This window comes from Gymnodraco acuticeps, unplaced genomic scaffold (genome assembly GCF_902827175.1).
Source record: "Gymnodraco acuticeps unplaced genomic scaffold, fGymAcu1.1, whole genome shotgun sequence".
NCBI lineage: Eukaryota > Metazoa > Chordata > Actinopteri > Perciformes > Bathydraconidae > Gymnodraco > Gymnodraco acuticeps.
Window position 1 is genome coordinate 315,621 of NW_022991003.1, and position 266,354 is coordinate 581,974.

Sequence of the window (266,354 nt, forward strand, 5' to 3'; positions counted from 1 at the left end):
CCCAGTTATGTAAGCTGGAATGGAAAAGGGCCCCTGTGCCAAACAGATTATCCGATTAGTAACAAGATAGCAGCGCAGCTACTTGATCCGGCACATCACAGCTCTGATGTTGGCGGGACATCTTGCCTGGGTAAGCAGGGGACGTGGGGTCATTGCCAAGCGACAGTCACCCTGAAGCAGCTCCCTCTTCATGAGGTAACAGTGAAGTCTGTGTTAGTAAATGAGAGCAGTATTGCCAAGAGTGACTTAAAGTGGGTTTAGTAAAATAACCAGCTACATTTCAGCCTCACGTGATAACCCTACTTAAGAAGTTTCTTCCTTAAACACACCAACGAGAAGACATTGACTAAGAACAGATTCAAAGGACACAAGAGCACACTTACCGACATTTGAGTGTTGAACATTTTTTGGCCAAAATATAAACATTTGATTCTGCAGTTGGAAAATATAGGACTCAATGTTTATTTATATAGCCCAATATCACAAATGTTACATTTGTCTCAGTGGTCTTCACAGTGTGTACAGAATATCAGTATGACAATACGACACCCTCTGTCCTTTGACCCTCACATCGTACAAGGAAGAACTTCCAGAGAAAACCCACAGCTTAAAGGGAAAATGGGAGAAACCTCAGGGAGAGCAACAGAGGAGGGATCCCTCTCCCAGGACGGACAGACGTGCAATAGATGCCGTGTGTAAATGTGACTTGGATTATAATCGAGTTTTTCTTTCTCCCCCTCCACTAAGTAAAACTTATTTTTTGTAGTGTTTTTGTAAGTGACCGAGATTGAGCAATTCATATGTATGTCATCTTATATACATCAATCATATTATTTATTTAGGATTTTCCAGTTTTTTATACTCCTTTCAAGCACAATTAGTTTTATCTTCAGATTAACTAAATCACACAAAATCGACCTTGTATCCTCTAAGAATGAAGGGTGTCTGTACCAAATGTAATCCATTCTGATATTTCAGTCTGGATCGAAGTTATTGACTGACTGACCAACATCCACACAATTTTAGGAAATGGCAATGAAAAGAGAGTGCTGATTTTGAGAGCAAAAAGTAGTTAAATCCTTAAAGGCTAAATGTGTAATAAGTCAAAATCAACTGAAGTTTAAATTAAGTTTTATATTAAATAAATGAGGTACATTACAGAAACACCACTTACTCTCCTATTATCACCTGATCAAATAAAGTCAGCTGGTCACATGACAGACAAATACCTGTTTTATGGTTTTACTTTACAGATGTATGGCAACAACTGCAGACTTAAAGCAATCTGAGCTGGACCTCAGGTGGAAACTGAGCATCTGAGTTCCAAGACAGACTGTCACTTCGCTCCCCTTGATGACCTCCAGCGTCGCAGAGTGGCCCACGAGATGCTGGCTGGAAAACATCTCTCGTGTTTCAACCTGTCGTCACGATGCTGCTCCAGAAAGACACCGCTGACCTGGTATTTTGTTTTTCTCACCGGAGCTTCTCACACCAAAGACAAAAGGCATATTGTGTGAACGGCACGGGACACTCTATCTGTGCTTTGAGGATGAAATATTCAACAGGATCTCGGTGGGGAATAGGAAAGAAAAACAGTTGCGTAAAAGGCCCATGTCATGCTTCTCCGGTTATTACCCGTCCCCTTGTGTGTTATGAAGGTTTTTATGCATGTAAACGGTCTCCAGAGTGAAAAACCCTCAAAGTACACCCTGTAGCGAGTTAAACTCCAACACAGAAAAGACCTGTTTATGCTGCCCCAGAACGCCTCGTTGGAGATTTCTCTTTTTCCATTGTTTGCTTCCTGGGTTCTGTGACGTGTGAACACCCAAATCAACAACAAATGACCAAATGGACCAATCCGCGGAGCACCTCACACACCAGGATGCCTTGGCTAACTAACAGGGAGTCCCATTGACTTGCATAGAGCTCCCTGAACGCTGGTAATAGACGAGTTAGGATGGCGGAGAAATGCTCTCCGCAGACCCATTCTCACAGCGTTAGAAACCTTTTTCTTTCTCAATATCAAGCCACACTTATTGTTTTTACTTCGGCTGTGAGTGTGTGTGTGCTCAGGATGAGTTTTGCTTGTTCTCCTGTATCGCCGACCCGGAAACCTGTCCGCTCCTCGCAGCAGCGAGCCTCGCAACGTCCCGACCAATCAGAGCACACTGGGCTCACAGGGAGGGGGGGGGGGGGGCGAGCTCCAACAAGCCGTTTAGGACAGAGAGTGAATACACATACTATACAGAGATGCTGTGAGAAACCAATGTGAGTTTGGAAAATTGCACAATTTAAATCTATTCTAGTAGACCTCAACAATGGAATTATGATCAGTAGGAATGGCCATGACGTGGGACCTTTAAAGAGCGGCCCTCCAGATGTGGATGTTTGAAATGGGTTAGGGATGCTGTCAATCACTGCATTTTCTTGCTCAGCCTGTATGCATAGAAATGTACTAAACAAAAAAGAGAACTCACACGTCGCAGTTTTCTGCTCGATTGACTGAATGCCCAACGTCATTTGCATTCCCTTTGAATGAATGTACAGTAGGGGTGTCAAACTCAATTTCATCGCGGGCCACATCAGCATTATGGCTGCACTCAAAGGGCCGGTTGTAACTTTAAGACTATATAAAAATACATATATAAATATTTAATATATATAAAATAATGTATTATATTACATTATTGCCTCTACATTGGATTATTATCAGATAGGGTAATAACTTCATAATTAACTACGTCTGAAAGAAGAAGTCTAGGGAAAATAATTGCAAGTCTCTTCAGTGAGAATGTCACAAAATGATTTAAAAAGAAAATCCAAATTCTGGGAAAAAAGTCAAAATCGAAAAAAATAAGTGACATTTTTAGAAAAAGGCAAATTCTAAGAAATTGGCATATTTTGAAGAACATTTTTATTCTGAGAAAAAAGGCATATTTGAGATGCATTGTGGGACATGTAGTTTATGGGCAACGTGCTTCTAAAGCTGCATGTAACTGTATAATACACATATTATATTCTTTGCCAGCTCTTGTGGGGCCACAGAAAATGAAGTCACGGGCCTTGAGTTTGACACCCCTGATAGGCTGTAAGGACATTTCAACCTTTCTAACTTCCTATTCAACACAGTCTGACAGTGACAGCGTCAGCATTTATCTCCCAAAAAAAGACTTCAAGCTGCTTCACTTAAGATTCCTGTTCAAGGAGCTCTTTGCCAAAGAGGAACTTGGATTTGAGGGCTTGATCCGCGCAGCAGGAACCACTGAGAAGAACAGCAGGGGGTCCTTTCAAAGGCTGGTGCTGTTACTTTTAAGACGTTGTGTTCTCATAGCTTGACTATTTTAGGCCGAGGAGTGTGTAAAGCTAATTTGTTTCTCAATAACAGTCTTATGAGGAATTGGGTTGTTTATAAGCACATGATCTCACAGTGCAGCCTGCAGCAAATAAAACATTTGTAAGGAATATCATTTCAATATTCATGTCTTCAGTTTTCATGCTTGTGACTACACTGTCTCTATTACAAGAAGAATGAATAAGTGCTGTGTGTGTGTTTTGTGTGTGCTATGAACAAACTCTTGATCTAATTAAGTTTCCATTGTTCCTCTCTGGCAGTGTCCCACGTTCTCTGTGGGGAAAGTTTACTCTTCACCACAAACACACCGACACAATAAACATCAGGATTCTCACAATTTCCCTCTTTCTTTCCATGTTTAAATATATCTACAATTTCTTCACTTAAATGGTTTTCTCGTCCCTCCTTGCCAAATCTTCACTGGAAGTCATGATGTTGATGATGATGATGATGATGATGATAGTGATTGTTGTGGGCGAGGTCCTCGTCAACAATGGCGCCATCGAGCGAGTAGGCGTCCACAGGAAGGTCACGTTGTCCGCTTTTGTTCTTCAGATGATTTCAGCTTGTTTACATGTACTTTTCTATGTTGCATGGCGGATGCTGTTACATCGAACAGTGGGCCTTTTTTGGCAGCTGATCCACAGGGTGTGTTTTATCAAAAAAACGTGTTAGGTGCATTCAAAGTTTGCAAAAGTACATTTCAAGGGGTACAGTCTTGCTTTCTGTTCAGGGAGAAAATGACAGTTGCCAAGTGATGGGGCCTTCCACCTTGTTTTTCTCAGGGTGTTGCCTGCACTGGATTAATCTCCTGCTGAGTTCACCGCTGAGAGCCATGCTGTTCTCCTTCTGCGGTCACACTCAGCATGTTTATAAGCTGATTGTCTCTCTGTCATGCAGCCCTGCAGGAACGTCTTTCTGTTTCCAGGTAGAGCCGTCAGTTTGCCCTGCAGCTGACTTGACCTTCAGCCACATTTCATCTCAGTCTGCAGCAATAGTTGCAGGCAAGCTGGATAATATTTGTATTGCGTGCCTCTATGTGACGTGTCTCCATGCTTTAATGTTCACAAAGCTCTTTATTTTTCTCATACGGCCTGTGCTGCAGCACCTCTTTTCACCCTCTGTCTGAAACCAGAGCCCAGTCTGCTCTGTTTGGTTAGCTAGCGCGAGTGTTACATAATGATGTCACTATCTAGAGCAGGGGTGTCAAACTCAATTTCATTGCGGGCGCATTCGCATAAAGGTTGCACTCAAAGGGCCGGTTGTAACTATATAAATATATAATATATATATAAAATAATGTATTATATTACATGATTGCCTCTGAATTGGATTATTATCGGATAGGATAATAACCTAGTAATTATCTACGTCTGAAAGAAGAAGTCCAGGGCAAATAATTGCAAGTCTCTTCAGTGTGCATGTCACAAAACGAGATGCATTGTGGGACATGTAGTTTATGGGCAACCTGCTTCTGTAAAGTGGCATGTAGCCGTATAATAAACTTATTATATTCTTTGCAAGCTCTTGCGGGGCCACATAAAATGAAGTCATGGGCCAGATTTGGCCCCCGGGCCTTGAGTTTGAGACCCCTGATCTAGAGGGAGGGAATTTAGCCTTTGCAGACCATTTACATGCACAAATAAAACCTCCACACTACAGGGAAGGGGAAACTCCAGAAAGCATAATATGGCTTCTTGAACAAAATCATAAAAATGTTAATACACTGTAATGCAGCCTATAATACCAGGAGATGACAGCACTTTTTCCGCATCATGATATCCAGAATGAGACGATATTTAGTCACTTGTGAATGCTAACGAGCTAGCAGCAGGATTGTGAGTGTCTTGAGGCAGTGTGCAGGATCTGTGTAAGTGGGTAATCTCTCAGCGGGCTCCACATTGGACTGAATATGTCGACGCCTCGAGTGCCAACAGAGCTGCTCTTTCTAAAAGAAGCCCATATCGCCCCAGCTCTGCACTTTATTATGTACGTTTTACTGCCCCATTTCCACCCGCCATCCTGCATGTGAGGAGCCAGTGTAAAAATCACAAGTGAAAGTTCCTGTTTCCAGTGTGTCTATCAATGTTTTATTAAAATACACATACTTTGACTCTTTCATGCATAAATACTGACTTTTTTCCTCATATTTCTTTCTTCAAAATGACTTGAAAATCTATTGGAGGAACTAGAGTAAAATGAATATTTTAAACTCTTACACAACCCCATCAATTAGCTAGTCAGCATAACCCAATGCAACTGCTATTACCCAGCAACATGAGACCATGCAGGAATGCACCAGCACTTTTATTGTCTCCATCAGAGCACTTACCAGTGTCCCCATGCCACAGCTTTTATCATGTCTCCAGAAATATGTGTCCAGTCCGGGGCTTTAATTAGATAAGTGCGCTGGCCTGAGTGTACAGAGCATTAAGGCCACCTGGTCTGCACAGAGCAGGCGGAAAGCTACTGTCCGTTGTGGATTCACTTATTACTTTCAATACATTCCTGAGGCTGAGATGGAGAGGATGGAGAGAAGGGAAGGTAGAGGAACATTGAAATAAGTTAAACATGAAGTATGATTAAAGTTTGACGATTATAGCTTTGGTGACTCAAAAATATACTGTGAAGTACAGTCAGCTGTAACCAGAAGAACCAGAATCAGGTTTATTGCTAAGAACACGTGCAAGGAATTTGCTTTTGTGCCTAGTGGTGGAAACCTAAACACAGTACTAGGAAATAAGTTGTAAGAGAAGAACCAAAAATATAACGATTATAAAACGAGACAAATATTTGTAAATCTATTTAACTTGAAAAAAGACGGACATATTTACACCAAATATAGAAAAAAACAAGACCTAGTACAGTGAAAATATGACAAAACACAGTATATTAGAGTTTAAAGTGGAGGGCTGCAGATCTCACACCATTAAAAAGATCAAGACATCATTCACATGGTGTGCATTAATGTAGTGTGTACTGTTTATGGGGTGAGCAACAAGCACAAGAGGTATTTGTGTACAGTGTTTAAAATGTATATCTTAACACAACAACAAATACCTGCTTTAGAGTCCATGTGAAAAGTATTACAAAGATATTTATTAAGTTATGATATTGTAGGTATTACAACACCACAACTGCAGAACTGCAAAAGTTCAATGACTGCAAATTGACAATAGTTTTACAACTAGCCTACCAAGTGGAACGGCAATATCGATTCACCTCACACTCGATATAACGCAAACAAGCAAAGCTCAGGGTGCTATGTTACCAATGTTATTCAAGTTATAGCTCAGTGGAACATTGTAGTCCTACAGCAGTACACTGTTATGGAATATTTTGGGCAGGCTGATAATAACCAATAGTGTGTGGGCATGGTTTAAACTTGTAAAACGTGTACTTATAAGGACAGAAAGATGGGAATTATCTTCATTAGCAGTAAATAACTCACATTTCCACTGAAGGAGGTTATAGGTCAGGGTTAGGGGTTGCAGAGCTTCCTCTGTATCTCACAAAGTGAGACATTGGTTCCCAACCTCGGATAAACAAATACAAATCTAATCAAATCCTCTTTCCCATCACAAATAACTGTGAACCACATAAAGCTTGCCTCAATGACAAAAGGGGAAACAATTTGACTTCCTCAAACATTTTACAATAGTAACACAGGTTTTTATACATGTTCCCCCATAGATGGACACACCTGTTCTAACTTGTTTTTAATTTAATCAACTCTAGTGCATGTAGGCCTTAATGAGATCTAAAAGGAAACGTCAGCAACACCAAGGAGCTGATTGTGGATTACAGGAAGCAGCAGGGAGAGGGACACGCCCCCATCACCATCAATGGGACTATACGGTGGAGAGAGTCAGCAGCTTCAGGTTCCTCGGGGTCCACATCACTGAGGACCTGACATGGACTCTTCACACCATCACCAAAAAAGCTCGACAGCGGCTCGTCTTCCTCCGCAGGTTGAGGAGGTTCAACATGGACTCCAGGATACTCTGCAACTTCTACAGGTGCACCATAGAGAGTATCCTGAGCTTACAAGTGCACCATAGAGTGTATCCTGAGCTTCTACAGGTGCACCATAGAGAGTATCCTGACCTTCTACAGGTGCACCATAGAGAGCATCCTGACCTTCTACAGGTGCACCATAGAGAGTATCCTGAGCTTCTACAGGTGCACCATAGAGAGTATCCTGACCTTCTACAGGTGCACCATAGAGAGGATCCTGACCTTCTACATGTGCACCATAGAGAGTATCCTGAGCTTACAGGTGCACCATAGAGAGTATCCTGACCTTCTACAGGTGCTCCATAGAGAGCATCCTGAGCTTACAGGTGCACCATAGAGAGCATCCTGACCTTCTACAGGTGCACCATAGAGAGCATCCTGACCTTCTACAGGTGCACCATAGAGAGGATCCTGACCTTCTACAGGTGCACCATAGAGAGGATCCTGAGCTTCTACAGGTGCACCATAGAGAGGATCCTGAGCTTCTACAGGTGCACCATAGAGAGTATCCTGAGCTTACAGGTGCACCATAGAGAGTATCCTGAGCTTACAGGTGCACCATAGAGAGGATCCTGACCTTCTACAGGTGCACCATAGAGAGTATCCTGAGCTTACAGGTGCACCATAGAGAGTATCCTGAGCTTACAGGTGCACCATAGAGAGTATCCTGAGCTTCTACAGGTGCACCATAGAGAGCATCCTGAGTTTCTACAGGTGCACCATAGAGAGTATCCTGAGCTTACAGGTGCACCATAGAGAGTATCCTGAGCTTCTACAGGTGCACCATAGAGAGTATCCTGAGCTTCTACAGGTGCACCATAGAGAGTATCCTGAGTTTCTACAGGTGCACCATAGAGAGTATCCTGAGCTTACAGGTGCACCATAGAGAGTATCCTGAGCTTCTACAGGTGCACCATAGAGAGTATCCTGAGTTTCTACAGGTGCACCATAGAGAGGATCCTGACATTCAGGTGCACCATAGAGAGCATCCTGACCTTACAGGTGCACCATAAAGTGTATCCTGACCTTCTACAGGTGCACCATAGAGAGGATCCTGACCTTCTACAGGTGCACCATAGAGAGGATCCTGACTTGCTGCATCACGGCCTGGTACGGCAGCTGCACCGCCCTCAATCGTAAGGCTTTACAGAGGGTGGTGAAAACTGCACAGCACATCACCAGGGCGGAGCTGCCATCCATGGAGGACCTTTACTCCCAGCGGCTCAGGAAGAAATCACTCCGGATTATAAAAGACCCCCATCACCCCAGCCACAAACTGTTCTGTCTGCTGCCGTCTGGCAGGCGTTACCGCAGCATCCGGACTAAAACCACCAGACTCAGGGACAGCTTCATCCCACAGGCAATAAGACTGTTAAACACCTGAACTGCTGAAACAACATCCATAACATTCATCTGGCTGCAATTTAGAAATGATTTGTCTATTTACCTAATATATCATATTCCAATAACTTGCATATAGACTCGCATTTCACTTTTTTAAACTAATTTTGTATTTACTATTTACTTGCACTATATTTTTCTGTTTATCTGTGTTATTGTGTTGCACTGTTGGAGAAGCCTGTAACCTAAGATTTTCATCGTCATAACTACACTGTAGCTATGTTCGTATGACAAATAAAGGACCTTGAACCTTGAAACATGATTGTTTCGCATTTCAAATTGCTTACAAAATGCTGTATTGTGGACCTGAAATATTAAAAAGAATACAAACACCGACCCGTTAGTCAACTTTGTCCATTAAACTGACAGTTATTGTTGTACTTTGAGTAGTTTACCTATGAATTCTTGTTTGAGAGGCTCAGCCCACCCTAAGGTGAATTCCATCTCTTTTTACTGTGATGAGCTTCAGAGAATACACATTCACATCATCTTTTTGTTTTACTTAATTCCCATTCAAGACAATAGAAACCCAACAGAGCTGTTCTTAATCGACACACACTCTCCTTGGCCTTGTTGCCCCGCTTCCTGTTCAGAGCGGTGAGCAAGCAGTAACTGTGGAGGAAGGGCAGGAGATCGTGGGAACCCGGCGAGTCACCACAGCCTCTGCCCCGTCCAGAAAGAAAGCTCCGTCCAGAGAACAACACGAGGAACCTCTGCAAGCAGCCAAGCAGGGGAAAGAAACCAGAGAGGAAGCTGGAGAACAATGAAGAAATGGACGTGACACTACTCACCCAGCACAGGTTTTGGGTGGGAACCCAAAAGTCTGCTGTACCGGAGTCAGAGCCCAACTTTCTGAAACTCATTGACAAAAACACAAGGCCCAGTTCCCACAGCGACCTTTCCCACGCTGCCGCTCATATTGTATATTTATACTTCTCTTGTCGGAACTGCTTCCCCTCCGATTTGTACCCTGTGTGTTTGTGTTTCCTTATCTTTGTGGACGTGCCTCGGCTGTTGTTTTGTTGAACTCGATCCCCGCTTTTTTCAGGCCTTTCGACTGCAGCATGTTACGAGTAATTTGTTGTTCCCTGCAGTCAAAGTCACAAGTCTTGTTCTTCCAAACAGGCTTGTTGTATGCTTTCTGGTATGAGTACATGTGTGTGTCCTTGCTGTTAAAGAATTTCAAAAATGTAAAGTTTTGGCAGGCTGGACATATTCTACATTTTTCTATTATTGTCTCTTTTGAGCTGTACTGTACTGTACCCAATATACAAGCTGTTAATAAACTTTTCAATCAATCAATCCAAAGGACAAAAAACATAACTAACAATCAATGATCTATTGCCAATCCACGAAGTCAAGACAACTCACACATCTAACGATTGATACAGGCACTTATATATACATTACAAAAGCATCAAAAAGGACCCCAGGAGCACAGTGAACTCCATCAGGAATTTAAAACCACCAGGATTGTAAAGCTGCCAAACACAGTAACTGAGCAAATTAAGTGCCCATTTATGACTTCTTCTGCAGAGGATGGAAACTTCCAGAAGTACAACTATCCCTGCGGCACTTCTCCATGTAGGCCTCTGCTACAAAGAGGATAAAAGGAACCAGAGTTAACATGATTAAGATTCACATTTCATCGTTCAAAACACAATAAAAGAGAACACAGGAGTCTTTTGGCGCATTTCCACTGCAGCGGGGTAGCCCCGTTTAAGCGTCCCTAAGCGTCCTCGCTCAGGCCTCGGGCTGCCTCGATGGCCGTCCGAGGCTGTGGCGCATTTCCATTACAGTTTAGGACCTGGGGTAGCAACGCAGTTTAGGCGGGGCGATCGGCTTTGTTTTTGTTCACATTTCGAGTTGTTCCGTCGAGCTCCCGCTGGATTTGATCATCCCCAATGAGATGTAGGAACGTCGTCACCTCCTCGGTCGACCACGGTGTGCTTTTCTTATTAGACGTAGCCATTTTTGTAGCTCATCCGTTTACAAAATGCTGTTTATAAAAATGCTGCAAGCTTGCTTCTAAATATATATGCGACGCTAGGGATGAACTCGCGCGCGATCTTGTGACGATTCTCTCTGACCAATCAGCAGTCGAGAGTGTTGACGTCACTAGTTCAGCCCTGGCCCTGGTCTGATAGAACCACGATTTTATGGGACCGGAAAAAGAGGGAAAAAGTACCCGCTAGCCGGTACTAGGCTATATGGAAAGGCCACCAAAAACTGGCCTGGCCGCTTGAGGACGGTTAAGGACGCTTAAACGGGGCTACCCGCTGCAGTGGAAATGCGCCATTAGTGTCCTGGAGAACCTCAGCCAATGTCTACCCATCTCCGCTGCTACTGCTCTGAAACTGTACTTTGAACATTGTTCACAAATACTTGCATTAATGTCATTTCATGTTCTGTGGACTGTGTTTTTAAATATATTATTAACCAGCACTTATTAATACTATTACTTAGTTGTATACCCCGTTTATCTAGGCCTTTTTGCATCTTGTTTTATGTATACATGTCACACTGTGGGACTGCGGGAAACGGTATCTCAAGATTTCTGTATGTATAACACATATAGACATTTTGACAATAAAGCTGACTTTGACTTTTGACAATATGAACTTGAATCCTGCAAACCTGTTTAAAATATTAGTAAAATATGAAACTTTAAAAAAAAAAAATCTACTTTGAAAGGAGTTAATCTAATGTTTCCCTTTTTTGGCCACATGGGGGCAGAACTCTACAACTAGCTGATAATCCGACACACATTTGACATATTACTACCTCCTAAAGATGTTTCCAAAAACTCTCTTTGTTCTTTTTATAAACAGATTCAGCTAATTTGGAGCAACATTAGCGTTAATGTTGAGTTGTATTTGAGGCCATACAATACATGTAAGTCCATAATGGCATTTCTGTCTTCTGTTTGACTTAGAGCGAGTAGTGTACAGTTCAGAGCTTTTTGCTTAAAACAGCTGAAAACATTGTTAAACAGTTAGGGCCTTTACAGGGGAACCGTCAGTGCAGATAGAGATAGGTAAATGAAAATCTGGATGTGTCGAGTTAGAAAGAAGGTACTTTACTAGACCTTTGTAGCAGACTTCTTATATCTGCGTCAGGCTAATTGCTACGTTAGCATAACACACCCAATTCCTCAAACTCTTTGACACTGTCGTCTTTAGAGATGCCTTGAGGGTTATGTAAGAACAAGAGTGTCACAAGGAACAGAAACAGAGGGCCTCATCATATAACTTTGCGTGGGGCCTCATGTTGGCCAGGGACGGCCCTGGGGTGGACTGTGTTTAAAAGAGTGCAATGCTAAGTCAGTAGAGTGTTCTTTATTTCATGTGACTAACGCTGCTTAAGGACTCTCTAAAGCTAAGAGAACCATTATGTGTGGTGGGTTTGTAGTCAATTGACCCATTGTTACTTTAATAAAACTGATTTTTACAGCTTTGCCAACAACACAGAAGAAGGGGTCTGCTTACTTTCTGAAGGCCGATTCTTGACCGTGCAATAATTCATCTTCTCATCCAATACAACATTATATTCTAAGGGGGTATTCCAGATATTAAATCAAAGCAGATGCGCCTGTTATTTATCATCTATATTCAGACTTTCAGAGAAAATATGGTGCGCTGGTCCCTGGCAGGAGGGCAGGATGTGGACATTCAGTCCTCCAGTGTGACAGAAAACCTCCACGCTTGGTGTTGTGATTCTCTCCAGTGTTCTTTTAATCTCGGTCACAAAGCCTCTTGCAGGAAGCTATGCCAGATATGTCCGGCTTTTCAAGCAAAGCCAGTAAGTGAAGAATAACACTGTTTCACTGGACAATCCCCAATCGCCACAAACAAGGCCAAACCGAACAACAGAGGGTTTAAGCAAGACCACGGTTGTGCCTACTCCAGGGAATTCTTTCCATATTTTCCTTCTGTTGAGTCACGGGACGCCTGAGTGAATCTGGGCAAAACAAGGACAGCCGGGCAAAAACACAATTTCTGTATCTCGTCAAAAAAACGTATTTTTTCTTGGCTGGATCAATAGGCATTTCCCCCCCTTAATTCATCAGTTTAAACTTGCCTTACAAACTATTCTATTGAGGAATTTGAAGTTGTAAACCCTTTGAGGCTCAATAACAAGTTACATCACTCATCAGAGCCAACGTCAGTCATATGATTTAAGATTATTGTGAGATAATCTTTCCAAATGATGCTCTGATTATACTGTTCACACACTCCTCTTTAATTATGCAACTACATCTTAAAATAAAGATGGACTTTCCCAGGGTGTGTACCTGCAGTATTAAAGGATCTTAGCCTGTCAACAATCTTTATTAATGTGTGAGTCTGTTTTAGTTTCTGACTGCTGAGGCTGATTTTAATCTGGAGCATAATAATCATCTCCACCATACAGAGACATTATTTGTTGTATCACACATTTTCCATAATGTGTGATACAACTGATCCGAGTGTGTCAGGATAGATCCCTTGTCTTTTTCTCTGCAAACAAAATCTACCTACGGGTACAAATAAATAACCTGAACCTGCACCTGAACTAATGTTTTTTTTCTGTATGGAAGTCATTTTAAGGTGAATGATGTAAAATCTTCATATGCATGTGCATTTCACATTCAAATTGTTCAGAGCAACATGTGCTCCTAAAAAAAAAAACCGTGCTGAGGAGGAATTCACTTATCCGCCTCGAGAAATGAAACTAGACTTCAGTCATGTTTGGGAATGCTGATCTGGGACCTGCTGTTCCCATGGCCTCTGGCTCTGACACTGCTTCTAAAAATGGCTTCATGAGAAGACATTACTTCATATGGCATTAGTATGAATCATTGTTTGGGGCATACAAGAAGGAGGCTGTAACACATTGTAAATATTATTGGTGAGAGAGCCCCAAATGTACGTCTATTTTTACAATGTATTCCCACAGGACTCCACTTAAAGGCACTCATATACACTGTACTCTGGTAGTAATATGTCCTTGTATTATTGCAAAACAGGTGAACGGGCACTATAATCAATCATCTGCTGCCAATTGTAACTCGTAAACAACATGCAGTGACGCAGAACATACCTTACAGATGTGTACAATTCTTCTGAAGCTCCAGATGGGAGTGGTTTTCCCACGAGCAGGCCCGGTTCTACGGGGGTGCATAAGGGTGCATTGCACCCTCAGTTGAGTCGTTATGCACCCTCATTTGAAAAATGAAAAGTGAAAAAATGAAAAGTGAAAAATATTACATATATAATAATAATAGTAATAATAATAATAAGAAGAAGAAGAATTTAGTTGAAATAAAATAAATTGTAATTGTGGTTAAATAACATTGTCTGCTGCATTTTATTTGGTCAATTTAAACGATAAGTAACGTTATTAACTGTTATTATGTTATTATGTCAGGTGTGCGTGACGCAAACCTGACATAATAACATAATAACAGTGCCTGTGCCGCTGCGCGTTCGTCATTTGCAAAGTGCTTACACAGCAGTCAATGATTGACATCAGAAAATGGTTAAAACAACCAGCCCTAATCACCAGCACTGCATCTACTGCAGGTAATAACAGTTCAGATCATGGGGACATTACGTTACCCGCGGCCACTGTCGTGGACACTAACGCCCGCCTCGCCCACGGAGGCGGAGCAGCCGCAGCCGTCTTCGTTGCCCCAAACACCGCCACCCCTTAGCGGCCCGCAAGTGCCAGAGGACCTCGGCAAAACAGAGCCTGCCCAGGTATATTTAAAAAAGTACCCAACTCGCCTGTACAGTGGGGTAAGGCACTCATTTTGCAGCTCATGGTTTCAAAACAGAGATTGGCTGGAATATTCATGTAAAACAGATGCCATCTTCTGCGCATGTAGACATTTCGGTTCAAGAAAGTCAGATGCCTTCACCACAACTGGCGCCATGCTCTTATAGGCTACGTGATAAGGGACTGGGAAGGCATGAATCAAGCAAAGAGCACTTAGATCTCTTAATGTTGCTCTCAAAGTGCACCAGATTGATGCTTTTAACTTCAATATTTAAAAACAAATCTTCCCAGGAGGGCATGCCCCCGGACCCCCTTAGAGGAGGTGAGGTCCCTCCTAGAGGAGGTGAGGACCCCCCTAGAGGGTGTTAGGTCCACTCCTCACTTATAAAAATAGCACTTTACCACTGCACCCTCTCTAATCTCAGATGCACCCTGAGTCATTTTGTTCTGGAACCGGGCCTGCCACGAGCATCAGAAAGATTGGACAATAACAGGTAGGTGATTAACTTCTATTTTTCTTTACTGTAATGACAACTAATCACACTGTCCTGGTGCAGTGAAACGGAACAGTTGTCACAAAATCAAAAGCAGAAGCAAATGCAGATGCCGACTTACATCCACAGAAATGTTGATTGTACCACAGAAATGCACAATTCCTCATTTTTGCAATCTCGTGTGAAACCACAAAGACAGACTGCCTCTGTCCTGCAGCGAGCTGGGGTCTCCTGTGTGAGGGAGCCCTCTGCAGGTCACACACACACACACTTTAAAGTCATCTGTAAAAGTGAAGCTAAGTGCAGAGGTGCCACTGGTGTGTGAGAGTCACTCTGCAAAATAAGAATGACATTAACATATTTAAATCATGAAGTTTATGAATGTTTTAGTTTCAAGCAGTGATGAAAGAAGTACTCAACTCAATGGCTGTACACTTTTGAGGTACTTTTACTACACTACATTTCAGAGGCAAATATTGCACTTTCTACTACCCTTAAATATAGTTTGTAACATATGACACCATGCTGTAAATAATGCAACAGTATTTGACATAGTGTAATGTGCTCCACCAGCAGCAATATTAAAATGCTACTCACCTCTAAAGTATTACTATTCTGATAATATACATTCCTGCAAACCTATTAACTTAACACAAAAAGTAAGGGCATTTGTGTTTGGTAGATGATTTTTATCTTGTAACAATACTTCTTGGCAATGAATCATATACCGTTGGAAAGCCTGTTTACTTACCTTTCCAATGGTACCACATTTGTGAGGAACAAGCATTTGTGGGATGAGCAGCAGAGTATGAGGGTTGCGCCCATGAAAAATGTGACAAATCTCCTCTGCCAATGCCGAACGGCAGCCAGTCCCCGGTATCTTACGGCTGGAGGCCTGCCATGACTGCCCTTCACTGTCAGGCCAACTTGCACTGGAACCTCAACATGTGGAGGAAGGTTATGTTCAGCGATGAGTCCAGTTTCTGCCTACGGTACAGTGTGGAGGAGACACAGAGAACGCACCCCATAGAGCCTTTTCTTATCAAGCTCCACATTTGTGGAATCAGCTTCCAGTTTGTGTTCGGGCGGCAGACACCCTATCCGTTTTTAAGAAGGCGCTTAAGACCTTCCTTTTTGATAAAGCTTATAGTTAGGGCTGATTAGATTCAGCCCCTAGTTTTGCTTAGTTTGTCGGGGGACATCTTACTTCTTCCTTCTCTCTGTCTATACCTGTGTACTCTCATGTTCCGATTAACCCAGCTTCTCCAAATGTCTTTCTTTTTGGTGTCTATATGCGCCGGGATCCGGAGTCATGGATGATCCTGCTGCTGTGGTCCTGAGTACTGGATCGCGAGCCCTGGATCTTGAGTCGTGGCTGTGGTCCTGGATGGATATCCTCGTGGATTCATCTTATTATTATAGACACATGCATTTCCAAACATTTGGACTACCTATGTTGCAAATGTATTATCTTTTCAATTTACACACGGCATCTATTGCACGTCTGTCCGTCCTGGGAGAGGGATCCCTCGTCTGTTGCTCTCCCTGAGGTTTCTCCCATTTTTCCCTTTAGAAGTTTTTCCTTGTACGATGTGAGGGTCTACGGACAGAGGGTGTCGTATTGTCATACTGATATTCTGTACAAACTGTGAAGTCCGAGACAAATGTAAAATGTGTGATATTGGGCTAAATAAATAAACGTACAAAAAATAATTTAAAAAATGCTTATTCCTCACAAATGTGGCACCATTGAAAAGGTAAGAAAACAGGCTTTCCAACGGTATACGATGTATTGCCAAAAAGCATGGTTACAACATAGAACTCATACAAATGTCCTTACTTTTTGTGTTAAGTTTATAACAATTTTACTTTATGAAAGGGAAAATTCTGCCCAATAAGAGCTTTAATACATTTTACTGATATACTTTAAACCTAAAAGTCTTGGTTGAAGAACTGTTACTTGTAACCGAGTCTTACAGAAACGTATTTTAACATCAAAAAGGAATAGAGTAAAAGATAATTGGCCATTTTTAATAAATGCCCTAAATGACTTTGCTTGTTGAGATGCATGCTGAATGAAGATGAATGTTTAATCAAAGCATATGATAATACATTTGAGTAAACAGCGCCCCCTAGGGTTCATAACCCTATTCCATAAAGTGTGTATGGATGTAAACAATGTGTGATTTGAGAATTTAAAAAGGTGCACAATCCATATTTTCTGTTTAAACACAGCAAGGTATAACAGCAGTAACAACACATGTTCACAAGTACAGCCAAATGTGAATCTGAGTGATACCTGGAGGAGTAAAGAAATCCACTCGGCATTTTTAACAAAAATTGAAACCTTTATTTTAGATTTCATTTTTTTTACAAAAACAACAACGAACGGTTGGTTGCACCTTGGAACGCTCGTTAGTAGATGGACCCAAAGTGGCGTCACGATTGCTCGATGCTCCTCCGGTGCTTTAAGACAGCAGACACTGACACAGAATCTCCCAGAATCCCCTTCTGCAGGACCACAGGGCTGATGTGGTAATAAAACATGGTGGCCCGCACAATCCCCCCCCCCCCAGTCCTGTTCTCCTTCAGCAGTGCTCTACTCCTTGGCAATAGCGAAGGGCTTCTCCACCTCAATAACGCCACAATCGTGGATCATGACATCTTTAAGAGGCTTATCCCGGCCGTCTGTCTTTGTGGCCTCGATCTTCTTCACCACATCCTGGAGGAAGGAATACAATAGATTAGATTGATTCAGCACAGTCAAAATAGTTAATAAAATAGACCAAAGTTGACATCAGGGAACCATAAAGTAGCATGCTTTTCCTTAGAATGCACATATTTGTACAGTAATATCAGTTTATATACAATAGTCTAATCGTTGATTAGCCTGTAATGGCTGGCTCTAGCATCCAAAGCACCCTTAATCTCACTGTTATGGAATACATTTCCAAGTTAGTAAAATGTACGTAATCAAAAACATTTCATGATGCAGAAGGGTCCCATTCAGTGCTATATTGTTATACATGGGTTGTGTTGGTTTATTATTACTGCAGCATTTGTGCACAATGGATCTTATTTAACTTTGTTTTACTATGGGGGCAATTTAATCTGTTACATGAAGTTATATTTACTGTGCAATCATCAGGTGTTTATGTTCATTTGCACAGTATAAAAAGGAGAATAACACATTTAAATACCACAGCACAAGTACCTCAAAGATATATTATTTTAGTAAATTAACGTTGCTGCTTTTCACCAGTTGGCTTTCTGATATCTATATTGAGATATTTAAAAAAAATCCACATCACGTGTGACGCAAACTTTACATTCCTGCTTGCCTTTCCCCTTCAGTTTGAATATTTACAAGACATTTATGTTCTCGGTTCAAGTCTGAGCAACAGGTATATCAAAGCCTTTGAGTATAGGAGGAGACTTTGGAGACTTTCCAGACAGATTGTGCAGTTATTTTTGTTCTAAATAAACAAATGACCAAAAGACAAACAGGGACATCTGGGAATGTTCACGACCAAATTGATGCAGATTACATTCTCCGATTTAGATGACGCGATCATTTCTACTCATTTCGATGCAATACTGTGTCACTTTGCACCATCTGCTACTGCATGAGTAGATGAATATGCAATTATAAAAGCGGTCAAGGGTTTATCGGATGTTAAGATAAAACTCAAAGTGCTTTCAAGGTAGTGTCAAACATCTCTAGAAGCTTTATCATCACATTTAAAGTGTTATTATAAGTGCAACTGCAAAATATAAAGTTTGATGATTACAAATGTTACCTTAAAAATTCCTCTCTTGTGAATGGGTTAGCCAACTTCCCAAACCTCTTGAACTACAGCCATGCAAGCCTTCTAAGCTTAATACAAGTTGATTGGCTCCAAACCAGTTGATGGAAACTTTCTGCAACCTTCCAAAGTTTGCTCAACAACTGACAGCTTGTTTTCTTCTCTGACTCACCATGCCCTCCAGGATCTTTCCAAAGACCACATGTTTGCCGTCCAGCCACGGGGTCATGATGGTGGTGATGAAGAACTGAGAGCCGTTCGTGTCTTTGCCGGCGTTGGCCATGCTGAGCCAGCCGGCGGCGTAGTGCTTCAGCTTGAAGTTCTCATCGGGGAAACGGTCTCCATAGATGCTCTTGCCTAGAATTTTAAAAAAAAAACATGTTTCGCATCTTGTTCAAACATTCCCTCTGTACACATATTCACATGTCATTTGAATTGCTGCCAAAGGTTCATCTCTACTTTATCTGATGACATTGCATTACTCACAACACTGGGTCATTCTGAATAAGAGCATCTGCCAAAATGTCAAATAACCCCGACTCATGTGGTCACAAAAGGGCAAAAAAAAAAAGTTTTAAATAATAAAATGCATTTCCCAATTAGTAAAAGAATATAACTCAGGATTTCATCGAAACAAAAAAGTTGCTAGAAAGTGCTCCTTTTCCTGAGTTTGCCGCGTGGAATGTCTTTTTTCTAAAAGGTCACGGAGACACCAAGAAAAATGTGTAAAATGCCTCGAGTCCTAAATGTCCAGGACAGCATATTTGACGAGTGGGATCTTGTAGAGACAACATCTAAATCCTGACCTGAATGCCAGTGTCGGTGGCCATCTTACCTCCAGTGCCGTCTCCTTTGGTGAAGTCTCCACCCTGGATCATAAACTCCTTGATGACTCGATGGAATTTGCTGCCTTTGTAACCGAATCCTTTCTGTTTAATTAGAACAAACACAATGTTAAGTTAAACAAAACTTACAAAAAGGGCTACCTGCTGCCAGTATTTCACATGAATGAGTGAAATCTTTTGTTCAAAGTGTTTCTCCAGGACATGGGGGTTTACGGTTTGGGAAAGTAAAGAAGGATGTTGACTTAGAGGGAAACAAGTAAACATTGCAAATTATACCCCAAGACCCTTTCTGTGTCACACTACTGTGTAAAAAGAAGAAGGATGACTGCTTGAATTGTTCCCCCATTTAAATGTGCAGTCAGTAGTGAAACTGGTGAGTCCAAGAGTGTCACACTTCGGGAACACATAATAAACTTAGATGCTCTCACCTCTCCTGTTGCCAAAGCGATGAAGTTATCGGCTGTTTTGGGAACAGTTTTCCCAAAAACTCCGATGACAATTCTTCCAACTTCTTCATCTCCAACTTTCATGTCAAAGAACACCTGGAAAGTCAAAACATAAAGTTATTTTACACCCCATGGTCACATGTTAATGATATTGACTCCATGTGATTCTATTCATGACCACTGTGCTCTACTTTTCCTTTGTTGGGAGTCTGCCTGCAGCCAAAAGTGTTTTAAAGAGATATTCATTATTTAAAGCAAGTTTCTCCGGGATATGGCACGGTTATAATGTGACATAAGATCAACGAAATTATGGTTTTCCCCTTCAGTTCCGTTTTCCAATCATAAAAGAAAATGCAAAAAAATAATAGTTTTGAATTAAAGTTTCAGAAAACCTACTTTATCTTGTAGAAGTCATAATTAGTTGTATTCTGACTCACTAACTCTTCACCTGAAGTTCAGAAAACAAGCAAGGCCGCTTTTAAGAGGTATGCATTAATAAAGAAAATGTAATTTAGGCTTGTCAGTCTTTCTCCACAATAGTAGTTTGCATGTGAATATGAGTCATTGTTAGTTTTGCACTGATGTAAATGTCAAACAAAATAGTGTGGACATTGCAAAGCTTCCTTATAACTGCAGACGTGGACAAACCTGCTGCACCCAGACACAATAACATCTCTGAGACACAGAGGGCTAGCTACAGGGGAATAATCAATAGGTACAGGCTGAAACGGCAAATGCCTAAATGGATGTAGGACATTCATATTGGTGCATTTGGAAAAACCAACAGTTAGGCCAAAATGCTAGCTACGACGGCTAGCTCCATTTAGATTAGCCAGGATTAAAGGAATGTCCTTTTCCACTCATTTGCTGTCTGCTAACCTGGTTTTATTCCATTGTATAGGATTGTAAATTAGGTTTTGCATTACAATTAGCCTCATGTTAGCCGCCCGTTAGCTAAACAAGACAAGGAGGAGCCGTTGGAGGCTAACTTTTCTGTGACGTGGCTTAACAGAATGCAGCTAGCTGTTAGCATGAAATGGTTACCAATGAGGAACAGCTTTGATTTCTCTACATTATCGGGCTAGCAGTCGAGCTAGCAGGCTAACATGCTAACACCTACCTTCGCTGTTACTTTGGGGCCTTTCTTCTTCTCGTCCGCAGATGAGCCATTAGGGAAAGCGAGGAAAATCAGGGATCCCACAATGATCGTAATGGCCACAAGGAACTTCATCCTTCTCTCGCAGAGTCTAACCATCAACGAGAAAAAAAGCAGCCCGAGGACAGACCTGTAAGTCTTGCTACCTTTATATGAGTTGTGGTAAGTAGAGCGGTATCCGGGGTGGAGACTCTGCCAGGCGGCCGCTGCTGCTCCGGCTGCGCTTCCTCCACGACCGCAGCGGGGGCGGGACTTCAGACACAGCGAGCCGACGCACAGGCCTCTGATTGGTCTATGTATCTGGCGTTTGAGCCAATCAGATGCATACGCGTTACAGCGCTCTGAGATAGTTCCCAGCATTCCTCAGCATTGAATTCAAATATAAAACTTTGTAAAGTACACACTTTATTTTTCTTTCAATCTATCTAAAATCTGTAATTATTAAAGGCTACTTCTATATTTGTACATGGTCACTTAAAACAAATATATACTGCTACTTAGTTTTTTGTTATCATGGTGTACTTATCTGTTATTTGTTTTGACCTATTGTGTTTTTTATTATTAATAATATGTGCCTACTTTTTAATTTAATATGTAAGTCTATTCTTTTTACTTTATCTGTACTATTTGTATGCTGAAATAATAATAATACCTTCGGGACAAATAAAGGAATCCTGATTCTAATAACTGAATTGTAATAATATGTAAAGCTAAAAAGTGATTAACTACAATAATATCAAATAAAACAAGATCAATTGTATTCTTCTGTAATCATACAAATTGTTTATCACTTTTTTTGTATTGAAAGGTTTAAGAATTTGACTATGTTCTTTAATATACTCATATAAACTCAATCAAATCGGGTTAACTTTTGTTGTTTAACATTGATTTATACACTTTTTTATAGAGAGGCGAAGTCCCGCCTATCTACTACTTCCGACCCATGGGACCTTATTTCTGAAAAAGTATGTATTGAAGTCAATGGCGAGAGAAAGATTATCTTTCGATCCCGTTTGAATTGTGCCACGAATTACACATATGATGTTTGTCGATCTTAAAAATGAATTTCCATGTCAAAAAAGTCACAGTTTGTCGTAAAACTGTTTAAATATAACACTATGAAAAATACGCAACTAGAAAGACTACAAATCCCAGTCCCACATGCTGGCTCTTACGGAACCGACTAACTCCCCTTGTGTGTATGCACAGCTCTCAACGTGCCCAGACTTGTAGTGATTTTCACCTCTTTTAATACTTTTCACTTCATTCTGAAAGAAAGAAGTGAAATGTGCCAACGTGACGGCCGTCTTGGTGTGTGGTGCGTCTCGCACACCACACACCAAGCGGTTTCACACAAAAAAGTGTTACTTGACATTTTTACGACACATTTTAGTTTTTTTTATTTGCAAAATGATCTTTTAAATTGACAAACATCATATGTGTAATTTATGGCACAATTCAAACGGGATCGAAAGATAATCTTTCTCTCGCCATTGACTTCAATGCATACTTTTTCCGAAATAAGGTCCCATGGAGCTCCACCGGAAGGGGAGGGACTTCGCCTCTCTATAATGCAGTGTATGCATTATGCTTTTTATATGCATTTATTTTGCATTGGTGAGTACATGACATTTGTACATTTAAATGATTTTTCGGTCAAACAGAAATTATGAAACATTTCTTAGCGATGAACATTTTAAAGAAGTTTAATTAAAACGAGACCGTAATGGGGTTAGGTGGTAATCTCAGGGACATGATAACCCTAGTTGAGCCCCTGGTGGAAAAACAAGAAGCAGCTGGCCCAACAGAACAATATTACTTTCATTGTATATGTATCCTGTTATTAAACAATATGCACAATAAAACCCTCTAGTGTCTAGACAGAATCCAGTCTCACCACATTTCCAGATAAGCACATTTTAATCTTTTTTGTATATGTTTTTTTTTATTTACAAAACTATTGAACTTGCATGACATCCATGTAAGACTTTAATCAATAATAAGCATTATGTTAAGTTCATCTTGGCATTGACTTGCACAGAAACCTACAACACCACAAAGAGGCCATTCATCTCCATATATATTTTAATGACAAACTACATGAAAATGAAACATGATGACAGTTACAATTGTTAAAACATGAGACACAAATTATGAAATGAGTTAAGATGAAAAGATTGTACTTGCTAAAAATAAAGGGGGTGGGGTTCAGAGTACAGGTTACATTCACCTCTGCAGGCACTCCTGCCCCTTCGTACTAGTGCAAATAATCAACTCTGTTCAACAAAAAGACATCCTTCTTCTTGGTGCGGTACGTTTGCATTAAGACTCCATTATTGCATGCCTTCAGCGGCCATGTGAGGTATACAAATACATTGTTCTTACGGCTATGCAATGTATACTAACATGAAGCAGGCGTTCCCAAGTAAGCTAAAAAAAACAACCAAACAACCCATGAAACAGCATAATGTACCGATAGGCCAGAAGCTCTTCTTGCTGTATGTAACAGTAAGATTTTCCAGCCAATCGTGTTACATAGTCACATTTTACAAGTGAGAGAAGGTAACAACTGACAGAATGACCATGTACAAAAAAAACAGTAAACAAATATACAAAGAAGTACAGTAACCAGGATAACATAATGGTGCAGCTCATTTTGGAATTTCACCATTATCTGTGTTTTATCGCCATCAGAACCTTTTCAATGAATCATCCGGTGCATCTCATTGTAAACTGAGCTTTACTGCATAAAGAAGGATCCCCTTCAAAACCACACTTGCATTTTATAGTGTAGAATCTCATTATTTGATCATATATGGACAATGCATCAGAAGTGTGAAAGCACCAGATTATAATAACTGTTACTATGCAGAGTTGAGAAACTTTAACATCTTAAACAACTGAGAAGACTAGTATTTATCTTTTAGTGACAAATAACAAAAAGGTCAAGTATGTCTTAACAGTCTAAACATTAATTACACGTAAGTAAGTCACCCATTGAGTTGAAGAAACACAGAACATCAAGATTTCCACCTAGATTCTACGATATAGTAAGACGCTCATCAGTTTCCAGTCAAACAGAATTATTTATATATGTGTGTGTTATAATATGTCAGAAGGGCAGCTGATGTGATGCTAAGTTTGAAGTGGCTCTGAAATATGAATACGGTATTATTATAACTTCTTAAACTCATATTTTTCTAAAGGCACAGCATACCTAAGATATGCAGGTCAGAGTAAATTAGGTGAGCCAACAGAACTCTTTGGAGTTTGTGAACATGGCTTTGAGTCGCGGCCGATGCATAGAGTCAGGTCGCCTCGCAGCCCAGACACTTCTGTGAAGCGCCGCCTCACTTTCTGTGTCTGCAGGAGGATTGGAGGAGGAGGAACAGAGGAGAGCTGGCTGTGGGAGTCATCAGGCAGGATTTAAATCTATCACCATCGACCACATCCTTAAACTCAGTGGAGCTCCAGAGAGGAAGACACTGGTTCAGGAAACAGAAGCCTGAACAACCTTAGAAACTCCGACCCAACAATCTCAGACTTCAAGGAGTGTCAGATTGAAGCAAACCTCAGAAGGGCTGCTGGGTCTCGAACTCGGAGTAAACGAGTCCCTCTGCTGAGATGGCGTCCCCGAGCCCGACTGTCCTCAGAGGCTGTCGGCACACCAGCACGGCCGTCAGGTGGAAGGTGACGTTTCCTCTCCGCCACACGGTGACCGGCTGCTCTGGGATCAGGGACAGCTGCTCTCGGGGCTCAGCGTGTGAGCTGTAAAACTCCAGCGGGGCTTTCAGCTCCACCTTGCTGGGGTCCACAGCCTGGAGGCCACACGCCTGACTGCTGGCGACCCGCGCTCCGGCCATCACCGCGGACGCCTGGTTCCCCCAGTACCCGTCCACCGTGGCCAGGATGTGGTAGGCCAGCGTGTGGAAGTGAATGCGAGTCAGGTCCGCCTCGGAGGATGGCTCGATGCGGCCGTGCTGCTCCAGGATCCACAGCAGGATGTCGCTGACCCGCCCCACGTCTGGGATCCCTTGCCAGGCTACCATCTCAGCATGAGGCCCCTCTCCAGCCTGAGAGAGGAAGAGCAGCTCCTGCTCGTTCAGCCCGATGGAGCTGACAATGGGCATAACCTGCTAACGGGAAACACAGAAAAACATGAATTCAAAATACAGAACTTTTTTCTTACTATCATAATGGTTCAGGTATTGTGCGATCATTTTGTTGATGAGGGGGAGTGATAATGTAATATGTTGATAATGGTTGCACAATATGAACATCGATAGCATCAAGAAATGGCATGTCCTTTTGGTGTCCAGGGACGGCATGAATGATTAACCCTGATGTACAACAGGTGCAGTTATGTAAGCATCTCCATGTATGTCCTATTTATGCTAGGTCTGTGAACAAAATACAGAACTTGGATTATGAACCCACTTATCCTCTCGGGGAAGTTCACTACATGCAACATGACAGTTTCCGGACATGTACCTCCTGCATGATGCTGTTCATGTAGTCTTTGTCCGTCATGCTGGCCAGCTCCAGGTGGATGGGAATATCTCTGGGGATCTCAGATATGGCTGACACAGCCTGTGAAGAGAAAACAAGTAGAAGATCAGAAGAAGAAGAACTAAAACCAAAGCGGGAACATTTAAAAAAGGCATGTTTCTGTATGATGCATGTTTACTTTGAGCACATTACAGCAAATCATAGCTTTTCAGTTAATTCATGTTTTATTTGTCATTTATTTTTCACTTGTATAAGCTAAGAGTAAAATATGGGTAATCCTTAACCTCTATGTAATAACCAGACATCAACAGAAAGAGACAATGACAAAGGATGAAAGCTTTACACAATACATTGTGACTGGAAAGCATAAAAACTAAGAATTTGGTGAATAGGATTTGCAGGAAAATGGGAGAAACCTGCAGAAAAACACCAGCTCTGTTGATTGATAACAGTTAAGGACAGTTTTCGGCCACTGACCTCCTTCAGTCTCTCCTCCCACAGCTCCCGGCCCTGCCCCTCCATCATGTGCAGCCCCGACAGCACCACCAGCTCCGGATCAAACTCCTCCAGACTCTCCACGAAGGTCTCCAGGGAGCTCATCTCCCCGTTGGACACATCGTGAGAGAAGATGAAGCGGTTGGCTTGAGGTGCCTGCGTTGAACCCCACTGTTCACCTTGAGACAGAAAAGTACTTTTATTTTAACACATCTTAACAGACTAAAGGAATCCTGAAGCGGCAGCTTGCTCTTCCCTTCACCTGCTTTATACTCCAGGATGAGGTGATACTCATCCGTCTCCTGCATGGAACCCGGGGGAACGACTATCTGCTCGTCCAGCATCTCGTGAAGTTTAGGACCGATCGGCCCACATAACAAAACCTGTCAAATACAAATATTAACAGTCATTTTAAGCTGGGGTTTTATTTACACTACAATACAACGTGACTCCCTGATTAAATAAAGTACTTATTTGGTGTAACTTGTGCACGTTTTTTGTGGTATTATTTGGTTGCATGGTTTTATGTTTTTGTAGTTGGATGATCTGAATTTAGGATTTATATCCTGAACCAAAAAAGCTAAGATAATGTCAAAGATGTTTTTTTAATTCCTGAAATAGATTTCAAAGACCAGCTTAAATATCCCATATTTTTTTAAACAGAGTTATATAATAGCTCATTAATGAAACGAAAGAATACGAGTTTACAACAGAAGTATGGACATGGTACTGTACCACAAGGTCAGGGTAGGTGGCGAGCTTCTGAGCAATGAGGGCAGCGTTCCCTCCCACGTACAGCTGCAGGAAGACAAAAGGTTATCAGAAGGTCTTTTTAAACTTTATACAACAACAAGAAGGAGTTTGCAGAGTAAATGATCCTTGCCTTGGCCCCGGGGTACTCTGCCGCTGCTCGTGCGATCCTCTGAAACACCTCGCTGTCGCTGAAGAAGCGCTCGGCTGCAGCTCCGCGCTCCATGTAATGGATGAAGGCCTCCTTCAGGGCCTCTTTGGAGTGCAACACCTCGTGATTCAGGCCGGAGCCGGGGTCCACAGCCAGAGCCTGCAGCAGCCCCACGCCGGAGACCACCACATCCACACAGGCATTCACCCTGAACAACAGGAGAGAACCACATACAACTTGTTATTTGATAGTTCAACTTTTTAAAAAGGTTAAAGTTTAAATTGCCCCTGCTGCCGGATGCCCTATCATCTCCTCCCTTCGAGACCCTGGCCCAGGTGGGGCTTAGGTGGCTGCCCACGAAGGCAGCATTTCTGCTTGCCATAGCCTCAGGGAAGCGAGTCGGGGAGTTGCATGTCCTCTCCATAAACGATACATGCCCGAGGTGGGACTCTCAGGCGTTGCCCTTTGGGCAAATGTGGCATTCCTGCCCGGGGTCCTTCCACAAACCCACTTCAATCATCCTGCCCAGCTGGCACGCTTTGACATTCAGGAGTACGGCACGTCGAAGTTGCTGTGCCCTGGGGGTGCCCAAAGGGCGTATATCAAGGCTACTGCCTGTATACGGTAGTAGGAGCAACTCTTGATTTTGCCCTGGCGGCACTAAAGGAGGTTATGCCCTCTAACCAGTGGCTGCCCCACTGGGTTGTCGATACCATCTCACAGGCTTACGGGGCCAGTGGCCGCCCCCTGCCATCGGGCTGAGATGCCACTCTACAAGGAGCATCTCAACATCTTGGGCTGCCCTGAGGGTGGTGCCCCTGGAGACCATCTGCGCCGCGGCGTCGTGGGCGTCTTCTGGCACATTCTCCAGTTGTCATCAGGTCAATGTCGCCACTCCCCATTCTTTGGGCGTGGTCCTTTTGCCGAGCTCCGCTGCTTCCAGTGGTGAGCAAGGGCTTGGATTCTTCATGACATTGTTGGTATAAGTCATCCAGTGCTTAAAGCACCGCCTCTGGCGGTCAGTAGGGACGAAATAGAACGATAGTTACGGCTGTAACTACGGTTCTATGAGTCCCGGATGACCGCCAGAGTTTCCTGTCACTCAGAATTCTTGTGTGCTCGCGAGAAGATTCTGGGAACAGATCCTCTGACGACACCGGCTGATATAGCCGGTGTCACGTGGGTCACAGGTGACTTTGTTGTTATTGGTACTTGAGCTGCGCATGCGCGCGATGGACATATCCAGTGCTTAAAGCACCGCCTCTGGCGGTCATCCGGGACTCATAGAACCGTAGTTACAGCCGTAACTATCGTTTTCGTCCTGATTGATTGATTGATTGATTGATATCACCCACAGTTCCCCCCTGTGACTCACCCTACAGCCACTCTGCTCCACTGCCGGGTGGGCAGAGTGATCAGCGTCTCCCAGGCGGAGGAGACCACCTGCTCCAGGCTCTTCTGGCTCTCCAGGGGGGTCTGGATGTTCGGCAGGCCGATGTACGTAAGGATCTGCTCCGGCAGCTCCGAGCCGCCGTGGTAGAAATATCCCACAGCCAACGCCAGCAGGGCGGCCGCTGAAGCCTTCCTCCACATGATGCTCACACTGCTGCAACACAACACAACCTGTCAATTAGGAATCAGAATGACTGATTTGATTCAAGATTCAAAGGTTTTATTGTCATATGCACAAAGCTACAGTGTAGAAATGGCAATGCAATTATTCTGACCTGAGCTCCTCCAACAATGCAACATATATAATACAATACAAAAATACAAAACAAAAAGTCTATATACTATATTTGTTCTTGTGTGATGGACATTTAGAGCTACTAATGGATGTAATTATATAGTCTTTTATTACAGCTTGCTTGAAACAATAATACAGTTAGAAAACAGAAATGTTTCGATCACATTTAGATATGACTAAGTAAAAGTACTTATTGGAGTAGAAGTACAAAAGCATTGGCAACAAAATCTTCCCATTTTGGAATCGTACCTACTATACTTCTGAATTATAATGAATGATGCTTTTTGTTGTTCATCATTAATGAGTTGTAGCTGGTAAGGTTGAGCTTAATTCTTTATATATTATACATTATACATTATATCTGATATTTATATTTTACATATTGCTGCTGGGTGGCTCAGTCGTTGTGATAATGCATTATAATGTATAGTTCAAAATATATTATTAGTTCAAATAAATGAATAAAGTGAAGTAAAATGGAGTAAACGTAGAAAGATGCAATGGATGTATTGTGAAGTATCTAAAAAAATAACACTACTTGAGTACTTATCTACTTTTCACAACTGCTTGCATGTATTTATTCGTTTAGGATAGACTAATATTCTATATTTGCATGATATAATGAAAGGAGCAATTCTGCAAGTACTTTCACTATTTAAAAGGATGTTAGTTCTTCCACCAGCAGCTACCCAGAAGGAGTGCTTTAACCACCCTAATGCTAATGATATGCATTGAGTGGTACTGCCCTTTAAAATACAAGTGAACTATGCAAGAATGTACTTTATGGTACTACAGCCTGCAGGGGTAAAGTTACTGCTAACGTGTACACAATATGTTAGCTCACATGCTAGCAGCAGCAACACAGTGAGTCTTTAGCTTCACTTAATCAAAGCTAATCTGTCAGTAGCAATTAGCCTAAAGCTAGGCTTAGCATGCAATCTAATTTAGAGTCGAGACAAGATACTTTTCTCTGCACACACTCGGCTTTAATAAGAGCCTTTTAGTTCAAAATAGAAGTAGCTTCGTAGTTGTTAGCGACACGTACCGATAATATTGTGTAGGCTTCAAGTTCAGTTGCACGGGAAGAGGATACTGTGTCCTGGTGAGTCACATTAACAGGGTTTAATGTGCAGATTCCGCCGGTGCAGCGACAGAAATTGAAGAGGTCCAACGGTACGTGAAGGAGGAATGACTGACAACAGCTTCCGCCTCACGCTCTGCGCATGCGCATCGTCAGGGTACATCCCCAGAACAGAGTGTGAAGAACACAGATGGTGAAGGAAAGAACAAACCTTAAAGAAAGACAACTTTTTGAATTGTGCATGATAGAAATATCAGCCCATGAAATGTGACTCCAGTGGCTCTCATGTTTTCCTTGATTCATTATAATGCCCAAATATTTTCTGTTTTACCCAGCCAGCTGTAACATTAAGAGATGAACAATTAAGTGTTATATTCAAGTAATTTATTATATATGATTTATTGGACACTTTGCATGATGAGTACTTTAAGTAGATGTTGATATTGATACTTAAAGTATAAGCAAAACAATTTGGAAGGGTTGCACGATTTAAAGGGTATTTCACATTTTTTACAATCAATTTTGAAAATGTGCTTAACAATTGGTGGATGGAAACCTCTATGATGGAAACGCAGGAAAAATTTCAGGCGTAAATCATGATTATTGATGGCTGGATTGTATGTATCTACTGTGTTATGCCCAGGTCTGGGGGAACCTAGGCTCAGCACAACATTTGACATTTGGGCAGCCAATCAGCTACCAGGCACCACCTGCTTACTCACACGCAGCCACACAGACACAGGAGGGAGGAAGAAATATCTGCACACAAATGACAAAACGACCCAGGGTTGTAACAACTGCCATACATATGGCCTACTGAGTCTTACCTTCACCTAGTCCAGTGGTTCTCAAAGTGGGGGGCGCAGAGGCATGCAAGGGGGGATGCGAGCGACCAGGAGGAAAAATGGTTATTACAACAACAAAAAAATCATAATTTGAAAGATTATTGATTCGAAAATAATATGATACAGTACTATTACACCGGGGTCTCTGTGTTTCATTAAAGCTCGGCTGTGTGTGTGTGGGTGGTGTGTGTGTGTGTGGTGTGTGTGTGTGGGGTGTGGGTGGAGTGTGTGTGTGTGGTGTGTGTGTGTGGAACGAGCCATTTTTGTGTGCGCGAGAGAGAGAGAGAGAGAGGAAGAGAGATGAGAGAGAGAGAGAGAGAGAGAAGAGAGAGAGAGAGAGAGAGAGAGACGAGAGAGAGAGAGAGAGAGAGAGAGAGAGAGAGAGAGAAGAGAGAGAGAGAGAGAGATGAGAGAGAAGAGAGAGACGATGAGAGAGAGAGAGAGAGCGCACACGGTACCGGAGATCGTTGTTGTTAGCTTCTGGTGCTAGCGAGCTACGCTAACGGATATCAGGAGTTTTTTCAACAACAAAGTGGAGGAGAGCTCTCTCCTGTCAGACTGACTGAGAGACTCACGGTACGTCCACACTGCAGCTTTTCAAAAATCTTGAAAATCTTGGAGCTGGGCGTGTCTGAAAGCTTGGGGATTTTTTGCGAGCAACGAGACCAACAACCAATCACATGAATCTCCCGCCCCCGACATACAAAGCAAAAAAACGGGGATTTTATGCGAGCAATATATATATATATAAACTCCCCAAACAGGCGAAAACCTACCAGTTTCACCCACTGTCTCTGCCACCTCCCTCCATGCCTGGTTCCTCCGGTTTGTATCCCGTTAATAGTTCTGGTCGTAAAGAACCGGGTGATTTGCTACCGTAATTTCTCGTTTGGAATATGAGGACATTAACTGCGGTCTGGCTCTCCCTGCTTACACGCTGTTTGATTGGCTAGTGCTTCTACTGTCAGATTTGCATAAACGGGATTTGATTGGCTGACGCTTCCAGCTCAGCTTCAAAAGTAGAACATTGCTCAACTTTTGAATCCTGAAAATCCTGGAAATCTTCGCTTCGCTCCCCCACAATGCAGTTCGGCGACAAGCGAGGCAAAGTGACGTCATCCCCATTCAAAGTCAATGGGCAGAGAAGCGTTGGAAGCGGTTGAAGCTTTGTTTAAAGCTGCAGTGTGGACGTATCGTCAGTGGGCTAAAGGACTCTCTCAGTGTTATCTCAGTGGGTCTCAAACGTTTTGGTCACCATTAATGTAAACAATTATTTCCGAGGCACACGTTTATATGATCATTATTCTTTCACACACACATACGGGTTTTGGGCCGAGGGCGACACCGTACTTCCGGTATCAACCATTTCACACGAGGTGCAGAATATCATAGTCGATTGCCTTAATCAATATAGTCAACTCTAAAATACCACATATATGCATTGGCATGATAATATTATTGTGACAAGTGGGGTATTCACCTGGTGTTTCCAGAAGATAGACGTAGATGCAGCCAAAATCGACCGAAGGCCACTTTTGAGGGTCGTAATTCCATACATTGTACATCCAACAACCCACACAGCTCTAGTTTACGCTGGTAACGACCTAGAGCACACCCCTCAAGTCCAGAGATATAATCCGAAGACATGCAGCGATTTCTTCGGTCGTTAATTCAGAAAAAAAACCTAGTGCGCTCTGCCTGGCTACATAAGCTAGCTGTTTATATTTGCATTGCCAGGATTTTTGCACCTCCAGAAAAATGGCGTCTTTATCAAAAATATATGGCACGCGTTGCATTGTGGGTAGCTGTGACGTCACTGTGTGTGAAAGAATAGTTATAAAAAAATAAGAGAATAAATGAAAAACAGGTATGAAATACTATATGACAGTAAAACAAGAATAAAGTTTAAAAGGGTGATTTGTAAAATATCCATAAAGAAAAAGTAAATCTGTTTACAATTCTGTTTCATCTGGGTGTTGAGAGATGTATCCATAGATCAGTCGCGGGTACACTGTGTATATGCGTGTGGGGAGTGTTGCAGTAGAACATTCAACTGTAGCGACCGGTACCTTAATGGGAAACCCTAAATGTTTGAGCACCCTCTATGAAACTTCAAGCTACCCCACAGCACCCCAAAAGAAATCTCTGGCGCCGCCACTGAGCCTGACTATTTGTGTTGGGGGGGCCCGACTTTTTTTTTTCTCCAAAGGGGGGGCCTGACAGAAAAAGTTTGAGAACCACTGGGCTAGTCAGTCACTTTTCAGTCAAATGTAGAATTCAGTGTTTAAAGAGATTGACCCATCAAAAAGTCAGCATATCTTGGCCTCTGCTGCATCGTGAACGTTTCTTTGAAGAAAAATATGTCTCTCACAAGTCTCCTAAATGTATAAAAGTGCTGTGTGAAGAAAACACCTTCATCACAGTTGGCATAGGGGCATGGTAAAAGGCACACTGAGGGAAACACATTAATAACTTTGCTGGACATTGGTCAAATAAAACCCAAGTCATTATTTGTTCAAGACAGATTTATTTGAAGTCATACATAACAATGCTGTGCCAAAGTAACCGGCTTACCCTCTCGTTCAAGGTTGTGAAGTCCAAACATTGTAACATGCTGGAGTACTTACCCTCCATTGCACTTTTTTAATTTGAATACATTTGAACATTTTACTTGTTATAGCACCAGACATACTAATACTTGTAGTATAGACAATGACTCAGAATCAAGAATAACAGAGTACGTTTTCACTCCAATCCTTTTATACATCCAGAGTGAACAAGTCCAACCAGATTATACACACATGCATTTCCAAACATTTGGTCTACCTATGTTGCAAATGTATTATCTTTTCAATTTACACACAGCATCTATTGCACGTCTGTCCGTCCTGGGAGAGGAATCCCTCCTCTGTTGCTCTCCCTGAGGTTTCTCCCATTTTTCCCTTTAAACTGTGGGTTTTCTCCGGAAGTTTTTCCTTGTACGATGTGAGGGTCTAAGGACAGAGGGTGTCGTATTGTCATACTGATATTCTGTACACACTGTGAAGACCACTGAGACAAATGTAACATTTGTGATATTGGGCTATATAAATAAACATTGATTGATTGATCTTAAATCTCACCAAACAGGAAGCCTGGTAAAGCACCACGAAACCAAAACTAACTAACATAATGAAAGGCTTAAGCTCCTTTCTTCGTGCCTCAGGGCTGGCAGATATTCGTTATTGTTCTGCTGCGTGTTGCTGCTTGTGAACTATTTGCCTCCAGGGTGAGGTGAGGCAGCTGCAAACTGACACCTTATAAATCTAAGACATCACAAACTGAAATCATCATTCACTGTTAAAAATTGTTTTAGGAAGATGCTTTCAGAAACCAAACCCCTATATTCTTAAGAGTTCTATGTCACTAAAAAGACACATGTTGGGGTTTTCCAAGCAAAAATAACTTGAATTTTACTACAAATTCAATATCTTTTTGTCTTCTTTTGCATTAAACTGATGTCTTGAAGGATGATTATACATTACTTACACTTACTTAAAGGTCACCTATCATGCTATTTTTAGGCAATAGCATAGGTCTCAGATATATACAAATATATAAAAAACATGTCTATGAAGTGTTTTGCTCAAAATACCAAACGGATCACCCATTCTAGCCAACCCGGTATCACGGCAAGACGTGAACATGTGACGATTTACCATGCTGGGAGACGTGAAGATGTCACGGTTTCGTCCCCTTCAAACGTGACAGCTACACGGTATTGTTAACCCATGTTAACCAGTGGAGAAATAACCGGAAATACCAAGCAAATGCTACCCCGACGTAATGATTTATTTTGTAATAGTCACACTCGATTACAGCGATTTTCTTGTTGCCCCAGCTGGTCGACACCTCTTTTAGCATAAACAAAGGCTACATTAATGTATTACATCGATGTTAATCCATGCGTGTGGATGTGGAATTAACGGACGTGACGTTGTGCGATTGAGTTGCCAAGCAACAGCTTCGGTTCATGTGAACTACAACCGTAGTTATATTTAAAAACATGTTAGAAGGCCTCACGAAATACTTTAATGCACATTAAAATGTAAATGTGAAGGAATGTGTGTATAACAAAATACATCGGTCATTAAACGAAACCGGAAACAGACGTAGGCAAGATCCTCAGCTCGATGATTGGATGGTTATCCGCAATGCATGGATTTGGTGTTTATGTGATGTGAAATCTGAAAACGTTTTTTAAAAATACAATAATACTTTATTCCGAGTGTGCTTGCTTTTCTCTTTGAAAGTCATCACATAACGGCATTGTAATACACGGTTCGGCTGCATTAAATATTACATATCTGCCGTAATTATCTATTTATAGAGCCCTGCTGAGAAGACTTCTAGACAAACAGGAGAACTGCCGCCAAAACTGAAGATGTGACGTGGATCATAAATATATAAGCAATTAAACAACATCTTACATTTCTTTTCACACAATGCGTCTCCTTGCAGTATCAACACTAATTCGGCTGACTTTTATATTTGATCCAATTGGTAGATAGGCTGTATTTACACCATAACCGTGCAGAGCTGATAGAAAGGGACACCTGGTGGTCAAAGCACGTTATTGAATTGTATTATTTTATTATTAGATATTAATAGGAGGATGTGCAAAACAGACAAACTAATAAGGTTTAATTTAAACATTAAAGAGTACTTTAGGTTAAGGTCTTATTTTGAATAAGAAAAAAGCTTTAAGAAGAATATGGAGGGATGAAACCCTCTTGAAACCGCAGGTCCTTCCTTCCTGCAGCGGTCAGACTTTACAACCAGCACTGCCCCTTGTAGACCCTCCTACACACACCACAACACAGACTATAACAACCCTTGCTGCTAAATACAAACCAACTTTGTGCAATATGTGCAATATATATATGCCATTAATAACTGTGTAATTTATACCTGGCCACTAAATCAATATATATGCCGTTTTGTTTTTGATCTGTATTTTTGAAAATTATGTAACTTTTAATCTTTTTTTTAGCATATTGTTTATTATATTATAACTTAGTACTTTTTTAGCATATTGTTTATTTTATTCTAACTTAGTACTTTTTTAACGCATGTATATGCAACACTAAACTGTCTGTGGCTCTTTCTTGCTGTAACGCTGCACATTTCCCCTCTGTGGAACTAATAAAGGTATTCTGATTCTTTAATGGTCACACATGCAGAGCACACAGCACACACAGTGACATTTGTATCTACAGATAAATATTAAGCCTGACAAAGTACTTAACGTCTAATATATTGCTTTCCTGCAATGTTAACTATGTTTAAGCACTTATTTGTTTATTATTAAACTGATATTATACTATTATACTCTTATAAGATGTATGTAGATAGTATAAGAAATGTGCAGAATGACAGTTTAATGGTGGAGTATACACACATATTGATAGATGTCTTGTAATGCACTGTTGAGGAACCTGCGACCCAAGTTTTTCATTCATTGCATAACTACACAGTAGTTGTGTATAATATGTATTATATTATTATATGTATGTAGTGCCGAGAGATATGGAGTCAGAGGCGGTGCAAGGAAGGTGCAAGAATAGTGATTTATTCACAAGCTGCAAAGGACATGTTGTCGGGTCGCAGCCCGGGTCGACAAGAGAGTGAAGTCAGGAGGGCACACAACATATATAGTAAACACATAACATGTCCGTGTGGGAACAATAGCCCCAACTGTAGTTCCATGTATGAATTATGTCCCAGTGTATTAATAGGTGGTCACCACACAAGCCCCCCCAGAATTCAAACATGGCAAAAAAAATCCTCGCGTCCTTGGAGGAAGCACCACAGGGGCCGAGGAGGGTGGGGCCGCAGGTGAGGACCGGGCCATGGAACGGGCCACGAAAGGGGGCCGCAGGAGAGGGCAGGGGCCCTAACGAGGGCGAGGGCACCCACACCGGGGGCGGGCCGTCGTAAGGGGGCCGCAGTAGGTGTCGCGGAGAACCCAGCAGGAAAGAGCGCAACCCGGCCGCAGGCAGACGCACAACGGCGGCGAGCACGAAGTCCTCGGTGTAAGAGAATATTTTAATCTGATCTGTTTATAGAGTCTCTTATTATTCCTTAGAGTCTGTGATACTGCAAACATCTGCTTGTAGTCACTCAAAGACTCCTCTGTAGGTTGAGGTCACAGGTCAAACGCTTCTCCTATATCCGTGGGGGGTTTGAGACCTGGCCGCATCTCTTTGAGACAAGCAGATCATTGTCTCGCATCGGTTATTGATTAGGTAAATGGGCCGGCCTCTCCTCGTGTTGGTTAGATGTTTTGTGTCTTTTGGTTCAGAGATCGCTGGTGGAGCACTGGACATGTGTGAAACTAAGATGATCTCCCGGCCGTTATTGTCTGTACTTTCTCCAATAAAACTCTTCAGTGCTTTTGGCTAACAACGGTTCCAGACTCCTTCATTCTACCTCAACATTGCAACAACAGAAGTTTACCTTCACACTCGGCAGGCGTCGAGGTATCCCCGGAAGAGAGGAGCAGTCCCCCCGGGAGGAAGGAGCGCAACCCGGCCGCAGGCAGACGTGCAACGGCGGCGGGCACGAAGTCCTCGGCAGGTGTCGAGGTATCCCCGGGAAGCAGGAGAGCAACCCGGCCGCAGGCAGACGTGCCGCGGCGGCGGGCATGAAGTCCTCAGCAGGCGCTGAGGCATCCCCGGGAAGCAGGAAAGGCCAGACAGGGTCCCGGAGCGCGCCACCCATGGGCCGATGGAGCATGGGCGACGTCCGGAACTGTCGAGGCGAGAGGGGGTCCAGGAGTGCGCCACCCAGGCGCCGATGAACGTGAGTGGCGTCTGGATATCCCCGGAAGGCAGGAGAGGCCAGACAGGCTCCGGAGCGCGCCACCCACGGGCCGATGGCAGCATGGGCGACGTCCAAAACCGTCGAGGCGAGACGGGGTCCAGGAGTGCACCACCCAGGCGTCGATGAAAACGTGAGTGGCGTCTGGAACCGCCGTGGAGGTGGTGAAAAATGTGAGTGTCCACATGAGGTCAACCGGCTGGTCGAACCTCCTCTCCGGCACCAGAAGAAAAAAAAAAAAATACTCAATAGGGCTGATAGCCGTTAGCACTAGCCGTCGTTAGCCCCACGTGGTTAGCCGCTAGCTGCCAGCCATGGGTAGCTGCCAGCCGTCGTTAGCCCCACGTGGTTAGCAGCCGGGACGTGCAGCCGCACGCCCCGAAGAACAAACCCATGAGGTAGCAATGGGGTTGCTGGTCGACCCAGCAGGTCGTGCATCGTCCCCCCGTTGGATAGAAAGCCGATGCGGGAACGGCGAGCAACGTCTCCAGCCTTCTGCGGAGTGCGCACCGAGCCTCATTCCGCGTGCCGGTGGCAGCCACGGACGTCTCCAATCAAACCCCGGCATTTCGAGAAAGGAACTCGAGTTCCTTTTGCCGTGTTCGGCTCCGTCCCGGAAACTTCTCAAGACGTATCAGGGTCACCAGTGTAGTGCCGAGAGATATGGAGTCAGAGGCGGTGCAAGGAAGGTGCAAGAATAGTGATTTATTCACAAGCTGCAAAGGACATGTTGTCGGGTCGCAGCCCGGGTCGACAAGAGAGTGAAGTCAGGAGGGCACACAACATATATAGTAAACACATAACATGTCCGTGTGGGAACAATAGCCCCAACTGTAGTTCCATGTATGAATTATGTCCCAGTGTATTAATAGGTGGTCACCACAATATGTCAATAAACCTTAGCTTATAACATCTTGAAATCTTGAAAGGGATGTTCAAACTAGTCATTATATACAGTCTTTAATGAACTATTAGTAGAGAATAACGAGTAATGAATATACTTTATAGAGATCCTATTAATATCTAATAATAACATAATAAAATTCAATAACGTGCTTTGACCACCAGGTGTCCCTTTCTATCAGCTCTGCACGGTTATGGTTTAAATACAGCCTATCTACCAATTGGATCAAATATAAAAGTCAGCCGAATTAGTGTTGATACTGCAAGGAGACGCAATGTGTGAAAATAAATGTAAAATGTTGTTTAATTGCTTATATATTTATGATCCACGTCACATCTTCAGTTTTGGCGGCAGTTCTCCTGTTTGTCCAGAAGTCTTCTCAGCAGGGCTCTATAAATAGAGAACTACGGCAGATATGTTATATTTAATGCAGCCGAACCGTGTATTACAATGCCGTTATGTGATGACTTTCAAAGAGTAAAGCAAGCACACTCGGAATAAAGTATTATTGTATTTTTAAAAAACGTTTTCAGATTTCACATCACATAAACACCAAATCCCTGCATGCATTGCGGATAACCATCCAATCATCGAGCTGAGGATCTTGCCTACGTCTGTTTCCGGTTTCGTTTAATGACCGATGTATTTTGTTATACACACATTCCTTCACAATTACATTTTAATGTGCATTAAAGTATTTCGTGAGGCATTCTAACATGTTTTTAAATATAACTACGGTTGTAAGGCAAGGCAAGGCAAGGCAAGGCAAGGCAAGGCAAGGCAAGTTTATTTATATAGCACTTTTCAACACAAGGCAATTCAAAGTGCTTTATAAAAAATGAAAGAGATTAAGAAAATGGCATTTAAAATCAGTCATTAAAAAGAAAAGCTAATAAAATAAACATTAAAAGAAAAAATACATGGATAAAAGTTACAGTGCTGTCAATTAAACATTAAAAGAAAAAAGTACATGGATAAAAGTTACAGTGCAGTCTAAGATATGAATAGTTCAATTAAAAGCAGCGACAAAAAGAAAAGTCTTCAGCCTGGATTTAAAAGTAGTCAGAGTTGCAGCGGACCTGCAGGTTTCTGGGAGTTTGTTCCAGATATTTGGAGCATAATAACTGAACGCTGCTTTACCATGTTTAGTTCTGACTCTGGGGACAGAAAGCTGACCAGTCCCTGAAGACCTGAGAGATCTGGATGGTTCATAATTTAGCAGGAGGTCAGAAATGTATTTTGGGCCTAAACCATTCAGTGCTTTATAAACCAGCAGCAGTATTTTGAAATCTATTCTTTGACACACAGGAAGCCAGTGTAAAGACTTCAGAACTGGAGTGATGTGATCCACTTTCTTAGTGTTAGTGAGGACTCGAGCAGCAGCGTTCTGAATTAGCTGCAGCTTCCTAATAGATTTTTTAGTGAGACCTGTGAAGACACCATTGCAGTAGTCGAGTCTACTGAAGATAAAAGCATGGACAAGTTTTTTCAAATCCTGCTGTGACATTAGTCTTTTAATCCTAGATATATTCTTTAGGTGATAGTAGGCTGATTTAGTAACAGTTTTAATGTGACTGTTGAAACTCAGGTCAGAGTCCATGACTACACCTAGATTTCTGGCTTTATCTGTTGTTTTGAACATTGCACACTGAAGCTCAGTGCTAACTTTTATACGTTCTGCCTTGGCTCCAAAAACCATTACCTCAGTTTTATCTTTGTTTAATTGGAGAAAGTTCTGACACATCCAGTCATTGATTTGTTCAATGCACTTACTCAGTGTTTTAACTGGAGAATAGTCTCCTGGTGAAATTGTTACGTAAATTTGTGTGTCATCTGCATAGCTATGGTAACTTATTTTGTTGTTCTTCATTATCTGAGCCAGTGGTAGCATGTAGATGTTAAAGAGAAGAGGCCCCAAGATGGAGCCTTGAGGTACCCCACATGTCATATTTGTCAACTCAGATGTGTATTTACCTATAGAAACAAAGTTGTTTCTGTCCTTTAAGTAGGATTCAAACCAATTCAGAACTGTTTCCGAAAGTCCCACCCAGTTCTCCAGTCGGTCTAGTAATATGCTGTGGTCAACAGTGTCAAACGCAGCACTGAGATCTAATAATACTAACACTGAAGTTCTGCCACTGTCTGTGTTTAAGTGGATGTCATTAAAGACCTTTACAAGAGCAGTCTCAGTGCTGTGGTTTGGACGAAAGCCTGACTGGAACACATCAAAACAGTTATTTAAATGCAAGAAATTACTCAACTGTTGAAAAACAACTTTTTCAATGATTTTACCTAGAAATGGCAGGTTTGATATGGGCCTGTAATTGTTCATTACTGAAGCATCTAGATTATTCTTTTTTAAGAGCGGTTTAATGACTGCAGTTTTCAGGGCCTGTGGAAAAATACCTGAGTGAAGAGATTTGTTTACTATATGAAGTAGATCTGAGGCCATGCAAGGCAAAACATCTTTGAAAAATCCTGTTGGAATAATATCAAGGCAGCAGGAGGAGGACTTCAGAAGTTGAATAATGTCCTCTAGGTTTTTATCATTAATCTGATGGAATTGTGTCATGATGTCTGAATTGATGTTAAGTGGAGATAGGGACAACACATTTGCTGTTCCTGATGCAGAGGCACTGACTGCTTGTCTGATTTTCTGAATTTTGTCAGTGAAAAAGGAGGCAAAATCATTGCACGCCCTGGTGGATAGAAATTCAGAGGCTACTGACACTGGGGGGTTAGTTAGTCTGTCGACGGTAGCAAACAAGGCACGTGCATTGTTTTTGTTTTTGGTAATGATGTCAGAGAAGAACGATTGTCGTGCGTTTTTCAATTCCAAATTATAAAGGCCAAGTCTCTCTTTATAGATTTCAAAGTGAACCTGGAGATTTGTTTTTCGCCACCTGCGTTCAGCTTTTCGACATTCTCTTTTTTCTGTTTTCACGGTCATGGCCTTTCTCCATGGAGATATTTTCTTGCCAGACACTTCCTTTACCTTAGTTGGAGCAATGGCATCTATAACATTTTTAATTTTTGAATTAAAATGATCTACTAGCTCATTTACTGAGATGTTGGCAGGGGCAAGTGTGGAAGAGAAATTCTGAGTAAACATTTCCCTAGTATTTTCAGTTAAATATCGCTTTGTGGTTACCTCTTTTTGAACATTTTTGTGAACAGAAATAGAGCTCTCAAAGAAAACACAGGAATGGTCAGAGAGTGCAACATCAGTCACCACAATCTTAGAGATATTCAGACCCTTTGAGATAATTAAGTCCAGAGTGTGCCCCTTATTGTGCGTGAGCTCCGTCACATGCTGAGTCAGTCCATAGCTATCAAGAACACAAAACAGTTCTTTAGCCCCTCTGTCCTGGGGGTTGTCAACATGGATGTTAAAATCACCAACAATGACTAGACGGTCAAAGTCAATACACACTATAGACAGCAGTTCAGTAAAGTCATCAAAAAAGCTTGCACAGTATTTGGGTGGTCTATAGATATTTAGGAACAGAGCTCGAGAGGAGCATTTCAGCCGAAGGGCCACATATTCAAAATAATCAAAGTTTCCATACGCTGTCTTCCTGCATTGAAGGGAATCATTTAACAGAATAGCAACTCCACCCCCTTTCTTATGCATTCTTTCCTGAATCATAAAACTAAAGTTGGGAGGGGTTGATTCGATAAGAACAGCTGCAGTTATTTTGTTCAATCCAAGTTTCTGTTAAAAACATGAAATCGAGATTGTGCTCAGTGATTAAATCATTGATTAAAAATGTTTTTCCTGCCAAAGACCTGACATTTAATAAAGCTAGTTTAAGTTTGTTAAACACACTATCAGTCATGTTTTTTGTAACAAGCTGTGGCTGACATGGAATCACTGCTAAATTAGATACACTCACACAAACGTTTGAGCGCTTCCTGTTTCTATGATTCACCGCTCTTAATCTATTACCTATCAACACAGATATCGGCAAAGCTACTGGCAGGCAGGGCCCCGACATGTCCTGGAAAGAGTTGAGAGTGCCATACGCCCTTGAGCCTGGACCCATCACATATCAGTAAGAGTTTGTTGTGTTTTGTACACACACATCCTTATCAGGCTTCGGAGACTGCAGAAGCCCCCTCGAAGGGAGGGGAGGTGGTCGACGTAGGCACGGTGATGGAGACGGGCTAGATGGTGCGGGGGTAGAGGACATGCTGCCAGGGGGGGGAGGTGGTTGACGTAGGCGCGGTGATGAGGACGGGGGAGATGGTGCGCGTCTCCGCGGTGATTTTGGTGGGCGTCGTTGAGGAGCGGGGGTAAAGGACATGGTGCCAGCCCTGCGTATCGCCTTCGTTTGGTCTTTGAACTCCAGGAAGGAATCGGTGCCAACCCTCTGTATCTCCTTTGTGTGTTCATCGATCTCCAGGAGGGTGGGCGAGGGTGAAAGGGTGAACGGAGTATCCTCAAAGGCGTTGACAGGGGGGGGGGGGGGCAGTGGAGACTCCTCCATGTGTCTCATATGTCTCCCATAATCAGAACATTCCTCAGGCGGGTGCAGTGATAATTCTTCAGGGTTTTCTGCGTGATGTGTTGTGTCTTTCTCGTGTTTTGATTCCTCTTGCCGCTTGTCCATGGCAGAGGGAACAGATTGATGACGCAGGCAGTTGAATATGTTAGAGATAAACAATTTCACTCCTGACTTGTTCAGGCAAACTCCATTTGCCTTGAAAAGATGTCTGCGATCCCAGAAAAAGTTAAAATTGTCAATAAAATGAACAGAATGGTCAGTACAGGCCGTTGAAAGCCAGGTGTTCAGTGCAAACAATCTGCTGAATCTCTCCACTCCTCTTCTGACTGGCGGTAGAGGGCCACTGATGAACACCTCTGCATTTAGAGAGCTGGCAGTTTCCAACAAACATTTAAAGTCTTCTTTCAGCACTTCTGACTGTTGTTTCACAACATCATTTGTTCCAATGTGCAGTACCACATTCTTCACAATCGGATGTTCAGCCCCAATATGCAGGATCTTCTCAGCCAAGTCAGAGACCACATCCTTGGGAAAACAGAGTACTTTGGTGTTGTTCTTATTACACAGACCTTTTACATCTCTTACAGCAGAGTCACCCACAATCAGAGTTTCAGGCCCAGTCGTTAGCTTTCCCTCTAGCCTTTTACTTTTAGAGTAGCTATTGGTCCTTACCCTGCTGCGTGAAGAGGACAGGTTATCCAGGTCATCAGATCTCCGGTTCTCGGTCAGCGGAGCGTATCTGTTCTGGATTGGCACACTTGGTGGTTTAGGAGGATTGTTTGTAATTCTCCCTTTAGCAGCTGTCCACTGCTGTTTCCTAGTATGAATAGGGGTTGAAGAGGCGCTCTTCCTGGGTGATAACAATGCAGGCCAGCCGGTCGCATCACAGATTTCGGAGCTCTGGGCTCTGCCTGTTATCCGTCCTCCCAAATCCCATGGAAGTGATTTACTCTTAGGCTTTGCACCCAGAGAGTTCCAGGGAGGACTATCACTTGTAGATTTATTACCCGGTACACAGCCCTCCTGTTCCTTGGAATCCTTGTAGCTGCTAACTAGCTGTGAGTTAGCATACCCTTCTCCATTACTTTGCAACACTGGTAAAGTCGTGTCATTCCCACGACATAGTCCATTCACTTCCACGTTAACTTCCAACCGTTGCATTTTCATTTCCAACACAGCCATCTTCTGTATACGTTTCTGGAAGTCATCTGTAGAGAACGGAGGCATTTTGCTACCATTAAGGAATGTAAACGATCAAAATGCTTTATTAAGTATAATGTATGTTTGAGAAAGAGACAACCAAAGGAAACTGGTGTCATGATTCTGTTCACGTCTCCTCTCTCTGTCCTTCACTTACGTGCATGCTTTCGTTTTTTAACCTCCTCCCATTTACTTCACGGTGGGAGACAGGAGATAATAAGGGGAGAAAGGAAGCAAGCTCATTGAAAACCAACAAGATGCAGCCGTACAGTCAGCCTGGACAGTTTAGTGATTCACTGCCATCCCCTAAAAGCTGTTAAACTTGTCACTTTGTGTTTCACAAATGTAGGGCTTTGTCGCTAATGAGTTGTGGAATGATCAATCCCAGCATTAGAACTTTTACACTAAGTGAGCAATTGATTTGTTATGAATCTAATTAAAAACAGCTTCATCGTACAATTATATAACAAACAATCTGGTAATGTTAAAACCCTTTTAGTACAAGAGGGCTCTTACAATAAAGAAAATATGCAAACACTGGTTTAGAGGGAAAGTTTATACAAATGCAATGTTGACCCCTTGTCCCACACTGCAGGACAGTGTCATAGACTGGACTGAATACATGTCGGTCATCTGGCTCTTCCAATTCACCTTATCCAATAAACGTCATAAATCCAAGAAAGCGAACCCATTTTAGGCATGAGTAATAGTTATAGACAATTATAAGCAAATAGCTGTATGGAACAGTGTTGAGCTGATAGTACAGTTATATTTAAAAAGTAAGTTATATCGTTATTAAAAAGAATAATGATAAATTAAATAATAAGTAGGGGAAAAGACTACATGGCAGATCCAGATGGAGCTAATTATTGTTCTTGAGATCCTTAGTCCAGCGGAGGTCTTATGGAATGAACAGAGCTCTGTGCCCATTTCTAGGCCACAGGTGATGTAGGGCTCGCACAGTTGAAAAACCTGAAGTAAAACTAAGAAGTTGGGGAGCCGGGTGTAAAACTTTGTTTTCTCTTCGTTGTTCTCAAAGCACTCCTGGTTGAACTTTGTGTCCAGAAACCAAGCTATTGTGAGTTAAAACGTTTATCTAAAAAGTAAAGCTGATGATGGATTACTGTGGTGGAGTTAAAATAACAATAGCCTATTTATTTTTGAAATGTGATGGAGTAAAAGGATAGTAACTGTGATTATTCATGTTAAGTAGAGCACAAGTAACTAAAACAATTGCAAGTGCAATAAGAAGCTACAGGAACGTTAATCTACGTCGGTAATATTAACTTTATTTAATACAACATTTACGGTACAAGATTTACATCATACAGCCCATGTAGTATAATATTTTACAAATGATGAATTACAGCAAACATGTGCAATATATCCATTATTACAGCTCCGTGGGCTGGCAGTAAGGCGATATGGTCCGTTGTTATTGTGCATCCATGGGTAAAAGGTACAACTCATGTAGTACTGAACACATCACATGAACGTGCCGGGCGGCGCGGTCCCGTGGGTTAGATGCGCGTTCATAATGCAGAGGGAAATAACTCTCAGAATAACGTTATTAGCACATTTTTACAACTTGAGGAACGAATGTTTTTAATAAGGGCTATTCAAGTGTTCATACTGGGTAGTTTATTTAGTTTAAAAAAAATTATCCAACGAGTTACAGACCACTCTTTCCCCATGTAAGTCAATGGGAAAAAGTGTTTCCGGGCCTGGCAACCAAACGGATGTGCAGTACCGCCGTTTGGCCAGCACGAATATTTCCATCTGAGTCCGGCGCACTTCCTGGGGGCTTGGTCACTACCCTGCTCAGGTCGACTATTTTCATTTCCTCGCTCCTCGGTCCTCGGTCTCACCGGAAGTTGATTTGCCTGCGCCATCTTGAGTACCGTCCCATGGCTCTTATTTCTGCCGGAGGACCGAGGATCGAGGAGCGAGGAGCGATAATGGAGGAGCGATAACCGAGGAACCACCAGACCATCCTCCGATGAAATCCTCAGATACTCACCCCGCCCCCTTATCGCTACCGTACCGTATCGCTCACTGATTGGACGAGGCAGTGCATGCACTGATCTGATGCTTCTTGACATGAGAGCAATACCCCAGCGGAGTGAAGAAAATACATGAACCTCACGGGACTCACTCCTCAGTTTATACCGTGTTTTGTTTCAATTAATGTATCATTTAGTTACAAATATGTGATCTGAACAAAAGTGGTCAAAAATCATTATTGGAAACATTTTCAGGATCGCTTTTTTCGTTTTACAGTTTCATTTATTGTCATTTCCATTCAGTCAGTCATTAAGTGCTATTAAAATGTTAATGTGCTACATATCCACACAAACACATAACGTGTGTAATCCAATGAATGTTAATCTAACTGGGTTTTGATAGATAACATATCTCTTTTTCTTCTCTCAATTATTTTATTTCTATTGTGCACTCTAATCAATATTAATCTAACTATTGTTCGTTTATACATTTTAAGAATGGCGTTTATCTTTTTTGAGAATGACTTCTTATTTTATTTCATGTATGTGGATCTACAACAGATGATACTAATGTTTGTGTCAGTAAATGTGTACTAACAGAGGCGGGGGTGTTTGTGGAAATAACGGGTACAGAGCTGGCTGCTGCCAGACGAACAGCTGTGCAGCGTCATCACAAACGGACGTCGCTTCACGTGACGCTCCGGAGGAAAGGACGTCCCATTGCTCTTAAAACTAATTTCCCTGCTTCTCGTGGTTTCCTTGCGTCCCTCCATGCTTCCCTGGTGGGAGGGACTAAACGCAGGGAAACGACGCAAGTCAGGGAAGCAAGGATTTCATTTAATCGACCTGAGAAGCAGCCCCGGTTGATTCTAGCCATGCATCATATCCCTCTATTTCACTTCCTGTTTCAAAAGTACTGATTTGGGTATAAAGCTTAAAAAAAAAAAAATTGATACAAAATAAAAAAGGAGGGGGCTGAGCTCATGGGACCCAGCAGCTACTGTCTAAACTAAATACTGCCGTGATGAAACGCCATATCATGGATTATCAAGGATTCTTTCTGAAACAGTTTGGAGCTCAAAGGCTTTCTCTCTTGCCGGTTATACCACAAGGTGAGTTCCTTTTTAATTCCTGCTTCTTCACACACATGCTCTCCAGTACAGGTTAGCTCTGAGTGTTAGCGATGCTAATGTAAACACAGACCATATTACGTCCAAAACAGTCGGGCATTGTTTCTGATAGCAACGTTTCTGATTGGGCCGTGGGTGTAAAGCCAGCCTACATTTCCGATATTACGTAATATCGGACGCAAATCTGGATCAGCTCCGTTGTAGCCCCGTTTTTAGAGATTTGGGTACGGAGGAAAAGAGAGAGGGTTTTATTTTCTGACGCTGCGTGAGTTCCCCGACACACCGGGGACACATTTATGTATAAAAGACATACAAAAGTGCATTTTGCATGATAGGTCCCCTTTAAAACATTTCAAGCAATATAATACACATCGCAATACGTTTTTTGGAATAAAACTCCAGTAAGAGATGTGTTAATCTGTCTCGCTGTGTGCACAAACTTCAGTTCAGTTTACAAGTGATGTGATCCGACATGAATGTGCAGAGTTTTTCAAAAAGGTCAAACAGTTTTGGCTTTTTAACATGAGACTCCCTTTGCAATGCTTTTTGTCTCTTACTGGTATTAACTTGCAAAAGGCTCTGGGCAATCTTTTTCTCTCATTGTTGCTTATTTCAATCATTCATGTGTAATTCCACAGGGAAATACTTTAGTAAAGCATGACCTGGTTGCCTCACTAGTGTCCCCAAACTAAATAAATGTGTTTTGACGGATTAAAAGTCAAAACAGGAGTGTGTCCGCATGTCTCGTGCCAGTTTTTCAAAATGAACAATATTCTACAGCTCAGGTTGAAATAGAGAGAGACAGGATGAGCCGTGTCGGATTTTTTATTATAATGTCAATTCAAACAACCTCATACAAAAGTAGAAATAACTCCCAAACATTTGTTGACACTAAAACATTGCTTCAGTATCAAAGGCTCCTTGTGATTGACCTAACACTAGAAAATAAAACTACGTTCAACAAATTCAAGTTACTACAAAAAGTACATGAATGTTAGGAACTTCTATACTCAAGTATCAACTGTGACAAAACAATATATAAAAAATACCCCTATCTCACGCCTGGATTTCAAGTAATTTTCTACACTTCCTCATGCTCCTCTATTCTAAATTTGAACTAAATTAAACTAGGCTACAGTATGGCTTGAAAGAATAAAAGACACGTTTGCCTGTGGCCTCCTTTCACTGCCACATCTTCATAAAAATACATTTGTGTGCTTATTAAACTGAATAAAAACATACTTAGTGACTCATTTTCAGGATGAATGTTGGGATTTGGCTTCACGTTAGTGATATCAAAAGGCTCAGAAAAGGTTGAACAATATCACAGATAACGTAACGGAAATACAAAGCCTGAGTTTTGGGTTTAAATCCCACTGGAGCCGCTGATTTCGGAAAAAGGATCCTCCATGTGACCCATTCCCCCTGTATCATGCACCAATGGCTTTTTAGTTGTCCTTCTTGCTAGTTTTGTGTATTTAACTGTATTGTCATCTACTCTAAAACATTAAACCTAACATTTAGCTATAGTTTCAGGCGTCTAAAGAAGCGCTGGGGTCGGGCTCCGTGAGGACGGGGGCGGTGAAGCTGACTCGGATGTCCCGAGGATAAAAACCCTGCAGAACTCCGTCCACAACAACATCCGGAAGATCTGAAAACACAAGACAGAGCTCAGAGTTTATCCTGTGGAAAAATAGTTAGAGGCTTTTAAACGGCAACAACAAAACACACTCTTCTTTAAACGTATTTCTTACCTGATGTGCGTTCAGAGAGATAAGGATCCTTATAGAATCCCAACACTCGCTGATTTGGTAACGGATAACTGAGGACACACAAGTTAAATATGATTGATTAGTTATTTGAAATGAGTATGTTAGAGCACCATGTTGTGTTATGGGCACCATTTTTTTTAATGTGCCTGAAGTAGGTTGTTTGCTGATTGTTATAAAAACACACAACCAATACAAAATCCATCCATCTTCTCCCGCTTATCCGTGGTCGGGTCTCGGGGGTAGCAGTTCCAGCAGAGAGCCCCAAACTTTCCTTTCCCTGGCCACATCAACCAGCTCTGACTGGGGGATCCCAAGGCGCTCCCAGGCCAGCGAAGAGATATAATCCCTCCACCTGGTCCTAGGTCTACCCCTTGGTCTCTTCCCAGCTGGACGTGCCTGGAACACCTCCCTAGGGAGGCGCCCAGGTGGCATCCTAACTAGGCAACTGCCAATACAAAATGTCTGCCGAAATTAATGCGTATATGCAGATTTTCTTTAACATTCTTCTTCTCTTTTACCATGGCCACTAGACAAATATGTCTCAGGGTTTTTTGTCTCTTGTTTCGCATTCAACTTCGCATGTGCCAAATAACAGGGTTAATAAAAGGGTAAACAAGATGCAGTAGTTATTTCTGTTTTGTACCTCTCACTTGTCCCGATTGTGTTGATTTGGGGAGCAGTGAGTGGGTGTTTCTCAATGTCGAGGAAGGCTGCTCCAGAGCCACTATTTCAAGCATACTACGTCATCTAGTGCCGCCGAAGGACTGTTTCTATATCCAGCATACTTGGAATTCTACCGAGGCCGGCGTACTTATTAGCGAGAAATTTAGAGGCTGCACATGTGCAGACTCTCTGCGGTCTTAAAATCCCCACAATGCTTTGCACACAGACCAATTTGGACAAAAATCTGTGGCGGAAAATGTAAGGCGGGGCCTCTCATATGACGCACACTTGCTCGCCTGTTCCACTCTTTGTTTTCCGAATGCCAGGAAGTATTCTTGCCTCGCTTCTGAAGCAAGACGCTCGGAAGACATGTGCTACCAAGCAAGCGTACTCTTACCTGTAATCCTGACTGTCCAATTCGTCAAGTGATCTGAAATCAGATCACATCATTTAGAGATTTACTGCAATGACACTCTCAAAATACAGGTTATTATACAACTCTAAAGAGTACTTTATCATACAGAGAATATTTGTTTTATAAAGAGAATCATTGTAACGTTTTTAGACTGTAAGTGTAAATATACACATTGACATTTTATCTCGCTGCACTGTCATCGCTATACCTCTGCTTTTACCACTCTTATTTATTTGGTTATTTGTGTCTATTTTTGACTGCAGTGAGAGTTAGCAAAGACATTTTGTTGTACTTTGTATGATGACAATAAAGATATATTCTATTCTATTCTAATCCCAGTCTGTATTGTTCTACATAATTAGTAGTTATGTTTTATACACTTATAAGTGCAGTGAAAACAAAAACTCAATCTCAGGATTTTAACTAGTGTACTGTAATATTTATATGTATTCCTTCTGCCTTGATCATATGATATTAAAGGGTCATTGATGCTCTCCACACCACAGTGAAACCTCTCTAAAGTTGTTTTTATGTTGCTGCATTGCCCCAATCCAAAAACAGAGGAGCTAAATAAAGCAACGTGTCATACATATTTCAGTGAGGGGACAGAGGACAGGGGACTCAGGACAGGGGACTCAGGACAGAGGACTGAGGGCAGAGGGCTGAGGACAGAGGGCTGAGGACAGAGGACAGGGGACTGAGGACAGAGGACAGAGGACAGGGGACTCAGGACAGAGGGCAGAGGGCAGAGGGCTGAGGACAGAGGACAGGGGACAGAGGACAGGGGACAGAGGACAGGGGACTCAGGACAGAGGGCTGAGGGCAGAGGTCAGATGACAGAGGTTAGATGACAGAGGACAGAGGTTAGATGACAGAGGACAGAGGGCAGAGGACAGAGGGCAGAGGACAGAGGGCAGAGGACAGAGGGCAGAGGACAGAGGGCAGAGGACAGAGGTTAGATGACAGAGGACAGATGACAGAGGACAGAGGTTAGAGGGCAGAGGACAGAGGGCAGAGGACAGAGGTTAGATGACAGAGGAGAGAGGGCAGATGACAGAGGGCAGAGGTTAGATGACAGAGGAGAGAGGGCAGAGGACAGAGGGCAGAGGACAGAGGTTAGATGACAGAGGAGAGAGGGCAGAGGGCAGAGGACAGAGGTTAGATGACAGAGGAGAGAGGGCAGAGGACAGAGGACAGAGGGCAGAGGGCAGAGGACAGAGGGCAGAGGGCAGAGGACAGAGGACAGAGTCGAATGTACTTATTGTAAGTCGCTTTGGATAAAAGCGTCAGCTAAATGCAATGTAATGTAATGAGAGAGGGCAGAGGGCAGAGGACAGAGGACAGAACACAGAGGGCTGAGGACAGAGGACAGAGGACACAGGACAGAGGGCAGAGGACAGAGGGCAGAGGACTTACTCCATGCTGCTGACCTTCATCCCGGTGTGGAAGTGTTTCAGATGCAGGAAGTCCAGCAGCACCTGCGGCACGTCGTCGTTCTGATAGATGATGTCCTGCAGCAACGGAGAGCAATACGACTTGTGAATATGAAATAGTAAATGTTGGATTTCTGCAGCTACACTTTGGCAGAGTGACATGGCATAATATAAACAGCAAGGTGATGAATTAAGCAGGTGGCACATGTTAATATTTCGAAGGTTGAAATATTTATCTGGTTTAAGTCAATCAGATATAAAAAGGCTTGAACTAGAACAACATGTAGATCACACATTACACCCCTTTTTATTCATTTCAGGAGGAGTTGTTATACATCTACCTCTGACTACTGACAATCAGAAACATTCATTTTACTCATGAACATTTAAAAAGCTTCTCGCTATGCAGTTTGAGATATTAACAAATAAATAAAACCAGTTATGAAAACAGTAATAGCCACAAAGCAAATACAACAATAAAAGGCATTAGTTACATTTAAAGTGAGTTTAAAGGTTAAAAGCTCAAATCTAAAAAGCTGATCGTACTTTTACTGCTGTCGCTCCTCAACTCTTAAAGAGCCGATTCGAAGACTCAAGTCTCAGAAAGTTAAATCTTTAAATTCTTACAGAAGCATTTTTTACTTTTTCGCGATTGTATTACTTTCTCTTTGTGGTTATTCACTTATTTCACCTGGTTTTAATAATGTTTCCCTGGTTACAGTTATCTCCATATTTCTCTTGTTCCTTTGAAGCGACGTCTGTTTTGAAAGGTGCTAAACAATCTACATTCAATTTAGTTTTGTCAATTGCTTCAAAGTTCCCCGTTAGTTACACAGTATTACTTTTTCACGTATTAAAAAATATATTCTTGCACAAGAGCAGTACACACACCTGCTCTTAAATAACATTGGCGTCACATTTCTACATACGAGTTGCTGCAGAAGCCTCTCTTGTTACCTGGATGTAGTCCTCCAGCTCCTGCCTCCTCTGCTCCAGAGGCTTGGTCCTCAGGTGGGGGTTCCTCTTGCTCGGGAGGTCTGGAGTGTGGATGATCTTCCTGAGCTGCAGGACACACAACTTTAACCTTCAAATAAACTGTGATCAACAGGACATGATGGCTGGAATTAATAGGTACTAATGTTAAGGTTTAAATAACAACCCTTTTTACAACAAGAAGCGCTTTATTGAATAGTTCCCCTCTTTTGCACGTGTAGGTGTGTGAGCAGGATTCTTATCTTGCTATCAAAACACTTAGAAATGAACCACTAAGGTATGAAGCATCTATCTAAAACTATTACAATAATACGACAATCTCAACACATTTAGAGAGCTGTCATCTTCTTGTCCAACTCATGTGGTTTTAAACAACAATACACATCTTTTTAGAAAGGCAAGAGACCACCACAGTGAAGCCTCCTTACCCTCCTATTATCTGTCACAAATAACATATCATCAAATAGCATAACACACGGTGCCTACTATCGGAAACAGTGGTTCAAAAAGTCTATTAGGACTGCGGCTATAAAGCGACATACCTTTCTGTGGAGAGTCTGGAATTCGCTGCTTCTTCTGAGCACATAATGTTTCCTCCCGTTGAACAAGACCTCAACTCGGAAAAGCTGTAAACAGAAGAGGAGACACATAACGGATTTGTTCACAATCTTTCATTTAGTAAATGTAATGTTTGGAGACGGGAACTATGTCATAATGATAAGCCCAATATATGTGTTGCTTCTTCATCAACATCACATTCATGAAAAGGTAGAAGTGTGCATCACAATACACCATCATCACTTCTCCACCAGGAGGAGGCACAGAGCTTCAATTACATTTCTTTTCCACCATTAATATAACCCTTAAATATACATGTCATGTACATTAAGATGTAAACTACTATTAATCATGTCTATCTGTAAACAAATACATTTCTTTATGAACTTTTAAATACAAAGACCTGAGTGACATATTTCATTAAAAAACTGTTCTGCAAACATACCAAACAAATACACAGTATGAAAACACATCATCTGTACACAGTACACGGTATCTGAAATACTTCTTTAAAGAAAACTCTCTTGTAGGGCTGTGCGATTATGGCAAAAATCATAATCACAAATATTTTGGTCAATAATTGATATCACGATTATTAAATACGATTATTCGTTGACTTTGAAAACATCCATTTATTGAACTTTAAAACAAATACAAATAATAATTTGAACAGTCTATTTTTAACTGTTGATCACCCTGAACGTATAATTCAACCGAAAAACCAATACAAAAATAAATAAAATAAATGATACATTTAAAGGTGGGGTAGGTACTTTTGGAGAAAGCAGCTCGAGTGCGCTAGAATTTGAAAATACACAACCAAAAATCTGCCACTTCCTCACAGAGCCCCTCCTCCAACACACACGAACGCGCACATGATTAATGAGGGCACGAGATAAGTTCGTGCCCCGATGGAAGGCTGACAGGCAGGTAGGCCATCCAGTTACTTTAGCCGGGCCGGCTCAGATGATTGGTCGTGCTTTTTACAGCGCCACGGCTTCTAGAGATGAATTTTTTTAATGGATTTGTTGTCAAAGCACTTCAGATATTCATTGCTATCGGGATGTTAAGAGCATTCCATGGAATATAACAAAAAGTGTATCTCGAGCCGGTTTCTCAAACTTACCTACCCCACCTTTAAATAAATAATATCAAAATAATAAATACCAATAAACAAGATCAACAAATATTTTGGAGCGCACTTCCACAAGCTACCAAACATATATTAATATGATAAATGAAAATAAATGATATCAAATATGTTGCAGTGCACTGTCACAACCTAGCAAAGCAAAATAATCGCTTTTTTTCCCCGATGATGTTGTTTTCCTAATTGTGGCAGGCCAATATCGTAATTGCGATTAAAATACGATTAATTGCACAGCCCTACTCTCTTGATTAATATCTGAATGTTGACGTTCATCTGAACTGTCCTTGCAGTAGACACTGGGTGTAAACTGTAAACCACAGGAGTGCTTTACGCTGTCGGCTCTTACGAACACATTAGAGGGCAACCAAACATCAGCAAATAATAAATAATAATAAGAGCATTGTGCAGCTGGAGAGAAATTGAATGCTTAAAGATGTGTGTTGAACAAACTGCAGGACGACCTTTGTGGAGTTAGTACTTACTTTTTCAGTAATGTAAACAAAAAGAAACAAAGTCTGACGTCTTGAGTCTGAGATGATCAAACTGAGCAGAGGTCAGTTCAGCACACTGCAGCACATTCCCCAGGCTAGTGTCAATGTTTGCCCACTATTTTAAAATGTATGTGTGAATGCAATTTATTACACATTCATATCGTGGTGTCAGTTTTTGTTAAAGTTAAACGATGTCTCTTCAGCTCCCTGAGTCTGAGTTCATTACAGTAATTAAACTAGCGTCACAGAGAACTACAGTGAAACAGCCTTAATGAGTTTACCACCGGATAGTCTGGTAGTGTGTGTGTGTGTGTGTGTGTGTGTGTGTGTGTGTGTGTGTGTGTGTGTGTGTGTGTGTGCAGCAGTATAATGTCACCAAAGTTGTACAGCTGTCTGCATTGTTAACTGTTTTAAAAAGGAACCAAATAACTTTTTAAAGCACTGAAAGTAGAAAAGTACTGTTCTAGTTTTCTCACGTAATGTTTTACATGTACACAATATTTCAGAGGAACATAGTGTACTTGTTAGCTCTTTATAGTTTAAGATTGTTTTAACAAAACAAATGGTGAAATTATAAAATGTGATGATTTGTTATAGATTCACCTACCAAAGCTTTCAGTTAAATCATCAACTAACTGAAACTGACTTACTGGTGACATGCTGATGCATCGATAATAATATCCATAGTATAAGAACAACGCAGACCATTATGCATAGTGAGTGCTTTTACCTTTGGTATATAAAGTACATTTTGAGTATTCTTATAAACATGGGCTTAAAACACCAACAATAAAATCATTCTTATGCAGAATAATGTATAATATGGATTATAAGTATTGACCCATTCATGTTAATTAATTGTAATTAACCAAGTTGAAACCATCTTTATACTAATACAACATCATTTATCAGTTCATTTGTAGTTTGCAGTCACTTTAAGTAACCAAATCACAGTGGAATATCAAGTACAATATCTTCCTTAGAATTAAAGGCAGTAATAGAAGATTTTAAATGCTTATGTGCCCGTAGCCCAAAACTGTACTTACTGTACATTACTGTACTTACTCACCGTAAGTATTTGCAAGTTAATATACTTTTTAAAAGTACAATGAAGTACAAATTAAGAAAAACGTATATTAAAGTGCACTTTTTATAAGAGTACTTAAATACATTTCTAATGAAGTGTATTTAAGTACTTGTTATTAAAGCATGCTAATAGTGTATTACAAAATAGTAAAAAAAGAATTGTACTTTCGATAAGTATATTTAATGACTACTATAAGTATTTGCGATGTAGTACGTATAGCGAAAGTGTACTTACTTGCAATTCACAATACACTTAGTTTCAAGTACACTTTTAATAAGCACACTGAAATACCACTTTAAGTATTTCAAAAATAGTATATTTATATTTAGTACATTAAAATTGAACTAAATGAAATCTATTTTGAATTATACTTTTTAAAAGTACATTTTAAACATACTTTCAATTAAGCACAAAAAGTAGAAGTATACTTGTATACACTTTTGTATACTTACATTATATTTCTAATACACTAAAGTATACTATTTTTTTACCTGGGCAGTCATTGAGAAAATATATACTTGCCTTTTTCACCACCTTCTTTTAAGGCATATTCAAATGCACAACTCGATCACTTGGTTTCATTTAGTGTTTTTACTATGGATGTGTATTTTTTACTTTTTACCTCTTTCTTTAATATGTTATATTTTTTAAATGTACGTTTTCCTTGTATATGCACTCCCTCTTGGCTGTAACGATGTAAATGTCCTGATTTCGGATTAATACATTATTTCTGATTCTAACTTTGATTATTTAAGCAGTTAGTGTTTCCCCTCTGGGAGAAATGGGAGGAAACGTGACGTCACTCTCACTCTTCCTCTTCCTGCAACACCTGGCTCACTTGGCGTCGCACTTCACCTTTACTACACAACTACAAAGCCAAAATAGCACCGCAACAAAGTGATAATGGTGGCGAACAACGTGTTTGACGCTGCTGAAAAGAGCGAAATCAAATGTAAAAGTCAAGCTGCGTGCTCACCTTTCTGGATTTCCCCGCCTCATCCACTTCCCTCTCCATGCAGGGGATCGATACTTCAATCATCGGGAATTCCTCCTGCCAAACCATCGGAATGATCAGCTGTCTGCGAGTCACTTCCTGTAGCTGAAAGGTAACTCCACTCGGGTTTTTTCGCGACAGGAACAGAACAAATAAACTCTCTCTCTGCCTGCCTGCCTGCCTGTGTGTGTGTGTCTCTCCAGTCAGTGTTCTTCCTGTGCTCCACCTCCACACTAATTGGACACACACAACCAGAGGGTGCGTTCAGGGACGTTAAAGGTGCAGTCCGACATTTAGGAACAGAGTCCCTGCTGCTGTCTGAAATAAAAAAAAGGGAAGTTTATATGGACAACACAGGACTGGAGTTTACTGTGACGTTCAGTGGGGGCAAGCAGTGGGCAAATTCAACTTGTAGTCAGCGGTATAATTTCATACATTTGTACAAGCTTGCTGTAGTTATACCTTACCTGAGTATTTTAACTTACACTACTTTATACTTCAAATAGACTACGTTTTAGAAGCAAACAATGTGAAAAAGGAACAAACTAACTTCATACTTTCTTCTTCTTCTTTCCAACTACAGAAAAACCTCTAAGAACTAAATAAACATATTTAGCAACATACACAAATAATGCTTTATGTATTAGAAAAGTACTCTACTGTAAGTACAGTTTTTCTTATACTCCACCTTAGCTGAGTGTTTTAACTTTATGCTACGATATACTTCTTATCGAACACATTTTAGAAGCCAATATTGTACTTTTTATTCTGCTGCATTTATTTCAAAGCTTTAGTTACCTTACATATTCACATTATTCGCTAACACAACTTATACATGAACATTTACTTCCCGGCAAGACCAAGTGCTACCGAGGTGTCCCTGAGCAAGGCACGGTCCGTTCCCTACACTGCTCCCCGGGCGCCGTTCATAATGGCAGCCCACTGCTCCTAACACTAGGATGGGTCAAATGCAGAGAAACCATTTCGTTACATAATTGTTTTTAAAATTATTTAACCTTTATTTAACCAGATAAAAAGCATTGAGATCAAATCTCATTTACAATGCTGACCTGGCCAAGAAGGCAGCAACGTTACACACAACACATAACACAGACACGTAAAATACAGAGAACACAACCAAGAAAACAAAAGACAAAAAAGCAGTCACTACATTGTGCACATTAGGACAGTAAGAAAGGTGCACTACTTATTACTGCAAGAGCAGCTGGTGGTAAGGACTTCAGACAACTTCAATTTAAAACATGCTATTGAGACAAGTGCCGTCAGTTTGAGGCTTGATTGAAGGTCATTCCAAGACCAAGGCCCATAATAAAAAAGACTCCTTTTCCCAGCCTCAGTCCGCACAGCAGGTACCTGGATCCAGGCACTGGATCTGAGGTTGTAAGAGACACAAACTGGAGCAAATCTGGCACATATGTACAGTGGAAGCTTTCCTAAAATGGCTTTATACATTAATAAAAACCAATGCTGCATCCATAGTAAGTGAGGACCATCCAGTTAGGCTATACAGTGTGCATGATGAGTCCTATAGGGTGCATTTGATGTATATCGCAGTGCAGCATGGTAGAGTGGGCCAAGTTTGGCCAAAACAGTGGGACAGGCAAATCTATAGATTGTATCACCGTAGTGCAGCTGGGACAGGAATAAGCCAGAGACCAACCTTTTACGGGATGAAGTTGAAAAACAACATTTAAGTCTATAAAGGAAGCCAAGAGTGAATTTCAATTTCTTTGTTAGAACTTCAATGTGATAAATGTTCAGTACTATGTAATGACAATAAAAGTGCATACACATATTGACATACATATAGGTGCAATTCCCAGCAGCAGTTTATAAAGTAGAATTAGCTCCACCTTTAGCAGCTGTGATGAACACATTAGTGCTTCAATAATCATAATGCAGTAGTTTTTTATTTATATTATTCTAAAATGGGCCATAAGGAATGACAAGTATTATTACTTTTGGTACTAGTATATAAATGTGTTTGATATTGTTTTATACTGCTAATAGTTTTGTACTTTACTTGAGGTAAGATCTTAAATGCTGGACTTTTATATTATAGTAGTATATTTTAATTTGACTATTGCTACGTAAAATATCTGGGTACTTATTCCTCCACAGATTTGAATAAAGTATGTAGTTGCAGATTTCTAGCAGACAGAATACAGTTGACAAAGAACCACCAACGGAGAATCACATTTGAAAGCTTGAATAAATGTAGTCATTTACTGTCTTTCCCTTTAGTGATTCAAATGTACATTTTGATACCATTGATTGATTTATACGTTTTATTTTCGAACAAGTAAAATAAATAATTACAAAAAACAAAGAAATGTTGCAGTGCATAGTCATGTAAAAGAAAACAAAACAAAGTGACATTTACAACAACAACAACAGCATTAGCAACATAAACAGTCCTACATCTAGTGTTCGACAAGGAGTGAGAAGAAGTATCGTTTATTTAATCTCACCCGCTTGTCCCTAAATGATTTATTTATAATCTATAAATAATTATCATTATTATTATTGTTATTAATCTGCTTTACTTGTTTATTGTACACATATACATAGATACATACAGTCAAACACCTTCCCCATCCCTGGAGAAAATAATGTCTCTGTATTTCCTCTTGACCCGGTTAATGTCTGGACATCGCTTCAGCTCCACATTCACACTGTTCCATCGTCTCACTCCACAGGCTGAGATACAAAATGTTCTTCTGGTTGTACGGACCCTATGAATTTCGAATTGAAATGGTCTCCTTGAACTATATCCCCCCACTCGTTGAGTGAATACTTTTTGGATGTTTCCTGGTAAAACGTTATTTTTTGCCTTAAACATGATTTGTGCTGTTTGGATTTCTACCAGGTCTGTGTATTTTAACAATTTTGACTGCAGGAATAATGCGTTAGTGGGATCAAGGTTTCAGTCAGACAACTCACGTGTTCTTTTTTTATTTATTTTGTATTGAGTCAGGCACAATGAGTTTACATGTATACAGTCAATATATATATATTTATCCCCCTTTCTCCTCCTCCCGGTCCTAGCTAGTAAATTAAATAACTAAATAAATAGATACATGTAAAAGTAAAGTAATGTAGAAGATAATATTAAAAGAAAATGAATAGATAAGGAAATAAAGAATAGTAACAGTAATACATGTACCCATATACTCACATATGTATACCCACATATACACATAAACATGTGTATATACCCACACACATGTAAACATGCACATACATACATGTACATACATACATGTACACAAAGTCAGACAAAAAGAAAGAAAAAAAAAACAGATAAAGAAAAAAAACATACACATACATTCGTAGTTCCCCCTTTCTTCTTAATTTAGTGTCTTAAGTTCAGATATGTAGGCTATCACAGAGCCCCAGACAGATTCAAATAGTTTTGAGGAGCCCCTCAGGTTATATTTAATCTTCTCCAAGTTCAGGTACTTCATTAAATCTTTAAGCCATAGAGATGCTTTAGGTGGTATCGAAGATTTCCATTCTAGGAGTATTCTTCTACGTGCTAAGATAGATGCAAAGGCTATACTGTATTTAGTTTTCCTCTTCAACAGTCGGTGGCCAGGTAGTACTCCAAAAATGGCAGTCTCTGCACATGGTGTCAATACCAGGTCCAAGGCCTCAGTAAGGTGTTTGAAAATCCTTGTCCAGTATCCTTGTAGGCGAGGACAAGACCAAAACATATGAGTCATGTTTGCTGGTGACATGTGACATCTGTTACAGGTGTCCGTGACATTAGGGTATATTTTGGAGAGTTTGGAGTTGGTGTAATAGATACGGTGGACAACTTTTAGTTGTATAAGATTGAGCCTAGCACAGGACGTACTATTGTTCACTCTCGCTAATGCGCCATCCCAGACATCATCATCTATAGCTTGGACTAGTTCCTCTTCCCAATCTTGTTTGATTTTACCAAGAGATGTTTCTGTGAGACGGGAGACGGAATTGTAAATTCTTGAAACCAGACCTTTTTCTGTTGTTAGAGTGTCCAGAATTTAGTCAATTATTGAATCCGGAGGGATATTGGGGAAGGAAGGGTTATTTAGTTTAACCCAGTTACAGACCTGGAAGTAGCGAAATAGATGAGTGCCTGGAAGGCAACATTTGTCAGAGAGTTGGCTCAAGCTACCGAACACATTGTTGATGTAAAGGTCTCTTACTCTGATAAGACCTAATCTCTGCCACATAGAGAAGGCCCCATCAGTGTAAGGGGGGAGAAAGAGATGGTTGTTGCGAATGGGACTATGTATAGAGGATCCACAGAGTCCATGAGCCTTTCTGAATTGGGACCAAATTCTTAGGGTGGAAACAACAGTCGGGTTATTCGAATATTGAGTTGGCCGGCTAGGTAATGTAGATGTAAGCAAAGCCAAGAGTGAGGTATTAGGACAGGATTTGGCTTCAAGCTCACACCAACTCAATGTTGGTTCCTTAGTCCATAGAATTACTTTGTGGATTTTGGCTGCCCAATAGTAGTGTCTTATATTTGGAAGCGCTAATCCTCCTGTAGATCTATGCCTTTGTAAAAGCTCTTTCCTAATTCTAGGAGTCTTCCCTTGCCATAAAAAAGAGGAGATGAGTGTGTTTATTTTACGAAAAAGTGATTTGGGTAGGAAGACTGGCAGACATTGAAAGAGGTACAGAAAGCGAGGGAGAACGTTCATTTTGATACAGTTTACCCTCCCAGGGATAGTTAAATGTAAATTATTCCACCTTTCCAAATCATATTTGAGCTTGTCAATTAGTGGTGGGACGTTATCTTTGTAAAGGTCTGAGAGTTTTCCACTTATATTCACGCCTAAAAGGTGATGAGTCTATCGGGGATCTCACGTGTTCTTAATATGTTTATTAGAGCAGCATATAGTAGAGTTTGGCGTCTAGGCTCGGGCCTCATCACTCCACAGATTTACATAGAACATTGAGTGATGATTATATACTATAACTATCCCCCGAGCCTACAGGTGGAAGTGGTGGTGGGGCAGGCAAGCAGCAGCATGTGAACGCATCAGCAATGTGACAGAGCCACAGCATTAGCGAGGCAGAGGCAGGCAGATCTGGCAGCTTCAATAGAGCGGCAAGTTAAGGAGATTGTGTTTGGTTGGTTGTAAGAGAGAGGCGTGTTAATATATCATTGGTGCTCGAGTTGACTGCCTGAACTAGCTCGCAGGCTTCACCCCATATTTGGTATAGTGAATGATTCGTATGGCTTTTTTTTGTAAAATATACTGAATGCATTGAACTTTTGTAGTTATGGCCCCAGATTTCAGCACAGTAATTCAGATATGGTAAGACTAGTGAACCATTTGGCCACTTTAGCATTTAGAGTAGTGAACATGAAAAAAGCAAATGTATTTTCATCATCTGATCTTTGACATTGTGTACAGTGGAAGTTAGTGAAGAGAATTTAAAGAGGAAACACTTGATCCCAGGTCAGGAGACAATCCTTATCTTTAAGAGAGTTCCTGCAGAAAAAAACAGCTACACAATCAAAAATACAAATGCACATGCCTGCCGATGATCTATCTTACTTATCTACTGATACAGAAATGGATAACAAAGCAAGTGAACTCGTAAATAGACATAATTTTCTCAGAAAACTGTACAAAAAAATAACGTGCGCGATAGTTTTTGGGTCATTTTGAGGAAAGACTTTCTGTCATTCGCAATTGCTATTTAGTGCCATTTATATAACACTATTAACAGCGGTATCAGAGGTGTGTCAACTGTATTTTTAGACAAAGCTCAAGGCAATTGGGGTTCAAACTTACAGCCTTCAGAGAGCAACAATGTCATATTTCACTTTCAAATCCAGGTTCACTTCCCACTGAGCGTAAGACACAAAGTAAAACAAGAAGAACTCATTGGATATAAAAGGGATGTAAACCCAGACCACACAACACAAGACTTCAGACATAATACTCACATCCTCTAAGGCCCACTGCTCGAAATCCAAACTTTGTTTTGAGAGGGAATAAGGCAAGACTTTTTAATATTTAATCAGGAACGGTAATAGCAACTGCAGATATCAACAACTGCTTTTTAACTATAGTTTTAAAGTCTAAGCCAAATATATCTGTAATGTAATTTTGCCTAGTAGCAATTCTATTTAAAGATATCTACATTTCCTTTCTTACAATTCAAACTAATTATTGATATTAAAAACTCAGACTAATGGAAATGTTCATTGTATATATCTGTAGTTTAATTACAAGTTCCTACTTTAACTTAATTACAGATATCTTTAATTGGGTTCAGTCCAAGTTGACATATCCGTTCACAATTGCTATGTTCCCTCTTTAAATAGCATGTGCAGCTCATTTTCCACGTGCTGATCTAAACCAGAATCACATGCTGTCTGTGACCGTCAGCACGGGATTTATATCTTCCTATCCGTGTTGTTGCTCACTGTTTTAATTATAAACAGACAGAAGAGCTTACTTCAGCAGCTCCGCTACGTGAGGATAAGTGACCTTTTAGTCATACATCACACTGCCTGTCAAAATATAACAGAGATTTCGTCATCAGCGTGTTTTACTACGACTCATGAGAATCCTTGGTGAACACGCATTGTGACAAATCAGTCAGCAGATACAGGAGGTACACATTAACAAAAAGGAAGTTAGTGGGTTTTGTAGCTGTGAGATACACTTTAACCTTGGGCATAACTTTTGAACATAATGTGATTTGTTTTAAGAATGTTTCCCTTTCACTTTGAATTAAAGACACTGGCCCCATCAAAAATAATCCAGTGTTATTGGGTAAAATTATCTTCTAAGCATTTTCAATCATAGTATTAGTTGATTAAAGGAGACTTTGAAGGGTTTTTACACTCTATAAAATATTTTTGATGTGAGGTTGCCACAAACTTTATCTAGTATCGTGTGCCTTGTGTAGAAATGTATTGTGGTCATATTGGCTTAGTCAGGTTAGGAACATCTTCATTCAAAGGAATAATTCAACAATTTTTAGGAATGCATTCAATCATTTCTCTGAGAGTTAGAGTAGGAGATTGATGCCACCCTCACATCGATCTGTTCATTAAATGTTACCCTACAGCCAGGAGATGATTAGCTTAGTTTAGCATACAGATACAGTTGTAACACATAACTTTTACACTTTTCTTATAAACAAAACAATATATAATCCATCCATCCATCCATCTTCTTCCGCTTATCCGTGGTCGGGTCGCGGGGGTAGCAGTTCCAGCAGAGAGCCCCAAACTTTCTTTTCCCTGGCGACATCAACCAGCTCTGACTGGGGGATCCCAAGGCGCTCCCAGGCCAGCGAAGAGATATAATCCCTCCACCTGGTCCTAGGTCTACCCCTTGGTCTCTTCCCAGCTGGACGTGCCTGGAACACCTCCCTAGGGAGGCGCCCAGGTGGCATCCTAACTAGGTGCCCGAACCACCTCAACTGGCTCCTTTCGACGCGAAGGAGGAGCGGCTCAACTCCGAGTCCCTCCCTGATGACCGAACTTCTCACCTTATCCCTAAGGGAGACACCAGCCACCCTGCGGAGAAAACCCATCTCGGCCGCTTGTATCCGCTTGTATCAGTATTAACTGCAGTCATCTGGGACATTTTGTCAAACTAGAAAAACCACAGGTGCAATACAAACAATGGTTGAGTCATTTTCAAGTGTCTGTGAGAGAGCAGTGAGGCAGAACGACAATACCTACAAAAAGCAAACTGGGTAAAGTCTGAATCTTGTTAATCATTTTGCAACCAAATGTATCCCGTGACAGTCAGTAAGAGCGAGTGATAGACTTATATAATAACAGGTAATATAATAAAGTTTCCATTTCTCACATTCAGAAAAATGTAATCGTTTTAAAAACTATATGTAAGATGTTAAAGGTCCCATGTCTTGGCCATTTCTACTGATCATAATTCCATTGTTGAGGTCTACTAAAATAAATGTATATTGTGCAATTTTCCAAACTCACATTGGTTTCTCAAACAGCATCTCTGTATAGTATGTGTATTCACTCTCTGTCCTAAACGGCTTGTTGGAGCTCCTGCCACCCCCCCCCCCCCCCTCCTGTGAGCCCAGTGGCCGACACACACACACACACACACACACACACACACACACACACACACACACACACACACACACACACACACACACACACACACACACACACACACACACACACACACACACACACACACACACACACACACACACACACACACACACACACACACACACACACACACACACACAGCCTGGCTGGGAGTTTGTGTGTGTGCCCAGGCTGAGTTCCGCGGTGTCTCGCTGTCTCGCCGACCCCACACCAGTGAGCCAGCTCACACTGTCCCGCTCCTCGCAGCAGCGAGCCTCGCAACGTCCCGCCGAGTGTGTGTGTGTGTGTGTGTGTGTGTGTGTGAGGAAGTCCACGGATTGGTCCAAACGTAACGGCTCCGCGGCCGTAACACACAAGGGGACGGGTAATAACCGGAAAAGCATGACATGGGCCCTTTAAGTTTTGGGAAAGTCTATAACTTAATCTTGTTAACAACATGGGCACATTTACTGCAATTGTCTTTATGTTTGGCTGATCTCAACATGATTTGAAATGAGTTAATCTTGTGCAACATCAGTGCGTAAATCAGATAACTTGAAATGACAAGGACAAAAGTTTACTATTACACATTATGTTTTGGTATTTGTATCCCCTCTCCTGAAACTCACGTTGAGGCAAGTCGGTACAACTTCTCGCCCTGCAGTTTGTCATTTATAGAAATACCATCTGGTCTGGGGAGCGTGATGCAATGTGTCCGAGCCAGTGAGCAAATGAAAGAGAGCACTGTCATCCAGAATAACTGCATTAGCGGACGCATTCTTGAGTAGGCTACCGCATGTCAACTGTGTTGTTTACTGATTAAAAAAAAGACTTGTAGCAAATACACAACTCCTCATGCAGAACAATTCAATAAAAAAGCATTGTAAATAATGGATAAATATTAGTTTCTGGTCACCTAAAACATGGAAAATAGGGACTTTTCATTTATATAATGTTTCACCTGAATCGCATTTCTGATGCTCAACTCCATTCTTGGTTTATGATTTCCTAAAGCTTAAAAATCACGTATAAACAAGTTTAAATTATGTTTTTATTTGCTTTTCATACATTTTAGAATTGTTATTTTAAGATATTGAATCAATTAAAATATGTTTGGTGAGAGTGGAAAACAAAAGGCATCTATGTCCAGAGGTGCCATTACTGTAGCATCAAATAGAAGATACGAATACAGGACTGGCTTATCTATAGCCAGTTGACTAGCACTTGAAATGTTTTGGCTCTATGAAACCTGATGTACTTATATGATTCTGTTTTCTTCAAGGTTGTGTCTTCCTGGTCGAATGTACTTATTGTAAGTCGCTTTGGATAAAAGCGTCAGCTAAATGCAATGTAATGTAATGTAAAGAGTATGATGCACACAACTCTCACTGACGCAATGCATTTCAGATTAAAATATATCTTGCTTTTCAAATCCATAAGAGTGATCTGCCACTAGGGGTCTCTCTAGATCTTCAAATAAGGTCCCGAAGTATTTCATCATCACAAATTGTAAATATCAAGTTTTTAGATCTCAAGTGAGCCTAAAGCCATTTTTTTGTGTGGTGTAGAACAAAACAAAAATATATTTTTTACATTATTCCATCTAAATTCAACTTTTTTTCACTCCGTAAATAAGTTTTGCACCTTTGATATGACCATAAATTGGTCTCTAAGGTAACCAACTTTACTACTTTAATATTCGGAATATGTCTTTATTATCAGGCTATGTTCCACAATCATTCAAAGTAGCAGTGATAAAACCGCTTCTTAAAAAGCACAACCTCGATCCAGAGGTTTTAGCCAACTATAGACCTATTTCCAATCTTCCGTTCCTCTCAAAAATTCTTGAGAAAGCAGTCGCAAAACAGTTGTGTGATTACTTAAAAAACAATGATTTATTTGAAGATTTTCAGTCTGGCTTTAGAACACATCATAGCACAGAGACAGCTCTGGTTAAAGTCACAAATGACATTCTAATAGCCTCTGACAAGGGACGTGTCTCTATTCTTGTTTTGCTCGATCTCAGTGCTGCATTTGATACTATCGACCATGATATCTTATTGCAAAGACTAGAGCACTTAGTTGGCATACAGGGAACTGCTTTAGGCTGGTTTAGGTCCTATCTATCTGAACACTCTCAGTTTGTACGTGTCAACGATGAATCTTCCACGCAAACCAAAGTTAGCCATGGAGTGCCACAGGGCTCAGTGCTCGGACCTATTTTGTTCACATTATATATGCTTCCGTTAGGCAATATTATAAGGAATCATTCTGTAAATTTTCATTGTTATGCGGATGATACTCAACTATATTTATCAATCAAGCCTGATGAAATTAATCATCTAAATAAAATTCAAGACTGCCTCAAGGACTTAAAAACATGGATGACCTTAAACTTTTTGATGTTAAACACGACCAAAACTGAAGTTATTGTACTTGGCCCGAAGAATCTACGAAACAAATTATCTAAAGATATACTAACTATGGATGGCATTAATTTGGCCTCCAGTGAGACTGTAAGGAATCTTGGTGTTATATTTGATCAGGATTGATCCTTTAATGCCCACATAAAATCAATTTCAAGGACCACCTACTTCCATCTACGTAACATTGCAAAAATCAGGCATATCTTGCCTCAAAACGATGCAGAGAAACTAGTCCATGCATTTGTTACTTCAAGGCTGGATTATTGTAACTCCTTATTATCAGGGTGTACCAAGAAGTCAGTTAAGTTGCTTCAGCTGATTCAAAATGCTGCAGCTCGTGTACTAACCAGAGTTAGGAAAAGGGACCCCATTACTCCTGTTCTGGCTGCCTTACACTGGCTCCCTATAGAACACAAGATAGAATTTAAAATTATTCTTCTCGCCTACAAAGCCCTTAATGGGCAGGTGCCATCTTACCTTAAAGAACTCATTACACCCTACTGTCCTACTAGGGCATTGCGTTCCAAGAATGCAGGGTTGTTGGTTGTTCCTAGAGTCTCTAAAAGTACAATGGGAGCCAGAGCCTTTTCTTATCAAGCTCCACATTTGTGGAATCAGCTTCCAGTTTGTGTTCGGGCGGCAGACACCCTATCCGTTTTTAAGAGTGCGCTTAAGACCTTCCTTTTTGATAAAGCTTATAGTTAGGGCTGATTAGATTCAGCCCCTAGTTTTGCTGATATAGGCTTAGTTTGTCGGGGGACATCTTACTTCTTCCTTCTCTCTGTCTATACCTGTGTGCTCTCATGTTCCGATTAACCCAGCTTCCCCAAATTTCTTTCTTGTTGGTGTCTATATACGCTGGGATCCGGAGTCATGGATGATCCTGCGGTCCTGTGTCCTGCATCGCGATCCCTGGATCTTGAATCGTGGCTGTGGTCCTGGATCATAGGTCCTGGATGGATATCCTCGTGGATTCATCTTCCTATTATACACACATGCATTTCCAAACATTTGGACTACCTATGTTGCAAATGTATTATCTTTTCAATTTTCACACGGCATCTATTGCACGTCTGTCTGTATATATCTTTTTCAAAAACATTTGTTGTCACGATCCTAGTTTTATGTCACGATTTTAGTTTTGTCTGTCTTGACATGGGTTTTATTTTGCAATTCTGTTCTCCCTGTGTCTTGTCTTCCTTCCTGTGTTTTCCCTCCTGTGTCTGATTGTGTTCACCTGTTGCCCTTGTATTTCTGCCTCCCCTGCCCAGCTGTGTCTTGTCCTGTGATTACCCTTCTTTGTATTTAGGCCCAATCCCAAACCACTCCCTCGACCCTACCCCTCCGTGAAGGAGTGAACTCCGTCTGTAGCCACACTCGCAGCTCAACGAGGCTCCCTCCTGTCAGATGGAGGGTATAAATACAGCAGCAAGCTTTGGGACAAACTCCCCTCTCTCCGGCAGAAACAGGAAATGCCGTAACTGTATGTAACAACGGTTTCAAATCAGCATCTCTTAGACAAAAAATGTAAATTAATAAATCAAATAAAACTCCAAACATCTTTCATTGTGTTTCATTTTTGTAAAGCTCTTTTAGTTTTAAACCTGATGTTTATAAGCTTCTTAGTTTTTGCAACAGTCTGTAAATATACACAACTTTATAATAAAATGCACACATTTACCTTTTTCTAGACTAAACACAGGTATGATCCTAAGTTAAAACATGAGGCTATCATGAGGTTGTTAACATCGCAGTTTATCAGTGGATGTTTGCTGGAACTACTTGTTAACAGTGTCCTGACGGACACACACAGCGTTGAGACCGGTCAGGTAGAGACCGGTCTCAAGTCAGCACCGATGCAGACTCGCTGTTTGAGGGCTTGATAGCCCACTCCCCCTCCACACTCGTTGGTTTGGAACAGCCCTCAATATGGCGGACCCTCCGCGTGAATGCGCAAACGGAGGGGTAGGGTGTAGGGGGCGGTTTGGGAATGGGCCTCTGTCTTGTCTTCCCCTGTGCTCCATGTCGGTTCATTGTCTTTATTGTCTCCTTCCATGTTGGTCACGGTCAGTTTTTGTTTTGATGCTACCTGTTTATTTTATGTCATGTTTTATCAGTTGTCAGCTTTTTTAAATAAAGCTCACCTTTTGTTCCTTGACCTTTTTGCATTCTGCATTTGGGTCCTACTTTTTTCCACGAATCCTGACATTTGTATTTTATTTTCCATCAGCTGAAATGGCATTTTATAGATTTGTATCCTTTGCATTTGTTTTGTTGATAAAGATATAAATGACAATGTATAGATATTGAATTAAACATGTATTTTATACCTTTCTAGACTTTCCTTCAATTTACAAAATATATTGTAAATAAACACAATAGCATTAAATAGTACAACACAAATGTTCTGCAAGTGTTACAATTATACTGTTTGATAATATAAATATGGCAGTTTAAGAGCCCACTTTCTAAAGCTACTTGGAAACCACAAAGCTAATGATGTCTTCCAAACTTTCCACCTGAAAGAAAAAGCATAACAGATATTTGTAACTGTTAACAGTGTATTAAATGGTGTACACACTATTGTGATTTTATAAGCAGTAATCCTCATCACTCATATATATTTGTATAAATGTGGTAGAAAATGGCTATCTTGAATCTGATCTTTGTCACTCTAATGGCAAACCCAAAGTCTATTTATCTAAATAACATTTTTTAAATTACATTTTAGCACACTTAGAAAAAGTCATCTAAAAATGATTTTTGTTTGTCTTTCTCAGTAATTGTCCCACATCCTTCATGTGACCACCGTGTGTTACCAAGCTTTAATGCACTGCAAATGTCATCCTTATAAAAAGAAGATTAATGAATAAACTCATGTGGTCTGCATAGGCTACATGTAGACCAGTCAACCTCAGATGTACCTGCTTGTCTCTTCCCACACCGAGGTTCTTTAGCTGGTAGACGGTCACTTCCCCCTCAGTGTCCCCCACCAACACGCAGTCTGTCCCTGAGGCGAACAGCAGGGACGTCACAGCAGCGGCAGCAAGGTGCACGACGGTTGGGAGCATGCTGAAAAGGACACAGGATTATGTCTGGCTCATGTTTCAAATCAGAAACATAAGAGTAAAGAGCTCTCAGATTATCGGTCACTCACATGTTCAAATTCAAGTCCCAGATCTCCACCATCTCTCCGTTAATGGCTGCAAATACGGTGGAGGAGTTTGGGGACCACCTGACGGTGGATACGGTCCTCTGGGTGGATTTGAAGCTCATCACCGGGTCGGAGCAGTCCTGCTTCCACAGCTGGATGGTCCAATCAGAGGAGCAGCTGAGGAACACATCAGGACTGAAAGGAGACCACTCAACATGGTTCACAGGGCACTGAGGGAGAGACACAAGATATAATGAGTGAATAAACTGAAATGACCAGTTTATATTTTCAATTAAACTATTACATTCAATTGAAGTAAATGTGTAACAGACAGAATTACTGAAGTCTAACAAGGTATGGAATGTTTTTGTTATTGTTACTACAAATAATTCAGGGTTTTGTGAAGTTTCTAACAGCAAAAATGATTATTTTTGGTAACTAAACTATGACTTTAGATATAATTGTAAAACTCTCTCTCTCTGATAAGAAAAATTACTTTTATTTTGACTAGCTTAAAAACATATAGAATGTCCATACAGTGATATTACTTGTGACTCCAGACCATAATGAGTAGGTGCTGGACAGCAGAACATATCAAAGATGGAAAAACAATTATGAACACCAGATCGTCATGTTACAGTACCTACATCTATATATTTATACAATATTAGAGTAGGGCTGCTCGATTATGGCAAAAATCATAATCACGATTATTTTGGTCAATAATTGATATCACGATTATTAAAAACGATTATCCATTTACTTTGAAAACATCCATTTATTGCAAAACATTTTTTAACAGTATGTTTTGAACAGTTGATTACCCTGAACTTTAAGTATAGTTCAACTGAAAAACCAAAACAAAAAAAAGAATTACATTTTAAAAAAAATAAATAATAATAATAATCGTTTTATTTCGATTACGTTGTTTTTGTAATCGTTGCAAGCAAAAATCGTAATCAAGATTAAAATACGATTAATTGCACAGCCCTATATTAGAGTATACATTATTTATTTATAGTTATTAAATATAACTTATATGTACGTAATGGTATTGTTCCTGCTTTTGCATGGTTATGTCTCTTGCACTACTTTGGACTTACAAAGTGTTTTTTGTAAGTGAGGAGGACGTTCTGACTGTTGGAGACGGAGCACTTGTGGATGAGGCACTCCGATGTGCCGGCCAGGTAGATACTGGAGTCCTGCAGGAGAACAGCAAACCAGGTGTGATGTTTTGAATGCAGAAAATCAGAACCAGAACAAAAAGATAGTCTTGAATTGACTGTGTGTAATCGGGAAGACAAGACCAACTCACTATGGGATGGAAGTCCACGCAGAAACCAGGAGTCATGGCTGAAATAATGCGTTCGGGCTTCTTCTTGTTTTCCACAGCTTTCTTCTTCAACGTCTGACTCTTCTTTAGCTTCATCAGGTCTTAGAACACAGGTTTTTTAAATATAAATATATTTACATGTTGTTGGTGTGATTTATTTTAAGATAATCTATACCAAACAAGGATTCTTTTGTATGTAGAATATTGTTTGTAGGCCGAAACTTCTCCGCAGCACCATAATAATAACAATAATAATAACTTTAATTTATATAGAGAGGCGAAGTCCCTCCCTTTCCTCCATGGGACCTTATTTCGGAAAAAGTATGTATTGAAGTCAATGGCGAGAGAAAAGTTATCTTTCGATCCCGTTTTAATTGTGCCACGAATCAGTCATGATGTTTGTCAATTTAAAAGATAATTTTGCAAATAAAAAAAATAAAAATGTGTTGTAAACTAACACTTTTTTTTATTGGGAAACCGCTCAATGAACTACATCTCCCGTCTCGCACCACACACCAAGACGGCCGTCACTTTGGCACATTTCACCTCTTTCTTTCAGAATGAGGCGAAAAGTATGAAAAGAGGTGAAAATCACTCCAAGTCTGGGCACGTTGAGAGCTGTGCACACACACAAGGGGAGTGAGTCGGTTCCGTAAGAGCCAGCATGCGGGACCGGGATTTGTAGTCTTTCTAGTTGCGTATTTTTCATAGTGTTATATTTCAACAGTTTTACAACAAACTGTGACTTTTTTGACATGGAAATTCATTTTTAAATCGACAAACATCATATGTGTAATTCGTGGCACAATTCAAACGGGATCAAAAGATAATCTTTCTCTCCCCATTGACTTCAATACATTATTTTTCCGAAATAAGGTCCCATGGGTCGGAAGTGAAAATGGAAATGGAAGTGATACATTGCAAGGGGGGGGACCAAGTGAGTTATTGTTGCAAGGCTTTGTTGAACAGATGAGTTTTCAGGGTAATGGATAATGCTTCACTTCGACATTTTCATATACTGTATGTTGCCTTTGGATATTGCACAGGGGATCACATTTCAATGAACTGTGCAGCCCTAATAAGCACCACTTCAGAACAACAACGACCCCTTTGACCTGTAAACTATTACAATGAGATCATTCTCACAGCATATTGTGTGTATATTAACTGTCATAAAACTAAAGATAGTGATATTTGGTCTTTCCAACTGCTTTGAAGTTCTGAAATGGTAAATTAATTAGCCAACATTCCCTTAACACTTGTTGGATGGGATATGATATACAATAAAGTAGGGTCAACTGATATAATGCATACTGAGCTTTGTTTTTTTTCTACTTTTCAACCTTAAAGCTAAAGTGTGCATGATTGCCAATCGGCTATGTCAGCTTTTACCTCTGAATCTACAATGTTTACTCTTCGATGTTATCAGCATATGTGTTTGTAAACCATTTCCCTGCTGCAGACTACAGTACCTATGCAGTCGAGACCATTGCTGGAGAGGAGCCACTTGGTGACCCTGCCATCTGCCGACACAGCAACCAGAGCCTCCACCCTGTCCTCGCCTGAGAGCGCCATCTCCTGTTTGGTCCAGCTGACCTGCCACACTGGGTGCAGGTGCTTTTTGTGACATTCACTATAGAACAGAAACATAAAGCAAGCTAAAGAAAAGGTCCAATATAATGTATTTCCAAACGTCACCAACGTGTCCAGACCTTTCTTACCTGCTGTCGGTGATACATGTGATGTTCCTCCTCTGGACATTGTAGATGGCTAAAGTGCCGTCTAACATCCCCACAGCCAGCTGGCCGGGGTTATTGGCTGAGAAATCCAGAGACGTCACAGAACACTTACACTGGAAGACTCGCTCCGGCCACTGCACAGGAGACACATTCAGTTATACAGCTCATTGTGTTGGGCGTATGAGACTTTTATAGTCACTGTGAGTCTCTTCGTGGTTGTTTTGAGTCTCTTCGTGGTTGTTTTGTGCCTGGTAAGCCTGTTCAGTAATCCATCAATGTTAAAAATATATTATGTAAGTTGAACTACAGGTTGAGATAAGGCTCTGAAAAATGTTGAGTGAAAGGGCAAAATAAATGATAACCATACCGTGGGGTTTTTGAGGGACCAGCAGCAGATCAGACCTGGCGTCTGGGTCTCGGGGTCACAGTCACCGTATCCCACTGCCAGAATATCCTGACGCAGAGCACAAACACAGATTTGAGTAAATAAACTTTACTGGCACAAAAAAAAGTCATCCAACAAACACATGAACTCTCTCCTAGAAGTATATATTGTAAATATGTTCTATTTAGTGTCTGGGCACCTATTGTAAAGCTTTGGATCGTTTGTTGGAGTGTCCCATTTCACATATCTCCATTACGTTTTGTAATTCTACCTGTACTTTTAAATCCGTGTTTCAGTGCTGTACGACACCAGTCACCTCTGTGGAAACATTGGTAGAACTGCCTTTTTTAATTTATATTTGAGTGTTGTATGTTTTTTGTAATAATGGACCAAGAGTCTCTTTAAATAAAGATGATAAACTGTTTGTGAATAAAAATGAATATATTTTAGCAATCATTCATTGGGCTTTAAATTGACCAGAAATGTATTCAGTTTAGACACATTTGTAGTAATGTGCAAAATGCAGATATATTACTATTATTAAAACGTGTCTTAATTGTTGACTGTGCAGAGTGAAGGCAGAGTGAAGGTAAGACACAGAAAGAAAGTGAACACAGAACAACATGGTCTCTGTTGTGTGAACCTGGTTGTCCTTGTTCCAGGCCATGCAGGTGATGTTGTGTCCTCTGGTGAGTTCACAGCTGAAAGCCCAGAGACGCTCAAGAGTTGGAGATGAAGAGCTCCCCTCACCCCCGTCGCTCTGTTCCTCTATCCCAGGCTTCACTGTGCTGTCAGGGTCTAACACAACAAACAGTGCATACAGTATTTATTCAAATACACTCACAAGAAGTGAAGAACAAGAAACAGAAAGGACTAAGGACCAGATGTGAAGTACTGCACTTATAGAATAGAATTGGGAAGGATGAAACCCTCTTTAATGGTCACACATGCAGAGCACACAGCACACACAGTGACATGTGTTCTCTGCTTTTAACCCATCCTTGTACCAGGAGTCTAGTACTAGGAGCAGTGGGCAGCTAGTGTACAGCACCCGGGGAGCAATGGGAGTGGGGGGCGAAGGGGGGTGTCCGGTGCCTTGCTCAAAGGCACCACAGCAGGGCATGAGGTGAACTGGGACCTCTCCAAGTAGCAGTCCACACTCCATATTTTCGGTCTGGTCGGGGACTTGAACCGGCGACCCTACGGCTCCCAATCCATTTAAAAAAAAATCTTTTATTATCAAAAATAGACATTTAACATCTCATCAGAACTACATAAAGCATTGCTCATAATACACACATTCAATATTTCATACCACTAGCTTAAAGGTAGTGTGCCTTAAGTTTTCCGTTCAAAGTTGAAGCACAATGCTCCCTCCTCATCCAGCTCAACTAGCCTGCTGCCATCCACACAATCCTCGCAAAATGTGTCCTTTTCCACATGTATTAGCACAAGGTTAATGTCCCTTTTTACTGTCCTCTTCATTATATGCCACACCTCTGACATTTTACCCTCGAAATGGGCAATGTTCCTCCTTATTTGGACCGCACGCCTTGCCTGGCTCAGAACATAATTTAAAAGATTCACATTGCATTCAGACTTCTTCTCAATCACACCAAACAGCCACAGCTCCTTCCATTCCATTTCTCTCACATTCATTCCAACATCTACCAATTAACTCTTTCATCCTTCCAAAAAAAACAACAAGCTCTTTACATTCAACAAACTCATGCAAACACGTTTCAACCTGATCCTTACATACATCACACTCTCTCTCAACAGTTGCATCAAAATGGCTAATGTTTTTCACCCGCTCCCTACTATTCCTTTCCCTCCACACATCCAACAGCCCATTTGTCCCCATTATTGTTTTGAGTGCACCACGTGATGAATCACTATTAAAACCCATATTCACAGACACATCCAGCTTCGAACACCACACATTGAAATCACCAACAATCATACATTTCCCCCCACATTTATCCTTCAACCCTTCAAAAAACTCCCTCCTCCTCCTTGTCTTATTCGGTGCATAAACGTTTACTAAATTAAATGTTTCCCCCATACATTCAAACATTATCCCAACCATTCTCCCAACACCATCATCCTCAACTTTCCTTATATTCGTTACCACCCCTGTTTTAATTAATATTGCCACCCCTCTAGCATCCACACTCCCATCCATTCTTTCCTTACATCCTCCACACACCTTTCATCCCAATGTGTCTCTTGCAAGCAAATCATGTCTGAGTCACATATTATTAAGGCCTGCTCTCTCCTGTCCTTGGACCTCAGCCCATTTCCATTGAAAGAGGAAATTGTCACCATTACAAGTGTTATTAAGGTTATTATTGTTTTCATTCTATTTATTTTTTGTCCGGACACTTTGCAACTCCTCCTGTCGCTTTCACCAGTCTTCTCTCCACCGCTTTCTCCTTATCGGCTTTCCTCTTTGCATTTAGCCTGCTGGATTCTCTCCTCATTCCTCTGCTCTTTACCCCAGCATTCGCCTCGCCAAAGATCTTCTCCTCTATGGGTCCTGTCATCTTCACCTCCTCGTCCTCAGACTCGTTCTCCTCGTCGTCTCCTCCCTCCTCCATGTCCGACACAACCGAGCTGACGTCCATTCCCTCAGCCGTCTGTCCTCCGCCTCCTTCTCCTCCTCCTCCCACCGACAGCTCCTCCTCCAGCCTCAGGATCAGGTTCAACTTCAACGTCCGCTTCAGCCTCGGTATCAGTTTCTGCCCCCAAAATAACATCCACCACAGCCTCTACTTCAGTCTCAGCCAAACCTTCACCACTCCTCGCAGTCTGTCCATCATCCGCAGCAGCCGGAACAGCAGCAGTATTGGCTACTACACATCTTTCCTTCGTCTGCTTTCCCCTTCTTCCTCCCTCCGTCTCCTCCACCATCCATGGCAGCCGCGTCAGCTTCTCTCTTTGCAGCAGCCGCCACAAACACCGCCGCGACAGCAGCCACAGCTTCCTCGTTTATCCTGCTCCCAGCCTTATCACTTATATCCTCTTCTTCACTCTCTTCCTGACTTCCACCCTCCTCTTCCTCCATTCCATTCTCCGCTGTGTTTTCCGCCTGGGCACTTTCTCTCCCCCTGGCTCCGCTCGCCCCCTCCTCCCGAGTCACACAGTCCCGGGCATAGTGTCCCTGCTTGGCACATTTATGGCATCTAAACTCAGGGCATTCTTTGTATAAATGCCCTGGCCTTATGCACATCCTGCAGACCGGTACCTGCTTGTCGTGAATCACCCTGAAGTATTCCGGCCCCTCTAGAGTCTCGAACCTTGTGGAGTACGGAAGTGACCGCACTTCCTTATTGAATTCCACTCTCAGAAACCTCGTCCCATCAACCACATCAGTGCCGGGCCACATTCTTCTCTTTATTGCCGAGACAGGCAGAACCCCCCACATTGCCAATCTGCCTTTAATTGTAGAGTCCAATATATATGAAGGTATATTTAGGAATGACACCGTGAGTTCTTTTGCCATGCAGTCTCTGCCCCGCACCAAAGCCCCATTGATTCTTATTCCATCCAACAGTTTATTTGTTCCTTTTTCTTCAGCCATTGTCACTTCATATAGCCCATCTCCTTTAACCCGACATCCCATCACAATCCCACATTCTTTCTTAACTCCTTTTAACAGTTACCACTGCTTTCCCACTCTCCACCGCCACCACCACTGTCAGCTCCTTTTTATATTTCTCCTCCTCCACAATCAACTCAAACTCCTCTCTCACCTCCTTTTGTTTTCCTACTCCTGTTTTTTCATTTTGTCCATTCGCATTTTCGTTGTCATTGTCCTTTCCTCTTTCATTCACAGATGTCCCGTCCTTCTCCGCACTCTGCTGTAGTGCGTCAATGTCCGTGATCCGTGACGCAGTTGATAAATCCATTCCCGTTTTCTTTGCCAGTTTATCCATCCGATCGAAAAAACACACAGGTCGGGGGAAACCCCCAGCCAGCAAGGCTGTTTGGGGGTGACTCAGAACAAAACAAAAACACAACTATAAGTTTGACGAAACAAAAGAAATCCACAAAACAAACAATTCACTTATTTCCTCCTGAGACCAAAGTCACGCACGTCCTCTCACATGCCAAGCCCCTACTGACTGAGCCACTGCCGGACTTGGCTTGAATGCACCCGCACCAACAGTTTGTGAAAACATTGATAACACGAGTTTACCTTCTAGTATGGGCAGCTGTCTGTACGCAGCCAGCCTGGGTTGAAAGACGTTTGTCAAGACGATCCTCTCCATCACTAATAAGCTTTTTTCAAACGTCTCTGACAACAGGATCAGCTGTGAGTTAGCCTCCGTGTTCGAACTGTTCTCGCTCATTTCCAATTCTAACGCTGAGCTAACTGTGCTGCCTGAGGAAATGAAATAGGGGGAAATTATTGTTATTCCAAAACTAGTCTAAATAAACACTTTGAATGTATTCATTATTCGACTTGTCGGTCCCAAGCCTTTGTCAACGTTCTCCGAGGCTTTGTTACCTGTGCAGACTGTGCCGCTGCTGCTGCTCTTCTCTGATCTCTTCTCTTGGCCTTTGATGGTGTTCACAGCTGTTTCTATGTTGTCTGCCTTTTCCTGGGTTTCATTTTGGACGCAGAAAGAGTCATAGATATCCCAGATAGAAGCCATCGTGCCTGTGGACAGAAGAGATTATTAAGTAGCTGACTTTTTGAGCTGATTTTTTAAGGATAACTCAGTCTTACCTTCATCCACCATCTCAATCTTGTCGGTCTGGATCCGTATCTTTTTTGTTGTTCCATTGGACGTCTGAATCGATCGTTCCACATACTTATCGTTACCCATTCTGTTCCTGCAGAGCTCAGCATATTGAGTGTTTTTTTCTCTGTAAAAACAAGGAGAAAATCAGCAGCTTGTTACAACCAAAGAAGAGTAGTTAAAGACATGAAGACATACTGCACTCACTTCATAGCTTCTGCATCATCAGCCTCCTCTGACATAAAGGTGCAGGGGATTTCCAGCAGTGAAATGATTTCTGTCTCAGAGAGGCAGACGTAAACTTCCTCATCCAACATCTCCTCGGTCACAACGTGTTTGACATTGTCTCCTTTCCTAGGCACATCTGGCAGGGAAAAATAGAAGAAAAAAATAATAATAATTATGAATAAATACTGAAAATACATGTATAAAATATCACAAGAGACTATTTGCTTGACAAATACAATTCCATCTCTATATGTTGAAAGTTTAGTTTACAGTATAACATTTGACTTCTGTGTTGTGAAGAAATGCTAATACTACACATGTTAAAGATAATGCACATAATGGTGAATATACAAATCACCATGGGGATGATAACTAACAAAATGACAGCATATACTGTATTTTAAAAAGGTGTTTTATGCAGCTTCCCCCCCCCCAATAACAAATAATCCAGTACCGCAGGGTAATGCAGAGGTGTAGGTGTGTTTAATTTTGTGAAACGATGACAAAACAAATATTATTTCTCTGATTCACCGCTTTTTTCTTGTTAGCACTCCCTCCACTTTGAATTTGGTGTGTTTACAAACAGAAACCAGCAATGCTATCCATCTACAATACCTTGAAAAGAAAATACTCACCGCTTGTAGCTGAAGGGTTTATTGGTATGTCCCGTTTAGAATAACAATCCTCAGTCAGTGACGCTGAGGTAGACTGGCTAGAAGGGAGGGTGCTACTCCAAATTGAGCTGCAAAACAATGTAATTAATTAGAACATTTCTATAGATTGAGGGCTATAACAAGCTCAACAAGAAAAACGACATCACTTTCCCCTTTATCAATACATCTGTTTACACAAGACTTTTGAGAAGTTAACAGAGTTGTGCCATAAACAAATAGGTTGCACAGCCTCCACTCTCACTCAACTTCCCACACATGGTACCTGAAAGCATGCACACTGAAACTTGAAGTGGATTTAAAGTGGTCCGATCCTGAGCTGGAAAAGATTTCGTCCAGGATGATTCTGTCTGGTTTGGCCTTCATGTCTCCTGGCTCTGCTCCATTCACTTGCTGAGGAGCGACGTCATGGCCATGATCGTCCAACACCTGCAAAGGAACCACAGCCAGAATCTGTTATGGTTTACTCCATCATCGTAAACCCTCAACAAGTGGGTTTTGGACAGATATACAGAAATGTATTTTCAGGAAAATTAGGCATTATGTAACAATTGCTGGGAAATATATTATAATTACAACTGAATGTGCTAATATAACTAGAAAATGCATTTCTTGCAGAAAATGCGTGCGAATGCTGTAAACTGTGAACATTTATGGCTGAATTTAGCTGAAAATGCAGAAAAAGCTTAATATGTTATTAGCTGAATGGTAGCTGCTTTTAGCTAAAAAAATGCAGAAAAAGCTGAATATTTAAAAGAAAAGGTTTAAAAAAAGGTATAAACAACAACATGTATAGCCTTGATGTCCTGAAATAGCTGAATAATGTAATAGTTGAATGGGTTCTGCAGCTGAAAATAGGCTGAAGGAGTTAAATATCAGATGTAAGTAGTAGTGAATTAATTTGTATTAAGATGAGAAAAGAAAGTAAAAAGGCTTGGGAAACTTTTGAACTAACTTGATGGTGAATGATCTGTCGCCATGGCAACGGCATTTGATGACATCCCATAATACTCTTAGATGTGTTGATGGCTGCATTGTTACCAAACCTGTGAAGTTTTGGGCCATTTCGAGTATTTTCACTGAAGTTATGAGAAAACCGTGTTTCATGGTGAGCATTGTGTTGCCATGGCAACGGCATTTGAAGAAATCTCAAAACTGTCACGTAGATGTCTTCACGGCTGGACTGTTACGGCCCGTCCACACAGCAGCTTTTGGCGATTTGTCCACCGCTTCCAGCGCGTCTCCGCCCATTGACTTTTAATGGGGATGACGTCACTTTCCCTCGCTTGTCGCCGAACTGCATTGTGGGGGGGCGAGGCGAAGATTTCCAGGATTTCCAGGATGTTCAGGATTCCAAAGTTGAACAATGTTCAACTTTTGAGGCTGAGCTGGAAGCGACAGCCAATCAGATCCGTTTATGCAAATCTGACATTTCAAGCGCTAGCCAATCAAACCGCGTGCAAGCTGGGAGAACCAGACCCGGAGTTCATTTCCTCATATTCCAAACGAGAAATTACGGTAGCAAATCACCCGGTTCTTTACGACCAGACTATTTACCGGGATACAAACCGGAGGAACCAGGCATGGAGGGAGGTGGCAGAGACAGTGGGTGAAACTGGTAGGTTTTCGCCTGTTTGGGGAGTTTATATATATATATATATTGCTCGCATAAAAATCCCCGTTTTTTTTTGCTTTGTATGTCGGGGGCGGGAGATTCATGTGATTGGTTGTTGGTCGTGTTGCTCGCAAAAAATCCCCAAGCTGTCAGACACGCCCAGCTCCTAGATTTTCAAGATTTGTTCAAAGCTGCTGTGTGGACGGGCCGTTAGCACACATGTGAAGTTTGCGCACTCTTTGAACATTTGCATAGGAGTTATAGTGACATCATATTTTATGGCGAGGGATGCGTTTCCATGGACACGGCATATGGTGAGATCTCAGATTTGGCGTAGAGCTGTGGAGGCATGGACCGGTGATATACAAGTGAAGATTGGGGGACGATTGGACCGTGTCCATTGGACTTATAGCGACATCAAGTTGTATGGCGAGGGATGCGTTTCCATGGAAACGGCATATGGTGAGATCTCAGATTTGGCGTAGAGCTCTTGAGGCATGGACCGGTGATATACAAGTGAAGATTGGGGGACGATTGGACAGTGTCGATTTGACTTACAGCCTCATCGTGTTTCATGGCGAGTGGTCTGTCGCCATGGCGATGACACCCCATACTACGCTTAGATGCATTGATGGCTGCATCTTTATCAAACCTGTGAAGTTCTGGGCTGTTTGGAGTATTTTCACTGAAGCTATGAGAAAACCGTGTTTCAAGGCGAGCATTGTGTTGCCATGGCAACTGCATTTGGAGAAATCTCAAGACTGTCCCGAATCGTCTTCACAGCTGGACTGTTGAAGTCTGCTGCATGTCAGTTGGAGTGATGACATCATCGTGTTCCATTACACAGGTGTTTATATTTGAACTAACGAGCTCTGTAGAGATCACAGGTTTCCATTGTTCTGAATGAGAGATGAACCTCTTACATGTGAACGTTTTGTGGAAGAACCGTAACAGATATCTGTGAAATTTCAAAACGTGAAGCATGTCAAGGAAGTTGAGTATCTCAAGTGTAATTGTTGTGTAGTTTTGGTTTAATAATGTGGCCTTTTTGGCAGTTTAACTAAAGGTGTGCGGCTGCTACCGTGAGGAAATATCTGCCTGAAATTACAATGGGCTTCAATGGAGGAATGTTGAACGTTTTTGTCACTTAATGCCCTCAAGAGGCATTTTCTTTAATATTTTTTCTTATTTTTTCTTTATTTTACAAGCTAGAAGAGGTTTTCCTAAGTTTTCCATGAAAAAATATGTCTGAGGAGTGTAGGGTTTGGGAAGTATGGCAAGTTTAAAACATTTTTGGGGGAGAATTTTGAGCTGTCCTGCACTCTGTTTTGAGATCAAAGCACTCTAGAGTTAATGAGCTGCTCCATCCACTCTAATGTAAAAATCTTAAAAATGCCTCTCTACCAAGCTCCAAACTAAATTCAATATCTCAAAAAGTTGAAAAGATATCAAAATTATTTTATACAAGTTCTATAGCTGAAGGTATTGTGATCATTTGAAAGTTGGAATGAAGTGTCTGGCTGAAATTATGTGGAAGGAGATGCATTTGGCGCAAAGTGTAGGAAAACAGGATTTGAAGGCATCTCCCATTGACTTCAATGTTAAAAAAAGAGTTTAAAAAAGCTGAATATTTCAAAAAGTATGAAATATTTTGAAAAAGTTGAAGGTTTCCCATCGATTCCTGAACAGGCTGAATAGTTTAATATTTGAATGGTTTCTGTAGCCGAAAGTAAGCTGAAGTTATAGAGAGCTAAAGTATTGGCTGATTTGAAGGCTCTTCCCATTGACTTCAATGTTAAAAAAAGAGTTTAAAAAGCTGAATATTTCAAAAAGTATGAAATATTTTGAAAAAGTTGAAGGTTTCCCATCGATTCCTGAACAGGCTGAATAGTTTAATATTTGAATGGTTTCTGTAGCCGAAAGTAAGCTGAAGTTATGGAGAGCTAAAGTATTGGCTGATTTGAAGGCTCTTCCCATTGACTTCAATGTTAAAAAAAGAGCTTAAAAAGCTGAATATTTCAAAAAGTATAACATATTTTGAAAAAGTTGAAGGTTTCCCATCGATTCCTGAACAGGCTGAATAGTTTAATATTTGAATGGTTTCTGTAGCTGAAAATAAGCTGAAGTTATGGAAAGCCAAAGTATTGGCTGAAATAATAATAATAACTAGAAAATGCATTTCTTGCAGAAAATGCGTGCGAATGCTGTAAACTGTGAACATTTATGGCTGAATTTAGCTGAAAATGCAGAAAAAGCTTAATATGTTATTAGCTGAATGGTAGCTGCTTTTAGCTAAAAAAATGCAGAAAAAGCTGAATATTTAAAAGAAAAGGTTTAAAAAAGGTATAAACAACAACATGTATAGCCTTGATGTCCTGAAATAGCTGAATAATGTAATAGTTGAATGGGTTATGCAGCTGAAAATAGGCTGAAGGAGTTAAATATCAGATGTAAGTAGTAGTGAATTAATTTGTATTAAGATGAGAAAAGAAAGTAAAAAGGCTTGGGAAACTTTTGAACTAACTTGATGGTGAATGATCTGTCGCCATGGCAACGGCATTTGATGACATCCCATAATACTCTTAGATGTGTTGATGGCTGCATTGTTACCAAACCTGTGAAGTTTTGGGCCATTTCGAGTATTTTCACTGAAGTTATGAGAAAACCGTGTTTCATGGTGAGCATTGTGTTGCCATGGCAACGGCATTTGAAGAAATCTCAAAACTGTCACGTAGATGTCTTCACGGCTGGACTGTTACGGCCCGTCCACACAGCAGCTTTTGGCGATTTGTCCACCGCTTCCAGCGCGTCTCCGCCCATTGACTTTGAATGGGGATGACGTCACTTTCCCTCGCTTGTCGCCGAACTGCATTGTGGGGGGGCGAGGCGAAGATTTCCAGGATTTCCAGGATGTTCAGGATTCCAAAGTTGAACAATGTTCAACTTTTGAGGCTGAGCTGGAAGCGACAGCCAATCAGATCCGTTTATGCAAATCTGACATTTCAAGCGCTAGCCAATCAAACCGCGTGCAAGCTGGGAGAACCAGACCCGGAGTTCATTTCCTCATATTCCAAACGAGAAATTACGGTAGCAAATCACCCGGTTCTTTACGACCAGACTATTTACCGGGATACAAACCGGAGGAACCAGGCATGGAGGGAGGTGGCAGAGACAGTGGGTGAAACTGGTAGGTTTTCGCCTGTTTGGGGAGTTTATATATATATATATTGCTCGCATAAAAATCCCCGTTTTTTTTGCTTTGTATGTCGGGGGCGGGAGATTCATGTGATTGGTTGTTGGTCGTGTTGCTCGCAAAAAATCCCCAAGCTGTCAGACACGCCCAGCTCCTAGATTTTCAAGATTTGTTCAAAGCTGCTGTGTGGACGGGCCGTTAGCACACATGTGAAGTTTGCGCACTCTTTGAACATTTGCATAGGAGTTATAGTGACATCATATTTTATGGCGAGGGATGCGTTTCCATGGAAACGGCATATGGTGAGATCTCAGATTTGGCGTAGAGCTGTGGAGGCATGGACCGGTGATATACAAGTGAAGATTAGGGGACGATTGGACCGTGTCCATTGGACTTATAGCGACATCAAGTTGTATGGCGAGGGATGCGTTTCCATGGAAACGGCATATGGTGAGATCTCAGATTTGGCGTAGAGCTCTTGAGGCATGGACCGGTGATATACAAGTGAAGATTGGGGGATGATTGGACAGTGTCGATTTGACTTACAGCCTCATCGTGTTTCATGGCGAGTGGTCTGTCGCCATGGCGATGACACCCCATACTACGCTTAGATGCATTGATGGCTGCATCTTTATCAAACCTGTGAAGTTCTGGGCTGTTTGGAGTATTTTCACTGAAGCTATGAGAAAACCGTGTTTCAAGGCGAGCATTGTGTTGCCATGGCAACGGCATTTGGAGAAATCTCAAGACTGTCCGGAATCGTCTTCACAGCTGGACTGTTGAAGTCTGCTGCATGTCAGTTGGAGTGATGACATCATCGTGTTCCATTACACAGGTGTTTATATTTGAACTAACGAGCTCTGTAGAGATCACAGGTTTCCATTGTTCTGAATGAGAGATGAACCTCTTACATGTGAACGTTTTGTGGAAGAACCGTAACAGATATCTGTGAAATTTCAAAACGTGAAGCATGTCAAGGAAGTTGAGTATCTGAAGTGTAATTGTTGTGTAGTTTTGGTTTAATAATGTGGCCTTTTTGGCAGTTTAACTAAAGGTGTGCGGCTGCTACCGTGAGGAAATATCTGCCTGAAATTACAATGGGCTTCAATGGAGGAATGTTGAACGTTTTTGTCACTTAATGCCCTCAAGAGGCATTTTCTTTAATATTTTTTCTTATTTTTTCTTTATTTTACAAGCTAGAAGAGGTTTTCCTACGTTTTCCATGAAAAAATATGTCTGAGGAGTGTAGGGTTTGGGAAGTATGGCAAGTTTAAAACATTTTTGGGGGAGAATTTTGAGCTGTCCTGCACTCTGTTTTGAGATCAAAGCACTCTAGAGTTAATGAGCTGCTCCATCCACTCTAATGTAAAAATCTTAAAAATGCCTCTCTACCAAGTTCCAAACTAAATTCAATATCTCAAAAAGTTGAAAAGATATCAAAATTATTTTATACAAGTTTTATAGCTGAAGGTATTGTGATCATTTGAAAGTTGGAATGAAGTGTCTGGCTGAAATTATGTGGAAGGAGATGCATTTGGCGCAAAGTGTAGGAAAACAGGATTTGAAGGCATCTCCCATTGACTTCAATGTTAAAAAAAGAGTTTAAAAAGCTTAATATTTCAAAAAGTATGAAATATTTTGAAAAAGTTGAAGGTTTCCCATCGATTCCTGAACAGGCTGAATAGTTTAATATTTGAATGGTTTCTGTAGCCGAAAGTAAGCTGAAGTTATGGAGAGCTAAAGTATTGGCTGATTTGAAGGCTCTTCCCATTGACTTCAATGTTAAAAAAAGAGTTTAAAAAGCTGAATATTTCAAAAAGTATGAAATATTTTGAAAAAGTTGAAGGTTTCCCATCGATTCCTGAACAGGCTGAATAGTTTAATATTTGAATGGTTTCTGTAGCCGAAAGTAAGCTGAAGTTATGGAGAGCTAAAGTATTGGCTGATTTGAAGGCTCTTCCCATTGACTTCAATGTTAAAAAAAGAGCTTAAAAAGCTGAATATTTCAAAAAGTATAACATATTTTGAAAAAGTTGAAGGTTTCCCATCGATTCCTGAACAGGCTGAATAGTTTAATATTTGAATGGTTTCTGTAGCTGAAAATAAGCTGAAGTTATGGAAAGCCAAAGTATTGGCTGAAATAATAATAATAATAAGGGGAAGAATAAAGATTTGAAGTACTATAGTGGGAATGCTGTAAACAGCATTCGCACTAATTACAAATAAAAAATAGGAGGCCCCTACCAAATTATATTTTACCATTGAGACAGGAAGTAATACGTTAAGCAATACATCTGTCCTGTTTAGATCTCACCTTTACTATCCTGGGGGCTTGCTCGGTGGTCTTCTCCAGGGTCCTGTGTTTCCTGCTGCTGCCACCGGCCATGATGGAACTTCTTCGGCTGTGTGAACCAGTGAAGCTCAACATGTGTCTTGAGCCTTGGCTGACAGGATGAAGTCCTGAGACTGACTTATGCATTGCTCGAGAAGATCTGGGAGAAAGTTAACACATCAACACAACAGGTGTAGTAGCCTCCACTACTAGCTTAGCACATGTAGCTAAAAGCTAAGTGTTTAACCTGAGTTTAAACTAGCTAGTTTACACTGTGTGTTAAAAAAAAAAAACACCACCTGTGAACTTACGCGTTGGGCAACAGACTACTTTTCTTTTTTGTTTCCATAGTGCTTCTTTTAGTTTGCGTGAAAATAAGTCTGCCTCTTTTATTAACTTAAAGGCTAGCTAACCGCGTATATTATCGACCAATCTGTTAGCTCAAGCTTCCTTTGCTTTATGTTGCTATGGAAACATGACGACACTGCTGCCTGCACTGTCAGTTTGTCAGTAAGATTGAGGTTGGCTTCACATAGGTTGTGTTTATCATGTATATCCGTTTTTCACTCAACAGCAATGTTTTTTAATGTGAAACTGGCTGAGTTTGAGTTATACATACTGCTGTACAATCAGGAACTTTTGGAGCGTTGAAATATGCACATTTGTTTATTACAGTTATCACAACTTCCGCACGCTCACTTCAGCGTTAATGATATAGCCTACTTTGTACATTTCAACACCTAAGATACTTTTACTTAATAAGTGCTGTATTTCTACATTCAGAATTGAAGTTCTTGTACATATTTGATAGCTGCAGATTTACCAACTGTGACTTTACAGTAATATAGGATCTATCTACTTGAATGCGTCACTAATTATAATCTAGCTAAGTATTGTGATTCCTAAATGGACAATTCTGCATAATGATAACTCAAAGTGAGCCTTATTTTGATTATAATGTTTGGAACAAGTCCTGATTGAGTTCTTTTAACACAGTATTTCTAAACTACTTTATAGCATTGCTATGTTTGAAATATCTGAATTCCATCACTTTGTGAGCATTAAATCACTTACATGCACTTTAACTGCATACAAATATTGTCAATAACTGGCCTTCCAATTGAAATATATAAGATTCTTGTTAATGCATGGTATATGGCTAAAGAAGCAGATTAAGGATTATTGCATGAAGCCACTAGGTGGCATTAAAAGACTGAGATACTACAGCTATAAGGACCACTGCAATTTACCTGTACTACTATTGCAGTTATGTTGCTATACAGCTTCTGCTGCCTGTGTTTCAGATATTTGACTAACTTGCCACGACTGAAACTATTTATCAGTAACTTTAATCTTCAAAAAAACGACCTACTAGTAAAAGGTAAAACATTTCCCTCTTAATGAAGTAGAAGTATAAAGAAGCAAAACATGAACATTCTTACAGTACTTTTTGAAAAATTATTATTTGGGTCGCTATTATTCTCCACAAAGTGGTAGTCTTTCTCACGTCCACACCAAAAATAACAATCAAATCAATGCCATTTTTTTAATAGGCAACACAAAAATGCTGTCACAATTTCTGGTGTTTTGACCAAGAAGGAATCTTTTTGACTTGTATTATTCATGTATTTAATTGGGACACTACTATACAGATTCAAGGCTGTTATTGTCATTCGTACATAGCTACAGTGTCGATATGTCAATGAAAATCTTAGGTCACAGGCTCCTCCAACGGTGCAACATAATAAAACAGACAAAATAGTGCAAGTAATACAAATGAAATATAATAGAAATAGTGCAAGGAGAGTCTATATACAAGTAATTGGAATATGATATATAAGATAAATAATTTGTAAGTTGCAGACAGATGAATGTTATGGATGTCCTTTCAAAAGTGTACCATGTAATTTGCTCATGGGTCTCAAAATACCATAATATTAAATGAAATGTTATTGTGTTACATGTACATTAGTGTAATATTATGAACATTGTAGTTTTTTTCTCATTTAATTTATACTGAAATCTATATTGTATATTGTTCAATGTGTTAGTTTATAATAATAAGTCTCTTTTATAAAAATGCATAGTCAATACACGTTCTAGAAATTCTGAAAAAAAAGGTCAAACACTTCCGGGTTTAGGGACTACAATCCTGTAATAAATCACGTGATCTGTGCATCAATTCTCCCCCTCCTCTTTCCCCCATCATCCCCCTCTGCAGCGAGCATCTCCCGGATCCCGGCCGAGTGTCAGTGCGCCTTTAAGAGCTCTATATCCCGCTGTTCTCTGCACTAAACCTCCATCAGAGAGAAAAATGTCGGCCAGCTCCGCTTTCAACGATGAGAAGGGAGGCTCGTCCAGCGTCGGGGAGCCGGAATATGGACACGACCCGGCGAGCGGAGGGATCTTCTCCTCCGACTACAAAAGGTACAGAGCCACCTGGTGCAGCTTGACGCGGATTTTATTTGTCGTGTTGTGGGGGGGGGGGGGGGGGGGTACCGGTGCAGCTAATAGCGGGGGAGGTGCAGGGTGTGGGTGGTGTCCTGTACGTTAAAAATGCATTTTGTATTGCAATATAAAACCCTCTCCAAGTGAACTTTGTTTGCTATTAGGCCCGTGATTTTAAATCGGTGTTTTTTTTCTGGTGGTGAAGCTCTCACCGTGATTTCTTCGCTAGCGTCAAATGACAACCCAGCTCTGGTGTTGACTTTCAATACATGTGCATTCACTGGTGTGTATTTACAAGCGTTAACATGTTTGGAGTTTGTATTTACTTGATGTTTTGTGAGGTGATATCTTATGAAAGGCCTGTCAGACTGGGTGCCAGGCCTCAGATCAGCACCACCCCTGCTGGACAGCGCGCAGAGCGGCAGCACAGCGTCACGTTATACACATGCACCCTATAGTAAATATAAAGACATATACCTCGTTTATTATGACCTGGAATAGGTTGTTAGTATCAGTCATGAGTAAGGAATAACATATAAGACCTTATTCAGTCATGATTCTAGGAATGAATAAACATATACTTGTGTGTTTGTGTGAGGATGGAGGCTTGTGTCCTTGTTGTTATATATGCAGTTTTTCAGCCATGATTTCAGTGGCTATAGACATAATAACCATGTATCAAGCATACTACTACTACTACTACTAATAATAATATTATTAAGGGATTCAACTAACGATTATGGTCATTATTCAATTTATATATAGAATGTATTAATTGTTTGGGCTATACTGTAGATGTCAAAACATTTAAAAGTTCCCAAAGTTTAGGCCTACTCATTTAATTAGTTTGTTTAGTTAGAATTTTTGTTGTTGTTGTTGTTGTTGTAAGGCTCATACAGTGATCAATACTTAGGAGTTTAACACATACACAGTATGATATTTCCACAATAAGATGGTATTCTCCATGTTGATTTGTCGTTCTTTTCTTAACGCAAAGACGTTCAGTTTACTACCAAACAAGAAGGGAAAGTGTCCCTCGGTTTATCCATTTAGAACATTTTAATCGCAATAAAAATGAGCATCCAGTGATAAGACTGAAGTAATTTTATTATAACATCAAACAGGAAGCCTGGTTATTCTCTCTCACTCTGAAACCCTCTTTTTGAATCTGTCAAACCTTCAAAATATGTCTAACATCCATAAAAAAGCCACACAATATGAAACAAACCAGACTTAAAGGAAACATTAGTCCATTTTAAGATAATCCTCACTGGCCAGAATACTGTTTCAGATTCATTTGTTTCTGAGGACATGACTGTATACCTTGGGCCCTTTGAGCATAAGCAAAAGAAGACAGTAAAATGCACAGATTTAAAATCACTCATTTATCTGACCAATAATCCATGTTCAACATAAACCTGCTAAACCCAAACCAAATGCATCGATCGACAGAATCGTCATCCTGCAGGAGAACTTGTCCTCACTCGTCCTGCTCGGGAACATATTGTTCTTTCCGATACATTTCTCTTTTTGTGGGGAAGGAGGATGGTACTCGTTCTGAAGAAGAGACAGGGCAGGAACTTATATTCATATTCATACAACATCATACCTACAGTGACCAGCAGGAAGGTGGTCCTAGACACTAATAAACTATTATGATTGATTAATGAGGACGTCATGTTCTGGATGTAAAAGTAGAGTATGAAAGAGTGACTTAGTGTAAGTGGGGCTCTGCTGTGGCAGTAGTTATGGAGAATACTGGTATTTGATTAGATAATAAATGCCATGTATAATTGATGGGCTCCGTTGAGCACCGTATTCCCAATAGAGTTTATTTCTGTCTTCTGTACAGCTAGCACAGACTACAGGATGTACATATAGGTAGCGTCTTAGAAAGAATACGTCTATATCAACTGGGTTTCTTCGGTTATATTTGACCTTTATTACCATGTGATGATATTAGGGATAACATCTGAGACATCAATTGGGCTGAGTATTAAAGTCCTTCCAGCCACCCAAAGTTAGACCTCTCATAAAGCAGCTTTTGCACACAAACATGAATGAAATGTGTAAATAGAGAGGCTGTTTCTCTGTGCATCTGTAGGCCTTCTTGAAAGGTCCCCTATTATACAGTTTTTCATCAATATATTATAGGTCTCAGATATATACAAAACATGTCTCTGAAGTGTTTGGCTCCAAACACCAAACAGATCATTGCAGCATTACCCATAATCCCCTCTGTTTCAGCCCTGTTTCCAAAGTGCTGATTCTCTGTCTGTTACTTTAGATGAAAATAAGGAGCCCCTCCCCACGCCCCTCTGAGAGAGATTTGGTTAAAAAGAACACAATGGTGCTCTAGGAGGAGATTCAGGTGATAAGGTGAGGGGTGGGGGGGGGGTTACCTTGGTTGGTGATTGGCTAATGGCTACACAAGCCAACAAATCGTTATGACATCATAAAGTGGCCAAAATCTGATCAGCTCATTTTCAGACAGGTTTTTATAGAAATGGATCAGGACAAAAAGAGAGAGAGTCTTTTTTTCTGAAGCTTTCAGAGTCTCTTTACACAGAGGGGACACATGTTGATGTAGAAGAGACATGAAGAAGAGGGGACACATGCTGATGTAGAAGAGACATGAAGAAGAGGGGACACATGTTGATGTAGAGGAGACATGAAGAAGAGGGGACACATGTTGATGTAGAAGAGACATGAAGAAGAGGGGACACATGTTGATGTAGAAGAGACATGGAGAATTGGATTTTGCATAATAGGTGACATTTAAAGCTAATATTTTGACTTGACTTGTCAATTAAGCCATCGTATTTATTATTTACATCAGTGCTTTCCTTGTGAGACATGTCAAACTGTCTTTTTTTTTTTAAATGGCTCGTTCACTGGACCCCACGTCGAAGAGCTCCGGCTAAATAAAGTATTGGTACAGTACAGTTTTCATAAACAAGAGCCTATATACAGTATGTGACATGTTTATGTGTTTATATGTTTTATTTCTATACTTTGACCAGAATGTATTAACTGAGTTGCCATGTTGTCATGGAAAGGGCCTTATAACAGTATTAACTATCTTTATTATGAATGAATCATGAGCACAAGCTTTTTCATGTTCTTTATAAGCCAAAATGTTCTTTTACTCTGTTTCAAGAGCGTCTCGGAAAGCCATACAGCCACAGTCGTGCTTTTTGTTGTCGTCCTATGATGCTCACACACAGGTGAAACTAAGTTCATGAATGAAGTCTCAGGCTCGTTGTGTGTCGCTGCAGCGAGACAGCATGTACGACAGAAAGCCCCGGAGCTCTCTCTCCTAAATGTCATGCAGTCATTATTAATGTCTGTTTTCCTGCAATGACATGCCAACATGTCTGCTGTGAAAAAGGCCTTGTTGGTAAAATGCTGCGGGGAATTATGTACTAATAGGAATCAAAATGTCCGTCTGTTGTTTTGATTTGACTGCGTCTGCCCCTCGGTCACTTCTCACTTTATTCAGCAGACATTTTGACTTGTCCTTTGACCTGAAATAAAAGAATCTAAATTGAATTTAGCCATCGTATATTTTGGTGTGAAACTAGATTACTGCAGCCCTCGCTAATTTGACTAACAACACCTTTGCCTTTCCTAATGTTACCTGTCAAAATGTCTTCTGTAGAGAAAGGAACATTTGTCAACATGAACATCCGCTCGGCCAACGTTGACCCAAGGTGAACTCTAAATTGTGATTCTGCAGGAGCAGGCTGGAGATTGTCCTGAAACAGGAAGTGCGCATTAGCATTTAAAAACATTTATCATTTAAATCGTACTGTCTTTAGTAGAAGTGAGAAACTAAGTGGAAATGTCCAGTAATGCGACAATAACTTAACAAGTGCAACAACGTTTACAGAGTGAAACAGAAATGTATGTTCAGCATTGTGAGACTGACCGTTGAGCGTCCCGACCAAGCAAGGAGGCAGAGGCAGAACGTCCAAATGCAACCCGGTGTGGGCATTTATTCAAATCATGGGCACATGATTCACAGCCTCAATTGCTGTCCACCTGAACACAGTCAGACGCAACAAGGATCTCACACACACTACCTCTCCACTGACAGGGAGAACAGAGCCTAAATACACACACACTAATCAACCAACAAGACACAGGTGGGGGGCGGGAGACAACATAGGGCACCAGGTGAACACAATCACCAGCCACAGACAAAACGAGAGGGGAAACACTTTCAAACTAAACTACATTTGCAATATTACAAGGCCCGAAGCCGTCAGTCGACAGTGACGAAGTTACCTTTGTCACAAGCATCACTGTACTCACCCACAATATCCTGAGAGGAGTTTTCAAGGAGCAAAATAAGTTTTGGCTTCTATGTCTTTTTAATGAATTGTTCTTGACAGAAACACAAGGTCAAGAAAAGATGTGTAGCTTAATTAATAATTAGCCAGTAAAAACACATCAGTGGTGCTAAAACACTCTAAACTTAATCTAATTAATGCGTAAATATGTGATGGTGGATGTTATTAACGTGCATTGGCTTTCAATGTTGTAGCTGCAAGGAATTGTGGGACCTTACCTTATGCTAAAGGAGAAAAGAAAAGAAAGCGCTGAAACACCTTCACTTACATTAGGAGAATGGACCAGCCCTTATCATGGCACTGAGATACTTCAGGGTCACTCACAAACCTTCTTAAAAACACACCGCAGGCCATAACGGTTCACTTTTGGTGTGTTGGGCTTAAATGCAGCAGTTTGATTCCTATTATAGTCAAATCCTGCTTCCAGCTACTGTGTGCTGACTAATACTAAATGCATCCATATGACTCATCGGTGCCCATGTGTTATGATGCAGTCGCCCTCTGTTGGAGATACAATACATGCATCTCAGCTTTATTCTAATTAGAAGAGATAGATATTCTCTTGAAATGTATTGTATTACAATAATTACCATAAATCCTTCACATAAGCAACATATGAAATGCACTTCATAGTAGACATGGCTTCCCTTTACCAAGTCAAAACAGACCACTGGTGTTAAAGCCATAAAAAAAAGCGAGTAGACTTGTTAAAGCACATGTTTCAAACTCAAGGCCCGGGGGCCAAATCAGGCCCTTGGTGGATTTAATTTCGGCCCGCAGGATAATTTCTAATTACTATTAGATCTGGCCCGCCGGTATATTACACGCACACCTTCACTCCATCCTGAGGGTTTCCTCCGCTCAGAGCCTGAGCCCAAACATTGATGAACTTGCACCCGAGATGAGATGCCAAGTATCTGCTTGAACTAGCATCACAGAGCAGCAACCTGAGTTTAATGGATGTTTCCTTCTGCACTTTTTCTCTCACGACAACAGGGCATGTTGGGTTTTTTCTTTGAGGGAAATGTTTTGTTGAAGCTGTTGTTGGCCTGTGGGAAAAATGTAATCATAAGAAATGACTGAGGAAAAGCTGCAGATAGAGCCATAAGAAATGAATGCAGCTGATTATTTAATGTTGTTTTTATAGGCAATCATTTAAGCTTTGTTAGTTCCAGGTTTAATATGTGCAATAAGTTCATTTCAATAAGTCTTGCAATAAATATTGAGCCAGTCTGGCCCTCCACTAGTACCCATGTTTTTATTTTGGCCCACTGTGTATTTCAGTTTGACCCCCCTGTGTTAGAGGAAGAGAGAGGAAATATTTATAATCATACTAATCAAAATATATTTTCTGTATGTAGCTTTTTTATGTTTCATAAAGTTCCATGGTTTCTCTGTAGGCATCCTTATCATAAGACATGTTTTTGAACCCTGTGTTATGAATAAGACCTTTGAAATGATGCAAAAGCTATAGGAGCTGCTTTACCCTTGAGTGTTGGATTACATAAACCCTTTTTTCCCAAGGCAAGCTTTCATTTAGGTATTAGTTCTGTGTTAGTAGTGTTTGCTAAATTGTAGAATATGGCTATGAGTGTCATTTTGAGACCACTTTTGTCATGTTCTTTTGTGTAGTTGTTTGGTTTTTATCTCATATACTATTCTCTGCATGTATCTCCGTTTGGGAACGTGTGTAATAGCATTGCTGTTTATTGCTCCACCAATAACAGCCCTGCTTCACCAGCAGATGGAGCTCTTTGTTTATACATGGGGGCGTGTGGCGGAGTAGGCTGTGCGTTGGTGTTCGGATCAGGGGGTCACAGGTTCAAACCCCACTGCAGTCAGCCACAGTATTGAGTATGTAAGTCGCTTTGGATTAAAGCGTCTAACAAGTGACATGTAATAGATTGCTGATGTCATTTGTGAACTGTGACCTTTGGATCTGGAGAATGATTGTCGTTAGTATTAAACTACTGACGGTTCATTCCTGCCGTCATTGATTGATTGAAATGTGGGCTGGGCGTTGCTCCGGTGTTTGCAGAAGTCAGAGTCTCCTCAGTGGAGGTAGATTAACAGGTTTGTCTGTAAGCACAACAATGAAAGCGATCACTCGACCTTCACTGCCGTCTCCTTGGAAACACGGCAGATGTGAGATGTAGCTCTAGTTGTCAAATCATGTCAGTCTGTGTTATCATCATTCTGAGCATCACCTTTCCTCTCTACGAAGAAATGTACACGTGTGAACTGACTACAGAGATGTTTCTGCTTTGTTCTGTTTCGTTGTGGCTCTGCACCACATTGTCACAAATATAGTACTGAAGTATAATTTAGTATTGACATGTTACGGTAGCCCTTCTTCTTGTCTGACAGCTTTTGATTGGCTGTTTAATTAAGTAAGAGCCGGGCTTTCCCCCCTGGGTTTTCTGTCTTTAATCTTATTTAGTATGTAGATGTCAATCCTCACGTCTGTCAGCTTTAGAGCAAAATGGTGCGTTTCTTCAAAATGTCAGAAATGTCAGAGCGATAAACAATATAACAATAAAAGGCCTTTTCCATTACGGTGGCACTTGGGGAAGAATATGAATTATCCAGCTTCAGCTCTTGCATACTTGGAGTTTATTTATTCATGAAAGCCTTCGTATATCACTTTTACGGTTAGCCGCCTTAATTCAGAGGATATGATATGGCTGCACTGCTTCCAAAAAAATATGTAGAAGTTTGCAGGAGAAATCTTTTTGGGATGGAATGAAAATATATTTACAGAGATGTTTTAAAGGGACCCTGTTTTGCTAAATGTTTATTTCATATTTGTATTTTGTGCCTCTACTGTGACATGTCTCCATGCTTTAATGTTCAAAAAGCTCTTTATTGTGCTCATACTGCCTGTGCTGCAGCACCTCTTTTCACCCTCTGTCTGAAACCAGAGCCCAGTCTGCTCTGATTGGCTAGCTGGCCAGCTCTGTTGTGATTGGTCAACCGCTTAGAGATGTCCCGCCCCTTAGCCTATCACATACAATGTGTTGGAGCGCTAGCAAATTGAAGCGTAAGTGTTACATAGTGATGGCACTTTTGTTACGGAAGTAAACCAAGGAGTCCAATGGAGACATTTCAGGCAGTGTGTGGGAGAGAAACTCCCTCTGGAGGGAACACAGGGAATTGTGCCTTTGCAGACCATTTACATGCACTAAAACCTACCAACTCTGTGTATTATATTATATATTAAGAGAGAGAGAGAGAGAGAGAGAGAGAGAGAGAGAGAGAGAGAGAGAGAGAGAGAGAGTAGAGAGAGAGAGAGAGAGAGAGAGAGAGAGAGAGAGTATCAGAGAGGAGAGAGAGAGAGAGAGAGAGAGAGAGAGAGTAGAGAGAGAGAGAGAGAGAGAGAGAGAGAGAGAGAGAGAGAGAGAGAGAGAGAGAGAGAGAGAGAGGAGAGAGAGAGACACCTCATCACGACACTGAATAGAACGCTGAGTCATGTAAGACGAGAGAAGAAAAAAAAGGCACCTCACAGAATTTAAAATATTAATCAGGCAGGGGCATTTTTTGAACATAATGGGCCAGAGTAGCCCATGATAGTTTCAGAGCTGGGTTGTTGGCTGGCTGTGAGTTTTAGGTGCAGGCGGATACAGTAAGCTGTGTGAGAGTTAAAACGAGATTTCACGATGTTAATGTGACGAGGCAGAGCGAAGATGACAAGCGTGAAGGGGCTGAGTGATAACGTGGCAAAAGATGGGAGAGGCTGTGTCATTGTCAGAGGGATTTAGAAATGCATATGTGGACATAGTGTGTGTGTGTGTGCACAGGGAGAGAGAAAGAGAGGCTGGTGCAGGAGGAGAGGCGAATAAAACCCCACGCCCCTCTCTGCCAGCATCCATTTACCGAGCAGCTGATGTCTGCTGCTCCACTGGATGCGTATAGACTCAGCAGTAACAGGAGGAAGGAGAAAACCCTCTCTGCTCTGGGGATCCCGTGGATTTGGATTACAGGAGGCAAAGTATTTCAACCGTGGAGGAGAAGAGGAGCTTTTTGCAAGAAATGTCCACGTTGGATCAACTTCACCTCGGAGGAGTATTTCTAACACAGAATCTAACTGTGAAGGCTGTCTGAGGAGAACCATCCAGTGGATTAACACTGAGGAGTGCCTTTTAGAAAACGGCCATCTCTCCACTTTGTCTACCTGGGATTCTACAGGTTGCTTTCTCTAAAGTTTCCACCATGACGGCCATGCAGAGGCTGTTGCTGCAGCTGCCGGTGAGCGCGGTGAACATGGTGAAGACGGTGCAGAGCCAGGTGCAGGGCCAGGAGGAGGACAAGAGCCCCGTGCTGACCCCCGACGGGGTGCACCAGGCCTGGTACAGCGCCCTGCAGCCCGACGAGCTGCGACACCTCCGCTCCGGGGGGTCGGGAGGTGGAGGTGGAGGAAGAGGAGGAGGAGGAGGAGGAGGGGACCATGAGGAACACTCATCACTGGAGGAAGGTGGTGGAGGTGGAAGCATTTTTCAAAGTCAACCTTTGCGGTAGGAAAATCCAGGAGAATCTCTTTGGCACTATGCTTACGTTTAAAGACTGTTTTTATTTTGAGTACATTTCACTCAATTTACCCACTAGTTGTTGGACTATAAATTGTCAGAAATACGTCAAATGCCGGTCAGTTTCAAAATGTCCAAGGCAACATTTTCAGCCTGAAACCAATAGACATTTAAGTCATAAAATCGTGTTATTTCAGAAGCAGGAAATGTTCAGTATTCTATCTGACAAACACAAACAATTCGTTTCTTATCAAAATGTTTGGGCCATATGAAAAATCTTTTCAGATCTAGTGTGAAGATAAATGAACATACATCATTGACATAAGCAACATGGGAAATCGGTTCCCATCAGACATGGCTTCACTTTTACAAGTCAAAAAAGACTGGAACCACTTGTGAGCCGTTACAAAGGTGTAGGCTTGTTAAAGAAAGAGAGAGGACATGTTTGCTATTATACAGTTTACCTTTTTATAGAAATGATATATACCGTACGTAAGGAAGCTTCATTATGTTTCATAAAGATCCATAGCTTCTCATCCCTTTCATAAGACAATAAGACATGTTATTAAGCTCTGTTATGAGTCAGACCTTTGAGTCATGCCAAGGCTATAGGAGCTGCTGTACCCTTGAATTAATTGGAGCGCAAACCTTTCAAATGAACATCAAAAGTGGAGCTGTACAGAAATAGATTTGCTTATACAGAGCTCTAATTACACTTGGATTTTATTCTAATTTAACAGGAAAAGAGCTTTACTGAAGCCCAGTTCTGTTTGGTTTAAGCAGGAATATTTTATACAAGAAACTGTAAAGTCCCTGCTGATAGAGTTGCATTATGTAAAGCAGTGTACTAGTCGTGCAGAGCTCTGTTCCAGCTCAACTGCGTGTGAAGTTGTTTTATTGAACATTTGGAGGCTCTTCTTCCATGGAGACTTTCCATCCGGAGAGTGCTGCTGATCTCTTGGCTGTAGAGCCAGGTAACCCGACCGCCGTCATGCTCGTCGTACCACAGAGGGTTCAATAATTCAGAGCTGATTGTGAATTCAGCCGTTGTTCGAGACCAGATCCTGAGAAATGAGAGAACCGCTGTTGGTGTAGAATTACTGTGGGCATGAAGTTTGAACCCAGAGAGTCGTTTTTCCCACCTGTGCTCAGCATGAGGCTTTCTTTCTGAGATCATTCACTGAGGTGGCATTTATAGGTGCAGACTGGAACATACCCAGGGGGGCTGTGTGTCCTGCGGTCCATTCATAACTTTTCAATCTTCTTTCTTTTGGCCACTTTTCATGTTTCAGCTTTTAGTGTGACATTTAGTGCGAAAGAGATGTTTTCTTTCATTATATTCATCTACCTCTTACTTAAAGGGGCCCTTCTATGCTTTTGGGGGTTTACCATTTCCTGTAGTGTGATATATAGGTGCATGTAAATGGTCTGCAAAGGCCCCCTCCAGGGCGAGTTTCTCTTCCGCACTCCCCCCCCCCCCCCCCGCTTGAAATACTTCCATTGGATACCTTTGTTTACTTCCTTAACATAGTGACATCACTAACACTCGCCCTTCTTTTCGATTGTGTACCATCAATCAATCAATCAATGTTTATTTATATAGCCCAATATCACAAATGTTACATTTGTCTCAGTGGACTTCACAGTTTGTACAAAATATCAGTATGACAATACGACACCCTCTGTCCTTAGACTCTCACATCGTACAAGGAAAAACTTCCGAAGAAAACCCACAGTTTAAAGGGAAAAATGGGAGAAACCTCAGGGAGAGCAACAGAGGAGGGATCCCTCTCCCAGGACAGACAGACGTGCAATAGATGCCGTGTGTAAATTGAAAAGATAATACATTTGCAACATAGGTAGTCCAAATGTTTGGAAATGCATGTGTGTATAATAGGAAGATGAATCCACCAGGATATCCATCCAGGACCTATGATCCAGGACCACAGCCACGACTCAAGATCCAGGGCTCGCGATCCAGGACAGAGGAGCGCAGGATCATCCATGACTCCGGATCCCGGCGTATATAGACACCAAAAAGAAAGAAATGTGGGGAAGCTGGGTTAATCGGAACATGAGAGTACACAGGTACAGACAGAGAGAAGGAAGAAGTAAGGTGTCCCCTGACAAACTAAGCCTCTAGCAGCAAAACTAGGGGCTGAATCTAATCAGCCCTAACTATAAGCTTTATCAAAAAGGAAGGTCTTAAGCGCACTCTTAAAAACGGATAGGGTGTCTGCCGCCCGAATCTCATTATACGTGAGGCTAAGGGGCGGGACATCTCTAAGCGGTTGACCAATCACAACAGAGCCGGACAGCAAACCAATCAGAGCAGACTGGGCTCTGGTTTCAGACAGAGGGTGAAAAGAGGTGCTGCAGCACAGGCAGTATGAGGAAAGTAAAGAGCTTTGTGAACATTAGAGCATGGAGACACGTCCCAGTAGAGGCACAACATACTGATATACACCTGATAACGAGCAGAATATGTCCTCTTTTGAATTTGAATGCTTTTGCTCTGTTTTTAAGCAACCTTGTGTGCTACTACTACTAACACTACACGTTTAAATAACAATGCATGTGTTACTTGTGACTGCGGTAGCTGATAATTCCCCTTTCACAGCTTTCACATTTCGCCTGCGCTTTAGCAAATGTAATCAATGTGTTTTGTTTTGTTTTTTTTAATTAGATTTGTCATCAACACAAGCCACATGGATCCCTGTCACGTTATGAATTAGCGAGGCTGTTCATGGGGGGTAAATTGATATAAGCTGCCAAAGAAATGAAGATTCTGGTTGGTACGTTTCTTCACTCTCTCGTGACATTCTGGCAGGGACAATAATGCAAGTTTCATCCACAGCTCTTGGCTTTCAGCTGCAGGTTTGACTTGTAGAGGAAGACAGTGAGAGCTTAGAAAGAACAAGGTCAGAGCAGCGTTATGTGGCTGCAGGAGGTTGTTGTCGATAGAAAATGTGCTTCTTTTACCATTTGATTCTCCCCTGTATGAAGCTCAGACGGCAAATGTAATGCATCAAGTAAATGGTGTTTATTTTTTAGACATGGTATTGGCGTAAACATTTGAACACGGATGGATGGTGTGTCAGGGCTTTGCTGATCCCATGTTTTTCCTCTAGTGTCACAAAGGTTGACATTTTTAGTGTTTATTTGTAAAGTTTCACAGCAACTATTTGGTTAATTGTCATGAAACTTGGTACATGTGTTGCAGGAACATCTTCAGTTAAATATTGTACTTTTTATGACCGAATGCTCGAACTAACTAATGAAATCAGCGTTAGTGTTACTCATACTCGTGTATGCGCTTCAATGCTTTGGGCAATAATTACACACATTTTGTCAAAGTGAATTTGTTTTGCAATACAGCCACATATTTGTAACTCGTTGGCTCACCGCACACGCCTAAAAATAAACCGTCACAAATGAATTTGATAGATACTGTCAGGTTTTAATTCGACAGTCTTTGATGAGTTTAGGTTTTGAAGCGTGTGAAAGAGAGAACCTTGTTCATGCTTCATTTAGGCGAACTGAAATCCTTCTTAGCTAACACACACACACACACACACACACACACACACACACACACACACACACACACACACACACACACACACACACACACACACACACACACACACACACACACACACACACACACACACACATTGTGAGTCGTGTTAAATGTTCTGTTCTGCATTGGCCACCGTCACACCCCAAACAGATGAAATATGTCTTTTACTCCAACAGCCTCCCCCTCACACAGGATTGATGTAGAACTTCTAAACACAGTCGGATCAAATAGTTTGGGAAGTCTTTTGAAGTCATGGTTTCAGTGTTTTCAAAAGTATATGTGGCATTCACTGCATGTCGAGCAAAAGCATAAATAGCTCAAAAAGAAAAATACAACGTTGAAATCCAATTCCAATCTGAATGGATTTACATAACTCTGAAGATCTGACAGCACTTAACGGCTGCAACATATTTTGAATCTGTTATTTAACTCTAACTAAAATAAATGGTTCAGTTGTTTTACATTTGAATTGAATTGAATTGATTTATTTAAAACAAGGGACAGTGTACATTAATCAACATATTAAAAACATGTAAAAGTACTCGAATTAGCCAAAAGGCTAGTTTTCATCGATAGTCCCTTTGCCAGATGGTGATAGACATCCTAAAAGCAATAATACAAATACCACAACATTGTTATACCATTGTACATATTTACAATAGATGACATCACTGAATACAGATAAGAGCAAGTCATGATAATAAATAAATAAATAAAACATTTACAATACACACTCATACACACACCCACACATCAGTGCTGACACTGTTGGTTTTCAATGAGCCACTTTTTAATACTGTGCTTGAATGTGTAGTAGGATGAGGACTCTCTTATTGGTTGTGGTATTGAATTCCATTGATGGGATGCGTGGAATGAGAAGACAGCCTGGCTGAATGCGCTTTTCCTCAATGGGATGGTGCGGTCTCCCCTAGCCGCACCTCTAGTAGCCCTGGTTGAGGTGGACTTTAGGCTGATGAAGCCAGCCAGAGGAGGAGGAGCCAACCCACGAGTGAAACTAAGCAGATGTTTTTGTAAACTATGAGATTTTCCCAGTTGAACAGATTATATTTTTTAACAATGTGACAATGATGATACCGGAATGGCTTTTTGTCTCGTGTTTTGAGTGCTTGTTTATACAGTGATTCCAGTGGTTTTAGAGCTGTAGAGTGTGCATTATCAGACAGTGGGTCTGGTGGCGACTTGTCTCCCCCCCGTGAAAAGACGTGACAAGACTTGGCTTGGCAACTGGAAGGTCACCAGTTCAAGTCCCGGCAAGACCAAGTGCTACCGAGGTGTCCCTGAGCAAGGCACCGTTCCCCACACTGCTCCCCGGGCGCCGTTCAAAATGGCAGCACACTGCTCCTAACACTAGGATGGGTCAAATGCAGAGAAACCATTTCCCCACAAGGATTAATAAAAGTCCATCTTATCTTATCTTAGTAGTTGATGTGGGAGAGGACCATTGAGTGAAGGTATAGCTTAGCTGCTGCAGATGATAGGAAGTTTCTAATGTATCTGTAATTTGACAGATTGAACTTTACTTTATTGCAGACCTTTTTGATATGGGTTTTGAAATTGAGATTTGCATCTTGTGTGTTGTGTAGGGGGCTCATGAAAGTGCAGATTCTTATGTTATACCCAACATCTGTACAGGACTATAAGTATTTAGATTGATGCCTATTCTAAAGGAAGTCAAACTAACTGTAAAAAAACATATGGATATTTAAATAAGGCCATGATATAAGCGTGGCTTTTCTTTTGGCTTTTTATTCAAGTTTAGTCTAAATTAAAATGAGGAGTGATGGAAATTAACACGCTTAACAGCCTGTTTAGTAAAACATTAAAACTGAATTGAGTAATCCAGAAAAATACTTTATGTCAATGGATTTATTAACACATGGTAACGATATGCACATCAAAACCAGACTGTTCTTCCCACCACTGCATCAATTATTTTTTATATTGCCTGCTCACAACGTGACAAAAACAAGCCCCTGTTTGCAGATGCAATACAAGTCGTTATATATAATAGCTCCTTGTGTCAGTATTGCATTGTTTCCACTGAGTAGCACCTGCTAGCATCAGTGTGAGTGCGTGAATCAGAGCATACAGTCTCCACAGCTCACAGCACACGCTTCAGATGCAACACAGCTCTGCAGGAAGTCACTTCACTTAAATGTTATTGCATCCTTTGTTGCCTTGGAAACTAGTTGGGGAAATGTGCAGCTCTGCAGCCATTTAATCACGTCTCCCGCCCCCGACTAAACCCCACCCAGGTTTAATGTTTGAATCCTTTAGTTTCTGGTTAAGGTAGTTTTGAGTTTAAGTGTGAATAGGGTTTTAACTAGAAGATACTAAAAGGAAACTTTCCCAGTTCATAACTGACTTTATAACGGATTGTTTTTAACAAATGATTATGACATATCCAGTAGTTTACTGTTTAAATATTCAGATGAGGATGAACCTTATTGCTTTCCCCAATGACATGTGAACATTGGATTCAGCCAGGTTCTAAATCACACCTTTGTGCTATCAAAGTGACGGTTTCTGAATTCTCAAAAATGTAATTTAGAGAAGGCAGCTCTTAAACTTATTTTATGAATTCCTCTTCTCTCCATTGCATACCTCCACCTCTCCTCAACCTGCTCCCTACTTTCCATTCCCTGCAGATCACAATGTCACCCCGAGCCTCATGGTCCACGGAGACTCCTTCCTGATCTCATCTGTCAACCTGTCACTCACTACTGCAAACAAAAAAGGCCACCACCTTAAACCCTTCCGTCACTCCCACTGCACTCCTCACCACTTTCACTCTTCCCTCATTCATATCCAGCTCCACTCTTAAGATTCAATACGTTATGCTACGCTACACTATGATACGATACGTTTCACTACACTACGATATGACACTCGATACGATACGCTACAATTACGATGCAACACGACTGGATATGTTAGGATACCATACGTTACGCTACACTACAAATGATGTTAGGCGACAAATATTAAGACAAGAAACAAGAGACATTTAACATATTTGCTGTCCAGATAGTTAATGAATTGGTGGGGTCAGAAACAGCCTCGATATGTTAATATGGTAACACTTTTATCCATAAACGCACCACTCCTCCAGACTTTCTCTTTACTTCTCCATCAACTTCCTCAGAGCTAACATCAGATCTGTACTGCTTCGCCTCATTTAACAATGTGGTTACATCCCCAAAAAGTACAAGAATCATGCAACTGCACTAACTTCATCAACTGTGCTCTTCTACTTCATGGCACGGCAACTTCATTCATTACATTACATTATATGTTACTTGTTAGACGCTTTTATCTAAAGCGACTTACATACTCAATACTGTGGACAATCCCCACAGGAGCAATTTGGGGTGAAGTGTCTTGCCCTGCAGTGGGGTTTGAACCTGTGACCCCCTGATCCGAACACCTACGCTCAACCCACTGCACCACACGCCTCCCATTCATACGGCACATTTTGAACACAAGGCAACTCAAAGGGCTTTACGAAATAAACATTAAAAGCATTATTAAGACACAGGTGCATTCAAACACATTTAAAAACAGCCATTAGAAAGCCAATATAATACAAGTGCTGTATTTAGAGACAATAACCGATGACAATACACAATTAGATTTAACAGCAGACAGATCACAATCAAGCAGAGACATGCAAAGTAAATATGTCATCCTAATTCTAGCAGCCTTCATACAAGTTCCCCCTAGAATAAAAAGAACACACAAAATGCACACAACGTCAATGTGCAAGTGAAATAGATCAAGGGTTTAATTAAACATGGGTGCGGATACAAGCGGCCGGGATGGGTTTTCTCCGCAGGGTGGCTGGTGTCTCCCTTAGGGATAAGGTGAGAAGTTCGGTCATCCGGGAGGGACTCGGAGTTGAACCGCTCCTCCTTCGCATTAAAAGGAGCCAGTTGAGGTGGTTCGGGCACCTAGTTAGGATGCCACCTGGGCGCCTCCCTAGGGAGGTGTACCAGGCACGTCCAGCTGGGAAGAGACCAAGGGGTAGACCTAGGACCAGGTGGAGGGATTATATCTCTTCGCTGGCCTGGGAGCGCCTTGGGATCCCCCAGTCAGAGCTGGTTGATGTAGCCAGGGAAAAGAAAGTTTGGGGCTCTCTGCTGGAACTGCTACCCCCGCGACCCGACCACGGATTAGCGGGAGAAGATGGATTGATGGATGGATGGATGGATGGATGGATGGATGGATGGATGGATGGATGGGTGTTCTCATACCAACAATTTAATGTGTAATAAAAAATAGGACATGTTGCATTATCCTAAAAAACCTTGTCCAAAGGTAAACAATGATTTTAGGCCTGTTGCATTGACATCCATTGTCATGAAATGTTTTGAGAGGATCATGGTGCCGCTGCTAAAAATGGAGGTTGATGTACATTTAGACCCTTTTCAGTTTGCCTACAAGCAAGGGCGTGGCACAGACGATGCTCTAAATAGCATCACACACCTGGTCACTAAACACCTGGAAGACCCTAAGGCATATGTACGCCTACTGTTTGTGGATTTCAGCTCGGCTTTTAACACACTGCAGCCTCACATCTTGCTTCAAAAACTGATAAAGATCAATATAAATCCTTTCATCTTGAAATGGTATTTTTCGTTTTTAACCAATCGCACTCAGCAAGTCAGGGTCAACAATGCCCTCTCAGAGCCCCGGACCATCAGTACAGGAGCCCCCCAGGGTTGTGTGAGCTCCCCGGTCCTCTTCACACTGTACACAAACGACTGTACAAGAGCCCACCCGGAGAATTATATCATCAAATTCTCTGATGATACAGCTATCCTTGGCTTAATGCACAAGGGCAGCAGTTCATCGGCTTATCACTCTGAAATAGAGAGATTTGTGCAGTGGTGTGATTCTAGCCATCTAGTGCTGAATGTGAAGAAGACTGAGGAGATGGTGTGGGACCCAAAGGCAGTGGGTGACCTTAGCCCGGTGGTTATCCACAATGAACCCATAACTCAGGTCAGCTCCTATAAGTACCTTGGTGTCCATCTAGATAATACACTCAGCTGGAAGGCGCATGTTCAAGGTCTGTGCTCTAGACTTCAACAGCGATTGTACTTTCTGCGTCGACTCCGGGCTTTCGGAGTCGACCAGAAGTTCATGTTACTGTTTTATCATGCAGTGTTGGAGAGCATCATTAGGTATGGTATCACTGCCTGGTACGGTAACTTGACAGTGCAGTCTAAGTCACAGATCGCTCGCCTGGTACAGACGGCTATGAAAATTATGGGGGTTAAAAAACACCCATCTCTCCAAAACATATACGAGCAGTCCATTATCAGAGAGGCAAACAAAATAGTGTCTGATCCCACCCACATACTCCAGAATTCCAGCTCCTACCTTCTGGTAGAAGATTCAGGGTTCCTAAGAGCAGGCTGAACTGCTATGTGCACTCATTCCTACCTATGTCCGTTAAACTTCTTAACATTGACATGAAATGAAATGTAGTCGAAGTCAAATGTAATGAAATGTACTTTTTTTTAAATGTTGGCCATGAGGGTAGTGCAATAGGTCGCCATTGTCAGTATGTGCGTCTGCGTGTATTGTGTTTGTTCAAACGGTGTATGATTGATGATATGTGTATGTCTCTTAAATGTCCACTATGTTTGTATATTATGTACATGTATGCGGAACTGCTGGACGGAGCCCAGAACGAATTTCCTTACGGGGACAATAAAGTATATCGTATCGTATCGTATCCTAATTATAACTCATTATTTCTAAAGGTTTTCTTGCAGGTCAGATGTGAAGGGTCAGTGTTTGGACATGTCATTATGTGGCGTCTCTCCAGCTGCTCTGATCTGTCCGCTCTGCTGCTGTTTGCAGGTTCCTCCTGGCAGCTTTTGTGGAAACTCTCGGTGTTGTTTTAGTGTTTCTGTGTTGCAGCAGGGTGGAGGGTGAGATCCTCTAAAATGATCCCTCTGTGAGCTCTGGTCTGATCCCAGTGTCTCTGACAGGGGGGAGTCGCATGTTAACTGGGTCACAGAAACTCATAGTGTATGTGGAATGAAAAGCAGGCTGTTGTCCTAAAAACAAATGTTTTGAATGTTCATTAGGGTTGGGGATCATTGCGGTTTTGACACAAAGAAATACTTTTACTTACTTTGAGGAAACGGCCCTTTTTAGTAGGGTTGCAACTAATTATTATGTTTGATAGCAGAGGTATCAGGAATGAGTTTTGAATCTGATTTCTCAGGATGTACCAGCAGCAGTGATAACTAGATTTGCTCCAGTGTCAGAAAAAATATCATAATCATTTAGATTTTAGAAGATGAAGAGACTTCTCATTCTCCACGTACCAAAAGGGTTGGAGAGCAGTTTGTTCAAGATGTAGGTTGAAGGTCTCTGATAAGACTTGGATGGAGCAGAACCAAAATGTGTGTAAGATCGTAATGAATGATTAATTTAATAACACAATACCACAGGTAGTTGATCAGTGAGAATGACAGATTGAAAATAGTGACAAATGACGATTAAGGTGACTTTTTCCAACTACTTGTTTTGCCCAATGATATTCACAATATTTTAATTTTATTAAAAAATCCTCAAATTTGAGGAACAAGAAACTGTTTTACAATCGTGCTTGATTACATTTTTTTTATTGATGGATAGAAAATGTGTTGCCTATTTTCTGGTGATCGATTGATCAGTTCAGCGCTCTGCTCCTGCAGTTGTTGGTTATCGAGTTATATGAACAATAAAGAAGTGAGCCTGTATGATAATATTAGACCTTCTGGTTCATTACAGTTGCACTGGTTCACGTCTTTGATCTTTTTGAGAAGTAAACATGTTTTAGGGATTGTGTCACTTTACACCCCTCTTTTTATGAGCTGCAGTTTCAAAGCTTTTCCATATTTTGCGAGCTGGATTTCACTCTTCAAAGAGAATAATTTCTGGGTCACGCTTGCCGACTTTGAGACATTGTGAGCGTTAATTGGAACCCAAACAGGTCCATGTTTCTTGTTTTGAGGTCACTCAGTTCCCCCTGCAGCTTAAAAATGTTTTCCTCCCTCAGACACGACGACCTGAAGGAGATGTTGGACAGCAACAAAGACTCGCTGAAGCTGGAGGCGATGAAGCGCATCGTGGCTGTGAGTATACATAATGTTTACTTTGGGAATTCTCCACGGCCCGCTAAGTTATGAGAAAACAAACGCCATATGTACGAGTCAACGTGCATCATTTAAAAATCATTCAGACAAACACACAAAGCTTGTTGTGTGTATCAAACTTGATTTTATACATTTGAAGGATAAGAATGCTTTAATAGGATCTGCAGATTAAAATACCGTGGTCAGAGAAGTGCGCAGTCAGCTGTTAAATATTCATAACTCATAATCTGAAACTCCACACCCATTTCCTCATTCATCATCTCTGCAGGACAGGGACGATAACAAGGGAAGGAAGAGCCTGCCAGAATAAAATAAAACATTTTATTTTGCAAATTAATGAAAAATGTCACCTTGTAAATCCTCACTGCTGCTTTTTTCTTGCTCTTCTCTGCAGATGATCGCACGTGGAAAAAATGCATCTGATCTCTTCCCTGCTGTGGTGAAAAATGTGGCCTGTAAAAACATTGAGGTTTGTAAAAAAGGCTTTAATGTATTTGTTGTTTTTCTTCGTCTTGTGTTGTTTTTATCTGGTAGAGAAGTTGCTTTCTGCACTGCTTCCTCTTGCTTGTAATTTAAGAATCGTCTTATCACATTTTTCAAAGCCCTGTGGGTTTTGACTTTATCTCACCTCAACCAAAATGGCAATTTCCATCCTCTCCTTTTTATCACTTTGCTTCATTTTACTAATCTACATAATTCGGTTTGTTTCTGCAGGTGAAGAAGCTGGTGTATGTTTACTTGGTGCGTTACGCCGAGGAGCAGCAGGACCTCGCTCTGCTCTCCATCTCCACCTTCCAGAGGGGGTTAAAGGTACAGCAGCTTTCATACGAGACAAATACTTCAACACTTCAACACAAAGAAAACAAATTGGGTTGAAATGTTATGATGTAAATCAGAAAGTATAGGTGTCCTGTATGTTTGATTTCTAGCTGTACCGCTTTAGATCAGACTGAAACATCTCATCAAATATACGACATATTGCCATAAAATTGTGTACACACATTCATGTTTTCCAAAATATCAGTCTAACTGAAATGAGTGATCCCTGATTGTTGACCACCATGAGGTTGAAATATTATATTTTAAGTGTAATATCTTATTTACAATTCATTCAAATATTTTCACTTGGAAATTTGCAACAGATTTTCAAGTTCCCTGAAGGATCAATTAGAAATAACTGATCCCTTAACTTTTCATTTAGTGCCATCATCAGGATTAACATTTGAACTGGTCAAATATGTTTAATGACCAAATACATTTCTCAAATGTTAGCATGCTAACAGGCTAAACTAAGAAAATTCACTTTACAATAAGACTACCCTTATAAAGGGTTTATGAATAGTTTGTAGTTCATTTATTAATTAGGTTGTGAACACTTTATAAATCGTTAATAAGCTTTTATAAGACATGAGATAAACAGGGCGACTGTGACCGGTTGCTTGCCAAATAGTGAGCCCACATGTATCTGTACTGCTAAGCCTTATATTGGCTACTTAGCTTATATTGGCTATATTGGCTACTTAGCTTACCTCGTCTTCTTCATCAGCCAGCATCCTTGGTATCTGTTGCTCACTGAGTTGATTCTCGCTAAGTAGCCAATATAAGGCTTAGTCATCTTGCCAAATAGTGAGCCTGTGTTGATGTATGAAAACTACGTTAGAACTGGTTTATAAATGGTTCTTAATGATTAATAAAGTGTTTACACTAATTCATAACCTAATTATAAACCCTTTATGAATCCTTTATAAGGGTAGTCTTATTGTAAAGTGGCACCGAACATTCTGCTAAATACAGACTAACTGTGCTGTGGACTCCTAACCAAATGAACCTTGTCAACCGATTTGGCTTTAATATTGTTTCTGAACTCTTTTCTTTTGCAGGATCCGAACCAGCTGATCCGAGCCAGCGCTCTGCGAGTCCTCTCCAGCATCCGAGTCACGATCATCGTCCCCATCATGATGCTGGCCATCAAAGAGGCTGCCTCTGATATGTCTCCGTACGTCAGGAAGACGGCCGCTCACGCAATCCCCAAACTCTACAGGTGACAGAATGAGACTTTTTCAGTACTCAGACCCCTGATCTTTACAGTGTGGCGAACTAAGGTGATTTCACTTATTAATATTTATTACATGAGGCCTCTTTAATTACAGATATTACTGCTTGAAAACAGGTTTTATATTTAAGATTTAAAGAAGCAATTACACATTTTTAAGTTAGAAATCAGTGTTTAAGGCACAGCACGAGTCATAGTCTTCAGTTTGAGAACCACGAGGCTAAAATGTTGTGACTTTGAAAATGAAAGCCTTTCATGGCAGAAAAGCTTACTCCTATTGCTCCGTATTATTTAAACACAACGGTATCATTTCTTTAAGAACAATTCCTCTCTCTGTTGCTTTTCTTGTTTTATGCATTGTTTTTTTTCTTCTCTGTCCACAGTTTGGATCCAGAGCAGAAGGACCAGCTGATCGAAGTCATAGAGAAACTCCTCGCTGACAAAACCACGGTGAGTTTTCACACCACAGATCCAGGATTTTATCCGTATTTCTTTTGACAAATGCAAATAGAAGTTTGAGGAAGTGCACAAAATATCAGTAGCAGCTAACTTGCTAAATGTTTTTGGTTGCATCATTTGTTCAACCAGTCTCCCTCTGGCAGGCTTTGCATTCACTTTTGCAATTTGATCAAAAATGTAGTCCCTATTTACAGATTTAGTTTAACTGCAAGTAATATAAATATAATTACCATCATTACAAAACACTCGCTGCTACTGTATATAACTTGTGCAATATTATTATTATTGATAAACGTTATTTTTGCACTACTAAATACTGGTCATATTTACATTAATGATGTGAGCGTCTATGTTTCATGTTTCCTGTAGATATCTAGTTGCTCTTTTTAGTGTACAGTTTTACTATTATGCTGCTGTGTTTATTGTATCTTTGTAACTCTGGCACAACAATTTCCTTCGGGATGAATAAAGTCTTATCTTACCTTATCTTAATATAATATTTATTAAACCTCAAATACATTATTTATGTAACAAATAAACTATAATAATAAAAAAATGCATTAGCTGTTTTTGTGCCTCAGTAATCCTCCTGTGCAGCATGTGCTGTCCTGACATTCAACAACATTTTTGGTAACCCCCCCCCCTGTATGCTCAGCTGGTGGCGGGGAGCGTTGTCATGGCGTTTGAGGAGGTTTGTCCCGAACGCATCGAGCTGATCCACAAGAACTACAGGAAGCTGTGCAACCTGCTGATCGACGTGGAGGAGTGGGGGCAGGTGGTCATCATCAACATGCTGACCCGCTACGCCAGGACCCAGTTCCTCAACCCCAACATGAACGTGAGTTCGAGACACAGAGAGAATCAGTGCAGACCCCAAAGGTGGTCGGTTTATATGTACGATAGTAACTTCAGCGATTTGTACAGTACGTTGTTTTGACTTTTTCTGAGGTGATGAAACTCACGTCAGACTTATTAGCTTGCCACTGAAATGTGTAAATCAGCAACTAAAGCAATTACAATTAATTATTTTCTTTCAAGATTTGTACGTCTATTTTCTATTTGATTGGGAAGTACATTTGTTTATAAAATGCAAGAAAATATAAAAATATTTCCAACTTCTTAAATTTGTGTGACTAACAATAGAAAACCTTAGACCAGGGGTGTCAAACTCAAGGCCCGGGGGCCAAATCCGGCCCGCGACTTCATTTGATGTGGCCCCGCAAGAGCTTGCAAAGAATATAATACATTAATTATACAGTTACATGCCACTTTACAGAAGCAGGTTGTCCACAAACTACATGTCCCACAATGCATCTCGTTTGCGCACTGAAGAGACTTGCAATTATTTGCCCTGGACTTCTGCTTTCAAACGTAGTTAGTTACCCTATCCGATAATAATCCAATTCAGAGGCAATAATGTAATGTAATACATTATTTTATATATATATATTTATATATGTAGTAGTTATAACCGGCCCTTTGAGTGCAACCATAATGTTAATGTGGCCCGCGATGAAATTGAGTTTGACACCCCTGCCTTAGACATATTTTATTTATGGTGAAAAAAATACAGAAAAACAGCAAATGTTCACATTTATGAAGCAAAAACCAGTACAGTTTTTGATATGTTTGCCTGATAATTGCCCTAAAAGACGTGAATATAAAGCACATTTTTATGCTTACCGACATGCTATACAGACCATAGTAGGAAGCTAACACATTTATTACAAAATACAAATAATCATCAATGCTCAAATAACCATGGCATATAACATGCAAAAACTCAAAGGTAAATTGACTAATTTGCATAGAAACAGGATTATTGTGCAACAACAAAGTTTATTTTGTTGGATGGATTATATTCTTACGGTTAAGCCATTGTTAATGTGTAAAGGTACAAGCCATTGTTTTCCTTTTGCTGCTTTGCCAACTTTGGGATTTTGAGTCAACCTAATTTCTCATTCGCAATATGCATCAACCAAGACATGTTTTCATACCACTACAAACATTATCATTTTAGTAATTTCCAATGCTGTCGAACCCATTTTGCACCATATGTCGTTCTAATACGAGGATGTCTAATGATGCTCCACATAAACAGTGTTGCTGCCTTTAAACAAATACATTCAAAAGCAAACCGCCATCTGGTGTTTGTTTTTTTGAAGCGGCCAATAAGTATTTTCCATGCAACAGAGATTCTGTCTGGGTCTGTTTGTCCCTCAAACACTCGGTTTAATCCCCTCTGTCTCTGCAGGAGTCCTTTCTGGAGGAGGGAAGCGACAAGACCTTCTACGGCTCGGATGAAGACTCGGATGAGGAAGAGGAGGACAAAGACAAGAAGGCGGAGGCTCCCATGGTCAAGAGGAAGCCGTACGTGATGGATCCAGATCACCGGCTGCTGCTGAGAAACACCAAGCCGCTGCTGCAGAGCCGCAACGCAGCCGTAAGACACTCTGAAACACACACACCCACCCACACACTAACAGTAACTCTCCACTTGAGCCAGTTGCCATGGCAGAAATCATAATGGCTTTCTCTCCAACATTTTTGAGTAGTTGAGGTCTTCAGATGCACGACCTTGGTTTGCGCTAACAAGCAGCTGTAGTGCCTTCGAGCAGCTACTCAGATCTTTGAAAAGCCTGTTTTGATCAATGTCAGATGTTAGGAGACTCCCCGGTCACACATTATCCTGCCTTTGTTCTGCTGTTTGATTCAAGGCATTTCAAGATTAACCTTGTCCCTCATATTGCATGTTGTTTAGCAGCGTGCTCTATAATTGTAATTGGTTTTTCCTTATCCCTTATCCCTTTTAAATATTTTATGAGCCTTTTTTAAGTTTTATTTTATTTTACAAGAGAAGAGGCATTTGAGGTAAGCATCTACTCTTACTACCTAAAGGTGTTATCGATAACATTCATTCACAGGACGCTAAACAGTTGCAGAATTTTTTTTACACCCCTGATAAAAGGAGAGAAATAATCACGAGAGTGGAAGCAACAACCTTACTCAAGTGAATTTACAAAAATACAACTCTTTCAAATAAATATATTGCCTATAAAAGGCTTGTTGACACTACAAGTCTGTTTTTAAGAGACTTCTCTCTAATGTTAGTGTGACAACAACATAGCTCAAACATCACAAAGTTAATTAAACGCAATATAAGGGTGATAGATGGGGGGCGTAGTGGGTAGAGCCTTGGTGTTGGGATCAGGGGTCACAGGTTCAAACCCCACTGCAGTCAGCATGTTGTTGTGTCCCTGGACACTTCACCCCAAATTGCTCCTGTGGGATTGCCCACAGTATTGAGTATGTAAGTCGCTTTGGATAAAAGCGTCTAACAAGTGACATGTAATGTAATGTAATGATAGATCACACAATAATTAGCATAATGTGCACATGCTTACACACAAAATGGCAAAAAAGAATGCATACAGACAAAAGCAATCGATCTCCGGATCCCAGATCAAGACTATCTCTAAAGCGTGTTTCAGCTCTTTGTGGATCTGTCCGGTCCACAAATTCACTGTTCTGGTTCCCCCTCACTGCTCTAATAGTGGCAGGCAGCTGTTTGCAGTGAAGCATCTGTGAAGCCAGCAACACTAAGTGCTCAGCACCAAACAACACACAGACACAGTTAGCAACAACATGGCGAACATAATGAAGCATTAAACAGCTAAAGAGCCAGAGTCCAGGAGTTAGAGGGACCTAAACAAAAGAAAGAAAGCAAATTATTGAATTTCATCCACCAGGTAGACATGACTCCAAATGAGTTCTATTGTTGCTCCATCATTTCCAGATGTGTAAATAAGTGGAATTAAGAGTTTGCAGGGTGAGTTTAAATGGATATATGTCAATGTTGTGTTAAAAACTTTGTGTACATCTGGACCGGGTGACGACATTACCTATTGACGCAGCAACCACTGTAAGTTATATTCTTGTTTAATTAGACTTCTCTGTTTCATTTATTCTACTCTACAATATAGGCAGGGCCAGTCTATTGTCGCCCATCAGCTGTAGATAGTTAACTAATTAGAGGGGCGTGGCCCTACAGCTGTGAGAACTCAGCAATCAGGCATCCATTTTAGGTAGCTCTTTCCTGGAGCGTCAGCTTAAGCGTCAGACAGCCGAAGACTGACAAAGACATTGGAGTCCTACGGGAGTAAGACTGACAAAGACATTGGAGTCCTACGGGAGTCACGAGGGAGGCAAAGAGGAGGCAAATCCTACTCTGATTGAGCTGGTGTCTTATTTCTCTTTTCTTTAGTTGTTTAGCCCCTCATGCTATAATCATGTGTATTTTCTCCATTCCTGTTCATGTGTCTTCTCGCAATTATCATTGGCCCCGTGTATCTCCTAATCGATATAACCGGCCTGCTCTCGTCTATCCCACGTGCTCGACTGAGATCCAACATCTAGTTTCAGGTGGCCTGTGGAATTGCCAGTCAGCTGTTCCTATGGCTGACTTCATCTCTGGCTACGCTTCCCTGCAATCTCTGGATTTCCTTGCTCTCACTGAGACCTGGATTACTCCATCCAACACATCCACCCCAGCAGCTCTCTCCACTGCATATTCCTTCTCCCATACACCCAGACCAACTGGCAGAGGAGGTGGCACTGGTCTCCTGCTCTCTCCCAAATGGAGCTTTTCCCTCTTCAAGCTACCTAACTTTACTCCTTCCACCTTTGAGTTCCATGCCGTCACAGTAACCCATCCTATACAGTTAACCATTGTTGTACTCTACCGTCCACCAGGCGCCTTGGGGGACTTCTTGGAGGAATTAGATAATCTCCTCTCACACATCCCTGAAACTGGCCCTCCCGCTGTACTTCTCGGAGACTTCAACCTCCAGACAGGGACGATAGACGAACTAACATCCCTGTTAACCGCCTTTGCTTTCTCACTGTCTCCGTCCCCACCGACTCATAAAGCTGGCAATGTCCTTGATCTCATATTCTCAAGGAACTGCGCTACTTCTAACTTCTCTGTAAACCCGCTCCACACATCTGATCACTTCTTCATTTCATTCTCTCTACCCCTTTCCAAACATAACAAACTAATCTCTTCTCATCCTGCACTTGTCCGCCGTAACCTTCGTTCCCTCTCCCCCTCTACCTTTGCCTCATCGGTGCTCTCAGCCCTCCCTTCCTCTGACTCGTTCCAACTCCTGCCTTCAAACTCTGCTGCAGAAACTCTCCTCTCTACTCTCTCATCCACTCTGGACTCTCTCTGTCCTCTCACATCTCGGCAGGCTCGTCAGTCCCCTCCTGCTCCCTGGCTAAATGATGCACTGCGTGCTAATAGAACCGTCCTTAGGGCAGCAGAGCGGAAACGGTGGAAATCCAAACACCGTGACGACCTCCTAACCTATCAGGCTCTCCTCTCGTCTTTCTCTGCTTCGATCTCTCAGGCAAAAAGCACTATCTTTCAAGATAAGATCCAATCTTCCTATTCCAATCCTAAAAAACTATTTTCCATCTTCTCCTCCCTCCTGGACCCTCCAAAAGCCCCTCCCCCTCCTCACTTCTGTCAAGCGACTTTGTTACCCACTTTGAAAAAAAGGTTGATGATATTCGCTCTTCTTTTTCTGACTCCCCTTTACTCACCGCCAACACACTTACCTCCTTTTCCCCTCTCTCTCCAAGTGAGGTTCTTACCCTCATTACCTCTGCCCGCCCTACCACCTGTCCTCTGGACCCTATCCCTTCAAACCTCCTTCAGACTATCGCTCCTGATATTCTACCGTTTCTCACCCATTTCATCAACACTTCTCTAACTTCTGGTCACTTTCCAAACAGTCTCAAGGAGGCAAGAGTAAACCCTCTCCTAAAGAAACCTACTCTCAACCCGTCTGATGTTATAAACTACAGGCCTGTCTCTCCTCCCGTTCCTGTCTAAAACACTTGAACGCGCTGTCTTTAGACAACTCTCCTGTTATCTCCATCAGAATAACCTTCTGGATCTGCACCAGTCTGGTTTCAAGGCAGGTCACTCCACAGAAACGGCTCTCATTGCTGTCACGGAGGAACTGCACACTGCCAAAACTGCATCCCTCTCCTCTGTCATCATCCTGTTGGACCTGTCTGCTGCATTCGACACGGTGAATCATCAGATCCTCCTTCGCACTCTCCAAAAACTTGGAGTTTCAGGCTCTGCACTTTCCCTCCTCACCTCATATCTGAAAGACCGTACCTACAGGGTGACTTGGAGAGGGTCTGAGTCCGACCCTTGTCAATTAACTACAGGGGTCCCTCAGGGCTCTGTTCTTGGTCCCCTCCTCTTCTCCCTGTACACAAACTCGCTCGGATCAGTCATTAGCCCGCATGGTTTTTCTTACCACTGCTACGCTGACGACACCCAATTAATTCTGTCCTTTCCCCACTCAGAGACCCAGGTCGTCGCACGCATCTCTGCTTGTCTAGCAGACATCTCTCAGTGGATGTCTGCTCACCACCTCAAGCTCAACCTTGACAAGACTGAGCTGCTCTTCCTTCCGGGAAAAGATTGTCCCACTCTTGACCTAACAATCAACATCGGCACCTCAGTTGTTTCCCCGACTCAGACTGCAAGGAATCTGGGTGTGACCCTAGATAACAACCTGTCCTTCACTGCAAACATCGCTGCTACAACCCGCTGCTGCAGATACACGCTTTACAACATCAGGAAGATACGTCCCCAGCTGACACAGAAAGCGACGCAGGTTCTGGTCCAGGCTCTCGTCATCTCACGCCTAGACTACTGCAACACCCTCCTGGCTGGTCTACCTGCATGTGCCATCCGACCTCTGCAGCTCATCCAGAATGCAGCGGCTCGTCTGGTCTTCAACCTTCCTAAATTTTCCCACACCACTCCGCTCCTCCGCTCCCTTCACTGGCTTCCGGTAACTGCTAGAATCCACTTCAAGACACTGGTACTTGCTTACCATGCTGCGAATGGATCTGGCCCTTCGTACATCCAGAACATGGTTAAACCGTACACCCCAGCGCGTGCACTACGCTCTGCATCAGCCAAACGACTCGCTGCGCCCTTGCTGCGAGGGGGACCCAAGTTCCCATCAGCAAAAACACGTGGGTTTGCTGTCCTGGCACCAAGATGGTGGAATGAGCTCCCCATTGACATCAGGACAGCAGATAGCTTGCACATCTTCCGGCGCAGACTGAAAACTCATCTCTTTCGACTCCACTTCGAGCGATATAATTATTAACAAAGCACTTATATACTAACAAAGGACTGGCTTATCTACGCCAGTTGAGTAGCACTTGAAATGTTTTGGCTCTATGAAAGCTGATTAACTTTTATGATTCTGTTTTCTTCAAGGTTGTGTCTTCCGGTCGAATGTACTTATTGTAAGTCGCTTTGGATAAAAGCGTCAGCTAAATGCAATGTAATGTAATGTAATGTCAAAGTGACCAAGAAAAAAGGTATCTCAAAGATTTTCAAAAGCTGATCTATTTTTAGATCAAAAGTGACATAAAGCTGATATGAACTTTGCAGCTGCCCTTAGTGTCTCACCTCCTTGTTTTGATTATATGGCAACAGGTTCACTTCATCACTCCTGTCAGTGTTTCAGGCATCTGTTTTCATCTAAAAAGCTGAAATAAACTCCTTAAAGACAGATACTTCCCTGAGGAGGCCGGAAGCAGGGCTAAAAGATCATATTGAACATTCATGAAGTAGCCAGAAACACGATTGATGATTGAGTTTAGTATGCAGATCGAGATTTTTTGAAAAAGCACAACCCTCCCCCCTGAGTGCCAGATCATTTCTTGAACTTTAAATCAAAAATGTTCTTCTTCCATTTAGCTGTAACACAGGGGTGTCAAACTCAAGGCCCGGGGGCCAAATCCGGCCCGCGACTTCATTTAATGTGGCCCCACAAGAGCTCTGAAAGAATATAATACGTTTATTATACAGTTATATGCCGATTTACAGAAGCACGTTGCCCATAAACTACATGTCCCACAATGCATCTCAAATATGAATGTTGTTCAGAATTTGACTTTTTTGCTTCAAAATGTCATTTTTTTAAACATTTTTTCCAGAATTTGGCTTTTTTTTTTAAAAAAAAATCATTTTGTGACATTCTCACTGAAGAGACTTCCAATTATTTGTCCTAGACTTCTGATTTCAGTAGTTAATTATTAAGTTATTATTACCTATCCTATAATAATCCAATGCAGAGGAAATATTGTAATATAATACATACGTTTATATATATTACATATTTATATATGTATTTTTATATAGTCTTAAAGTTACAACCGGCCCTTTGAGTGCAACCATAATGCTGATGTGGCCCGCGATGACATTGAGTTTGACACAGCTGCTATAAAACAAGAAAGAGGGCAACACAGTATTTGATGTAGTTCTTTCATGCACATCCAACACATTGGCAGAATAAATCACATTTCATCTGCACGGTGGCAAACTGCAGCGAGAGGCAGTGATGGTAATGGACTGTTGCTTTGGAACTGAATGAATTGTAACAACAGGAGTAAATATTGAACGCCCAGATGGATGACATAGTACATGGGTTAGTTACACAGTATTTTATATTGTGCAATTGTTTTACCCTCCTTTTGTTTTCCCTGCATCAGGTGGTGATGGCTGTTGCTCAGCTGTATTTCCATCTGGCTCCTAAAGCGGAGATCGGGGTGATCGCCAAGGCCCTGGTCCGTCTGCTGAGGAGCCACAGGTGAGCTGACCATCTGAAATTAATTCTCTATTCAAATTTCAATGCTGCCTATTAAAGCATCAGGCCTGTTAGAAAATTAAAAGCTGTGAAATTAAAGGTGGGGAAGGTCATTTTGGAGAAACCAGCTCGAGTGAGCTAGAATTTAAAAATACACAGCCGGAAGAAATCTGCTACTTCCTTACAGAGCCCCTCCTTCAACACACACGAACGCGCACATGACTAATGAGGGCACGAGATAAGTTTGTGCACAGATGGAAGGCTGACAGGCAGGTAGGCCATCCAGTTATTTTAGCCGGGCCGGCTCAGATGATTGGTCGTACTTTTTACAGTACCACGGCTTCCACAGATGACTTTTGTTTATGGATTTTTTGTCAAAGCACTTAAGATATTCATTGCTATCGGGATGTTAAGAGCATTCCATGGAATATAACAAAAAGTGTATCTCGAGCCGGTTTCTCAAACTTACCTACCCCACCTTTAAGGCAGCAGCATGAGCCATCTGTCAACATTATTGGCTGAGAATGGAGCTAAGGTGGAAAACAGTACTGCAGAAATTAGTCCTATATCTGGGAAATTAGTTAGCTTTAATTAATGTTTTGTTTCTTTCTGTCATCTGGCTTTTCCAATGGGTTTTATGTTTGAGTTCTGAACAAAAATCTACGGTTAACACAAGCTAAAGAACTGTTTGCTTCTGACATAAAATACAACAGATACACATATCAATTTAAAAAAAAAAGGGCAATGGCTAATACAAAATTGATTAACATAATATTTGGGATCCTACATTGTACAATGAATTGGCTTAATTAGACTACAGATGTTGTCAGGGAACAATAAAAGCCATAATGCTAAAAACAAGAAACCCATTTACTCAGTGGTGATGACGTTGAAGTCCTGCGCTTGTTGTATTAGCATTATGTTAGCTTATAGCAGCCATTGCTTTTATGCTTCAAAATCCTACATGTGGTGTTCAACTATTGTGAAGTGTATCCTCCTGAATCCTAAAAGTTTATCTTATTTCTGACATAATTCAAAGAAATAATCCCTTTCCGCTTTTTGTCAAAGAAACCAACGGGATGCTAACTTCCTGTTTGATCATTAGCTAAATACGTCACCCTGCAGCACATTCAGCTGCGTTTATGAAACTCAGCTGAATGTGCGAGGAGAACACTATAAAGACCATCAGCAAAGTGGAAAATAGTATGAGAACAGTAGAAAAATGACAAGTGAGGGTAGTAAACGAAATCTGCTCTGGCCTGAAGCGAGGAGTGAAATTAAACAGGGAGCTGGGTGCGTCTGAGGTAAACATGGAGGCATAAAGCATGAGGAGCGATGGCCTGTGGGCTGTAAGTCCTCACACTGCCTCTTATTGAGCGGGGGTCCTGTGGCTGAGCGGCTGTAATGGGATCATCACTCAGAGCCGCCAAACAGCCTCTCTGTCGCACACCACCATATGTTTGTTAACACTTTACTATTCATACAGAGCCTCAGCGCTAATCACAAACACACTGGTTTATTACCCTGAGAGATAATGCACGCACGTCTAACAAGAATGCTGCTTAAGATTTGAAATGTTATATTGGTCTTGCTTTATTAGACAATCTACAAACATACCTGAGTGCAGATGTGATTTTTTAAAACTTTTTTTTGCACATATTAGTAACACATATTACTTACAGTTTTATCTTAATCTAAGGAATAGGATTACAAAGATTCAGAAACCATGTTGATTTGGTTTTCTTTAGATGTTACCAGATACCATATGCAGCTGGGAGAAATGTCACATTAAATAGATCTATGATAATGTTATCGCAATGTCAGTATGACCTACTGCAAAAATTATATTATTATGTAATATCTTTTTACTGTCTTTTCTTACGTAGAACTTATGTATTTTTATCTTAAAGCTCAGTTCTCCTATATGAACATTTCTCTACACATTTTTTTATTAATACTCAATAATCGTTGCCGATGTATAAATATTCATACAAATATTTCCATTGTTGTGAAGAGCTGTGGGCCTCTCATGGCCACAGGATTTCTCCGGTCGATAAAAACAGGGATTTTATAATTTTTTCACCACAGTTTTTAACCTTATCATTAATGTCTTGTGTTGATGTCTCTCATTACAGTGAGGTCCAGTACGTTGTTCTTCAGAATGTGGCGACAATGTCGATTAAGAGGAGGGTGAGCGACACCTGCTGCTGTCTTTTGGTTGTGTGTGAAATCTAAAACTGAATGCTGCAGATTCACTGAATTACATTTTCCTCTCTTCTCTCCATCGTGTGCTACAGGGGATGTTTGAGCCGTACCTGAAGAGTTTCTACATCCGTTCTACAGACCCAACGCAGATTAAAATCCTTAAGGTTATTTTCTTTTCTATTTCCCTGCTGTCCCTTTTGTCGTAGTGCTGAAATAATGGAAGACTATTCATCCTTAACCTGAGGTATGGTACAGGGTGTCCGCGGCGCGGGGTCTTAAAAAGTATTAAACGTTGATCAATTAATTTAGTGAAAATTAATGCTATTAAAAAGTATTAAACAGCATTTTCCAATGTATTACATTTTGTAGCTTGTTTTCAATAAGTATATAAATTGTCCAAAGAGGTTATATTCTACAGTCTGCCTGAATGTAATCATTGCGTAGGTGTGTAGTGTGATTCTGTGTAGTTTATTTATGGCATCCCGTTGGATTTGACGTCATCTGAACAGGACATCGCACGCTCACTGCTTGATAGCGCGAAGGTCCGTTTACGCCGGTTGTTAAACAACATCGTTTTGGGGAAATGCAAGTTTGCGTCCAAATGGTTGGAAGATAAGGAGGAAGGACAATCAATACTGAATATAGTCAATGTGAGGTAAAGTGTGTCGCCAATGTAACCGGTTAAAACTCCAAGTGGCGATGAGGTCTTAAAATGTATGGAAGGGTCTTAAAAAAGGTCTTAAAAGGTTTTACATTTGACTTCAGGATTCCTGCATATACCCTGTGGTAGTATAACAAAGTATATCCTCAATCATTGTAAACCCACTTTCACAGAGTCATAAAATCCACTCGTGCCAAATCAACTCCCAGGAATACGAATGAAGCTGCTTGAAAAATGTCTACATCAATCTGAAAAAAGGACTGTTTAAAAATGAAAGTGCAGTTTTCTGGCACAGGTTTTAAGAAGTAACCAACAATGTAAAAGTGATGCAGTAATTGCAAGTAAGCCCAGTTTTGTATTCCACTTTAAATTAAGTTTAAATAAAACGTTTTTCTCTGTTTGTCTTTGCAGCTGGAGGTTCTCACCAATCTGGCGAATGAGACGAACATTTCCACGATCCTCCGAGAGTTTCAGGTAGAGTCATGATTCTTTGTGAAGAACGGACACAAAATAAATAAAGTAGGTTCACAGAAGTAATTTGTATTTCCATGCATATATAAGCACAGTAGGAGAAATTAAGTTGTAAAAATAGCTACTATGAATTAGGGATGGGAACGATTAATCGAATATTAGAAATTATTCAGGTATTCGAATGAGAATATGAGTTATGAATATTTTTATTGTAATTTTGTTTTGTTTTTGGGAGGGGTGCCTAAGTTGATATGATCAAATGGAATAATTCAATGTGCCGTAGCTAAGTGTGTTAGGTCTAAAGGTGTGTTTTGCTCTGCTCACCGGTCCCTCACAGCGGGCAGAGCTGCAGGTGCTGACCTCTCTCTCGCGTCCGGTTATACTTCACTCGCGTTTGTGTCCAAATCCATCAGATCTAGCTAGTTCTAGCCAATGATATGGCTGCTGCCCCTCCCTACACGCAGATCAAGCAGACTCAAACCTCAGCCCAAATTCCAGCTGAGAGGGTCTTCTCTACAGCTGGCCTGATTGTGAATCGCCTCCGCGCCCGCCTCTCCCCCGAGTAGACATGCTCATATTCTTAAACAAGAATGAGTATTGAATAGCTGCATTCTGTGCATAGCCCTGTTATAGGTTGTTGATCTCTGTTGTCACGGGTTACGTTACCCTAACCCGTTATGTTGTTCTCTTTAATTTAAAAACCAAGTTATGTTTTAAGCATGAAAGCTGTAGGCCTATAGCTGTCAACTGTTCATACTGGGATCACCAGTTCAATACATTTGACAAAATCGACTTGGTTTCTATACTTACTGTATTTGAACATGTATTTAAAAAACATTTTTTTTTAAATGTTTCCCACATTTTTTTTTTTATAGGATATGTTCATTTCGGTTAATCGGTTAACCGTTTTTTTGGGGGTCGAATATACATTTGCTTTCAAATTCCCATCCCTACTATAAATCTACTGTAAACAAAAAAAATATTGTAAAATTAAAAGTAAAAAAAAGAATATTTCAAGAAATATAAATGTACAAAAGAAAGTAATCAGTAATCATGGTAATGTGCAACGTTTACAGTATGGATATATAATAGTATAAGGACTGACTCAAGATGTGCTTTCATGCAACACATATATAAGATAAGATGAAGCTTAATGAAGCCTATAGGGAATTCAGCAGCATCTATGGGAGTTAAGAGTGATGCTTCACTGAGGAGGGATAAGCCACTCTCTGTATTTTACACTTTACTAAGTGAATACTTCTCTCTGGCAGACGTACATTAAGAGCATGGATAAAGACTTTGTGGCCGCCACGATCCAGGCCATCGGCCGCTGCGCCACAAACATCGGGGAGGTGAGGGACACGTGTCTGAACGGCCTGGTGCAACTGCTGTCCAACAGAGACGGTGAGTCCTTCTGCGTCACACTCTGCACTACAGGCTTTAAATGATATACTGTATATATATATAATGTATATAGAGTAGGAGGGATTCATTGTTGTGGCTAGTATCAGATACTGGGTCAATAGGATCATTTAATCAAGCTTGTTCATTTACATTTGAAAATTAGATTGAATTTAACACAACTGTACATATCCATGAAGGCAATATATGAGATATAATTATCGAGTTTTAAAGGTCCCATGTCTTGGCCATTTCTACTGATCATAATTCCATTGTTGAGGTCTACTAGAATAAATGTATATTGTGCAATTTTCCAAACTCACATTGGTTTCTCATACAGCATCTCTGTATAGTATGTGTATTCACTCTCTGTCCTAAACGGCTTGTTGGAGCTCCTGCCCCCCCCTCCCTGTGAGCCCAGTGGCCGTCTGTGAGACAGCGAGACACAGTGAAACCCAGCCTGAAACACACCCGCAGCCTGAAACACACCCGCAGCCTGGCTGGGAGTTTGTGTGTGTGCCCAGGCTGAGTTCTGCGGTGTCTCGCTGTCTCGCCGACCCCACACCAGTGAGCCAGCTCACAGTGTCCCGCTCCTCGCAGCAGCGAGCCTCGCAACGTCCTGCCGAGTGTGTGTGTGAGGAAGTCCACGGATTGGTCCAAACGTAACGGCTCCGAGCGTTCGGGTATACGTTACGTCACTATACCCGAAATACGTCACTATACTCAAGAAGTAAACTATGAAAAAAGAGAAATCTCCAACGAGGCGTTCTGGGGCAGCATAGACAGGTCTTTTCTGTGTTAGAGTTTTACTCGCTACAGGGTGTACTTTGAGGGTTTGTGACTCCGCAGACCGTTTACATGGGGACGGGTAATAACCAGAAAAGCATGACATGGGACCTTTAAGGAGACAAGAATTTCCAGAAAGGGTCCACAAGGGAAACAAAAAACCTATTAACTACAAATCTGGCCTGTTTTTATAAAGTCAAAAGTTCAAATTAATCATTAAAAAAATATTCCATTTGGCTTTATTTTGTACTTTTAATTTAAACAAGGTGCGAGGGGGCATGACAAACCATCAAAATACAATAATAAAGTTTGTTTTTAAAAAAGAAAAATGACACAGGTGGCCATGGAGCCTCTGACAGGTGAACGGTTTTTTATTTACCGACCCTTTACCTACTGTTATTTAAAAAAAATAAAAAAAAGGGAAGGGAAGTTGAGTATCCCTGATCGAGGATGAAATGAGGAAAACATAATGACTGTTTATTTGATGATTTATGGCTGTTCCTCCTGTCGTGCAGAGTTGGTGGTAGCAGAGTCGGTGGTGGTGATTAAGAAGCTGCTGCAGATGCAACCGGAGAAACACAGCGACATCATAAAGCACATGGCCAAACTCACTGACAACATCCAGGTGAGAAACTGCTGTCATTAACTGGCTATAAAAAATCCCAGCGAAAGGAACACTAATTGTTTTAGAGTTGCTGTGTGAAAACAGGTCTGCCAAATAAACTTGTATCCGTTTTTCCTGACAAAAGAGAAACACAACCATCTAAGGTGGTGTTTACAGGAGAACGAAACGGGTTATATCTGCTACTTTTCTCTCGCGTTTAGCCCGTTCGTTCACACGAGGCCGTAACGGAACAGCGGAAACGGATCCCGCAAACGATAACGGGTCCGAAGGTGGATAGATCTGCAACCGGAACGCTCTGGGGTGCCAAACGGCTCCGTGTGTACGTCCTATACGATCATTTCCTGATAACGCCTCTCCCCACCTCTGCTGCTCACTGCTGTAGCATGGTCAGTAGCTACTGTCAGTAGCTGCTGTCCATGCTACTATGGGCTCAGAACAGTCTCATAATACACACATGCACACAGAAGGATTCAAACTTGTATTTCCGGATACACACTTGTGTTTTTCAATGCACACACAAATGTGTTCCGTTTCATATACATGTAAATAAAATCCAAATACAGAAAAAAGTTTTACATGTGTATTTTTGATTCTCACTTATTAGTTTCCCGTTTAAATCTCCTGAACCTGCAAACACAAACAGCTTTCTGTGCACGGATCGCTTTGCATTCGTGTGTGGGTTTTTTGAGACTCCCCTGACGGTCAGCCGATTCGTACTTGTAATTTTTTCTATCTATAGCCAATCAGATGTCTCCTTCATTCTAAGCCAATCACATGAGCGCGCCCCCACGAGGGTAAGATTACTTCATATACGCATTTTGCGCAGTCTGGTCAGCTCGCTAAACAGAGGGCGGAGCATCAGGTGATCATGCAGAGCAGCGTGTCTCCATCAGACTCAGCAGCTGATCTGATCTCTCTCTCGCGTCCGGTTATACTTCACTCGCGTTTATGTCCATATTGATCAGATCCAGCTCTCCTGATCGGCCTTTATAGAGAGCACCGATCAAACTATTAAGAGTGAATATCGGCCGATAATGACCGGCGGGGCTCCCCCGTGTTAACTGATCGAGTAGGCTAAGCTAACCTGTAGCTGCTCCACACTCACAACAACTTCATACAGACATAAATAAAGCAGCTGTATTCGCCATACATACATACATTTAAAACGGTGTACACAAGCATTCATCAATGGTTTGGAAAGTGGCGCTGTACCTTCCTTAATAATATAAAGGCTTGTATTTGCGTGCATTTCCTGTTCGGAAAGTGGCGCTGTACTGAGAGTGGAGGGTAGCGCCTGCAGGCAAGCTCCATGGAGCTGTCAGCTCCGGACTGCGCAAAATGCGTACATGAAGCGCTACGTCATGAACGCAATAAATCTACCCTCGTGGGGGCGCGCTCATGTGATTGGCTTAGAATTGAGGAGACATCTGATTGGCTATAGATAGAAACAATTACAAGTACGAATCGGCTGACCGTCAGGGGAGTCTCAAAAAACCCACACACGAATGCACAGCGATCCGTGCACAGAAAGCTGTTTGTGTTTGCAGGTGCAGAGGTTTTAAACTGAAAACAAATATGTGAGGATCAAAAATACACATGTAAAACTTTTTTCTGTATTTGGATTTTATTTACATGTATATGAAACGGAATACATTTGTGTGTGCATTGAAAAACACAAGTGTGGATCCGGAAATACAAGTGTGAATCCTTTTGCGGATCATGAAATACAAGTGTGAATCCTTCTGTGTGCATGTGTGTATTATGAGACTGTTCTGAGCCCATATGCTACAGATGTTAGTGCAAAATCTACAGCTCCTCTACCACAACCATCAGCAATAAGTGGACATGGAGAATTACATGAACTACATGTTGCTACATCCACCGCGGGGCATAAACAGAAGGGCAACCATGGAAACCATGCTTGGGGGTCTTCTTCGCTGCTTTTGGTGTATTTTGTGGCAGAAGTACCGCGTCACTTACAGGCCCGGCATATGTACTACAGCGACTCCAGCGCTTTCGAGCGGTCTCGTGCGGAACTACAGCGCCACTTACAGGCTCGGAATATGTACTACAGCGTCTGCAGTGGTCTCGTGTGAACGGACACGTTAAATGAGCCGAATGCGTGTGAACGGAAGACTTTTTTGATAACGAATTCGGTCCGTTTGCGTTTGTGCTCCCGTGTAAATGGGGTGTAATTTAACTTCAATTCTTCTCAGGTGCCGATGGTTTAAACTTTACACTGACAAAAGCCAATTGTAGCGGCAAAAACTCCCCATGAGTTATGCCGCTCAGAGGCTAAAAGTTCCTCTTTGCTTCGTTCCATATAAGAGTCCGTAGTCATTTATAGTCCATGGTGTTTAATAAAGACAAAAGAACAAACAATATACAACTCCAGACCTCATGGTCAACAGAAAGTATCAGAGCCATTCTCCCTCTCCTCTACGTCATATCCCAAAACCGGCATCCAACAGGTGACCTACAGTAAATACCAACAAAAAACACCCACGTGACAATTGCCGGAAGTGATAAACAATAAGAATCAAACGTGATGCAAACAGAAATGAAGATAATACCATAATAGAAATAATAAGTAATGGCAAAACAAGCATTTTGGCTCCTACACCAATCACAACCATGTATTTTATCTGTGGTTGTTCTCAGGTGCCGATGGCGCGGGCCAGCATCCTGTGGCTGATCGGAGAATACTGCGAGCACGTTCCCAAGATCGCTCCGGATGTCCTGAGGAAGATGGCCAAGTCGTTCACCAACGAAGAAGACATTGTCAAGCTGCAAATCATCAATTTGGCCGCCAAGCTTTATCTCACAAACTCCAAACAGGTGTGTTTCTGGACATTTGTATTTCCACACGTATATTTTTTAACCTTTTAATGCTATTTTATTTCTACTTCAGAAATATTTAGATTTTTTATTTCTGGTGTCTTAATTTCTCTCATGTACATTGCCTTGTTTGTTATGCTGCTGTAAAGCAAACTTTTCCCAAATTGGGATACATATAGTACCTACCTACCTACCTACCTACCTACCTACCTACCTACCTATCTACCTACCTACCTACCTACCTACCTACCTACCTACCTACCTACCTACCTACCTACCTACCTACCTACCTACCTACCTACCTACCTACCTACCTACCTACCTACCTCTCTATCCCTTTACCTACCTACCTACCTACCTACCTACCTACCTACCTACCTACCTACCTACCTACCTACCTACCTACCTACCTACCTACCTACCTACCTACCTACCTCTCTATCCCTTTACCTACCTACCTACCTACCTACCTACCTACCTACCTACCTACCTCTCTATCCCTTTACCTACCTACCTACCTACCTACCTACCTCTCTATCCCTTTACCTACCTACCTACCTACCTACCTACCTACCTACCTACCTACCTACCTACCTACCTACCTACCTACCTACCTACCTACCCTACCTACCTACCTACCTACCTACCTACCTACCTACCTACCTACCTACCTACCTACCTACCTACCTACCTACCTACCTACCTACCTACCTACCTACCTACCTACCTACCTACCTACCTACCTACCTACCTACCTACCTACCTACCCTGAGAATCAATAGAGTCTTAACCTATAATATAAAAAACTAAATATAATTTATTTTTTCATTATATTGCAGTTGGGTAGAAGTTTAATTAAGCAGATAAATGCAAATTATAGTTAAGTTATAATTCAAGTTAGTTCAACTTAAAACAACATCAACAATACTTTTTAACTTTTGCACATGAAATTACTCAAAGTAAGCCCAAATATAAGTTATATCGGGTAAGAGTTTGTAATGACAGCATGTATTTTCTGATTACCATTGCTATTTGAGTTTTCTCTGTGGTGAATTTAAAAAGATACATCCACATTTGAAGCATTTGGTCTTAACCCTAAATCTTTATTTTTATTTTTTTGGTCACTTCTTTTTACGTAAAACGTGAAAGATATTTGGCATGATGCTGTTTTTTTCTCCAAGAAAGTGTTATGCCTTTTGATAATCGTACTACTTATTCAGTCTGCCTTCAGTTTGAACATTTAACTGTATTGCTTTCCAAAGGTTTGCTGATATGAATGAACAAAAAGTACGATACAAATTGTACTTCAATACAGCACTCAAACACAACCAGACACACGCACACACTTAGAAATGGTGAATATAATTGTTTGTAATGTCCTTCATTATCTTTCCTCAGACCAAACTGTTGACGCAGTACGTCCTCAACTTGGCCAAGTACGACCAGAACTACGATATCCGTGATCGGGCGCGCTTCATTCGTCAGCTCATCGTGCCGACCGAGAAGAGCGGAGCGCTCAGCAAGTACGCTAAGAAACTCTTCCTCGCCATCAAACCTGCTCCGGTCCTCGAGTCTCCATTCAAAGGTATACTGAATATATTTTTACCTTGTTTATGATCTTTTATTTTCAGTTTTCCTAACACTAAGAACACCTTTTGAAATGGTCACCATGGCCTTAAACACTTCAGGAGTTAGTAAAAGACATGATGACATTTTCTAAGATGTGTGATCAACCCTTTCTGAGGATGTCCATCTCAAATGAACTTCCATGTTCCGTATCTGCTTGGAAATCATTGAAAAAAGACAATTCAGAACTTGCCAGAGAATCGTCACGTTTTAATGTTTTCTTCAGTATCAACACGATCCAGTGTAGCTGATTCGATATCATTTAATGATACATATTTAGCAAAATGCAGCCACCAGCTAAAATACTGACTCCCCTGCGACATTGTACGTTCTGTTAACCCTCCTGTTGTCTTCGGGTCAAATCTGACCGATTTACTACTTTCATCAATCATAACTTTTTTGTTTTACATTCGATTGCATTAAGGCGTTATGATATCCTTCACAGTAGACATTTGAACATGTACAATAGCTGATCACCACTTTCATTGAATTTTGGATGATTTAGTCAACTTTGTAACACCATGGTGTTCCCGGCCAAAAATGACCGCCATAAAGAAAAGGAATTAGTAACCATCCGGATCAGATAAAACACACACACACACACACACACACACACACACACACACACACACACACACACACACACACACACACACACACACACACACACACACACACACACACACAAACACACACAGAACAATTTGACACATTTCCCGCTCTTATGTGCCCATCCCCCCACATGGATCACACCTGGCACACGCAATACATGTTCAGTGTCTGTTCTTTGTATATTTACTGCAGTTGTTCATGTATACCAGTAGTCTGATATAATATGTACAGTTTGAAAAGGTGTTAAATGAAATTTGGTGATGATTAATGGTTTTTGTGTTAATGTAATAGCAGTTAAAACAGGACCGGTCAAATTTGACCGCGAACACCAAAGTAAGGGGGGGGAACGAAGACAATAGGAGGGTTAAGTCACCTAATCCCCCCAAATTATGGGATTTTTTTTCTTTCAATTATTTAATAATCCTTCCAATAGAATATTAATAAAATTAGCAAAGTGCCTTACAAATGTGCAGATTAACATTTAAGATTTTTGTTTTGTGTTTTTTCAGATCGAGACCACTTCCAGTTGGGGTCTTTGTCCCACCTGCTGAATGCTAAGGCCGGCGGCTACCAGGAGCTGCCCGACTGGCCCGAAGCCGCCCCAGACCCCTGCGTGCGCAACGTGGAGGTGAAGGATTCTGTGCGTGCAGTGGGAACAGTAACTTACAGAGACACAGGGGTCCTCTGGGCTCTCCAGGGGGCCACAAAGTGGAGGGGAGCGAGGGCTGCTCCTGCCCCAGAGCAGTGCCTCAGAGGGGGCCGCGCAGAGCCTCAGATCCAATACTACATTTACTCCAATATAACATTCATCACCATTCATCCACTTACAGCTCATTAGCATTAACAGCTCATCAGTAACGTGCATCATTTTGGTCATTTATCTCCAAACGCTGCCTCTCACCACCCTCCATGGAGGAGAATGAGTCACAGAGGAGAAAAGAGGATTACACTTTCTATTTAAAAACTTCTGATTCACTCTGAAAACACGGGCGCCCTCTCTGCGGCACTGGCTTCTGTTTCAGCAGCAGCTCCGTCGCCCCGTCCGGGTGATTTCTCACCAATGTTTGAGCCAATAGCACATGAGAAGGGAACAGATTTAGGAGGAAAAATCAAACAACAGATCGGTTTCAAAATGAAAGCAAACCACTTTAATTTTGGGCTAGAGGTTCACTTACGGAGGGCCGGCACCTACAGTCATACTTTAACAAAGGGGCTACTTATATGTTATTTTGCATCCATGTTTTTAATAATTACTCCCCACAGTTTGAAGTTGAACCTTTTAAATTTAATTCTGAATGTAAAAAGTCATCCAATCTCACCAAAGTCCCTCCTCTTCTTCTCCATCCCATTCACTCCATGTGCCATCGGCTCATAACCAACTATGTGATTTAAATGAAGACGTCAAATCAAAACTTGAGCGTGTCACTCTTTTGTCAAAATCAACACTCATAAAACCCACTTGATTTTGAGCTCCAGGAGTGACCTCAAGTCTTGATTGTGTCATCATACTGTATTTGTGAAGTATTGTGATTATAGTGTTGATTTTTATTCTAACACTTTATGTTTCATACCTCAGTGTTTAAAGCACTGAAAAGGAGGCTTTTAGCTGAATACGTAAATAAGTTGCTTTACTGTTGACCATTTTCCAAAGCATTTGAATCATTAATTGATTCCAGGCAGACACAGTGCTCCATCACTGCCGTTGAGAGCTGGATCAGTTTTGGGAACTTAAAGCTGATTTTCTGACAACATGTAACTGTAACTTCAACTAAGTTAGCAAGGCTCTATACAGCCCCTTTATTGAGTTTTAAAACCAGAAAAACATGGCAGATAAACTACCATCACAGCTATGGTTCCCAAGTTTTAGAGGACAATCAGTTTGCTCCAGCTGTAGCGTTAAATAACATCCAGAGGAGTCAAATGCATTCAAAATGCCACGTCTTTTTAGTTTCAGACAATAATACAGTACAATATATCTTTCAGTCACATTCACATGTTCAGTTTTTCCAGCTGTATCAATACAATCCTGAATAGGTTTCAAGTATTAGACAACCAGTAACAGAGTACCACTCCAGGGCTAAAAAAACCAAAGAAAAAGTAATAAAGATTAGGGCTGCTCGATTATGGCAAAAATCTTAATCTCCATTATTTGGGTCAATAATTGATATCATGATTATTAAAAACGATTATCCATTTACTTTGAAAACATCCATTTATTGAACAGTATGTTTTTAACAGTTGATTACCTTGAACTTTACGTATAATTCAACTGAAAAAAAAAAAAAAAAAAAGTTTTATTTCGATTACGTTGTTTTCATAATCGTTGCAAGCCAAAATCGTAATTGTGATTAAAATACGATTAATTGAGCAGCCTTAATAAAGATGTTCTGCCGCAGAAAACAAGACAAAAATAAATAACAAATAATAGTAAATAATACAAATATTAATGATGGAGAGAGAATACAAGTGACATACAAAAATGCCATATTTGGATTTCAAGCAGATCTCAAATCTTTGCCAGTTGTAAGTGTTTTTAAATGAATGATAAACAATCGATGGCCCAAAGGTAGTAATTCAATCAAAAACTGTGGGAGATTTTCACAAAGAAACCTTCCGCATTACTGCAACTAAGTTGGGAAGGCCATACCCCAATTTGACCTTTTATTGTGATCTGGCAGGGATCATTACATTAGTTCCTGACATCAACAGAAGATGTACAACTCACACATCAACATGGACCACAGCACAAGTCATTTAGGAACATTCAAACTAAGAAGTATAAAATACAAGAATACAAGTTACAGTGCAGTGTAAGAAATACATTACTACTTGATTCAACATTTGTGGTGTTGAAAAAGGAATAATTAAACACTTTGGAATCTCAGTTGTAAGTGTTTTACAATTTAAAGAAAAATTATAGACCACTACTAAAAAACTGATTCAGTCCAAAACCGTAAAAATAATGCTTTGAAGAAATGGTCAGCAGTGATGTTTAATATACAAAGTCTCCCATTGCCCCCCTGCTGTCCCTCTGCCTATCAAACGTCTCCGCAGACAGAGGAGGTCTTCACCACCGGCGAGGGGAGGATCGGCTTGCTAGGAGAACGGAGAGAGGTGCCCCCCCCCCCCCCCCTCAGTTTGGGAGTGCGGTGGTGTTTGTTTTGATGACTGCTCTCTCTTTCCTCTTATAGACTCTCATCATCACTTATTTCACTAGAATGTAGAAACTGATGATGGTCGAACTGAAAGGATTAGTGAGAGTTTTCCCTTCAGTGCTGCTGAGTCACTGCTGAATGATATTTAGAGAGACAGTCGTCATTATCCCAGGGGTAAAGAGGTTAACTGGAAGAAACTAAATCATAATTGATTCGCTTTAAGGATTCAGAGTTGATAGTAGAAGCAAATCAAAGAAGGGTTAGACAGTTGGATCTTTGAAAGGTTACATTACTTTGATGTTCTGGAGCTTTTGACCACTTTCCATTGTCTTCATCAAGGATGACCTTTGCTAAGTTGTCTATTTGTTCAATCTTTCCCCTTATATTCATTATTTAAGTGCTTTCAAGACTTGAAAATTGCAGTTGGCAAAACCATGTCCTCCCAAGGTCTTCCTACTTAGTTATAACAACTTGTGCAAAGCAGCCTATGTTTATTGTGTGTTTATTTGTCTGTGGGTGTTTCTCAATGTCGAGTAAGGCTGCTCCAGAGCCACTATTTCAAGTATACTACCTCATCGAGTGCCGCCGAAGGACTGTTCGGCATACTTGGAATTCTACCGAGCCTGGCGTACTTCGTTAGGAGACATTTCGAGGCTGCACATGGGTACACTTCGCGTCCTTAAAATCCCCACAATGCTTTGCGCACGGACCAATTTCCCCAAATCTGTGGTGGAAAATGTAAGGCGGGGCCTCTCATATGACGCACACCTGCACACTTGCTAGCCTGTTCCACTCTTCGTTTTCCGAATGCCAGGAAGGATTCTTGCCTCGCTTCTGAAGCAAGTGACTCAGAAGACATGTGCTACCAAGCAAGCGTACTCAACATTGAGAAACACCCAGAGTGTCACCAGGGTTACAGACAAACTACTGACCTGATTATCATGAAACTTGGTAGAAGGGTTTAGCTTTGGACAAAGATGATACAACATTTTGGAGTAGATCCAAATCATCGGAGGGATATTGTTCATACATGTTCAAATGATTAGAAGGTTTTAACCTCCTGAAGTCCAATGGCAACTTAGCAAGCTTCATCTGTTAATGTTTTTAAAAAAATAGAAAAGCAATTGGATAAAAGGGAGACATGTGGCGCAGTGGTCTAGTGCGTTGGTGTTCAGATCAGGGGACCACTGGTTCAAACCCTGCTGCAGTCAGCATGTCGTTGTGTCCCTGGGCAAGACACTTCACCCCCCCCAGAGATTTTACACTAGCTAGCGGACCACTGACTTTAATTTGTTTTAACTAAATTGTCTTCCGTGACATTTGTGACACGTTTTGTGGATGTGTCACAAATGTTGTTTGTGTGAAACTGAGTGTTGTGATTCAGATTCCTGCTTTCCCCCTCCTCTTCCATCTCCTCATTTAGTTCATTTAAATCCATGCCACTACAACATCCTGCTTTGTCACTGATTAACACATTGAATAATGCATTGTCGTGTTTTTGCTTGATTTAGAAGTAGGTAGTGAATGTTAATGTTGACTTTTTCTTTATAAGTAACACAGTTATATTGGAGTGCGTTGATTTGACCAGAAAAAATAATTCACTTGGTGGTAAATACTGTAATGAGATTAAGGGTTACATTTGTCTCTGATATCAGACAAACTGTTCTCACACGTCTTCTTTTTTTTAGACCTTTTCTGTTTTTCCTGACTATTTTTCTCTAAAAAACAAACCTCTTTCCTTCCTTTTCTCACCTCATTCCAATCTTTTTCTGTTTACATCTACCAGGTGTTTACGCTGCTTGAAAGAGTCACAACATTAACGAGTGTGAGTCAGTGAGCGGTAAAAGAGCCCGCCTCCTTCCATTTAGCGGCAAAACCCGAGTGCTTTTTGACACCCTTCCCCCCCGCCTAATGTAGACGCTGTTCTGTGCTTAGCTCAGCCAAAGCTATCTCAAACACAGCCCCCTCTTCCTCGGTCTCTGCCATTAAAGAAGTGATTCTTTTAGCTGGAAGTGACACGTCGAGATGCATTAGCAGCCGTGTGGGTTTTAAATGGTGTTTGGGAGATGTCCACTCTCATTAGCTGATGGCTTCAGTTAATGAGTTTGGTCGCAGAAAGAGCAGGATTTTCTTCTTGTTTAAAGTGTGGGAGGAAGGTCATTTCTCCTCAAAGACATCACTTCTCTTAATGGAACTGCTCCCTGTATTAAAAGAAACCCATTTCTGCAAGTGGTCATGAAGGTATCGCCCGGTGTTAACGTCCATCTGTGCACAGCATTAAACTGTCTGCACTGTTTTTGGTCTCAGATCTAAAGGCAGATCTGAGGGCTGCTTTATCGAGGCCTTCATGGCCACGTTGCTGATATCTGCCTCGTCTCTGCTTCTGTCTGAGGGGTTTATCACGAGGCGAGCTGGAGGCGCTGACTGTCTGCACTCTGCCTCTCTGACAGGTGCCTGAATGGACCAAATGCAGCAGCCGGGAGAAGAGGAAGGAGAAGAAAGTGGACAAGCCGTTCTACTCCGACTCAGATGGAGAGTCCGGGCCCACGGAGTCAGCGGACAGCGGTAACTTTAAGGGGCTGAATTGGTGCCAAGGAAGCGACTAAAAATGCATTCTTATTATTGATCATTCTGCCCTTACTTTTAAAGAGGGCATATTATGCTTATTTCCAGGTTCACATTTGTATTTAGTGTCTCTACTGTGACATGTCTCCATGCTTTAATGTTCAAAAAGCTCTTTATTTTTCTCATACTGCCTGTGCTGCAGCATCTCTTTTCACCCTCTGTCTCAAACCAGAGCCCAGTCTGCTCTGATTGGTTAGCTGGTCGGCTCTGTTGTGATTGGTCAACTGGTTAGAGATGTCCCGCCCCTTAGCCTATCATGTACAGTGTGTTGGAGTGCTAGCCAATAGAAGCAAAAGTGTATCATAGTGATGTCATTTGTTACGGAAGTAAACAAAGTCCAATGTAGGCAGAGTGTGTGACAAAGACATAAACATATATAACTCACTACAGGAAAGAGAAAACCCCAAAAAGCATAATAGGGCCTCTTTAAAATCTATACAATGTAAAGTAACTGTGAAAAATCTCCATGATGATATATTTTAATATCTTGTTCTGTCCTAAAGATATTCAGTTCAATATTATAGATTTTTTTTTAAAGCGGAAATCTTCATATTTGAGATGCTGAATTCAGACATTTCTGCCAATTTCACAGGACCAAATTCTCAAATCTATTATCAAATTAGTTTAGAAATATGTCTCCGTTCCTTAAAGGTGGGGTAGGTAATTCACTTCAGAAACACTTGTTGTCATATTCCATAGAATGCTCTTAACATCCCGATAGCAATGAATACATTAAATGCTTTGACAATAAATATATACAAAAATGTCATCTGTGGAAGCCGTGGCGCTGTAAAAAGCACGACCAATCATCTGAGCCGGCCCGGCTAAAGTAACTGGATGGCCTACCTGCCTGTCAGCCTTCCATCTGGGCACAAACTTATCTCGTGCCCTCATTGGTCATGTGCGCGTTCGTGTGTGTTGGAGGAGGGGCTCTGTGAGAAAGTCTGAAGGAAGGGGCAGATATTCTTCGGTTGTGTACTTTCAAATTCTAGCACACTCGAGCTGGTTTCTCAATTCTTACCTACCCTACCTTTAACTAAACAATTAGTTGGCTAATCCTGGGAGCTCTAGTCGTACTATTACTCTAATCCTCTTATGTTTAAAATATTCAAATTTAAAGAACATTGTTCTCCCTGCAGAGTCGGACTCAGCCAGCGGCTCGGAGAGCGGCAGCGGCTTGGAGGAGAGCGGCTCGGGGTCAGAGAGCGAGGAGAGCGAGGAAGGCTCCGAGTCTGAGGAGGAGGAGGAAAAGGACAAGAAGAAGAAGAAAAAGATAGAATTGAAGAAGCCTGTGCAAGTGAGCGAAAGGTAGAACATGCTTCTGTTTTCCTAGTGTTTTGTCCTAAACTGAAAAAAGTTAAGATATGACTTGTTTTAGATCTTTTTATCTTAATGATTTGTCTCATCCCCTTACATAATAACTCCAGGACTCTGACTGACCTTTGCTTTCCTTTCCAGCGAGCAGAGCAGTGAAGAGGAAGTGAGGAAGCACGAGAGGAAGAATAAACTGCGTAAGAGCGTCTCGGAGTCTGAATCTGATGATGAGGAGGAGAGCGAGTCTGAAAGCAGCCAATCAGAGTCTGAAGACTCGGAGTCTGAGGCGGAAGTCAAAAAGAAGAAAAAGGTAAAGAAAAAACAACCTAAAATGATAAATACATTTGACATCATCTTTAAAACACTCGTTGAAGTATAGAAGAAATACTCCTGTATTTAGACTTAGCACAGTCACTTGAAAATCTATATTTTCTTTTCTCCTCTTCCAGGCAGCTGAAACCAAACCTCCCCCTAAGCCGGTCAAGAAAGAGTGCAAGAAGGAGAAGAAGGAAATGTCTCTGCTCGACCTCGATGACTGTGAGTACTTTCACCTCCTGTAAAATGTCTACTCTCAAAGGGAATGTAATTCAATGTATGAGTGCTCAATTCAGGGAGGCACAGTCAGTGGACAAGTTTGTTGTAAAGTATGGAAGTGTTTCTCAAACTTACAGGATCAAGTAATGCAAGAAATACGATTAAAATCATTCAAAGGCTTTTTCATCATAATCACAATAATTGCAACGTAGTTCTTGGCAATGATCCTGTCGGGTTTTCTGAGGTAAAAGACAGATGTGTGTGCTATATGTATGAAATAAAAAATAGGTGAATTCCGTGAGGTGTAAACTTTTGTACATCCTTGTTTATAAGTCATACTCTCCTGTCTCTTTTTTCGCAGTTGAACCCACCCCCTCTCCTCAAGTCACGCCCCTGAACAGCTTCCTGTCCAGCAGCCTGGTGAACGACCTGGAGGGACTGTCTCTGTCCGATGCCGTCCTCTCTCCGGCGGTAAGTCCTTCATGCTTCTCTCGTCCTCCTAGGTACTATATTTACATTACATTGCATTTGGCTGAAGCTTTTATCCAAAGCAACTTACTTGTAAATGCTCAATAATATTTTGTTGTCTAAATACTTGTACGTCCCTATTGCAAGGACAATAACGTCTAATTTGATATAATTTTACACAAAAATGGCCTTAAATTGTATTCCTTATCTCTTACTTCCATGTCCCTGTCCCTCTAGTGGTGATATTATGGGAATATGTTTAGAGTATTTAACAATTAGGTTTTATACTTTAGCGCATATAACATTGAAATAATTTCCTCTGTCAGTGGCACACACAAAAATACACATAAATAATATCTTCATATGACTCGTGGCTTTCAAAAAAACATTTGACAGAAAACGCTCGTACTATGGTGATTTCATACTGCTTTTTAATTATTTGCGGTCTTCAAGAAAATGTATTCATAATATAGTAGCCATGGTTTATAATCAATTTATATTTATGAAGGTCTGAGAGCATCAGTCAACCCGGGGGGTATACTACGAAGCAGGATTTTCGCTTAGCCGGCTAACTTCAGGGAAAACTCGGGGTTTCCGGTCCTACGAAGCTGGTTCTCTTTTTAGCAGGCTAGATCTCCATGGTAACTTATGCTGTGCGGCTAACCTGGTCGGGACCAGGTTAGGTTGCAGGCTAAGAGCTCAACTCAGTGAAAGCACTGCCTGCTGACCAATCAGAGCTCAGTGTGCGGAGTTTAAAGCGATCAAGTCATATTACAGGAGAAAGGAAATACAGAAAAGCTGCCGTCGCAGGAAAGACGGCCGGCAAAAATCACCGACTGTGTGAACGTGAACATTAATAGAATATCACCTCCATCTTCAGAGCAATCTGACTATTATAACATTAGCGTTAAGAAAGCTTACTTAAATATCTGCCACAACATAAGTAACCGGATCAGAGTGACATTAAGTACAGTCCGCAGCATATCACTTCATAATGTATCATATATTTCCTTATCTGAGTCAGCTGAGCCGTATCTGGCCGTGCAACACTCACAGTGTCACATTCACATACTGTATGCAGAAGTATTATTTTAAGCAACACATTAAGTTGACGAAACACTCGAGTCAAATGTAATTAAAATCAGATCGTGTTTTAGACGGGGCAGTGATATCATAACCCTGTTAATGTACGCATTCAAACACTTGTTCTGTTACCAGCTGTATTCACCTTGCAGGTGCAGCTATGTGGCTTTGATCCTGGATAAAGTGTTTAAGTCATGGATGTTTAAAGTTTAACTTCTTCATATGTCTAATATTATAGTTGACTTTTCATTCAGGAAGTATGACGCTGTGCTGTCAATATGCTTCTCCATGTTTGTGATTGGTCCAATGCTCCAAATACCACCCCTTTCATGTGAACGCGCACCTAACTAGATAGGACACGGCTGGCTTGAGCGATCCACTTGATAACCCGCGTCGTAGTACCGTTTAGCGAGAGCGCGTATGTTTTGGATTAGGCCAACCGGCTAACTCTAACATATCCAGGTTAGGTTGAACCAGCTTCGTAGTACAGGCCTCTGTTGTCTCTCCACAATAACAACAAACTGTTTTGTTTGTTTAAACTGTTTTTACCGAAGTCTGTGGTTTTCGCTTTTATTTGAAACTGTTTTTTGCTGCCTTAGTCAGGACTTCATTGTAAAAATAAATCTGAATCCTAATGGGAAATACACCTGGTTAAATAAAGGTTAAAAAAAAGTCAATAACAAATGTATATATTTCTTGACAAATCAATGTACCAATCAGTGCGTCTCTGTGAATATCTAAAGTGGATATTTCCTTCAGTAATAGTGAAAAATGTATCTGAAATGCTAACACACATCAACCCTTCCTCCGTCTCCTCCCTTGTTCAGGCCATCTCTCCCTGCAGCGCTCTGAAGAGCTACGAGCTGCTGCACCGCATCACGGGGGAGGGTCTGTGCGTGGAGTACTGCTTCAGCCGCCAGCCGTTCCCCCCCGACGCCAACATGGTGTCGGTGCAGATGCAGTTCACCAACAACGCCACGTCGGACACCAAGAACCTGCACATGGAGGACGTGAAGCTGCAGAGCGGGATGAGGGTCAACGAGTTCACTGAGATCGGTGAGTCATGGTTTGGTGGGAACTGAATTTCTTATTTTCATGTAATCGAAAAAGGAAACCAGGATGACCTTTGCTCTTACTACAAAAACAACAACATAGGAGCAGTTTCAGAAGCAGCCAGTAAATGTTAGGTGGAATAAACAATATGTGAGGATGGAGCCTTACAGTAGGGATATATGTGCAGGTTAAAGGTGGTGCTACGGTAATATCTAGCGATCACCAAAAACACATGTTTATAGTTTTCATTTTTGTCTGCAAATCAAATTGGATAATCGTTCTAGAAAACAAACCAGGGAATCACAGAAATTGTGGAAATTCAACCAAAGTCCTACTTTTAAAATAAAAAAAATGCAGAAGAAAACCCTTCAGTAAAAATTGTCAAGCATGTTGTCGTATCCATGCTGACAGCAAATATTTCCTCTGTCTGTTATTCAGCAATTACTAACTAAAAGATGATGTTGTTTTATTTGTTTGTGTGTTTTTGTTTGTGTTGTGTACAGAGCTGCTGCCGGCAGGTGAGACGGCCTCAGCTGTGATGGGCATCGATTTCTGTGACTCAACACAAGCTGCAAACTTCCAGCTGTGGTGAGACGGGTTCTGTTTCTTAACTTCCCTCATGATTCTGTGGGTCCTTCATGGTCTCGTAGTACTGGGTGAAAACAGGCACAAAACTGATGCTGTTAATATATGACTCTGTTTTGTAATTGTAAAAATGGTTAGCTTTGCATGAGCCTGGAAGTAAAACTGTTTTAGACTCAGGATTATTTCAATATGTCCTCCTACCAGTATGTGTGTACTACACTGAGAAATAAAGTAAAGCAAGCATTAGTTGTCATTTTAGAAAATATATGTTTAAATGCATTTGTTTTTGTCTCTTATTTGTCAGCACCCACCGCAGGAAGTTCTTCGTGTCGATCCAGCCTCCGGTCGGGGAGTTGATGAGACCCGTCTTCCTGACGGAGAACGAGTTTAAAAAGGAGCAAGGTGAGTGATTCAACTTCATAAAGGTACTATATTAAGGAATATAAAACCTCTGACTTTATGGCCATCACATTCAAACTAGTATTTCAAAGTGGGAAGTTACTACTGAATATCTGAACTGGGTACAAGTGATGTGTCATATTTCATTTTTCTTTCTGCATGTTTATCTTCTTTGATATTCTCAGGCTAAAAGATTCATTAGCACATATAGTGTATGTAGTCCATTTCCCCCACAATTTCATATATTGGTCATATACGCTAACTACAGAATATGAAACAAGTCCATTTGTGTGGGTTTTGGGACAGATCATAAATGTTTTATTTAAATACACCAGCATTGTTTTTCCGATCCATACAGTACTAATTGTTTAGTAGAGCAGCAACAGACGACAGTTAGCAGCATGTTTCTGTAGTTTTGTGTTCATTTCCCAGACAGACGGACAGACAGACAGGCAGACGGACAGACGGACAGACAGACGGACAGACGGACAGACAGACAGACAGACAGACAGACGGACAGACGGACAGACGGACAGACAGACGGACAGACGGACAGACGGACAGACAGACAGACGGACAGACGGACAGACAGACAGATAGACGGACAGACGGACAGACGGACAGACGGACAGACAGACAGACAGACAGGCAGACGGACAGACAGACAGACAGACAGGCAGACAGACGGACAGACGGACAGACGGACAGACGGACAGACGGACAGACGGACAGACAGACGGACAGACGGACAGACGGACGGACAGACAGACAGACAGACAGACAGACAGACAGACAGACAGACAGACAGACAGACAGAGAGAGACACAGACAGAGAGAGAGACAGACAGACAGACAGACAGACAGACAGACAGGATACTACAGTACATTAGACAATTTTGCACTTTTTAAATGTAGTTGCAGTGAGTTAAAGTGTAAGTTATGTGAATATAGTGCAGAGTTATGAACGTTTTACAGCTCACAAACCCGTAGTGACTCTTTAAACATGTGTCATGTCCACGGTGTCTCCCTCTTCATACTGTCCCCATAGAGAATCTTTTACTTGGTAAGTTCATAGATTTGATTTTCCCACCTGCCTCTCAGCTAACCTCACACAGACCCTCACCTCCCCCACTTCTCCCCCTCCTCCCTCCTGCCTTGGTTATCAGACTCACCTGTGCTAACTGCATCTGATTAAAGGCCGCTCACGCTCTGCTGCACCGGGAATGGAAATGCTCATCTGTTCACTGATCCTGATTCACTTTTAAAGCACCGCGGGAACAATTATTATAATAATAATAAATTGTATTTCTAAAGCACCTTTCATCGCTAAAAGTAATCCCAAAGTGCTACAAGGGGTGTGAAAGAATGAACACCCGGCTGGTTCATGTTTCAAGCTGCTGATGACCACTGACCATGTTGGGATATTTGTGTTATACAGTTTTGTTTGTGATCTTGCAGGTCAGAAGCCAACATTTTGTTGAAAAGTAAACGAAATATTCTTTGTTTAAAATAATATGTGGTTGATAAATGACTGAACGGATGAGTCACTTATGCTGTCTGTACATAGACGTTCAAATGCTTTCGAAACAACAATTAAGACGTTTCAACCAGTTTATTCAAGTCTTTAACTGGATGTCTTTTGACCTGCAAATCAGTACAGAAAATAGTTTAACTCCCCAAAGGTGAAACTGCATTGGTGCAATATGTCTAACTTTTTACCAACATTCAAACATCATGAACTCATTTGCTTTTTAATTTTTTTAATTAACAAACTCACACTTTTCCCCCTCTACTGTGTTCAGTGCGAGCATCAGTGCATAGGTTACAGTATTGTTTTGTAATCATTGATGTATTGAGTCAAATCACTGTAGTGTTACCCCTGAATACAGTATCTGTATATAATACTGTATATGTCTGTAGCTGAAAGAATAGAATATATGTTACTTTATATATAAAACAGCACTGTATTGAGTCCCCACACTAATACAAGCAGCCCTTTGTGAAGTATTGCTTTATGACTAATGACTGCTTTGCATTTGATGCTACCGGTATATAATAAGTAGCAGCAACGACTTTAAATCTCTTTTCCCGGTCTGACTCGTGCTCGCTCCTCTGCAGGTCAGCTGATGGGGATGAACGAGATCTCGGAGAAGCTAACGCTGGACGTGAAGTGCCGGAACGAACACGCCATCGTGCAGAGGGTGATCACCGCCGCCAACCTCAGCAGAGTGCCCTGTGGGTCCGATAAAGAGTGCCGGTGAGAAGATCAGAATAAATATACACTGGGAAACCTTCCAAATATATCTGTGCTGTATGATGTGAGATAAAGAGCTAAAGTAACTGGATGGCCTACCTGCCTGTCAGCCTTCCATCTGTGCACAAACTTATCTCGTGCCCTCATTGGTCATGTGCGCGTTCGTGTGTGTTGGAGGAGGGGCTCTGTGAGGAAGTCTGAAGGAAGGGGCAGATTGTTTTCGGCTGCATACTTTCAAATGCTAGCGCACTCGAGCTGGTTTCTCCATTCTTACCTACCCTACCTTTTAAAGTTCATCAAAATATACGATCTCATGTCTAATATCCTGTTTATATTCACACATTTAAGCTTCATATTTTTGTTTGTGTGATGTTTTTCAATCCATTTATTGTTCATTTATCAAATATATATGGTTGAGAAGCTTAAACAGTTTTACAGACTGGTACACTGTTTGTGGTTGGAGCAGATTTCGTTTTGAAAGGGTCTGTACCCACAATGTGTTAAATAATTACATTTAAAAAAAAGAGAACCTACTATTCATCTCCCTCTAGTGGTTTAAGACCAGTGTTGAGGAAGTACTCAGGTATAATCTTAGGCCGTAAAAAAGTATTATAAGTAATATTAGTGATATAAGTAATATAGAATATAAAGGGTATAATACTTAAAATATTATTAACATAGTGTAGAAATATTCTTTTACAAATTAAAGTCATGCCTTTTTCCATTAGAATGGAATTATAATTAAAGTATCATTAATAATTATTAATGCTTGTTATTTTCTTAGTAACAGATTAATAGTTTACTCTGTAATACATAAGAAACCTCTGAAGAATACGTAGTGCATTTTGTATGTGTTTTGTATGATCTTCCTATGTGACAGTTAGTACACTCGTCAAATATAAAAAGTGGAGTAAAAAGTTTTCCCTTTTGAAATTAGAATAATGGGGGAAAAGACACTGAAGCACAAAAAGCTTTCATGCAAATGTATTTCTAGCATTTTGAGTAAAGTGTATTATTATATTCTAATTGTTGTAACCCTGCTAATCGACTCTCCTCTCTTTTTATTCTGTTGCTTCGTCTTTGTTTCCGATCTTTCGCTGCTCTGACCTCAGTCCCCCTCTTCCTCCTCCTCTTCCTCCCGTCCACAGGTTCGGGGGCCGCACGGTGACCAGCGGCAGCCTGGTGTTAGCCACTGTGTCGTCCCGAGAGGATGGGGCCGCCCAGCTGACGGTCAACTGTGAGAAGATGGTGATCGGCACCATGCTGGTGAAGGACATCCTGCTGGCGCTGACGCAGTGACCTGTGACCTTTCTGACCCCTCCCCCCCCCCCCACATATCGTCAATAACACGTGTAGCATCTCCTCCGTTCTCCTGCCAGGAAGTTGTTTGTTTTGGTTCAAGAGCCCCTAATTTAACAAAAAATACTCCCTATATTCACTGAAGGCCACAGCAGTGCGTGATGTTTAAGACAATCAGACATGACTCAATATGAAATCCCTCTTTTTTCTTTTTAATCTTTTTAAATGTGGAAAATATACTTGATTTGCAACATATTTTCATTACTTAAGAAGCCAAATGGATTCATAGGACTCCAATTCTGATTCTGTACAAACAAAAATGTCTTCTTTTAATCTTTTAAACCCTAAATCTACTTATAGTGAAAAGTAGATGAATGTTTAACCATTTCAAAACACAAGGTCCACTTACTGAATCTTTTCTAAGCAAACATCTCGTGGCCTTTTTTTAGCAGATGGAGCTACTGTCTTGTCACGGACTCAATGGACACAAGGCACGTTTATTTACAATTCAAAGCGCTTAACATAAGACGTTAGATTGCATATAAAATAAACAATTCAAAGGTCAATTCAAAAAGCCACATTGAAGATAAATGCATAAGTAATTTAGGTAAAACAAAGAGGATTCAAATTAGTAGAAACGAAGCGTGATGCAGAATGTCCCAAATTTAATTTATTACAAGGCAGGAGCAAACAAAACCAGCTTTTGAGCCTTGAAGTAAGTAGTAAAAAACAAACGTTTTTCAGTAAGAAGACATAAGAGGTCTGGATGCTGCATTATGATCAGAGATGATTCTGGAAACTCAGGACTTTGAATGGGTTAGAGCAGGGGTGTCAAACTCAAGGCCCGGGGGACAAATCCGGCCCGCCACTTCATTTTATGTGGCTCACAAGAGCTTGCAAAGAATATAATACGTTTTATTATAAGGTTACGTGCTGCTTTACATGAGCATGTTGCCCATAAACTACATGTCCCACAATGCATCTCCTTTTGTGAGATGCACACTGAAGAGACTTGCAATTATTTGCCCTGGACTTCTGCTTTCAGACGTAGTTAATTATGAAGTTATTACCCTATCCGATAATAATCCAATGCAGAGGCAATATTGTAAAATAATACATTATTTTATATATATTTATCTATGTATATGTATATGGTCTTAAAGCTAATTACCACCGGCCCTTTGAGTGCAACCATAATTCTAATGTGGCCCGCGATGAAATTGAGTTTGACACCCCTGGGTCAGAGCATTGACTGTAGGAAGAAGTCAAAGTCATTCCAGACCCTGAGAAAGATAGAGGAGGTCCTTCACATCCAATAATAACCTCTGAAATATAAAACACCTGTATTAATGTGATCTTATTACACACTGAGGTCATGTGACAACAACTCCATCTGCAGAGGAAGGCCTTTCGATGGGATTGAATACTTTAAAACCACAAAGTAAGTGAACCTTTGCATAGAGAATTATTTTGTGAAAACCAAACAAAAGTCGTCTTCCTCTAAATATATTCTTAGAAAATAAATGTAAAAATTATCCAGTTTCACCCATAACATTCAGTTTATTTTCTTTAAAATAACGTGGATGCCCAATTTTAGATTGTTAAATTGTTAGCAGACTATTTTAAGATGTAGATAATATAAGTAAACAATTATAATGTAGGTATAACTTCCCCTTAAAACACGTCAACACAATCTCTACCCAGTTATTTGGAGTCATTACTTGAATGTAGCATGAAGGCTCGAGTGGGACACGACTACCTATAACTGAAACATTCCTCTTCGGTACAATACACTTATTTTTATCGTTAATCAATAACTCGGCGGATCCTGGGAATAAAGACGGATCTTCATCTCAAATTCTGCAATTTTAAGATTACGCCTCGCTGTCATAATGCTCATGTTCATCAAGAGGGGCATTTATAAAAACTGGAGATGTATAAATGTTAACGCATGTATTGCAACATGTAATACAGTACTGCTATAAGTAAGGTGTGTGTGTGTGTTTGTTGACACTGAATATTGACCTGGCAAACAATTAACTAGCTGTTAAAGAAATGACTCAACATGACACTGACTTGAAATTATCATGAAGCACGTTATACTTATCAGACATGAGCAATAAGTACGAAATGACTGCTAAAAGTTTAACAGATTGAAAATTATATTTACATCCAAGGAGCTGTAAACAGAGATTTCTTTGGTGCATTTTTGGCTTAAAATGAGTTAAAATTAGCACATAAATTGATTTGAATCGGTTTTTCTGTTGATCATATAACCGTTTTTTTTCTCGACCAAATTCCAAATTAAAACGTTGCCAATGTTAGGAAACGTAATTACCTTCTAATTTCACGTTCTGTCAGACAGCAAGTTTACATTATATATATTTCAGTCAGACAACTCACGTGTTTCTTAATATGTTTATTATAAGCAGCACAGTTTGAGTTTGGTGTCTAGGCTCGGGCCTCATCACTCCACAGATTTACAAAGAACATTGAGTGATGATTAGATAACTATCCCCCGAGCCTACAGGTGGAGCTGGGGGGGGCAGGCGAGCAGCAGCACCATGAAACACAGCAGCAGGAACATGAACGTAGCAATAGCAAGTGAACACAGCGAGGCAGAGGCAGGAAGACCTGGCAGTTTAAATACAGCGGCATGTTTAGGAGAATGTGTTTTGGTTGGTTGCCAGAGGGACGAGGCGCGTCACGTGGTAATGTATCATTGGTGCTCGAGTCGAACTAGCTCGCAGGCTGTAATCTCCCATTCTGAAACCCCTACGTTTAACATATCTTCAATTTACTTTAAATACTTTTACCAGAATCAGCCGTCAATTTAACTCAGTGTAAATGTGACCATTGACTTTAGTCAAATAAATTAGAATACACACAGATTATAATTAAAGTAGTGCTTCATGATAATGTCAAAAATGTTCAATTGATGTCATTTGACGAGACTGTTTTCATGTTTTTTTTATATATCATTTAATTTATGATCATGTCGCTTCTTTTCTGTTTTGGACCCTCTTGTATCCAGCGGCTGCACGTTTCTTATCTTTAACACAATAACTGGTTTTATTTATTTATTTATTGTTGACTTTGTGTTGGAAGATGTTTGACCAAAGGAGTACATTACAGTCACTTCCTGATATTAGAAAACTGATATTTTTGGCCTTTTTTTGCACCCGTTGCATTGTTGACCATTAAAGCACCACACAGTCATGATGAAGAATGTAAAGAGTAAGACATTCTACTTGTAATGTAAGAAACCCACTGACTAACTAAAGACTGCCCTCACCAAACAGATGGATCAAATCATTGAATTCATGACCTGGAATTAGTTTTCCTCTGCATCGGATTTCAAATATCCAAAGTATGTTTTATTCATGCTCTGTGTGTGGTTGTGAAATGTGGTCCTGAAGTATTACAAGTTTATTTATTATACAAATAAAAAATACAAATACATCCTTGTGCGTCTTCTCAAATAATCTAGTCCATCTGTTTTTGGTCCGAATTGACATTTTCCTGAATGCTATCTCAAAAATATCAAAACAAGTGGACACTTTTGGTTTTTGGTGTAAAGTAAGTATTGAAGTGCTGAATTTAAGTAACATTTGTTAGGAACAGTTTTTCCAGGAAAATATGGCACCTTTTACCTCAGCTGTTTTACTATAATGTATTCTTAAACAAATCTTTTAAAATACCATATATTTCTCAACATTAAATCAGTGTTTTCTACCTCCACTTCAATCAATTATGCATTGCTTAAACATTCCCCATCTAATGTCATACATTAATAACATAACAGGAGTCACAGGAGATATTTTATTAGTACTTCCCAGCACGTGCACTACGCTCTGCATCAGCCAAACGGCTCGCTGCACCCGCACTGCGAGGGGGACCCAAATTCCCATCAGCAAAAACACGTGGGTTTGCTATCCTGGCTCCAAAATGGTGGAATGAGCTCCTTATTGAAATCAGGACAGCAGAAAGCTTACACACCTTCCAGCGCAGACTGAAAACTCATCTCTTTCGACTCCACTTCGAGCGATAGAATTACTAACAAAGAACTTATATACTAATAAAGGACTGGCTTATCTAAAGCCAGTTGAGTAGCACTTGAAATGTTTTAGCTCTATGAAACCTGATGTACTTATATGATTCTGTTTTCTTCAAGTTTGTCGCTTTGGATAAAAGCGTCAGCTAAATGCAATGTAATGTAATACTTTTACCCTCCATAAAGTACATTTTGATGATATGTACTTTTAAAAAAAGGTTTTGAATGCAGAGATTTCGCTTGAAGTATGTATATATATAGTATTAGAGTGTAGGTGATATTAAAACACACAACTGAGATAAACAAAAGTAGCGTTTATTTAAATCAAACTGCTTCAGTAGTCACAAAGTACAGCCAGCTTATAAACAATGTTGCTACTCAGATATAAAGGTTTTTTAATCTAGACATGTTTTTATTAAATAAGCAATCTTTGGGTTTTCCACAGGAATGCTGAACCGGTGTGGTCCAGTATGTGCAGCGAAATCACAGATTGGGTCCAGAATGATCCTGAGATGCCTCTAAAATCTACTGAATGCATAGATGTAAACATGATTGTATATTTTATGAAAAAAAGAACTGTTTTAAACACAGTGATTTGGCCTTAAAACATTCACGAGAGGCACATTGTAAACTAAAAAGTAAAACAGATTTGTGAAGCTGAAGTTTTTCATTTCAGACATCCTTAGCTAATAGTACAACTGTTCTAACCTGATAATTAAACACACCTCGTAAACCTGAAACTACTTTAAAGATCCGATTGACTGCAGAAACAAGCAACTGTTTTGAAATTAGCCTCTGATCCAATCACTGATTAAAGTCAGGAGATTAAACATCATGATCCACCTAGAATCTTTGGAGACTTTTTGACACTTTTTAAAAGTTTCCTTCATACTCGGACTCACTTCTGGTAAGGATTTGTGATCCTCTCAAACTCTCATAAATACTGTCTCTTTTCAATAAGGCAGCTCCAGAAGGCACAGCGAAATGACAGAAGGCACAGGATATAAACGTCCTCTGGGAGCAGAACCAGGATAAAGCAGCCTCCTCCTGTCTACTCACTATAATAACTTTCAGAGGGTGTTTTCTAATAACGTATTCCTATAAAGACACTGATCCTTCAGGTGAGCTCGGAGTGTTTGGTCTGAGGCAGCAGCAGAGCCACCAGCCCTCCGGTCAGCAGCAGAGCGGACACCAGCAGGATGGGCACGGCACAGTTTGAGTCCACCAGCATTCCAAAGGCTATGTTCCCCATGATGGCAGCGACTCGGCCCACTCCTGTGAAGAAACCCAGAGCGGAGGACCTGAAGGGAGAAGAGAAACATCAAAACATGTGAGCAGCTGTTTGTTAGAGTACAGTAGAACAACTATAAATATGTGCAACAATGCTATTTCTCTATTTATTTTCTTTATGCTCAGATTTGTCTTTAAGTCTTAAAAAAGAAATCTAAACCAATGCTTAAGTTGCTTTTCTGGGCTATGCTGAATTTAGGTTAGGTGTCTCATTCATCTAGTTAAAAACTACAAACTGTACTTTTACATTTACAGTTTATTCTTATTGGTAGATGGACATTTTGTGATCTTGTAAATCCCCATCAGGGTTGATAAATATGCATTTATCCCACCCTTAACACTCGAACCGCCAACGGGTCAGTTTTACCCGCAGCTGTTTTTTTGATTGTATGTAACTTTTTTTCAGTGAAATATTAAAGTCTCCCAGTCCGTGACTTTTCCTGAAAGTGTGTTATGTAGCACCCTCTGTTGTTAAACAATTGTCAATATGAAGTCAGATTGAAAAAACCGCCCAAAAAAAATGCCATTTATACCTATATCCGCCAGCGGGTAATATTTACCTCATAGAAAATGCAGCGTAAACATGACATGTTGCTATAGCAACGCCTTTTGTCTACTGCGGTTCCTTATAGATAGAGATAGATAGATAGAGAGATAGTTATAGATAGATAGATATAGATAGATAGATAGAGATAGATAGATAGAGAGATAGTTATAGATAGATAGATAGATATAGATAGATAGATAGATAGATAGATAGAGAGATAGATAGTTATAGATAGAGAGATAGATATAGATATAGAGAGAGAGAGAGAGATAGATAGATAGACAGACAGACAGATAGTTATAGAGAGATAGATATAGATAGAGATAGATAGATAGTTATAGATAGATAGATAGATAGATAGATAGATAGTTATAGAGAGATAGATATAGATATAGAGAGAGATAGATAGATAGACAGACAGATAGTTATAGAGAGATAGATAGATAGATAGTTATAGATAGATATAGATAGATAGATAGATAGATAGACAGACAGATAGACAGATAGATCGATAGATAGTTATAGATAGATAGATAGATAGATATATATATATATATAGATAGATAGATAGATAGATAGATAGATAGATAGATATAGAGAGATTTGTACCTAAACAAAACACAAGTCTAACACCAAGTGTTTAAATCAGCACTGGTAGCGATATGTTATACTTCATGCTATCTGCACAAACTATATCATATGAAAAGTCCACAGATTCTATTGGTATAAGTTTGATCCCTGTGCGATCAAAACTCACTGCTCTGTATGATAAACAAAAGAACATTGTACCTTGAAAATCAATAGCGGGTCAATTTGACCCGTTGGCGGTTTTAGGTATACAGCGACCTCTGGCGGTTCTAGTGTTAAAGGTGCAACAAATAAGTGTAATAAGCCAGATGAACTGAACAATGTGTGTGTGTGTGTGTGTGTGTGTGTGTGTGTGTGTGTGTGTATGTGTGTGTGTGTGTATGTGTGTGTGTGTGTGTGTGTGCAGGGCCGCCCCTGGCCAACTTGGGGCCCCAAGCGACATTGTGAGATGAGGCCCCCCCCCAACCGACAGGAGTGAAAAAAAATGTGTTTGGAAACAAAGTAGGCTACTTTGCAAATATAATTCCTGTTTATTATTATACTATTATACAAAACACTTTTTTATGCAGTGAGGTAAATGGTTGTGCATGTATGTCGTTCAGTATGCGTTTACAGGTGAATACGTCTGCATTTCCTGCCAAATACTAGCCTCAAAAAGATTAAAATATAATTAATGCAAATAAACAACTTCTACTAATAATAATAATAATCATAATCAATTCAATAATATAAATACTATATTATTTTATTATAATATAGTTGTAATATAGTCAAGACAAAACATGCTTATGACATGCTCAAAAACTGATATTTCTTAAATCTGTATTCAAATGTAGTTCCCTCTGTCAGCAATGTATCAACAACTACACACACATTTCTATCAGTATTTCTCTGTGTGGTGGTTGACATGATGATGACTGTTAGGAGTTAAGGGGAGAGGCTGAGCGTCACCATGAAATGTGCAAATTGACATAAAAATGAATATAAGGGGGAAAAATGCTCCATGTTTTTTAGGCTGTAAACTTTAACTGTTATGTAAGCCGACAGACAGTTTATCACTCTTCCTCCTGTACATTAGCAGATCAAAGGCATCACATACTTGAATGAATGGTAAATAAAGAATGCTGGAAATAACTGCATCTCCATTAGCCTGTATGCAGAGACTGCCTTCTTCATGTCGTGAATTGCAGCTGATGTTTTAATATGGCAATTGGCAATTTGACTTATACAACATTCGCAAGTTGTACATTTGACTCATACAATAACCCACCTTCGAGTGATGCTCTAGTTTCTTCATATGTTTTGTTTTTTGCGCCGGACTGAAACTGTCTTTTCACCGACATCTCGTCATCTGCACTAGTGGCCGTATCAAAGCCGTGATTGGTCAGATGTCGATTCATAGCAACGGTGTCGGGTTACAGACGTGCTCCCCTTGTCACCTCTCACTCTCGCGTGTCAGCCGGGGGTGCGCGGAGAACTGAGCGGAGAACTGCGCACAGCAGCTGAGGCCCTCTGGGCGGGCCCCCTGCGCAAGGCGGGGCCCCATGCAGCCTGTGTGATTGGCCTGTAGGGAGGGGCGGCCCTCTGTGTGTGTGTGTGTGTGTGTGTGTGTGTGTGTGTGTGTGTGTGTGTGTGTGTGTGTGTGTGTGTGTGTGTGTGTGTGTGTGTGTTCAAAGGCTGTAAAGAAAGTTACCTCATCTGTGTCGGGTAGAGCTCAGTTCCCAGCACATCCAGAGAGTTCCAGGCGATCACCGACACCCCGCTGAAGATGCAGGAGAGAAGAAGACTCTGGGCTTTGGTCTGCACCACGTAGATGAAGAAGACACTGATGCTGGACACCATCAGGCTGACGGCTGCACACACAACGAGGAGGCGAGGAGATTCAGGGATCATTATTCAAAGTTTTCAACTGGATATGCTGAAGGACAATTCTTAGGTGCATAAATGTTGTTACAATATTGATACAAAGCTTTAAAGACTCACACAGTAGAGCCTTTCCTCCCATGGTGTCCATGATGAGGATGGTGAAGATGTTTCCTGGTAAGTTTGAAGCAGCGACGATGAAGCCCTCCATGTACACTGCCACGTGAGGAAGAGATACATCCTTTCATCAATTTCTATAGCAGACTATTCTGAGGTATTCAGGGGACTGGAGGCTTTCCCAGCATGCAGTGGGGTAGGACACAATCTGTACTGCTTTATCTAAAAGGTGTGTCATTTTCCCAGAAGCCCACCTGCTGTTTTGACCGGGTAGCAGCTCTGGTTGTGGAGCAGAGACGACAGAGAGGTGTTGGCACAGGGCGAGCCGCCGTTCTCTATCCTGTTAAACAACTCTGGGAACCACATCCACAGCCCGTAGTAACTACACACACACACACACACACACACACACACACACTTATTTTTTATTATTTTTCAGGGACATGTTAGCTTAATTGTATTATCTTTTTTTTGTTCTTAAGATTAGATGAGGTCCATAGTTTAGGCCGTGGCCTCCTGACCTCTCCTGTCACATTCCTTGTCCTCTTGTGTGTGCAAATATAAATCAACCATAAAATGTACAAGTCCTACGCTGAGAGTGTAGTAGTTTAGTAAAACGTTTCATAAGATTAACATTTTTTTAGCAGTTTTTGCAGACTCCTGGTTGTTGAAGATAATCTCTGCAATGGTTATCTCCTACTGCGCAGCCGCCTGCCGTAGAGTTATCACATCAGCAGTGTTGAAACACACATGATAAATACAAGCCCTGAACTTTGCACATGTCCCTGACAACATGTAGTCTGAAGGAGACCTCCAGCTACACTACAGATACTCTTTAGTTTACATGCAGGCGATCAGATTGGACGTCTCACCCAAAGGAGATACAGTAGAAGATGATGAGCAGAGCGAAACTCCTGGATCTGAGCGAACCGTTAAACATCTGCTTGATGGGCATCATGGCCTGCAAATTAAACACATAAACAATTTAAAATAAAAATGGCAATCGAGGGGAAAATGATTATATAAAGTTTAAATCTAATGGACAACTGCCCAGTCTGACTGTGTGTCAAATGGTTGTCTGCCAATTCTATTTAAAATATGTAAAGCTAAATATGATCCGTCCATTGCTTCATCTTAAGGAGACACTTAATGTCCAAGTCCAGTTTTTCCTAAATGATTGTGTTAACTCACTAAACCTTCATAGCTGCTGAACAGACCATTTATTAATAAGTCAATGAACTAAGCAGCAATTATCTTTTTCATTCAATTTGCAAAAAAATTCACATAATAGTGAGCTGAAACCCTAAACCTGGTTCCAGCCAGTTTTAGAGCAAGCAAGCATAGCAGGTTAATCCAACCATGATACTTCAGGTCAAACTAGGACACAGTTTAAACAGTGATAGTGCCTACACACTTTACTCGGATAACCTCGAACAATCTGGATGTGGAGCTTGTCTGTTTGTGTGACATTACCTTTTTCACAATACAGCAAAGTCTCTCTCGTTGTGAACCGTGGGGTCCGGTCTCCTCCTGTTCAGATCTTTTCTTGGAGTTGATGCATAAACCAAATTCCTTCAAGAGTTTCAAATGAAAGCGGTCACACTTAGAGTAGATTACTGTACTATAAAATCAAGGAAGTAATAATAATAATAAAAGAAACTCCCATTAACTTGAAATATAACTTCCCGTTTCATTTCACCTTTTGCTCTTCTAATGTTTCTTTGGCTCAAATATAAGTTTATTTGTTCTGTAGACTTTACAATTCATCAGTGTTTTTAAGCTACACACATTGTGCCCCAAAACAATGATAACAAATCATAGAGGTATATATACGAATATAATTAGGTTCTTACCGGTAAAGACTTTCCCTTTCCCCGCATGTTCAGCTTAAATATCACCTTGAAAACATGGAGCGCCTCTTTCTCCTGGCCAGCCTGGAAAAGACAAAACAAAAATCTAAATGTCTGCTGGGAAGAAAAAAAAGCAGGCTGCAATCATGATATCTAATCCGGCATTTAAATACCTCCATGAGGAACTTGGGGCTTTCAGGCATGAGCAGCCTGAACATCAGGGCTGATGTGAGGCTGGGAACAGAGCAGAGAACCACAAACAGTCTCCAGCTCTGGAAGTCCAGAAACCCCAGGGAGAAATGAGCCCAGGTCCTTGGGATCACTAACCAGGCCAGACCTGCAGGTACAAGGTGAGGAACTATTGAACACACAGGTCTACACTTTTTATTATTTAGATACTGTCGCCCCAAAGGGAATAAGTCTTTACCTTTTTGAAGTAGGTATATCAAATGTGTAATTTGCTTATCATGTGACTTAGGTTTCTCATAACACCAGCGTTGGTAGCAATGAGCCTTGATATTGTTTTATTTATGAGTTTTCCCACCTGCAGCCAGGATGTTGCCTGCCATCCAAAAGGTGGCCAGAGCGCTGATCATCGCACCTCTCCTCCGTCTGGGCATGAACTCAGAGAAGTAGGAGAAGATGACAGGGATGGACCCGCCGACACTGCAGAAGGGAAGGAAAACACAATTCATTTTAGTGACTGTTTATTCATGCTACACTGGCAAAATGAGGGCACAACTAAGGTAATATAAATATTTTGTGTAATGTTGTACCTAAAAGGAACATGAAGGTGTTATAGGGATACAAACTATGACCCTGGTGGCTGCAGTATGTTCTGTCTGAGCACTGAAACATACTTCATTGCGTGTGTTACCGTCAGCTATATAACTCCAGGAGACACAATACAAACATATGCAAATCCCGTGCTCACCCGATGCCGCTGATGAACCGCAGCAGCAGGAAGAGCCAGAACCAGGGGGCCACGCTGGCCAGACCTCCAAACACCCCGTTCACTGTGAGGGACACAACCAGGACCCGGCGCCGCCCCCTCTGGTCAGCCAGGTACCCCCACATGTAGCCCCCCACCATCATTCCTAGAAAACAAAAATGTTATACCAACATTAGCATTTAGCTCTTAGCATTGCTGTGAATACGTACAACCTGTATTGATGTATTGTGATTGTAAACTGTTTCTCATTTGAAGCCAGGAAAAGGCTAGTCACTGTGACCTTTTGACCTGTGCTGGACTATGGTGATTTGATCCATATGAATGCACCTGCCCATTGCCTGGAAAAGTTAGATGCCGCCTATCACAGTGCCCTGAGATTTGTTACTAGCTGTAAAGCACTTACTCATCACTGTACCCTGTATGCCAAGGCAGGACTGCCTTCACTAACTGTACGGAGGCTCAGTCATTGGTACATGTTCATCTATAAAGCCATGTTGGGTAAACTACCTTTTTATATCTGCTCTCTGATCTCTCGACGAATTGAAAGTACATATTGCCTGAGATCTCATGATGTTGTTTTATTAAATGTGCCAAGTGCTAGGACTGTCTTAGGGAAGAAAGCTTTTAGTTGAGCAGCTCCACTAAATTGGAACAGTCTGCAAACATGTTTAAAACTGAGCACTTTGGTTCCTGTGACGAAGGTAACTTCGTCACTATGGACTGACGGCTTCGAGCCGGGTAATATTGCACTTTATTAGCGTGTTTGCACAGTACAGTTGACATTATATATTTGCACATAATTTATACTAATTATTGAGGTAGTATTTTTTAACTGATTAAACCGTATTTATTGGAATGTCGTCTGGCAGGTGCTGGTCGGGTCCTCGGCTCCGCCTGAAAAGATAGGGGAGTTTGCGAGAGCGCCGAGAGGAGTTATGCTGGGGTAAGGATGACAGCGGTTGAGAGTAATCAGGGTGCAAATAATATGTTGATGTCTGTGGCTGATGATTGTGTGCACCTGGTGTCCTGTGTTGTCTCCTCCCCCCTCACCTGTGTCTTGTTAGTATGTGTGTATTTAGGTGCTGTTTCCTTGTAACTGGGTGTGTGTGAGATCCTTGTGGCTGCGGGATGTGTGCAAGGAGAACAGCAGGATTGAGGCTGTGAACTTTGTGCGCATGATTTTAATATTTGCCGGGTTATATTTTTGGACGTTCTGCCTCTGCCTCCTTGCTTGGTCTGGGCCGCTCAACGGTCAGTCCCACAGTTCCCCTGCATCATTTAAAACTCGGCTGGGTGACATGCTGTTTGATACTCAAGGTACCTGTCTCTGTAAATAGAGTTTGTACCCTGTACATTATGTTGTTTGTCATCCTTATTGTTGTTCTGTTGTTTTCATGTTACATGTGTAACTAATGTCCTGCAGGTCACCCTTGAAAAAGAGATCTTTTGATCTCAAGGGGCTTTCACCTGGTTAAATAAAGGCTACAAACAAACAAACAAGGGTGTCCATTATCATCTGGCCGGGGACAACAGCTGGAAATGAGCAATGTTTGCTAAAGCTGCCCCATTTATTGTTTTTTGTGACAGTTGATCAATGGTCCACGACACCATAAACAAATCAACTATTTTTACATTTTCACGGCATCATCATGTGTTGTGCGTTTTTCTGTAATTGTTTATTTTTTTCACCTCACCACAAAATAGGTATTTAATAAGTATAGAGACCAATAACCCAAAACTTTTTTTTTTACATCTTGTCTTAGCCCATTTATTTTCTTAAAGTCTTTCATACACTTGTAACACTGCTAGGACAAATACGTTTACTTTGATTGATCGTGAATAAATGAAAAGGTTGTTTTCCTGATTGTTTAAAACTTTGTTGAGCAGCAAAGACTCATTTGAGGATCTGAAACCGGAGAATATTTGCTCAGTCATGGTAACATATTTATTAAATGATTGTTATTCACCGAGGAAGATGCTGGCAGTCAGCAGGCCCATGTCTGAGGAGCTGAGCAGCAGATCGCAGCGCGCCGTCGGCAGGAGGAAAGACACACAGAGAATCTCCACGGCATCGCTGGCATTGGCCCAACCACATACCACCAACAGCAGCCAGTGGAACAACCCAAACCCTGAGAGCAAAAGCAGAACAAGGAATGAATCAACAAAGAGAAACGTTATCAGTTAACGCACCATATTAACGGTAATGCTGTCTGCAGCTGCTGCTTTGTCCATTACCGTCAACACACACCTCTGTATCACATGTATGGTTTAGTGATGCTGTAAAAATCTATTAAGTCAGAAACTGTTAAGAAATATTATTATTGATTGTTTTGCCGTCCTTTTTTAGATTGTGTATGATGCATTTCCCATCTTATAATCCTCCTATTTAAACCTATATAAAGGATCAAAAAGGTGTTATTACCTGCTTCCTCTACTGCTTCCTCATATGTTAATCTTCTCTGTGAGCTCTCACCAGCGTCCCGTGGGAGGTTTGATGAACTCCTGTCGAAAATGATTTCACCTAAAATATAATCAGCAAAAAACACACAAACAGTGAAGTGAAACAAAGGCGTCAGCTTAAACAGATATTTAAGAGGTCACGAGAGCTTTAGCCCCCCATTTTGTTGGTGCTATAATTTGTATTAATGATGTGTCTTATATTATATAAAGGGAGACTGTTGCAACACTTTGTGCATTTCTCAATGACTATTTGGTCAGGACTAAACTAGTATTTATACATTCAACTTAAATATGTTAAATAGAATAAGTCAGATTTGGCAACTGACCCCAACCCTGGGTACAATATGTTTACAAAAGCTTGTGGTCTGTTATGATATGCCGCAAGTTGCAACATGTTTTTTTCAACTGTCCCCACCCTGTCAGTCATGAAACCAATACATGTGTGTTGTTTTTTGGTGGAAGTAGGATCTAACGGAGCATCTACTACAGTATGAGTATCGTTGACATGTTTCTGATGGAAGAATAAGACTTGTTGCAACTGTCCCCAGTCTCCCCAAAACCATATGTTTATTGGGCCTCTGGTAGCCTTTTGATTTTGAATAGAGATAGTGAGTTTATGTTTGTTATTTAAGACCAGAGGTGAGAGAAGTACCCATATGTTGTACTTAAGTAAAAGTAGAAGTCCAAGAGTGTAGGAACAAGTGAAAGTCCGGAAATCAAAATGTTCCTCAAGTAAAAGTACAAAAGTGTTAGCGTCAACATATACTTAAAGAACCAAAACTATTCATTATACAGAATGGCTCATTTCAGAATATATTATTATGTTTCGATTATAATTATTGATGCATTATTACATCTGGATGTACTCAAGGTGTAACTAAAAAACTAAGTTATTAAATAAATATAGTGGGGTAAAAGTACACAATTTAGTTCAAGGTAACAAAACATGTAAACACTCAAGTAAAGTCCCTCAGCATTGTACTTAGGTACAGTACTTAACCTACAGTAAATACTTAGTTACTTAACACCTCTGTTTAAGACATAGTACTCTAATAATATAGTTTGTAAATATTTTCACTTGCATATGGTATAGTGGTGGGTAGTTAAATCTACACAGCAATGCATACTAATCTATAGGATAATCACATGAAGCTTTGTCTTCTCACAGGACTTTGTCGCAGTCCTGTGAGAACCAGGCATATCTAAAGAGTAAACTCTAAATGTGAAAACAAGTTCTATCTGGTTTTTGATCATGCATTTCTAGCTGATCTAAAATACTGAAAACGTGTATTTAGCAGGTGAAATAACACAATACAAAAAGACATACTGTACCTTCATCGGATTCCAGCTCATTTGGCTTCAGGTGTTCCCTGGTGAGAAGCGGCTCCCTCGCCTCCACGTCGTGACGAGGCATCACCCCCAAAACACTCAGACGTCCCCAATATGACCTTTGAGCAGATCCGCTTACACACACCTTTGAGATCAACTCCTGCCCTGGTCCATAATGCTGTGTGCACCGCTACTGCATCTGTCTCATGACTGCCAAGCCTCTCAGTGAAGCTAACGGTGGTGCTAACCTGACCAGAAGAGGAGGACCAGGAAGTAAAACAGAGAGCGGAGGTCTGCACGTCGTGAAGCCGATCACTCCTCCTCCCCTGCTTTTAGTTGTACTGTCTTCAGGAGAACTGCCACAGTTTTAGCTGTAGCAGCGGAGTTGACGTTAGCCGCTAAAAGGAGCAGAAGAAGGGGAGCTGTGGACGGACCTCCCCTTGTGTTTGTTTTAAGAAGATTTGAAGATGGCGACCAGCTCGGAGCGTAGTCCTCCTCCGTTTCCCGACTCCGAGGACCAAGATGTGCTGGAAACCGAAGAAGTTGGAGGCCGAGACAGTGATGAAGACGACGGGGACGATCTCTTCATGAGCACAGTATGTCTGCTTGATTTTAAGCTAAGCTAATCTGATGTGGCTAACAACTGATGTTAACTGCCATAAGAATAGTTAGCTTTAATTGCCAATAACTGCCATAAGAATAGTACGCTTTTACTAACATTTACTGCCATAAGAATAGTTAGCTTTTACTGACATCTACTGCCTTAAGAATAGTTAGCTTTTACTGTCATTTACTGCCAAAATTATGGTGAGCTAACGTCAGCAGATACGGCTAATAAGGCGCATTTTAGCAAAAGTTTTGTTAGGTGAAGACAAACATTGAGCTTGTTTTTAGCATTGGGGAAACGGTAATCAAATCATGTTAACATTAGTAACTGTTGTGTCGTGCAATTGTAGACCTACAGCCTTTACTGTAATTATCAAAGGAGTGTTTCGAGAGGAGGCAGACAAATCCACCTTTCATCACAATTTCAGACTTTTTAAAACAGCCTGCTATCTTTGACACTGTTTCAAACGCCCATTTTGGTATTGATTTATTCCTGAAAGTTGCAATGTGGAGGACTGGCTGGCTGAGATTTTAATGAGGTCAATTGGGTAACCAGATGACACAAATTAAAGCCTTTTCTGTGCAGAAATCGGCCATACTTCCGGTTAACTTACACTGAAATCTGAAGGTAGGCTATCATCTTAAACATTTTGGATGTGCAGACTTTAAGGCCATGCATAGGTAAACAAGAAGCAGTTAAATTGGAGTAGGCTACAGGAAATGAGGTCTGTGTGGTTTGTGAACGTCCTCATTTTTTGTTGTTATTCAAATGAATATATTTGAAAATTCACTCTCCCTTTTTGGTGGTTTGTGAATGAGGTTAAAAAGCTGGCCTGAGCAGCCTCCTGTCATGTGAGTGAGCTGTGGTCACATGGTCAGAACCCGGATGTTTTCCTACAGTCAAAGTTCAGAGAGGAGATTGGAAAGTCGCTGTCTTTGATTTTTTTCTCCCCTTTTTTTCCTGCTGGATTCACTGCTGCATGGAAAAGCTTACTCAGCAAATTGTGGATGTTGTGTTTAACATAGGCTATTTCCGCCAATGCAATAAAAGAAAGTTCCTGGAAGTTAGGTTTTTGCAGGACTGTTGTGTAAGGCGTACACAATAAACCAAAAATGGACTTTATTTTCTTTATGAGCAATATTTAGCTTGAATCATGATTCGATAACTCCGTACTACATTGCTTTCTCCCATTATAAAGTCATCATTTTTTCATTTCAAGGGAATATTTGCATTATTCATTACACGAATAGCCTTAAGTTAAATGTATTTGTTTTCTTTGTGCATTCTTCACAATAAGTGGTTCTACCAAAAGTGTCATCTGGAGGCTCAGCTCAGAATTATGTGGAACATAAAGTGCAAATGAGTTGTAAAGCATCTGGCTTTCACTCATAAATCTAATATGACAACAAACAGGAAGTCACATTTATCACTTTCTCTGCCTACTGAAAATCACTCAAAAAACCTGTTTAATTCAGCTAAACATTTTTTTGTTTTATTTAACGTTGATACGTTTGTGGAAGTTTTTGTCGGTGCAATATCCTAGTTAAAACCCATTTAACTTGATACAGAGACCTCTATAATGCTGGAGGGACAGTTTCTATGAATGTTTATAGACATGTTATGATATGAAGAAACTGTATTCCTTCCACTACCCTCATGACCGTCATGGAAAGCATATTAAACTGACTGAGGAAAAAGGATTATATAGTTAATCTTTTACACGATTGACAGATGTTCTACTTCGTTCTGTTTAGTGTTTATAGCATTTATTTGGGGTTTGGACTTTTTGTCATACAATTAGAAGACATGGAAGACCCCTTAGCCGGGAAATAAACGAAGCAGGGACCCCCTGCTTCATATGTATAAAAATGAATTGCACATGACATGTTGTCCTTAAGTCCATCTTCTTCCGCTTATCCGTGGTCGGGTCGCGGGGGTAGCAGTTCCAGCAGAGAGCCCCAAACTTTCTTTTCCCTGGCGACATCAACCAGCTCTGACTGGGGGATCCCAAGGCGCTCCCAGGCCAGCGAAGAGATATAATCCCTCCACCTGGTCCTAGGTCTACCCCTTGGTCTCTTCCCAGCTGGACGTGCCTGGAACACCTCCCTAGGGAGGCGCCCAGGTGGCATCCTAACTAGGTGCCCGAACCACCTCAACTGGCTCCTTTCGACGCGAAGGAGGAGCGGCTCAACTCCGAGTCCCTCCCTGATGACCGAACTTCTCACCTTATCCCTAAGGGAGACACCAGCCACCCTGCGGAGAAAAACCCATCTCGGCCGCTTGTATCCGCGATCTCGTTCTTTCGGTCATGACCCATCCTTCATGACCATAGGTGAGGGTAGGAACAAAAATGGCCCGGTAGACAGAGAGCTTTGCCTTCTGGCTCAGCTCCCTTTTCGTCACAACGGTGCGGTAAAGCGACTGCAGTACCGCTCCCGCTGCTCCGATTCTCCGGCCCATCTCACGCTCCATTGTTCCCTCACTCGAGAACAAGACCCCGAGATACTTGAACTCCTTCACTTGGGGTAAGGACTCATTCCCTACTTGAAGTGGACAGTCCATCGGTTTCCTGCTGAGAACCATGGCCTGTGTTGTCCTTAAGTGCCATGTATGTATGTACATACATACATTTTAATGGTACATGCAAAATGAAGCTACTACATTAAAACATTTAAAAGAAAAACAACTTTTGAAACATTATCAAATTGTTTAGTCCGCCCCTCTACTGTAACTCTGATCGTATTTGGGGCGCGTACCTCGTTTAAAAGACCCATGCTCTAAAATTTGAAATCTTTTCCCCCTTCTCTCCAGAGCAACCCTCCACTGACTGGAATGGACAGCATACTGTCTCCTACCATTGAACCCAGTAATGTTTTAATTAAACCTCCCGTTGACCTCATGGATGACCCCTTATTCGAGCCCGTCAGCATCCAAACAGCAAACACACCATCCAGCAAAGTCATGAGCGACCCCTCGGATGATTTTGTTGACCTAACTAACAACATCACCGACTCTCCGGATGAAGAAGACACAGCTGAGAGTCCCGTTGCAGATCCAGAAGAGGACAACACTGAAATCCCTTTAGACGAGCCCGCGGAGGAATTTGAAGACATATTTGGAAGTGAAACCGAAGCCCCGCAAGAGGAAGTTGTAGAAGCAGATGTTACTGTTGAAGAAACGCCAACGGATAAGGTTGAAGAGGCCAGTAGTGTTACAGTTCCACCTGTTGACGGGAAAACAGGAAGTGATGAGGAAGGGGAAGCAATAGAAACTTCCTCTGATCCAATTATCAACCTCGGTGCTGATTTGCCAGCCGTTAAAACAGAACAGCCGCCACCTGCCAGCCAAGCATTCGTTGACCCTTTGGAAGACCTTCTCAGTGATGTTTCGCCCGCCGCAGAAACACAACAGCCACCGCCTGCCAGCGTCACATTTGCTGACCCTTTGGTTGATATCATCATTGATGATTCCCCACCTGCTGAAACACAAGAACCACCGCGTGCCAGCAAAGCATTCTTTGACCCTTTGGAAGACCTTCTCGGCGCTGTTTCGCCAGCCACTGAAACACAACAGCCACCGCCTGCCAGCCAAACGTTCAGTGACCCCTTGGTTGACCTCCTTAGTGCTGCTGCCGAAGCCAAAATAGCCACACCGGCAACAGTCGATCTTTTCGACGAGGAGGGGAGCGACTTTTTCACAGAAGCACGGCAGACCAAACCTGCCAAGCAGCAGAAGAGCCTCTTCGGAGAAGCGGACGAGGATCTGTTCGGTGAGCCGCTGGGGGCCACCTCAAAGAAAGCTGTGAGCACGGAGCCGAAGGACAAACCCGTCAAAACCAAAGCTGCTTCCACTGATGTTAGCAACATGGGGGGGCCTCTGCAGGACAGTACTCCTGCAGAACCTGCTGATCTCTTCAGTGAGGAAGCCGTCGCCACCGTGCCCATCGTCAAAAACACCAGCGCCGCCAGCTCCAAGACCAATGGAGTCCACTCTGAAGAGGACATGGATATATTTGCAGGTGGGTCCACTATGTTTGGTTTTATGGAACATTATCTGGATGTAGTGTTCACAAAGAACAATTCATTCAGAATCTCCTTAACCCCCTTTTTTCCCCCGGATATATAAGAACTGTTCAATTCAAATCTGCACATAACTGCACTCCAGAATCAAAATACTTATATAAGCGATTTACTGCATATAAAAACATAACCAGAACTACATTTTGAAAGCACCAGATGTCATATAATGTCCTTTCAGTCTTTATTTTTTGGAGGTATGTTTGTCGTTATTGGATTAGCGGACGGTAGAAAGCTTACAGGAAATGAAGGGAGACGGACAGAGGATGACACGCAACAAAGGTTAACGGAAAGATTCTAAGCAGGGATTCATTTCATGGTTGATTTATAAAACTCTCCACAGACTCAGCATTGTAATGCTATTCATTATCACATTGACAGTTCAAATAAACACAAAGGATTCAAATCAGTGCAGCAGAACCAGAGATATGGCTTTATCTTTTCCATGCTTTCCTCCTCCTTATCAAAACGCTGACTCAAATACATTATTTTAGGCGATTAATCAACTCTTAATAATGTATGGAGTAGTCCTCAGATTTCAGTAGAAATGTGGGAGTTGCCCTTTAACTGACCAATAAATGAGACACTTGTGACTTCAGTTTACAACACTAGTTTGTAATAAACTAGAGGCAAAAAGGGCAAACTGTAGGTAATGATTTCAGAGTGAATGTCGGTATTAAATGTGTTTTTAAGCACAATTTTGCTTCAGACAGCCTTAGAAGTGAAAAAAATAATATGCATTTCTCGACATATATGAGGGAGGCTGTGGCTCAGTGGATAGTGTGCTGGACTTCGAATCAGGGGGTAGCAAGTTCGAGAACGACATGCTGACTGCAGTGGGGTTTGAACCTGTGCTCTCCTGATCCGAACACCAACGCACTATGCCACTGTGCCACACGCCTCCTTGTGCATGTAATAACAAAAGGCTGGTTTCTTTTCTGTTTCTTCCTGACAGAAGCCACAGTGGAGCTTTCCCTCGACAGTCCGCGGGAAGAGAGAAAGAAAGATGTGACAGTCGCACCGTCTACGTCCGCCGCCGCCCCCCTGTCAGCTGCTGCCAGCCTGGTGAAGCCACAAGCTGCTGCCCTGGAGGAGGTACACACACACACACACACACACACACACACACACATTATCTCAGAATGAAAATCCCAATAGACTGCAACAAAGGAATGACTTAAAAAACCGTTTGAGGAATTGCTAATTCAAGTTTTCTGGACGGTCTTTTGAGAAGCTCAGTTGGTCGTTCAATTAGTATTTTCCGACTGGTTTAGCACCAGAGCCAACGTTTCAAAATGAACTTCCATATAAATGTTTGGTGACAGCAGATCAATGCCACTGTCAGTGTTTAACTATATGTTCAATATTTGTTTCAGTTGGAAGAGGAGGAAGAAGAAGAAGAACAGGAAGACAAATTTGAGATCCTGGTGTCTGTTAAAGATCCTGAAAAAGTTGGTAAGGATGTTTATGATCTGTTTTATTATTTATTGAATTGCAATAAGGCTTGTAATTAGTTTTGGACTGTAAGAGTTAAGCAGGCAACATTTATTCTGAGGTGCTCATGTGAAAAAGACAAAGGAACCAAAAAGAGGGGCTAAAAGATCACAAAGGAAAACCTCCATTCAGCTTGACTTAACTAATATTCTAATAATCAATTTGTCTATTTTTGACTGACTTTTATCCCTTTTTTTCAACAGGTGATGGAATGAACGCCTACATGGGCTACAAAGTAACCACACAGGTAAACACATATATTGATATGCAGCTTTTCATATGACAAAAAGTGTGTCATCTTAAATCCAGAGGACGTTAGCAGTTACTCATCAGATGTGTGGCAACAGGAAGTGCTGGTCAGCGTTTTTCAGGAGTAACGGCCATGCACTGTTCTTGAATAGCAGACAAGGATTACATCACCAGGGGGTCCGCGGGGTCTTAAAAAGTATTAAAGGTTGATAAATCAATTTAGCGAAAATTAAGGCTATAAATCTGTATAGAAAATTAGCTAAATGGCAAATAAATCTAACGGCCTGCGAAGATAAAACGTGACTCTCCGCCTTATTGAGTGGGGTAACATTTCACAAAATGGCTCCTACAATATTTGTAATTTTAGCTTGACATAGTAAATGTGTTTTTTGTAGAAGTGATTTATAATTGGAAAATGTCCACCTGATGTAAATCCTATAGATCACAGGGTGTCCGCGGGGTCTTAAAAAGTATTAAAAGTTGATCAATTTAGCGAAAATTAATGCTCAAACGGCATTTTCCAAGGTATTACATTTTGTAGCTTGTTTTCAATAAGTATATAAAGTGTCCAAAGAGGTTGCATTCTACAGTCTGCCTGAATGTAATCATTGCGTAGGTGTGTAGTGTGATTCTGTGTAGTTTATTGATGGCATCCCGTTGGATTTGACGTCATCTGAACAGGACATCGCACGCTCACTGCTTGATAGCGCGCGGAGGTCCGTTTACGCCGGTTGTTAAACAACATCGTTATGGGGAAATGCAAGTCTGCGTCCAAATGGTTGGAAGATAAGGAGGAAGGACAATCAATACTGCATATAGTCAATGTGAGGTGAAGTGTGTCGCCAAGATAACCGGTTAGAACTCTAAGTGGCGATGAGGTCTTAAAATGTATGGAAAGGGTCTTTAAAAAGGTCTTAAAAGGTTTTACATCTGACTTCAGGATTCCTGCATATACCCTGAGTAGTAATCAACCAAATTAAAGTGTTTTAGGAACGTCACATACGATTTAAATAATATGAAAACATGTTTCAGACCCAAATGCCGATGTTCCGCAACAAGACGTTCACCGTGAGGCGCCGCTTCAGCGACTTCCTCGGCCTCTACGAGAAGCTTTCTGAAAAACATGGACCAAATGGATTCATCGTGCCTCCGCCTCCAGAGAAGAGCATCCTGGGTAGGCTGACTTGGCTGTTTCCTCTTAATAGTGTAACTGTGAATATACTTTCCAGCAGCTATAAGAAGGGATGTTCTCTTACAGGAATGACAAAGGTGAAGGTGGGAAAGGATGATTCTTCCGCAGCAGACTTTGTGGAGAGAAGAAGAGCTGCTCTGGAGAGGTAAGACAGGAAGAATGAAAATAAATTGTGTTACCAAGCTGTAAGTAGTCCCGCCCTTCTGTTCATTAAATCTTTATTAAACAGTGAAGCTGATAGTGAGTTTTATTTCCATTGTTCCTCCTCACCAGGTATCTCCAGAGGGTGGTAAATCACCCGTCACTCCTCCAGGATCCTGATGTCAGAGAGTTTCTGGAGAGAGATGAGGTGAGACGCATTTGGGAATTCTCTGGGGCTTTTTACAAGACAAACATGTTAAATACTGTTCTCTCAAAGCCCACAAACCTGTCTGTGCTTAACTTTAGCACGTCATAACTTTCCGATTGAACAATCTATACAGCATCGAGGGATGTGTTATACATCTTAATCCATTTGTTTATCTGAAGTTTTATTACGTTTTTAAATATTTAATAACTGTGTGTCTGTGTCTCCAGTTGCCCAGAGCAACGAGCACCCAGGCTCTGAGTGGCGCCGGCTTCCTGAAAATGATCAACAAAGCAACAGATGCTGTCAGTAAAATGACCATCAAAATGAACGAGTCAGACGTGGTGAGTCCAGATGTAAACAGACACTCCCGCTGCATCAGGGCTTCTTCAGAATCACAACTGTTTTGAACAGCAGATTTGTATTATCCAGTAAAAAGCAGAACATTTCCAGCTCCCAGTTCAAGTCTGACGGCACTGGGCCAACAGATTAGGGAGTTTTTTTGTTGCTTGACATGAGTCTGTTTTCTTGTTTGAGTTTCATAATTCAACCTGAATGTATTCTGAGGTGAACCTGCACTAAGGGAAACATGTCTTCATTGGGTTTATATTGCTCTTAAATGATCAGAACATGACTTTCTAAACTGATCTGGTTCTATTGATTCACTTATTTGTGTCCAGTGTGTTTGCATACGTGCAAGATAACAGTTTTAACTATCTAACACACACACACACACACACACACACACACACACACACACACACACACACAGGCAAAAGCTTTCCAGTTTGTTTTAAGCTAAATACATTTCCATGAAAGCACTAAATAGTCGTCATATAAATACATGAAGGATCAGTGTTTATGAATCTAGAAAGTCTATCATTCGCTTACTTGTAATTATTTCACCTTAGTAACCATAAAAGTTTGGGGAAATATTGTAGTTCAATTCTCGTACAAAGATGTGATTGAATCATTTTTCAAGTTGTTTGACTCGGTGTAACTTCACATGTTTAAGATTTTTAACATTTAAAAATGTACATGTTATTTCAATCATTAATCAATCCAAGTGTATTTGTATGACACCTTTGGTATATGCAGTTCAAAATGCCTCACAGATGACAAAGTGTAGACAGTGAAAACAACAGAAGTTATTATAGATTTGAAATGGATTTAAGAGCTATAGTTACAGAAATAGTAATAAATGACGTGTTTTCCTGCAGTGGTTTGAGGAGAAGCTGCAGGAGGTGGAGTCTTCAGATCAGCACTTCAGGAAGCTCCACGCATTGGTGGAGTCTCTGGTGGTCCACAGGAAAGGTCAGCCCCCTCCCCCTCAAACACTGATTATTATACGTCTGATTTTGAGAATAATAATGACACATAACGGTGGTGACAAGCAACAGCAACTTTGGGGAGATGACTTTGATCCAACCTCCTGAAGTGGTTCCGTGACAAAAAAAACACCACGTTTTTCCAAGATCCTATCCCTTTATTCTTGGAGTATTTTCAGTATTTGTTCTCATGGCGCTTTCACATCAAGTACTTTGCCGTACTTAGTTCCCAGTACTTAGTTCATCGGAACTAAAGAGCAGATCGCGTTCACACCGGAATAAGTCCCTGAGGGAGGATTACGCAAATGAAGCATGGATGTATAATAAGAACTGGATACAGCGTGGGAGGCGGGGTCTCGTTCTTTCCTATGAGAGCTGCTCATTGGCGCATGAGGACAAAATGGCCCAACTTTTGAGAGAGCGAAACGTCACAGATTACCCATCATGCCTAGCTTCCAGAGCAGAAGAACCTGTATGTGCACAGAGCATGCGCCCCTTAAGCCTCGCCCCCCAAGCTCCCACTCTCGGCTCAGTAGAATTAATGGAGAATACTGGGTAGTTTATTTAGTTTTTTTTTTTAAATTATCCGCTGATTTACAGACGTTTCTTTCCCAATGTTAGTCAATCGGGAAAAGTCTTTCTGGGCCCAATAGGCGCTTTCACACCGGAGTACTTTTCCCAGTTTAGTTCCGATATAGTTCCGAAAATGTGCGTTCACACCAAAAAAAATCCGGAACTAGAACTTAGTTCATGAGAACCTTTCCACCCCCTTTTCAGTCCCGTCTAGAGAGCAGGGACTTTCTTGGGAGAAAAAGGTTCCCATTTCTGATTGGCTGGGCGGATTGCAAACCACGCCACGTAACACTCCCAAAAGGTTTTGGGAAGCCACCATTTTATTTGCTTGCATTAGCATTATTAGTATTAGCTGGGAGTCCCAGCAGCTTCTACTGGAGCCTTCCGAGTAAATCGCCCGAACGCAGACACCTCCTCATCTCCACCGCTCCCATGTTTTTTTTGTGTTGCCATAAGTTAGTCTCTCTCCGTTGGTGCGCTGGGCTAATGCTAATAATGCTAATGCAAAAAAAGTTCTAGTTCCAGATCTTTTTGGTGTGAACGCAAAATCCCAGGAACTATCGGAACTGTTCCTGGGAAAAGTACTCCGGTGTGAAAGCGCCTAATGATGTGTGATGGTTTTTCCCACACATAACACAATGACAGGAGAAAATACAGAGTACAAATGCAGGTGCTATATAAAAAAAAAGTGACAAAACAATAATGATAATAGCATAAAAAGACCACTACAGTAATAGCAATGACAAAAATAAACCAAAATACACAATGACGGGATAAGACAGAAACAGAAAACCCCTAAGACCCGCCAGACTGCAGTAATCCTCAAAAAGGAGAACGAAAGATTCAACTACTTGCCTCAGCAAATGCATGTGTATTTGTCATAGCACTTCTTCAGCCTACTATAGGTTGTTGGATGTTTTCTATATAATTCTTTAAATAAAATAAAAAAAGTGGAGTATTGTCATTAAGTTTTTGAACTGTTCCCTCTCCAGAGCTGTCGTTGAACACGGCCGGCTTCGCTAAGAGCACGGCGATGCTGGGCAGTGCGGAGGACAACACGGCTCTGTCCCGCGCCCTCTCTCAGCTGGCCGAGGTGGAGGACAAGATGGAGCAGCTGCACCAGGACCAGGCCGCCAACGACACCTTCAGCTTCGCAGAGCTCATCGCAGACTACATCCGCCTGCTGGGAGCCGTCAGGGTACGGAGGAAACCTGTTCATTTCTACATGTCTTGACTCTAATTATTTTCTCAAAAAGTTTAATTAAAATATAATCTACATTGTAACAGAATCACTTTGACTCCAAAGGTCACTTGAGGTGTATATAAATAAATTAGCAGACTGGATATGTCGATTTCAGAGTACTTCATAATAAGCTGTGTCGAATTGTACTTCTATACATTTAAGTGTAGACCTAAGGATTGAGCAAGACCCGAGCAGCTTCTTCCCTCACTTGAATACATTTATTTCAAATGAAAATATAAGCAAAGGTTTACTTTGAAATCTGGTATAATTAAATAATTAAAATTCTTTAATTGCAAAGCCCCACTACAGGTGAAACTGCAATTATTACTGATAAAAGCACTTCTGAATAGTAGCCTTGCTTTAATGGCTTAAGCTTTTAGTGATGTGTGTGTGTGTGTGTGTGTGTGTGTGTGTGTGTGTGTGTCTCAGGGGTCGTTTGATCACCGGATGAAGGCGTGGCAGCGCTGGCAGGACGCTCAGACCGCTCTGCAGAAGAAGAGAGAGACAGAGGCCAAGCTGCTGTGGGCGAACAAGCCCGACAAGCTGCAGCTGGCCAAAGAGGAGATCGCTGAGGTACGCAGGGCGATATCCACAACGTGAACAACTCCAGATGAGACTGTGATGCCTGAGAGTGCTGGAGATAAAAAAAAAAAATTCAAGATGGAGTACAATGTTAGAGTGATGAGAGCCTTTATATTGTTCCCATCATCAGAAACAGGAAGCACGTTGAAACAAATTAGATTTTTAATCATACCTGTTTTTTTTATTAACCTCGTTATAGTCAGGACACAATATTTATTAGATATATTAGTACTTACCTTATAATGAATATGCTTTATACTGTAATAAAATGTATATTAATCTCCTTCCTTTCCATTTGAATAACTAATGGATTCATTGCAGCACTGTTTAATAGTTAGAAGTCATAAAAACACAGTCAGTCAATATTTGGGATGTCAATAAAAAATCTAAAATGAAGGAAATACTGAACACAAAATGTAAAATATTTCATTACGTTTTATTTTCTAATATAAATAACTTTCTTAGGCAGGAATCTGAGATACTTTTAACTTATAATTTCGGATTTTTAAACTCAATATTAATATACGATGACCATTTACTTCCCTACTTTCAATACCTCCTTTCTTTGATACCATGACATGATGGCGCCTCTTTACTGCGAGTCTTTGATCTTCTCCTCTGCTCCTCTCAGTGGGAGGCCAAGGTGACGCAGTACGAGAGGGACTTTGAAAGAGTTTCTGCTACCGTGCGCAAGGAAGTGGTGCGCTTTGAGGTACTGATGTTATCTGTGCTGCATTCAGGTACTGGACTTTTGGAAACATTATCGCTTACAGAGTTGTTTTTGTTTGATCCAACAGAAGGAGAAGGCCAGGAACTGTAAAAGAGAGATCATTAATTACCTGGAGTGTCTGCTGCAGTCTCAGCAACAGGTGAGTGTCCTTTGGTCAAACATGAGTATTTAACACGTTTATAATCAAATATCCTTCTTGTCAAACCGGTCGGCGTACATTTATATAGAGTTTGATACTTTTTAAACTATGGGAGTCCTGTTTTTGACTCGCTATAGGCGCTTTCACACCGGAGTACTTTTCCCAGTATAGTTCCGATAGTTCTTGAAATGTTGCGTTCACACCAAAAAAATCCGGAACTAGAACATAGTTCATGAGAACCTTTTCACCCCCTTTTCCGTCCCTGCTAGAGAGCAGGTACTTTCTTGGGAGAAAAAGGTTCCCATTTCTGATTGGCTGGGCGGATTGCAAACCACGCCCTGTAAAACTTTGAAAAGTTTTGTGAAGCCGCCATTTTATTTGCTGGCATTAGCATTATTAGCATTATTAGCATTAGCCCAGCGCACCAACGGAGAGAGACTAACTTGTGGCAACACAAAAGAAAACATGGGAGCAGTGGAGATGAGGAGGTGTCGGCGTTCTGGCGATTTACTCGGAAGGCTTCAGTAGAAGCTGCTGGGAGTCCCAGCAGCTTCTACTGAAGCCAGTCCCCAACTCCGGGGACTTTGGGCGGCAGTATACGCCGTGAAGTGGTTTGCGGCCTGCCAGTAAACCCAAAGCAGAAGAAGAAGAAGTGACGTCAGCGGCTTCATTTGACTAATCCTTCCCCAGGGAACTTATTCCGGTGTGAACGCGATCTGTACTTAGTTCATGAGAACTAAAGAGTTCTGATGAACTAAGTACTGGGAACTAAGTACGGCAAAGTACTTGGTGTGGAAGTGCCTTATGTTACAGAATATTTCAAATTTATGTTAAAATGATTTGTAGCTTATTCAGAAATACTTAAGGATAGACGTATGAAATATTTGAAGCTTTACGAATGAAATCATTTTATTATAAATTCATCTGTTGATGGGTTTATTTAAATAGATAGCCACAAACATTGAAAGACTAACCCTTTTCCAAAGTTTTAAGCACAAAGTTTCGTCCAAAATCCATGCATTTTTCAATTATGATAAACTAAGGGGAAAAAAGTGTTAAAAATAATAGGGTCTGGCAAAGTAAGGGCGCCTATCCCTTTAGAGAGAGAGAGAGAGAGGGAGGGTACGTTTGTAGCATGTATATGTGGAGAGCGAGCGAGTGTATGTCTGGAAGTGAATGGGACTATCTGCAGCTATAAATCTGTATAGAAAATTAGCTAAATGACAAATAAATCAAACGGCCTGCGAAGATAAAACTTGACTCCGCCTTATTGAGTGGGGTAACATTTCACAAAATGGCTCCTACAATATTTGTAATTTTAGCTTGACATAGTAAATGTGTTTTTTGTAGAAGTGATTTATAATTGGAAAATGTCCACCTGATGTAAATCCTATAGATCACAGGGTGTCCGCGGGGTCTTAAAAAGTATTAAAAGTTGATAAATTTAGCGAAAATTAATGCTATTAAAAAGTATTAAAGGGCATTTTCCAAGGTATTACATTTTGTATCTTGTTTCCAATAAGTATATAAATGGTCCAAAGAGGTTGTATTCTACAGTCTGCCTGAATGTAATCATTGCGTAGGCGTGTAGTGTGATTCTGTGTAGTTTATTGATGGCATCCCGTTGGATTTGACGTCATCTGAACAGGACATCGCACGCTCACTGCTTGATAGCGCGCGAAGGTCCGTTTACGCCGGTTGCTAAACAACATCGTTATGGGGAAATGCAAGTCTGCGTCCAAATGGTTGGAAGATAAGGAGGAAGGACAATCAATACTGCATATAGTCAATGTGAGGTAAAGTGTGTCGCCAATGTAACCGGTTAAAACTCAAAGTGGCGATGAGGTCTTAAAATGTATGGAAAGGGTCTTAAAAAAAGGTCTTAAACGGTTTTACATTTGACTTCAGGATTCCTGCATATACCCTGTATGTTATAACCCCTTCTCATGTGTTGAATATGAAGGACCCTGACCCTGTCTCTCTTCTCTCTGCAGCTCATAAAGTACTGGGAGGCTTTCTTACCAGAAGCCAAAGCTATCGCCTAGCGCTGGAGCTCCTTCTCTCCAGGCGGCCTTCTTCTTATACACTTTACCTCTTGCCTTTAAACCAAGGAAAATGCGCGCATTGTAAAGGGAGATACAATCAACCAGTTTTTTTTAATCACCTTTAACATATAGCTCTGTACTCTATTAATAATTGTATATTTTCATTTAACCTTCCACAAATATTTTCTTATTAGATGAAAAAAGAGTTTGCATACAGTATACAAAGATTAAGGACACACGAGAAAGAGAAAGCAGGTGAATGATTCCATTAGTTTTCCACAAGAGAAGGGAAATGAGTCCGTTGTTCTCAGGATTTCTCCTCCATCAGCAGTGGGTCTTGTTTACAGCGCGGCTGCTCTCTCAGCACACTCTCTGGGGACCCAGGTGAAGAAAGTGGCCTAGAGTCTCACTCTGCTTTTAAATGACTCCAACGGATACAAAAAAAAGAAATGAATTCTGAGCACTTCCACCAGGTGGATAAGATAATGAAATACCAGCCATGTTTTTGTTATTGTTTGTTTTTCTTTAAGAGTTAAACTACTATGGGTGCAGGGTGTTGAGGCATTAGATTATTACCGCTGCGGTCGGGGTGGGGGGGGGGGCATCATAGGTCAAAGCTTGTGAGCTCACTTTTTGTAGATCTTGTTTCAATCAAACTCTTATAACTACACATGTCTGTGCCTTTTGAAGTCAGAGGGGTGTTTAAGGGTTTTTTTTAAAATGGGAGAAACGTGTTCTCAGTTGTAGAGAACAGCCACAAAATGTCAAAGCTGAGTTTAACCAAACTGGCGTCTCATGTTAAAGCCCATTTACTACAAATTAAGTTTTTTTTCCACTATATTCTAGTTTATAACGCTACATTGTTTTCTTTGTGAATGTGTTACTTTCCAGACAGCCTTCTGTATGAAAATGAACTTGCACAGACTTGAAACGGGTAATCCTCACAGTGAGATTTATGAATGAATCATTTTCCCGTGGTAATGCAGAACTGTAAGTGCCAGTTTAACGATTCACTGATGACTAGTCATACAGTGAATGCTGCGTTTCCACTGTAAGGATCAGCCTGAAGAGCTTCAAGTCTCTGCAAGTGGATTCTCCTGCGTTAGTGACGTAATGCAAACCAAAGGCTGCCTGGATGTGAGGGTTCTGAGTCTTTCTTTGAGACGTGGTTGTCAGTAATACGAGGGCTGCAACTAACACTTATTTTCATTTTGTTTTTGTCTGAAAATTAAATGCTTAGTCTATAAAATGACTCAAAATATTGTAAAATGGTTCCCAGAGCCTAAGGTGTCATCATACAATGGTTTAATCTATAGTTTTGTTTTAAAGGTACCCTGTGGAATTTTGACCAGTAACAGCATTATGAAGACACTTTTCTACGTTTTGTTTCTGCTGGTCGACAGCTTGTGTTTGTTAGCCAACAAAGTCAAGGACCGTTTCTCAATGTCGAGTACACATGCTGCAGAGCCACTATTTCAAGTATACTACGTCATCGAGTGGCGCCGAATGCTGGGCATTTAACATGCATTTAAACAGTCCTTCGGCGCCTCTCGATAGTATACTTGAAATAGTGGCTCTGCAGGAGGTATACGCGACATTGAGAAATGGCCACGGAGTAGGACCGCTAGCTAGTAAATGGATGGCTGCAAATAAAACAAACAATTGTATATTTCATATTGTTTCACACAAGATGGCTCGGCAAGTGAATTCAACTCATCTGTTAGAGCGCTAAGAAGCACTCAACAGTGAATGTTAACACAACTGTAAACAAAAATCCACAGGGTACCTTTTTGATTTAACAGAAAAACAGAAAGTGGAACCGGCGACGGGAGGGCATTTGTGCTTGATGCACTGTTACTAATTAACATCTGTGTTGGTGAATACTTCTGTTGATTGTCTGATTGATTCAGCTCTAAATAAAATAATTTTCTAGTAAATGGGCAAAACAAAAAAAGGACTTGATGCTGACTTGTAGACATGAGATTAATGTCAAATACTAAACGTACTGATGTCATAATGAACCTAATTCATCCGTCATCCTGCACACGGTATCAAACCGGTGCCATCCTTTGATTACAGCTTTAATGTCACATTTGCACACACTTTAATTGAAGCTGTGTCATTTGTCATCATCTCTTAACTTGCAGACATTTCTTTGCACAGTTTTCCGTTTGTTTTTCTCACAGTAAGATGCACGCTTGTTTTAAACTGTTGTTAGACAGCACTTAAATCTGGTTGTTGGTGTGACTTCATACTGTACGTCATCATGTGTCATAGAAATTACTTTTGAAACAAATCAATAAAAGTTGCACTGTTTACACTTGGAAATTTCATTAAGAGCTTCCGACTTCTGTGTCTTACTTTAACAGTCATAGTATAGTGTGTCAACACTTGGGGGGGGGGCTGGTTTCCATTCACTTTTATATCAGTTCAAACTTCAGATCTCAGCAGCTCAATAGAGTATTGATTATCAATTATCACAAGTTATGATAATATCCTCATGCAAGATGCATGTGTAAATGTCCATAGTCATGAAGTGAAAGTGATGTAAGGAAAGTAAACTGATGCCATGATTACACTCGTTCAGCTTCACTTCGCACGACGAGGACCAGGTATGAACATTTTTACCCGTTTTTAAGTGGGACTTTAGGATATTTTGGAAAAGAAACAGCAAAGTTAAACTTGCTTCATAAATCAAATTGTCTTTTTATTCCACACTGAAGTGTTTTTCAAAATCTGGCGCCTACATTAACCACAATGCAACTCAGACAGCTCAGTCAGATATCCGGCTGGTAGCAGCGGGGTAGGTAATTCACTTCAGAAACACTTTTTCTTATATTCCATGGAATGCTCTTAACATCCCGATAGCAATGAATACATTAAATGCGTTGACAATAAATACATACAAATATTTCATCCTTGGAAGCCGTAGTACTGTAAAAAGCACGACCAATCATCTGAGCCGGCCCGTCTAAAGTAACTGGATGGCCTACCTGCCTGTCAGCCTTCCATCTGGGCACAAACTTATCTCGTGCCCTCATTGGTCATGTGCGCGTTCGTGTGTGTTGGAGGAGGGGCTCTGTAAGGAAGTCTGAAGGAAGAGGCAGATTTTTTCCGGCTGCGTACTTACCTACCCTACCTTTAAGCTGCAAGGTCAGGTGAACTAATTTATTGTATTTCTTAGACTCGGTTGTCAACTTCTTACTAAGCCGAATTGTACGCCATCAATTAATTAAATTAATCAAATGTTGTGCAGCTCACTCTGGAGATTCTTGAGGATTTATACAACTTTATTTTAAAGTGGACCTATTATGCTATATTGGAAACATATATTGTAGGGCCATTCCTATACAAAACATGTCTCTGAAGTTTTTTGCTTAAAATACCAAACAGTTCACCCATTGTAGCCATGCCTCATACTGCTCATACCCCTCTTTTGCAGCCCTGTTAGAGAAACGCGGATTTTGGGTCCTTAGAAAAAAAAGAGGAGGTGGAGCTAATGCCTGATCAGAATTCTACCGGAGATAAAGTTAAATTCTGCTGTGATAATACGCCATCCTGTTCTAAACCACATCAAAGATTATTTCTGAAACAGTATGGAGCTCAAATGCTTTTTCTCTTGTGGGTTTATCACAAGGTGAGTTCCTTTTTTTCATTTCCTGCTTTTTAAACACATGTGCTCTTCAGTACAGGTTAGCTCTGAGTGTTAGCGAGGCTTGCTAATGTAAACAAAGACGAGATTATGTTCGAAACACGTCAGGCATTGTTTCTGATAGCAATTATCTGTGGGTCCGCTGCCGATTTGACGTCAGAAAATCTGTATCTGCTCGTTGTACACCCGTTTTTAAAAGATTTGGGTACGAGCTCAGAGTGTTAGCGATGCTAATGTAAACACCGACCATATTACGTCCAAAAGTGGGGTATTGTTTCTGATAGCAACGTTTCTGATAGGACGTGGGTGTAAAGCCAGCCTACATTTCCGATATTACGTAATATCGGACGCAAATCTGGATCAGCTCCGTTGTAGCCCCGTTTTTAGAGATTTGGGTACGGAGGAAAAGAGAGGGTTTTATTTTCTGACGCTGCGTGAGTTCCCTGACGCACCAGGGACACATATTTATGTATATAGTGCATTTTGCATGATAGGTCCCCTTTAAATTAGTAGACCTGTGAACAGACTTTGATGTGTACAATCTGTGCAGTTCCCCTAATAATAATAATAAGGCGGCAGAGCATTCAAATGGACACACGTGCACTAAAGATACACGAGTGAAAGCTCTTCAAAAGCAACAATTAGGTTGATTCACATTTTAAACTTATTTTACATTTTGATAAAGCAAGTTATATTTACAAACAGTAAATTAGTCAAACCGTTAGATTAGATGGGTTATCAATAACTCATTTAGGCTGACTCATAATTTAGCTTTATTGTGATACAGAGGACTCTCAGATGTTAGGAAGAAGCCATTGTTATGTAGTTCAGTGAAAAAGCAAAACCTCCATAGTTTCCACAAAACACAAATTGAGCTATGGGAGACAATTGTAAAATGGAATTTGTATCAAATAAACAGAAGATTAATTTACATAAAATGATAAAGCCACAATGGGAAATATGGGCAATTGACATCAATCCTGCATAATAAGACTGGGATGTTGGTAAAAACAGGCTACGACACACCCTTAAAAATAAAAAGTATTCATGCTGCAGCACCGTGTCAGACGACAACAGAAGCAGATTCAGTTCTCCTCGGCTCCCCTCCATGAAGAAAGAAATGTCAGTACGCTGAAAATCTGGTTTCCAAAACAATAAAACACAATGTCATCACGTCTTCCTGCGCTCTGATTCTGTTCTGTGAGGAGACACGACGGCAGGAACAAGCATGTGTGGTGACGGAGAAGCAGCTCGGTATGAAAACGAAAACTCCAAAAGTCCGGAGATGTTGATCCACCTCAAACAGACGGATCATCCGCCGCTACGTTGCTCCGTTAGCTTAAAGTTTTCCATCCATGCTGAAGACTAACTGGTAATATGTTGGCGGTGAGAAGAGCTTTGCCTTCAGAGAAAGGTCCGAGCAACATATCTGAGGTGGCCTCCGTGCTGGAAAAAGATAACGTCCATCTCCGTGTCGAACAGTGCGGTGACCAGGAAGGACTTTCCTTGGCTTGTCTGCAAGAGAACACAGAAACCACACGTTTACTAAATCATTCATCAACATGCTTTTATTGAAAGGTTATTTTTTAAATCATCTAGCAGCTAATGAATAGTGGATCTACATTCTTTAAGTAGGTAGAAACATGGCCTAAAATTGGATAATAATGTTGCTTTGTATGTGGAGCGAGTATGTAAATAATAATTGACCAAAACGTGTAATCTTTTGCGATGTTTATGATGGTTATAATAAGACAGAACTGTTTATTTCTGCCCCTTAGAGGCCAAAAACTGAAACAATTAATCTTTTATTTTGGTAAATCTTTGTAAATCTTGATATCATTTTATAACAAATACACACAGAGAGAGAATGGGAGGGATGAAACCATCTTTAATGGTCACACATGCAGAGCACACAGTGACATGTGTTCTCTGCTTCTAACCCATCCTAGTACCAGGAGTCTAGTACCAGGAGCAGTGGGCAGCTAGTGTACAGCGCCCGGGGAGCAATGGGAGTGGGGGGGGAAGGGGGTTGTCCGGTGCCTTGCTCAAGGGCACCACGGCAGGGCAGGAGGTGAACTGGGACCTCTCCAAGTAGCAGTTCACACGCCATATTTAGGTCTGGTCGGGGACTTGAACCGGCAACCCTACGGCTCACAGTCCAAGCCCCTACTGACTGAGCCACTGCCGGACTGGTGCTGCACTATCTATCTTTCTTTAACCCTAAAAATGGTACTTGTTTCAACACCCCAAAGAAAAACATCAATTGAATAATTATTCAATTTATTCAACACTGCTTTCAACAGTCCCAGGTACAGATATCAACAAACAAACAACAACATAAACAGTACCTTGACAGTGAGCTGCTGCCTCGGGCTCAGGCTCTCGGGCAGAGTCACGCTGAACCTCTCCTTCCCGCTGAGCTCCAGAGAGTCGGCGCTGTCGCCGGGCAGAAACTGCAGCGGCACGATGCCCACCCTCACCAGCTGCTTCACGTGCAGCTTCTCAAAACTCTCCGCGATGACCGCTCGCACCCCCTGTGGACCAGAGAGGAAGGGGAGAGGGACAATAATAAATATACAGAGCTAAGTCCCAGATCAAATGCACGCTAAAGGGTCATTTTCTCTCACTGATCCTGCTTTTATGTTAAATGTCTGTTTTTCATGTATTGTGTCGTTACGTGCCAGGCAGGCTGTACTTGTGTGGTTTTCCTTCCCTCCTGTGTTTCTCTCTTCTCCCTGTCTTCTGCACAGCTAATCAGCAGCTGATCGGTATCTGCCTGTGCACCTGAGTCTGATGGCTGATTGGATCCTCTCACCCTCAGCTGGCCTATCAGCAGCCAGGGCCATAAAGGAGGCACCCAGGAAGTCTTCTCTCTCTCACTCTGGGCCTGTTGCTGATTGAGGAGCCTGCAATTGACTGCAGTGTTTAGCAACTCATTCTCCTTGTATTGTCTGACCTTTTTGAAAGTGTGTGTGTTGAGAGGTGGAGGAGTTAGGTAAGTCTGGGGTACCCTGTACATTTCTCACCACGTAGCTAACTAATGTTTAGACACACTAGGTTAGCGGATTGTTGCCACCCCTGTATATTGTTTTGTCAAAGTCTTTGTAGTTTAGTTAGTGAGGGTTTTTGTTTGAGTTTTGGTTTCAAAGGATAGATGTAGAGATAGGCCTGGTTTTGAGTATTATAGAGTATTTCTGTTAAACTTATGTTCAGTTAGGGCTTAAGAAATAAACCTTTTGTCAACCTTTACTCTGACTCCCTCATAATTATTGGTTGTATGTTATTGTCTCCAGGTCCCCTAGACCTTAGTGGGGACGTAACATGTGTCTTGATATTTGTCTTTGTTGATGTTACACATGGAGCTGCGGTGATGCAAGTCACATTTCAGACTTGATCTGACCATTAAAGAATTATCGTAAAACAAGAGGTGGAGTATATTAGAACATGAAAAAGCTGACTAGCATATTCATTCATATTCCATTGTTAGAAAGGGATCAGTGTTTTAGAGAAGTCAAGGTTTTATGACACTTTATAGCTTATTGTTAAATGTATGTCCTGTAATGTTACTGCACCATGTTAGACGAAGTGAAAACTTGTTGACTATTATGGTCTGGTCAGTGGAAAGCAGGGTTTTTGTTAGAGGTGATTTGTGCCAGTCCATTTGTCCTGGGAGATTTCAACGTCCAGGACAAATAGGGGTAGTTTGGTCAAATATGAAATGTGTTTATTGAGCCCGATTCAATATTTTAAATGACTACGCGCGACAAACAGACAAGTCTTCCATTCATATTTGTATACTGATAATGTTTGAGAGGTCTCTTTACAGAGAGATGGGTCAAAAACGGTCTATATACTTTTCTTAATAAACAACCAATGAAGGAAATGACTTAATCTGCCAAAAAGCGTATCGTCAGTTAGCTTTTGAGTGTTTTGTCGACATTTACTGTTCCAGGACCAGCTGTAATTTATCTATATTACTGTCCAAAAACGTGAAGAAACAATCCCAAAATCAAAGCTCACCGTCTTATTTTATTCTGTGACTCCCATTCCTATGCCACATGTGCATGGCATGTGTACTAAAATGATATATATTCTGCAGCACATCCAATTTTATGATATTATGAAAGATTTTTTAATTGTTGGTCAACAGATTTTCCCGAAAAACACCCTGGTTTAGAGCGTTGTGTGCACGTACCAGCAGGTAGGGTCCCTTAGCGACCCAGTCTCTGGAGTTCCCCGAGCCGTAGTCTTTTCCGGCGAGGATGATGAGGGGGACGCCATCTCTATGGTAACGATCGGCCGCCTCGAAGACATCCAGCTGATCAAACACAGACAGAAGAGAGGACATATTAGGACATGTTATAAGAAGCCAGTCACACACAATGACATTAAACACCAACCAAATACAAAAGTTACGAGTGATTAATGTAGTAAATGGGTCGTATTTAATCGGAACACACCAGGAGGGTTAAACAGGACTGGTGTTTATGTTCCTGGTTTGAATGAGTTCTGTTAGAAAAATATCACTCGTCACCGGCTTGAGCTTCAATAATCAGGATCCATGTATCTGTGATCCTCTCCAGAATGGAAGTAGTCATCACATACAGAGCATCAACTAGTTCCTGAACAGTGTCCTTCACATGCTGATATACAAGAGAGGGAGTTACAGTCACAAGATGGAGGAATACCGGTTCTTCTTGGTAATCATAGTTTTTTCTCAAAATCTATTTTTTTTTAAACTTTTTCAGAAAATGTTGACTTTTCCTTAAAATCTAAAAATGTGGACTTTTTTTTACAAATCCTGACTTCTCCAAATCTTGACTTTTTTTCAAAATCTCAAAATTCTGACTTTCTCAAAATCACAGTCACAAGATGGAGGAATACCAGTTATTCTAAGTAATCATACAGTAATCCTGACTTTTTTTCAAAATCTCAAAATTCAGACTTTTTTCAAAATCTCAAAATTCTGACTTTTTCTCAAAATCTATTTTTTTTTGACTTTTTCTTAAAATCAAAAAATGTGGACTTTTTTTTTACAAAGTGTTGACTTTTTCTCCTTATCCTGACTTCTCCAAATCCTGACTTTTTTTTCAAAATCTCAAAATTCGGACTTTCTCAAAATCAGTCACAAGATGGAGGAATACCAGTTATTCTAAGTAATCATACAGTAATCCTGACTTTCTCTTAAAATCTCAAAATTCTGACTTTCTCAAAATGTCAAAATTCTCACACAGTCACAAGATGCAGGAATATAAAGCAGTATTCAATGTTTAGTTCAGATTAGCTCCACGTCAGAAATGAGCATGCTTGTCATATGTCTATCTCCATAGAGGCTGAATCATCATGTTAATCACATAGCTATCATATGCCTAAAACAGTCCTGATGCTCTTCTAGGTAATCACACATCCTGTCATGTTCACAGCTACAGTTGGGATACCTTTGTTATCATGTGCTACTATGATATTGGAAGAGCACATTCAGTATTTCCCCAACAGGTTCCCACTCACCGTCTGGCCTGAGGGAATGTGCAGAGTCTTCGGACCTGGTTTGCCGATGAAGCGATTTAGCAGCTTGATGCTGGCGAACGTTCCTCGGGTCATCACGGCGTCGTTCCCTCTGCGAGCGCCGTACGAGTTGAACTCCCTCGGTGTCAGGCTAGATTCAAAATGAGATGTAAATAACATGTGCTCGTGTACCGTGAGAAACAAAAAGCAACAGCGTCCAGTGACAACATCCTACATGGTTGACATTATATCTATATAGTTTACAAGTTGAACAAATGAAATACATAACTCATCATTTTGGTTTATAAATTATCCTTAAATGTGATTATTTGTCTGTTTTTGCAACAGATGGTAATTCATATAAATCAGGGATGGGCAACTTGGATGGTGGTGGGGGCCACATAATGTATGTACTGGCCACCAGGGGGCCGCAGATTCACTTGGAACACACTCACAAATTCCATGTATTGTATGTAATTATTAACAAATATAATAAGTCTGACATCTTCATTAGCATTTTACAACCTTTCAGGGAACATCCTCTAATAAGCTCACTAAACAAATATCTGTTCACAGAAATGTTATTTAATTTTTACAAGTGGCATGTTTGTATTGAACAGGTTATTTAACGGTGGAATAAAACTATTTTAAACTATTGGAAAGCACGGAAAATGTGTGTGTATTGAGATTAACCATTAGATGACATACACATGAAGTCATGAACACTACCCCAGACATTAGTTGTCTGACTTGAACCTAAGACACCTGTAGCCAGTCTCTGCATTCCCCTTATTCCACAATAAGGGGAATGTCAACACAGACACCCGTCAACCCGCTGTTCCTCAGCACCACTCCCCCTCCCTCCGCTGAAATTATGAATGAAAAGCGCAGTAATCATAGATAACACGGCAGGGTCCGTGACAGTTTGTTTTCCTCTGATTTCAAATAAACAAAGTCTTGGTTTTTAGAATATTAAACTTGTTTCGCCAAATTCAGATGATAAATGCAACTTTTAAGCTTCTAAAGGCATCATTACAAGAGGCAACTTAACGTCACAGCAGGCATAACAACAGCCGGTGTTTCTTGTGAGTGTTGCCCCGGGAAACAAACACAAGACACACAAACGCATCACAGATTATTTTGCGGTATTTGGCTGCCGAACGAAATCATGTACGCAGCTCGCGACGTAACTAGGAGTCTAGTGGACGGTATCAGTACTACAAGTTAAAAAAATATATAATTTACAACCAAAAATAAAAAATGAATGGATGTATGGGAAACATACGTTGCATTGTTGGAGGAGCTCAGGTCAGAAGAATTTCATTGCCATTTCTACACTGTAGCTGCTTTGTGCATATGACAATAAAACCTTTGAATCTTTCAGATACAATTGTTTTGTTATAGTTTTCAGTGACAAAATAAAACATCTGTTCCTATTTCCATGCCAATATTTGATAGGCATCTTCTCAAAGGTGATATAAACTTTCAAATAAAGGCTAAACGTTACTATTTAAACTGACAGGAAAGGCTGTAGCCACATTAAGATGTCCTGCTTAATTAAGGATGTTGATGAAGACAAAGCTTCTGTCCTTCATTACCATCTCTCAGAGTAAAACTGACCGTTTGCTCTGCAGGTATTTGGCGGCGGCGCTGACCCGGGCGATGCTTCCTGCCGGAGAGATGTGGTCCGTCGTCACTTTGTTCCCGAGGAACAGCAAGACGTGAGCGTTCTCGATGGACTGAGGAGGAGGGACATCTTTACCCTGAGGCAGAAAACAGGAAGAGGGGGAAGTTATAGTCTAAACTGCTGCTTTTTTACTTTTTCATCAATATGTGATATAATAATAAAGCTTTATTTATATAGCACGTTTCCTACAACACATGCAGCTCAAAGTGCTTCACAAAATGACACATCACAAGTTAAAAACAAACAACAAGAAACACCCATTAGATTATTTGCTAAGAACTTTAAAAGATACATGCAGCCAAATGTAACATTTGATCAGGTTAATAGACGTATGATAATACAAAAAAATAATGATTTATCTCTGACAGATAAGACACAAGACAACTGAGTCGATGCAACAATATAAAACCCCATAAATCAGGTGACACAGCAAAATAAGGAAGACTCACCAACTTGCTGAAGAAAGATGGCGAACGGATATATGTGGACTTGTGATCCCAGGGAAACACCACAGAATCTGGACATTCAATGCTGCTCCATAGCGTGTTCCCTTTCTGGAGTTGGAACGAAAAACCATTTATATAATCATCACATCATTAAAGCACACGTAAAATAAATAAGTACAGATTGTGTCCTGACCTCCATCCTGCTCCTGAGGTCCTTGAAGACGGAGGAGATGACCGTGTCCTCTTCGGTCTGTTGGACCTCCTCCCTGGACGGCCAGATGTCACGCAGGAACACCTGCTTCCCGTCCGAGGTCTCACCTGCACCGACAACAGGATGTTAGCATCAAAAAGTTTCAACCTGGAAATATGAGACTCTTCTGATGGACACGTTAAATGTGTGCTTAAACTCACAAAAGGTTATTTTCTGGGATTTTAAAATTGGTTAATTGTCTGAATAAAGCTATTTCTCGTGATGAAACGCCATATCATGGATTATCAAGGATTCTTTCTGAAACAGTATGGAGCTCAAAGGCTTTCTCTCTTGCCGGTTATACCACAAGGTGAGTTCCTTTTTACTTCCTGCTTCTTCACACACATGCTCTCCAGTACAGGTTAGCTCTGAGTGTTAGCGATGCTAATGTAAACACCGACCATATTACGTCCAAAACAGTCGGGCATTGTTTCTGATAGCAACGTTTCTGATTGGCCCGTGGGTCCACATTTCAGATATTACGTCATATCGGACGCAAATCTGGATCAGCTCCGTTGTAGCCCCGTTTTTAGAGATTTGGGTACGGAGGAAAAGAGAGAGGGTTTTATTTTCCGACGCTGCGTGAGTTCCCCGACACATATTTATGTATAAAAGACATCAACAAGTGCATTTTGCATGATAGGTCCCCTTTAATATAATAACAAAGAACACTTCTAAGGGTAAGCCCTGTTTTTGTTTCACTTCTGTTAATGCACTGTTATTATGAGATACCAGTGATTTAGACCTTAAACTACCCACAATGCCCCTTTGTCGTCTGAAGCATGTCAGCACAGGACAGATTCACTAAATGCTCCCTCACTGTAATCAGCCAAAGTCCTAAAAGCCTCAAAAGCTTCACTCACCCAGAGGCTCTTTCTCAAAGTCGATTCCCACCTTGCCGGCGAGAGCGTACGCCACCACCAGGGGGGGGGGAGGCCAGGTAGTTCGCCCGCACGCAGTCACACAGACGGCCCTCAAAGTGCCTGTTACCAGAGAGGACCCCGCAGGCCACCAGGTCCCCCTGAAACACAGGAGATCATAGGGATTGTTGTTGTGAGATGTTTTTAATGTAAGGATCTACATGAACAGCTAGATGTATCATGATGGAGATGTTACCTGTTTGATTGCGTCCACGACGGCTTCAGGTAATGGAGCCGTGTTCCCCACACAGGTGGCACAGCCATAACCAATCACCTCAAACCTGTGGGGTGAAGGAATTCAATTATTATATAACATAAGATCATTAAAAACAGTGTTCAATAGTATTTGTTTTCAATCCAGACTAGTGTTACAGGTTAATAATTGATAGCTGTCACTTGAATAAAATGAAAAGATCTACATTTCAATACATTCTGAACCATGGACTTGTTTATTGTTCACATTTTTTCAGAGATCTACATCCAGCTGTTCTGGCTCTTCACAAGATTTAACTTTACCAAGCAGAGATTTCCACACCTGTTGTGTGGCCAATTGAACGGTTTGACAAAACGCTATGTTAACGTAATGTTAGCTTGTTAATATACCACCCATTGGAGTCAGAATATGTTTTGATAAAAAGCTTTTGAAAAACGTGTAATCCAACAAATAGGATTCAGAGCATAGCCTTTTCAAAATGTCTATTTTAGTACTGCAGGTTCAAACTGATGGTTAACATGAGTAAAGTGCAGGTTGCTCTTAGACTGCATGAACGGGGTCATCCGAGGTCATTGACCTGAAGGGAATCGTGTGTGTGTGTGTGTGTGTGTGTGTGTGTGTGTGTGTGTGTGTGTCATCACAGAGTACACAGTCTTACCCCAGCTGGCTGAAGTAAGGCAGGACTCCGCTGGTACTGAGGTAGTGAGTGACCATCCCACTGCCAGGAGCTAGACTGGTCCGGATGTAAGGCTTCACAACAAGCCCCGCCTCCACAGCCTTTTTGGCAAGAAGACCTGTCAATCAAAATAGAAAGCTGTGTTATGAAGATTCACCTGACCTGAAATACAAAATAAAAAGTAGTGCAAAAAGTCTATATACATGTCGATAGAATATGGGATATGTATAAGAACAGAATATGAAATTAAATAATGTAAATTAAGACAACGTTAAATACGGTTTAATGAGTTTTATATAAATTAGTATATTGCAAGATGACAACAGGAATAAGATGACTAGATATAGAAAATGGCAGCTACTGTCGCCTTATACGGTTACAAACTGTTCGTTCAATCTGTCATGCTCAGTAGGCTTTACCAACCAACTGATACCGATTACATGTGTATTATTTTAGATGTTAGTCGTGTACCTGCGGTGAGCATGACGGACGGGTTGCAGTTGTTGGTGCAGCTGATGACGGCGGCGATGACCAGCGAGCCGTGAGCCAGCTGGTACTCCTGCCCCCCGTGCAGGAAGGGGACGAGGGCGTTCTGCTTCTCCTTCGAGACGTGGAAGCCTTTGAAGCCCACCTGCAGGGAAGCAAGGAAAATAAATGACAAGTTGGAAAACACTCAGATATCAGGTAACAAGTCATTTACGTGCAATTACGTAACTACCACTACGGTTTTTTGTCGAAGTCAACTTTATTGTCCATCTTTCAGTTTGTGTGTACAGACAGAGAGATCGAAATGACGTTTCCAACAATCCCGAATACAAAAATACAATTATACAAATATACATAAAAAAAAATATATCCTATATACACAATCAACAGACACATTAAGATAAAAAAACACAACAATAAATATATACAAAATTACAGTCACTTCAATATTAATATCTTTGGTGCAAGATTGTCCATAGCAGCGTAAAAACAAGTGTCTGGTGCTGGATTTGAGTGTCTGAGTGTGTGTGGGGGGTTATAGTCCAGTGGGGGGAGAGGGCAGGGGGGAGAGGGGGAGAGAGAGAGAGTTCAGTTTTTTTGGACTACTAAATACCAAATACTGGTAATATGTACATTAAGTATGTGACCATCTATGTTTCCTGTAGTTATTGAATTGCTCTTGTTACTGTTAGTGTACAGTTGTATTATTATTGTGCTGCTGTGTTTATTGTATTTGTGTAACTGGCAAAAGGGCCCTCAAGTCCCATCTGTCTGCCAAGGACTTCGGCCCCAAATCTATTTGTTGTTTTGTCTGACTGCCTTTTGTTATGTTATGTTTGTTATGTTTGTTTATACTCCTGTTCTTCCTTGTAAAGCGACCTTGGGTATTATGAAAGGCGCTATAGAAATCCAAGTTATTATTATTACAACAATTTCCTTCGGGATGAATAAAGTCCTATCTGATCTTATTTATTTTCCTTACTCTCATACTTATGTATATATAATATCCTGCTTTATATTTTGTCACTGTTCAACTTTTTATTTTATTGCCATTGTATTGCTATTGAGATGTTTAAATGTTTATTTCTAGTTAATTGTATTGTACAATGCCTTGTGTTTTTATGCTGCTGCAACACAAACATGTCCCAACTTGGGATCAATAAAGTACTTCTTATCTTAACAAAAAGATTTCAACGGTGCATCTCCTGCATCTCTGTGAGCTAATGTCTGCATGAGAACAGAAGTGTGTCTGTTACCTTTTCATCCAGACAGCTCTGGAAGTCCTCCTTCATGCTGCTGACGGCCACTCTGTCCTGAGACCTCTTGGGTCCGCTCACACAGGGCGCGATGGTGCTCAGGTTGATCTCAATCACCTGCAGAGAGGAGTGGTTTCATATCACGTTATAGCAGTGGTTCTCAAAGTGGGGGACGCGCCCCCCCTGGGGGTTGCAGAGGCATGCCAGGGGGGGGCGCGAGAGACCAGGAGGAAAAATAGATAAAAGAAAAAAATCATAAATGAAAAATTATTGATTCGAAAATAATATGATGCAGTACTATTACGTCTGGGTCTCTGTGTTTCATTAAAGCTCGGCTCTGTGTGTGTGTGCGCGAGCGAGAGAGAGAGAGCGCACCGGTACCGGAGATCGTTGTTGTTAGCTTCTGGTGTTAGCGAGCTACGCTAACGGATATAAGGAGTTTTTTCAACAACAAAGTGGAGGAGAGTCCTCTCCTGTCAGACTGAGAGACTCAGTGGGCTAAAGGACTCTCAGTGTTATCTCAGAGGGTCTCAAACGTTTTGGTCACCATTAATGTAAACAATTATTTCCGAGGCACACGTTTATATGATCATTATAGTTATAAAAAAATAAGAGAATAAATGAAAAACAGCTATGAAATTCTATATGACAGTAAAACAAGAATAAAGTTTAAAAGGGTGATTTGTAAAATATCCATAAAGAAAAAGTAAATCTGTTTACAGTTCTGTTTCAAATGGGTGTTGAGAGATGTATCCATAGATCTCTTCATGTTGCTCTCAAAGTGCACCAGATTGATGCTTTTAACTTCAATATTTAAAAATAAATCTTCCCGGGGGAGCATGCCCCCGGACCCCCCTATGTGAGGTCCACACACCACCTATAAAAATAGCACTTTACCCCTGCTTACACCTATATGCCTCGAGCCTTCATTGTAACTGTCACACTGTGTATGTGTGTGGGGATTGTTGCAGTAGAAAGTTCAACTGTAGCGACCGGTACAGTAATGGGAAACCCTAAATGTTTGAGCACCCTCTATGAAACGTCAAGCTACCCCACAGCACCCCCAAAATAAATATCCGGCCGCCACTGAGCCTGACTTGTGTTGGGGGGGCCCGACTTTTTTCTTTCTCCAAAGGGGGGGCCTGACAGAAAAAGTTTGAGAACCACTGCGTTATAGAGAGGCAAACTCCCTTTCCTTCCAGTGGACCACCATGAGACCTTATCTGGAGGAAATACTGTATGTACATTTGTAAACAACGTGAAACAAAAAAATAACCTAATGTTACATTTTAGCCTGGTAAATAGTTTATATTTCTATTGTTTCAGCTCTCTGACCAGGAAAGGTAATCGTTAAATTGGTGTGACGTATATTTGCGCAATGAGAGATCTGTTTATGTTGAACCTTTTTTTGTTTTAAACTTTGGAAACAGGGCTACAACATTGAGGCACCAAACATGATAACGATGATTAAAAACTACAAAAATAAAATAGTCTCAAAGGAAATCACATACAGGTTTATGAGCCACTCTCTTCCTAATATAGCAACAACACATTTAAAATAAAAAACTTCATATTCCAATATTATTTTTAAATATTAAGATTATGTTTTCAGTCGATGTAGCCTCGACACTCAGAGATAACAGCAAAGTTTGACACATTACCTCAGAGTACTCGGGGTCTTCTGAGGCGTCTTCATAGCTCCGGAAAAGTTTTACAGCCTTCAGGTAAGACTCGATTAATTCAAGTTTCTCCTGGGTAAAATCTGGAGGAAAATGAAATCACGTTAGTTCAAAACCCTAGAAAGATGCTGTGACTGTAGTATTGCACCTCTCACTAAGCAGTACTACTCACTTGTGTTTCTAAAGTGCTTCAGTGTGACCTGGTCGATGGGGAAGAAGCTGACGGTGGCGTTGTACTCGGGGCACATGTTGGCGATGGTGGTCCGGTCCGGCGCCGACAGCTGGGAGACCCCCGCTCCGAAAAACTCTACGAACTTTCCGGAGATCCCAGCCTGCCGCAAGTGCTGAAAAACATCAATGCACAACTCACATGAGTACTGAAGGAAAGGCCGAAGTAAAGAGTTTTTCCTGCAAATAGTGTCATACAACCCTTTTTTGCAAGTCAGATTTATGTGTGTGAAAAAACACAGTTTCTCAAAGTCCAAAGTGATGTCTTTAAAAATCATGTTTTGTCAATCCGAAACTGAAGAGGGAAACCCACATAGACAAAAACAGGAAATCCACATTTCTGATCTATCACTTCTCTCAACCGTGAGTCTGCAAAAAGCAGATATGTTTTCCTCATTTTGACATTCTTGGAGCAATAAATCTGTCCTTGTCAAGTCTCGTATTGATGACTCAAACTCAAGAAATGGGAACTTGTGTGACGAGGCGTGTCGACTCATTCAATTGTATCTAGATCAACTGAATGCTTCTGCAACCAGGTTAAGACACAATGAAACAAATATGCAACTAAAAATGTAAAAAGAATATCTCTGGGCAGCACAGAAATTATGAATTACAACTTGAATGTCAAGGTTATAAATCTAGCTTCAAACTATTTGTAACAGCCCTGGAAGACACACAATCCCGATAACACACGAAGGCGAGCAGTGCTACCTTAGTGATGCTGATAACACACGAAGGCGAGCAGTGCTACCTTAGTGATGCTGATAACACACGAAGGCGAGCAGTGCTACCTTAGTGATGCTGATAACACACGAAGGCGAGCAGTGCTACCTTAGTGATGCTGATAACACACGAAGGCGAGCAGTGCTACCTTAGTGATGCTGATAACACACGAAGGCGAGCAGTGCTACCTTAGTGATGCTGATAACACACGAAGGCGAGCAGTGCTACCTTAGTGATGCTGATAACACACGAAGGCGAGCAGTGCTACCTTAGTGATGCTGATAACACACGAAGGCGAGCAGTGCTACCTTAGTGATGCTGATAACACACGAAGGCGAGCAGTGCTACCTTAGTGATGCTGATAACACACAAAGGAGAGCAGTGCTACCTTAGTGATGCTGATAACACACAAAGCAGATCATCTGTGTTTGTAACGTCACGTCTTTTGAGTCACTACAGCTGGCGTGTCTATTGGATTTGTGTGCGGTGACGTTTGCGGTTATATCCGGTAGCTTTTACCTGCGCACTTTGCCATAGATGGAGGGGGAGTGAGCTGGGCAAGGACCATTTTTGTTGACCGCATACGCAATCATATACTGGATATGGACTAGAAACAATTGTTTCGTTTGCACATAAAAGGTCAAACGCATACCAGTGGAAAGACAGTGTTCTTGCACTTCAGACAATGTTTTTCTCTTGTTTAGTCCCTCGCAGCACATTTATGGGATGACTACAAGTACAAGTACAAGTACCTTAGTGATGCCGAGCACGACGTCTATGGAGGTGGTCAGAGGGTTGATGGAGCCCACCAGCTTACAGCCCACCACCTCGGGCAGGGTCAGAGACACCGGCTGGCCGAGCATCACGGCCTCCGACTCGATGCCTCCAACACCTGAGAGACAAACGACTGTTAAACACCTGAACTTTTGAAAGAACATCCATAACATTCATCTGTTTGCAACTCATATATATCAACATTACTGCATATAGACTATTCTGAACTGTTTCTCTTCTATTTTATTTTATTTACTTGCACTATTATCTGTTTTATTGTGTTGCACTGTTGGAGTAGCCTGTGACTACACTGTAGCTATGCACACATGACAATAAAAGCCTTGAAACCTTGAGAACTAGGTATTAATCTACATGCCTGATAAGGCAACAAAATCACAAATACTTTCGAGTTGAGAGTTTTACCCCAGCCCAGGATGCCCAGGCCGTTGATCATGGTGGTGTGGGAGTCGGTCCCCACCACGCTGTCGGGGTAGATGAAGCCGTCGCTGACCTGCACCACTCTGCACAGATACTCCAGGTTCACCTGGTGGACCGCACCCACGTCCGGAGGAACCACGTTCACGTTCTTAAACGCTTTCGAACACCACTGAAGAAGAGAAACAGGGGGGAAACATTTAACTTTGTGTCTCACTAATTTTGTTCTGTTCTCTAAAGCAGAAAGATACCAAGTTATTTTAAAGTTTTCATCAAAAACTACTGAATATTTCTATTTACTTAATTTTGATTGTTTTGTTTGACTTTAACAACCTATAAACTACTAACCTCTGTTATATAAAGTGTAAACAACACATTCTGAAGACTGTATTAAATAGTCCACCACCCTCTCTTTCCAGACAACATTAAAGTGCAGTTCTACATGTTGGGAAATGTGGGGGAAACTTCTGTAGCAATTGGAGTCAGGACTCAGAGAGGCACGAGGAGAGCTGGAGCTTTGATGGCAAACACTGACGGAGTTACGGCCGGAGAATTGACAAGACAGGTGGTGTGTCACGAGTTGACACAGCGGTCGCCGAATCAATTCTCTTCGGCAGCTCGAGGTTTTAACTAGTTCGGAGTGTAATAATCAACATTCTTTATCAGTGAGACTAAACAAATATGGACCCTGAATCTAACTAGAGCTCTCGTCCATACAAAAGGTTGAATACCTAAGCAAACTATTCCCTAACAGGAAATACATTTCTTGCAAAGAGTTTGATCAGAAGATTGATACAACTCTTGAGTCTGTTAAATAACATATAGGTATTTGCTTCTACCTTGAAGAACTGAAGCCTCTCCTTGTTTCTGATCAGCTCCATTTCTTGATTCTTCAGAGTTGTTTCAGTACTGCGGAAAAGAGAAAAGGAAACATGATAAAAGGGAATCTCTGTGACCTAATTTGACCGGCTTTGTAAGGGGTGAAACAATATAGTTACATTTATCAGTGACTAGGTTTACGTGCACAACATTTTCGTTTTTTAACTTAATACGAAAAGACAGTATTTTTGAGTGTAATACACTCAAATGGAGTACCTCCTATGGAAACACTGTTTAAATAACTTTAACTGTTTTTTTACCTATAGTCATGTTTTTCATAATGTTTTATTTTAGGAGCGTTATTTTCTATTCTATCAGTATGTGGGCTCTCTTTTTAACATGCATCTATCCCAGCTATGCAAACAGTTGGATAGTGGTTTTGTATATTACGTGCTGGCCGTAAACAGACAGAGGCTGTGTGTTGCAAATTGCGGTAGGAACCAAAAAATTGAGTCGAACGACTGATCCTAAAACCTGAATAACACCTGCATTTCCCAGATGTATTAAAGTAATATGCTACATTCGGGAAAAGAGCTTAACGGGATATCAAATGAAATATGCTGTTAAAGGTGGGGTAGGTAAGAATGGAGAAACCAGCTCGAGTGCGCTGGAATTTGAAAGTACACAACCGGAAAAAATCTGCCACTTCCTTCAGACTTCCTCACAGAGCCCCTCCTCCAACACACACGAACGCACACATGACTTCCAGTTCCGTTTATGACGGTGGATAATGAGACGACGGTGCTTTTTCCTCCCGTTTTCCCTTGTACACACACACACACACACACACACACACACACACACACACACACACACACACACACACACACACACACACACACACACACACACACACACACACACACACACACACACACACACACACACACACACACACACACACCACACACACACACACACACACACACACACACACACACACACACACACACACACACACACACACACACACACACACACACACACACACACACACACACACACACACACACACACACCACCACACACACACACACACACACTAAAGATCTGAACTGTGAAAGTCTGTTCTCCGTGTTCTTTTACCGGGACACACCCATCCACACCGTGTCCTCTCTAGAACCCAATTTCCTAGAGACCCCACCCCCTTCACGTTAGTGTACCTGCAGATTTTCAGGTGATTCTCAAAATGCAAGAGTTTGTAGATGATTTCAAACTCACTCAGACACGGGCTGCAGGTGGAAGGGACAGAGGAGCGGCGTGTTCTCGATCTGCTGCCCAGACCCTCGCCCTGCGGCGGGGGGAGGGTCGCTGCAGGAGGACTTACTGCAGGACCCCCGCTGAACCCCACACTGAGAGCCCCGCCACGAGGGAGCCGGACGGGAAGGACCCGGACCCTGACTCTGACCGTCCCCTGCTCCTGGGTTAGGAGCATTCTGTATGGCACTGTGGCTAAAAACAAAAGAATGTTATACTTAAGAATTGATTACAGTGTCGTTAGAGTAAATACATTCAAGATAAATAACTCTTTCTACTTGTGCTTTGTATGAATATAATAAAAAAGATCCAATTATCTCACATTTTAACTAACTTTAGCAGATTGTCAATTTGTAATAAAGGGAAATGTAAACACACCATTTGCTATAATCAATCTGTAATGAGTGGTCTACGATGAGGTCTGTGGGGCATTTCGGGTTCACCAGGCTGGGGTCCATGCCATGTTTGGCCACTGCGTCCCTCATGGCTGCCAGGTCCACCATGGCAGGAATACCACTGTGAAGGAAAACCAGGAAAATAAAGTCAAACACATTTCCTTCAGGAATCCATCGGAATAGTCTATGTATTAAAAAACTACTGAAGACCCATATTTTTACACTGGCTTTTGTTTCTACTTGAGATGTGTGACGTTCTCATGTTTGTTCCTCTCGGGACTCCACGTGGTCTGTGTTGTGTTTTATGTTAACCTTACATTTCTGCCTCATGTTGTATTCATGTTTCTGGGGTCTTCATTTTTACTTTGTGAATTGTATTGTCTGTGAAAGGTGCTATACTAAATACACGTATTCCATTATTATTATTCAAGTATGAATCATTTGTTTAAGTCAATGAACGCAAACAGAGACCATGATGACAGAAGAGCTAATGACTCGGAGACTCACGTGAAGTCCTGCAGGAGGACCCTCGCTGGAGAGAACGGCACCTCGGCTTTGCTCTGCTGCCGCTGCCAGTCCAGAACATTCTGCACGTCTTCCTCTTTAGTGACGAAGCCATCGCAGTTACGGACTGCCGCCTCCAGCAAGACACGGATGGACAATGGCAGCTTGTCTACACAAAGAGACAAGATACATTCCCCTTTCATTTTGCACAGTAAACAATGTGTAATTAGATAACAGTTTGTATTAACCGTTGACTGTGATATAAGTGCAGGTTAATGCAGCCTGGAGATGTCCTACATGTAAAGGCATATGTAAAAAATGTCTTGTGCTGTTTACTTTCACATGTATACATGTTTACGCTGTAACCCTGGGACGCACCTGTGGTAAACACAACCTAAATCTGTAATGGAACACGCTGAAATATTTCACCTGTACCATGCTGTACTACTTCTAATTCTTGCACATCTGGGTAAGAGACGAGGAATGCTACCAGGATCATGTCTCTACAGGGAAATGGGTTTCAATATTAGCTTTTTGTTTAAGTCCGAGTGGCCGAACTCACCGTATCTTGGGTCACTTAATTTCTGTAGATTGAAGAACTGGATCTTGCCATCTTGTAGTGTGTCTATAAGATGGCTGTATGGGTGCTCTGCAGAGGGAAACACATATGTATTAATACAACAGTAATCCAAGCTAGTGTGTCTGGACACTTCCAGATTCTGCTGAAATCTGTTTTCCTTCAGCATGTCTTCTTGCGGGTTGGCTTGGTATAATCTGTGGGAGTTTAAAATGAGTGGTATAAACTAATTACCGAACTAACAAAATATACCCAGTGGGGATCTCTTCAACCAAGGTACTTCACACCAAGAAGAGGCTTAAAGGTATCTCGAAGAAACTTCCAGAAAGCCTTATTTTCCAGTTTGTTCATCCATAGAATTGACTCATTACTTACATACCACAGCGTATTAGTGGTTATAAGCAGCTGAGAATAGCCACACTTTGAGTTAGAGTGTACTATAGTTAAGCCTCTTAGAAAATGTAAGGATGAATGGCTTTGGGGCAAAACGTAAAAGCAGAGAAATGTGATTTCTTCTTTTGTGGCTTTTACGTGTAAAGCGAGCTAAAGCTAGATGTGGTTACGTTAACCCCAAAGGTGGCTGTAAATGTTTATTGTTCATACTATTTCCCTTGCTGTATAAAACTAAGCTACGCCAGCGCTGAGCCCCTATGGACAGTCACAGCAGAACTCTGCTCTCACACAACAGGACATCCTGTGTAACTGTGCCTCTCAGGTTACTGGCTATGAAAGCATACACTAAGCTTTCCCAATGAATTATTGGTGAAATATTGTGTAAAATAACTATATATTGCCTTGGTTAAAAACACAATGTATGTTTGTTTTCCCAAATCCTGATGTACTTACTCTGAAGAAGGAATGACCTCAAAAACAATAATACACCCCTGCACTTTGTCAATCTTCAGCAAGAATTGAAACTGAGCAATCTCATTCCTCTGCATGTTTTTAAAGCTAGGCTAAATGAAATGCTCGTTGATACTATGGGCACTTGTAAATGTATCCTGTAAATATAATGTATGATGTCCTTTATTGCTTTATGTTTCATGTGGAACCTATATGCTGCAGGTCTCCCTTGAAAAAGAGATCTATGATCTCAAGGGACCAATCTGATTAAATAAAGGTTTGAAATGAAATGAAATTATAATCAGGCATTCAAATATGAAACTTGCGGAAAAGGTGTGAGCCGCCATCTCACAGAACTGGTTTCGTAAAGTCGTACAAATCTATGTATTTAAGTGTTGTGAATAAAACACCAATGGAGTTTCATATCTTCTTAATCTGAAATATTCCCTCTTTTAAAAAAAATGATTAGCTGTGTAGAACTGCAGAAAGAGCATTGTCACTGCTGACGGAGAAAAAGGCAACAAAACAAAGTATGTATTTAAGCTCAATTTAACTAAGCAGGCCTGAACCAGTTTTGAAACAAAGCTTTTAATACCCAAATAATGACTTAATACGTGTTTCTGTTCTCACCTCCACTGCTAAATATTTGCTAGCTAAATGCATTCTACCATGTATATGACATTTAGCATCTCTTGGCCGGATAAACAACTTGCTGACTACTCTCATTTGGTGTTTTTTGAGTGCATGACAAATGTCCCTCCCTCACTGTGATGCCTTTGTCAGCTAGTGTTTCAGACTGCATGCAAACATCTAAAAGCTGCTGCCTAATGCAAAGCAAGAAGAGTGGAAAACTGGAATACAGTTTCATATAAAAGATGTTCTTCTACCAGAAAATGACTTTTGCACTTCTCAAAATCTTATCCTTGATTTAAATCATGGATTTAACAATGGAGCCGTATGGAAGACATGTTCAACTATTGAAAACAAGATGACATGTCAGCAGGTTTTCACAACTGAATAAAATACATGTATATAATAAATATTCCACCCCTAAAAGGTCAAGCTCGGTTGGATGCTACTCAATCGGAAGCTGTTGGTACCTGTTCATGTGGATAGTTATGTAAATTGTAATCCCTGTAATGATGCTGTATGATGTCCTTTTTGTTGTTCTGTTTATGTTTCATGTGGAACCTACTTGAGCAGGTCTCCCTTGATATGAGATCAATGATCTCAATGGGATACACCTGGGTAAATAAAGGTTTGAAATTAAATGAAAGCCTTGACATCTGCTTATGTTAGAACTGGCTGTCCCACACATAAACCTTTTAGATTAACTGTAGTGAAAGGACATAACAGCCATGCACTAATATAAGTATATAGAAATGCCTATGTAAAGGTTGTTTTTTTAATAACTTTAAGAAATATGACATGATCACAAGCGAGATCATGTGGAGATAAATCATTGAGAGAAGCAGTTTAGCCTGCTGTAATCCACTGGTATTGGATAGTTTACATACCATAAAGACGACTCTTTGGATGTTTGTCTCATCAGACAATATCATAATCATGGCCTATAATCCCACATGCAACACATCCATCGTGCTCTGAATTTAAAAGCAATCCTCTTGTTCTTTGCACTATATCCCTGGGATTAATATACCAGTCAAATTAGACATTGCACATACAAGATGAAGTGTTGCTTATATTATCAGAGGTGATGTCTGAGAACATCTGTTACTGACACGGTATGAAAGACAGCTACAAAGCTAGCTCTTATCGTGTAGCACACTCGCTAACCAGCCACTTATCGGGCTTCTGGCTGTACGTATTGACAAGATAAGAAAAAGCAAGGCACTTAAACACAGAAATAGGTAGAAAGTATACTACATTTGTGTCGTTTTTAGCACATTAAAGACACCTATAGCTAGCGGTGTTAGCGACATTAACGGCTCTATTTGTAAAGCAAACAAGCTAATGTTAGCATCAATGTCTCCAACAGTTTACTTTATCTAATGATCACTAAAAGCTAACGACAGCCATCTTGATCGGAAGGATGACTTGTTGTTTAATCGATTCCTGTCTTTGACGGTAATCGGGTGAAAGGATGACTGCTTAGGTGAGGTAAGGTTAGAAGAAGATATTTACCTTTGACTGGCGGAGTGAGCGCCATGATGACTTCTGAAATGAACACGACCCTTCCTCCCAGACACTGCACTGTGGCAACACCGAGCCGACCAATCAGAGGCCAGAGATCCACAGACACGCCCACTCAATAATTAATAAAATAAAAACAAAGCATTTTAACTGACTAATAATAAATAACTGACTGTTAAAAAACAATATTTTGATTACTGATTAAATAAAAGTACAATTTTAATTACTGAGAAAAAAAGGAGGAGGACATTTTAATTACTGACAAAAACCAAACACATTGAATTACTGACCAAATTAAAAAACACATTTTTATTACTGACAGCATTCTAACCTACTTACAAAATAAAAATAAATACAAAAAATAAATACGATACAAATAAATACAATACATTACTAAAACAAATTCATCTTTATTAACTGAAAGTTACTAAAATAATTTAGATTTGTAAAAAATACATTTAAAAAGTATTTCAATTTTCAGAGGGAAATGTACTTTTTGCTACACTACCAGTATCTGAAAAAGTTACTAGTTGCTTACAGACACTAACAAAAAAGGGAACAGTTTATCAAATATGATACTGTGCTCCAGATTGAACTCTCCAACAGTAGTTTCCACTTTCATCAGCTGCTGTCACATTACTTAAAATGTAGCTTAAAGGTCCCCTATTATACTGTTCTTCATCAATATATTATAGGTCTCAGATATATACAAAACATGATGTCACTGAAGTGTTTGGCTCCAAATACCAAACAGATCATTGCAGCATCCCATAATCCCCTCTGTTTCAAAAATGCTGATTCTCTGTCTGTTACTTTAGATGAAAATAAGGAGCCACTCCCCACGCCCCTCAGAGATATTTGGTTAAAAAGAACACAATAGCCGCTTTCACACCAAGTACTTTGCCGCACTTAGTGCCGGCACTTAGTGCCCCGCCCACTTAAACTTTTCAGAGTTTTACAGGGCGTGGTTTGCAATTCGCCCAGCCAATAGAAATTGCTACTTTCTTGGTACTTTTTTGGTACCACCTCTCTAGCAGGCACTACAAATGGGGGTAAAAGTTCCCGGCACTAAGTACTCTTTTTGGTGTGAACGCAACATAAGGGGTACTAACGGAAATAAACGGGAAAAGTACGGTCGGTGTGTGTGTGTGTGGGGGGGGGGGGTTACCTTGGTTGGTGATTGGCTAATGGTTACACAAGCCAAAAAATCGTCATGACATCATAAAGTGGCCAAAATCTGATCAGCTAATTTTCAGACAGGTTTAAATGGATCAGGACAAAAAGAGAGAGAATCTTTTTTCCTGAAATTTTCAGAATCTCTTTACACAGAGCTTATGTATAAAAGACATGAACAAGTGGATTTTGCATAATAGGTCCCCTTTAAGTGTTAAAAGCATCAGTAATATATAATTCATATGATATAATAATATAAGGGTCAATCCAGAATTGGAGAACATTTAGACATAAACAAAATGGAAACGGCAATAAACCATCAATATTTTATCTGCATTTGGCCAGCTCAGGCATCAATGTACACTTTGTATTTGTGACCCATAAACTATCTGAAGAAGACCATTCTGTCAAACAAATGCCTTTCCTTTAATACAGTGTTTCTCTAACTTTTTCATACCAAGGACCACTTAACCAATAAATAAACACTCGCGGACCACCTAACTCCACAAATATCAAAAAACACATCGTTTTTCTAGAACAGATTACAAATCGCCTGAAAATGGTACAATAAGTGGCAACATGTGTGACGAAGGTGTTGCGCTGGGCTATATCATGCAATCGAAAGTGAAACTTAAGCTCGCTCCATTGCGGAAATATTCCCGCGAGAGTGCGGAAAACTTAAATTGATTAATTAATTTCAAATGTGAAATGTTACCAATATACTCACGGACCACTAGGGGGCGCTCACGGACCACCAGTGGTCCGCGGACCACACTTTGAGAAGCACTGCTTTAATACCTTAAGTAATGTGATGCTAACACGTAGGGCTTTGAACTAATTTTGAATCACATGTAGCAATATTTTTACACTGTGGTATTATTTGTAATTTAGCTTGAGTAGAAAGATCTGTTTGTTCATTGTTTGTACTGGTTTCTTGTAATTCCTACTTTTGCCTCGGACATGAATGCATCATCATCGTCAAACTGCTAACTTGCTAATGTAAACACATCGGGTAAACATCACCATTACAGGGTCATCTGGAGGAGAAAACTAACGTCAGATCACATATTATTAATCCAAGGTAAATTAATGATAACAACAAAACGCTACCTTAAATTGAGTAAAACACAACCCATGAACTTTCACCTTTGACCGTGTGTTATCAGTAATGGACGGAAGACATAACCCACCTTGCAGCAGAGCAAAGAGTTTAACAACAACAACACCAACAGAGACCCTGGAGCTACTAAACCCCGCACAGGTATGTTTGATCGGTGTGTTTTAGTTAAATCTGCCCATTTCTTACACACTTTGTATCAGTCTTGTTGTTTGCTAGCTAACACAGCGCGAGGACACTGTGTGACATTGCACGTGTTTCCGCTTTCCTTCACCAACCACTGCATGACAACAACAATCGCTAATTAGACTTTAACATGGCATGTGGCTGCTTAATGTGTCGTTAAATATGTATATAAGGATAAATCCTGTTTTTGTTGTACATGCTGACCCTCAGTGATTACATTACCAGCTGCATAGAAGCTGTACATGTCATTCTAGTCTGCTGTAAACTTCCCCTCTTTGTCCTATATTTCCGTATAACATGAAGTGAAGTTACATAAGGTAGTACCTGGGCTATGGTTTCTTTAATATAGCATAAATACAGCCAGAGGCACAGCCCTCCACATTCTTCAGTTGGATCAGCTACAGGTCTGTCCTGTTGTGACAAGTACCTTTTTAAATGTTGTTACAATAGCTGTGTGTGAAGGGAAATAAAAAAACCTCTTCCCCTATTGTAATCCTGCGGCATGTCATTCAATTTATTCTGCAGAGATTTATTGAATTATCTTGTAAATTGAGAATTCAGACATTGCCACTCTTGTGTCCTCAGGAACATATATAGCTGCAAAGCCACAAACCATTGACATAAACATATTAAATAATAAGCTAAATATAATGAGTATGTCTGGGGTTTTGGACCTATTATCAATACATCTAAAGACATTCCTTTTGATATATATGTAACCTTTAGATTGAGCCCTTTGATCCTGGACACAAACGTTTTGAAACGTGTTCCTCTGGCAGGAAGGAGGCCGAGTTCCTTCAGTACTAACATTTTTATCCCATCTGCAACGACCCTAATAAATAAGGTTAGGACCCCCATTGACATGCATTTCCTTTCCCTCTTATTGTTTATGTATTTATTTAAACAAGGACCATGCATACATAACATTAATCTCAGAAAATAAAATATTTTTTTTTTGCCAGATTTGAGCTAATAGCTAATTTCCATCTGCAGTTTCTTCGAAAGACACTAAAAGCAGAGTCCTAACCTTGAAAGCATAACTGTTAAAAATAAGTATTCTCAAACCTTCAAGACTTTTTACAAACCCTGGTCATGCCTCTTGACAACCATCCAAATCTGATCCAAGAAATCAGATAAAATAATTAAATACTAATATCGTATTGCTTCACTAACGGTGAATGTTTTTGTTGACAGGTGTGATGGCCGTCGGAGGATCAATGACTTCAGATCCGTGGCTTTAGTGGCGCAGCGCTGCCCTCACCAGCACCATGCAGCAGAAAGGTGTGATGCAGATCATCGAATGGGAGGACCTGGACAAGAGGAAGTTCTACTCCCTGGGCGTGTTCATGACCTTGACCACCAGGGCCAGCGTGTACCCGGCCAGCCTGATCCGCACCCGGCTGCAGGTGCAGAAGGGGAAGGCCCTCTACTCCGGCACCATCGATGCTTTCTGCAAGATCATTCGAGCGGAGGGTGTGCGAGGCCTCTACCGGGGCTTCATGGTCAACACTTTCACGCTGATCTCAGGTCAGGCTTACATCACCACCTACGAGCTGGTGCGCAAGTACGTGTCCCAGTACTCTCCCAGTAACACCGTGAAGTCGGTGGTGGCTGGTGGAGCAGCTTCTCTGGTGGCTCAGACCATCACGGTGCCCATCGACATCGTGTCCCAGCACCTGATGATGCAGGGCCAGGGGGAGCACCTGACTCGCTTCAAGGCCAAACCCAAGAGGATGCTCGCAGCGTCGAAGCGTAAACTCACTTTCGGCCAATCCCGGGACATCACGGTGCAGATATTTGCTGCTGATGGTTTCAGGGGATTTTACCGGGGATACGTGGCATCGCTTCTCACGTACATCCCAAACAGTGCACTCTGGTGGCCTTTTTATCATTTTTATACAGGTAAGGAAACACCCTGTTTAATAAAGTTTATTGATACCAATGTCATTATTGATTCAGCACATCGGTCAGATTCTTTATGATTTCCTGATGCATTCTCTATGTGAAAGAAAAGTTGGCCTGTATAGGATTTCATCGTCGGTGCCTGTTTAGAAACATTAAACTGGCACGTAGAAACAAAATATTGGTTCAATATAACACTGAAGGACTAAGTGAAGGGATTCAAATGGAAAACACCAGTTGGACACCATGAAGCATGAGTTTAGCCAATGTAAGAAAGAAATGCCAGCATTAATAAATATAATTGATAACTTAGGAGGCATACAACTTCAGACAGATTTTAACACAATTCTCAATTTTTTAGATAGTTTCACATTGAATGTTCTTAGCTGCTGGAGGCATTTAAATAGTGACCAAAACCACTAATATATTGGGCTTACAGTGTTTTTATATTCTTTACGTTTCCAGAGCAGCTGTCCTTGATGGCCCCCACCGGGTGCCCCCATCTGATTCTGCAGGCTTTGGCCGGACCAATGGCAGCAGCGACCGCCTCCACCATCACCAACCCCATGGATGTTGTTCGAGCAAGAGTTCAGGTAAACACTGAGAGACACCATGTTGGAAAACATTAAAGCTGACGTTTTCTCTGTGTTGACTGTATCAGAGTTCCCGTTAGAATATTTTTTCGCCGGTCAACATGTCCGTTAAAGTTGAAATCTTCCGGACAAAATGAGAAAAGTGCCGGTCAAAGGTCTTCTTTGTTATTTATTGTGCTTTAAAACAAATTGATATGATTCGATATTAAACAAACTAATTATAGACCTAGTAGATTAACTACATTGTTCAAAAGTGTACAGTAATTTACAATAACACGGTAATAATAAACGCAGCCCGTCAGTATCATGCAGCTCGCGGATCAGTAATGAGTGACCCGACAGTAAAACTAAACATATCTATAACTAGTTTAGGTAGTTTGAGAGGTAATTAAAATAGCTACGTGTGATATTCTAACCTGGTGTGTGTTTTGTTCCGCTCACCGCTGCATGTGATCATGCCGAGCTGCATGTCGACTCGTCAGCAGCAGCTGATCTCTCTCTCCGGTCAGATTAGACTTTACTCGCGTTTATGTCCATATCGATCAGATCCAGCTCTAGCTAATGATAGGACTACCTGCTTATTAAAAGACACCTAAACAATAAGCGTCGCTATGCAACCGGGTGAGGCCGCAAAGTATAGCGCAGCATTATGCATTTGTTTACATGCCCACCGGAACCCCGAGGCATTACCAACAGATCAACGCACAATCAACCAACACAGGACATCTCTTTCTCCACATTACGTGTTAGACATTAGAATTGACTCTTCTTGTCTGTCACATACTCTTTTGTCTGTCACATAAATGGCGCAAGTTGCGCAACTGATGTGGTATTGCGCTAAACGAAAATGATTTTGAACGGACACTTTGACCGGAGAGATTTAGATTTGCCGGTCTTCAGCATATTTTACCGGTCGTAGTCCGGTAATTACCGGCTAACGGGAACTCTGGACTGTATATGGACGTAGTGTCCGTGACGTCACCCATAGGATTCTGCAGAGTTGCCGTGAAGCCCTTAGTAGGCGGAGTCGGCCACGAACGGCTTGACAGCAACGTCAGAGTCTAATCCCGCCTGCTCCAAATAAGGGCAAAGAGGCGGAGCCTAGGCGGGACCTGCTGCCTCCGAACTGGAAGTAAACAGAGCTAGCTCAGGCTAAGAAGCTAAGCTAACATGAAATACATGCATACCAAGTTACTGCTGCTAACAGTGTAGTTCCCCTATATAAACGTTACATTCATAATCAAATGAGAGAATCTGCAAGAGAATTAGCTATATTTTGTTATTCTTAATTCTTTCACACACACATACAGGTTTTGGGCCGAGGGCGACACCGTACTTCCGGTAACAACCATTTCAGGCGAGGTGCATACAGAATATCATAGTCGATTGCCTTAATCAATATAGTCAACTCTAAAATACCACATATATGCATTGGCATGATAATATTATTGTGACAAGTGGGGTATTCACCTGGTGTTTCCAGAAGATAGACGTAGATGCAGCCAAAATCGACCGAAGGCCACTTTTGAGGGTCGTAATTCCATACATTGTACATCCAACAACCCACACAGCTCTAGTTTACGCTGGTAACGACCTAGAGCACACCCCTCAAGTCCAGAGATGTAATCCGAAGACATGCAGCGATTTCTTCGGTCGTTAATTCAGAAAAAAAAACCTAGTGCGCTCTGCCTGGCTACATAAGCTAGCTGTTTATATTAGCATTGCCAGGATTTTTGCACCTCCAGAAAAATGGCGTCTTTATAAAAAAATATATGGTGCGCGTTGCATTGTGGGTAGCTGTGACGTCACTGTGTGTGAAAGAATGCTCGTCATTCACACGTTAAGAAAATAAGTAGCCTACCGATACATAGCAGAACAAATGTGGCGATGTTCAGCTTAAATGTTCCACTTAAACACAGACAGTGGCAGAACTTCAGTGTTAGTATTATTAGATCTCAGTGCTGCGTTTGACACTGTTGACCACAGCATATTACTAGACCGACTGGAAAACTGGGTGGGACTTTCGGAAACAGTTCTGAATTGGTTTGAATCCTACTTAAAGGACAGAAACAACTTTGTTTCTATAGGTAAATACACATCTGAGTTGACAAATATGACATGTGGGGTTCCTCAAGGCTCCATCTTGGGGCCTCTTCTCTTTAACATCTACATGCTACCACTGGCTCAGATAATGAAGAACAACAAAATAAGTTACCATAGCTATGCAGATGACACACAAATTTACGTAACAATTTCACCAGGAGATTATGCTCCAATTCAAACACTGAGTAAGTGCATTGAACAAATCAATGACTGGATGTGTCAGAACTTTCTCCAATTAAACAAAGATAAAAACTGAGGTAATGGTTTTTGGAGCCAAGGCAGAACGTATAAAAGTTAGCACTGAGCTTCAGTGTGCAATGTTCAAAACAACAGATAAAGCCATAAATCTAGGTGTAGTCATGGACTCTGACCTGAGTTTCAACAGTCACATTAAAACAGTTACTAAATCAGCCTACTATCACCTAAAGAATATATCTAGGATTAAAAGACTAATGTCACAGCAGGATTTGGAAAAACTTGTCCATGCTTTTATCTTCAGTAGACTCGACTACTGCAATGGTGTCTTCACAGGTCTCACTAAAAAATCTATTAGGAAGCTGCAGCTAATTCAGAACGCTGCTGCTCGAGTCCTCACTAACACTAAGAAAGTGGATCACATCACTCCAGTTCTGAAGTCTTTACACTGGCTTCCTGTGTGTCAAAGAATAGATTTCAAAATACTGCTGCTGGTTTATAAAGCACTGAATGGTTTAGGCCCAAAATACATTTCTGACCTCCTGCTAAATTATGAACCATCCAGATCTCTCAGGTCTTCAGGGACTGGTCAGCTTTCTGTCCCCAGAGTCAGAACTAAACATGGTAAAGCAGCGTTCAGTTATTATGCTCCAAATATCTGGAACAAACTCCCAGAAACCTGCAGGTCCGCTGCAACTCTTACTACTTTTAAATCCAGGCTGAAGACTTTTCTTTTTGTCGCTGCTTTTAATTGAACTATTCATATCTTAGACTGCACTGTAACTTTTATCCATGTACTTTTTTCTTTTAATGTTTAATTGACAGCACTGTAACTTTTATCCATGTATTTTTTCTTTTAATGTTTATTTTATTAGCTTTTCTTTTTAATGACTGATTTTGAATGCCATTTTCTTAATCTCTTTCATTTTTTGTAAAGCACTTTGAATTGCCTTGTGTTGAAAAGTGCTATATAAATAAACTTGCCTTGCCTTGCCTTAATAAGCCTTGTTCAACATAATTTATTTAGGCGAACCAAGTCTGCGTTTCGCTGCATTCCTTGATCTCCAGTTATAACGACGGACTCCACCGCCCGGACCTAACGGAGCCGCAGTGGGCTAGCTCCGGGACGCCGGCTGGAGCTAGCCCCCTGCGGCTCCGTTAGATCCGGCGGCCACCACTAAGATAATTGGGTCCCTACATTTGCTCCCGTTTAGCATTATGGGCGTCATAGCCATAGACTATAACAGTCTTACCCAAGGCTGAATCATAAACTAAAATGTATATGTATGCATAAAGGGTTACGTCCTTAGCTGGCTAGCTAAGCTACCAAGCACACAAACACCTGCGAACGGGGTAAACATGTATAATATTATCATTTTAGACTTCTTAGAAGTTCTGTTAGTACATTCAAGCGCACAGCACGACATTTTAATTGTCTGGTATTTGTAACAATATTCCCCAAAAGGCACAATCACCACGAACACGGCTAAAGCTAAAGGGTCAAGTACAGTACTATGACTAACTAACGTTGTAGATAGCCTCTATGGTTGTAGCCTAGCAGAGTGGACAAGTTGCTAGGTTGTTGGCTGACAGTGAGGCATGTACGTGTCCATCAAAGTGACCACGCCCTAATTTATGCAAAAACTTTAAGACCTAATATAAATAAAAGGGTCGTGTTAGAAAACAATTCACTCACAGATTCATAATCATGAAGGTGGAATCTAACTATATCGATAATAATATTTATTGCTTACATGGGTAGAAACATGTTTTTTTCTGCTGTAAAGTTGGGCATTTTAACATGGGGATCTATGGAAATTGCTCCTTTCTGCAGCCAGTCCCTAGCGGCCCATGTATGAACTGCAGTGTGTGGCACTTCCGTATTGGCGTCCCGGCTGTTCCCCAGAGTTTGCCGCTTGGTGTTGACACTCAATACAGCTGGAGTCAGCTCGTTTTTCTGTGTTGCTACACTTCCTCTTGTTGCTAAGATTACTCAAGAGCTTCCTAACATGCTCTTAACTTCATTTCATCATCAGGCTGATTGGACAAAAGCAAGGCAGGACTACAATCTGGTTTACAAATGTTACTTAAATCTCTTTTTAATGACTAAAATCAGACTCAAATGACAACAATTTTCATTGTTGTCATTCATACGATTTAAAAACCTAACAAGCAGGTGTTACACAGGACCAATACTAAATCGAAAACATCTGACAAAATGAAGTAGAACTGGAGACAAATATGCAACATACAAATAGTAGAAAAATGTGTCCTTTTAGTCGCTGTTCTGGAGCTTTCCATTGTTTAACATGATCTTCCTCAGCAGATTTCTTTGTTGACTTTGAAAGACTTTACGTGCATGTTGCCTCTAGATCAAATGTGTATTGTTGTCCTTGGAAACAGCTGTTAAAACAACAAGAATTCACTTTAAATCTCATCCCAAAATGGATCCACAAATATCTAACGATGTACCTCTCTCCCGTCTCCTAAAGGTTGAGGGCCGATCGTCCCTCATCGAGACGTTCAAGCAGCTGCTGGCGGAGGAGGGGGCCTGGGCGATGACGAAAGGTCTGTCGGCCCGCATCATCTCCTCCATGCCCACCTCGGTGCTCATCGTGGTGGGATACGAGACTCTGAAGAGACTGAGCCTCAAAGACGAGCTGGTGGACTCCAGACACTGGTGAGGAACCGGAGGGAACCAGGAGAGATCGCACCGTGATTCACATCCACACAGAAACTCTTCCCATCCACACAGAATGTCTTCACAGGAGAGACGACCAATATCTGTGTCCACCATCGCGATGACTGCTCTTCTGTTTATCTGCTTTTCACAAGCCTTTTTAGATCTGTGTTGTTATAATGTTGGTACAATACAGCGGAGTGCAAATGGTGACGTTTAGGTACAATTGGGAATTATAGGTGTTATTTTACCCTGCCTTTTTCCTATTTGTCAGACCCATTTCTACTGGCCTTACCGTGAAATATAAAGATATAAGTGAAAACAAGGTTCTGCATTTGTCCAAAATGTCCAATCCGAAGAAAAACACACAACAAAATAATCCTAAAATGTAAAAACTGTCTGAAGAATTAGCTTTTTTAAGTATAGCATATATCTAAGTCTCTGTTTATTAACAATATGTTATGACTGCAGCAGGCGCTTTCTTTTTTTACCGCGTCATATTTGAACAACTCACAGGCAGCCTAAGCTTGTGAACACTTGATGCACCGTTTGAATTACTTTAAATTGTACAGGAGAAATACATACATCGCTAAAGTGTGAAATGTAAGCTATAGAATATTACATTGCTTGATTCTGTATCGTTAGACCTAAAGCCTTTCTGTAATATATTCAGCTGTGTCTTGTGATTTATTAACAGTCTGAAGTATGAAGTGGTGCGGGTATAATGATGATTTCTACTTAAGGATACGTTGATCAGACAGGCTTCTCTGCTTCTCATTTGTGTAAATGGACTGTACAAAACAAATGGAGACTGACAGAAAATAGATGTATCAGCAAAAGTGTAGAGTTAATGTTATAGGCCTTAGATAACGTTGAAGATGTTATTTTCTACTTTATTTAGACTTTTCAGATGACTGGGGATCAAATCTGCCACTATTTGTTTCAAGCTAACACAGGGAGAGTAAAGGCAGCGGCAACACATCAGCAAAACTTTAACGTTGCCTTCAGATTTCACCATCAAAGGCCATATGACTATTACTGCCAGAAAAGATCTCAGTGAGCTTTGACACGGCTCTTCTCTTGTATTAACTTGTTGTTATGCAAACTGCACTCTTGTTTAATGGGCCCCAGATTCTGATGTGATTGATTTCTGAAAAGCACATTTAATGGACCTTTTCCTGAATGGAGGAAGTGCTGCACATGTGTTCAACAACCACCTGCCGTGTAAAAACAAAAATCAAACAATTGTTAAAAGTGCAGTTTGATGTGTGTTCAAAACGTGTGGACCTTTGTTGAAAAGTAATAAAGCATTCTGAATCACTGCAGCTGTTTTATGTCCTGTTCTTTATGAAAGATTTATATTTTAAATAAATGTTTAGTGCTCATTAGTTATTTGAGGCTGCAGTTCAGCTGCTGGCCCACAGAGGGAGTTCTACTTCACTGCATCTCACTGCTGCTCTAACAAGATCCCTCCAAACATTTCTAATGCAGCTCTCATGTTCTCAATTTATAGGATCCCAAAGTAATTTCTTCAAATCAAGGAGCAACACAAATGATGAAAGGCTAATAGTAAAATGATCCAGTCTGAATTTAAACAAAACAGAAAACAGTCCAATGAATAAACGTGCACTCTCGGCCCGTCCACACGGCGGCGTGCGTTGAAGCTTCAACGCTTCTTCCCATTCACTTTGAATGGGGTGACATCCATGGATGTATAATAAGAACTGGATACAGCGTGGGAGGCGGGGTCTCGGTCTTTCCTATGAGAGCTGCTCATTGGAGCATGAAGTCAAAATGGGAAACGTCACAGATTACCCGTCATGCCTGGCTGCCAGAGCAGAAGAACCCGTATGTTCTCACAGAGCATGCGCCCCTTAAGCCCCGCCCCCCGAGCTCCCACTCTCGGCTCACTAGAATGAATGGAGAGAAAATAAATCTAGATTCGGCTTTTAGTGCATTTTACAACTTTAAGGACCGAATGATTATAATAAGGGCTATAAAATAGTTCATACTGGGTAGTTTATTTAGTTAAAAAAAAATTATCCACCGATTTACAGACGTCTCTTTCCCAATGTTAGTCAATGGGAACAAGTTGTTTTGGGCCGGGTGACGTCACGGACTGATACGGAAATTGCAGTACCGCCGCTTGGACACTACGAATGTTGGGCTCAGAGTCCGGCGCACTTCCTGGGGGCTTGGTGACGTCACGCTTTGCCGAACTGCATTGTGGTTCCGTCGCTTCGCGTTGCTCGCTTCAAAAGTTGACAAAAGTTCAACTTTTGAAGCTTCGACGGAAGCGTCCGCCAATCAAATCATATGCCAGTACAAGCTCTAGCCAATCAAACCGCGTGCTTGTGTGTCCGGGGCGGGAGATTCAAGTGATTGGTTGTTGCTTCAACGCATGCTGCCGTGTGGACGCTGCGTAACACCTAAAAATAAAAAAACACTTTTTACTTGATTCGATAAGTTTAAAGCTGTATATTTCCCTGTCATTTGTTTAATCTAATATTCCTTTACTGCCATTTGACAGTTTAAAGGCTCCATACTCATTTGCTATTTGATCTGAAACCTCAAGATAATCCATTTAAAATGATATGCCATCCAAAACAAATCCTGCTATAATACATAATATACCATAATTGCATGGAGAGAGCTCAGCCCGTTAACCAAAACAAAAATACAAGGGAAACGTAAGTAAAAAAGAAACCCTTTTATTGACCGCAGTGGGCCAGTGCAAAAACCCAACACATGTACAGCCCCTCCCCACACCCCCCCTCTCTATTACCAGCGTCCACTCCCTGATGTAGTAAACCTCTGCAGCTCCTCTCTCTGGACCCCCCTCACATGGGACAGTCGTAGATGTGGATGGAGCGGTCGTCTCCAGCCGAGATGATCTTTGAGCCGGTGCTGTTGTACTTCACACTCCAGACCTGAAGACCACAGGAACAGAGAGGACGGGATGTTAGTTAAAGATTCACAAATCGAACAAATATATTTACTCAGCTTTTTAAAACAGGGATTTTTCTGTGTCCAATAAGTCAACCCTTTGAAAGACAGCATCCTAAAAGTTTGCCATGACAATCTTTATGGATTTACATCACAAATCATTGTAGTTCTGCTCCTGCACAGCTGCATCAAAGATTAAAGAAGTGTTAGGCAGTTAAACAACTAACCTCCACAAGTAACACAAATATAAAAGTTAAAATTGGAGCGGTCATGGATACTCTTCCAGCTTTTTACAAATACACAAAAAATGCAATTTGATCAGAAACAAGGGCTGCACTATGACGTGCTTTAATGTTCAAAAAGGACCCCTTGAATACAACAAATCCTTGTTTGGTACAGACCCACCCCCCACAAAAAAAATAAAATCATGATCAGTTTAACCCTTATGTTGTGTTCGGGTCTCTCGTGAAGTTAAAATGATATAATAACTAAGCTCTAGTTTTTTTTTTCGGAACAAGGCTTCATGATGTCCTCCACAGCAGCTATACAAACACTACAAAACTGATTTTGACCATTTTTGCCAAGTCTGAAGGTCTCTAAAAAAAAGTGTGTAATTTGGTGTTTGGGTCAGGGGAGACCCGGCAGAATTGTTTTGGGTGACTCGAGGTCAAATTTGGCCCAATCAAGATTCATCTTTGACTTTTGACACCCCAGCCCCACCCCCTTCATCCACTGTAACAATAATTGTTCGCAACATGCACCTGGTCTCCCCCAAGCCCCCAGGAAGTGCGCCGGACTCTGAGCCCAACATTCGTAGTGTCCAAACGGTGGTACTGCAACTTCCGTATCAGTCCGTGATGTCACCCGGCCCAAAACAACTTTATCCCATTGACTAACATTGGGAAAGAGACGTCTGTAAATCGGTGGATAATTTTTTTTTAACTAAATAAACTACCCAGTATGAACTATTTTATAGCCCTTATTATAATCATTAGGTCTTTAAAGTTGTAAAATGAACTAAAAGCCGAATCTAGATTTATTTTCTCTCTCCATTCATTCTACTGAGCCGAGAGTGGGAGCTCGGGGGGCGGGGCTTAAGGGACGCATGCTCTGTGAGCGCACATACGGGTTCTTCTGCTCTGGCAGCCAGGCATGACGGGTAATCTGTGACGTTTCGCTCTCATAGGAACGAACGAGACCCCGCCTCCCACGCTGTATCCAGTTCTTATTATACATCCATGGTCTCCCCTCCCTCTGCCCCCCCTCCCCCCACGGGAACTCGACCTTTCTCAAAGAATATGTACACTAACACTTGAACCTGAACACACACATGCACGTGTGCCATATGTGTTTTTGGGCCATAACATTAAATTACAACAGGATTGTACGGTTATGAATGCATATTAAGTTAGTTATGATGTAGTTCAAACAATATTGGATGATAGTCATTATTTGTGTGTGTTTTGGATTGAGATAAATCATGGGTCAAAATTGACCCGCGAACACCATGAACGGTAACAGCTTTCGAACACAACACAAGGGTTAATATATTTTTCAATCATAATGTGACTGTTTCAAAAATGATCAGTCCCACTAATATCGCAAATCATAACAGTTGCAAATATAAAAAAAAACATCTAACATAAAAGAACGAAGCAAAGCCAATCTATTAATTGTCTGCAAATGATCCCTGTGGCATTTCTAGTTGTGCCATCTTTTTATCATGACTCAGAAACACTAAGGCTCTGTTGCCTCCCTGAGCAGCTGTGATATTTCATTAGGTTTTGTTGGAGCGCAGATCAAACCCCCCCCACAGGCGTCAGCAGCCGGGATGTAAGGGTCAGATAAGGGTCATGTGAGGGGCCTCGCCCTGACGTCGGCCATATTGATTTCCCCACAACACATCAGCACCTCCAGCAGATGGACTTTCTCACTGTGGATCTGATTATGACACTCATTATGACACTCAGTGAGGGGTTATACAGGGGAGGACTGTCACCTGGTCCTGATGGTCGAAGAAAGTGTTGATGCACGCTCTGGTGCCGGCGTCCCACACCTTCACGCTCTTATCAGACGAGCTGAGGAGAGAGGAGGCAGCTCATGTTACAATCTGACGCTGCGTTTGCTTTGGCACTATGAACTGGAAACTTCTGAGAAGAAAAAAGCTTTAACTGACAAATGCTTTCACACCACAGGAGCATGGGAAAGAAGACAAGAGTAAACACATATAATGTGAAGGGAGAAGGCTCACACAACTACTGGATGTTTTAATTTAGTGTATTTACCATTTTTTAACACCTATAAACATTTGTAGGTAGAAAAATGCTACGTTGCAGAAATGCATTTCTGCAATTAACTTAATTTCCCAAAGATCACAAAGTAATGGCTTTAAAGGTCACCTATCATGCTATTTTTAGGCAATAGCATAGGTCTCAGATATATAAAAAACATGTCTATGAAGTGTTTTGCTCAAAATACCAAACAGATCACCCATTCTAGCCATGCCTCATATCCCTCGATTTCACTTCCTGTTTCAAAAGTGCTGATTTGGGGTATAACATTTTTTTTTTTTAAAGGAGGGGGCTGAGCTCATGCGGGAGATTCTACCAGCAGATTCTGCGGTGATGAAACGCCATATCATGGATTATTTCTGAAACAGTACGGATCTCAAAGGCTTTCTCTCTTGCCGGTTATACCACAAGGTGAGTTCCTTTGTATTTCCTGCTTCTTCACACACATGCTCTCCAGTACAGGTTAGCTCTGAGTGTTAGCGATGCTAATGTAAACACGACCATATTACGTCCAAAACAGTCGGGCATTGTTTCTGATAGCAACTTTCTGATGGTGCCGTGGGTCCAGATTTCAGATATTACGTCATATCGGACGCAAATCTGGATCAGCTCCGTTGTAGCCCCGTTTTTAGAGATTTGGGTACGGAGGAAAAGAGAGAGGGTTTTATTTTCTGTCGCTGCGTGAGTTCCCCGACACATATTTATGTATAAAAGACATTAAAAAGTGCATTTTGCATGATAGGTCCCTTTTAAGTTATGAAGCTACAAGACTGTAGGGGTGCAACAACTAATCAACTTAATCGATTACCAAATTAGTTGCCAACTAATTCAGTCATCGATTCGTTGGTGACGTCATCACGTGTGTTTTACGCGCCGTTAAGCTCCAACGTTATTGGTCTTTTTATCGGTACCGGAGACATTTAAAAAATATATGTCATGTATTATTGCTACATAAGCATTATATCGCAGTCTTAGTGTCACCAACTCGTTTCTAATATGCAAAAAGACAAACAAATGCGTCTATGATGTATTTTCGATCAGACGAGATCTCTCTCTCCCCCGTCTGTGTGGGAGGGGGCGGGGCAGTTTACACACACGCAGCTGCTACATGCAGCGACACACGGAGGAGATGGCGGAGAGAAGCGCTCCAAGGTGTGGTTAAATGTTACCCGTCTTGAGGTGGACAATGCTCGTTGCCAAGAGTGTTTAGCATGTGAGGGCGGTAACACGAGCAATGTGTCAAACATTTAGCAAAAGTGCTCCACATCCAGACGGAGGAATGCACCGGGTTCGACTGTCTTTCTAGTAGCTCTGTAGCCCCATCCACGAGTAACGTTTCCACGTCAGGTGTTATGTATGCTAGCAGCAACACACGGAGTTAACTCCATTATACAAACATGGGTTAATGATTAGAGGAAACAGAGTTACTTATTTAGTTAAAGTTTCAGCTATTCTGTTTACAGTTCTGTCATCAGATTATTTAATACGATTTGTTAAAACATTGTTGTTTCTTTTGATGTGAAATATTATTTATTTTCTTTAAATAAAAAGCAATGTTAATTTTGTTCACAGTTTGTTAAAGGTGGGGTAGTAAGTTTCAGAAACCGGCTCGAGTGCACTAAAATTTGAAAGTACACAGCCGAAAAGAATCCGCCCCTTCCTTCAGACTTCCTTACAGAGCACCTCCTCCAACACACATGAACGCACACATGACGTCAGCAGACTGGTGAAAGTGGCCGCCTGATGCTGGCGAGTCATTGAAGTACTGCTGCAATGCACGCCCAATTACGGCACGAGATACATTTGTGCGTGCACGAGATGGAAGGCTGACAGACAGGGCGGCAATCCAACCGGATTGGTTGTACTTTTTACAGTATTACGGCTTCCACAGATTAATTTTTTTTATAGATTTTTTGTCAAAGCACTTCAGATATTCATTGCTATCGGGATGTTAAGAGCATTCCATGGAATATAACAAAAAGTGTATCTCGAGCCGGTTTCTGAAACTTACCTACCCCACCTTTAAAGGGGACCTATCATGCAAAATGCACCTTTGGACGTCTTTTATACATGAATATGTGTCCCCGGTGTTCCAGGGAACTCACCAAGTGTCAGAAAACACAACCCTCTCTATTTTCCTCCTTCGCCAAATCTCTAAAAAAGTGGCTGAAACGGATCTGAAAAAAACGGATCCAGATTTCAACACTTTCCTACGTCACAAAGAGACGTGCTCTGCTTATTGGTCAACTCTCCACCTATCAGGGGAATGAGCCACGGCCACGTGCATTGCCGGGATCAATACCAACCATCCGGGAGCAGGCCAGTGAGGACACATCCAATTTTGAAGCTGTAAGTTTTTATTTAGCGGTGTTTTTCCTGATAAAGCTATCTCTAGCTTGTAGTATGTAGCATGTAGCTTTGCCGTATCAATGTCGCCTCAAACCCAAATAGTAATCGGTTAGGTGTTTATATGTTTTTGTAACATTTTATATTGTACGCTCCGCAGTCTTTGCTTTGTCTTTTATTTTAATTATCAGGCATTTGCTAACATGTTCAGACATACTGCCGTAATGGCCATCTGTGTGAAGGCTGTAAAGCCACACCCTAGCCGATAACACAAGTATTTATTCTCCTATTTATTAGTATTTTGTGTCCTCTAAAATCATATTGAGTAAGTTATAATAACAAACGTAATCTTCTGTAGGTAAGTGCCGTTTTTTGCAGCGTTATATGTAAAAGCTTTTGTGATTGTAGTCTGTAAGAACGATCAGATATCATCGATCTGTAAGCTAAGCTACGCTACGCTAATGAGACATGCCGTTTTTTTGCAGCGTTATATGTAAAAGCTTTTGTGTGTTTACTTGTTTGCGCACATGAATATAAATGGGGGTGTGTGAGGATACAACACTGTGTGTATGTATGCGAGGGGGGACACACACCACGAGTAAAACGGAGCTAAAGCCCCGTTGGTATGTTGTTGTTGACAAGGCCTTACCTAGCAACAGGCTAATTAGTGGCTAGCACTCATTACAGTCAGTCTACTGAGCTCAGCCCCTCTCCAACACATCATCTGTATTGAGTCAGAAACACAGCATGCACGTTACGGTTCAAAACTAACTCAGATTGGAAAAGGCTAAGCAAAGAGCTTTGCTAAATAGAGAGTTTTAAGCCCCATCTTTTGGGATTTCAGACGATATTTATCCAAATAGTATTTTCTCATCCTGAATACTAAATTGAGATGATTTTGTTCCAACTATGTTTTCTTCTTTACAGGCCAGCACCTCACATACTTACTAATTAGTGACAATTTGTACATCCTTTGCTATTATTTACATTTTTTTTTCTCATGGCGGAAATGAAAGACTGTACCTGGCAGCCCTGCACTACAATGAAAACGCTGAGCGTGCACAAGCCACTACATCCCCTGGAAACCCTCTGTATAAACTGCAGTTCCCAAAGGCCAGGAAGGGAGAATGCAGAGCAAAACCAGTAAAGACTGACCCCACATTCCGTAAGTGTTTAAAATATTTATTATACAACTATTTACAAATATAAAATTAGAAAGAACTTTCAGTTTTTTACATGCATATACTAATCTAAACCACATTTTTTGTTGTGCTTTTTTTTTAACATTGCACAGGCTACGTGGCCAACTTGATGGACCTCATCTTCGACCAAGTCTTTGTGGACCCTGCACCATTATGAGCGACCTGACAGGGACGAGGTCATCGCCGGGTATGCTACACGGTTCAATTTGGCTGCTGTCTGAACCCAACATCGACATTTTGCGGATCAGGAAACTCCTGCCTCCTTGAGGACAACGCAGACCGGAATCACCACTCTGATCCTGCGTCCAAGGAAGCCCCAGCACCAGCTCACAAAGCTTCTGTAGGCTAGATACCTGTGACGCCTGAAATCATTAAAAAAAATATTTAGTGTAATTTATATATAATACAAGTACATTTAGTTTTTTTTTTATGGGTTCAAAGAACCGTTCATTTTGACAATAAAGTTCAGAGTTGATATCAAATGTGTCGTGATTATTCATGTTTGGATGGGTAAAGAATATTCTGATTTCAAAAGCATAAGGTTGTGTGTGGACTTTTTTTGTCGTACACATGGGTGTGTTATGCCATTGCTGTGTAATAATATATATATATATAATAGTACATGTACAATGAAAGATTGCATAAAGCCATATACACCAGTATTTATTTCCATGAACAATATTGGCATTCGTTTTACACTTTCAGTCAAAACAAACAAACCACTCACTGCTCTATTTGCCTCAACTGTAGTCCACCATGTTCAGCTCTGTAAATATTAAATGCATTCTGCAGGAAGAACACATTCAGGCACACAGGCTCCAATCCAGGATGGTCCACCACAGGTTATAGAGTCCTCAAGTTCCTGCATCCGTCTTGACACCTAGTGTGATAAAGATATATTGAATGACATGTTAAAAATGTATTCTCTAAACAGACAACTTAGTGAAGCTATCAAAAATGTTACCTGTGGTATCTCCATGCAGCACACATTCTCCGTTCAGAAGGCATCGTGGCGCAATTTGCACATGTACACCTGTAGAAAGAAGTCAATAACTGAGCTTTTAAAAACACATGAAACTACACACACTGCTGACAACTGAGGTGTTGTTGGAGTTATACTTTTTATCACCCTAAGTTATTGAACTTTCCAACGGTTGTTGCACGATGTTGGAAGAAAAGGACTAAACTATTAATAAACGCAATGAGGCCATTGTATATATGCTGAAAATATGAATGTCTCCCTTTATAAATATATATATGTATCGCTGTTTTTGCGTTACAAGCTCTAAGTTATAAACTGTACACATAGCATTCTTGCTAATTAGCCAAAATATGAACGGAATAAGTAGCACGCATCGTAACAGAGTAAAATAAATAGGAACAACAGCTTGTCAACTAACCATTCAGAAACGTCCTGCTGCAACCGAGATGTTTCCACCTCCACCAAAACCTCCGCTGCTTCAGGGTCAGTCTCTGGATCAAATTGATAATACGCTTGAACACATGCATTGCTCTGAGATGACATGTTTATTCCACACTCGTAATCACAGCAAGCATGTTAACGTGACTCTCACCGGCTCATGCCCCCCTCTTCTGCAGGGGGCGTGGTCAGCTGCCGCTCAGAATTTTCAAAGACAGGCTTGGAAAAGAGCGAAAATGAGCGAAACGAGGCATGGCTAAAAAATGATCTGTTTGGTATTTTGAAAAATAAAATGTATAAATATACCTTATATAGGTATGGTCATACACTATATCATTTAAATATAGCATGATAGGTCTCCTTTAAGTTAATTTAAGGCAAGACACCCCAGGTGAATAGGGTAATTTTTTTAACTTAAAGGTATCAGCTAGACATTTCTCCAGTTAATTATTTACAATGAGGCAATTGTTTTTTGTATTACAAGTTTTCTGAAATAGCATGTTTAAATATGCAAATTATCCATTATCTCATTAAATATGCACATATTTTAACACATTTCAGGAATCGAAATCTGAACTTTGGATATAGCTAGATTCAAAATTCTTGTTTCATTTTGTAGTCATATTAGCATCTAAGGCTTTTACAGAAGGGATTTTGGATATCTCTTTTTATCACTCCATAAATCAGAAAATACTGTCAACAGCCCTAAAATATCCATTTTCGCCATGTGTTTAGGTATACAATGTTGTATAATTCAGGCTATGAATTATATATGAACAAACCCTTCTGTAAAAGCCTTCATAATATTGATAGGAATATAACTGGAAGGTTTGGTGTATGTACGTGCTACTGAAGTTGAAATTTCGAACTCAGAGTAGGAGAAAAAACTCATTTTGAGAAAACGACAGCTTGCGCATCGACGCACTCCGTGAAGGTATTTCATGTTCAGGGTCATTTTTTTTTTATAACCTTGCTTCGTGCAAGTGACAATTATTGTCGTCTTCTCTGTGAACGTTTTTTTCGCCGTTCTTTTGGCATTTTGAGATTTTAATTTCTAGCGGAAAGCTAACCAGGAAGTGTTTTAGCACACCACGTGACGCATCTGAACGAATCACGTTGTCAGAAATTGACACCAGCCAATGAGATTTTGTTTCTTGGTTTAAGACACCTTTACAAAGGAAATGACCATATTTGGATCCGATGAGATTGTGCAGGAGAGACACAGCTTTCCAGCGATACCTCTGTTGACATGGTGCACACAGCGGTCGCGGTACTTTATGTTACGTTAGAATGCTAACTTTTGATGAATTTAGGAGAAATATACAGACGCAAATAGACAAACTATAGTAAAATAAACACTTAAATGTGTATTTTGTACGTTTTCCTTCCAAAAGCCTGAAAGAAAACATGTTATGGAATCAAAATAGCACAAAATCTCAAAATTGACCAGTACTTGAAAAACGATGTTTTTGCCTGCCGTGTCTCGCCTTAATAATATATGTATTTTTGAATCAAGTATTCATCTTTATTGTCTTCATTGTTAGTTTCCACATGCCTAAAACAACCTCTAGCTAAATCTAAAAGTTGATGGCTAAATAAGAGCGCTTGAGAAATTGTGCAAGGCATACAGTAATAGTCCGAATAGTCGATTAATCATTTCATCAATCGATAGATTAATCGATTATCAAATTAGTCGTTTGTTGCAGCCCTACAAGACTGATGAAAGTAAAGTCCTTCATTATCAGAAGTTTAACAAAGACATAACAACCACATGTTCTAATGAGCACCAAGACCAAAAAGAAGGAAAAATAAATTAAATGTATCAGTAAATGTTATGTTAAATCAAAGTGCTTTTATGCATCAATTTCACCTCTTTTTGGTCGGAACATGAGGTTGTTTTGATTTTACCTGGAGACAAAGTGTTTGCTGTCTGGAGAGAAGGCGACGTTAAGAACCCAGGAGCCGTGTCCACTCAGCGTGCCGGCCAGGTTCGCATGTTGCCTGTAAAACAAAAGCTCAAAGTTTATTAAAGCAAACACGTTTTTTCCTTTCTTTTTTTTCTCCTAGTGTTTATTTATACTCTTTTAAATCCGTCACAATTGAGGACACCCTTTCTCTCGCTTTCTTTGTGTATATACAATATAAATACTGGGTATGATGACCATATTTGGGTTGTACATTATCTACAGGCCAACTGAACTCACACGTCGTATATCTTGATGTATCCGTCGTCGGAGGCGGTGACCAGCAGCTGGGAGTCGGGGGAGAAGGTGAGGGATCTGATGGGCATGGCGTGACCTGAAGAGAGAAACAGGAAGTTATATTCCTCACTGACGTCTGAAATGGAAGTGATCTCTGCCTTCTCAGGAGGCACTCTGCGCGCTGTAGGCGTCTCGTTGCACACTTGTAGCATCGATGAGAGGGGCTGGTGCCGACACCTCTATTCTGCTTATTTTGAATAGACTTAAAATGGTGCTTATGGCAAAAAGAAATGACCGGATAATATGGCCGGAGGTATTTGAAATTGCTGCGATCTACCCGCACTGCCTTGGCGATCTACCGCGATCAACCCATTGGGCACCCTTAATGTATATTATTATAAATATATATATTTTATTTTTGGCCTCGTATATTTATTTCTAATCTTTTTTCTAACTGATAAAAACAATGATCAACTAATGATTGTATATTGATTAGTCAATTCAAAGAAAACTCATTTAAGTTGAATTCATTTATGTAAATTATCTTGCAAAAGCCAGAAAATGATCAATTTTACAATTTTCAAAAGGTGAGAATTTGCCACCTCTTTTTTTGTAAATGTGACCTCATTTTCCGTTGTGAAAAAGATGTACCTTTTTCATTATTTTCTGACATTTAATAAACAAATGCCTAAATTATCAATCAAATAATCAATTATCAGAATACTTTTGTCACCAGTTGCAGCAATTGATTAATGCAACTTATTAATATTCAGATTTGTATTTTACCTTCCAGCGTATGGAGCAGCTTTCCAGTGGCGATGTCAAAGATGTTGATGATCCCATCGATGGCTCCGCTGGCCAGATATTTCCCATCAGGACTCTGAGGGGCATAGCATAGAGAACCATTGCATTTATTTAACACAGGGTATATGCAGGAGTCCTGAAGTCAAATGTAATACCTTTTAAGACCTTTTTTAAGACCCTTTCCGTACATTTTAAGACCTCATCGCCACTTCGAGTTTTAACCGGTTACATTGGCGACACACTTTACCTCACATTGACTATATACAGTATTGATTGTCCTTCCTCCTTATCTTCCAACCATTTGGACGCAGACTTGAATTTCCCCAAAACGATGTTGCTTAACAACCGGCGTAAACGGGCCTTCGCGCGCTTTCAAGCAGTGAGCGTGCGATGTCCTGTTCAGATGACGTCAAATCCAACGGGATGCCATCAATAAACTACACAGAATCACAATACACACCTACGCAATGATTACATTCAGTCAGACTGTAGAATACAACCTCTCTGGACCATTTATATACTTATTGAAAACAAGCTACAAAATGTAATACCTTGGAAAATGCCGTTTAATACTTTTTAATAGCCTTCATTTTCACTAAATTGATCTATCAACTTTTAATACTTTTTAAGACCCCACGGACACCCTGTAACATAACGACTTTCAAATGTAACAAGGGTATGACCTATAGCTAGGTCTAGGACACCTTTTCTTAGAAAAAGGGGTAAATCACAATAAACACAAATCAAGATGAGCGATTGTAAAGACAGAGAGGGCTCCATGCAGCCGGCCAGAGGACGATTTATGATTCCTTACGTAAGCTATGCTCAGGATGAATTTCCCTCGAGTGTCCAGAGAAATGCTCCTTCTTGCCACTTTCCACGCCGAAGATGTTGACCTTGCCGTGGTGGCTTCCTGTGGCGATGTATTTAGAGTCTGGGGAGAAGGCGACCGACCAGGCGTCAACTAAAGAGAGAAGAGAAGACAAAGGGAACGTTGAACACATCAAACTGACTGACAGATTAAACCTGCTGTAGAAATAAGACAACTAAGTATTCCTGCTAAATCTTGACAAAACTGTTATTTATAAGCTAAATGTTGTTATGTAAATCCACAAATATAAAACAAAGGATTTACTTCAGATATACCAAAATACATTTTGTCCCAAGAGAGTAAAAAAAAGGTCTTTAATCCAGTGACCCGGACCAACCACTGAGTGAAATGGAGTGTCTCTAATGGGAGTTGACATGTCATAAGATGAAGTACAGCTCGGTTCAAGATACACAACGACAGAGTCATATTTCTGGGAGTGGGGTTCTTGAGAGGTGAGAGGAAGAAAAAAAACAAGCTAGCTAAGCTTCACAGAGCCGAACAGAGGAGCTGTCGTCACCTGCACTTCTGTTTGGGTATTTAACCGAGTGACAAAAGCAGTGACTCAACACTTAATACTGCCCGGTAACCGCACATCCACAAGGTCCAATCAGAAACCTTTATTTCAGAAGTGAGTTTAGGGGCCACGATATTCACAGGCGTCAAGAATGTTCTAATAAGGGAATCATCTATACCTGTAAAATGGCAACTGGAAAGTCTCATAACCAATTACGGTGATTATGTACTTAAATTAAACGGTGAACATTTTTTAAGAAATATGGAAGAATTAACTATTCTCTAAACAGAAAGGTCGGAACAAAAAGCCATTACCTAAAGATATTCAGTTTACTATGATATTAAACCACGAGAAACAGTTAATTATAGCAAAAAGAAGCTACAATCATCAAGTGTTTCATAAACAATGAATCTATATTCAAAAAAAGTTGGAAATAATGTTTCTGTTCATCAACTAATAATTTAAACTCTAAAAAACAGTGGGTGTTTCTCAATGTCGAGGACGCTTCCTTGGTAGGACAAGTCCCTCCGAGTCAGGTCCTTCAGAAGCGAGGCAAGAATCCTTCCTAGCCTCGGAAAACGAAGAGTGGTGGAACAGGCTAACAGGTGTGCGTCATATGCGAGGCCCCGCCTTAAATGGAACGCGATTTCCGCCAAAGATTTGGAAATTGGTCCGTGCGCAAAGCATTGTGGGGATTTTAAGATCGCGGAGGATACACATGTGCAGCCTCGAAATTTCCCGCAACGAAGGACGCCGGCCTCGGTAGAATTCCAAGGAGCCTGGACATTGGAACAGTCGTTTGGCGGGACTCGATGACGTAGCATCCTTGAAATAGTGGCTCTGGAGCAGCTTTCCTCGACATTGAGAAACACCCAGTATCTTGCACTCCAAAAAGTATTTGCCGACTTTAAATTTGTCAAAAGTTAGATAATTAACCTGATAAATTAAAATCCATGGCAAAAACGTTCTTATTCAAAGTCTTATTAAAGATCAATCATACAGGAAAAAAGAATATATATTTAATTAAAGTAAAATATAGATCTGAGGGGGAGGCATCCTGAATACAATTTAAACCAATACATTATTGTCCATGATCCTCTGAGGCCTCACCAGGTCCGGCGTCCATGGACTTGATCTGTTTCCCGGACTCCAGGTCCCAGAGACGGATGTGAGCGTCGAGGGAGCTGGAGGCGGCGATGGCTCCATTGTGACTGATGTCCACCGACACCACGCCCAGCTGGTGGCCCTCCAGAGACCACTGCAGCTCCAGCTTCTCATCACACCTGCAGGGACACGTGAGGACAAACGGTCAAATAACATCAACTCGACTTTTAGGACAACATGGAGGAGAAAGTTCTGAAAGTGCCTAGAAATGAAATTCTAACTTAAAGGTCCCCTATTACACTTCTTTTCATCAATATATTATAGGTCCCAGATATATACAAACATGTCTCTGAAGTGTTTGGCTCCAAATACCAAACAGATCATTGCAGCATTACCGATAATCCCCTCTGTTTCAGCCCTGTTTCAAAAGTGCTGATTGTCTGTTACTTTAGATGAAAATAAGGAGTCACTGCCCACGCCCCTCTGAGAGAGATTTGGTTAGAAAGAACTAGGGATGCACGATATTGGTTTTTTGAAACCGATACCTTCCTGCTTGTCAAGACCGATACCGATAACCGATAATAATATATATATATATATATATATATATATATATTAAATGTACCTGTAGTTTTTGCACAGCTGGTGGTAAAAAAGAGACTAGTAGTGAGAAAATGACATGAGCATTACTACTATGAACAAAACAAAGCCAAGAACAGTTTTGACTCTTCAAAGTGACCATATTTATTTCCCCAAATAAAGTTCTTGCCTTTTTCAAAAGCCTCGTCGATAGGTAAAAGCCCCGGTGCCTTTGCAGCTGGCTTTGGATTCGCCGCTAGTTTAGCAGCGCAGGCGTCTTCGTACGCTTTTAACACACCATCGTAGCGATGGCGATGTTTCAGGTGACTAATCAGGTTGGAAGTATTATAGCTCGTTGCCTTTTCCCTCCTCGTGGAACTTCTGCATTTGTTAATACAAATAGCAAGCGAACTATCTAACTCTGAAACTTTGAAATAGTCCCATACTACCGACGACATGTTTGTTTACTGTCCTGGCTTCACGGCCGCACAGCATTAACGTCACATCCAGGCAGTTAGGGAGCGCTGGATTTGTGAAAAACTCCCCTCTTCCTAAACCACTAATACCACAGTACTGGCAAAACGGGAGGAGCCGAGGGAAAAACAAGCGCCCCTCATCCCAATCCACCCACACCGCAGTATTTATTTCTTTTTTTTACCCAAAAAATATATTGTATATTATCGGGGCTATTAATACTTTTATCGGGTTTATCGGGATGACGTCATAATTCCTAATATCGGACCGATAATTATTGGGCCGATAATTATCGTGCACCACTAGAAAGAACTCAATGGTGCTCTAGGAGGAGATTCAGGTGATAAGGTGGGGGTGTGTGGGGGGGGGTTACCTTGGTTGGTGATTGGCTAATGGTTACACAACCCAAAAAATCGTTATGACATCATAAAGTGGCCAAAATCTGATCAGCTCATTTTCAGACAGGTTTTTATAGAAATGGATCAGGACAAAAAGAGAGAATCTTTTTTCCTGAAACTTTCAGAATCTCTTTACAGAGGGGACACATGTTTATGTAGAACAGACATGAAGAAGAGGGGACACATGTTGATGTAGAAGAGACATGAAGAAGAGGGGACACATGTTGATGTAGAAGAGACATGAACAAGTGGATTTTGCATAATAGGTGACCTTTAAAGATCCACAATTCCATGACAAATGTCTAAATCACATTCAATAAAGATTTATGAGAAAATGGGTGATAAAAAGGACCAGAAACAAACCCTATAGCAACAGTGAGATGCCCAATAATGTCAACATGGCATATTCTTTTTCATTACATTAACTATGTGCTGGTAAATACTACTTTTGAAGATCTGAAATGAAATTGTAAACATTTCCCGATCTGATGCAAAGTTGAACCGTTGCTACAGATTTACTTCATGTCATTTTGGTTTGTAACAGATCTTCTTGAAGGAAAAGTTTTAGATTTAAAAGCAGGGACATTGCTAAAGAGGGAATAAACTGAGGCGGGCAGTCAGGTGTGCTACTGCCATCTCCATTTATGGTCATAATCAATACCCTCGCTACCCCTACAGATCAATACAAATGGACAACCGTCAGGCTCAGTTAGGATTACCTGGAATGAACACAGAGAATATTATCTGTGCCGACAAAATAAAACGATGGTTTGGCTCTATGGGCTGAATGTAAAGCCTTTTTCAAAAAAGACAGTTTATCTATTCATTTAGATTTAGCCTTTAAAACGTGATTTTATCATATTTGTATTTTTTGTTAATAATAAATGATTAATTATTCATTTATTCCACACATGGCAGTTATTTTAAAAGAAAACATGTACACTTATACTAGTGTTTTTTTTTTATAGCAGAAGGTAGAAAGGAGCAGGGAGAAGAAAATCTTATTTGACCGGCCCCTTCTTACAAAAAACAATAATAATAATGTTGTTTTTAAAGTCATATTTTTTATTTGAGTTATTTGTGAAACACCTAGCGTGCCATGCTGCGAATGGATCTGGCCCTTCCTACATCCAGGACATGGTTAAACCGTACACCCCAGCACGTGCACTCCGCTCTGCATCAGCCAAACGGCTCGTTGCGCCCTCGCTGCGAGGGGGACCCAAGTTCCCATCGGCAAAAACACGTGGGTTTGCTATCCTGGCTCCAAGATGGTGAAATGAGCTCCCCATTGACATCAGGACAGCAGATAGCTTACACACCTTCCGGCGCAGACTGAAAACTCATCTCTTTCGACTCCACTTCGAGCGATAGAATTACTAACAAAGCACTTTTATACTAATAAAGGGCTGGCTTATCTAAAGCCAGTTGTACTTATGTACTTACTTGTAAACCTGATGTACTTATATGATTCTGTTTTCTTCAAGGTTGTATCTTCTTGGTCGAATGCACTTATTGTAAGTCGCTTTGGATAAAAGCGTCAGCTAAATGCAATGTATAAGCTATTATAGACAGTCAAACATTAGTTGAATATTGACTGAACACTTTGGCTAGAAAACAAAGTCATCTAGACAAAAGACTATCAGATACATTTAAGAACATAAAAAAATGAAGTCCCATTCTCATGAGGGAAAACAATTTAAATACACTTACCATTTCCAGACTTTCACCATATCATCCAGTGAGCCGGTGACGATGGTATCGGAGCCGTCCGCCTCACTCTTCCCCCACGCTGCGGTCCAGATCGCATCATCGTGAGCTGAGAGGAAACACACGGGTTAGAGCTCTGATGAGAGTGTGAGGAGAAGTTATTCAAACCTGAAACTAGCAGAGCTGATGGGTAAAACATCATGTATAAATGTATTTCTTATATGTCTACTCAACGCTATTGTTTGTTTTTAAGTTTTTAACTGGTAACTGAATGCTGTGTGATATCAATTCCCTGTGAAATGTCTATGTGAAGCGCCTTGAACTGCGCTTATTGTATGAAAGGTGCTATACAAATAAAGATTACTATTATATTATCATCACAAATCCATGAAATCGTATGTTTGAGTTTTCAGTATGTCTTTAGCAAATGTCATTTTTTTAAAGAGTACATTGTGCTTTCTGCATTCATTAGGGCATTTGACTGTGTGTGTGTTTGTTGAATGCTTGTATGAAATGTTAAGGTGTCATTAAGTACTTAATATTATAATTATCAAGGATTTACAACAGTGGATGTGAAACTGACTTAAACTAAATTACAGTATCCATGTTCAGGATAATGAAGGAATATGTCAGTGTGTATCCATAATGTTACTCACCGTGTTCTTGCTTGAAAAGAATGCTGTACTGAAATCAAAACACATCTTATAGTTAATATGTGAGTTCATTATATATACTGAATCAATTTAATTGAAGTCATTTTAATGTATTCATTTGTTTGCATTGCTCTAAATGTACCTACAGAGATAAATAACAGTCAAAAACAAAGACATGGCTGCACAAATAAAGCTCAAGAACAGATAGGACCACTCAAAATAGCTTCACATGTGTAAATATAGATATGAAACGCACCAATGACCAAAAACCATATTGAGTCAGTTGAATTTGTTGCTTACTTGAGTGGTCATGTTTCGGCCCTGGGAGTCAGAGAGCCAGTTATTAACTTACTTTAACCTGAAAACAACAATAAAGTGAGTTAGTTTGACCAAGTAGGACATTGTCATTCAAATAAAGAAGTGTCACTGACGAGAGCAACACAGCATTAACAACACAATATTAAAGTCGTACAGCTGCCACAGTTAGGAGGGAATAGCCACAGAATAACAAATTAAACTTCACAGCAAAACATGTATACGGTGAGCAAAATTAAAATCTAAAAAACACGGCTAACAGGAGCTAGCTCTAACTAGCAGCGGGTGTTGAACAGGGTTTTAACAGTTAACCAGAATAGCGGGCGATCCCCCAGTTTAACCGGCAATGTTTATTGAAAATACAGAATTTAAATGTGATCAAATGTGCACAGACTTACCTTCAAATCACCTTAAAATGTGTTTTATTCAATATCTGAAGCTCGGTGATTTACATGTGAGACGCCATGACAACATCAGGCGTAACTTCCGCTCTGCGTCTTCTTCGTGTGTTGTAAAGAGGTAGACGGGTAATGTAAGAGTCGCACTACCGCCACCAGCGGAGGAAATATGCAATTATTTCATTTGATAAATGTTTTGAAACGACTGATTTGGTTGATTTAAAGATAAAAAATAATAGTGCAAAATTATTTTAAAAGGGATTGTTATGAATGAATGAAAAATGCCATATTTCTTTGGTAAATTGTTATTATAGGATAAGCCAGTAAGATTGGTCTGAAGGAGAATACATATTGAGATGGCAACAAAACGTACAACAAATATAAGAATGATTGGAAATGTTACTATTTAATTTGCCTACAATATAAAAAAAGCAGGTTTCTGCTCAAACTTATAATTCATATTTTACTTCAAACAAGCCTTCAGGATGTTCAGGAGCTGTCTGTTTCTCTTCACCACAACAATAAGAATAGCCCATATGGAAAGCCTCTATGTTGCAGAAAGACAGGCAATCCTGAGCCTGAAGAGTAAGCAGAAACACATTTTGACAGTTGCTGAAGCAGCAGTCTGAGCTTGACACACTCAAAATAAAGGCTGTCAAGAAAAAGTTTCAAGAGAATAATTTAAAGTCGAGGAAAGTGAATACAGTGTTTTCTAAAATAACTCTGAATAACTGAAGGTAAGCGGATATCGGCAATTGTGTTTTAGAGAAAGGGCATCAGTTGACAGCTTGAGTGAAGAAGATGAGAGATGTCCTATTTAGAAAAGTGTGTGTGTGTGTGTTAAAATAGCAGTAAAACCTATACAAGACACGTACACCCTCCATTAAACTCCATAAAAACAAGATGAATTGGCCTATGTTTCAGTCAACAGTCAAAGATTTTATTATTACTTAATTATTCCGTAAGTGTTATTTGTTAGCAACCTTAACTCCTGCTGAGGGGGACCCTTAACGAACAGGAGGACTTAAAGTTTAGTGTTTCTCTGCTGTATGTGACCACAAGCTGTACCCCACCTCCCACCCACCTGTATGACTATATGCATGTAGTAGGTCAAAACCTATAATGTACCTTATGTCCGGTACTTAGTAGTCTCCATTTTAAAACTATTTTTCCCAAGGCTGTTATATCAACATAATTATCTATCCATCTTCTCCCGCTTATCCGTGGTCGAGTCGCGGAGGTAACAGTTCCAGCAGAGAGCCCCAAACGTTCCTTTCCCTGGCCACATCAACCAGCTCTGACTGGGGGACAACATGATTATACTTTTTAATAAATGTTAAGCAGCGAGATTAATCATAAAAGCAATCATAAAAGCAACCATATGAGCACCGAGCACTTATCTTCTTCCGGGCCTCATCTGGAACTTTATAATTTCTCTTTCAAGCTTCTTTCTGTTCGTTGGTCCTGCAGGCAGTTCTGATCAGAGCGCTGCTATTTTCAGCCAAGTGATTCATTTGCCTTTTCAGGGTAATAATAACAGTGGGTAATGAACCTGATGTAATGACATTAGCTGCAGCGTGCTGAAGGGAAGCAGGACTTCCGTTGTCATTATCTTTGAAATGACAAAATAAAGTGCTTCGAGAAGAGAACATAAAACCTGCATCCATCTGTCTGTCTGTCTGTCTGTCTGTCCGTCTGTCTTTACCTATCTCTATCTATCTGCCTACCTCTCTATCTATCTCTCTATCTGCCTACCTCTCTATCCCTTTACCTACCTACCTACCTACCTACCTACCTACCTACCTACCTACCTATCTATCCCTTTACCTACCTACCTACCTACCTACCTACCTACCTACCTACCTCTCTATCCCTTTACCTACCTACCTACCTACCTACCTACCTACCTACCTATCTATCCCTTTACCTACCTACCTACCTACCTACCTACCTACCTACCTACCTACCTACCTAACCTCACCTACCTACCGACCTACCTACCTACCTACCTACCTACCTACCTACCTACCTACCTACCTACCTACCTACCTACCTACCTACCTACCTACCTACCTACCGACCTACCTACCTACCTACCCACCCACCTACACTTCAGCTCAGCTTCACGTTCTCTCTTCCATCATGCTGCTACCTGTTGGTCTGAGAGGTGAGCCTTTGGCACAACTGTATCTCTCTAACTAACTACAGTATGCAACACTAAGCAATGTCCAAGCTCTACAGAGCTCTATTACTTTGTTCTGTCAATTCATAAGTTTGAACAAAGTAAGATCATTGAATTACTACTCCTAAAATAGCCTTTTTGCCAATATATGTCAACAACAATAAAAGCCAACTTCAAAATAAGAAGTGATTCAATAAGGAGTTATTTAACAAAGTAAAGCACTCTAAATACGCTCTGAAGGAATGAATTTAGTCGAGTTGATCCCCGGGGAGAGCAGACACGTCAGTCTGTGTTAATGGGACAGAGCGTTCAGGGGGAGGGACGTCCTCTGACTCCCATTAGAGACACAAGCTATAAAAGAGCTGAAGACGAGACTGCAGCCGGCACTCGAAGACACACGGACGAAGCAAGAGAGTGTGTGTGAAGAGAAAATAAATAAAAAAACACTTTGGTGAACGAGAGGCTGAGCCCAGCAGCAGCAGCAGCAGCAGCAGAGGAGACAGGGAAGGAGGAGGAGGGTGAGACACAGAGACAGAGAGAAGAGAGACAGAGAGACAGAGAGACAGACACAGAGAGACACAGAGAGACAGAGAGACACAGAGAGACAGAGAGACAGAGGGAAGAGAGACAGAGAGACAGAGACACAGAGAGACAGAGACACAGAGAGACAGAGAGACACAGAGAGACAGAGAGAGAGAGAGAGAGACAGAGAGAGACACAGAGAGACAGAGAGACAGAGAGAGAGAGAGAGAGAGACAGAGAGACACAGAGAGACAGAGAGACACAGAGAGAGAGAGAGACAGAGAGAGACACAGAGAGACAGAGAGACACAGGGAAGACAGAGGCATCAGGACGAGGAACAGGTTTCTTTCTGCAGCGCTCAGCCTCAGCAGACATGCCTAACTTTGCCGGCACCTGGAAGATGAAGAGGAGTGAGAATTTTGATGAACTTCTCAAAGCCCTGGGTAAGCCTCGTCCTTCCTCTCCTCTCCTCTTCTCTCACCCCTCCTTATCCAGTGCTTCATCCCTGCACGAGGTTGACTATCCATCATGTCCTTATAGAAAAAATAGGCTGTTCTTGTTCTTGGAGAATGGCACGCCTGACTGAGATGCTGTCTTTCCAGGAGATATGAAACACTGGATGCTGAATTCCAGCCCTAAACAGACGAAGAGGGGGAAGGGGGGGGCACAACATTATTCATGTAAAGCATTTAAGTAGGGCATGCATTAGGAATGCCAGGGGAGGTCTCTGGAGCCCAGTCCCTCTCTTGTGTCCTATCTTTTTCATTCTTCCCAGTCCTCTCTGATGATTGTGATGGTTAGATGTGGACCCGTTTAACTGGGTCACTACATTGTTTGTGCAGCGTTTGGTCACGCCGGGAACGCTCAAACAGACAGGACACATCAAAAGGGTTCGTGGGCCTTTAGAAACATGTTGAAATCTTTAGGGATAAATCCCACTGGGAGTACGGGGAGCAGCTTCAACTACTATCCAGGGACTGTTGACACCAAACAGGAGGATTAGTAGAAGTTTTAGACATGTATCCTCCCTTTTTAGTCAAATCTGGGAAAGATAAGTTGGAATATAGACATTTTTTTCTTTGTAAAGAATAAACAAATATCAGTTTTATTGTTTGTTAACGCTGCTGCCCACATGAGAGATTTCTTGAGTATCTGAGGACATATCTAGCTATAAAAGGGCTCTTTAAACACCCCCTAATATGTGTCTTCGACAACAAAAACAATACATTTATTCCAGGGTTTATACACTTTTTCACTAATGATTTTCAATGACTTCTCCATGACCTTTACCTAATTTTCCATGACCAAAAAAATTACTCTTTCTCAGCGGTACCACTGAAAATGGTTTATTTGAACATGGAACAGGAAAATAAGGTCTGCATATGAAACATGTTGTGCCTATCTAAAACAAATCCAATAGTAGGTGTAGGTGCCATAATGCTACTTAGCCCAAGTTCATTATTTGTATTATTATTATTTGTTTACGTCACTTTTATTTGTTTGTTGAGCACTTCCGGTAATTGTCACATGGGTGTGGTTTGTCTATTTAAGTCACCTGTTTCATGTCGAGTGGGATGACAGAGGGTTAGCTTGTGCTGTCATTTTTTCTGTTGACCGTTTTGTCCATAGTTACTATGTTTTGATTTTGTTTATTAAATATCCTTAAAACTATATTGCTTCAATATGGACTTTCTCTTCGAAAACGCGTCACAGTTTATAGCCAAGTTTAGCCGTCACTGGGGATTGAGCTGCCACAGTAGGCTTACTAGCTTCTACACGCTAAAGCAACTAAAATCTCTCACCAGCAAAATACCTCGACAGTTAAATGCCATTTTACGTTTCATTACTATACAGTATGTATTATCGTTATAGTATTACTATGTCGCCGATTTGATAAAATATAAATTATATTTGATGCAACTTTAGTTACATTTCCATGACTTTTCCAAAACTTTGGGAAAAATATTGTTTTCCATAACTTTTCCAGGGCCTGGAATTAGCATTTTGAATTCCCATGACTTTTCCAGGTTTTTAATGACCGTAAGAACGCATGTATTCCACCACGAAGTATTGCCTTTGCAGTCACACGGTAGCTTATTTATCTTTTCCAGAGAGCTTAAAACTATTAAAAACACATAAAAGAGTAACACATTTGCCCTAGGTCACTACTTCATTCCTCTTTATGAACCAGGGCACCGTAGTTTATTTTGAATAAATCCCAAATACACCAGCCTTCAACTGTAAATACCAAATGTGTCCCAACAAGAAAAAGTCCGCGGCAAAAGCACATTTTTATGCCGGCTGGATTTACACTCTCGAAAATCTACACTCTCCAGCTGTATTAGGCCATGTTTAAAACCTTGTTGTAGAAATCAAAGCATGCATTACTGAACTGAAACGAACCGTTTACATCCTCAATAGGAATGAATGGGATTGGGGCTGAGTACAGAGTAGTAGAGACAGAGGAAGGACGTTGGCAATGATTTAGACATGCACTAATGCAATGTTGATTTTGGTCTTTTCAATGGATTTGTTGAGAATGTGAAAAATATAGATTAATGCAAGTCACAGTTCTCTTCAACACCAACAATCATTGATGAACCCTTCACATATCACCCTAAAACCCATCCATTTAAAAAGTGAATGAAGAAATAATCAACCTAAAGATCTGATCAGTTTTGATGATTCACAAAAGTAACCTCACCTAAAGACAACCACCCCACTTCCAATGATTCCTCTTAATTCAAGCTGAGCCACCATCCCTCCAGTTTCACTATACATTACATCCAAGTGAAAACCATTCACTCTCCTGTTTAACACCTCATCCATTCATGAACACATTACCCACATCTGCTGGTGCCCATCACTCGTTGCTCTTACATAAGGACTCAATGGTCAATGGGGAGCTGCGGCTAAACGGTGGATTCCAGTTCTGCAGCGCCGCCAGTCTCCATCAACATCTCCGTAATTATCAGAGGTTTCCCTACAGTGTATCCAGGGTGCAGAAAGCACAGCGAACAGAGCTGTACGAGCTGATCAGACTCACACGCTGCTAATTGAGAGCAGGCATGTGTGTCTGCATTTGATCAAAGAGTGCAACAATTCTGCACAAGTAAGGAACCATTTTGACACTGAGTTAATGGGGAATGAATTTAAGAGACGCACATTGAAGAGAAAATGTTGAAATACAAGCATTGGGATTATTTTAGACTTGGTTAATAGTGCTGGAGGAAATTATCTTTAATCAGGTTTCTGTGAGAGCATGTGGTCCTGACTATTGGCTGCTTGTAAACATTTTTGTGGCAGACTTATTTACCATTGCTTTGGACATACATAAAAACGTCAAACACAAATGTGGGTTAATTCAATTTTGAGAAGATGTCAATTTTTCCGAAACGATGATAACAGGCTCACGGATGTTCTTACATATTTAATGCTGTAATGCCATGGTGATATCCCTCTGATCATGGGTGGGGTCGAGTGTAAGCTGTCTTAAGTAAAAAAAATTATGCCTGTGGGTTTAAAAAGCAACACCACGTTTTTTTGGATCTCTAAGAACTAACAAGCAGTGCTCGAAGAACTACTTAGATTTTATACTAGAAAAGTAGCATTACTCAATCGTACAAATATTCTGTTACAAGTAAAAGTCAAAATCGTACTTACTTAATGTACTCGAAGTAGTCAATAAGTGCAATGGCCCATTTCAGAATCAAATAGATAACTTGATAATGATTATTGATGCATTCAAGTGTCTGGGAAAGGTGGGGCACACTGCTGCTGGATTCTTCAACCAATGTTATGTCAAAGATGTATTTATTAGTTTACTTATAATCTGAAAATGTATATTAACTGAAGCTGTTAAATAAATGTAATGGAGAAAAAGTAAAATATTAGCTTCCAAAATGAATAGGAGTAGAAGTATAATGTTGCATACAATGAAAATACCCAGTTAAAGTACAAGTACGTCAAAATTGTACGAACCTTAAGTCAATCTATTACATTCCACTAGTGGTAATAAGGGCTCGAACACTTGATCTTGTTAGCAATGATATTGGCTTTTTACACATTCAGTTATTTCATGTGGTAGAAAACTCAATATATATAGAGAGTATATAGAATATATGAAGCCAGTCAAATAACATACTTTGTCAGGACATAAAGCCAGATGGCCGTGCAGGGGGACACCAGTCGTGCCAAAATGTTGCCACCAGAGTGGTTAATGCTATAAGCAGGATCCCCACTCTTACAGCTACCAAACAAAAGGAAACACAGCGTTAACCTGACATCCTCAACAGTTCATGCTTGTTCTTCTGTACATGGCTGAATAATCCCCTACACAAACCTCAGTGCCCAAATTGCCCAGATTTCTCTCAGTTTGGAGAAATTGTTCAGTCAGAGCCAAAGTGTATTTATTGAGATTCCTTTTTTCTAGATTCCTGTCATTCTTTGTTAAAATGTAGGGCTGGGAGACGTTCCTGTTCAACGTACACAGAAATATAATGAGACGTGCAGCCAGCATGGGCCTCTATATTTGAGGTTTAGAGTCTGATAGAAGCTGGCATGAGGGCCCAGAGAGTCTAAATGTGGGCGGCGTTGAGGGTAAAGCAGATTAGAGAGACCACAGGACAAACTGGAAGATGCTTCTGTGAAAATGTTGGCACTAAAAGAACAAAAGACGCATCATCTTCCTTTTGTAGTGATTCATCTCTCACTTTCAGTATTATGCATCAACATATTCCACATCTTGAATTAGACGCAGACACTTTTCCACATTTACGTGTCTTTTAAAAACATTTAAACAACAGAGGGCAAAGATAAACCGATTATCTTCCTTTCAATACACCTGTCTCTTGAGATTTAAGTAGATTTTATGAGGTATTAGGCTTTCTATGAGACACTGTGGCTTATTAAGAACACACAATCACATTCATACTCCAATAGCTACCCAATCAGAACTGTAATGAAAATGCATTTCTGATCAATTGAGAGAATATTGAACAAAACAAAAATCACTAGAAAGGCTAACATGTTACAATTGTGGAGTCATGGGTAGTGAAACACAACCTTAAAACATCCCAAAGGATATTTCAAACTAGGCAGTGAAGCATCCAACTATTGCCCCTCTAATAACTAAACAAATCGTATTAAATGGTGACACTGACCTGTTTTTTCACTGGTGTTGCTCTGATTTTTGTTCCCGGTCAGGAGTGAACACCATGTTGAGGAAGGTGGCGGTGGCCGCGGCCTCCAACCCCCACGTGGAGATCCGCCAGGACGGAGATAAGTTCTACATCAAAACCTCCACCACCGTGCGCACCACCGAGATCAACTTCCAAGTCGGGGAAGAGTATGATGAGGAGACGGTGGACGGAAGAAAATGCAAGGTAGAATCAAATCAGTACTGCTAAAACACATATTTAAACTAGGGCTGTCAGTCGATTAAAATATTTAATCGCGATTAATCGCATGATTGTCCATAGTTAATCGCGATTAATCGCAAATTAATCGCACATTTTTTATCTGTTCTAAATGTACCTTAGAGGAATATTTTTCAAGTTTGTAATACTCTTATCAACATATGAGTGGACAAATATACTTTATGCTAATGTTTATTATCATTTGAACAATGACAAATATTCTCATGAATATTAAACACAACAACCTCTGAACATTAAAAATATTCGCCTCAATTCAACCTGGAACCTCTCTCATTCAATAATACAATACAACTGGTGTGTGCAACTCAAGGCATATGCTCGAACGGGAGCTGCCTGGACGCTGCAATCAACAGCTCCATATCCGTTAGCGCAGCTAGCTAGCACCAGATGCTAACAACAACAATGCACGTAAGGTCTCTCTCTCGCTCGCTCGGGCCACACATACACACACCCTCCCGGTCCTCCCAATAGCCAGTCGGTGCCTGCCGGTGAGCGTGGAAGTGTGGTCTGCCACAAGCGGGCGGCAGGAGCGGGCTGTCAGCATCAGCTTGTAGATGGTATTTTAAACTCGATGCGCTCTGAAACTACGGGGCGGCCGAGGAAAAAAAATACACATGCGTTAATCGCGTTAAAATAATTAGTGGCGTTAATTATTTTTTTTGCGTTAACGCGTTATTAACGTTAACGTTAACTTGACAGCCCTAATTTAAACACACTGATACTCAATTGGTTATACGCTTTATAGTTTAGAATAGGAGTAACACTCACAGCTTGAAGCGCCATACCGTACCTGTGTGTTTTAGCTCTTTTACAACAAACATACTGTGGATGTTCATATTTACTTTCCCTGTAGTCCAGGCTGGCATTGTTTCCCTTCTTTCTGTACTAAATATATGAACCAATTCTGACTATTTATGCTATAATGACAAAGGTTGCATGGCTGTCACCACCGCTAAGCTAAAGGCAGCTAATGTTTGGTATGATGACGTTTAGTAGTCTCATTTAGACTTAGTTTTTGATTGTGGTTTGGGTTAAAAAAAAACGTTGTAATTATGGTTAGAGACAGAAGAGGCTTAGGCAATGTCTTCACAATGACCAAACAAGACAATGTGTGTGTGTACAGGTACAGAGAAGGTATGAATAAGTCAAAATATTAAATTCCCTGCAAAAAATGTATCATTAAAATCTATAAACACATTATTCAGTTTTAACAAAGGGAACATTTAATCCATAACATCTACTTAACATCTACACATATGTAAAGTAACCTGTATCTTTTCACTTCATTCTGTATGCTCTGTGTGTGTGTGTGTGTGTGTGTGTGTGTGTGTGTGTGTGTGTGTGTGTGTGTGTGTGTGTGTGTGTGTGTGTGTGTGTGTGTGTGTGTGTGTGTGTGTGTGTGTGTGTGTGTGTGTGTGTGTGTATATTAAAGGTCTTCAAAGCTTTACGCACGCTATTGTTGATGAGGGTTGAATGAAAAATTAATACCTTCTCACAGTTTCATCACTTGGTATCATCCTCACGTCTGAAGCTGGATTAAGGGCAGCTTCAGTTGGGAGGAGAGTTTCTCTCTGAACCTCTTCAGGCCCTGAGGGGATTTCACATCCTGAAAGACAGTCAGACAGACAAGTTAAGAAAGTAGGCTACTCTTTTTATTTTCAAAGTCTTCTGAACTCTCTGAACTCATTACCAATTCTGCTAAAATGACTGTAAAATGTGTAGAAGGAAATTCAAATAAAGTGTTGTGACACAAAGACTGTGCTATGTTACATGTAATGAGACTAAACTGGCTTCTTAAGGCGCTGATATGATCTCAAAACAGACTTTTATGTAACATGTGAGGTGGTAGTATAATCAGATAAAGTGCACGAGGCAGATGATAGTTTAGTTTTATAATGTGTAAACATATTACGATTACATTCATAAAGAAAAGCTACCCATCGTCTGTCATTACATATTGTGTCAAAGCAAGAAGTCTTTTCACTCAGAACTTTCTAAATTGCTTCGTAAAGTTAATTTTTTTATAATAAGCCACCTATTGATGTGACATAATGTATATTGCAACATCATAAGGAAGTCATAAAGAAAGACAAACAATGAATCAATCATTATGTCTGTTGAGCAGAGGAGGTGTTAGAAATATCTAACGCTAGCTTTCCCATTTGTACGCAGTAGTCAATTCCCATCAACTATGTCATTGTATATAAACAATGAATGAAGTCAGCGCTCCAAAATGAAAACTTGCTGCCACTGAGTCACTTTTGGTAACGAGATATTTTGCCATAATAATCCAGACGCTGACATCTGCTTATCTCTATACTGCATAGCAACCTGTGTCTGAGCTAGAGAGAAGATGAGTGTTGTTTAGTATCAGTGAGGTCACACGGCGGGTAAACAACTCAAGATGTCAAGATGAGTTGACTTGATGTTTCTGCTGCGACTTGCTAAAGTGTCCTTGACTAAAGTGTCCCTACAGCAACGCCTTACACAAAACACTTAAGAGAGCTAACAGGCTGAAGAGTTTCTGTTTCTCTGCTGAAATGTATGAAAACAGAAAAGTCCCCGTCCTGGATAATTATTTGGCAACAGAAAGCATATAAATGCTTGTGGAGAATAAATATTTCACATTTAAAGGGAAAAATGTGTAATTGCGTGCAAACACTACTTAAGATTTCATCCAAAAGCCTGAGATATTGGAGATATGTGTTTTCTTGGAACCACAAAGCCCCTCTGGTTATGTGAATACATAATTAATTTAGGGTGGATCTCTTTTTTACACGCATTTATATCAACATGCATCGTTGGATCACATAGTGCTTTCAAAACAGCATTCAATAGCTAATACCTGAACAGTACATTTGTCTTTATCTGTTATTTTTAAGGGTAAACTACGTGTTGCAGTCAGGGCGACTTGACCTATTTCTGCTCCTAGGAGACAGTGTGGGTGCGTCTGTCTGTGCCCTGGGGCATGCTGGGTACTGGGCAAGGCTAGACATGACGCACAGAGTGGCTTTGTGACGCCACATGACGCCTCAAGACAACTTGTCATCACACATTTGTCACATTTACTTGTTGGGGTTGGAGCAGCAGCCTCACAGAAGGTGTTTGAACAGTGACACTGCTTTGTCTCTTTGCTGCAGCACACGGGAGGGAAATACATTCAAAGATGTTATTTAAAATGAGGTTCATTCCTTGAGCCAATTTATAAATCAGTTATTAGCATAAACTGATGTATAGTCATCAGATGGCCAGAAAAAAATCGAATTGAAAGATAATGTTGCACCAAATCTGCAAGATGTGTTCAAATGTCGTTAAAAACTAAATGTATAGCAGATTTAAGGAAAGCTGTGGGATGGAAAACCAAAATAGTGAGCTGAAAAACGCTGTATCTGCAAGAGTTGGTTATTTTTTTGGTGGGTTTGTCGGTACAAGTGAAACATTTCACATGGCATCATTTTTAAATTAGGAGACTTTGTTCAACGAGCTACATTCACTCCACAGTTCATCTGATGAGCAAACGCCCTCATATTGAAGCACAGAGCTGCCGGCGTCACAGACCTGTAATAGTCCTCATGTCTGTCTGTATAATAGATTTTGTTTTATTACCAAGAGGATTTATGGAGGTGGCTCTCAGCAACAAGCATATTGGGCCCTTGTGTTGCAATCATATGCAAGAATGAAGCTGAACCTGCAGGAGGCAGCGCCCACTGACACTATGACCATGTGCCATGGGGGGGGGGGAGCGGGTGGCAGGACAGCCCTCAGTGTGTTTGGTTCTTTGTGGTTAAAGGGATTACAGGCTGAACTGTGCCTGGCAAAGAGCAAAGGGTATATTAGCTCTGCCATAAGGTTACAGAGCTCCAGTTAATCTGAGTGGTGGGATCAGACCCCCTCCTCTCACTTACTGGAGACAGTGATACGAGAACCAGAGGAACAGACACTAAACGGGCGTTATTGAAGAGAGAAAGTCGTGATAAAGTGATTTACCTGATCTGAAGTATGGAGGTGTATACTATAGGTGGCAGACAAACATGAGCACAAGAGATGTTGCTGTCTTGTGAATTGTCAAGTAATAAAACAGTGTTTGAGGTGGAGCCGTTTTTCCGCTGCACTGGTCATCCTAATTTCCAACATACAAAAAATCCAGGCAAAACAGAGCCGTTGTGCTGTTTGCTATTAAGTAACCTGCCTAGATACATGTACGGCAGGGGTGTCAAACTCAATTTCATCACAAGCCACATTCGCATTATGGTTGCACTCAAAGGGCCGGTTGTAACTTTAAGACTATATAAAAATACATACATAAATATTGAATATTTATATCAAATAATGTATTATATTACATCATTGCCTCTGCATTGGATTATTGTCAGATAGGGTAATAACTTCATAATTAACTACGTCTGAAAGAAGAAGTCTAGGGAAAATAATTGCAAGTCTCTTCAGTGTGCATGTCACAAAATGATTTTAAAAGACATGTTGAAAAAAAAAATAACATTTTGAAAAAAAGTCAATTCTGAGAAAAGGGGAAATTCTGAGAAAAAAGGCATATTTAGAAGAAAAAAAAAGTCAAATCTGAGATGCATTGTGCTCCATGGGGTATGGGGGACGTGCTTCTGTAAATCGCCATGTAACCGTTTAACAAATATATTATATTCTTTGCAAGCTCTTCATAAAATGAAGTCACGGGCCGGATTTGGCCCCCGGGCCTTGAGTTTGACACCCCTGATGTACAGGCAAACATGGCAGAGATGTCGTGTGAATAAAGATCTGAAACAAAGCTTGTACATACAAATATTTGACTTATCCACTAGAGCAGTGCTTCTCAAACTTTTTTCAGTAATGTACCCCCTTTGAAACATTTTCTCAGCCAAGTACCCCCTGACCGATCCCGAACATTTTTGATCGAAAAAGCCTATATAAATAATTACAATATAGTGATGTTCCCTCAGTGTGTGATGTATTAACTCCTTCGTGGTATGCATTACAACAAACTAAGGATATTTTCATTTTATGCATGAAAAAAAATAACATAACAGATTGTTTTATAAATTTAAGTAATATGTTATTGTGAAAAACTATACAATACAATACACACATTTGATTTATATGAGGACCCCCTTGGTGGTTCTAGGAATGTTTTATATAAAATTGTGTTTTCTATTTAACTTATTTTACTAAGATTATTTTTTTAATTAACTTTTTATTTTTATTTTATGTCACGTACCCCCTGCAGTACCCCAACGTACCCCCAGGGGTCCGCGTACCCCCATTTGAGAATCACTGCACTAGAGAGTTGCATTACATTCTGAGACGAAGGCAAATAATGCATTTAGCCCCAACAGGAGATCCTGTAATGTAATATTTGAGGTAATATGTGAAGCTCAGACGCCTCAGTGAGGATGGAGGTAAATGGATAAAAGTTATGAATGTATTTTCCAGAACAGCTGCGACTCAAGTGAGATTTCAAGGGTGTCATTTAACATGGAACGGCAGGAACATGCCGACGGCAACATTTAAAATAATCTGTTGGGAGAAGAGATTAGGAAGACTGATGGTTTGGAGTGATTCTCATATGCAGGGGGAAAGTGCCCTTTGCAGAATCTGTGTACCATTATTTTAAAGGCAGGAAAAGTCTTTGTCATTCGGTCTGCTCCTCGGGTTATTTTGAAGTCACTCAAGATTGAAGACAATTCAACAGACACAATATATTGTCTCTATCATCCATTGTTGGACGTAACATATTTGCAGTTATATTGATGTGGTTGCACCTGTGGTTGCCTATCATTGATTTTGAATTGTATTTTTTAAAACATAGACTGTGTACAAGAATTTCACGCAAACACTGCAACATAACCCTTTGGTTCTTCGAGTACTGTTTAGAAGCCTTGAGTTAGATGGTCGCCATCTTGGTTTATTGGAGGCAGAATTGACCATATTTGGCATAGCAGACCCTAAGCTAACAGCTAATGCTGGCTAGCTTGCTTGGTTAGCACAATACCTCCTTAATATAACGTTTTTTTTAAACTATGATATTAATTAGGATAGCTAGCAAAACACATAATTAAAACAAAAAACGGAAAAACGGAAAAAATGAACAGCCATCTCTTAAAGCACAAGTGTCAAACTCAAGGCCCGGGGGCCAAATCAGGCCCTTGGTGGATTTAATTTCGGCCCGCAGGATAATTTCGAATTACTATTAGATCTGGCCCGCCGGTATATTGCACGAACACCTTCACTCCACCCTGAGGGTCTCCTCAGCTCAGAGCCTGAGCCCAAACATTGATGAACTTGCACCCGAGATGAGATGCCAAGTATCTGCTTGAACTAGCATCACAGAGCAGCAACCTGAGTTTACATGGATGTTTCCTTCTGCACTTTTTCTCTCACGACAACAGGGCATGTTTGGTTTTTTCTTTGAGGGGAATTGTTTTGTTGAAGCTGTTGTTGGCCTGTGGAGAAATGTAATCATAAGAAATGACTGAGGAAAAGCTGCAGATAGAGCCATAAGAAATGAATGCAGCTGATTATTTAATGTTTAATGTTGTTTTTATAGGCAATCATTTAAGCTTTGTTAGTTCCAGGTTTAATATGTGCAATAAGTTCATTTCAATAAGTTTTGCAATAAACATTGAACCAGTCCGGCCTTCGTATTTGAGTTTGACACCCCTGCCTAGAGTATCGTTCAGTACAACTGTACGCTGATCAGCGCATCTGTAAAGCTATCCAGAACAGGAAACCACACTCAGTTAGCAACACAACCTGGAAGCTACAGAACATTTTTGGCTAGCGGTTTCCGTTCAACTGGATGAGGATATATACATTTTCCACTGACATTTTCTTTATTAGTTACACTCTTATTTGTTTGAAAAGGATTCTGTAATTACATGACAATACTTATTTTTTCTATGCTTTAATTTTGATTGAGAAACAGAAGAAACGTTTCGGTAGAGCTACAAGAAAAAAGACTGCAACAACCAGCAACGGCTGTTGTTTAAAAATAAATATACCCCAGAAAGTCCTTTCTCTTTAAGGGAGAAATGAAACAAATATTGAGACATATATCATAAGAGGTAGCTTCTTATGGAAATCCATCATTTAGGAAGTGGTGAGTTTTGTTATGTTTAATGTGCTGTAATGTCAGAGAAAGTCTAGCTGAAGGCACTTCTGCATGTCTTCACCACTTGTTTGTTGTATTTTTCACTTGTTTAAATGCGAGTTGATTCGATAAAGAGCAACTGTTCCTCATAGTTTTGTCCTAAGGCGAACAAGCGATGACTTGAGAGAGATAATGTGATCAAACTGTGGGAAGAGATGAGTCCAGGAGAGAGGGAGTGTGTTATTTCAGGCTCTGAGGTTTTTTTTGTCAAATCCAACTTAACAATTTTAAACCAAGCAGGAAATGAGATGTTCTCCTGACACACTGTTTGTGTCTGATAAGCAACGTAAGTCTAAGAGACTGAACAAAAGCCAAAGGCAGCAGATGTTCAGATAAGTAAAAAAAGCTGCAGAAGCAAACTGGATTGGTAAAAACAAAACAAATGGAGGATGAATTTGTCTTGGTCTCAGTGTGTGCACAAGCTCTCGTGTGTAATCTGGAAGCAAAAGACGATGTGTGAGAATTAGTCTTAATGTGCAACAGAGAGAATGAGAGAAAATCCATCCAAGTCAGAGGCTGAGACTGATGCTAACGCTAAAATGGAGCCGTAGCTAATCGACTCTTTGGGTTCTGGCTTTATTAGAAGAAAAAATCAGAGGGAGAGCAGCAGAAAAGCCCTGCTGTTGTTCAGCTTGGCAAAGCCTGTAGACGGCAGCCTGCAGGGATCCATGATGGCTTTGCTTACCTTTGATATGGTGATTAACAGTTGCCTATGAGAAGCTGGGGCTGCTGCTCTGCGAAACGCAGCGCAGTTGTGCACAAATTATCAAGTGAATTGTCTATGAGCAGCACTACAAATATGCAAGAAAATGCTGGAAGAAATATGGTTTTTAGAGGCCTATCCAGACATTAATTTAGTTGGATATTAATGTTGTGTTTTGATCAGATCCAGGCTTTTGGAGTGGGATCACAAGCTTAAAATGCTCTGGTGATGGTTTGAGGGAAATAAAAAAGTTTAGCAGTGTGGGAAAACATAATCAGAGTCGGATAGCAACATAAAGCCAACACTTTGGAAATAATTAAACAAAAATGTGAATAGAAAACTAAACTTTGGGCTAAAGACTCGATTGGGAAACTGTGTCATCAGACAGTTGAGGTAATGACATACGAGCGTAGTTAATGTGGATGACCAATATGATAAATACTCTCTGTAACCACAAATAAGAGCTACAGGGTCACGTAGTCCGGCTCCTTTAAGAGTTATTAGTCCGAAAGTCAAAGTCTGAGCAGTTCTGTTGATGTCATTTGAAATATTATATAATTAGCAGACGGAGGGGAAAAGAGGACGTGTGTTTTTTCAGTCTCAGTCTGCTTAAGACTCCACTGGAAAATAATGTATTATTTATGAACCAGGCTCATTAGGAAGTGACAGATGTTCAGAGGTCATTAAATACTTGTCATAAGATCTTATGCTGGGTTTATGCTGCAATATTATACATGTTTCTATTAGCGATGGATGGTATGATTACCTGTATGTGACATGTGTTGCTCATAATGAGAACACGGAGCATTTGCAGTTCCAGTCACCATTTTGGAAAACAGTTGTGACACAAGATGGTAAGTCTTACCAAACACTTAACAAGACGGCGAACACAAATATTAAATTAAACTTTAATAAACTGAAAACACACTTATAAACCTCAAAGATATAAAACACAAACACGGATATCATTGAAACTAGACAACACCATGCGGTGAAATGTCAATCAAAAGGTAACCCCGCCCCTAAAGCGCTTCATGCCTTCTATTTTGGACCACATTTTACAAAATGAATAACATGCTGTAATGAAGAAGATTTGACGCAAGCAAGTGAGATCATAAACTCATCATAAAATGTTAATGAGGTAATAAATCAAGTGAATGGTAGGGTCATTTTCTTATAGGCCTCTTTGGAATCTGACCTGAGTCGTCCCAAGCAGGCTATTTTATAAGATAAAAAGAAAATGCTTGTTCACTTCTGCATTGGCTTTACTTTACAGTCCGGGGGGGGTTGCAGCTTTGTTGTAATGAAGTACAAACAACTTGCATAAAGAAATTGGAACAGCTGCAAAGGGGAGCTGTAGATTCAGGAGATACAACTCTATAAGTTCATAATTACGAGCGACCGTGCCTACATGTTTTGCTTTTAATGGTCTTTTATACCTATACTTCGTCATATTAAAAAGCTCTAACTTGTCACCTTGATGCAGAAGTTTTGTCAGGATGTATCAGTACGCTTTGACATCACTGTTGGGTGCACTTAAGGCCCATTAGGTGACCTTTTAAAGGACATGCGTTGCTAATGTGTTTTGCCTTACTGACCTCAGAGTCTCTCTCTCTCTGCAGAGCCTCGCCACCTGGGAGACGGAGAACAAGATGGTCTGCAAGCAGACTCTGGTGGACGGCAACGGCCCCAAAACCTACTGGACCCGAGAGCTGAGCGGAGATGAGCTCATACTGGTGAGCGCACGGAAATGACTCATCTTCTCGATGAAAGATTGATGCTGAGGAAAGTGAAAAAAAGACAAAAGCATCAGTAGATAAATTAAATCTTGTTTCAGGGTGAGGACCAACAAAGACTAGGCAAAAAAGTATTAAAGTGCTTGCCCCATGATGTTATTTTAAAGGTCCCCTATTATGAAAAATGCACTTTTTGATGTCTTGTATACATAATATGTGTCCTGCATGAGCTATGGAGCCAGAATCAGCACTTCTCTAACAGGGCTGAAATAGAGTATGAGGCATGGCTAGAGTGGGTGATCTGTTTTGTATTTTGAGCAAAACACTTCAGAGACATGTTTTTTATATATCTGAGACTTATAATATATGCCTAAAAATAGAATAATAGGAGACCTTTAAGCACAAGGAGTCTAAGATCTGATGGGTAGCTAATCTGTATGGTTTGTCTGTTACATGGCTTGTTCCCATGGAGACCCTAAAGACATCAGTTGCATTAAAATGGGATTTCACGAGCAGCTTGTGTAATGTTTTAATGAAACGAGGCAGGGAGTCACCAAGGAGATTCATCCGTAAGGGAAATGAGAGGGCCCGTTTCCCAAGGAGCCGAGCTTTCATCCACCCCGCGGAGAGATGTTGAAAGGAGAACAAGAGGGAGCTGCTACGCTGACATCGCAGTAATACCCCCAGTATTTAGCCAGATTAATATAGGCACAAGTCAATGGGTCTAAAGCCCCTCGAACGAAGTGCAAGAGAGCCGTCCAAGTGAGGAAGAGTTCTCAGGGACTCAACAGCTTTTTCTCTCTCAGCGCTCCCACGCTTTGCTCTGTTGTTCCTCGAGTACTTGTGAGATGAATGTCCAAAAGGCAAGAGCTCTTAACAACAATACAGAAGGTGTAGCTACTGAAGAAGTAAACACAGGATGTTTGCAAAGCTTTATAATACAAGCCAGAAGCTCAAGCAGTGTGAGTTGTATCTTCAATGCTAATCTCAATGCTAGCCAGAGGTGGGAAGTAGTGGAGTACAAATACTTTGTTACTGTACTTAAGTACATTTTTCTGGTATCAGTACTTTGCTCCACTACTTATTTTCTGACGACTTTTTACTTTCACATTCACAAATACCTGTACTTTCTACTTCTTACATGTTGAACCCAAATACCTGTACTTTCTACTTCTTACATGTTGAACTCAAATACCTGTACTTTCTACTTCTTACATGTTGAACACAAATACCTGTACTTTCTACTTCTTACATGTTGAACTCAAATACCTGTACTTTCTACTTCTTACATGTTGAACACAAATACCTGTACTTTCTACTTCTTACATGTTGAACTCAAATACCTGTACTTTCTACTTCTTACATGTTGAACACAAATACCTGTACTTTCTACTTCTTACATGTTGAACTCAAATACCTGTACTTTCTACTTCTTACATGTTGAACTCAAATACCTGTACTTTCTACTTCTTACATGTTGAACTCAAATACCTGTACTTTCTACTTCTCACATTTTCCAAACAGCTGGTTCCTTTAGTCTGAATGTGTGTTTGGTGGCGTGATCATTATTCTTTAGAGTCATTGCGTGCCTATTGATTTGAACACGATCCGTGTATCCATCATTTCCTGGTCTTCTCTAAAGAAGAGGGACCAATGAAAACGTTGTCATGTTGCCGTTGTTCAGCATGGAAACATTCATTAGCTAACAATGACATTATTGTTCTATTAATATAAAGGGAGGTCAGGTACTCTTTGAAACAGTTGTGGGTACTTTTTCACTTAATTACATTTCGAAGCCCATACTTCTTTACTTTGACTTGAGTAAAGAAGTGTAGTCAGTACTTCTACTTTTAAAGAGTATTTTTAAACACGAGTATCTGTACTTCTACTTGAGTAAAGGATTTGTGTATTTTTGCCATCTCTGATGCTAACCCACTTGAAGATCATTGTTGTTCAGAGAAAGGCAGAACAGATTCTAGTGTTGACGTGATAAAATGTGTCACAGCGCCTGCCTCTCTGGTGACACTCTGCCCATGCATGCACTAATGGAGATTGATCTGTGTTTCTCTGCTCTTCTCACCTCTGTCCTCCCTGCTGTTACACCGTCAGAACAACCCCAGGATAGATCGTGTTGACAGAGCAGCTTGTAGAGTCCCAATTTGACCTTTTTTCTTTTTAGTATTAGCACAGAAAAGCCCGTTATAAGATAGGTAATTGGTTTTGCAGCTTGTATTTGTTGTCCTGTCAACACTAACAAGTACATATTCATCGTCATGATTCACCTGAGACAGATGGTCTAGAGTAGGACAGCAGCTTGATCCTGTCCTTTCAAGCATGATGGACGGTAAGAAAGGAAAAGGATATAACTGTTAACTTAATAACAAAGTAACTGATGAACAAGTCATTATTGTAAAGCATGAATGGTGAGCAGGGGGAAGCAGCAATAATGTGAAGACCTTACTCTTGTCTTTATATTTTAAATGACAGTTATTCTGTTATGCCTGACATAAAAGATGCAACATATCAAGGTAGAAATATGGATATGATAAAAGCATTATTTTTAAGTTAACATTAATGCCTGCAGTGTGAACATTGCTTCGCACAGTTTCAAACAGATGAAGACAAAAGGACCAAAGATGTGCTTTAAATTGCTTCTCAAACTTCTCCACAATCTTTAACGTTGTGTTCACTGTTTATATTTCATGACTGCAGTTTATATTTGAGTTTTTTCTAAGAGTTTTTCTTCCTCCAAATACAACCTCTAGGTGTGGAAGAATGTCTAGTCTTAGAAATAGTCAACATTAGTCAAATATATATATATATATAATATATTTGTACTTTAAGTATGAAAAGGATGCCTCCAGAAGCAGAAGCATCCTTTAAGGATTAAAGCATAAATATTGGCACGGAGCAGAACAACTTGTTTGATTGAAGACGTGTATTGAAGCCCAAAATAGTCTGCACCTTGCTGTGAGCGCTTTCTTAAAATTAGAAAATGACAGTGCATTTTTAGCAGAAAATATACTTAGCTTTTGTCCGGTCTGGAAGTATTTAGAGAGTTGTCCTCGAAAGCACTTTTAGCACCAGGAAAATTGCTACATAAATAACATGAATTATTATTATTGTATAATAAGTGCAACATGTACACTTTTTTGTTAATATTTGACTGCTATTTGAAGTATTATATAGCCTATTGCAAACAAATATGAAACCTCAGTAACTACTCTGCAAGATGTTCAAACTAACCAATTAACCAAATATCTCGACATCAGTTAGAAAACAACATCACGGCGTAGCAAAAATAAACCTGCTCATAAAATGATTGGATCAAAAACTGCATAACACACACAATCTTTTCAAATGCTTTGGACTGTGACACAGAAATGAATACTGTATCATTAAACTCCTGAGGGATGTTAAGCCTCTTCATGAAAAAGCGGGACTGAATCATATTTGGAACCAGACAACCATTTCTCTTGGGACAAACAACTAGAAAACCCAAAACAAACACTGTCTGCATCTGAATCATATCTATCTGTTTCCATAAAGCCTCCAGAGCTTCAGCCTCAAAGGAGGACTAGCGATCATAAAGCAATGGTCTGATTGTCTGTGGCAGTTCCAACTGTAAGTGGGGCACATTTCCATACGATTTGCATGATCCGGTTAATTGGTTTAGTCTGAAAACACTTTAAAGGGCAAAGTCGTGTGGATTTTCTCCGGCTTCATCAGCCTGAAATAAAACGAACAGATGACGGCACATCAGAGGATTGGACTCAGTCATTTAAAGCTTGGTATTGTGGATCTTAAGGGACGCATGATTACGTTATGAAGCAGTTTCTTCTGGTTTCATCATCAACAGTTTGCAGTATGACCTACATTGATGGCCATCCTTTTGACTGTGATGCTATTACACACACATCATAGGATTTCTTTGACATGTTTGCATGCCTCATCCTGTGAAAATGTGGGGATACTGTCATAACCCAACAATCTCCAAACAAGACATTTCAAATTAAAACCCCTTCTTTAAAAAGGCGTTTAGAGGGAATTAGAAAAGCGCTTAGACTTGTAGGGTCCAGTGTGCTTCAAAAAATCTAGTCTAAATGACATCTAATGGATTGAACGGCTACATACACACCGTCTCGTCTTGCATTTCTTTGAAGTCTTAGCATTATAATTAGTACAATTGAGGACATGGTTTACACACTTTGACAATCTGTACTCAAAGGCATCCATTGCGAATGTTGTAAATGTGTATGTCGGATTATTGGCTCTAGTCTAGTAGCACAATTTTAGTCCAAAATCAGTCCTCAACCTGTGCTCTTGAAACCTGATACTGGGGGTTTATGTTTGTATGTGTCTGTTACCAGTGAGACAATTCAGGAAGAACAGTTTGGGTAACAGATCTGTCAATTTGGAGGAATTTCAGATACCAACAGGTATCACCCAACAGGTAGCAACCCTGTGAAGATCACTCTGGGGCAATTGTCTCATGTTTATTTTCAACAATCTTGAGGTACGTTAAAAAAAGTAATTCACCAAGTGCACTTTGGCAACAATGTAAAGCCTGGTTCAAATACATTATTTGGCCAAAACAGACTGGCTTCAAACCACTACAAAATGAAGATGCACGCAACAAGTACTTGGAGCATGTTAAGGCCTCTGAGACTGACTATAACAGGTGTTTGTTGAAGATGTAACAGCTTGAAGCTAATTAAGCTAATTTAACATTTCTTTGCCAGCTGGCTGTAATGGCTACTCACTATCATTTATCTAAAATCTACGATTATCTTTTTGTTTCCTGCAGACTTTCGGGGCAGACGATGTAGTTTGCACAAGGATTTATGCTCGGGAATGAAGCTCTGCAACTTCATCAGGCGACGAGAGAGAGACCCGGTTGGACCACAACGCCTCGACTAAACCCAACAACACTCTGTCATGCTAACACATTAGCAACGTATCCTGTGTAATCTCTCAGCATCAGTCTAAATAGTCTCCTAAAACAATAGCAATGTGTCTGTTATCTGGTTATTAATAGTGAGTATTGTGTCTGCAGTAGCAGTGTCCATATTTGCAACCCTGGTGTCGGCTGTGTGTGTAGGCTTTAGTCATGAGATGCCTTCATTAAGTATTCATGTTCAATGACAGGAAACAATAAATAAAAGGAACAAACAGCAGCAGAGCTTCTTTCTTGAAAACATGTATTCCTATTAATGTGCATGACATTGAAGTGCACATCAATCATGCTTAATACATGCATGCACACCTCCTGGCAGATAGAGTTTCCCTAGTTGTTAAGGCGTTCAAATATTACATGTATCTCCAAAACATGTGAAAGAGTAACTGTGTCCAATCTAATAGTCTGCCTTGGTGGTGACAACATGCTATTTCTACATCCTGTACATCGGTAATGAAGCGTGTCATTAAAGTACCGGGTTCTCACCTGATAACACACAGCTGTGATGTTGGGTTGGTAAGAGGTTCAATAACTGGAGCAGCTATTGCTAGCTCCTTCCAAATTGTTTAAGTGATAAGAACAAATTGGCATAAGGTGTAAAATCCACTTACAAATAAAAATCTTGTTATTTGATTGAAAGCTACTTTTTTTTCAACAAGAAAGTATTCATGCTTTGTAATAAATAACACAGAGAGTTTATCTGCAAACTGCTTAAAGTAGTACAGATAGACATACAGTATTTATTCATTTAAATATCATCTGTTAATAGAGGACACAACTCAGTGGGTGGGGGGTGGTCGATCAACTCCTGCTTGGGATCAAAACTATCTGTTTTAGGCTAAATCAGGTCTTCACAAGTTTCCTGCTTTGGTGGTCATTTCTAGGCTGTAAGATAAAATATGGAAAAGGTCATTTGGAAACCTTTAATAGACATGCTACTGAAAGGCAATACTGGTGGTGCATGTTTTGGAGTATCCTGCACATCTCCCAGCTTCTACAGATCTCAGTGACACATCTTAAAAACTCTAAACTGCCTCTTCAAAAGAGCTTCAGCTTTTAAAACCCCACATCCCATCATGCTCCAACCTCACACTCCCTGCTGAAACTCGTCACTTTCTGTGATTTTTCCCAGACACTCCCAAGAGACACGTCTTTGTGTCTGATAGACTTCTGAGCCACAAGATGAAAGACAGAGTGGAACAGCGAGATAAGAACCAGACTGAAGAGAATACAGTTAAAGCTTCTGAGCAGTCGACGAATCACAGAGGCAGGCGACATTAAGAGCTTTCATTCTTCACGGTGAGTTTTAAATCCCAAGAGGCAAGAGGAGACGTTTGCGTGGTGTATTTTTGAGTTCAAACAGAAGTAAGAAATGAAGAAAGTTGTCCTCGTGTGACTTCATCCCCAAGGGCCCTTCATGTGGAGGCAACTTTTATTGGAAGGAGCGGACACAGTAGCGTTGTGGTCACTTCCTCTCTCTGACCTCTTTCGCTTCACTGGTCTTTCCGACCCGATTGCCCAGCGGTCTGTGCTGCCCCTTGTTTCACCAACAAGGTGGTCAGTTAGAGACGAGGCTGCTGAATACAAAGTGCCGGGAACAGGAAGCCAGAGAAGCAGTGATGGGAGCAGAGTTTGTAAAATAAAAAATGCTATTACATCTAAAAAAAATGGTTGGGAAGCTAAAGGATCATATGAGGCTGAGTGATCTAAATTAATGGTTGGATGGGGATGAGTTACACACGTTTAAGTTTTGGTTTTATACAGTGCAATGTTAAAGGTAGGGTAGGTAAGAATAGAGAACCGCAGTGACGCATCCTAAAACCCGGAAGTAAGTTAGCATTTTTACCACTGCCGGTTCCTTCGACAAAAAGCAATGGGATTTCTCCATAGGGTTTTGGAAAATAGCTGGAAATAAGGTCTGTGTTTGACACACATTGAAGAGACAGATCACGTTTTGTTCTACGACATTAAATCCATCAGCAGTGACCCCACTGGTGATTTCTGAAGAGTTTACGTGTCTGAAAAACGATGGTTGTCAACAAGTGGCTGAATAGGACTACAGAAGTTGTGGAGGACGTTTTACGTCATTACACCGAACACGTAAAACACTCCCGCTAAGTTTGTTTGCCCTGTTCTGCTTGAAAGCAAGTACCTGCCTCCTGCAAACTGTTGAAACAAACGCTTCAACTTGTACAATTTACAATCTGTATGTTTGAATATGGATCTTAAATTGGCGTGACGTTGAAGCAGCGACCCTGCTGTAGTTCCTTTATAGCATAACGTTAGCATTTTGCTTCTGGCGACTAGATTTATGATTAAAAAAATGATAAAAGTAGGGTAGACATGTGGAGATTATCCGGCTGAACAAAACGTGATCTGTCTCTTAAATGTGTTTCAACCACAGACCTTATTTCCAGCTATTTCCCAAAATCCTACGGAGAAATTGCATTGGTTTTTGACGAAGGAACCGGAAAGAGTTTAGTTCCGGGTTTTAGGACACGTTATTGTCAAAGCATTTAATGTATTCATTGCTATCGGGATGTTAAGAGCATTCCATGGAATATAACAAAAAAAAATTCTGAAGTGAATTACCTACCCCACCTTTAAGCTTAAACACTACAATGAAGGTGCAAGTGTCTTCTCCTCTTTTTTATGCAATTTTCGCCTTTGTTTTTGCAGCCGACTGTAGAGAATGGTATACAAACAGTGACAAGTGAACGTAGGAGGGAGAGAACATGTTAAACGCAATACAAATAGAAAATCCGGAGCTCACCTGGTAAAACGGGACCAAGTGCTAAGCCTCTGTACTAACTGCAGTGGCCCTCTCCTGCATGTCTTCCCCTCTCTCTCTTCCTTTTGTGTTTATCTCCTGCTGTGCTATTGAACTAGGCTAAAAAAAGCACCAAAAAAGGATTATATAGAAATGGAAATCGTAGCATAAAGCAGATGTGTAAAATGAATATGTTGCTCAGGTTCTTTGGCACAGCGACAGTGAGTGTTACAGCTACTTGCAATGCTTACTGAATCCAGTTGAAGTTATTCATGCTGCTGGTAAAGTTCACTACCGAAGCCCACCTACACCCCCATGTTATGCTGGTCTGTGTATGATCAATGTCCGTCAATGCAAGCTGACCCAGAACTGTGAGTGATTCCCTGAGGAGGATCTGCAGGTATGTGCTGGGGAAAGGTTGTGGACCCTCGTGCTCTGATGGGAGATGGATGGACAGACAGGCAGAAGAGCCACAGTGCAAACATTTCTGTAAATATCTCAAAATTACTAAATTTCTATTAAAAATAAATTGTTTAATTTACACTTTTGGGTGTTTCTCTTGGTATTCAAACCAGTTCATGTAAACTCTAACTTTACATTACAAGTGCCTGACATTAGAGGCCTGAAGCTCACTTGTGTATCTTTTGTACAAAAAACAAAACCGAGATTAGATTTTTAACAACCATCAGTAGATAAACTTTCTATTTTTGGAGGGGTTTTATCCTTATATCTCGATCTGTTGAGTTGGGGACAATTATTTTCTAGGATAGTCTTTTTTAGATAAAGAAATGTATTCACACAAGTTGAACCAGCTCAAGGTAAAATACTGTATTACATTTATTTTTGGACTCTTTTGATTTATTTTATTTGTTCAGTGTTTCAGTTCTGCTCTGGGGCTAATGTACTGTTTTGGTTCAAGAGCCAGGCAGTGCAGTGCTACCATACAAATCTCTCAACTGGAAGACCATTGGGGATCGTAAATAATTTCCCCGGAGCAGGTGCACGACCCATGCGTGTGATGCTCGGGGCCAACAGAGCCTCGCTGCAGTGAAACGTGTCGCAGCCTCGGTGGCGGTCAGAGGGCTTGGCTCGGACCTCAGTCTGGTCCTTGGGGTGGATATGACGAGAAAGTGGCACAACATCAAAAACAAAAAGCAAATCTGTCTCTGTCCTCCACGGCTGCCAGGGATTAGAAGGTTGTCCATTCAGCAAAACAGTGGAACGGCGACTGTTTCCATTCCTCAACGCCAAGGCTGCTGGGACGGGTCTATGCCGCCCCTGCTTTTTGACCTGGTATCCCCTGAAAGAATGAGTTTCCTCCTCAGTGCACCACAATGCACCGGGAAGCAAGGGCCAGGGCGCGCGCCTGCTGTGATGTTAATTTAATGACAAGCTGCTGTTCGGATGGCAGGTCCAAACAGCAGAATAAAGGCTTGTTGTGTTTATGCTCCATTTTGTCGAGAAGGGGCCCCTCTGCCTGTCTTTCTGCTCTCTTCTGGGCACCAAACAGTGGAGCCTCTGTGAATACAGTGAAGCGCAGCGCTGCAAAAGACAAAAGTCTCCCTACTCGTCTCCACTTGGTGTCCCATTTGATCTCCTTCCTTGAGCTTGAGTGGGTTTTGGAGTTTGGGACGCGTCTCAAAAAGGCCAATTGAGTTTTCTTTAAAATAAAACGTTAGACTCATTAGTGAATTCCAGTTTACAAAACAACCTTGTTCTTTATTTTCTTAGTTTTGGCCGCCATTCCTATTGGTAATAATAACATTTGTTTGCACCAAAGTTCCTTGATGACATGTGGGAACGGGGCAAAAACATGAAAAAGAGGTCAGATGCAGCGAAAAACACGAGAAACCTATTGGTCAGACAAGTTTAAAAAAAAACATCCAAGTTAATCAAATGAATTTGGAAGAGAAAATGAGGACGAAAAGTAAAATGACTACTTAAAATTGTCTTCATAGTTTACAGAAATATATAACTTTGAGACACCATAGTTTAGCTGAGCTTACAGTCTGATGCAATAAGAAATTATTATCGACATTTCTGCTCATACTAAGGCTCCAAAATCCAAATTGCAGAAAGCAAAATATCTGGAAAATGCAAAAAAGTGATCTGATTTAAAGGGGCCCTATTATGCTTTTTGGTGGTTTCCCTCTCCTGTATTGGGTAGGTTTCTGTGCATGTAAATGGTCTGCAAAGGTTAAAATCCCAAAGTTTCTCTCCAACACACTCACCATACAACGCTAGCTCATACCATAATGGTAAAACCAACTTTGTGTAGTCATGACGCTGCTGAATGCTTCAGAAATGTCAGAATGCTAATAAGTGAACCTGTATTTGACCCTGGGCAGATGGTGCTGACTAACCCTCCACTCGGGTGTAGAAGGTGTAACAAGCAACACATTAACGTACATGTATTGGAACACCAAGGGAGGATGGAAAAGGTCAAGTTCAGCCAAGTGTGTGTTCAATTACCCAGCATGCTTTGTGCCTCTGACGTCCCCAAGGACTTTCTTCTTGTGATATATTTAGTCACGCTTAGGTCTCGATAAATGGCTTTCTCATGAGGGGACATGCACATATAGCTCTGCACACATGTCTGCTAAGAGGAGGGGAGAGGAGAAAAATACAGGACAAATATTATAATTCTGAGAGCATTTTTTTTTTTAACATTTAAGGCTTTTAATATAAAACACATGATTTTGACCTTCATCTCAGTCAGTTGGGCAGAGCCACAGTAAAACAGCTATGTCAATACATCTAAACATCAGTCACTGGTTAGTTTTTCTAATGAACACATGTTTATGGGATTATAATTGTATCATGTGAGAACAGTTGGAAAACTCAAACTTTGAATGCTAGTGCGGACGTCCATTAGAGCAGTGGTTCCCAACCTTGCGCCAAAGTTCGCAGGGGGGAGCCAGGCCTCAGATGATTTGAGGCCAAATATCATATTTAGACATTTTTTTTCCTTTTAATTTTTTTTTTACATATAATTGTAACGCAATAATATGATTGTCACTAAAAAGCATTGTCTCTACATTACAATAAAATGTAAAAAATAATTGATTAATTAAGTTAGTAGCTATTAAAGGCATAAAAAGACAGAAATGTATCATTCTTTCTTTAATAGAAATGTTTCTTCTGCCGTAAAGTGTCCAAACCAGGCTTTTCTGGACAAGCGCATTTTTAAAACATAGTCATTGTCCATGCCGGTTTCAATTTGATTATTTGTCACAGTTGCTCCGATCAGATCGGTCTCCTCCATTTTGTAGATTATTTACGATTTTTGAATCCACATAAATAAATAACATCGGCAAAATCCGGCTTACTTTGAGCATGTGTTTTAAACAGTTGAATCCCTAATTCTCAGTAAAATGACTGATAGTAGGTTAGTTGTGAATTGTTTCCACTTTCGCGCCGTCCTTTAATTTCTTCATACAGCGGGAATCCAAATGAATTAATCCTGAGTCACTCCAATAGTGCTCCTTAATTATGCTTTCATCCTCCTTTAACAACAGCGCGCAACTTCCAACAGGAGTCATTGGGAAAAAAGGTTGTGAACCCCTGCATTAGAGTGTGAGGGATATTAACTCCAACAGACTGTGTCATACTTTCTCATGTATTTTCATGTACTCTAATGACACTTAGGCATTGCTGTTGGCTTAATATGGAAGCCCATTTCCGCCACTTGAAAAAAATAAAATCCCCATGAAAAGTCATAATTATGAGATAAAAAGTCATAATAATGAGATAAAAAAGTCGAAATTATGAGATAAAAAGTCATAATAATGAGATAAAAAGTCATAATTATGAGATAAAAAAGTCGAAATTATGAGATAAAAAGTCATAATGAGATAAAAAAGTCGAAATTATGAGATAAGAAAGTCATAATTATGAGATAAAAAAGTCGAAATTATGAGATAAAAAGTCATAATGAGATAAAAAGTCGAAATTATGAGATAAAAAGTCATAATAATGAGATAAAAAGTCTTAATTATGAGATAAGAAAGTTGAAATAATGAGATAAAAAGTCATAATTATGAGATAAAAAGAGACACTTTGTCACAACAGACAAACTAGCAGCTCTTTGGCTCGAATTCTCCTATTTATCTTGATACGGAAATGGATTGTGAGTACATTGAGGACTACTTTAAACGTGGATTTACAACAGATTAAATACTTAATTTGCTTGCTGATTCACATGGAGTTGTACTAAGCAAACGCACCCTTGAAAGGATTTTAAGCAAGAAGCAGCTCTGGCGTTGAAAGAATAAAACCGATGTGGCTGAGGTGGCAACCTTCATTGAACAGCAACTGGAAACATCTGGTCAGTGTCATGGTTACAGATGGATGCACCAAAAATGTTGGTTACATGGAATTGTGACTGACAGAGAAACAGTGCGAATACTGCTACAGTTATTGGATGGTTAAGGTGTTGATCTGAGGTCAAGAAACAGACTGCGAAGGCGCATCTACCACAGCTGTGGTCCAAACTATGTATGGCACATTGATGGTTACGACAAGCTTAAGCCATTTGGAATTGCAATCAGTGGATGCATTGACGGGTTTTCCAGAAAGATGATATGGCTTGAAGCTTACAAAACAAACAAAGACCCGAAGATCATCGCTGGCTACTTTATTGATGCTGTTATCAATGCTGGTGGGTGCCCTGCCAGACTCAGGCTTGATTTAGGAACAGAAAATGGCCATATGGCTGAAATGCAGCAGTTTTTGCATTTTTCTGAGAACCAAGCTGAAACAGACAATGTAACCTTTGGTCCAAGCACTGGAAACCAGCGTATTGAACAATGGTGGCTGACCTTGCGAAGTGAGTGTGTCCAGTTTTGGATGGACCTTTTTGACAAACTGAGTGTAGATGGCTACTTCTCAGACAACTTCTTGGACAAGTCCTTGATCCAGTTCTGCTTTCTACAAATAATACAGGTACTTGTCACATTATGAAATAAATAAATGTTGAATGTGGTGAATATTTTTAAAGAGCCACAAATGACCATGTGTAAAATAGAAATTGCCTGTTTTCCGTGGAGAGAGTGAATAATAAGTTATTGTTTCTGGCTAACAAAAATATGTGGGTATTCAGAGTAGCTGTGTCAAATAAGTAGGGTTTATTTTCGGGTTTATCCACCACATTTTTATAGCTGTTAAGATATAACATTAGTTGCACTGCTGCAATTTACATTTTACAGTTATTAATATGATTGTGCCAACCTACCATAGTACAACTAGAAGACACATCTCACAAATATAACAAACCATGGGTCAGGAGTATACTTGACTAAGGCAGTAATCACCACTGCCCAGTATTTTTATACATTCTATTTGACTGAATATTATTTGCCTCCGAGGAAGAACTTAATGAGGTTGTATTGACTTGGAACAATCACAGAGTCCGTCAAGTCCATAACTCACGATCACCCCATGGACGTCCCTCCATATTGCATGCAGTCCCTCATCTGTATGGAGGCAGAGATTGTTTGCACCACGTGGACCTGGAGAAAGTTCAAGTCTGCCTTGATGAGTGTGTGTTCAAGGACTTCCCATGTGATGAAGATGTGTTCCATATCTGTGTGGATCTAATGTCAGAGTATAATCTGAAATTAACAAATGATGTGTTTGAAACTGTTAACCTGTATATCACACTCAGACAACTGATGAACAATGAACTGGATCATTAACTTTCCTGGGGCAGTGTCACAATTTATATTTCAGAAATGTGTATTTGTTTCCTGTTTCATTCCAGAACAAATTGAAATATATATACTGATTGCAATTGTCAGAATTATGATATACTTTAACCTGTGATGAATGAAAATATAATTGTAGCTGTTTGAGACACGTCAAATATGTACCAAATATTCTCAGTACATATATTTGTATGTACACACAAACAAAGTCATGTGTTGCCCTTAGATTGACTATGTGTAAAAACAGGATACAAATGCAAAATACACACATGTATTAATATAATTATTTATTCAATTATTTAAACAGATAGCATACAAAATTGCTGTTTTCATTCATGCTCCATTTATCTGAATCCAACCAATCAGCTGGCAGACTTCAATAAACCTCTGAAATCAAAATTGCTGTTTTCATTTTGACTGCATTTTAATCTAACTTGCTACAGTATCAGCAGTACGAGAGGTGAATTATGTCCAACAACGTGTCACCACACTATAAACTATACTCCAAATTCTCCAACTAAGGAGGAAGGGGAGCATTATTTCATTTTATTAGATTTGATTGATCTTGTAATACTTAAAATAGGACTCTTGGTTAAGTGTGTGTGCGTGTGCGTGTGCGTGTGTGTGTGTGTGTGTGTGTGTGTGTGTGTGTGTGTGTGCGTGTGTGTGTGTGCGTGTGCATGTGCATGTGCATGGTGCGAGAGTGAGCGAGCGTTTTTATGTTTCTGGAAGTAAAACGAAGCAGCAGAAAATATAGGTCTGTGAAGTATTTTGTGTAACAAGAAGAACTAAACAAATGCAACGGCCTCTCTCCAGTCATTTCGATATTATTGAACCTGAAGCTTGTTGCTTCGGCCCTGGGAGACCACAGAGTAATCCCCTGTTTCCTCGACTACGGTCTGGGAGCCGACAGGAAAGTTCAACACATGCATAATGAATGCTATCCATGCTATCTGACTGTACCACTTCGGTTTGGTGATGTTACTGAATAATCGCTATGGCATTAGCATTTCCCCCAGAATAGCAAACTGAAAAGCGATAAAGAACGACAGTGCAATGTACAATTAACGCATGACTTTTTAACCACTGCGTTACATGTACTGTAGGCTACTATAATTAGTGGTGTATGTACCGTAGCTGAGATAACATTTACGGGTTAGTTAGGCTAGCAGCAGCAGTATGCCTACACTATTGTCATTAGTGGCGTGAACGTTACCACAAAACTATAGGCATAGGCATATTATAGTTCATAACAGGTAATGTCAAAGCTATGAACTGCATTGTTGTAGTTTAGCTGCAATATAGGCTATATAACATCTAACATTTACAAAAGTCACCTTATTTAGGACTAGATGCCGTTTGCATGGTGGAGAGCAGCAAGGTGATGAAGGGACCTTTGAAGACAGCGCCACTGCAGCGCATGCGCACTTCTTATCTCATAATTATGACTTTTTATCTCATTATTTCGACTTTCTTATCTCATAATTATGACTTTTTATCTCATTATTATGACTTTTTATCTCATAATTTCGACTTTTTTATCTCATTATTATGACTTTTTATCTCATAATTTCGACTTTTTTATCTCATAATTATGACTTTTTATCTCATTATGACTTTTTATCTCATAATTTCGACTTTTTTATCTCATTATTATGACTTTTTATCTCATAATTTCGACTTTTTTATCTCATAATTATGACTTTTCATGGGGATTTTATTTTTTTCAAGTGGCGGAAATGGGCTTCCATACATAGCTTAACAATACAAGTACAAGAAAAAAAAGTCTATAGATATGCTGCTGTTTCTGTTAGGCTGCATTCAGCCAGGTGCAATGTCTATCATGTTAGCAAGTTAGCATGCTAACAGTTGCTAATAAGCGCTAAACAAAGCCATAAAATACAGCTGAGGCTGATGGGATTACAATAATTTGAGCAGGGTTTTTGTCATAAATGTATGAGCATATTCGAGCTAGTGTTGGTGCTAGATGAAATCAGCAAAGTCATTCTTGGCAATCTATAGTAGTTGTTCACACATTTCCCAGAAAAAAAAACATAAATGTGAACCTCATGGTGGCTCCAGAGGAATAGTCAGAAGATTACCAAAGTTACAAGGATTTATCATCTGGGAACCATGAATTACTAAACCAAATGTATTGCCAATCCATCCAATAGTTCTCAAGATATTTCAGCAAAAGCAACTAATACCTCTAGGAAATGTGCAGCCTGTAGGTTAATAAAGATGTAAGCACACAATATATCCATCCAGAGTTTGGCGGATGACACCAGGAGTGTAAAGCGGCCGTTAAAAGGATAAAAGAGTTGGACTGTTCAGCTCAGGAGCTTGCAGCTGTTATGTAAGAGTGCCAGACTTCACTAATCCTTTTATAGCAGGAGAGGAGCCTGCAGGGTTTCTCACCATCAAGACAAATCAGCCTCTAACACATCTGCGCTGCGCATCTAAAAAACATACAGAAAAACACCCTCTCAATGAAAGGGGTAATAATCCCCCTTGAAGTCGTGAAACAGAAGAATTATCAAGTAAGATCAGAGCTTTGTGTTATTTCTAGCTGCTCCAATTCATGCTTCTTATTCTTCTAATCCGCCAGTTTTAAAAACCTTATAACCTTTTCCAAAAATACATCATAATTTTGGATTATCTGCCCTTATTAAGCATCCATTGATGTCATGTGCTCACAAAGGAAAACAGTGCCATCATTCAAATGCTGTAAACGTCTAGTCAACGTTGCCAAGATGTTCAACTTCAACAAGAAGAGCAGGACACGTTTTGTACGTCATCTGAAAAAGAGCAAAAGCCTGTTGAATTTCGAAATAAAGCAAACACTGTAAAAAAAACAAAAAACAGTGGCCACTCTCAGTGAGTTAATTGATGTGGACGGTGAGTGCCAAGGCCTCCGAGCTGCAGACAATACGAGCTCTGTGGCGGAGACAATAGATCTGCTCTCTGAGTCAGAAGTTGCGGAAGTGCCGACATTAGAGAGCTGAAAGCTGTCGAAAGTTCAGGAGCGTGCACTCCAAGGGAAGAAATCACGCAGAAGAGCTTTGGGAAAATAAAAAAAGCTTCCCCTCAGCCGGTGCTGCCTTTGAGGAACTCATTGTTAGCGTTGCCAGTGGGAGGCATGCGGTTTCTACTGGCATGTGTCGGCCTCACTCCTCGTCAGGGCCAGCTGGGTAGAGCAGGGGTGTCCACTTGTTTCACCGAGGGCCACATACAGCAAAATATACGAAGGGCTGGGCCACTCACTAGAGGTATATCGCCTCATAAGTTCAGTTATAAGTTAATAAAAATCAATCAAATGTAGGTAAATGATGTGAGTGTTGGCAGCTCATCCTTAAAACAGAAGCCTCAGGTTGATAATAAGGAGAAATAGGAAGGGTCCATTTCAAGCTTGTTATGTAAATAAGTCATTGGGCTTTTTTCTTATCAAATGTTTGATGACTGAATTTATTTGAAAAGTGGTTTATTAACACGTGAATGATGTGTAATATATTGTTACATGTATATTTAAGAAGTACAATACAAGACAAGCACAAGTTTCATTTATGGGCC

General features: G+C 40.8%; 11 protein-coding genes across 22 annotated transcripts; 4 read left to right on the forward strand and 7 right to left on the reverse strand.

Moving 5' to 3' along the window:
- Positions 1-17,351: 17,351 nt before the first annotated feature.
- On the reverse strand, positions 17,352-21,530 carry ppib (peptidylprolyl isomerase B (cyclophilin B)). Its single transcript, XM_034236108.1, has 5 exons — positions 21,242-21,530; positions 20,104-20,217; positions 19,666-19,759; positions 19,003-19,187; positions 17,352-17,746 (listed from the first exon to the last, which is right to left on the reverse strand). Exons 1-5 carry the CDS (start codon positions 21,374-21,376, stop codon positions 17,624-17,626), a joined length of 651 nt encoding a protein of 216 aa, XP_034091999.1. The 5' UTR covers positions 21,377-21,530; the 3' UTR covers positions 17,352-17,623.
- A 1,650-nt stretch (positions 21,531-23,180) lies between these two features.
- Positions 23,181-30,155, reverse strand: adpgk (ADP-dependent glucokinase). 4 transcript variants are annotated; one of them, XM_034236107.1, is made up of 8 exons: positions 29,975-30,155; positions 28,558-28,788; positions 27,165-27,390; positions 27,017-27,079; positions 26,544-26,664; positions 26,264-26,460; positions 25,769-25,867; positions 23,181-25,410 (listed from the first exon to the last, which is right to left on the reverse strand). In XM_034236107.1, the coding sequence occupies exons 2-8, from the start codon at positions 28,773-28,775 to the stop codon at positions 24,850-24,852; spliced, it is 1,485 nt and encodes a 494-aa protein (XP_034091998.1). In that variant the 5' UTR covers positions 28,776-28,788; positions 29,975-30,155; the 3' UTR covers positions 23,181-24,849. The 4 variants fall into 4 exon arrangements, with proteins under 4 accessions (XP_034091998.1, XP_034091994.1, XP_034091997.1 ...); XM_034236103.1 differs by having other exon boundaries at positions 23,181-25,413; XM_034236106.1 differs by having other exon boundaries at positions 23,181-25,413; positions 28,558-28,785; positions 29,975-30,152.
- Positions 30,156-48,270: 18,115 nt separating this feature from the next.
- Positions 48,271-57,319, reverse strand: snx22 (sorting nexin 22). Its single transcript, XM_034236070.1, has 7 exons — positions 57,000-57,319; positions 53,280-53,363; positions 52,702-52,806; positions 51,728-51,822; positions 50,294-50,326; positions 49,216-49,283; positions 48,271-49,112 (listed from the first exon to the last, which is right to left on the reverse strand). Exons 1-7 carry the CDS (start codon positions 57,084-57,086, stop codon positions 48,994-48,996), a joined length of 591 nt encoding a protein of 196 aa, XP_034091961.1. The 5' UTR covers positions 57,087-57,319; the 3' UTR covers positions 48,271-48,993.
- Positions 57,320-69,469: 12,150 nt separating this feature from the next.
- On the reverse strand, positions 69,470-87,413 carry wdr78 (WD repeat domain 78). 3 transcript variants are annotated; one of them, XM_034236096.1, is made up of 17 exons: positions 87,275-87,413; positions 86,946-87,123; positions 80,089-80,252; positions 79,788-79,894; positions 79,132-79,288; positions 78,912-79,051; positions 78,690-78,842; positions 78,378-78,563; positions 74,820-74,974; positions 74,159-74,245; positions 73,774-73,925; positions 73,525-73,685; positions 72,035-72,153; positions 71,823-71,921; positions 70,723-70,949; positions 70,490-70,637; positions 69,470-70,084 (listed from the first exon to the last, which is right to left on the reverse strand). In XM_034236096.1, the coding sequence occupies exons 1-17, from the start codon at positions 87,310-87,312 to the stop codon at positions 70,040-70,042; spliced, it is 2,316 nt and encodes a 771-aa protein (XP_034091987.1). In that variant the 5' UTR covers positions 87,313-87,413; the 3' UTR covers positions 69,470-70,039. The 3 variants fall into 3 exon arrangements, with proteins under 3 accessions (XP_034091987.1, XP_034091988.1, XP_034091989.1); XM_034236097.1 differs by having other exon boundaries at positions 87,263-87,389; XM_034236098.1 differs by lacking the exon at positions 78,378-78,563.
- Positions 86,933-149,708, forward strand: LOC117559361 (AP-3 complex subunit beta-2). 6 transcript variants are annotated; one of them, XM_034236090.1, is made up of 28 exons: positions 86,933-87,154; positions 89,185-89,390; positions 108,954-109,029; positions 109,445-109,519; positions 109,765-109,860; positions 110,931-111,091; positions 111,487-111,553; positions 112,218-112,400; positions 113,817-114,005; positions 120,158-120,255; positions 122,388-122,442; positions 122,550-122,621; positions 123,530-123,592; positions 124,861-124,993; positions 126,292-126,401; positions 129,063-129,239; positions 130,638-130,824; positions 131,987-132,117; positions 137,083-137,197; positions 138,397-138,565; positions 138,716-138,881; positions 139,021-139,108; positions 139,467-139,576; positions 141,484-141,712; positions 142,213-142,297; positions 142,599-142,696; positions 144,812-144,950; positions 146,060-149,708. In XM_034236090.1, exons 2-28 carry the CDS (start codon positions 89,278-89,280, stop codon positions 146,244-146,246), a joined length of 3,372 nt encoding a protein of 1,123 aa, XP_034091981.1. In that variant the 5' UTR covers positions 86,933-87,154; positions 89,185-89,277; the 3' UTR covers positions 146,247-149,708. The 6 variants fall into 6 exon arrangements, with proteins under 6 accessions (XP_034091981.1, XP_034091983.1, XP_034091984.1 ...); XM_034236092.1 differs by having other exon boundaries at positions 131,987-132,105; positions 146,060-146,268; XM_034236093.1 differs by having other exon boundaries at positions 86,936-87,154; positions 146,096-146,372.
- An 886-nt stretch (positions 149,709-150,594) lies between these two features.
- sv2 (synaptic vesicle glycoprotein 2) lies at positions 150,595-161,563 on the reverse strand. Its single transcript, XM_034236087.1, has 13 exons — positions 161,300-161,563; positions 159,930-160,028; positions 159,475-159,636; positions 157,490-157,652; positions 157,100-157,221; positions 156,729-156,892; positions 156,559-156,639; positions 156,179-156,277; positions 155,578-155,666; positions 154,960-155,087; positions 154,709-154,804; positions 154,419-154,578; positions 150,595-151,601 (listed from the first exon to the last, which is right to left on the reverse strand). The coding sequence occupies exons 1-13, from the start codon at positions 161,379-161,381 to the stop codon at positions 151,418-151,420; spliced, it is 1,629 nt and encodes a 542-aa protein (XP_034091978.1). The 5' UTR covers positions 161,382-161,563; the 3' UTR covers positions 150,595-151,417.
- Positions 161,564-161,601: 38 nt separating this feature from the next.
- Positions 161,602-178,233, forward strand: snx1a (sorting nexin 1a). 2 transcript variants are annotated; one of them, XM_034236085.1, is made up of 15 exons: positions 161,602-161,892; positions 164,715-165,921; positions 166,935-167,074; positions 167,356-167,434; positions 167,677-167,720; positions 168,755-168,896; positions 168,981-169,059; positions 169,188-169,263; positions 169,491-169,604; positions 170,481-170,574; positions 172,154-172,359; positions 172,834-172,977; positions 173,618-173,698; positions 173,784-173,855; positions 175,850-178,233. In XM_034236085.1, the coding sequence occupies exons 1-15, from the start codon at positions 161,764-161,766 to the stop codon at positions 175,898-175,900; spliced, it is 2,658 nt and encodes an 885-aa protein (XP_034091976.1). In that variant the 5' UTR covers positions 161,602-161,763; the 3' UTR covers positions 175,901-178,233. The 2 variants fall into 2 exon arrangements, with proteins under 2 accessions (XP_034091976.1, XP_034091977.1); XM_034236086.1 differs by lacking the exon at positions 161,602-161,892 and adding an exon at positions 162,391-162,530.
- A 2,075-nt stretch (positions 178,234-180,308) lies between these two features.
- Positions 180,309-201,523, reverse strand: ireb2 (iron-responsive element binding protein 2). Its single transcript, XM_034236152.1, is given in 23 exon segments — positions 180,309-181,067; positions 181,901-182,086; positions 183,748-183,870; positions 185,061-185,208; positions 186,678-186,820; positions 187,194-187,298; positions 187,384-187,508; positions 188,304-188,370; positions 188,372-188,461; positions 188,557-188,641; positions 189,233-189,368; positions 189,722-189,881; positions 190,993-191,109; positions 192,654-192,754; positions 192,844-193,015; positions 194,375-194,514; positions 194,820-195,003; positions 195,671-195,740; positions 196,932-197,162; positions 197,346-197,483; positions 197,870-198,035; positions 198,429-198,515; positions 201,432-201,523. Coding segments are annotated over 23 exon segments (2,910 nt in total). The 5' UTR covers positions 201,457-201,523; the 3' UTR covers positions 180,309-180,956.
- A 1,871-nt stretch (positions 201,524-203,394) lies between these two features.
- Positions 203,395-212,714, forward strand: slc25a44a (solute carrier family 25 member 44a). Its single transcript, XM_034236170.1, has 5 exons — positions 203,395-203,694; positions 203,780-203,874; positions 205,111-205,818; positions 206,284-206,411; positions 211,202-212,714. Exons 3-5 carry the CDS (start codon positions 205,185-205,187, stop codon positions 211,391-211,393), a joined length of 954 nt encoding a protein of 317 aa, XP_034092061.1. The 5' UTR covers positions 203,395-203,694; positions 203,780-203,874; positions 205,111-205,184; the 3' UTR covers positions 211,394-212,714.
- A 1,370-nt stretch (positions 212,715-214,084) lies between these two features.
- On the reverse strand, positions 214,085-231,766 carry wdr61 (WD repeat domain 61). Its single transcript, XM_034236065.1, is given in 12 exon segments — positions 214,085-214,319; positions 216,335-216,413; positions 223,503-223,595; positions 223,799-223,892; positions 224,582-224,675; positions 225,414-225,455; positions 225,457-225,563; positions 227,095-227,267; positions 230,250-230,355; positions 230,903-230,930; positions 231,200-231,257; positions 231,613-231,766. Coding segments are annotated over 11 exon segments (918 nt in total). The 5' UTR covers positions 231,212-231,257; positions 231,613-231,766; the 3' UTR covers positions 214,085-214,229.
- Positions 231,767-234,503: 2,737 nt separating this feature from the next.
- On the forward strand, positions 234,504-254,529 carry crabp1a (cellular retinoic acid binding protein 1a). Its single transcript, XM_034236157.1, has 4 exons — positions 234,504-234,759; positions 239,522-239,700; positions 249,239-249,352; positions 254,160-254,529. Exons 1-4 carry the CDS (start codon positions 234,690-234,692, stop codon positions 254,208-254,210), a joined length of 414 nt encoding a protein of 137 aa, XP_034092048.1. The 5' UTR covers positions 234,504-234,689; the 3' UTR covers positions 254,211-254,529.
- Positions 254,530-266,354: the final 11,825 nt, after the last annotated feature.

Excerpts from the sequence above, each read along its gene's own strand:
- slc25a44a (XM_034236170.1), top strand. The coding sequence starts at position 205,185 with ATGCAGCAGAAAGGTGTGATGCAGATCATCGAATGGGAGGACCTGGAC. Across the intron at positions 205,819-206,283 it reads TTTTTATCATTTTTATACAG|AGCAGCTGTCCTTGATGGCC; the intron begins GTAAGGAAACAC and ends TTACGTTTCCAG. Across the intron at positions 206,412-211,201 it reads TTGTTCGAGCAAGAGTTCAG|GTTGAGGGCCGATCGTCCCT; the intron begins GTAAACACTGAG and ends CGTCTCCTAAAG.
- snx1a (XM_034236085.1), top strand. The coding sequence starts at position 161,764 with ATGGCGACCAGCTCGGAGCGTAGTCCTCCTCCGTTTCCCGACTCCGAG. Across the intron at positions 169,605-170,480 it reads AAATGAACGAGTCAGACGTG|TGGTTTGAGGAGAAGCTGCA; the intron begins GTGAGTCCAGAT and ends GTTTTCCTGCAG. Across the intron at positions 173,856-175,849 it reads TGCTGCAGTCTCAGCAACAG|CTCATAAAGTACTGGGAGGC; the intron begins GTGAGTGTCCTT and ends TTCTCTCTGCAG.
- crabp1a (XM_034236157.1), top strand. The coding sequence starts at position 234,690 with ATGCCTAACTTTGCCGGCACCTGGAAGATGAAGAGGAGTGAGAATTTT. Across the intron at positions 234,760-239,521 it reads TGAACTTCTCAAAGCCCTGG|GAGTGAACACCATGTTGAGG; the intron begins GTAAGCCTCGTC and ends GTTCCCGGTCAG. Across the intron at positions 249,353-254,159 it reads GCGGAGATGAGCTCATACTG|ACTTTCGGGGCAGACGATGT; the intron begins GTGAGCGCACGG and ends TGTTTCCTGCAG.
- LOC117559361 (XM_034236094.1), top strand. The coding sequence starts at position 97,976 with ATGACGGCCATGCAGAGGCTGTTGCTGCAGCTGCCGGTGAGCGCGGTG. Across the intron at positions 109,030-109,444 it reads CGATGAAGCGCATCGTGGCT|ATGATCGCACGTGGAAAAAA; the intron begins GTGAGTATACAT and ends TCTTCTCTGCAG. Across the intron at positions 141,713-142,212 it reads CAACGAGTTCACTGAGATCG|AGCTGCTGCCGGCAGGTGAG; the intron begins GTGAGTCATGGT and ends TGTTGTGTACAG.
- wdr78 (XM_034236096.1), bottom strand. The coding sequence starts at position 87,312 with ATGGAAACAAAAAAGAAAAGTAGTCTGTTGCCCAACGC. Across the intron at positions 79,289-79,787 it reads AAACCCTTCAGCTACAAGCG|ATGTGCCTAGGAAAGGAGAC; the intron begins GTGAGTATTTTC and ends TTTCCCTGCCAG. Across the intron at positions 73,926-74,158 it reads GGTCCCTCAAAAACCCCACG|TGGCCGGAGCGAGTCTTCCA; the intron begins GTATGGTTATCA and ends TCTCCTGTGCAG.
- adpgk (XM_034236103.1), bottom strand. The coding sequence starts at position 28,775 with ATGTGGAGGAAGGCTTCAGCGGCCGCCCTGCTGGCGTTGGCTGTGGGA. Across the intron at positions 27,080-27,164 it reads CAGAGTACCCCGGGGCCAAG|CTGTACGTGGGAGGGAACGC; the intron begins GCAAGGATCATT and ends GTCTTCCTGCAG. Across the intron at positions 26,461-26,543 it reads CATCCTGGAGTATAAAGCAG|GTGAACAGTGGGGTTCAACG; the intron begins GTGAAGGGAAGA and ends TTCTGTCTCAAG.
- sv2 (XM_034236087.1), bottom strand. The coding sequence starts at position 161,381 with ATGCCTCGTCACGACGTGGAGGCGAGGGAGCCGCTTCTCACCAGGGAA. Across the intron at positions 159,637-159,929 it reads GGAAGCAGTAGAGGAAGCAG|GGTTTGGGTTGTTCCACTGG; the intron begins GTAATAACACCT and ends TTTTGCTCTCAG. Across the intron at positions 157,222-157,489 it reads CGGTTCATCAGCGGCATCGG|TGTCGGCGGGTCCATCCCTG; the intron begins GTGAGCACGGGA and ends TCCCTTCTGCAG.
- snx22 (XM_034236070.1), bottom strand. The coding sequence starts at position 57,086 with ATGGTTTGGCAGGAGGAATTCCCGATGATTGAAGTATCGATCCCCTGC. Across the intron at positions 49,284-50,293 it reads TTGGACAGTCAGGATTACAG|TTATCCGTTACCAAATCAGC; the intron begins GTAAGAGTACGC and ends GTGTGTCCTCAG. Across the intron at positions 49,113-49,215 it reads TCTCTCTGAACGCACATCAG|ATCTTCCGGATGTTGTTGTG; the intron begins GTAAGAAATACG and ends TTGTGTTTTCAG.
- ppib (XM_034236108.1), bottom strand. The coding sequence starts at position 21,376 with ATGGTTAGACTCTGCGAGAGAAGGATGAAGTTCCTTGTGGCCATTACG. Across the intron at positions 20,218-21,241 it reads GCCCCAAAGTAACAGCGAAG|GTGTTCTTTGACATGAAAGT; the intron begins GTAGGTGTTAGC and ends TTGACTTTCCAG. Across the intron at positions 19,760-20,103 it reads TCGCTTTGGCAACAGGAGAG|AAAGGATTCGGTTACAAAGG; the intron begins GTGAGAGCATCT and ends CTAATTAAACAG.